This window comes from Rhyacophila brunnea, unplaced genomic scaffold (genome assembly GCF_057557595.1).
Source record: "Rhyacophila brunnea isolate RB1 unplaced genomic scaffold, BYU_Rbru_1.0 scaffold_24, whole genome shotgun sequence".
In the NCBI taxonomy this organism is placed as follows: domain Eukaryota; kingdom Metazoa; phylum Arthropoda; class Insecta; order Trichoptera; family Rhyacophilidae; genus Rhyacophila; species Rhyacophila brunnea.
Window position 1 is genome coordinate 13,429,022 of NW_028232904.1, and position 256,186 is coordinate 13,685,207.

At 33.1% G+C, this 256,186-nt stretch overlaps 1 protein-coding gene and 1 long non-coding RNA gene across 3 annotated transcripts; one reads left to right on the forward strand and one right to left on the reverse strand.

The window, feature by feature from the left end:
- The first annotated feature begins 10,515 nt into the window (after positions 1-10,515).
- Positions 10,516-234,385, forward strand: LOC147069074 (uncharacterized). 2 transcript variants are annotated; one of them, XM_085951512.1, is made up of 14 exons: positions 10,516-10,843; positions 45,238-45,322; positions 128,869-129,885; positions 135,459-135,581; positions 149,748-149,866; positions 152,697-152,888; positions 211,881-212,070; positions 222,572-227,604; positions 228,402-228,647; positions 229,602-230,042; positions 230,615-230,928; positions 231,383-231,545; positions 232,673-232,818; positions 233,942-234,385. In XM_085951512.1, the coding sequence occupies exons 3-14, from the start codon at positions 128,882-128,884 to the stop codon at positions 234,143-234,145; spliced, it is 8,175 nt and encodes a 2,724-aa protein (XP_085807638.1). In that variant the 5' UTR covers positions 10,516-10,843; positions 45,238-45,322; positions 128,869-128,881; the 3' UTR covers positions 234,146-234,385. The 2 variants fall into 2 exon arrangements, with proteins under 2 accessions (XP_085807638.1, XP_085807639.1); XM_085951513.1 differs by lacking the exon at positions 135,459-135,581.
- Positions 193,422-195,279, reverse strand: LOC147069075 (uncharacterized). The gene is made up of 3 exons (XR_015071266.1): positions 195,142-195,279; positions 194,959-195,027; positions 193,422-193,608 (listed from the first exon to the last, which is right to left on the reverse strand). It is a non-coding gene; the product is annotated as an uncharacterized LOC147069075 (long non-coding RNA).
- Positions 234,386-256,186: the final 21,801 nt, after the last annotated feature.

A 256,186-nucleotide genomic window follows, 5' to 3' on the forward strand; every position in this document is an offset into this window, starting at 1 on the left:
TGTACTTTCTGATATTAATGTTGTTGTTATATATGATTAAATGTGTGGTTTATTCAATTTTTATTCTTAAAAAAACTTCTTCTTTTCTAGCGCCACGGCCCGGGGTGGACTTTGGCTGCCTCAAACCAGTGACGTCCCTAGATGAAATGCCGCCCCATGGCAGCGTCAAAATGCCGCTCCATTTTTATATAGTATTTTTATCATCCTTTCATCTAAGTCTAGAATCTAAGAAATGTGTTATATGGATACATTACTAACAAAATATCAGACTGTAATTATTCGCAAATCTGCACGTGTCATTTCTGGTCACCAAGGACGTCTAAGGGCAAAGGAAGTAAACTAGATATCGCAAACCCTACAAAACCAGTGAGTTGAAATTTTTAATGGAAAGATATTTTCGTTATTACTAAGTTTAGTTAGCTATTTATATATATTCCAAATTATTTTCCTCGATTTGCCGCCCTTCGAGTAAATGCCGCCCCCAAGCGACGCTAAATTTGCCTACCTCTACGGGACGTCACTGCCTCAAACAGACTCGTCCACTTTTTTCAGTCCATTGAATTTCCAAAAAGGTTAATTTCTAAGATAAGAAAAAAATAGGAAACCATAATGACATATTGGTATCTAAATATTTCTTAAAAAACCTATAGATTATTATTTAGTTAGGCTAACAGATTAATAAGATAGAAATGCAAAAGCACGTCACCATATACCAAGACTTTGTCGGCAGTTTTTATTTATAACTTAATGACGGTCAGAATAACGCAAAAAAAACACAGTCCGCTGAATGTCGTCAAATACCTATTAGCAGTTTTAAATGCCCGTTGCGTTTAGGTGACAAACTTTAATGCATATTATGATGCAGACATAAAATATTGAAAATAACATAACATGTCTTCAGACTCGAGAATCGTTCCTTCCCGTTATTTTCTTGTTCCTCGGTATTAAATGATTTCCCAAAGACACAATTAATGGGAATTGGCTTAACTTACTGGGTGTGGTATAACAGACCGATGGATCTCGAATGTGGTAACGCGCTTTCAATATTAATTGAGGACAGTCGGCGCGCTTTGTTTCATAACCTGACCATCATAAAGTACCCTGCTTACAAAGCTTGGTACAAGGCGATAGATTTAACTTTTTTTTGTTTTATTAATCCGTTCTGTGATATATAAAGTATAGTAAGTATATAGATTATTCAGGTTTATGTCCAAAGGATATACAAACTTCTTTATGTTGTACTCTCAAACGACACCTCGGCATCTAAATCGAGGGTAAAAGCATCATATTAATATAATTTGCCAAAAATGATTGTTATAGTGGTACTGAAATTTGAGGAGCATTTTTGATGATTATCATGTAAACATACTGTACCTGTTAATATATCTATAGGCAATTATTAATATTCCTTATATTTCATTTTACTATTAATATTATATTGTGTTCACATAAAATAATTTATGACACTATAACCCTTGGTGGGTTTTGACCTCCTTCAAAAACTTCCACCATCATGGACGATCCAGCGCCGACACTCTCCAATTGTTCTGACCGAGTATTTTTAAATCTCCCGTGGCACAGTCCAGCCATATCAATATCGGTCGTCCAAGTCTTCTCTTGCCATCGGGAGTTGTGTTCATAGCCCGCCTCGCCGGTATATCCTTCGGAATTCTATGCACGTAGCCGATCCAGCGCAGTTTCTGCATTTTCATATGCCTCGTGATGCTTTCGTCCCCATAAAGTGTGTACAGCTCCTCATTATACCTGGACCTCCAAATCCCACCTTCTTGAACAGCCCCAAAGATTCTTTTCAACTCTCTTCTCAAAGATATCCATACTTCTCTCACCCTGTTTGCTGAGTGCCTAGCATTCTGATCCATATGTTAATACCGGGCGCAGGAGAGTTTTATATAAGGTTGTTTTGGTTTTCCTTGAGCGTGCTTTGTTCTTTAGAAATTTTTGAAGAAAAAAATAGCACATGTTGGTGAGGATGATCTAACCAGTGACATCCCGTGGGGGAAGGCAGATTGATCGTCGCTTGGGGGCGGCAGTTACTCGAAGGGCGGCAAATCGTGTCAAATTTGGAATATATATAAATAGCTACCTACCTAAGCTTAGTAATAAAGAAACTATCTTTCCATTTAAAAAATCAGCTCACCACGATATCTAGTTTACTTCCGTTGCCCTTCAATGTCTTTGGTGACAAGAAACGACACGTGCAAATTTGTGAATAACTAGTCTGATATTATGATAGTAATGTATCCATACAACATATTTCTTAGACATTGGACTCATGAAGGATGATAAAAATAATGCATACAAAAATGATGCGGCATTTTGGCGCTGCCTAGGGGCAGCATTTTATCTAGGGACGTCACTGGATCTAACTGTTAATTTCTATAAAGGACAAATATAATAATACACAATAAGTATCTATAAAAGAACCTAATTACTATTTTTGATGACAAATCTTGCTTTCACTGACAAACAGGCTAGGGTTGTATCATTATTACATCGATGCTTTGCGAGATAAATCTAATTTCAGTGTGAAAATAATGACGGTGTATTTTGGTAAAGATTATCAAAGTAGCCATTTATGTTTAATTTTATTCCGAAGCGACTGCCATAATAAAAACATTTAAAAGCAAAAAACTGGTTTGGATCTTGCGAGAAAAACACGCGTCGTATTTTGAAACTTGATTTTGAATTAATAAATTTGACATTTTGTCAAAAATAATCGAGAAAAAAATCAACAGAGCTTCTTAACAACAATTTACTTTACAAACATTATATTCATGTTAGAATATTCTCACGCCAAATTCGTATGTACGTAGATTCAATATTTAAAATTATTATTTTATTATTATATATTAATTTATTCATAATTCCCATCACATAACTTTTTTCCCTAGTGCATTTAAAGAATACATTATTTTATATAGATAATAGAGTATAAACATATAAAAAGGAAGCAATAAAGAAACACTGGTATCCTTTTTTCAGCAGTGAAAAAAGTTTTCGAAACAAGCGCTCATAAACAAGACTAATCAATACTTACTTTATTTATTTTATACCATCTTTCTATGCACTCACGTATTTATATAATCACTTAATTACTTTATCTAATATATAAAAATCAATATTTGTTTGTTTGTTCGTATTTTGTGCGCTGCCATACCGTTCATCCGATTGCGATAAAACTTTGTCAACTTTTTGCTTGCACTTGCGCAAAGAGTATAGGCTATATCTTATACATAAAAATGAATGTCTGTCTGTCCCGTATGCGTTCCTATACAATTCATCCGATTGCGATGAAATTTTGGTAAGTGGTTGTATGCACACTCGCGAAGGTTTCTGAATTAGAAAAATTATCATTTTCTTCATCTTCTTCATTCTATTTTCTTTTATTCGTATACCATTCATCCGATTGCGACTAAACTTTCGTCAGTTGTTGTACGCACACCCGCAAAGGTTTCTGAATTAGAAAAACCACCTTCTTCTTCTTCTTCATTATATCTTCTTTTATTCGTATGGTTCCTATACCATTCGTCCGATTACAATGAAATTTTGATCATGTGCTGTGCTCACGTCCGCAAAGGTTTCTGAATTGGTACAACTATTTTCTTAATCTTTTTCTTCTATTCTATATTCTTCTATTCGTATGCGTTCTTATACCATTCATCCCATTGCAATGAAATTTCGATCAGTTGTTGTGCGCATGCCCGCAAAGGTTTCTGAATTAGAAAAACTATCTTCTTCTTCTTGGTCTTTTTCATTTTATCTTCTTTTATTCGTAAGATTCCTAAACCATTCATCCGATTACGATGAAACCTTCGTCAATTGTTGTGATAACGCCCCCAAAGGTTTCTGAAGTAGTACAACCATCTTCTTCTTCTTCTTATTCATTAGATCTTCATTTATTCATATAGTTTCTATACCATTCATCCGATTACTCCGATCACTTATTATTATTTTTTTAAATATCTAAGATAAATGTATCCACGAAGCGACCCTGTGCAAAGCCGGGAACTTCAGCTTGTATTCTATAAAAATAATTTAATTTGCCAACGACATCTTTCGTATATGTAGGAATGTATTATAAATATTATACAGATTACAGAATAATTTGTCAAATGTTTAAAAAAATATGCCACAGCGCCATCTGCATTATACGTTTTTATCGGATTATTCGTCGAGGAATGCTGATGTTTTTTTTGTATAGACTTTACGTTAAGTAACCTCGGTCTATCTATCGCATTGTATGATATATACCATATTTGGTAGGCTCCGATCGCCAAACCTACAACCTTTGCGTATAATATTATTGTCTATGACTACAACTTTGTCAAAAAAAAATATTTATTAAATAATTTAAAAAAAACAATTTCTATGGCATATAACCCTTAACACTCGAGTGCCGCCATATCGGCGGCATTAGAAGTTTGCCGTATTACTCGAGTGCCGCCGTAGCGGCGGCACCGCCTCTAAAGTCATTTTTTGTAATATTTTCATAAATTTTTATAATGCGATTTCAATCAAGTTAGAATGAATAATAATAGGTTATTATATTTATCTGAGAAAGAAGTCGGCAAAAGAATACTGCGTGCCTAATTTCAACATAGTATTTTTATCGGAATCTTCTCTTTTTTTATTCGTAGGTCGTCGCTTGCAAGCAATGTTTTTTTGTCACATAAATTTTATTTATTGAACGTTCCCAGACTAAAGTGAAGTGTTTGTCACGCATGATTTTGAAGTGTGTTTATATTTTTTATTGGTTCTCGCTTGCGCAGGGGCGTCTCGTATAGTTTACAGTTTTATATTTGAATACTGTTTTTGATGACAATACTTACTAGTATATTATGCCGATTCGGAACCTATATAATGTGAAATACTCTAATGAGTCAAATGAAAATTATTACGTATCGATTTATTATTTTTTGAGAAATCTTTTGATAATGTGTACCGCACTGGGAATGAGTTGTTATGAGCCCGAAACTAATTTAGGAAATTTACGAGACAGCCGCTTATATTACAAGTGTATTTGAAGGCAATTCATTTGTATCATATTTACAGTCATAATGGACGATTTACACTTTATAGCCAGTTCTCTACATACCGCTATTTCATTACGATTCTGTGATAAGCCAAGATTACATATTGGAGATTGATTTGTGAAATACCACACAATGAAGAATTATAAATAAACTAAAAATAAGTACAGTATATTCATTATAAATTTATTTTACAGAATAAAAAAAAAAATTTTTTTTTTACATTTTTTTCACCAATTAAATGTTTTATATTGAAATTATGCTTTGTGCGGGAAAAAGTCTCGAGTGGGTGGTATGTACCTATAAAAAAAATTTCGAGTGGAAAAGGTTTTAATCATTGTTTTTAATAATAATAATAAATAAAAACAAAAAAGTTTGGGAGCCAGTGTTCCAGACAGAACTATTATTGAACTATAATTTTTCGTATCGTTCTATCTCACGATATAGTGAGAGGCCATCTCACTCTTATCTGAATTACTGTGGTGAATTTTACAATCGTCACAATCTTCCTTGTTGTTCATCGTGAATACAATTATTTTAGTAAGGGTGGATTGCTCTCTTTGTCGTACTCATTGAGTGCGTATTGAAATCATCGTTTTTCCTCTCTTTCTGCCCACCTGATGATTGCCTGTTGACTATTTACCGGACGAGGCAAGGTGGAAAATTGCGGAAAACCGGAATAAATTTGATACATAAAAATTATTTTATTAATTAATTATTAATAATCCACCAAGAGAATTTTTGACATGGATAGAATGTACTGTTGATAATATGGAAAGTAATTTTCGAATAATTGGTGTATGATACTTATATTGAATTGATGTATGATACAATAATTGGTGTTTCGAATAATTGGGAATGTTGATAAAAGTGAATAAAAACACATAAAATGACGAATGAAAAAGCATCATATTCATTTGCTGTAAAATCCGATTTAGATCTTCGTTGCCAAACTAAGAGTTTTAGATAAATTGTTATTAATTATAAATTAGCTATACTCTTAATCTATTAAGTCCATCCTCTAGATTTAAAAACATATTGAATAAAACAACATATAAATTTACGTTTTTAAGCAATTCCGAATTAATTCGGATCATAGTTCATAATTATTACGAATGTCCAGAAAAGGTAGCCTAAATAATTTAATTTTGTGAATCGTAATTACTGTGTTATACCCCGTTTCCACGTGCATAGATTTACTGCAGACAGTACGTATTATCGCGGTCATAACAAAAAAATGCGAGTGTAAACAAGTATTAAGTTAAATGCATAAATCAAAAAATTTCAGAAGCTTTTGAATTTTTAGACGACAATTGGACTGTGCAATATCTGTGCCTGCGCAGTAGAACGGTAGTCGCGAGCCTGTCGGGAAAAAAACAATCTACAGCGCGCAGACTCATTTTGACGTCTACCAATTTTCACGACCCGTCAAATAGCACCATACAATGATAACATCGCGTCTCGCTTACTCTTGAGTAATGATATTGGCGAGACAGTCAGCACTTTTACGTGTACACCGTTGATATCGCGATAGTCTAAAATACACATTATTGGTGCAAGTAAATCCATCCACGTGTACAGGCGCTATAACTGCTTAATTGACCATTTTATTTGCTGATAAGTTACACGGTTTGAAATCTGTTGCTTTGTTTAGGCGCAATAATCAGTATTTACATGAGTATTCATCTTGAAAACAAAGATCAATATGTTGCTTTTGGCTGCTTATATAACATACAAATTCCTGAGGGTGTCCTTATTAATTGTCAAACAAGAGTCATAGTAGAAATGTAAAGTTCTCTTCAAATGAAACTCCAATGAAATTATATATATATATATATATATATAATATATATAAAGTTTTTTTCCACACCTTTGTATTTAGTCGATATTGGTATAATGACAAAAGAAAATGCTTAATTCATTGTCTGATCAGATGTTGCATTTATTTCATGTTCACATCATACAAATCGTTCATATAGTTTCACATTGTCTCTAGGTATAGTACAATGTATTATATTATTTGAGCTTACATTTATTTAAACTTACACCAGTTTTCATTTAACCTTTTCATGTACGCAGGTGTAAAATATCAGCGATCGTTCAACTTTGAACTGCAGTTCCATTCATAATTAATTAAATAGGTTTTCACTAATTTAGTTTTATAATTGGAATTGGATAAGATAGCCATTAGTAGAGGATACCTACATACTAATTACAAAGTCAGTTATCTCCATTGTTTTTTTTTATTTCAAGATATTTATTGAAAACCTGATAAGGAGTGAATATAAAATATTTGCTATAACAATCATGTTATTAAATAATAATTAGAAATATGAATAGCAAAATAGAATTTTCTAAACATATTGTTTGGTTTTTACTATTTGCGAGTAAGTACATTTTATTCTCGTCCATATCAAGTATCCTTGTTTGTAATGTTGGGGAGCTTCAGTTTGTTATGACCATGCCGAAATTAGATTCGATATAAATAAAAAGGATTACGTGTTTAAAATTTTTTGTTTTGTATAAAAACCAATGCTATTTTAAAATAAATATAAGATACCTACACTGAAACTATGAATGATTCAAAAATATTTTCACTGCATTAGAATAAACCTAATAAACTAAATTTTAATGATAAACATAACTCTAAAATAATCTAAAATAAAAAAATAGTACGAGTAACACACTGTGGTATGAAAAAGTGCATGTGGGACATAACGCAAAAAGATCACAAGAGAAACCAATGGATAAGGAAGCAGAGAGCAGTACACGATGCGACAGAGATTTCTAAGCAGATGAATAATAATCTGAATGAAAAAAAATGACAATGGGTTGGATACGTCACTCGGCGAGTGGACAATCGCTGGATGAATGCCGTCATATAGTGGTACCAGGGAACTCAGTGAGTGGTACCCAAAGAGCATTAAACAGCCATAGGAACGCCCTAAAAATCAATCAGACGTAGGTACTCATACAGTGGATTTACGTGGCAGTGAAGAAGCAGATACCGACAATGGCGGAAGGACCTATGGGGAGGTCTTCATCTAGTAGTGGATCGACCCCGGCTGACGATGATGAATAAGATGGGATCCTTTAACGAATTCACATTTTATTATAATGTATGTAATATTATAGTGTGTGTAAAATACGTAAATTATAAATAAATACAAAAAAACATTCTTTTTATCGTTATTAGATTCGTATTGATTAATTAAAACACTTAAAAACATGAATTTGAAACCGCATGTTTCGTATTTTTCCAATAGGTGCTCCTGGTAGACGGAGTATTCACCTTAAGGATCGATGGGCGCGGAACTAAGGAAAGATCTTCATCCAGTAGTGGAGTGAAATACATTCAAATCTTTTTTCTGTTCCTCATTATGTAACGTTTGAAATGAATATTCATTAAAAATAGTATTTACAAAAATTTATGCAAACATTCATTCGTAATAATAAAATTATTGAAACTTTAATAAATTAATGCAATGCCTAATAATATGAGCGATTTTTAAGTCAGTAAAGTAAACTTTGCCCTTATTTTTTTGGGCCATTTTGTATTTATGACTTTACATGGTTGGTAGCCGAATAAACAATTAAAAAGAATGATATTTAATATACGAATTTCAAATTCATGGAAATGTATTGAATGAATAATAAAAATTTGAAAAAGGAACTTTCGGGTCATCATCATCATACGCACATGACTCGCTGGCATTTCACGGAGGCCGCCTTGTTCCTGAGAGGCATACGATCACTGTGGTACAATTTTTACCTGTTCCATAATCATCGTTTACCTCCCCAAAAATACTAAAAAATCAATCAGGTACTTAATTATTTTGATTCATTGAATCTATAAATTTTTGTTAGAAAACAATGTGGACCGATTCTGATAAGTTCTTGCAATATGTAACCAACTAGCGTTTAAAAAAAATACACCGCTTTATCTATAATAATAGCAGTATAAGACAATAAGTTATATGAAGATTATTTCTCAGGTATTTCTAGACGGACCGTTATCAGCACCTTACATTAATTATACCATAGTATACTTCCATATAATGGATGGTGAAACTTGTGGGGCAAGACAACTAGTGGCGTTATTACAAACTAACTTACAAAATATACCGCACGCCATTGGTATATATAACATAATATATCAAATAACGCAGGTCTCCCGTGGAAGCCATCAAAGAGTGGTAAGATAATAATTGTTTGAATACCAGTGGTCTTCAGTCGCCAGCTATGGACATTTTTGAGTCCGTTGCGAGTTGTATCCAATCGATGCACGCCACGAAGCGTATGCGTACGCTTTGAACACATTGTACCTACCTACCTATTTAAATTCAAAAATATTTATTCTATATAATACAGTGAATATATTTTTTTCACCTTGTTCGACCATAAGAAGACATATTATGACCCTCCACACAGTGGATTTTGTTCTTACGATAAATGAATGTTAGCCACTCGCTCACCTGTTAGGTCCATACTCTGACCCCAAACACAAATTCAAAAATAATATGTGTATTTTCCAGATCCAGGATTCGAACTTGGGACTCACGACATTTTAATCCGACGCTTAAGCCGCACGGCCATCGTGATACCGCAGCTTCGTAACATACGTAGCGAGTACCTATACTGAGTGATATAAGTAGAACCTATTTTAAGAATATATTATAAAACGATGTCCACCTAAATTCAGACTCACATAAGTGGAATATATAATTATCCGAAGCGGTTTGCTTGAATACAGTCATTGCCCTCCCAGTTATTACCAAGAGGGTTGGACCGGACCCTTTTTTGAGTTGCTCCGCTCCGGGTAAAAAGTTTTAATAGGAAATGTATGTATACAAATGTTAAAAAATAAGTAGTTTTGAAATAAGACTTATTGTTCGTCATTTTCATTATTATTCTATTAAACAAAATTCCTGGCAGCAAATCGTACTTACATTATCTGCCTCTTCTATCAAAAAGAGAGGTTATTGTATCTCTCGGCAGTGTTGCCGTATTTCCGATAATTCCAGTGTTACATAGTGTCAAATATAATATTTTCATTGGATTTTAGGATGAATATTTAATAATAAAAAAAATCCGGAGCAGCGGAACACTACAAACTTTCGGTGCTCCAGCTCCACTACTGCTCGGAGTAAAACCCTTCCGCCCCAACGCTTTGGACTTCTGCATCAAGAGTAAGCGACTGATGCTGATATAGGTAATGCCGTTTACAACGTGTGGTTTTTCCATGTGACTTTGGCTAATGGTCGAATTAATATATATTTTTTTTTAAATATTTCCCGGTCTATCACAAATCTACAGTGATATCACATAGATGTCTAACTTTACTAAACTTTGATCAGGACTATGTTTGATAGCGAAGCCACCTGCCCACATTCGCACCTGAGCGCGGTGATCGTAGCGCGCGCCCGCTCTGTCGAATTTTATTATTTTACAGGGGCCGCTCGCCAGTTCACCGCGAACCTCCGTCGACCAACGTTCTTCGTTTGAGTCCGATTAAACGTCAGTTACGAGGTGTTGCCAGCGAGAGACGGGAGACTGCCAAATTATTTTTCGACCCGTTTGAAAGTTTCGATAAAAAAAGACCACTCAGTTTTGATATAAGACGTTTGAACGTTCATGTCAGTTCGTAAAATATATTATACATAGTTTCTGTTTTTGATGAAAAATACGTGTTTTTTTTATATTATTTTAATTAAGTAATAAGAATAATAAAACGTATTAGTGTGTTTTAAAGCAGTGTCAGTGCAAAAAACGGATTAATCGAATGTCTAAAGGTGAATATTACATTTTAATACAATAATATACTACTCATAACTACATACGAACAACATAATTATTAAATACTTTTTACATTTTAAAAACTTCAGCATTCAATTCGGGTACTAAAAAGCGATATTATAATAGTTTCATATACTTATATTGAAATCGAAAACTTATTTTTAATTTAAACCACGATGCATTCATTATTCCGCCTATCTTCTCTACTTCATAAAATTTGAACAATTGAATGGTCTTCCTATCATTGTGTTAATTCATATTATAGGTACCGTTTATCCCTGCATCTTCCCCTCACATTTTTGTTATTGGCTCCAGAATACATTACTTTAGCTTTAACCATCTATAAATAAGATCCTATCCTTGTTGTTTAATTTAATAAAACGCATTTTTTTGTAGTACTTATTCGACTTTTAATCAATAAATTACGACCGGTTTCGTCCGCCTCAGAGGGACGTTTTCAACTGAATACATTTTTTTTAAAACAATATATTTATTAAACAAAATCCAAAGCGACAGAAATAATATACCAATAGGTACATACATTATCCTTCCAATAGTACCTTATCCATTGTCATCCATTAAGATCTTATCCATTGTCACTGTGAGTAGCCAGTAAATATTATATCTGACCAAATAACGTTTTTTAAAACATTTTTTCTGGAATACAAATAATAATATAATATCAATATATTAGACCGTTACCACTTCCGATGATGTTTATACCTCGAAACAGCTGTCACGTGGGGGTAGGCAGATCATGTGTTGCATAGGGGCGGCGAATGAAGGAACGAATGCTTTATTATATAGTACCTACCTAACGACATCTCAGTTTAAAAAATAATCAAAACATAAATAATCCTGTGAACATAGTATTGTATTGTAATTCCCATTATAATACATCTTGTAATGGCGGTTTATTGCGAAGACATTTTTTTTACATTTGATTCCAAACCTGTCAGCGCCACAGGTCTCCAAGTACTTACACTACCACTGTTTGCGAGTAAGTTTCATGGAAATGCTTTAATTTTCAGAAGATGGTGACCGATCGGTTTAAACGTTGGCTTGTAATGTCGTGGGTCCCAGGTTCGAATCCTAGGTTTTGTTTTTCAATCTGTGTTTGGATTTAGACTATTTAGAGTATGTACCTAATAGGTTGAGCAAGTGGCTAACATCCATTTCTCGTAAAAATAAAATCTGTTAATCCAACTTCCACTCTGTGGAGTCCATATCATCCTCTTAGAATCGAACATGGTGAAGTAGTAGTACTAGATGGCGTATATGTAATTTTAAAGATTTTTGCTATTTTTGTTTAAGGCAGTCAAAAATAAATATTAAAATAGTAAATAGGTATGTACCTACCTAACAAATTTACAGAAAGTTTGAAACCAAAATGAAAGGGGCGGCATTCTAAGTCTGCAAAGGCGGCACTTTGCCTAGGGACGTCACTGCAACTGTCAACATAAATAATTCAAATATCATGGAATATTTGTTTCAAAACGATAATGGAGTTCTACCACGTAAACGCCAGTTCCATTAATATATCATTTGTATGGATATTTAGTCAGTGTCTTTAGACCAGTGGTTCTCATGTGCGGCCCCGGCCACCAGCGCTTTACAGAATAATATTTCAAAAAATATTTATAAAATTATGAAATTGGTTGAATACACATGACTTGACTTAAATTTCTTTCCACGCTCAAAATGATCCATAATGTGATAAAACCAGTTGACAGATGTAAGCAGTTATGCGGTTCGCACTGGAAACAAGGAGTATTGAGGAATTCTCATTTGCATTAGATAATTTTCAATAAATAAATAAGTATCACAACAAAAGTGAAATTCAGCCACCAGACGTTTCCATAGAACTGCCAATGACGATTGTACGGCCACAGTTAAATTTCACGTGAGAACCACTGCTTTAGACACGTCCGTCAGTATCATACTCGAGAAAGCCCGCACGGTCACCGATGGATCACCTCATCACTCCACCGCTGCTATCTAACCACTTTACCTATTCGTAATGAGTTGTTATCTAAACTAACGATTTTTCGTACAATGTGCGTCCACTAAAAATCCAATTCATAGTTTTAATATACGAAATAAAAAAAAAGTGTAACTTAAAATATTTTTTATATATATCGAACCGATCTACAGTAGGTATAGTCACAATATTGAATATCGATTCGGTAATATAATAATATTGTTATTCAGTATTTTTATGATATAACTGCTGCGAATATTGGCGGTTGGCTCTAGGATCTCGTAAAAATATTTTTTAATAAGCATTTTTGTTTGAATACGCATTTCTGATGCAAGCGTCAAATTTCTTATAAAATAATAAAAAATCATAATCGGAGCTTAAATTTAAAAATGCTGTCATAGCGTTTTAAAAATTAATAATATTTTTTTTTTAAATCAGCATTTCATTTACTCAATGAATATTATTATAATGTGACACCAAGTGAAAAAAATCACTTGTTTCAAGAGACAATAAAAACCAAATAAGTATTGCGTTAAAATATAAGTTTAAAATTCCAAAAATTATGAGGTATTTAGGAGGTTTGCAAAATTTTCGTTATATGGAGACGATTTAGGAAGTTTTTGTGGATTGATTTTTGATTGATTTTCTCGTAAAAACAAAAATCTGTTAATACAAACCTCCACTCTGTGGAGGCCCACATGATCTTATTAAAATTGGACATTGTCAAAAAAAACTAAAGAATCCAATGTTTGTTTTAAGATTCTTATGCGGCATGTCTAAAAAGTAAAACAGAAAACGATACAAACGGGCACTAATAATTCATATAATTATGACGATTAATTAGACAACGTTATTTCGATAGCCATTCGTAGATGCGACAGGTCGCAATAACCCGTAAGTGAGTGCCCGCAGTTATAACATAAGCCAGTTGCTCATCGCTAAGACTCAAAGTGTAGAATATATGAGTATGAAGAATGTAACTGCCATTGATTATTTTTAGATATGGCCCCCCATACCACTTTTCTGTGTGCGCACCTGAATTAATTTATATAAACTTTTTTGTCGAAAACGGTGTGTACGAATTCTAATATAATGCGGTTATTAACCGTTATGTGACACCACCCTGTCCACAATCAAAATGGCGACGTGTTAATTTCCATATTGATAAACTCGGTCGCTAAAAAATATTACAACAGCGTCAAAAACCAAACAACTTGTAGCGGCTGTGAGCCAGACTACAGTTGGAGATTTATGCACAACTGGTTTGGTGTACAGCAGAAAAAAGTTGTTGCTTTTAAGTCACGATATTTGACCCGGATATAAGCAATTCTTACAGCAAATAATAAAATTTCCTGTAAATAATAAAGCTCCATTCGTTATTTAGTTTTTAAATAGTCAAAATTTTGAAGCAATGACTATATTGACCTCTCGTCGCTATAGGATTGGTTTCCCGAATATCCGTTTTTGTCGAAATCGACCTTTTAATGCAGAATGTTTTTTTGTATCTAATTGGACTAGAACCATCCCTTTCTTTAAATTCCTTTGTAATGGTAATGAATGCATCATTCATATGCTGTAAAAATAACAATTTAAATATCTCCGTGTATTTAAATATAGGATTATGAAATTTGTTTTTCGTCTCCTGAACATTTGGTCTATTCGGGAAACCAATTCTACAGCGACGCTTTGTGTAGTGGTCATTAGGAGAAAATGTCGACTCAGATCATTGGCTAAGAATCAATACTAAATGATTAGCAGCGATGATTTTATTTGATGCAAACGTCACAATCGATACGACAGAAATTTAAAAATAGACCTCCAGACCAGTCATAATGTTTTAAAGATTTTTTAGATATGGGTGGTTCACAGTAATTATGGATCAAGTCCATCAAATCGATCCTCAGATATAAGGACCTAAAGTTAAAACCCCATTTGTAAAATTCAGGAATGTTTTCACTGTATATACCTACTTACCATATTCTGACAGTAGATGGATCAATTAGTCGAAACATAAAGTATATGCAAGCTTTATTAATAGTATTAGCAAATACCTCTTTATACTGCTGAATGGACATGATTTGATGTCTTGTCAATACTAGTATTGTCATTTATGCAAAAAATTGTAGAGCTACGGTTGTGATATTAACACCCAATATAGAAATCTGTTTTATCTAGCCAATAAAATAAAAAAATCTAATTTTATGAATATTGGACTTCATCCATAATTATTGTGAGCCACTCATATGTTTATATCGATTTAGATTTCACAGGAAAAACACTCCATTGTCATTAAACAATACTAAAATCACTGCCACCCCGTGAGAGTGTGTTGCTAAGATTCATTGAAGTTAATGGCTGCAACAAACTACATCGCCCTGCACCACACCCGGTCTTATTCGGACGTATTACTGGACTCTACGTTTGGTGTGAAGTATCATTTTTTTATGACTGGGAATGTCTCAGGAGTAGTTATACAAGACTGAGGTCGCTATGCACTCAAATGTTCTTTGACTGAATTTACATGACTTTAAGTAAAGAGTACCCACGGGAGAGATGAGCACGTAGAGGAATTATTAAAAATTGTAGTAACTAGAAAAATCTAATAACGCTCAGATGAGCCCAACGGTCGGTTGATACAGTAAATTAAGGCAGAAATTGTGAATATTAGGTATAATATACATACATCTTTGATGTTAAATTAAGTGGTCGTAAACATTTTTAGGCTGTGGCGCCAACTTTTCATCCTAATTTATTAAAATGGAAGTGTGAATATAATATTTCTAAAGATTTTGATGAAAGGTATCTTTATTATTATAATTCATTTTAATATAAATTCACGAAAGCCATTAATCTATATACTATTTTTATGTATCTATTCAGCTGTATTTATGTATTGCGAATTGTAAAAAATATGCGTTTACGTGTATAAATTTAATTAAATGCTATGATTAATATAATTAAAATAAATCGTTCGAATGCATGGGTGCATTTTCATAGGGGACCTCAAAATCGGTGATTGCGTCGGGTCTCTTCTTAGTAAAATTACCACTGACAATAAGGTATAATATTATGAGGGTTACTTTGTTAATACATAATAAATAATTACAAGATAAAAAAAACTTTTTATATACAACGTTTTTAAATTTTCTGTTGAATCGTATAAACTTGACTAGCTTAAACGATCAAAAAAAATTGTATTTGATAGAAATAATACTGAAATGTCATTTTGACACTCATATTGATTTCCATAGTAACTCATATATTAATAATTTAGTTGTTAGGACCCTAGCAACCAATAATAGTGGATTGGATTACGGATTTCTTCCAAAATAACTTTTCATACAAAACGGATTTAATTGAAAACGAATTTAATTCTACTTAAAAATGGCTTAAAGTATTAAAAAAATGCATTGGCATCGTGTTCTGATATATTCTAAAAGTTTCAAATGTGTAGCCAGTCGGGAAGTTAGTTAAAAATCGATTGCAAGATTTGTACAGGACAAACAGCCACCGGACAAATAACAATACGATCTAATAAAAACGTTGTAAAAAGTGCAAACAAAGAGTCTTCTTTGTCAAAGTATTACTAGGTAAATGTAATCGATAACATACATGTATTTTGTCATACTTAGTTAATTCTAAACTTAAACAAATACCCATTTACAGGATTTTTTGATTGTTTAAAATATTATACGTAAATTGGTTTAGCTTAGAAAGTGTTTACGTAACCATTTATAACACCGGTGATGTTTGTTTGTTCAACTTAGTGAATCGATTAGTTGAAAATCAATTAAATCATTTTGACGATCTGCACGTCTATCTACGTTTTGACAGAGTGGTTTAAGGTACGCGAAGGCCCCAGGCGCCGATTGGTTTCGAGCCCCCTTCAGATGGTGTACGTAAAACAGTTGGAACGTTGGAAACGTTGGAACAGTTCGCTGTGAGCTTTATTGTCGGAAAGAGATGCCCGTATACTATACGGTCTATAGATTCAATATGAACATTTATTCAATTTTCATAGCTGATTTTGGCAAAATTCACGAATCCAAGAATGAAAACCTAACCTAACCTAACAACAAATAATCCAGTATAGAAAATGCGCGGGTGTCTCGCGTCTTGACAGAGTAGCGAGGCTGACGCCCGGCAAAGAAGGGACTCGCGGGAAATCGTGTCCGGAAATTTGCACGTATGCAGTTCGCCGTATCACACATCATCGTGAAATTTTGTATCGGAAATATTATATGGTCGTATATTAAAGACCGTCCAACTTCTTTAGGTCGTATAGTACTGAAATAAAATTCATGTCTAAATAAAACACGGTTCTTGTCAGCTTACACTTTACAGAAATCCACGGCAAACAATTTTTGAAAATAGCCTATATACTAGATTATTTGTTAAGTTAGGTAAGGTTAGGTTTTCATTCATGAATTCATGGATTTTGCCAAAATCAGAGATGACCGTATATCATACGGTCATCTCTTTCTGATAAGAAAGCTCACGGCAAACTGTGCTACGGTGAAATGTAATTCGTACAATTTACACGTAAACGCGGGAAATAGGGTATAGTCCAGTGTTTCCCAACCTTATTTATGCCAAGCCCCACTTCAACGCTTCAAAAAATTCCCATGCCCCCCTATCAAGATTTTATAGTTACCTAACTAATTCTGAAAAAGAAATGCACATAGGCAATACTATTTTTAATTTAACTTTCGTAAGTAAATTATAAATATTACGTTACACTTACAACTCGGAAGGAAATTAGTGCGATCCTTGTGCTATGCTTCGTCTTCAAATGATTTTCAAGATGACCTGTTTGCCCCCCAAAACATTCAAAGTGCCCCCCGGTGGGGCGTACACCCAACGTTGGGAATCACTGGACTCTAGTCACTAGTGACAGGCGTATGAAAACCGTCCCCTGCGACTTGCTATTCGTATTAAGGATGCCATTACGAGAAATATGGTATCATACAATATTTCTTCACGCAAATTATTACAATATGATACACGAAGATACAGTACAGTGACTAAACAATATTGACTTTGTAATGTTTGTATTAAATTACTCAACATTTGCTGGGAATACAAACGGGGATTTTTCCACAAGTCGCTCTTGCCAAGAAAACGTTGCAAAATATCTTGTGGTTTGTTTTAGTGTTTCGTGGAGATTTTCCTTGTTTCGCGTACAGTCCAATTATCACTGTATCTTACAGGTAAAGTTGCTAACGAAAACAATTTAGCATTGAATGAATAGTTAGGTGTATTTTTTTTTCAATACTACGAATAGAACATTTTGTAAGATTTAAATGGTACCTAATTACATACTATTTGAAATGTAAACAGTAAGTAAAAAAAATACTTAAAATATTAAATTTGTTGTTTGAGATGTAGTTTTAGAATTTATACACACTCAATTTGAGTGTCTTTAGTGAGGATTGCTTTTAGGCCAGCCATTCTATAATATATCTCCCATTATTTTTGCCTTTGAGACTATAAACCATTTTTTTTTATTTTATCCTAGAAGTTTTGCGGCTTTTTTGTAAAGGCAAAGGTTTCAAATGCGTGTATGATAAGATTGGTCATAGAATCAAACTTCTATCTCCCATTGATTGTGCCTATAGCATTAAGTATATAAACAATCTTGGCATCAATAAGTGACGTCCCGCGGGGTTAATCAGGCCATGTGTTGCATATGGGCGGCACATTACAAAGGGCGGCGGTGAACTTTTGAGAGCTGTTCAGGTTTTCCATAAAGCAGACAGTATCGATATCTTAGGCCTTCTTCAGACGGGACACAGGTGTCGCGCTCGATATAATATAGGAGGTCTGTGTATTAGAATAAAGGGGCCTTTGTATTATGTTTATGAACGCCCCAGAGATTTTTGGTGTATTTGTCTCTTTAAGATAGCCAAAAATAAATAGGTAACAGAATATAATATTGTAGAATAGTAGGTAGATACATTACAAATCTTCTGACAATTTGAAATTAAAAATGAAAAAGGACAGGATTCTTAGTCTGCTTAAGGGCAGCATTTTGCCTAGGGACGTCACTGGTATCAATGCTATCTACCTATATATTATGTGAAATATGAACCCTTAATGTGAGAGAGATCTACAAATTAAAAGTAATGCGACGTGACATGGAAAAGGGCTTGTTGAGTATAGCGCGAAAAGACCATGAACAGATCAATTGATAAGGAGATAGAGAAAGTACGTGATATAAGATGAGCCACAAGACTGATAGAATGTAAATATTATGAGCACGCAAACGTAAATTGGGTATTATGATTTTTGCTCATATAAGGAACGAGTTTACACATAGTAGAGATTTACTTATTTGTATTCTTTTTAAAGAAGAATGGACATTAATCATTGCGTCAACGGTCTGGACCAAACACTTGTTAAATATATTATGTATTTGAGCCAGGTGTGGGATTTGAACCGACACCCACGGCTTCAGAGAAGCTAAGAGAAGCGCATGAATTGATTCACCGCCATCTTTAGATTAATAAAGCCTGAGCATAACTTTTTGCACAAGCAACGAGTGGTCCGTTGCCATACTATTTATTGATAAAAAAACTTGCAAGCAGAGTTTGGTATTCTATAATGACTGAAGAGTATAAATAAGTTATTAGTTATTGTCGTTTAGAATCGACTGTCACATTGACAAACGTCCTAGTGTATTATGATATTATTATACACATAAGAAGTTTACTTACGTTGATCGTAACTTCGAATTATTAATAACATGGAACCACTAAATCAGATGAACTCCAAGGTCTCCAAGATACGTTAGAATAATCTGAAACTAAGAATACTCCGACAAGTGAACACGACAGACGCGTCAGTTTGAGCACTCTATAGACAATGACAGGTCATCCATAGAGAATGGGAGGGGGGGAAAGGTAGGACCAGTCGTGAAATGTATCGGCTTTCCTCTTCAGTCGGCAATGATTGGTTACATCCTTTATTCGTACGCTTCATGGTTGTAGTATATAGATACCTCACGCTGCCAAGAATTCCTGTGCTCGCCAGCACCTGCCTCATACAGCGGACCTCCAGGATGCTGGAATCCGTATGGCTTGAAAAATTTATTATTAAAACCTACTAAAAATGTTGTTTAAAGAACAATATATCAATTATTACATTCACTACCAGTATTTTACGGTTGTAAATTTTGATAAAAAAACTTATTATTTATTGCAAATCGCGTTTTAATTCGATTCCTTGCAAAGTGCATACGCTATACTAGAAAGGCGAGACATTGCTTATAAACGTTTTTGTGTCAGTTTTTTAGAATCATTAAATCGCATTAGATTTATGTTGGGTCTGGGCGGACTTTTGCATGACGAGAATTATTATCCTAATAAATTTTCCTCGTGTCGCGGTCCACCACGAAACTTTAATCAAAACTTGCTCAGCATACTGTCTGCGACCCAAAAGTTTGGTTGAACTGTATTCAACAACCACGTAGATTCTAAAACCACAAAATGCACGATACCTATATACCGTTGATTTTTTCTTACAGTCATATTGAACTTGGTACAGCTGTACTTCTGTGGTCTGATAAAATAGCACGTGCTGCTACGGCTGCATGGACGCGCGCTAAAGCATCGGCTTATAGCGTCGTGGGTCCCAGGTTCGAATCCTGGGTCTGAAAACTACATATATTGTTTTTCAGTTTGTATATAAGTCAGAGTATGGACCTAATAGGTTGGGAAAGTGGCTGACTTCCATTTCTCGTAAAAACAAAATCTATTAATACACACCTCCACTCTTTGGATGCCCATATGATCCTATTAGGATTGGACATGGTCGAAGAAGAAATTTTAATAATATGCAGAGCATCTCGTTCTTTTACAATTCATTTGAGTATGTCAGCATAGTCGAAAGGATTTTGAGAACACAGTTATATCTTGGAAGCTTCATTTGTCTATGATAATATTATGTTCTTGTTTGGTGTTTATGTGATAAAAAATAATTATGATGATATCAACGTGAACATAATCTAGGAAAGCGTCTCATTTTAAGTAATATACTCCTTGTTAGTTCAATTCTTGATTTAAGTTCTTTGGACTGATCTTATTTATCATTCATTTACTTATGTCCCAAAATATTTATATTGGGTCACGTATTAAATTGGTTGGATGCTAATTGCAAAATTCGTGTTTGGTATCATAACAATTTTGAAATTTATACGGTATAGGTATTTAAGTGGTTACATGTTAGACACAAAGAGCTGGGTTTTCACTTGAAGGGGATTTGGGTTGTTACGTATTGGAGGTGTTAAAATGTAATTTTAAATAAATATAGTTTAATTAAAATAGTCACAACAAAAACCTTTCCTGGGCAGATTTAAAAGAGACAAACGTATGTAACCACTCACGTAAAGTAGTTACGTTAATATTTTCCCAACTGAATTGTCAATATTAATTATCTCGAACTAAGGATATCTAAAAAATGTGGATGTGAGATTGATATAAAAAAAATATATCGAATCTATAACCAATTTGGAAGGTAAAAAATATTACCACAACGACTAAAGTGCGTCTATTAAGATATCTTGTCCTCTCGATTTGTATATATGTATGTAGTGTTGTCCTTCTGATGATGGAGAGGTCGAGGGTGTATGCAGGAGCGAATTTTATTGGGCGTAACGGTTGGTACAATAGTATGTTACAGCAGTTATGTTACAATACTAAACTTATGATAGGTACGGATCCGAGGTCCGCATCTCGGTACAATCAGATTTGGGCGAAGCGTTATAGAGACTGCGATGGTAACAGACTGGAAACGTATATTCGAGTGACATTTTGATAAATCATTATTCGTTATTTATATAATCAAAAGTAATACCTAAACATTATATTCTAGTACATAATTATATTGAACGAGTCAGAGGTTTAAATACGAGTAGCTGTGAATTTTATTTATTATTACAGTCATAATATAGTATGATACTATGGGAATGGATATTAGACTAATTTTCCATTGCGATACCGTATTTAATATCGCCAATCAATCTGCTGACACATGTAAAGAGTTGTTTACCGGAATATGAGTCCTGGGAATTTATTATTGCGGTCGAATAATTTGACACATTAAAAATAGATATTTGATCAATAATATACTGACAGCTACATGTATCTGAGAGTTAGATGCTAAAGTTAAGCAAAAGGCAGATAATAGACGCTTTTGAAAAGTGGCGCTGGAGGCGGATTCTGAGAATCTCGTGGGTGGCCAAACATACCGACGTCTCCATAATTAGCGTACTCCAGATTTGAAATAGACTCTCCTCGGTTTACCTTTGCTGGAAATTATTTTTTTGTCATATAGCCCGCAGGTTATATTACAACATAGAAAAACTCGTGATATTAGGTTAGATTAAAGGTTGAAGATGGCGAGGAAGAGTTAAAATCAAGAGGGTCATATGTTTCACATTAACAAAGGCACTGCGTGTTGCTGTTTGCCGAGAGAAGACTTGGAGAAGGTTACAGATGGTCAAATCATCTAGTTCTGGTCGTCACTCTAAAATATTTTGGTGGTCCGCCGGTGGACCGCGATCTATGTCTTGTCCACGACAGCATAGTCTTAATTTTTTGTGCAACTGACGTCAGATATACTCGTGAACTAACTTTAGCAGTTCATATTGTCTGTTTATTCGTATAATAATTTTATTTTGAAGGTGGCGTCGTACAATTTGATACTTTTTGTTGCTTATCCGGTCAATGAAATTTAGTACCCACTAGTCATATAATAATGGGAGACCGTTTTAAATTGCTTGCCATTTTTATAATAATAATTGTTGCCATTAAAAAAAGTATTGCCTGTCTAGATTTTTTGCTATCGGACTTACTTACTCGCTAAAATACATTGACATACCTACCTACTTATGTGCAACAGAGAAAAAATCTCTACCCGGTGTCGAGACAAAGTTTTTTGTTAAACATTTTTACTCAACCATTTCCACTAATTCGGGTTGAAAGTGAAGTGAGTAGGTATTCGTTATTTAAGGAACGTAGTTTATTTTGTAATTCATATACGTGAGATGATAATTTATATGAAAAAAAACATCATGTCAACCCAGGAAGTAGTCATGGGACCCACTCCTCACCTCCGTAACTAGGTACTTCAAAGGCATTACGCGCAGACCTCGGTTTAGAATGGATAATATAAAAGACACTAGGACAGCATGCATATGAAGGGGTGAACAAGTTCACGTATCTCGGATCCAGCCTAAATACCCAAAATAAGACAGCAGAGGAGATAAAAATCCGCCTTATCTCCGGGAATAAATGCTGGCATGCCTGCAAGTGACTGGTAGGGTCGAAAATTCTAGGCCGAAGAAGTAAACTTCTAATTTATAAAACCATTATAAAGCCAGTGGTCACTTATGGCTGTGAGACTTGGTGCTTAACTCAAAACGAGGAAAACAAATTAGCTGTCTTCGAGCGCAAAATACTGCGCAAAATCTTTGGACCCACATTGGAAAATGGGAACTACAGAATAAAAATGAACCACGAGTTGGAAGAGCTGATTGAACAGCAAACAATCATAAGATACTGTAAGTCCCAAAGACTACGATGGGAGAGAATGCCTGAAGTTAGAGCGCCAAGGATCATAACGAAGTGGCTACCCCAACGGAAGAGACCCAGAGGCCGTCCAAGAAGGAGATGGGCTGACGCCGTAGAAGTGGACTTGCTTCATATAGGAAGACCCGGTGACTGGAGAAGTGTGGCGAGAGACCGGAGTGAGTGGAGAGCGGTTGTGGAGGAAGCCAAATCCCACCCCGAGATGTAGCGCCGTGGAAGAAGAAGAAGAAGAAGAAGAAGAAGAAGAATATGAAAGACACAGTTTATTTTATAATTCGTCTACCTGAGATGACACTATTATAATTCTATGACAAGGCACGGTGCTAGTCCCGGAAGAAGTCATGTATTTAGGATTTGTATGCACCTCACTTTCATACGCATATTATTGCGATATACGTATGTTGACTAATCTGCTATGTGTTAAGTGGCTAACTATTGTTTGATATCATTGTTATTCTTCTTTTTTATCAGGATCTTATTACTAAGGAGCATGATAAGGATGATTTGGATGTCGGCACCGGAGCCGGGGAGATCATGCGAGACTCTTGATTTGATCCTCCCATGTGGCTCTTATTCGTTTTATTCGTTCACTTCAACTTCCAGATGATCAAATATTTCAGGTTTACTACCTCCCTGCGTGGTATGTGACCAAAAATTATAGAAACAAATCAAGCAGGCGACCATTGGCTTCAAGAATATGAATGTTGCAAGACAGTTTATTGATCATCATATCGCGTAATACAACTATAGTTTGTTTAATTGCGAAAGAATGTAGGTATATACTACATAGTATTTTTGAAAAACGGGTTTACAAGTGCATCTATTCAATTTCAAAGTCCCTGCAACTCTTTTTTGAGCATTTACGTAATTTTCACGTGCACTTAGGAATTTGACATATCCTCAGGGTCTTTCATGTGGTTTAGCTCAGTCGGCGACCCCCAGGTGTCAAAGATTTTATTAAGTATAACTATTTGTAGATTTTTATATATTTTTTTTTAGACTCGGGACTGTAATGTGATAAAGGGACACGGGGAAAACAACACAATTTTTCTTTTAAAGCTTCACTTTTATTATGTTTATTTTTTTTACGAGTACATTATTTTAATTTAACTTCCCGACAGTCAGCCTTTATCGGTTGGCCCTTGGACGCTAACTGATTGCGACGGGGTTCACAATGCAATCTCAAGCTCAAAACATATCGGAAGCGCGATGGGGTTCTTCTTTATTAATAACGCGACACACAATAATTTCACAATGGATGGTGTTGCCATTTTAATATTATTGCGTATTTAGAATTTAGATTTTACTATTAAAAACGATTCTACTGAATTTAAATTACATTCACCCATCGCGCTGTACAATTTATGTTACCTTATTAAACATTATTAAACATTATTAAACATTATTAAACATTATTAAAACATTAATTTATAACTTAACTAGAATATATTGACGGGTTATCAAGGAGCTTGGTTGCATGTTTTGTTAAGTCGACGATTTTTGAGATTAGGTAACATGTTTCAGCCTTTTCTGAAGTTACAGTGTAGGCACTAGCAATAGGCTAATGTGAGAGTGTATCAAATTCTATTAGTAATTCGAAATACTGTAGTATCCAATTTTAATACTACGCAGAACTTTTTGGTCCTCTCGCATTCGTTTGAGGACATTCAGTCTGTCTGTCTGGACTGTCAGTCCAGTGACTTTTGAAGATATGTCTATACAGCTACATATTTAAAACCTCAACACGTATTATAAGTATTAATACATTTCAATTGAGGATGTGTCCAATGCTAAAATCTTACCGTGAATACAAGAAATCAGATCCTTCCTCTTCCACTGTGCTATCATTCTGGAGACACAGCTTAGCAATTACTTTTTAAATGTACATCATAGCATCAGTGACGGGTTTAGGGACGTGGAGGCCCAACGGCCTAGGCTAAATATGACACATAATATTTTTGACACACTTAGCCTGCTCTCACATTTAAACTCGCCTCGTTTGCCGCACAGCCATTAATCAAACCTTTTATAAACGTCGTTTCGATGTTGCATAATATGAAGACCGCGCACATCTACATAGCGACGGTCGCGCGTTACCTCTCGAAACGTATATTATTTGAATGCGGCCAATTCGTAGGTGTACGTATGAGTTCTAGCGTCTTCGACTCGCAGTCCGAGATGCATGCTATTTGTTGATAGCAGCACTAGATGTTTTTTCAAACTAAAAAATTGCATTCGACCAATCTGCGGAGCACCATTTTAGGCAACGTGTGTTTTGTGAATAACGATGACGTAAATCGACGTATTCGACACGTTGCAGACGAGACGCATTCGTACACCTAACGATAGGTACACTTAAATATATTATATCTTGAGAATACCCTCCGCAATGAGCCTGAAACGTCGACGAAAAAAGGAGGTTATAATAATATTATTAGCGATTTATTTTGATGTGTATAAGTACTTATCTGTTTGAGTGGTTATGACATAATTATTATGCTTTAGGTAATATCGTATGCATAATTTGTGGGAAATACGCATTTTTTTTAGAATATAGTATTCATAATTGAATACTTTTATAGGGATGGTTTGAACTGTTTCGAGGCACCCTTTTAAATCTTCTGACAAATCTATTGCGTCATTTGCGTTAAAGAAAATCACCGCTGCATAACATGTCTTGTTAGTTCAAGATCGTCATCACATTATGAATAAAGATCGTTAGGAATTTACAAAATTAAAAATAACATCGCCAAAAACCTGATTTTTGTTGATTTTTTAAAGTTTCTTTTTTATTCATGATAAATGTTTGAAAATAACCAGCCAACGGATGGTTCGTGCGGATTTGATTTTCGTGAAATATTATTATTTTTTCCGTTCGCGAAATATCAAAACAACTTTTGCTTTCGTCGGTTTGTTTTTTTTTATTATTATTTCGATTGCGGTTGCCTTATAAATTACTGTAGTTAAATTCGTATTTATCGCTTCTTTTAAAGTAAGAGTAACTCCGAAAGTCGGTGCGTGTGGCTGTGCCCTAATGATGTTGCAATACTTTATTGGCATTGTGTTATTTTTGTTAAAATATTAAACCATAAGTAACACAATCGAATGACCTTTTAGAACAACGAACTATCAATTACTTTAGAAGAAAATTGCCATTGAAGATTACATATTTCTATTGGAATTTTAATCATGTGAATGAAATCAAATGTATGTTTACACCGTGGCATTTCACCGAAATCCGACTTCATATATTATATTTTTTTTTATTTCCAATGACTCTGAAACGTTTATAATATAAAAATTCACGTAGGTACCTACATATTTTTTAAAATTAAAATTATATGCCTACCTGCTTAATGGTATTTTTTATTATTGTTATTATTTAAAAAAAGGTTTGATAATATGATAATCATACACAGAAATATTATTACAAATTCGTGACAAATATAACACTTAAAAACTAATTATGTAATGGTTCCGATAACAGGCGGACACGTACAGTAAGCAGACAGTGTTACAAAACCGTGTCCAGAAATTTATACGTATGCAGTTCGCCGTGAAATGTTGTATCGGACATGTATGGTCGTATAATTAAAGACCGTCCAACCTCTTTGGGTCGTATAGTATTTACTGACATAAAATTGATGTCTAAATAAAAGACGGTTCTTGTTAGTTTACAGGAAGCCAGTGGCAAACAGATTTTGAAAATAGCCGATATGCTGAATTATTTGTTAGGTTAGGTTAGGTTTAAATTGAAACATTATTGTCTGCAATGCTCCACGAACAACGCGTAATTTTTTCATCTCGGATAAGAAAGCTCACGGCGAATTGTGTCACGGTGAAATGTAATACGTACAATTTACATGTAATCTTACAAAACATTAGTCACTACGATGACACGTCATAATAAATAAATAAATATAGTGGTCTAAGGGTGAGAGTAACGATTTAAAAAAATGCAATTTAATACATTTTACTGATAAATTTTATTTCAAGTAATCGATACACATCTAAAAATATTAGAAAGATTAATTTTAGTCAAAAAATATACTTAAGTACTTACAATTAAAAAAATCGAAAGTTTATAAGGTGACGATTTTTGAGAAATTCCTTGTTTTAACGGTTTTTTTTATAATACTTACATACCTACTTATAAAAAAAATATGTAGATTAATTTAAATTGGCGTAAAAAGTCCTACTTAGTAGGTATACAAATTTATATTTTCCAGAAAAATCTTATTTAAAAAAATGTGAATACATTTATATAAATGATATCACAAGGGCTGTTTGATTTTCATGATCTCTTGTAGTTGTTTATTCATTTACTTTACAACGTTTTTATAAGCTCGTATTCTTGTTTGCCCGGTGATTGTTTGTCCAGTACAAATATTGCAATCGATTTTTAACTAACTTCCCGGCTAGCTAGACATTTTAAACTTTTAGAATATATCAGAACACGATGCCAATGCATTCTTTTAATACTTTTAACCATCTTTAAGCAGAATTGAATTCATTTTCAGTTAATTCTGTTTTATATGGAAAGTTATTTCAAAAAAATCCGTAAAAAGACTATTATTGGTTGCTAAAGGGGTGGTCCTAGCTACTAAATTATTAATATATACGTGCGTTACTATGGAAATCAAAATGAAATGTCAAAATGACATTTCTGTATTCTTTAATATTTATTCAGTGTTTCTATCAAGTACATTAAAAAATTTTAATTAATACATATCATTGTCAAGTTTATATGATTCAACAGAAAATTTAAAAACGTGGTAAGTATATAAAAAGTTCTTTTTATCTTGTAATTATTAGATATTCAACTACTAAGTTTATGTTTTGATATGTGATATGTGATTGATAGACATAACTGTTTTTATAGTTTTTTTATTGTATGCACTTGTACTCTATAGGTACCTATTACATTTTGAGGATATAATATATGTATATATATTTAGATAATATTAATTTAGTTACATATCTATGTGAATTTAGTATTATTTAATAGTTTTACGTCATTCTCGGACAAACACATTATAGCATTATACCTACGAAAAATGATTATTTAATTGTGAGGTTATTTGTGAACTGCTTGATCGAAAGGTTTGATATTGACTAAATATTATAATCTAATAATCATATGACAGCAACTGATATATCATACTGAGTCAATACAATAAATAATATTTATAAATTAAAGTAAGCTTTATATTATAATTACCCAGTAAAGAATCTTCGCCAGTGCTATGTAAATTGACTATGCGATTTCGATGAATAATCGAAAGTTCATTTGGCGAACCAATCTGGCTAGCAGCATACAATATTACAATGAAAGAGTTAACATATTATCTTATGATTATTTATTATTGCAAGTTAATAACAATAAAAAAATATTAGTGTTATAGCAAGTGAAAGGAGTAAGAGTTAAATAGTCGATGTGAGTATACTGTTTTTGAATCGGTTGCTATTTTAGAGTGCATTCAAAAGTAAAAAAAAAACGCCCATTATACATTGTTAACTTTTACGATCTGTTGTTTGTGGCATTTTTGCAGAAAATAAAAATATCAGAAGTAGATAGGTACGTTAAAATTGTTTCGTGTGCCTTTCGAGTCGCGAATTTTCGGATATAAATGAATTGACTGCAAAGAAAACGTTAAATACATTGCGTTGCTTCGATTTTTGTTTTATATGGTTTAAGATTTTTGATAATTTCTATATTCTGTTTGTTTATTTACTATTGAATATTGTTTCATGGCCCTATGCAGCTGGAGTTGGGTATTTCCCGAGAAAATCTCAATCTCGAGATTAGGGATTTCCCGAAATGTTGAATTCTCGAGATTCGGGAATTCCAAAAAAGAATTCTCGAGATTTCGGGAAATTTAAAAAAATCCTAAAATCAGTGTAAAAACAGACAAATTCCAAAAAAACGTGATTTTTTTTTATTTATGTAAGAAGACAAACAAAATAGAAGTCGGAAAACAAAAATAATTCAAAACATTACTTATTAAAATAGAATTTCAAAAAACACAGCCTGTCAATCGCTGCGTATGACAATCGCGTACGCTTTTGAGACACAAAATTCCCCGATGTCGCAAAAATTGCGCTCACTTTGAGTCGACGTTGGCTTAATTGTGTTAAATGCCCCGATCAGTCTTTGAACGTTTTGTGTTTCCTGACAACTTTTTTCATATAGAAAATCGTTTTTAATTAATATTTGATAATAAAGAAATCCCGAGAAAAGATTCTCGAGATCTGGGATTTCCCGAAATGTTAAAAATTTAAATTTTCGAGATTCGGGATGGAAAATCTCGAAAAATTCTCGAGAATTCCCGAAACCCTACTCTTTATGCAGCTAGTGATTCAGTCACAGCCAATCCGGTTTTATCGGTTATTTTGAAAATTATTATTGACTAAATCTCGCAAAAGATTTTTTTTCACGTTACAAAGAAGACGTTAAATAATAAATCTCTCGTTTGTATTTTTAATTGGATTTCTACTGGCAGTGCTGCACGTGCGGTAAGAATTCACTCAATGTAGCCCAAACAAATTCAAACGGCTGGACACTGATGAAATAGAATATAGTGAAAATAAATGATTAAGAAATATAAAAGTTATATAGGTAGTAGGAAATAATTTAATATATATTAATCTGATTCGTAATGTATTTAAAGATATATAAAGATATTAGGCGTTGGTGATATTAGGCGAATGATCCAGGATAGAATGATGTAGTCAATATTCTGAAAAAAAATGTATGGACATAATCTGACTTTCAAACATGTACTTATCACTTAGTATTAAAGATTTTTTACAGACAATCAGAGAATTCGGCTGAAAGTGTGAAAAATAGTTTTATTGTGATATTAATAAAAGTTCAACGTACAATATACGTATTACAAAATGAAACAGTCAATAATTGAAGCGCCTAGTTTCAAAAGCCCCTAAAACGGTTTTTGAAAAATTTTGAGTTAGATATGTATTTAGATGGATATTTTTATTACCCATATGAAAGCCAAAGATTGAACTTTAAAAAACGTCAAAAACCGTCAATACGTATGATCAAAAATTGGGGTAAATTTCAAAACCCGCTAAAATGGTTGGTGTGCTTTTCAAATACCCCTAAAATGGAAAGCCAAAATACTCTTTAGAATGTAACAAGTTAAAAATAAATACATAAAGTTCACAGATTTAATAGGTATGATTTTTTCTCATCTTTCTCAAAACTACCTAAATCGTTTTAAGGGCTTTTGAAACTAGGCGCTTCAATTACTGGTAGAAAAGATAAAGATACTAAAAAATAGTCTTCGATTGACAATAAACAAACAGGTGTTAGATTATATTATAGTGAAACCAACATACTATGATTGCTTGAGATTTTAGATCTAAACATAGACTAAGTATCTATCGGTTCCATGAATAAACATAACAAGATATAAAAGACCATGATAAAACAAAACACGAATAAACTGAACATGAAGAAACAGAACGATGACAAACAGAACATCGATAAATAGAGCTATGACCTTTCAGGAAAAATATAACATTTAATATTGAAATTGTTGTATCTCTATATGTTGTATAGATTTTTAATAATACAGGTTTTCAATACGCCGTTAAAAAATCAAATTATATAATTTCTGCATACTTAATCGCTGGAAAGCGTCAATTAAGCAGACTCAACTCAATGTTGCCGGCAAGCTAGGTATATCTCGTCTTAATCAATCTAATATGTTCATAATCAAGCAGATAAACTGAGGTTTTTACGCAGAATGGCCAACATGCAGTGATTAGTATATATATTTCGTTTATAAACTTAAGTTTTATAAGTATTTAATTAATAAATAGATACGACAAAATTAATGAATGTTTTGTTATTCCCTGGTTATTCTGTTCTGTCATCGTTCTGTTTCTTCATGTTTTGTTTTGTCTTGTCTATTTCATCCTATAGAAAAATCTTTGTCATGAAAATATGTTAGGGGTGATAATATATGTGGCTATTATAAAATTATTGGAAACCCGTCATCTGCAGAATACATAACATCATAAGGAGGCTGCAATGATCTATCCATACTATAAGGTGGTGGGGATATGCAGCATTTTAAACTTTATCTAGGAAACGTAAAAAACAGCTGATTCATTAACAAGCCTCAATCATTTTGTACTTAAAATATTTCCTGTTAATAGTTAGACTAGCAATTCCCATGAATTACCTAAAATCACAGTGTTTAACAATACATTTTAAATGTAAGATTACATCAATGGTGTGATTATGTGTAATTAGTGGGATCTTTGTTAATTTGAATAATGGAAAACAAAATGAAGGAAGTCGAAGGTAATCACACTTAGGTGTTGCTGCTTATTTTTTAATTAGATACATAAATAATTAAAAATATCAAGAATGAAATACTAATAAAAAAATATAATATAAAATGTAAAAATAAATGTCTTTGGCCATAACTATTTATAGTATTTTTATTTATTTTTTAACGACTGTTTGTTTCATTATATAACATTCATTGTATTGTGAAAAATTAAATAAAAGTAGTTACTTCTTAACAATATATTTTATAACGTACTTATTTAGTTATTACTAGATTGTGTATAATGTATATTATAATAATTAATGTTGTCTAGGTATAATATTATATTTCTTTCTCAGTGCAGGCTTCACTTGAAGTTCAGGGCTTTAATGCTAGGTAAGAATCGTTTGTTTCCTCTGAAATGTCCAAAAATGGAAACAGATGCACAAGGAACTCAGAAATAATGGGAACTGAAATACATGACGGGTAAGGCGATAGCAGGTAACCGAGTCGAGTAAGGAAGATTCCGGGTTAAACTTACACACGTGTCAAGAATACGTTTTACGTCGAATACTGAAAACTGCTCTCGGTTTATGCATTTACGCTCATTTAATGTTGGTGTATTACACACACTATTGCACGTGCATAATGCGTGCTTCATTTTTGTAGGACACTCACACATTCAAAACCCTGCATCAAGATGCGGCGTTTTGAATATAGCCTATCGGTATTCTATTTATTATCTCTTCTGTATAGATACACTAGTCAAATGAAAAAATTGCAACGATAGAAATAATATTATATTATTTTTGTTAATTTATCCAAGCTTCAGAGGTTATCTTATAACCTAACATAAATTGGGGACATAAATTGACAAACTATAATTAAAGTAGAAAGTAAAATGATGTAAGCGCGCGTGTTTGAACATGTACCTAACCGATTTTTTTTTATACGGTACATGTTCAAACACGCGCGTTAATATTATTTTACTCCCTACTTCAATTATAGTTTGTTAATTTATGGCTACGGCCGTATGTTGTAGCTTAACCACCAGGGAATCACAAAAGAAATGGCGTATTTCAAAAAAACACTACCTTATTCTTAGGTCAATAATTATTATAAAGCAATCATTATTTGTAGGATGTTTATCACACTTGAATGGTCAAAGACATAGCTTATAATGAGTATCTTTATAATTATCTTGAAATGTGTTAATCTTGCCGATTTTTTGAATAATAAAATGCCTAATTCTTGTCAAATTTGGGATCACAGAGATTATCAATATAATTTTTTATCGTGAATATTTTACTAAAATTATCTCGTCATAAATTATACTAATGGTTTTATAAATGCGTTTAAAAAATAATAAAATGTAAAAAATTTTAACACCACTGCACATTCATGTACCGAAATATGACTATATTCTAAAACATTAGAGCAAGAGGTTTAAAAGAATACTATTTTATGTAACAAAAATACTTTATGCAGTCATCAAATGTTTAAAATAAATATAAAAGATAATAAGGCTTCAAAATTATATAAATAGATTATCTACAACGTTTAAGGAGTGTCCAGGATCATGGTTTGAAAATACAATAAAAACTCAATTTTGACCTACGACGAGCATGTGGGCCGCTTAGACAGAGGAGTCTTCGCCACATATGCAAACGTTTAGTATGTTGATCATTCCATAACACACTGCGTGCAATAAAATGGAAAGGAATACATTAGTATTAGATACTGGCCGTTCCCGATCGTCTCGCTTGTCTGAGCACGTTTAAATCGAGTTATCAGAAGAGAAGATGGATGCGATCCGCGCCGAAGTGAGAGAATCACAATGGATGTATCGGGAGTGACGTCACGCCACACTCTCCACGTCACGATCCACTGGATCGAGCAGAGGCGGATTGGTGAATTTGTAGTCATAGAGCAGTCATGATTCCCAACTGGAGTGCCGCGGATCCCTGGTATTCTGCGATAACGTATCGCAGATAGATATAAAATATTTTTGTTAATATGGTAAAAAAACATACGGTTTAACGTGGCATATTCTAAAATACTACAGTATTTAGAATTTTTAGGTTAGATATTAGGCGATAGTTAGTATTGAAGTAGGTAGCGAGAGTTTTACTTCGGAGGGACATTTTTTAGCAACAACGAGAATGAAGGAATAGAAATTTAGGTATCAGTAATTGTTATTATTAAACGTCATCGCCTACTACGCACTGCTCATTTGTCAAATCTTTTAAAACTTGCACAGTAACGTTAAAGCATCGGTGTATCTACTTATTGATTTTTTTAACTCAAGTATCTGTATGTATGTGTGGGAATCGTCTATGTGAGGGTCGATGGTGTTGTAGATGAAAGACGAGTGGTCGTGGTTATTCGTGATGATGGAGGAGTGAGAGTTTATTTATGGTTTCATAAGTACAAGAGTATAATCTGTACAATAATATAAATAAACTGACAGTACATAGACTGAGATAGTAACAGACCAGGTACTTAGATTCGAGTGACATGTCCGATGAATTATTATTCGCTATTTATACAATCAAAATAATATCTACCTATTATAATTTAGGAAATAACTATATTAATCAAGTCAGTTATTTACTGTCATTAACGTCAGTGGGACATACGAGTAACTGACTATTGTATAAAATATAGATATCGCGGAAATAACCTAGTTTGACACTACGGAAGTGCATATTAAAGATTTTGTAATTGCGGTAGAGTATTTAATATCCCCGAGCAATCTGCTGACACAGGTAATGGAGTTATTTATCGCCATATATGCAATTTACCATGTACAGTCCTAAGATGATCATATGGGCTTCCACAGCGTAGAGGTCCATACTTTGACTCCAAACACACATTGAAAAACTGGTGCGTGGTGAATAACAGGTGTGTGGACGTGGTGGGCGGTGGAGGTAAAAACAGTAATAAACTTTAAAAGAGAACTGAGGAAAACGGAAGCCAAGGAAGAAGAAGATCATTTAGATGAGTTTATGTATTTTTGTGAATCATCCGACATAAATACGTTGTGAATGAATAAAACGGGAATGGGACACCTGGACGCCGCACTGTCGTAGGCACGTATACAGAACGTAGACAAGGAATTTCAATCAGTTTCTATCTACTATTTAGTAGTTTTAATTCATTTTACTATTAACATAATGTTTTTTTTATTGCGGATTAAGAATTACCTTGCCTAAGGATTTATATTAATCCATAGCTTACGGGCCGCACAACATTGTGTTTTTGCTTATTACTTTTCAAATGCAAATTAACACGTTAATTACAAAATTAATTAAAAGGGCCCGTAAGCATTGTGTTAAAATAAAAAACTCTTTTTTCGTTAGAACTTAAACATACTATGCTCGTTTAAATCATTATTTACGTGTGCATATTTAAATTCTCACCAACTATTAAATCATAATATAATAATTTAAATATAAATAATAATATTAAATATATTTTTTAAAAGTACCTATAAGTACCTAACGTCTATTTGTTTTAAAATTGCGTGGCGTCTAGTTGTCCCAGCGCCAAATTGTCCTAGACCCAATAAAATAATAAAATGTCATTCTGCCGATTACGAACATAGTATTTTAAAGATGATAAATCATTAAAAAAATATATTAAATATTAGTATTGTTATTACGTGTTTAATAGAGGTTATTTAATTTTAAAGAGGTTTATATTAATCTCCGAATTCACCTCTGGATCGAAAAGATGGTATTGGAATTGGTTTTGCATGATGAAATAATAAATCTCTCTATTCATTTTCCAAAATCGGTAATAACTTATTAAAAGTAGATATTGTGTTCGTTGAAAAAACGGCTTACCTCATACAGCCTCATAAGCTCTCCAACACGTTTTACTATCTACTAATACGTACTTACACTTAATATGCCAGCCACAGAAAAGAAAAATAAAGCCAACTCACACATTATTTTTATTTTTATTTTCGGCGGAATATATATTATTATTAGTAATAATCGAATCATCGCACTGAATCAGTAAATTCCACAATTTGTCATATTGAAATTCATATATAAACTTGTCCAAATTTCAATATATTGTTACCTTTTCTGAAAAGTAGTGATGATAGACTTCATTTTTCCATTGCACGCAGGTTTGTTAGTTTGTACATACTTATATGTAAGTACACCTTACTTATTAATAAATTCTTAGTCAATGTTCGCTCCTTTATCGGAGCATATGAACACTACATGGCCAGTGCTGGCAACTGTCATTCACAAAAATGTGCCAGATAATCTTAGGTTAAGAAAATAATCCAGATAGCAGAATAAAATTCCAGGTTTTTTCAAAAATGAAAAAAAACGTCTTGAAATTACCATTTCAAAACAATGTATCACAATCATTATAAACCTACATTGTTTATGCAAGAACATAATGGAGGTATTAATTATACATATATAGTTTGTTTAGATTTATCTGTATGCACTGCAGCGCAAGGCACACACAAACGCACACGCACAGGTATTCCACATCTGCGCATTGAACACACTAAATGTATCGACAAGAATTTTGACAGATGGCACTGCCACCTAGTAGTTTTTCCTAGTAAGAAAATATACAGTACGACCAGCATGTTGATTTTTATGTAAATCTGGTGAAATATTCTTGTTTTTTTATTAGAAGTTTCAAGCTGTTTGCGGTTTCGATAAATGCTAAATATAACGCCATACGCCAGATGGAATTTTTGCAAGCTAGATGCCTGTTCAAAAATGCTAGATCTGGTAAGAAAAAGGCTAAGTTGGCAACGCTGCACATGGCACATTGAAGAATCCCTGATGCACGCTCATGGCCCCCACAAAGGGGGGGGGGGGGTGACAGGGCTCTAGCTTGGGGACCCGGGCTTAGAAGGGGCCCGGCGTAGCAGGTCAACCAGTTAAGTGAGATAGACACATTGTAAATTTATAACCTCTAATAGTAAAAAAAGTCGCCTGGGGCGCTATAAGACGAATAGAATTTTATTTTATAATTAATTTTAGTGTGTTTTCTGACTAATAAATATGATTATTTATCCAACATGGCAAAGGGTCACAATATGTAACTTGGCTATCACATAAAAGGGTCGCGATCAGTGCTTCATAATATGTTGCTGAGTGCCGACAATTATTCAAGTTGATTTTTTAAAAATACCAAAAATCGCTAAAAATACACGGAATACCCTTTATTTTCATTTTTACTTAAAAAAATACGCGTAATTCCGCATATTATTTGGGAAACACTACTATAGAATGTTACACTTCCCCTAACCTTAGCGATAGGTTGGGGGCCCGTCAAATTTCGTGGCCTGGGGGTTCGTTTCAGGATGTGGGGGCCATGTGCACGCTAGTCTTCTGTCGTCTTCCCAGGTCATGCCCTCAACAAGCTCTGTCGTATAACCATATGGTTTTGTGCAGTTTTTCAGAACGCCTGAATCCAGTTGATTTTGTGAGTAATATGTCGACTAAGTTGAAACTGCCTTTTTTATGAATAAATTGACATCTCTAATTTATTTTTGGTCATATTAATTAGTAATTTTAAAAGCTTTTTAAATACTTCATTTTGTTTCGCAGAACTTGTATGCGTGGGCACATTTAAATTATTTTAATCATTAGCCTAATTGCTTTTTTTGATGCCTAATTTAATTATACATATTGTCCATAACTGTTTTTCCAGAGGCATATTACAAAACCTTTTCTCAAAAAGGTCACGGCCCCAAGCATTATTTAAACGAATTCAAAAGGTAGAGAACAGTAATTGATTTAGATTTCTTATCTTTTTTTCCTTCGCATACCTAACCTAACTACAAATTTTTTTTTTGAAAAAACAACCTTGAATATTATAGTTTTACTTTAAAGTTAAAACTAAGTACCTAATCATTTCTTTTCAGCTCAATCTATATTATTATGCTAAACCTCAAACACGTTTATTTCGACTTTTGCGAGGGGTAAAATATTTTCAGTATCTCTTAGTTGTAATTTTGGATCACAGCTATGGAAAAAATAAGACTTTTTTCAATGCTTACGGATTTTCCTAAAAATTCCGTAAGTTCTATGACTAAAACTAATTGAAAAAGACTGATAAACGACTATTCGTAAGGACAATAATTATTTATATTTAATTCAAAGTAATTTTGTTTTCCTTAAAATAATACAATAATAAATATCTTGAAAGAAAATGGGTTTGCCTATTACCCGACCGTTGAAATATTCTACGAGGTACCACATTTTGTATGGTAAAATCGGTATCACGTCTTTTTCTTATAAATAATATAAAATGCATTATCGAACAATGTTTTCAGTTCCACGAGATAATGATACATTTAATAATGCTGGACTTTCACTTTCAGGTAGTAATAAATAACTGAGTGAAGTTTTTTTTTATTATTATTAAAAATTCGTAAAAAAAATAATATTAGGTAGATGTAGATAGGTACCTACATACTTTGGGTGATTTATTTTTAATGAAATGAAAGACGTATGTATACACTGGTTATATAATTTTAACGTAAGCAATTTGCCTAGCATTTAAGAAAACATATAAGAGCAATTTTATTGCAGATCGTAATGCAGCTTAAATACACAAATACAAATATATTTAAATTATATTTTTATTAAGGCGATACTTAGCTGAGGCATGGTCTAAAAAGATCGTGACTAGGCGATGCGCGGATTGTGCAAATGACGCGAGCCGAACAAAATATAATTTGTCAACATGCGTCCTTTTAATGTTATGTTTATTATTATATTCGTAATAATAATAGTATATTAATTGCCATGTTTTCTTTTAAAAGTACATGCGGAACGTTTTTTAGTCATCTTTACACGGTTTAAGAATATATTCCTCCGACGCCATCACAAAACAAATTGACGTGCGAACAGGTCAACTATCGCTCTCGGACTGGCGAAAATTCGTTCCACATACTGTAGAAAACTATTTGCCGTTTCACTTATGTACGCTCTTAGGGTGTGCTCCAAATAATCGTCTAGTAAGAAGTCTTCGACCTGATGCGTAATATTGTATTGGAATGCATATAAAAATAATCAAATTTTCGTTCCGTTTTAAAAACGTTATAAATGGAGAATTTTACTGACGTATTTATAATTAACGATTGATTGTATGAACGTTGTCAAAATAACTAGCAACCTACTGTGGAAACAGTAACTACCTACATTGCATTAATAAAAGTTGATTGTCTAATCGAGATCAAGGTCAATATGACGTCTAGAAAAATGAATCATATAAGTACACTCACGAAGGTCGTCAATCTAATATTATTGATAGTAATAAATTGTTTTTTTCAAATATTACAGGATTTTGATTATTGAAAAAAAACTTATTATGTGATTGAAATGAATACTGTAAAATACAGTGGCGAATGGTGACTTTGGGAACGAAGTAGTCTATGGAGATCAGAGAACAAGAATACACTTGTCAGGTATATTTACGGGAAATAAGATGACAATACGATATTAGGTACTACCTATTGATGAATATGTACACACTAATTCGATGAAATTTCAATAGCTCACTGACGACATAAAATTGAGCGATGAGTTTAAATTATGTATTTTCATAAACATTTTATACACATCAAAAATCATTAGATTATTCAAAATTATTTTTTATTTTTAAAAACAATCTAGGTAGATACTTAGGTATACCTATATATTTTGTGATTAAACGCCATAGAAATTTTTTTTTTTTAATTCTCTAATTATAAATTATTTCAATAATATATTTTACGCAATGATTTTAGGCTTACGCATTAGCGCCTATCGTTTTGTATAGACTGCTCCAGACATCCTCAGGTCACGTGAGATAAAAATTAATACAAAAAACGTAATGTTCTGTTTCTGGTTGTTTCGGGTGTCTAGTTGGTAATTAATTATCAAATTTATAATATTTTTAAGTCACTCTGTAGTCCCCACATTGAAAATATATTTAACATAATGCACCAATGAACAATCACCGAGGGTAATCCTGGATACCAGAAAAGACGTTCAGAGGTCAATTGGTAGGCCCAGACTCCGATGGTCTGACGGTGTCAACAAAGATGCTAGAGCGACTGGCGCAAACATACCTGATGACTCAGGATAGGGGGAGATGGGGGAAGTTTTTTGAGGAAGCTAGGACCCACCCTAGGTTGTTAGATGACTTATGATGATGGTGATGCCGTTATAAATATCAAATCCTTAAAATTATATTCATATAATTTAAACTATATTTTAAAATAAAAACTCATGTAATTTGACTACCTACTTAACCATAAATGCACCTTAACCCACACTCCAAATATTCGTAACACCTTATCGTTTACAGTCATATTCAAACTATCAAAATAATACAATAGGTACTCGAGATCCCCGTAAAATTATCTCAAGAGGTCCCAGCAAAATTCTTCAATGTCCCCTTATCCCTCTTGTGAGGCAAACTTAAAGGCCCAGCCCATCCGAACTGCTTGGTCTAACTCTAAACCGGTTTTTGGTTTTGGCTTTGCCGACCGACCAGTGGTCGGGCTTTTGGGTGGTTCGGCTTTTGGGATCGAAACTGATTATTTTGACAGTATATTATGGTATTTTGGTTTAGCTGATAGTTTACTTTTATGAATGACTCCTTTGAATGAATCACTATGAATCTTCTATGAATACTCTGACTCCGTCTTGGTATTTAAACCACGAATCATTAAAATTAGTGGAGTATATATTATTGTTGATCCTGAAATGTGAGGATCCTATATTTAATTAAATATTTTTTATTCAACGAATAATTCACAAGATTTAAGAATGTTACATTCTAATTATTGAACATACACCATTTAAAAAACACTTTTGAGAAAATATATTATAAAATAATTGTACAAAAGCCGATCGCCAAATAGTAGCTCAATTTGGGAAGCGCTTCAGTAAGTGTTAGAAGGCCAATAGTTATAATTTATCATAATTAAGTACGACTCCTTTAGCATAGTCGACTATGTGCGTGGGCGCGATACCCGAGTGATTCAGGTTCGATTCCTGTGGGGGTGTCTTACTTTTTTCAAAATACTGTAGGTATATCCTATGATATATTTGATTGCGTTAGTGTTCATTACGCCGTTGTTGTAATTGCATTTTTTGTTAAAAGTACAACTGGCCATAAAGTCTAATTATAGTATATATAATAGAAAATCTTCGGCAAATGCCTTACGCGTTGGACTACAATACAAAGGTTATATTTTTTTTTAATCCATATGTAATTCTTAAGTGCCTATATAAAGATATTGGATGAGCAAGTGTGATTTATTATTTTGGCAATCGCGTAATACAGTACGATTTGACTATTTTATAACACGCACCTCGCCGTAATTATCGTAATTATAAAATCGATGTAATAATAACAACAAAATACATCATGGAGACCTTCGGAAATAAGCAGAAGCAAATTAAAAATTTAATATCAATTTGGAGGTCGATGTATCATTTTTTCCGTAATGAGTAATGACTGACGTATTGCCAGGATGTACCCAAATGAGACAATTTAGAAATAGATAAATCCAATCATAACACTAACAATTTTAGCAGAAAATGAAACTCACATAACAAAATCATAATAATTTTATGTAGTCATATTTTTATTATGCATTTTCCACACATTATGGTTCTATAACTTCATACAAGATATATATGCAAGGCTTGTAATAAATAAAAGTTAAATGTATATATGCAAAGCCCCCCCTTGGGGGGGGGGGGGAACTGACAAGGCTCTAACCTGGTGGGCCCAGACTTAGGAGGGGCCAGGCATAGTGGGTCAACCAGTCGAGTGAGATAAACTTAAATCACAAATTTACTCTAATAGTAAAGAAAGTCGCCTGCGGCGCTATTTCAATTATGGAATATTAACATAAAATATATAATGTTATAGCTATGATATGGTACATATGATGATTGATATAATTAAATGATAATTCATGCGTACAATTTTATTTTATGAAGGCTCACAATATTAAAAAAACAAAGATGGTTAAAAATACATGGATTACCCTTAATTTTACCATTTTGGGAACACTACTGTAGAAATCACATTACCTTTAACCTTATTAATATATAGGGGGGTCCGCCAAACATCCTGTCGTTTCTTATAAGTGGACGGTATCAGTCATTTAGACGTGTTAATAATGGCAAAAGTTTTGAAAAGTGACAGCAGGAAGATTATAAGTTATCATCATACTGTGAAGAAGAAAAACGACAAAATAAGCTCATTCAGCCCTTCAACAACGTTACCGAAAGAGTTGCCGCTATGAAAGATACAAAACACAGTTGAAATGTTAATGTTGCCATATAAAAATTATCCTAAGTTATTAGGAAAAAATGTATATTATCATAGTATTTGAAATTTGCGAAAATAATACAAGTACAGTCGAACTCGGTTATTACTTATTACGATCACGGACATACCGAGATCTCGGATGTAATGAGGAAACATTCATTGACATATTAGTTTATGATTTTCTCCATACATTTATTCACTTTTATAACGAGCTAGTTATCGGATATACCGAGTAAAAATATCGTCAAATTTTTCTTAAAACTGTTAATGTGTCGATCGTTTAAAAACATTTTCGACCCTAAGCAATAAAATCTGACCGTAGACCGCTGCCGCCGGAATCGGATTACGTTTATGACACTAGTTAAGTGTCTAAGTACCTAATTGGTGTTTTCGCCGACAACATTGAAAAAGTATCCACGCATATGGTTGAAATTTCATGTAAAAAATCCAAGCTGAAGTCAGTAGGTACCTACCAGCGTTCATTACTATAAACAACTTCTTTTGTAGTTTATGAATGCCATGCTTGTTTCGGGGAGAAATTCGAATTGTGTATTTTTAATTTCTTTTTTTTGTTAACTGTCAATTCATGGTGGAACTGCATTGTATTGTTGTTTTAATTTAATACAACGCATTTTTTTTAGTACTTATTCCACTTTTAATCAATAGATTAGGACCGGTTTCGTCCGCCACAGAGGGACTTTTTTGTTTGAATTGCGACTTTTTGTGTTATATGACCACTCATGTAAAAATACCTATTCTCTGATATAACTAGTAATGCTTATAACGAGCAAATTCAGTCGGTCCCATCTTCCCCGTAATAACCAAGTTTGACTGTACCTATTTAAGGAAATGAGAAATAATATCTTCCAATCCTGGCAATACTCTCACAATACTTCAAAATCGAAAAGAATACAAGCGCAGCCGCCAAGCCTCACGTTAAACTTTTCGGTCTCTATCAAGTGTTTTATAATGAAAAGTTCGTATTATCTACTTCCTCATATCATCCCCTTGAGTTCCTAAGGTAAGGCCGTCATTGATTTCATGTTTACCTTCAATCTATTAGCTCAGTAATGGTAAAATTATTTTCAATTGAATGCATTATTTCTGTTTTATTCGTAGTATTGATAGACAGTAAACATACAATTATTGTAGTTTGTGGGTAAACAGTTCTTGACATTTTTAAAGCAGGTTATTTTTAAACACCCCGTAAGACAGACCGTTATCGATCGACCTGCGAATCCGACAACATTTCGCCACGACACCCAAAAACAACACTCGGATGCGAGTTTTATAGGTTAGATCGGAAACATAATACTGCATATTATAACACTTTCCAATGCATTTCGATTAGTTTATTTAAGATGACACTGTAGTTGTCAAAGCTCGTTGTTACGTCATAATATATCTATTACATTTGGCCTACCGTGAGTTGTCATACCGAAAAGAGATACAATAATATGCGTTGTTCATGGAGCATTGCAGACAGAAAGCGTCAAATTGAGCTACTTTACGAGCTGTTTGTTGGCGAATTTAATAGCTGGCGATTCAGCTACTGCGATCATGATGACGACACACAAAACTTTCCATTCGCTGAGAAGCCACAAGCCAGCGACTATTTTGACAGAACGTAGTTCGTTTTTTTACCGGGAGGTTGCTACTGCGCAGACGCAGTAGGCCCACACGCCGGCGTGTAGCATGTAAAGTTGACCGGCTTTAAACTTTTCTCGGTAGAGTGTTTACAATCTGCTTGTTAGCTTGTTCGATGATTACACTGGGCGACTTTACAGGCAGATTGTAAATTCGCCAACAAACAGCTCGTAAAGTAACTCAATGTAATTGACGCTTAACTCATTCGACGCGGATGACACGGCTGCCGTGTCCCCGTTAAGCGGCCGATCGATCCAATTAACATGTTATTTAAATACGGTCATTAAAAAGTAATTAAAAGGTCCGCAGCGATTGTGTTAATGTTCCAATGTTATTAGATTCAATTTATATTAATTGGTATCAAATATCTGACAATATCCTGGTCATTATTATCAATTATTTTATATGTAAGACTTGATATTTATGAGCACCAAATTGCTAAGTAAAGTATTTTTGAATCATTCAGATTTGAATAGGTAATTACTTTTTTCTTTCTTTCCCTGAATTCCGGTGGCTTATATTACATATTTTTTTAGTATTTTTTTTTAGATAAGTATGGATTTGACTTTTATTTAATGCAGCATTATTATTTAGATGAATTACAGATGTCAGTATAACTTTGAGTCCGGTTGAAACAGTCTTCGTCGAGCTTCCCACCGAGCCTAATTTGTAGTCATTTTAAAAATATCTATATCTGTATGAAATACTGTAATGTCAAATATGTTTTATTAAATTTAGTAACTAAATAAAACAAGCAAACAAATAAAGCAACAGTGTAAACGTAATAATATTATGTAATATGTTTTGTAATACTCGTAGCTTATAATTTAACTGTAAATCATACGTAAATTGTTTTAATGTGTTAATACAGATGCGACTACAACTTGGTACGACTTAGCTGTCAGAATTATTCTTATTTTGATATGCTGTAAACCTAGATACCTATATTTTAATATTTAATGATGTAATTATAACTAGACAACATAAGCGTGACGTTTTTGAAGTTCGGATGGGTACGCAAGTTTTTGATCAATATGTATTTTGGAAACTTCTCCTTCGTAAAACGTATAGTTTTTCGCGAAGAAAGTAATGTACCAGGGAGGAAAGTGCCCAAGGAACGCATCACAATTATTATGCTGTGCTCCAATGCAACCGGAACATACAAACTGAAGCTTTTGCTAATAGGGAAAGTCAGGAATTCTAAGGCATTCAAGAATATCTGCCTCACTGAACAACTGGTTGTGTGAAATGATTCACTGTTTAATATTAGTTAATAAACTTAGTTTATAAATATGATGTATAGTTTAGTAAATATGTACTTGATTTTGTTTATTAATAAAACCGTAATTTGCTAGTACAAATTTCTAAAACAAACTATTTCTTCGAATTACTTACCTGTTTTAATTTTTACCATAATTTGTATGTATGCACTATAATCCGACGCTTTCACTAATTGGACACTTGTCTGGTTTTTGGGGTGGCGGATTACTGAGAGAGTACTGTAATATAATATGAATATGATATAATGATGTTTTTATTTTATTTTGCAGGGATAAGTGATATATAACGACGGGCCCGAGGTCCGCAGCAGGGCTCGCGGCCGACGCTTGGAGAGTCCTGAGATTCAGGCAATAAGTGAGTTAATTTCATCTGTATATTCTTGGTACACGTATTTATGTATACGATTAATATTTTAAGGCAAAAACTACATATGAGAGCGTTACCACTTATGTTAGATCTTCTGACATCTTTGTATTAGGCTCATGGTGTACATTCCCGTGTCCAGTATTAACAGCATATTTTACTATTGTTCCCACCACTTACCTGGCACCGACCCGCCGTTTGGTTTCATATTCAAACCGTCATCTAGCGAAACTGGTTTGCTAACAAAAGCGGCTCGTTTTGCATTTCGGTGATGTCATCATCTCGAAACGCCGCTGTATGTTCCCAGAACCGCGTGAACTCAATCGAAACGTCTGGCGGGTGGAGCTAGAATGCCATTAGCAGGGGTGCCAATCAGAATAATTACACCTGAACCCGACAGGTGTGGCGAATTAGGTGAAAGATGTAACGAGACAAAAAAGTATTTCATGGACTTCAACAATGCATCTTATGATTACATCTAAAGTGTACGTAAAACATTTCACCGTGGCACAGTTCGCCGTGAGCTTTCTTATCGGAAAGAGGTGACCGTATACCTATACGGTCTCCAATTTTATTAGATTCAATATGAACATTAATTAAATTTTCATAGCTGGTTTTGGCAAAATTAATGAATTAAAGAATAAAACCTAACGTAACCTAACAAATAATCCAGTATATCGGCTATTTTCTAAATTTGTTTGCTGCTGGCTTCCTGTAAAGACAGTGTAAACCGGCAAGAACCGTGTTTTATTGAGACAAAAACTCAATACGACTCAAAGAAGTTGGACGGTCATTATAATATACGGCCATATATTTCCGATACAATATTTCACGGTGAAGTGTGATACGGCGAACTGCATACGTACAAGTTTCCGGACACGGCATATTATATTCCGGCCAGGGCATAAAACTGAATTTAGATTGTAGTGCTATTTATTATTTTTACTTCAAAATGGTAAACTTTTAATAGAAAATGAAATGATTTTTTTATATTGAAAATTTAAAACACTGAAATCCAGCGGTCAATTGCACGCGGCTAATAAAACCACGACCTCTATTTTAGAAGATACACATACTATTAACGAGTTTTCGAGAATATTCTAAAATTAGTAATTAATCACATAAAAAATAAAGCCCCTCTGATCGATGAACGACAGTAAACTTCTAAGAAATTCTTCAGCTAATTTAACGGACACATTAATTTCATTACATCATCGTACCCTGTTTTATCACGTTGATAAAATTGTATGGGCTATCGATGTTAATATGAGTCAATATTATAGAATCGATACTTTGCTGTTACTAGATTAATACCCACGCAAAATATACATGGTCGTAATAATCATTTTTGGTAGATATACTAAATCTAAACTAAACGAATATTGTTAATGTTAGTCTTGTACTTGGACAACTATTCACTGTAATGAATTCTTTTGCGAGTGCAGGCATAGAGTTTTTTTTTAATTTTTGAAAATGTAACAGAAATGTCTTATTTCTTTGGTGGGCGTGATTGAGGAGTGGATAATAAAATAGTTCGGTCATATTGCAATAAATTGGTAATAATATCTCAGTGAATATTAAGTCTATATAATGTTTGAGGCTTTCACGGTTGTTTTTTATCGTAGTATATTCTTGGGTTTTCACCGTGTCTCCTTCTTCCTTCTTTACTCGACGTTTCGGGCTCGTTGCAGAGGCCATTATCAAGAGATATGTTTTATGATGAAATGTAGTGTAGGTATGTGAATGTAAACGTTGCTCTTAGAGTGTCAAAAGGAATCCGATTATCTAAGAAGGAGACACGGTGAAAACCCAAGAATATACTACGATAATATTAAGTCCAATTACAACGTTTTTCTTAGCTCGTATTCTTATTTGTCCGGTACAAATCATGCAATCGATTTTTAACTAACTTCCCGACTAGATAGACATTTGAAACTTTTAGAAAATGTCAGAACACGATGCCAATGCATTTTTTAAATACTTTTAGCCATCTTTAAGTAGAATTGAATTCATTTTCAGTCAAGTACATTTTTTTTTGATCGTTTAAGCTAGTCAAGTCAAGTTTATATGGTTCAACAGAATTTAAAAACGATGTACATAAAAAGTTCTTTTTATCTTGTAATTATTAGTTATATAAATGCGTGAATTCTATTGGAATTAAGTTTTCCATTCTTCCATTTGTGTGGTTTTTCGCGACCCGGGTTTCGCCTTTTGGAATATTCAGGCGCTGTCTATAATCACTAAAGGCAAACACACACCACCAGGTTATCAATTCACGCCGAATAATATGTATACACGGCAGTGGCGAAAGATGGAGGTAGGCTGTTAAGATCCGCGAGTGTGGTGCGGGGTGGGTTTGTTTGGAGGGTCTATGTTTGTGTTGTTAAGATTCGCCAGGAATAGTGCACATCAAATTTTGTCAGGCATACGTATTTATTTTTATTGAATTAAGAATACAATATTACAGGTGGATTTGATTAATTAAAAAAATTAAGCCCAGTCTAAACCAAACCATACTAGTTTGGTATGATTTGGGCGATCCGTTAACACACACACTTTTTCATTCATACTTATTTGTTTTCGTTGTATTAAGAATACGTATTCCTACACATGTTGTTGGTTAGTTTTTAAAATTCATTGCTTAAACCAAGCCATAATAAGTATTTAAAAATATTATTCTATCTATAAAATATCCAAAATTATGTATGATTTAATGTCATAATTATAGATATTTTGTAGATAGACAAGTATTTTTTGACTATTATCTATTATGGCTTGGTTTCGCAGGGCTTAATTGAATTTAACAAAATTCTAAAACTAACCAACACCATCTGTAAATAATTGTAGTATTAATTCAAAGAAAACAAATACGTATAACTAACAAAGTTTAGTATGCACTATTTATATCGGATCTTAACAGCCTACCTCCACCCTTCGCCACTGAAACACTGTATTTGATCAATTTTGTTATTTTTTAGCATAAGTATTTGTATCAATTGATTTAATTCAGCTCTTGTAAGTAGGTAATGCTTCTTTAAAACATTGGCTGTAGGATTAGCCAAAGTTAGATACTTTTTCATTATTCGATATTATTTTTTGGCACTGGTGCAACACTAATTTTAACAAAAATCGTCGATCATTATTTTCTTTATTATAAGCCGTCTCTAACTATATTTTATTTTACCTGTACGTTGTGTATACACGATTATAATATTATCAGAACATATCTCAACTCAAATTCTCTATTTCCTTCTCAGAAATGAATTCAATCTCCATGATGCATGATTCATAAAAGAGAATTAGTTTTTTACCGACTTATATGATCGATGACATTTAGGTAAGTTATCATTTTTTGTTATTTAGTACTAAATATACACAAGGTTTAGGAATGTTAGATTCTTTATTATAGGCCAAACATTATTTTGTGTCACCTCTAAGTTATCGATTCATCTATGATTCATGTGAATTGTTTCTCACAACTACGTTTTATCAGAAGTATCTACTTCAATTCCACCAGTTAGGAGAATATGCTTTCTAATCAATTAAGGTACGTACCTAAGTGACATTATTAGATAACTAATCGTAACACACGTCCGGCGCTAGCCAATTTTTATTAATTTAAATTTTTCTAATCTATCTATCCACTTCTAGATGAAGGCCTCTCCGCGCTGATTCAACTTCTTTCGGTCCTGTGCGTTGCGTTGCCACTGTACTTCCGCAGAACTTTATCATTTCATCGATCCAGCGGCCTCTAGGTCTACCTTGCGGACGTTTTGTACCTCTTGGATACCACTGGATGACTAAATTTTGTCCAACGATTGCCCCTTCTTCGAGCTATGTGTCCAGCCCATTTCCATTTGAGGTTTTTGCGGACTCTATTACATCGCAAACCCTTGTCAATCTTCTTATACACTCATTCCTCTTTTTGTCCTTTCGCGTTATGCCCAGCATGCACTTTTCCATACCACGTTGTGCTACTCTAAGTTTCTGGATCTATCTTTTACTTAGGGTCCATGTTTCACATGCATATGTGATTATGGGAAACACACACTGTATATTATTATTATACCTGTAATGTTTTAATATACAGTTATTAGAATAAGCGATGTTTTTAACTCACCTAACACATATCTGATCCTGAAGGCGCAACGAATAGGTAGGTATATGTTACAAAGATTTTATTCAATATTTTCATTCCTCACAAATTATTCAAGGATTATTTTATCTGTAAAACGTTATTTTTATGACACACGTGATAATGCGAAGGGAGGTTTTTTTGTACCCCAAATTTAGATTTAATATTAAAGACTGATTGTATAAACGTTACATATTTATTTAAAGTTGGAACAATTATCAATACAGGTTGTATGCTTCGGCTTTCATTCCAAATGAATATTTTAAATCACTCATATAATTCGAGCTCTGAGAGAGAATCAAAAGTGAGGTTACTGATCATTTCACCGCTACTACTACACTACTATAATTGAACCTTGTGGCTTAATGCAGTGTTGTAAAGCTTAATGATTTTGAATACGTATTGATTAATTAAAATTCTTTTAAATATAAGTTATCAATAAATTGTATTAAATTGGATGCTTCGTATTTTGCCGATAGATTCCTCTAGTAGGCTAAGACTCCAACTTAACAAGATACTTTCCAGTTAAATATTATATTATTACGATTTGTAAATTTATAAAAAAATCATTATAATGGAATTCCGGTTCAATCGATAATACACCAGCTGTTTCAATGATTTATACCAGTACTTCCCAACTTCTGTTACCTGCGGACCGCTGATGAGAAATAAATCGCGGACCGCTAATAAATATTATTTTGTTTATAAGTTTAATCATAGCTATATTATAACATACATAACAGTCTGATTGCAAATACACAAAATATAACATGGAAATTCTATTTTTAATGTAATTAATCAGAATCCTATTAGTAAATAAATTGTTAATAATATTATATTTACTGGATTTTAGTCATTTTTTAAAAAGTACGAAATCTGCTGCTAGGATATTAATTGATAACTATGGCTATAGTGTTGTTTTAAAAATACACAGCGCTACGTTGACATCCATGCTCTGACATGGATGAAAAACTCTTCTCACATGATCAGTTAGTTAGTTGAAAATCTTCTTTATTTTCTTCTTTCGACCATGTCCGATCGTAATAGTATCATATGGGCCTCCATAGAGTAGAGATTTGTATTAACAGATTTTGTTTTTTACGAGAAATGAATGTCAGCCACTTGTTCAACCTATTAGGTCCATACCTACATACATAGACACAAATTGAAAAACAATATGTGTACTTGCTAGACCCAGGATTCGAACCTGGGACCCACGGCATTATAGTCCAACGCTTAAGCCACGCGGCCACCGTGGGTGTTAGGTTAGGTGAAAATCTAGACGATAAATCCTAATATATTTTTAACATTGAGATGGTTATTATTATCCTTTTTTAAATGGGTGATAAGTAATTTTGGAACGACAGGACATATCCACAGATCGGTGATCGGGAAACACTAGTTTACATTTTCTGAAAATTGGCATAAATGTAGCCTACAAGCAGTTAAATACTCCCACATATTATGAATGCGTTGAAAGGCCTTCGTTTTTTTAAGAGTAATCTCTTTCGCTAATACAATAATTTATTTGCTTTATTTATTGTCTCAGTCTGGCAACCGCTTTGAATGACGGGCGTGGGCAGGAGGAAAGTTGGTGATTTTAATTGAAATTCTTACTCACAGATGAAAAAAATGATTTAAATTATGTTTTGGGCCAAGGTGCATAATAATCAATACAATTCTGCCAAGGAGGAGTCACTATGACAAAATCAAATAAATCATAATGTGCAAATAAATAGGACCAGATTTACCACAGTGCTAGAGAAGCTAAGGCATGACAAATTCGTAAAACAATCTTCAGGTAGACAAAGCAGCTGGCTTTACGTCGAGCTTGATAAAAATGAGAAGGTAATTTTATTAAAATATATTATTATTATTATTGAAATCAATTGCAGAAAAATATAATATGCCACCAGACGAAATATTAACGATGCACAATATATTATCAGATGCGCCACTGTAAGTAGTTAATCACACAATCAAACAGATAAAAAATCTAATAGATTTAAGTTTTGTACTGTTCAATTTAAGTCGTTTTTTACGACCCTGGTTTTGCCTTTCGGCATATTCTGGCACTGTGTACACTCACCAAAAGGAAAACACACACTGACTATAAACACTATTAACTCTAACTTATATAATAAATCAATACAATAAAGTAGACAAAAACTTATCCCCTACCTATTAACTCAAGGATCCAATAAAAATATATATATATATCAAATACTTCACTAATCAGTTATCAATAATAATACACTAGATAAGTTTATAATAAATTGTCAAACCTAATAGATCATTAGTAATTATAAATAATAAAAATACTACACTCAAGAGGTGTAAAATCGTCCATTCTGGGAACAATGGAAATTAATGCAGCTATAATGAGATATTATATCTATGATATCAGTCTTTAAAAGTTATCAGTTCAACAATTAATATTCAATAATATTCTTACATGATACCTACTTTTGATTTTTTAACTATAAAAAATCCACAAATAAACCCACCTAATATATTATATATTTATATAACACGTATACATACTTATATCCGCATATATACATCTACATATAAATGTTGTATACCAATACCAGAATAATTAGAATTTAAATTCAAATTACATCAAGTACTTAGACTATAGATATCAAGTACCTTCTGTCAAAAATCATTTTGTGAGCAAGTAAAATATATTAAGTATTCGAGAGAGCTGATGTTCAATATCAGTTGTTACATTTAGAAACTATCATGAAATAATGGTTGATATCGATGGAGCATTATATTATATATTTTATATAATATAATATATCATAAGTGAGTCGTTTATAAATAAATTCAAAATGATGTCCATTTAATAATAATTAGACTATAAAGTAAATATTTTTCTTTGTATTACATTAAATATGAAATAAAAAATGCTTGACGCGTTTTAAAACAAAGTGAAAATTAAGCAGGTCAACGAAGAATGTTGCCGATGTGCCGGTCTAAAGAATCTCACCTTTTCAGTGTAATCTTATCAAATAATATGTTTGTTTTACGGCGTGTTTTTATGCGTTTATGGTCGTTCAACTCACCTATAAATCCGTAAATTTTCGTAACCTAATGCAGAAGTCACCCAAGGCAATATTTCAATCAAGTTTTATGAATCATAAAGGCTAGAATGCGATCCGGTCAAAACTGAATCATAAGTAAGTAAAGTTAGTTATAAAAAATACTCGATAATTATTAATTTTCTAGATGAAGCAATTTTAACCATGTGATTATAAATTATATTCTTTTAATAAACAAGAATTTATCAATCGAATATCAATGTCAGCCATTTTAATTTAATAGCTGTTTGCCATAATAGGCGATAAAACAGTATTCTGCATTCTATGAATTACCTATTGCTAAATTCACACTATTTCGATTTATAAAAAAATTTTGCTTTTAAAACCGTTGTCAAGTTGGTTGAAATTTTTAATCCCTCCGGCCAACAGGTGGCCATTAGATAAAATTATCATGTTATTTCATCATCAGCCGGGGTCAATCCACTGCTGGATGAAGGCCTCCCCAAGCTTTCTCCAACTCTCTCGGTCCTGTGTCGTTCGCTGCCACGTATTTCCGCCGAACTTTACCAGTTCGTCAATCCAGCGGCTTTTAGGGCGACCCTGTGGCCGTTTCGTGCCCCTTGGGTACCACTGGATGACGGAATTTGTCCAGCGGCCGTCCTTTCGGCGAGCAATGTGCCCCGCCCATCTCCATTTCAGCTGTTTGGCAACGTCTATTACATCGCGTACTCTTGTCTGCTTCCTAACCCATTCGTTTCTCTTACGGTCCTTTCGCGTGATGCCCAACATACACCTCTCCATGCCTCGCTGTGTGACTTTCAGCCTTTGGACATCTCTCGTGTTGAGGATCCACGTCTCGCAGCCATACGTGAGCACGGGTAGCACACATTGGTTGAACACCCTACGCTTAAGACATAATGGTAGGTCGAGCAATTTCATCGCGCATGCTTCGGTCTATGGACACCTGCTGTCCGAGATATACGTAGCTGCTGACTTGCTCGAGTTGGGTGCCAGAAATATCATGCTATTTAAATGTGGTAATTAAATATTGATTAAAAGGTCCGCAGCCAATGGGATATTATGTAACCCTGTAATTATTCTCTTATGTTCAAATGTGTTCTGAAAGGTGTGTGAAAGATTCTACTGTGGTGAACGAATTTAAATTCATTCACTTTACTGTGATAACGTTAATAATATCAAGTAATACCAACGTATTCCCTATTTGACAAAGGTAACATAATAAATTCATGCTTAAAATCATACACAGTTTATGTTTATATGTATTGTCACACTGGGATTTATGGCACTTTATAGTGAATGGCAGAAAACTCGATATGCTATTGATTCGAAGAGGGGAGGTGGTATATAATTATTGATAATGGTTACCTTTACGGTTGGATCCTGCCAAACACATTTATTTCGGTACCCGGTTTAGCATTGGAGCGGAGCTCAGAGCAGGAGCACGGAGCACTGGATCAATGGGATTTTACCCGGAGCACTGAAAATTTGTAGTGCTCCACTGCTCCGGATGTTTTTTTCTTATTAAAATTTCGTCCTAAAATTCATCGAAAATAGTATATTTTGACACTTTGCAACACTGGAATTATTTGAAATATGGCAACACTGCCGAGTGATAAATAACCTCACTTTTTAACAGAAGAGGCAAATGATGAGAGACTTTTTGCTGCCGGAATTTTATTTAATGGAATTAATAATGAAAATGACGATTATTTTAAAACTACTTAATTTTTTAAGAACATTTGTATACATAGGTATAATACTTCTTAAAACTTTTTACCCGGAGCGGAGCAGACCCTGGAGCGAAGCCGGAGCAAGTATTTGGTCCCGGAGCGGAGCAACTCAAAAAAAGGTCCGCTCCAACGCTCTGCTAATTTACACATTTGACAAAGAACTTTTCTATGATAATTATACAGGTAACGAAGTTGATTTTTATCTTAATAATAGGGGCTCGAGATTACAACACGCTCTATTGTTCCAGAAAAATAACAAGCCTAGTTTCGTAGTTCGGTTAAACGACTACTGATTCCTTCTTATATATACAAATGCGAAAGCGTTTAACAATGTTAGTTGCTTTCGCTGGAGGGCAACACGCTTTACTAAAAAAGCGCGAATTTCAAAAATAAATAATTAAACTAGCTCTGATTCGGTGAATTAGTCATGGTTACAAAAACACAATGGTTAACATATTATTGTCTTGCCGATGTATTATTAAGATTCTCATTGTGATTTGTTCTCATGTTCAGTTGTATACTTCCTTATTCTTCTTCCTTCGACGTTTCAAGCAAATCCTATTGATATTATTAATAAGAGATAATGTAGTAAAATATGTGATATTATATTGCAGTCGCGAGGGGTGGAGGTAGGCTGTTAGCATTCGCCATAAATAGTGCACACTAAACTTTTATAGTCATCCTTATTGGTTTTCATTGAACTAAGAATACAATTTGCAGATGTTGCTGATTAGTTTTTAAAATTCAATTAAGCCCTGCCTAAACCAAACCATTATAATTTAGCTATGCTATGGGCGATTCGACAAACAAATTTATTATATAAACTTATTTGTTTCGTTGAATTAAGAATGTCATATTTTTAAACTTCATTAAGCCCTGCCTAACCAAACCATAATCGATAAAAATATTCTTCCATCTATAAAATATCTTAAATGATGTATGGCTTAATAGCATAATTTTAGATATTTTATAGATAAACGAATAACACTATCTAGATACTGTAGTATTATTGACAGTTAACAAAATAAAAGAAACTGTAGTGTTAGTTTAATGAAAACAAATACGTCTGACTGACAGAGTTTAGTGTGCCCTATTTATGTCTGATCTTAACAGCCTACCTCCATTCTTCCACTGGTATGTATGTACTGGTAAAGTGTATTGTGATGCAATGCGATTACGAGTAAAATTAATCAGATTCCGACACAAGAATTCAACCCGAGACCTAACGTACGGTAGAACAATTCAATGGTTCAGGTGTATTATGTATAGATAGGCTAAGAAAGTGGTTACCAAACTTTACGTTACTACGCCTCCCTTTTAAAAAAAAATAATCTTGGCGCCTCCCCCCATTTATTTCATTAAATACATTTTTAGACAAAGTGCTTTTTCTTCAGTTCGATTTAACCAAAATTTAATAAATGTTTCCATATACCTAGTCATTTTTATTAGTCAGGAAATACACTACAAATAATTATAAAATAAAATTCTACATGTGAATTATCATTAATCACATACACCACATAATGACATCAAATTGTATATTATAAAATGTGAATATTCTGTAACAGAAACAGCGCGCAGGCGACTTTTCTTTACTAATTGAACGAATTTGTGGTGTGTGTGTATCTCACTTAACTGGTCGATCCACAACGCCGGGCCCCTAGGTTGGAGCCCTGTCAACCCCCCTCTTGTGGAGGCCATGCAACAATAGTATAGAAATGAGGTACTTATAATAAAATTAGTCTCCATACCTTCATACAGGTTAGCAAACAACATAAATTTTATAGGACTGTTTTTTATATAGTTTATAACTAGCTGCCGTTTTATAAAATATGCAATCGTAAACTGCAAACCTGTGGCTACATTCTTGTGGTAAAATTTTCACGCCTCCCTTTGCAACAGTCCGCGCCTTCCCAGGGAGGCGCGCCCCCCAGTTTGGAAATCGCTGGGCTAAGCCATCGTGGCTAGGTTTTTTATTAATACTAGACTAAATGCTGGATTTAAAGTATTTACGTTTTAAAATGGCTGACAAAACCAACGATAAATAATCATTATGAGCGGTCTAAGTTTGGAATTTATATTGTGTAACTGAGTGCGCGACATAATTCGACTTACGAAAAGCCACCCGCGGTTTAATATTAATTCAATACAAAACTTACAACAACTTGATGTACACGTTCAGGTACGGCATTTCATTCAAAAGTACGAAACAGAATCGACAATTAATTATTATTTAACTTTACAGTTTCAGGTAAAGGCGAAGTCTTTACTTACCAGAGGCACCTCACGGAAAAATACGAAGCTTGTAATTTGAGAATTTGATAATTTACAATTTCAACTGTATTAAGGTTGTACCTCAGTTGAGGCACGGTCTAAAAAGATCGTGGCTAGGCGATGCGCGGATTGCGGGTCGCGGGTGCAAATGACGCATGCCAAACGAAATATAATTTGTCATATAAATCCAACATACGTCCATTTTATGACGGCCACCCACGGTTCGTTTTGGCCAGACCTCAGTGCGTTTCTCCGAAAGGGTTACGTATCTGGGAGTAATTCTTGATGACAAGCTGTCTTTCGTTCACCATGCCAAGACGGCCGTCTCTAAGGCCAATTCGGCCTATCAGAGAATGGCCCGAATGGCAGGCAGCAATTGGGCACTTAAGCCTAGAGCCCTTAAGGTTGCATACGGCGCAATTTTCATGGGAATTGCCGGTTACGCCTCCAGCATTTGGCATTCCCGAGTAAACTCCTTAACTCTCGTGAGACGCGCACTACTAAGCGGGCAGCGACTTGCGCTGATCTCGCTTACCAAAACCTACCGCACAACTTCTACTGACGCGCTTGCCGTACTCGCGGGGGTGCTACCCCTCGATCTGCACGTCCAAGTCAGAGGATCGATCACCCTCCTCTTGAGGGGGATCAGCACAACACTCGCCGGTGTCCATCTGACACCACCGCAGAGATCCGAGGACGTTCCTTACAGGAAGACTGTAAGTGACATTGTGTACAAGACCGCATTTGCGGCATGGCAGGCGAGGTGGACCGCCTCCCCCAAGGGGCGGCACACTTACCGTTTTTTTCCAGACGTATTCTGCAGGCACCAAACTAGAAGACTCCAACCTTCGCACTGGATTAGCCAGTTCCTCACCGGCCATGGCAACTTCGCCGCCAGACTCCACGAGTTTGGCTTGATAGTAGATGGGCCGGGTTGTACCTGCGGGCATGACCACCAAGATGTTGAACACATCCTCTGGGATTGCCCGCTTATGGAATTCGAAAGAGCGGAGCTGTTTGCCAGGGTCCGTCCTCACACGGGCCCAATTGGTCATGGAGATCTGGTAGCAACCGAGGCCAACTTTGCGGCATTTGAGAAATTTGCAGTGTCGTATGGGGAGCGGGATAGTCCCGACTCTTCTGTAGACTCATCCATTTCAATTCGTGACACTCAGTATGCGGGTACACAAAGCGCTTAACGTCAGCGGACAGCAGAGCCAGTCCAAAAAACAAAAAAATTTCTTTCTTAACTTTCTTCTTTAAGCACTACGGTGCATGGTTGCAGCATCAGTCCCGTGCGGCTCCGTCTCGGGACGGAATGAGCACTTAAAATCACTTCTTTCAGACACGTTTAAAGCGTCATAGAAAGCGGCCGTGCATATCCACGGTTGTGCATATATGACGGGTGGTGGTGGGCACTTTAAACTGTTCTATTAGTAACAATAATAATATATTCATTGACATGTTTTCTTTTTAAAGTAAATGGGTAACGTTTTTAGTCATCTTTATACGATTTAAGAATTATTACTCCCGTCGTCATCACGAAACAAAGCGACGTGTCTCCAGCTCCACGTTCTCTCTCAGAATGCGAGCGAGTCCAAAATGTCGTCGCGCCTATAGTTGAAAATTATTTGCCGCTTCACTGATGTATCACCTTAACTAATAAAAATGTATCTGAAAACATTAAAAAGAAACATATTTTTTATTTTAAGTCAAAGATAAACTTACAATTATTTAAAAAAAGATCTTATAAAATGTGATTTTTTTAAAGGATCCCATCTTATTATTACATTACTTTATGGTCATATTTATTATTAAAATTTAGTTTATTAAGTTTTCTATATTGTAATGAAGAGATTTTTGATATTATTATATATTTTTATATTTAGGTATATTAAAAAACAATCGATTTAAAAAATATATATAAATGGGTATACTTAACTTGAAATCTTTTTTATTTATATATATTGGGACCATAACTAAACAAGATTTGATAAAACCAAGTTTCAGTATACACAAAAATAAGTCAAGTGGGTTAGTGTAGCTGTAAGATGATACAATTCTCGAGTGTGGAGAACTATGGTATACACATAAACACATACACGTTTTAAAAAAAATGTTAATATGCTATTTTCAATGAACGAGCATTTAATAATGGTAATATTTGAGGACATTCAAGGTTCTTTTTATTTTGTTAACTGTCAGTTCATGGTGGAACTGCATTGTATTGTTGTTTTTATTTAATACAACGCAATTTTTATGTAGTACTTATTCCACTTTTAAAAGTGGAATAAGTACTACATAAAAATTGCGTTTTATTAAATAAAAACGACACTCAGGTGTTTATATTTGTTTCATTTCATTGATTGACCGTCATCGAGTCATAAATCGGAACTAGGTTCAATGTCTTGGTATATGGCGACCGGCTTTCGCATTTCTTTTTTATTAGTCCGTCTGTGGCACGGACAGCTAACAATATTAATCTCTCATTAGTTTCCTTCAAACTTAGGTAGGTAGATAAAATGATAAGTGACCTACGAATATAATAATATAAATTTATGCAAATCAGATTTTATTAACAGTTTGAAATGCGTCGGTGAATAAAAAGTATGTGTGATTTGATTATTGACATGAAGCCGATTTCACACTTATCTGATCATCATTGATAATTAACAGGGCCGTCGAAAAAACTAATCGTTAAATATTCAATTAACTATGTAGGTACTTAAAAAAACTCCATGATAGGTGGATGATGTCACTTATTGTGGGGTGGTATTTTAATTATACAGTTTTTTCATGCATCTTATTCATAATGAAAGATTTGTTTTATATCTACTGCATTTTTTACTGAATGCAAACGGACAGCGTCTTTGTTTTATACAAACATTTGAATTAGAATTTCCGGTTATGACGGTGTTAAAAAAAACTAGTCGGTATTAGAGGTAGAGTAGAATTAGTAGGTAGGCAGTGTACCTAACGCCTAACATAGCTGCATAGCTGAAGTGGTCGGCCTAGAACTGAACCGGTCGTTTAAACTCGTGAATGCGATAGTTTGCGGCCATATCACACCGTTAGATAGAAGGCAACTGAACCCGAGGATAAGAAAACATAGTTTAGGGTAGTAATAATCATTCTTTAGTTGAGTTGAGTTGAGGTCTAATGATTTGCGCGTTGTACAGGGCACATGTGTCACGTTTAATGATATACTCGACCCAGACTAGACATCAGATGTTTCAGCCACTTCCCACTCTACATTGCATACATTACCAAAACGATAATGCATTTATAAACATGCCCTGATGGTATTTGTAAATTTTAATTTCGCGCGGTCCTCACCGCTTGACCGGAAAGTGCACCAGGCCACTGGGCCATTGGGGTAGTTGCAACCCTGATAAATTTAATAGGGACGATGAGTTACGTCTGGTATCTCTCTGCTAGACAGGCATATTATTAAGGCACAACCTAATTACATAGGTACTCCAATACATTATCTTTCGAGAAACATGAAACAAGGATAAATAACACATGACGACAATCCAATATGATATTTAAACGAATCCGAGAAATGTTATTAAAGTAAATTAATAAATTAGCTGAAAAAATATTTCTAGTAAGCTTCATAGTATCTGAGTTTTTTTTTGTAGTACTGTACTGAGATTAAAACGTCTGAAAGTTGGCACTGCTATAACCCTAAAAATATATGGTAAACTACCATTGTTTTAAGAATAGTTCGTCGATGCGACACTAGTAGTCCGATACCTTACGACTCACTGTTTTATTGTCAAAGGGTTTTTGATTTGATTAATGTCACGATAAATCTTTGTGGTTTTTTTTAAAAATCTGTAATGTCTAGTTGTTTTACTAAATAAAATACAAAAGTAATCCAATCAAAACGTCAAAGTAGATAGACATGTTCACTTTTTATGTACAAATGAATAAAAAAGGATAAGTATTATTTTATTTATTTTGTCTAAAGCTACTAATTCAAAAAGTTTATATGATTTACTCTTGGTATAGTCCCAAAGCTTTTGATAATAAACTAAAATTATTAAACATACATAACTTGAAAACACCTCAGATAATAATATACATACTAGAAAAAAATATGATGTTAGACGAGATTTGAACCCGTATAACCACTGGTATCGCGCCAACTGTGCATTAATCAATTGTGCCAGGAGCCTCTTATCTAATTACGACAATTTAAGCTAGTAGGTCTTACACGAAATGCTGATCAAATTGCGTTATTATTGACCATCGGTTTTTGTGTATTAAATCAAGGAATATTAATTACCTTAATTACTAACCGACGCCCGGCTCTCGCCAAATATTTTAGTTATAATGTCTACTTGAACTTGCTAAGAATTCTTAATAAACTATTTTCTTTTATTCAACGAATAATTCACAAGATTTTGAAAATGTAACATTCCATAATATTGAAAATACATAACTTGAAAACACCTCAGATATACACTTACCCACCTTTTTTCAAATATGATTTTTTCTAGTGTTATATATAATATAGAATAAAAGAAATGATTTACTAAAATTATTAGTTATAGTGATTGATGAGTGATTTTAATGATGTAACTAATAATAGAGCCACCAAGGCATAAAATCGAATAGTGGGACGTTTCATATAGTTGTGTATAATAACGCAGCGTTGCATGATTTTCGTTGGTCTTTAGTCTGGTACCTATTACACTAAGAAAGAAACACTTAAAAGACAGCATTTATACTTTTCTTTTACTATCGACCAAAAGATAATATCGGGTCTCCCGATGTAATGCGGTCATAATGAGTATTTGGTACATAGAGAGAGTGAGTGAGGTTGGCACTCCTGGATTGCTCTTAGCGGATTGGGTGCTGGGTTTCCCTTTCCGCGGCATTTGATTAATAACTAAAATGAATATATTGTACCAGGGTAATTCCCCATAAAGTTTTATTCTAAAGTAATATATTCAATACATCATTTCACCTAACCATATTTTAAAACAACTGTACTTTGTCAATCTTTAATAATTTCTACTGTCGATTAGCTAATAAATGTTTTGATTACATTTCTAACTATTAATTGTTGAGCTTACCTTAATATATTAGGTACTTATATTATTTAAATTCAAACGAATTTCTTGCTATTTCAAATGTACCCGGAGATTTGAAAATAGGTAGGTACCTATTATTTGACTGATGAATAAAATAATCAACAACAACTTTGAAATTGGGCAATTATAGAGTATACAATAATTGGTATTAATGTAAATTTACAATCGCTAATCATTTCCCATTCCTGCTTTTTTGTCTACCGTCTCTTCTGAAGTAGTAGCGTCGCTTAGCTTCCGTGTGCTCTTCTACGTACGGGTAACGTTTTAGGTACATTTATATTCAATAGACCAGGCATTTGGTTATAATTTAAATTCTTACAGATAGTTTTAACAGATACTAATTGATTAAATACAACATCATCAGCATCAGCCTGAATCTATCCACTCCTGGATGAAGGCCTCTTCAAGCTGCTTCCACTTCTCTCGGTCCTGTGCGTTGCGTTGCCACGTACTTCCGCAGAACTTTATCATTTCATCGATCCAGTGCCCTCCTTGGATGACACTGGATGACTAAATTTGTCCTACGAGTGTCTTTGGAACTGGATCTCTAAATACAACATAATATTAGTCAAATTAACTCCTCGTTTTAAGAGTACCAGAAGGTAGTTCTGGCTTTATCATCAAAATGGTGTCAATTAAGTGGAAGTTACTATATAGACGGTAATATAATGACGATATATTATATTCTATTATAATTATCGGGCTCAATTACGAAACATGCAATGTATACAGTTCATTACGAAATACGTACCTAAAAACAATAATAGAAAACATGAAAAATAGGTTAAAAAACAATTTCTCTCAATGGTATAATATATATTTTTAAATTATTTATATAATATTATAAGTAGGTATGCGGATTTCTCTAAATTGTATAAATAAATATACATACGTATCAAGTTGTGTAGTTACATTTCGAAAATATAATAATCTAGTTTTTTTTTTTAAATTGAACTCCAAAAAGCTTACAAAATACTAAACAACAAAATAACACAAGAACACTACACAAAATATGTAATTATGGCCATAAAGAAAATTAAAGATATAAATGGAGGAACATAATTAACTACACGTCAATGCAACTACACCCCCCCCCCAACCACCTTGGACGAAAAAGCAAGGGCTTAGTTATTTCAAATGTACTTATACCTAAATCAATTTCTAATGATCATTAATCATATGGAATAATGAATAATAAAAATTTCATGTTAAGTAAATAGTATTTGTTCTATCAACAAATTAAATACTTACTCAAATAGTTTTATATACACAGAACAGATTAATACATAGAGTTCCGATAGACTAAATTCAATAAGTATACTATATTTTGATGAAAGCCTGCGGTTTTGAATGTGCGAATGAATGAATGAATCACGCATTATGCACGTGCAATAGTATGTGTAATACACCAATATCAGTGATGGGTGGAAGTAGGCTATTCAAGATAAATTGTGCACATTAACCTTTGTTAGTCATACGTATTTATTTTGATTGAACTAAGATTACAATCATTTACAGATGGTGTTGGTTATTTTTTAAAAATTAATTAGACCCTGCTTAAGCCAAACCATAATAATTTTGGTACTAACATTTTGGGCGATCCGACAAAATTTTGCACACATTTTCATTCATACTTATTTGTTTTCGTTAAATTAGAAATACACATTACAGATGTTGTTGGTTATTTTTTTTATATTCATTAAGCCCTGCCTAAACTAAATTATAATAAATTTTATAGATATATGAGTTTTTTTGACTATTAACAATTATGGTTAGGTTTCGCAGGGCTTATTTTAATTTTAAGAACTAACCAACACCGTCTGTAAATTGTAGTCTTAGTTCAATGAAAACAAATACGTATGACTGACAACGTTTATTGTGCACTATTTATGGCGGATCTTAACAGCCTACCTCCACCCTTCGCCACTGACCAATATTAAATGAGCGTCAATGCATAAACCGAGAGCAGTTGTCAGTAGTCGACGTATGACGTATTCTTGACACTTGTTAAAGTTTATGCCGGATTCTTCCTTACTCGAGAACGGTTGCCTGCTTCTCCTTACCCGTTTGGTATTTCAGTTCCCATTATTTCTGAGTTCCCTGGTTATATCAAACGTATGTAATATTTCTCTCTCTCTGTCCCTCTTTAAAAGTCTCGCAATTCCATAGAATTCCTTTAGAAGTCTCTAGTAACAAATTCACCGCACCTTTACATAAAGTACTTGTTTATTATTTCACGCACTCAAAACTCATTAACTTTTATATTACCAATATCTCAATATAATAAAGATAGACAGGTTTCCAAATTGGGAGCCCTTGCGGCACGAAATGGGATCCTATTTTGGTTCGATTCGATTTAATTCCCTAACCGTTTCAAAACTTTTACGCAAATTCGTCGAGCTCGTTTGGCTCGATTTAGTTTCGATTGGCCACCTTAAATGGTGCAATCCGCCTTATGCACATGCACTTTTGCAACGCTGTGCAGTGAAAGTGAAATAAAAATGCATTCACTGAAATGACGGTTTGAAAATCGAACTAACTGAGAAAAACTCAAATCAATAGCATGTACATACCATCATCGTCAGCCTGAATCTATCCACTGCTGGATAAAGGCCTCTTCAAGCTGCTTCTACTTCTCTCGGTCCTGTACGTTGCGCTGCCACGTACTTCCGCAGAACTTTATCATTTCATCGATCCAGCGGCATGTAGGTCTACCTTGCGGACGTTTTGTACATCTTGGATACCACTGGATGACTAGATTTGTCCAACGATTGTCTCTTATTCGAGTTATGTGTCCAGCCGATTTCCATTTGAAGCTTTTAATGTCATTAATATATTATATTATATTATATTATATTACATATATGTATAGGTATATGTAAAAATTGAAAAATAAATATTAGTGATTCATAAAGTTGTCACAGCCGAACCGACAAGGCACCAATCATTCGGGTAGCTTCCGGTTTGGTTTGTTGATTAGCTGAAAATCCTCTAGGAAATTCATACAAGCTACATGACTGCATGATGTGCTCTGTCATCTTAATTTCATCATACATGCAAAATGCGGACTTACGCATCATATTTTATAATCACATCTAGAATACCCATACCAGATTCGTTGTAGATATTATTATGTATAGTGTATCTGTATAATATACTATATCTGCGTGGCTATAGACATTTCACATATTATTTTTCAATGCGTGTTTGGACCCAGGGCCTAATAGTATTGAATGGTTAATACCAATATATCCTAAAAAAATCTCTTTGTGAGGTATTTGTAGAAGCAATGAAAAACAATATATATTTTTTGTCATATTGCATTGTGGTATAGGTAAATCAATATACAGTGGCATCATGGGCACAATAAAAGCGGCTTGCAGTTGTGGTGGTATTGTTTGCTACCATTGAAACGGGCATGGCAGCAAGCAATTCCAATACACCCGCGAATTGCCTATAGTGCCATTGTATAGTGAATTATCTTTACCCACTCTTACTTGGAAATCTATTGAACATGGTCAATGTTTTACTTACTATTTGTTAGTACTGACAATTGCTGTATTAGGTAACTTGACAATTCAGAAACAGTGAACGGGTCGTTTGATTCGTATCCGGCAATTTGTACGTATGCAGTTCGCCGTATCACACTTCACCGTGAAATGCTGTATCGGAAATATATGGTCGTATATTAATACTTTGGACGCTGAAGACGCACCTGGCGCGTAATGACCAGGCGGCCGATCGATGTAATTAACGTGCATTTTAAAGGTGGTAATTAAAAAGTCATTATCTAGTCAGCAGCGAATGAGTTAAAGGCCGTCCAACCTCTTTGGGTCGTTTAGTACTGAGATAAAATCTATGTCTAAATAAAACACGGTTCTTGTCGGTTTACAGGAAGCCAGCGGCAAACACATTTTGAATATAGCCGATATACTGGATTATTTGTTAGGCTTAAATTCTTGAAGGAACATTATTGTCTGCAATGCTCCACGAACAACGCGTATTTTTTCATCTCTTTCCGATAAGAAAGCTCACGGCGAACTATGCTACGTCGAAATGTAATACATACAATTTACATGTAACCCTTCATTCAGCTTAGATCTACTGATACTTTTGATTTTGTTTGATAATACTCCATCTGTATATTGTGTACATTACCTGTCCCAGATTTGATTAGATCAGGTAATATAATTGTTTACGGAAGTTTTATCATGATCGGATAATACCAATGATATAATATATCACGATTATATTCTATAGACAATAACTGGATATTGTTTGTCGTCTCATTTACAAAATGGCCGTTAGTTATTATGAAAATGTCGTCGAGTATTATTGTAATTTCCTGAGCGACATTCCTTTTTGAATCGCAAAGTAAAGGTGACTGTAATTAGGATTCCTAAAGCAACGTAAGATCACAACCGCGTTTGAGGATAATGCACGTGATATTATTGTACTCGTTGAAGATATACAGGTAATTTTAAAGCGGAATTATTGTATGTTATTTTAATGTCGCGTATCACAAACATCGTATTTTTCTTCACTACATTCAAAATACTTGCAAAACTCAATTTTATAACATAATATTATATACTTTTACGGTGACTGGACAAAACAGAACAGACAGAGGAAAAATGAAACATTAATTTTTGTGGAATCTATTTAGGTTAGGTTAGGTCTTTATTTCATTGTACCTAGTCTCCCAATCATTTTGAACGTATTATATTGATTAAGATGAGATATCCTAAGCTTGCCGGCAACACCGAGTTAAGTTCCGTTTATTTGAGGCTTTCTAGCGATTAGAAATGCAGAAATTAGGTATATAATTTGATTTATTATGGCGTATTGAAAATCTGTGCTATTAAAAATCTATTAACATAATAGAGATAGGACAATTTCCATATTAAATTTATATTTTTCCTGAAAGGCCATAGTTATATTTATCGTTGTTCTGTTTTGTCACTGTTCTGTTTTGTCATGTTATGTTTTGTCATTTTCTGTTTTGTCATTTTCTGATTTTTCATGTTCTGTTTTGTCATGGAACCACTTTTACAAAGAATAGGTAATTTGCTTACAAGTAAGGCCTTTTAAAGCTTATTGATGATGATCAATGGTTACGGATTTCATAAAGTTAACTAAATAATTATATAACACAATGCTTACGGGCCCTTTTAATGAATTTTGTAATTAACGTGTTAATTTGCATTTGAAAAGTAATAAGCAAAAACAAAATTTTGCGCGGCCCGTAAGCTATGGGTTAAGAATTAGGCACAACTCAAAACGACACAAGCCAAGAAGTTGGAATACGAGATTACTGGTTCTACAAAAAAAAAATTCACTAAATTCATAAAATATACAAAGGTTAGTAATCGCTACTCTAGACAGAGGCAGGGTCGCCTCCCTCCATGCGTGTAATCACACGAATATGTCGAATTTAAAGGGTGGCCAAAATACGAACGTTAATTAAGTATTAAAATGATAGTGACTGCCACCCACAGAACAGATAATAAATATAATTCCGATAAGCTATAATATACCAATACAGTAAATTTTGAAGCAGGGTTTTAAAAGTGTGAGTGTCCTACAAAAATTAGCCACGCATTATAGACGTGCAATAGTGTGTGTAATACACCAATATTAAAATGAGCGTCAATGCCTAAACCAAGAGCAGTTGTCAGTATTCAACGTATTACGTATTCTTGACATGTGTTTAAATTTATCCCGTATTCTTCCTTCCTCAAGATCGGTAACCTGCTTCTCCTTACTCGTTAGATATTTCAGTTCCCATTATTGTTGAGTTCCTTGCTGCCACCCTTCACAGAGATATCATCAATGCCATTCATTGTACTTAAAAAAACAACACTTAAAAAATTATTTTCGTTATCTATTTTGACGTTGCTTACTGCTAATAAAACTATTGGATACTGAGGGACGATTTCAGTTTCTGATGCAATATGGTAAAGACTAAAGTAACATTTCGTGTAGGTACATACCATCCCAACCAACTGCCCTCTAAATTAATTTTCAAAAATCTACTAAATTTAATACTAATAATAATAATATATAAGAAAAAACATTACATTTAAAACATAGTTTAGTAAATGTAGAGCAAACCTTTTAGATATTAAATAAAAAGGTTTCTGGAAGGCCCTTATACCAATCATTCTTCATCAGCTTGGTTTAGTATTCAAATAGATTTCTCGGTACTATTTGCAATAGTTTTACTGCAGAAATGTTTACAATACACATAATAGTAATTACTGAACAGGTTAATAAAGTTTCATTTTGTTGAATGCAAAAAATTTCAAATATTTTTGGTGATAAAAATGTGGTATTAACAAATTTAACCATTTTCCATGATGGCGGCATAATCCCTGATTGAAAAACCAGACTTAATCATATTTCCTCGTTTTACCTATTTGACAAAAAATACTAGTTCTTCGTCTGATGACATTTTGTTAAATGATACTTGGCAGGTTATAGTATTTTGAAAGTTGGAGTCTATAGAATATGCAATTTTATTTTCATTTTTCAGTCCAAATTCAGTTGAGGTTGCGTCTACTGTCTGTGTGCGGACCGCCTCAACAAAACACAACCAATCTTGTACACTGCATTAGGTATCAATGTTACCTTGAACCACAACATTTGTGTGCACCTTTTACTTTCGCCGTATCAGCTGCTGTCAAACAATACATTTTCTTTCGTTTAGTTCTTAGAACGTCCTTCAGAATGCATCTCGCGATTGCCTCGAAATGTCGGAAATTATATTTTTCACAAACATATTATTATGACTTTGTTTTTATTAGACAATGGGTACAATATGGACCTGTACTTAATCTGTGTAAGAAAACCTTCTCTATTTGGATACAGCATAAACATAATAAATGAAAATAATCAATTGAGTTGAGTTTAAAAAAAATTCAGCCAGAATTTAGCTAATTTATTTCAATGACGGCTCGCTAATGGCAAGACTGGAATCTTTCAGTTTCAAAACGTTCGCGACATGCTAGTCTCCCAGTTTCCTGTCACCCATAAAACAATGGTACCAATATCAGTAGATTCGATGAAAAATCATATTTTATTATAAAAATTGGTAGCACTGAACTGAACTGAACAAGCAATAACAAGTTAAGACGTCAAAAGTTAAAGATGGGAGAACCGATTTTTAATATAAAGTTTGTGGCAGAAGTTGAGAAATATTGCTGCCTGTATAATTACGCGTACGCGTACTGTCACGCTGTCACGACGACAAATTTAGTCTATGGTTTCGTCATTTTGCAGAATATTTTGAACGATCACCATTCACCACCTTTGTAAATTCAATGATGGAGTGTGCCAACTCTAATGTATAAGTATTTTGAAATATTATTCACTATTCATGTTAATATCAATTAATGTTAACAGTTTCTACGTGTGCGTACGCTAAAATTACTTGCGATATTATATCCATAGATAATATTTTGAAAAGAACCCAACCTGCAGACCATAGATAATAGATAACATTCTTATAGAAAATACAAACCACTAAAAACAAAAAACACGTGATTTTGACATGTGTCGAAAATGTGTAGGCATGTAGAAAATGATAAAAAACGTTCAATGAGTGATGCAGGTGTCGATGCAGTGCAGTACAACGCGAGGTAATCTCATCTGGTGATTTCGGCGGATTTAGCTAACTGACAATGTTCAAAATGTGCTACGGGATGGGAGCATCAGTCTGATAACATTTTAAACACCAATAAAAACGACATTACACACTTTTTTTCCGTAGCGGCAGCATAATGAGACGTCACGTGATAGTACGTGACTTGCAACATAATAATATATTTCGCGCTTTACATTCTTTAGTGAATTTATTTTAGAATTTTGTTCGGCACCATATTTCATCTAAAAAAATATTCGTCGAATAAAAACAAAATTTTATTAACAAAATAAAAGAGTTTAAGATAAACCTCAGTATTTTATATTTACAAACAATAATTGAATGTTGCCGATAGCAAAAATATTATGTTTGTATATCATCAACCCAGTCAATCAATGCTCTGGAATTGCTGTCAAATATTGTAATACAATTCCTTTTAGTATAGTAAAGTTTTCCTTGTATTAATGTAATGTATATTTTTCCTCAATATTTATTATGCACTAGAGATGTAATTTGCATAACATCTTGGAGTAGATACATAAGTACTTTTAATAAATAAATTGAATAATGCTTCATTGGTTGCTTATAAATTTTCAAGAATCAGCCAATACATCGTTGCTGTGTTTATCGACGAATAGTGGAAATCATTATTTTTATCGCTCTGGCATTCCTACGATTGCAATTGTTGTGGAAAATAGTTATGACTTTTGTTTAATTTAAACATTAGTAATATTCTGAAGAATTTTTTTAATTACTTTATGACTGTTTATAACACAAATTTTATCACTTAAACAGAGACTTTCTACATAATGTTAATTGCTAATAATAATTATTGTTAATTGAATTTACGTTGAACATTTTTGCTTTTTATAGTACTAGGCATCGCATAGGGTCGCTTCGTTGATCGATACACATCTAGGTACATTACTTAACAAAACAATATTAATTACATTTTATACGATGATTTTTTATGCTTCATCTTCCCTGGATGCTACGTAAAACCAACACTCTCTCCAGGTTATCTGGTCCGCAGCGAACTTCATCGGCCCTATCAGCGCCTTACCTGGAGCATATGGGAATCACACGGTGCCTCCAAGAATCCCTGTCGCTTGTCAATCTTCTTGAGTCATTCCAGGTCTTACCAGCTTCCCGTAGCTCCGCCGTATACACTCTATACTATAGATAGTATTTAGCGACCTTTCAGGATGCTAGAATCCGATTGGCTTGAAGAATAGGCAAGCTAGGTTGAGGTTATTTTCTAACATCCATCATAACGTTCTCGAAGCTCAGTATATGATTGCTCTGAGCCTAAGTAAGGTGCCATGATTCGCTACCGTAAAGCATCAGAATGTAAGCGTTGAATAGGCGGTATTTAACTGAGTACAGTCGTGAGTCCCAGATACTCCGCATTCATTTGAATGTTGGTCCATTCGGATACTAGTTCTCTTTGAAAAATACAATCTCCCGTGATGTGTACTCCCAGGTAATGTGTCCAAAAAATTGTAGGATGTGTCTCAGTTTATCAAGAGCCGTTCCTTTATAATTGGCTGATCCTTCTTGTGTCCTGTCCAAGAAATACGAAGCATTCGGCGCCAATGCCACATTTTCGAAGGTTTAAATTAATATTATAGACTATAAATTTAATGTAGCTATGATTGTGTTTGAATGTATTGATATTGAATAAAATTGTAACTAAATTATCAACAAGCTAGTTAACAATCTTTCAAATTTATTGTAATAAATTGTAGAATATGGAAAGATATGAGGAGAAATTTTATAATAAATTTAATGGCGCTGCTAACTTTATGCTCAGCCATTGTGTTGATTTGTTTTCAGTCTGTCGATCATAACGTCGGCTATAATGAACTATGACACTTTAATTGGCTGAAATTTCGAACACACACGCTCAAAATATTATCGGAGAAAGTCGAAAATATGCATTTGCCTTAACGAGAGAAATTATCGAACATAATAGACTGAATCAGCTGCTAGCATAAAATTTGTATTCATTAGTACATGGCTGTTGAAAAAAATGTAAGCAGACAGTATGTTTTTATTATTATTCTTCAATATTCAAAGTTTTCTATTTATTTTTTGAATTTGAAGCGATGGTTTTGAATACAACATTATTCTATCAAGATGGCGCCTAAATGTAAGAAAGTAAAGCTGGAAAAAGGGATAGGTACTAAAACTATTGATTATAATATTTGCTTGAAATTATTTCTGTTGAGAAAAAAACTAATAGAAGTTTTTTTATACGGTGAACGATCATCAAGATCTGGAAGGTGCACTACCTCGCAAGTTCATCCCTTTGATGTCACCAAATATAACTCTTCTCTCCAGGCTGTTCGGATCTCTTCTTACATCGTGACCGAAGAATTGGAGAACGCGTCTCTTGAAGTTGATTAGAAGATTTTTTTCATTCCAAAGCTCTTGATATTTATATGCTTGACCGTCCATGGAATGCGAAGCATCCTCTACCAGCACCACGTCTCGAATGCTGTCCCATCCCATCTTTGTGGAAATCACCAGAAAAACAATGAGGTCACTTCACTTGAACTGCACTGCATCGACACCTGCACGACTACGTTTTTATCATCTTCTACACGCCTACACTTTTCGACTGTCATGTCAAAATCACGTTTTTTTGTTTTTAACGGTTGGTACTATATATTTTATACAAGAACGTTGTCTATTATCTATGGTTTGCAGGTTGGATTCTGTTTAAAATATTATCTATGGATGTCAAGTCATTTTAACGTACGCACACGTATAAACTGTTAAAATCAATTGAAATTAGCATGAATAACTAATAATAATAATTCAAATTACCAATACATTATAGTCAGCAATATTCATCGGTGTCATTCTACAGTGAATTTACAGAGATGGTGATCGTTCAAAATATTCTGCAAAATGACGAAACCGTAGACTAAATTTGTCGCCGCGACAGCGTGATAGTAGGCGATATGCACCTCAATTTGATTCACTCTTTACTTGCAACATGACATCCATAAATAATATTTTGAACAGAACCCAACCTGCAGACTATAGATAATATACTTACAACATTCTTATAGAAAATACATAGTGCCAACCGCTAAAAATAAAAAACCGTGATTTTGACAAGAGTCGACAAAGTGTAGGCATGTGGAAGATGATAAAAACGTTCATCGAGTCATTCAGGTGTCGATGCAGTGCAGTTCAACATGAGGTGACCTCATTGTTGTTCTGATTATTTCGGCAGATTTTGCCAACTGTTAGTTTAAATGTTCAAAATGTGCTACGAGATGGGAGCATCAGTCTGATAACATTTTGAACACCAAGAAAAACGACATTACACACTTTTACCCCATAGCGGCAGCTTACTATGACGTCACGTGATAGTCAGCGACATGCACCTTTATTTATAATTCGCGCTTAACAGATTATTCGATTGTTGATTTTTGATATCATATTGTAAAAAGTTTTCTATTTATTCTACCGCGGCTTTAGCGGAGTGACAGGTGCTCAGAATAATATGCAATACTTTTACCGACCCCGCTTTGGATAAAATTAATCTCTCCAAAAATATCAGGGGCAACCATTATATTAATCGCACGAAACGCCCTGGGCCCCGTCCCACATACTAACTTACTTACATACTTTCCGACACAATAATAATTCGTATGTCTTGTTGCTCAGCTGTGTACCCGGCTCATCACTAGCATTATTTTTCTGCGTGAGCACATCGCCACCGATGCAACTTTCTTTCCTCATGACAGCGTTTCCCAATTAAATTTAGTCACGGGTACACTGTTATATTTTATATGGTATTTATTATTATGATACGTTTCGTCTCATTAATATTTTTAGCGTAGGTTTTTTTTTTGGTTTTACGCCGCCCTTCTCGATGCTCTATCTGTTGTATTCATAGAATGTTGAGTTACGTCAAATCGAAATAACGCCAATGTTACATGCATAAACGAACATAAAATAAATAATAATTAAAATATATTAGCAAGTTGTAAGTTACGACAAAAAATCTTGGAGTGATCCGTGACGTCAGTAAGTAATTAAAGTAATACTTACTTTGATTGAAAATACAAAATCCGATTGTCAATAGTAGCTCAATTTGGAAAGCACTTCAGTGCGTATTAAAAGCCATTAATTAAAATTTGTCACAATTGCGTATGACTCCTTTAGCATAGTTGTCATAATATGTGCATGGGCGCGATACCCGAGAGATGCAGGTTCAATTCCTGCGGGGGGTGTCTTAATTTTTTCAAAAAGATTTTTATATTGGTTAATAAGTATAATATATTTCTTAAAGTGTTTTCAAAATTACGTATGTTCAAAATACAATAGTTATTATTTATTAGAAAATAATTAAGTCGAGAATGATAAAAGTATGCAAACGACACTTAAAAAACTTAAATAATAATGGTTACTTTATCGGCTGTAAAATAAATCTTTACCTGAACTTTTTTTTATTATTATGGCAATACAATTAGTAGGTATGTAAATTTAAAAATTACCCTTTGTTTATGTTTAAGATGTCACAGTAAAGATAATATACGATACATACGACATATTTCATTCATCATTTCACTATTTGCCTTACTATTATAATACTTGCAAGGCTTTTTTTACTAGTTATATGTATATCTTTTTCCAGTAGATTGCGTCGTGTGTATTTACTAACAGTGGTGGCTCGTGGATAAGATATCTGGGGGTGCTGCGGTTGATTAAAAATAAAAAAAATGTTTAATTGGATTATATTTTACTATCAACAGCAAAATTAAATATAAATTATTTATTATATTAATGAGTAATTAAAATAAAGAACTTTGCATAAATTGCTTGCAGAAATAAATTTTAATAATGTTAATTAATCATTAAAGCTTTATTTTTTTCCTTCGCTACCACGCCCGTGCTCACGTACGAATGCAGAAACGGAGAAATACTGTCGGGCCGGCAGTACCGATCAAGCTCCCAGCTGCGTACCTCGCTCCCCGTATTTTTTTTTTCGCCCATTCGAGTATATTCGTTTGAAAACGGTACTGCAGTACCGCTGTGTATGATAAGTATTGAATGTATCAGTGCGCGGGCGAGCTTAATTCACACTTAAATAATATTGATATTTTCATATAATATACATGAATTTATGTATATTATAATATTACATTTTTCTCAATTTTCTTAATGGAGTGCATATGGACGAGCCGCCACTGTTAACTAACGTCACAGTAAATGACAGGCAGAAGTTAACTAATTAACTCACCCGACGGAGCTAAAAATGGTATTTTTTATGTTTTTATGTTAAACACGTAGAATTGCATCATAAAATTTTTATTGCAATTTTGCACGATTTTGGAGATAAGTGTTAAGTTGGAATATAATTGCTGGTCAGGAACTTTACTGACCTGTTGTCTGCCATCCTTTCAAAATGGCCCACTTATCTTACTAATTAAACCTAGCGTACAGAATTAACAATTTATATTTTTCAGTTCGAATAGATTATAGAGATTGTTATTATGTATACTGACTGCCTGGATCTATTGTGTTTTCCCATGGAAAACAATAACTTACTTGTTATTCAATAATATTTATAAACTTGGTGTTGCCTTGAGAATGTACGAATTTACGATAATAATAATATTATGATTTTTGTACGACCCGACAATTCGTATTATTTAAAAACATCTGCAATTAAGAGAATCAATATTATTTATAGACACACTGTATTCAATCAACATTCCGTATTCAAATAATGACACAGATGTTGCCGTCTGCTTTTGCGAACATGATTATCGTGTATTATTCTTCTTGCAACGAAAATTGGATAATTGAAATTTACGAACACATCTCAATGATAATTTTTACATCTGACAATGTTGTGCGTACTTACTCAATACTTAGATCAATAATTGTACAATTAATGATAGATTAGTAAAAAGATTTTATAGTTTTTCACGAAAACCATTTTTATAATGTACCTTCGTCATTATTCTCATCAGCCGATATCAATCCACTGAACTTTATGAATTCTTATATCCAGTGGATTGATTGTATAACGTTTCTGTGTTCCATTAGTGCCCCTATTAAGCACCACTGAATGACGATTACAAATGTAAATTGTACGTAAAACATTTCACCGCGGCACAGTTCGCCGCGAGCTTTCTTATCGGGAAGAGATGACCGTATTCTATACGGTCTCCAATTTTATTAGATTCAATAATATGAACATTAATTGAATTTTCATAGCTGATTTTGGCAAAATTCATGAATTTAAGAATGAAAACCTAACTTAAGCCAGGTTAGGTTTAATTGATTTTTAAAAACTAACCAACACCATCTGTAAATTGCAGTCTTAATTCAATAAAAATAAATACGTATGACTAACAAATGTTTAATTTGCACTATTTATGTCGGATCTTAACAGCCTACCTCCACCCTTTGCCACTGAATTACTACCCTACCGTCAACTGACATTTTGTTGTGTGGTGTATAAAGTAAGCAGGTACCTATTCAATACTATTCTGCTATTTGATTTTTAGCTAGTTGACGTAATAGTATGTTATATTGGAATCCTTCCTAAATTGTAATTATTATTTGCCTATAATTCACAGGTAGGTACGTAGCTAGTGTGATTAATTCCAACTCATTATAAGAAATCATATCTACGCATGTTCAAGGTTAAATATTGTTCCATTACAGTGAAAGATTTCGTTGTCAATGACATAAATACACAACTATGTTTACAAGGTAATCGAAACATCATTTTACAATAATATAATTCTCAGAATTGATATTAGATGTTTTAAAAAATCTATACAAAGCAGTCACTACAATGACCTTTTATACGGATTGTCAACTAATTTGGTTTGTGTAATAATGTCTCGCTTGTAAAAGTTTGGCATATCACATAGCCCGGTTTCATGGCCCATTGTCGTATATTGTCATGCTATAATATCATTCTATGCATTATTAGCAGTGCGTACTATTCTAAATGTTAAATTGTATAATACCATCGAAAGTAACCGGAGCCTTTTTGATCGGCCGGCACACCTGTCGTCAGGTAAAATGAGCCAGGGGTGCGCACCAGATGAAAGGTGAGATAAGAGTAAAAAACAAAGTGATAATATGTTTGATTTCCGCTTAGTTTATCATCGGCATTGAGTCTACGATCTGATGCCGATGATAAACTCAGCAACATTATGAGAGAACAAAGCTACAGCATTCTCCAATTCGTCATCCAAGGATAGATCATCTTTTAGTGTCGCTAGATTTCAAAATCAGCCAAGTCCTCCTTTAGGTATTTTTGACTGGTGAATTGTGAAAAACTATTGCTTTCTAACATTTCTGCATTATCGAAATAAAATAAACTTTCACCCTCATGACTGTATACTTGAGAAAACAAAAAAGCTGTTTTTCTCCTATTCATCCATTATGGACATGGCTGATTTTGACATCTAGCGACAATAATTTAGTAAGCGTAGCAGAGGACGACGACGCCACATTTAGTGGCGTATACTACTTTACATGTAATTTCAACCATATGCGTGGATACTTTTTAATGTTGTCGTCGAAAACACCAATTAGGTACTTAGACACTTAACTTGTGTCATAAACGTAATCCGATCCCGGCGGCATCGGTTTAGTTAACTGCCCGGTCGGATTTTATTGCTTAGGGTCGAAAATGTTGTTTTTACACGTTCGACACATTAACAGTTTTGCTCGGTATGTATACCTGAGAAGTAGCTCATTATAAAAGTGAATAAATGTATGGAGAAAATCATAAACTAAAATGTCAACGAATGTTTCATTATTACATCCGAGATCTCACTATTTCCGTGATCGTAATAACCAAGTTCGACTGTATGTATTTATAAAGCGTCATCAGAGTAGACAAATGTTTGCGATGGATGCCGCAGACATTGAGATTATCGAGAAGTGAGCCACGCTCTCTCGCGGCACCCTTTCGCCGTGGGTATCATTCACCTGTCCCATTCGGTTGTATGTACCATTCAGTTAGCAACGTGTCTGTCTTATCGTGGCGCCCTACTAAGGTCAATTTGCTTGATTGAAATTTTACCTCTCTAAAAAAAATGTAGTAGGGATTCGACACTGGGACCTTATGTTCGGCAGATGGCAGTTATTGCTGTTACCTACTTCCTGTATCTATGAAACAAGAAACAACTTTAACATAGTATTATTTATAATTGTATTATGACATGAATGTAGGGCGTTTGATGTTTTTAACAATAATAGTTATTCATTGAAATACGAAGAAGTTGGAAACTATTTTTATTTTTTAGTTTCTCGCAATATGGCATTTTTATCACAAGTTTGGATGCCCTCTTGCAACTGTTAGTCTATGTGGAAGTACCAATTGAGTGTTAAAAAATAATGCATATTTAAAAAAAAACTCAGAAAACACATGTGGCATTATCGGCAGTCCCCTACAACAAGACTCAGCACAGTCATCGCGCACATTAATTATAAGTCATACAAAATTGTCCTGCGTTGATAATATAAAAAACCTAAATAAAACAATATCATGTAGGTATATTAAAACCCATTCGCTGCGGACCTTTTAATCAATATTTAATTACCCCATTTAAATAACATGCTAATTATATCTAATGGAATACAAAAAAATATTAGAAAAAACGCCAGCGAAATGGGATTTGAACTGTGAATACTGTTCTTTTCAGACTGTTCCGTTCAAATTGTACGTGTGACGGCTTTCGCAATATTGTAAGTATGTATTTTTAATATTATTAGTTTGACATATTTACTTAAATCTTAAGCGTATTCAGTCTCAATTAAAAAGTATGATTTTATAAAATAATACTAATATTTGTATTGCAGGAATCTTTAGAGTCGATTTAACGGCCCACGTGCTCGTCGTAGGTCAAAATTGAGTTTTTATTGTATTTTCAAACCATGATCCTGGACACTCCTTAAACGTTGTAGATAATCTATTTATATAATTTTGAAGCCTTATTATCTTTTATAGTTATTTTAAACATTTGATGACTGCATAAAGTATTTTTGTTACATAAAATAGTATTCTTTTAAACCTCTTGCTCTAATGTTTTAGAATATAGTCATATTTCGGTACATAACTGTGCAGTGGTGTTAAGATTTTTTAAATTTATTAATTTTTAAACGCATTTATAAAACCATTAGTATAATTTATTACGAGATAATTTTTGTAAAATATTCACAATAAAAAATTATATTGATAATCTCTGTGATCCCAAATTTGACAAGAATAGGCATTTTATTATTCAAAAAATCGGCAAGATTAACACATTTGAAGATGATTCTAAAGATACTTATTATAAGCTATGTCTTTGACCATTCAAGTGTGATAAACATCTTATGAATAATGATTACTTTATAATAATTATTGACCTAAGAATAAGGTAGTGTTTTTTTTAAATAAGCCATTTCTTTTGTCATTCCACAGTGGTTAAGCTACAACATACGGCCGTAGCCATAAATTGACAAACTATAATTAAAGTAGGGAGTAAAATGATATTGACGCGCGTGTATGAACATGTACCGTTTAAAAAAAAATAAAAAAAAATTCGGTTAGGTACATGAAGACTCCACCATGCTCAGCACAGTAGCTCACAGACAAATAATTGAGTCTGAATACACCAGAGCAAAGACAGTCATACATATTACATAAAATACACGTAAACATAATATGAGAGAAAGGGAGACAAGGAGAAAATGTATGTTGGCAGGTGGTAACTACTCTACTGCTACCTGGTAATATTTGCTAGTAAAATATATTTATTAATTTTTAAGTCGAATGTTAATTTCCGTGATTCTATCTTAAACAGATGCATAGAATACATTTAAAATAAATCTCTAATTAACGAATGCACTACGATATTTGTCCGCTTACTTCGTACTTATTTGGCAAAACCACTGCTTTTTAGTTTGATGACATTTTGTTCAATGGCCTTCGGTCAATTTAAGTGTTGGCGGTTGCATCAATATTGACGTTTTAAGTTTATTTATATTCAATAAATTAATTATGTCTGTATGTGAGATCGAGAAAGTAATTTTGACTTCTCTGAGTTAGGATAAGTTGATTATGCGGACCGCCTACAGAAACACAATATGTGCTAGTCATTGTTGCCAATGTTAGCGTTTTTCTTGGCAGATATAGCTTATTCTATAGGCATCTAGCTTGCAAAAAACGCATATGGCTTGTGGCGTTTTTACCAGCATTTATTGATGCCTCCAACAGATTTAAATGTGCTAAAAATACGCTATATATTTAGTATATTTATTTTCATGCGCATCATATTTCTGACAGTCAGATACCCACTTAATGCAGGTAGGTCTTTACCTATTTTAATAGCGTGAGGAATAAAACAACATAATTTAACACTTGAAACAAAAGGAGGACTCATGAACTTGTTGGTATATATGTTACACCAAATGTGCGAAATTGACTATTAAATGAAATGGGCAAAATTTTGGCTAATTCATGCAATAGTCAAGCCTGGTGCCTTATTCATGAATTAGGTAATTTTTCTGCTGAGTACATGAATTCGCCACGGTATGGAATTCTTGAACTGTCAACATGACAGAAGAAAAAGTAAATTTAATACGGATGGTTTTATTAGTTATAATTGGACATAATATAATATTATTATTATTATTATTATTATTAGGTTAGGTTAGGTTTTGTAATTCTGAATTAAATTACCTATTCAACTGAATGTCCATTTTGAGGTTAGCTATCAAGTGTCAACAAACTATCACAAGCATTCAATCGACCATTGCACAATTGATACCCAAGCACGAATCAAATCGCGAAAATACTTTTCAATAAAATTCTTCCGTTATCATATTATAGTTCTGGAATTTTTTTGCGCATAGTAAATGGATATGAACGTCATTCAAATCAATGACATTTGACACATTTGTTTAGTTGCAAAAAACACCACGGAGCGCGACCATCTAGATAATATAAATGTACATTTTGACCAATCCATGAGCATTTGATACATTTAGTTTAGTTGCAAAAAATACCACCGTAGCGCTACTATCTAATTTGTCCAAGACATGAAGTAGGCAGAAAAATTACTGCCGATTTCACGCACTCTCCAGATATTTTGTCTAATTTATGAATAAGGCAACGGGCTTGCATTTTTCATGATTTAGGCAAAATTTTGCCCATTTCATGTAATATTCAATTTCGCACATTCGGCGTAATATATATACTTCAATGTGTGCTTGGGTATGTGACATCAGTTTAACGATTATCGGAATGGCATTAAATGCTTGAACGCCGTTGACACAATAAAGGCATTTTTTTATCAATTATTTTGAAATATATTTATGCACAATATAGGCATTTTTTGTAAATTTTGAAATATATTCTGTTAAAATGTGTAGTTTTTACACGTATAAACATTTTTTCGATTTTTGAACTTTTTTCGATACACGAAAACTAACATTTTTTCACGCCAAATAGCTTGTTTTCGTTACCCGTCTGGCATGTTTTTGTCAATGACAGTTGGCAATACTGGTGCTTGTTGTTGATTAATAATATTATCTATATCTAATAAAGATATGTTAATCTTTCTATGTACGTATTTAATTTTTATTACTTCTTAGACACTTGATTTAAGAAGAGCATGAAATCTTTTCAGATTTTGAATAAATATATTATCTCGTGCTTGGAAATTTGTACGTATACAATTGACCGTAGGACACTTCTTCGTAAGCCGTTGTCCTTGAAGCACATGTTCGTATAGCATTTAATCAGTTCTTTGTTGAACATTTCATCGTGGAGTATATTGTACGTATGTTACAAAATACGACGGTAGTTTGCAAACAGTAATGTTCCAATTAGATAGCTACATGCAGTATTTTCAAGAAATGGATACAGTTAAGTATGTATCTATTGGTAAACTGTAAATTATAATATTGAAGTAAATATTGTTATATCAGCTAACCTATAAATATTCATGTTAAAAGTAAAACACTTAAAAATACGTAATAGAACCATCGGAAAGACAGAATAAAATAGGTAGGAAACTAAATTCTAATTACAATCATATCGTGTATATTTATATAGTTTCATCATTAAATTATTTTCTAGAAACTAGAAATCTAGAATCTAGAAACTAACGCCGCATTTTGTAACATACGTACAATTTAATACTCCACGGTGAAATGTTCAACGAACAATTCGTTATTTGATTTAATGCTATACGAACACATGTTTCAAGGACAACAGCTCACGAAGAAGTATCCTACGGCCAACTGCATAGGTAAAACTTACATGTGACCCTATTATCTCTGAGTCTACAATACTAATATAATGATTTCATAATGATCTGTCTGGTCAGTTTCCACTTATGATGTATGACATTTTTTTAATGTACAAGTGGAACTGAACAAATAGTAGCCGCAGGACGTTCAAACCAGCCACAAGTGTTTGTATTGAATTGCGCAAACAATTCGAGATACATGCTAACTTTCGTAATACTATCGGAATGTCGCCCGTATGTATTATTGACTGTCTATAGTAGATAGTCATATAAAATAGGAAAACTGATTTGATTCCTGATAGAAATTATATATATTTTATGATAGATATGATAGATTAAAGATTTAAAACTTTAGATATCCAAATTTGTTATTCTTGCCATCTGTACATCGGTGACAATGTGATCTGAAAGTCCTATTTAAGGCCGGTATTAAATTATCAAATATCTTGACAAAGATGTTTTTATCAAATAATATTTTTTATAGCATTCATTTTGAGAGTATTCTTTTATATCACTGGGTGTGCTTTATGAGTAACGAAGAGATAAGAGAACGCACCAAGCAGCCTCTCATCACGCTGAGAGTGAAGAGGCAACGTTGGTCCTCTCTCGGCCTTGTGCTGCGGATGCCAGAAGAGAACCTCAACCTGGCTTGCCTGTTCTTCAACCGACCGGATTCCGGCGTCCTATAAAGCTGCTAAATACTATCTATAGAGTGTATACGGCGGAGCTACGAGATGCTGGTTTGACCTGGAACGAAGTGAGAAGACTGACAAGCAACAGGGATTCTTGGAGGTGCCGCGTGGTGTCCATATGCTCCATCTTCGGGGCGGATATGACCGAAGAAGTTTAAAACATGGAAAACGATAGTGTGTTGGCTTGTAGATTTATGTTTCTATTTTTGTAATCTGGGTGGTGGGTGTTATATACTATTATTTTATGATTTCAATTTCATTCAATGATTTAGTTGGTTAATATTTTGCCGTCTTCCACTTTGAAACAATCTGTCAAAATAGTGATCTAGTGTTGCCATCAGGGAACCCAGAAATAATGGGAACTGAAATACCTCACGGGTAAGGAGTAGCAGGTTATCGATCTCGAGTAAAGAAGAATCCTTGATAAGCTTAAACACGTGTCAAGAATATGTCATACGTCGAATACTGACAACTGCTCTCAGTTTATGCATTGACGAATTGACGATCATTTAATGTTGGCACGTACATAATGCGTTTTTCATTTTCTTAGGACACTCACACATGCAAAACCCTGCAACAAAATGTAGCGTATAGAATATAACCTATCGGAATTCGATTTATTATCCGTTCTGTGGTTGCCATGATTACACAAAGATCATATTGCCAATTTTGTTTTACACAAGAATATAATAATAGTACGCTTTTAATGTCACTAATCTGAATTTCATGAAGTAATATCATTGATTTTTAAACGTGGACTGATCTATGATAAAATGTTATGTGTTGCTGTTACCTTTATAAAATTTATATACTATTACATTGTAAAAGATTTTATACAATTTTCTTTATTTATACCTACAAGATATATTTTGTAAAATATATTTTATAATGTTATTACATTATTACAAAAGACATGTAAAATGGAGACACAAGAGAAACACATTTAATTCATTATGTTACGAGTATTATACTGGGATAAGTTATTGGCTCTCGATGTCATTGTCCGTGCAGTGTTATTACTTATTAGAAATCATTAATCAGCGTGTCATCTCACTGCTACCTTGTCAGGTGATATGACCGTGGCACTTGTCAGATGACTTTTACCAGGCAGTTTATATTACATAGGAAAGTTAACATATAATAATTTATTGTCGCATACTGAATTACTAACGGCCTTCGCTAATTCGCAATTATTCGGTGTATCAATGCATGCAGTTGTAGTAAACATTTATTAGACAAACGGGTATTTTTGCCAATGTTTTTGTAATTAGTTACCATTAGGTACTGTTACCAACATAATAATAAGAAGTGTCAATATACATGGAATTCTTTGTTTTTGGTGACGCATCTTCGTTCCGTTTTTAAATTTATAACTCGCGGGGGTTAGTAGTATTCAAACAAAGTTTCATAGAATTTTAATGTCAAAAAATACGTTTTGAAAAATAAGCTAGCCGTTTTGAAAAGAGAATTAAAATACACCTCGGTCTTCTTTTTTTCACTTGATAAATTATGTATTAAATATGAACGTCATAGAAAATGAAAAGAAACTCCTTTATTTTAATAATTAATAGGTTGATGGAAAAAAATTATATTTTTCGTTTTGTGTCCATATTGTTATCGTTTATAATAAAAAAAAATGCTTAACGCGGGTCGTATTTTTATTTGAATACATACTATTAGTTAGGACCGGTTTCATCTGTTTTAATTACCCGTGTGCAATTACATAAATAAATAAATAGGACATCATATAAATAGTTATTGTGAGCCACACGAAGGCCGGAATAACGCAATCGGCAGTGTGCGGGACTACTGATCAAAAAGTCAATGTCACCCACTGCCTTTAATTTTTATTCCGTTTGTCGAATAAATCACGACGGTTAACCTCGCGTAAAAAGTTTCATTACAAAAATAATACCTGATTTTTATCAGATGCGGGGATTTGACCCTAAATCCATTTTATTTAAACACTAAAACCAGCCATGATGCCCAATGACAGTAATGCAGTGAAACTATAGTGATATAAGTGTATTAATCACAAACATCTAGGCTTTGAGAACATCACATATATATTGTGACCACACCCCGGAATCAAACCCGGAGTTCTTGGATGAAAGACCAACGCATTACGCACTTGGACAACGAGGGCGCCGCTTAGATTCGGACACTCTAGCATTACCCTACCTTAGAGTACGTGTGACTATATAATGGTTATTTTAATGCCGTCTATCTAGCACCAACACTGCCTTTGGTGACATGACTACATTTCACTTACTTAATGCATTTATAATTACACTGATAATTGATTAATTTCGCAAACTGAAAGTGGAAATACTTTAAGAATATTTTATAACTTTATTCTATATCAATCATTGGCATCGTCACCTTATATGTGACCATTTAATTGCCCTGACCGTGGAAGAAGAAATTATTGCCTCTCTCATATGAGTTACCTCTTCGCGATCTGCACACAGGTAGGTAGTTACCTGACGAAAGTTGATCTCCCCATTTCACTTTTAAAGTACCGCATGCCATCGCGCGCACTGCATATTTCAATGTAAAGGTATCGAATCTTTCTTACCTTTAAGGTGTGTGTTGCCAGTGGCACACTCGCTAAAAAGGTAATATTTTTTTTACTTTACTAAAAGTATTGATGTATTTTGCGATTGGTGATAACTATTATTCGGAATGATATAATTCGAATGGGTTCCGGCTTCCTTCAGCATTTTCTATTCAATTAATGTAGGTTATAAAGTATAATATACATATAAACAAAAATAATTAATACCACGTGAAGCTGTCAAATAATACGTATAAATACTAGTGTGATAAAAATAATATTTACCTATTCGGAAGTACACTATAGTAAGTTGACGCAGTATTTCAAGAAATTATAAATAATTACAAGATAAAAAGAACTTTTTATATACAACGTTTTTAAATTTTCTGTTAAATCATATAAACTTGACTTGACTAGCTTAAACGATCATAGAATACTGAAATGTAATATTGACATTTCATTTTGATTTTCATGGTAACGCACGTATATATTAATAATTTTGTTGCTAGGACAATCCGCTTAGCAACCAATAATGGTGTCGAAATAACTTTTCATACAAAACAGAATTAACTGAAAATGAATTCAATTCTACTTAAAGATGGGTAAAAGTATTAAAAAAATGCATTGGCATCGTGTGATGATATATTCTAAAAGTTTCAAATGTCTAGATAGTCGGGAAGTTGGTTAAAAATTGATTGCAATATTTGTACCGGACAAAGAACCACCGGACAAATAAGAATACGAGCTAAGAAAAACGTAAAAAAATCAACGTCTACCTAAGCCATTTACGCAGTAGAATATATTAATATTTGAATTGGTTTGGTTAAATACAGTTTCAACAATATAAATGTCAATTTTATTACGTTCAACGATCGAACGGCTGAAGGTAACCGTGAACTCAAACCATGTAACCCTTCATTTAAATGCGAGGAAGAATAAATCAATGTGCAGTTTTGCGTATTTTGATGAAGATACTCCACTGGAGGTTTCCAGTCTGCCTGTCGAGCTGGTGACCAAGTTAAAATAGGTGCCACAATTGCTGATAATGGCAATCTTTCCAGTGAATTTAGAATTTGTATCTCAATATGCATTCAATCAACTTGAAGTTACGTGGAGGTCAAGGCTATATTCTTTAAGAACCAAATGCTGTTTGTTTGCAACGCGCGCGTGCTACCTGTGCTCCTGTATGGATGTGAGACATAAAGCGGCCATAGACAGACAGTTCTCGTAACAGGCTGTCATACAGTTATCTTTGGTACATAATCTGCTGCGCCCATAGACGGACACTTTTCGACCTGCCAGATGTGTGCCAGGTTCAAACTGCCAGCGGCCCCCTACTCCCGTGTGACTTTGTAAAACTGTTGTAATTTCAACTAGCCGAAAGTTTTCGGGTGACGTTAGCTAGCTGTGTCGTAAAGTAGGAGTAACTGGCGCGATTTGGCGGCAAATTTTGACAGTTCCGTCATAATCTTCTAAGTTCGTTCGATAAGAAGTATATTATTTTTGTTGCGTATTAGTTCTTTTGCTACTCATATTATATAATTACGAATATTGTGAAGTGTCAACTAGGTACCGCAAAGAATATTTTCCACTACTTAAATACAAAAATATGTCTAGGTATCATGGAAACAGACGCCAACAACAATTAGTATACTATGAATAATTTATTCAAAATAAAAGAATCTGGACATATATTTACACAAACAATAAATTGTAATCATAATAAATCTAACAAAATCAATATCGTTCAATATACCCTACTTAAAACTTATTTAACACTAGGTAGGTACCCCTGTGTATGATCTCCGTGAACATAACCTCCACAGTTTTTGACACTTGATCTGCCACAGACAATAACTGTACGTATATGGGCACGTCTGTTGACAGTTCGTCAGATTTAAATGGGGTAGTTAAACTGATCTGTGGTGTGGCCACTAACGTACAGTTATTGAACAGTTATTGTCTGTGCCATGTTCAACCTGTTACGAGAACTGTCCGTCTATGGCCGCCTATAGTATACTCATGACTTTTGTGCTTTGAAAATCAATGTTCTGTCAAATCTTAAGTGTACATTGGTACAGCCGCGTTTCAAATAGTTAAGTCAATGATAGTACGCGGCAGCCTTTGATGATTGAAGTAGTCACGAAGAGACGCTTCACGTGGCTGGGACATGTGTTCTGGATACCACCAGTGACTCCGTATCCTTGTAGTATAACCCCAAAGGTTTTTTTCTTTCTCAAGGAATTGAGAGAAGTGGCGTGACATTGTATTTACTCTATTTGTAACAGAGTGAAGTAAGTAATAAGTAATTGTCAATAGCAGTTACTTTGAGAGAACCAGTGACTGATGCTCCTGACCATTTTTTTTAAACGGTAGGTACATGTTCAAACACGCGCGTTACCATGATCTTACTCATTACTTCATTTATCGTTTGTCGATTTATGGCTACGGCCGTATGTTGTAGCTTAACTACTGGGAAATGCCAATAGAAATTACGTATTTCAAAAAAATACTATCTTATTCTTAGGTCAATAATTATTATAAAGTAATCATTATTCATAGGATGTTTATCACATTTGAATGATCAAAGACATAGCTTATAATCAGTATCTTTAAAATTACCTTCAAATGTGTTAATCGTGCCAATTTTTCTAATAATAAAATGCCTAATTCTTGACAAATTTGGGATCACAAAGATTATAAAATATATTTTTTTATCGTAAATATGTCACTATATAATGTTAACATTAAGTTTACTAATAGTTTTGTAAATGCGTTTAAAAATTAATAAATCTAAAAAATCCTAACACCACTGCACATGGATGTACTGAAATATGACTATATTTTAAAACATTAGAGCGAGAGGTTTAAAAGAACAGTATTTTATGTAATAAAAATACTTTAAGCAGTCATCAAATGCTTAAAATGAATATAAAGGACAATAAGGCTTTAAAATTAAATAAATAGATTATATACAACGTTTAAGGAACGTCCATGGTTATGCTCTGAAAATACCATAAACATCTCCCATTTTGACTTACGCTGAGCATATGGGCCCTTAAGAGTGTTTCATATTTACATGGATTAAGATATATTTTTTAGATATTCTTGTATCCTTGTAAATATAAGGCTTTTAAACGCCACTGTCAAAATGTAGATTGATGTTGATCGCACCCCAAAAATTCTGCGGATTTTTCAACTTTCTTTTCAGTGAAACACTTACATATTTAAATATGTACATACACATCCGCGTCAATTTTTACATTGAACCCTTATCAATTTAACATTTTTTTCAGTAAAATACATTTTGATTCGGTTGTTATATCTGTTTATACTTATTTTTAATCAATGCTTGCTTTTCCCTCTACCACCCGCTACGTCTCCACATCCGTTATGCATGTTAGGCGCTCTTTAAATTTGTGTCGAAAGTGTCCCAGGAGCAACTTCCCAAGACCTTGGTTGGCGTTCACTATAGTGTGTGTGTGTGTGTGTGTGGTGAGAGAGAAAGAGAGTGGATATTGATAAAATCAATTTAATAATTAATAAAATTATTATAAATAATTTATAAAACAATGTCTACCTAACTCATTCTCACATAAGTGAAATATATAATATATATAATGATATATAATATATAATGAAATATATTATATTTCACTTATGTGAGAATGAGTTAGGTAGACATTGTTTAATAAATTATTAAAATATTTTTTCAAATACTGGTTCTATTTTCGAATTCTGTTTTGATAATATATTTTTTTATGTCATGTTGTGAACATCTTGAATTTGTAATTTGTAAAGGTTAGGTACTATATTTAAATAAATAGATTTTAATAATCAAATGAAGTCGGTTTTTCGTCTGCAGTCAATTGCATGGGGAGGTCAAATTTTCGTGGACCTTTAAAATTATTTATTTAAAATAGTTGCTTAAAATACTATACCTATTGATTTTTATTATTCTAACCTGAATCGCGATGTATTAACTAAATTGGTCAGAATTACAGTCATTAAATAAATGTCGTGACAATGTCAGAGATTCTTGTAGATAATTGAAGTATTATCGAGATAAATAATGTATTCTCGGAAGCGCGGACAGAGCGAGTTTCCAATTACCTCGGTATTTGGGTGGTTCATAACCCGGATTGCATTCGGCAGGCACTGGGACCCCCGCGGCCACTCATGTGGACCACGCACTTTCCAAAAACACAGTTTTTAATTTAATGCACTCTGACAGTTGCAGAGTAAAAATAAAATATGTTACGATCCCTTATACTAGATACCACATGGAGAAAAAAAGAAACTATTTGATAGGAAAATGCTTAATTATTGCAGTTATCGTATGTCATTAACGGAAAAAAATATGAAAATAGGTAACCACAGACAAATATCATCGGTAAAATCAAAAATGTATCGAGAGTGAAAACGAGTGAGTAGTTAGTTACCAGGGAGCAAAAAGGATAGACGAAATGAAAATATAAATAATATTAAATTCTACAGGTCTACAGGAAACCTGTAGAATTTATTATTATTTATATTTTCATTTCTTGTAAAATGAAATTCTACTTCGTAAATGCTAACTCAATTAACAAAAAGGATAGTTTACTGATAATGCCGATTAATACACTTATTAAATGTAGAAATTCTGGTCGCAAAAAACAACTCAAATGAAATAGTAACCAGTCTCTGGTTATGCCATAAAGCTGCGATGAACCGGTCATATTTAGGGAATACCATAAGACAGACAATCAAAGGTCGTGACTAGGGAATCCAATCCCGAGCCATTTTTTTTCCATTGCTAATATAAAAATTTTATATTTACAAATAACATTGATAAAATCGGTCAAAAATAAATCTAGTATAATTTATACTATTTAAGACATTTATTGTTAATATTGTATAATATCTACGTTCGATCTTGGAAATACACAAGTTTAATGGAGTAAATAATATTGTAATATAAATAATAATGTGAATTTGATATGAGATTGCTGTTTCTGGTAGTAAAGACTTAATGAATGGATTAGCGAGATTTTAAATAGTAAAGCAAATAATCATGGCCTTTCCGCTTCATATATCTAATTAGTCAGCCAAATATGAAACTGCCGTAAAATGTATGATATAATGGTGGAATTACTTTGTTAAAAGTGCGAAGCATTGTTTTTTTTCAATCTTTCTTATTTTTATTAATTTATCTGAAAAAATAAAATGAATCGGCAACTTACACATGGGTATAAATCAAACTTCATTCAAACTCAGTTTATTTCTAATGTAGTTATTTGTTATTAAAAGTATTTTTTCTATTATATTTTCGTTTTTATTTTATTTTCCATAAAAATTGATAAAATAATCAATCCTGAAAGTTTCAGGATTATGTTTACCAATCCCGGGATTCATAGGTATCGAAAATAGCTCGGGATCCCGGGATTGGAATCCCTAGTCGTGACCATATAGGTTTTAAATGTCACAAATTATTATCAGTATATATCATGATGATGGGAGTTTATTTTTATTTTGAGAGCACCATAGAGTAAGCTCATTTCTCAATCTACGTATAAGCTCGATGGGTGACTTTGTTTACTAACAATATCACTATAGTTTAATTTTGTGATATTTTAAAAAAGATGCTGTAGAATTTACACTGCACGTCAGATACGTAATTTTAAAGCTATATGACTGGCGTATCAATTTCTCTTACAGGAAGAGCAAATAGGTGGACGTTAATATTAAATTTAATGTTTTTTTCTTCTTAACTCACTCTAATATAATATGTATATATATTATAGGTTTATATCTTGTTCTTTTAAAAAATAAATTTTTAAGTTGTGGATATTTTTAACCAATGATTAGAAGTGTCCATGATGTTTTAAAATAAACTAATACTTACATTGAAATAATAATACATATTAACAAATAGTTATTTAACATATAACGTAATTTGTTAGTTAATAGATAACACCATAATACCTATGCATTATAAAACTATTTGCGTACATACTATAATTATTTCATTGAAAATGATAAACATATGAAAAAATCACAATGAATATTTTTGTTTAAGTGACAAAAGTCAAGGAATTGTAATATTAAATTTAGATTTGTAAACATCGTCAGTGACCTCGTTATTGAATTATGTCATGAAATAATCCATAAAAGATGAGCTGTTCTCTAGTAAAACAATCACAAATAATGACTTTCGACTTACTTATAAACGGACTAAAAATGGTCCTCCTGCCTTATGAAGGCTGTAAAAGTTTTGTTTTATACGAAATGGATGTTAGCCACTTACTCAATCTAGTATGTATATAACACAGTACGCACTGAAAAATAATATATGAATTTTCCAGACCCGGGATTTGAAACCGCAACCCAAATCTTTATAAGCAGCCTCGACTCAGCAACCACTCGTTCAATCGTAAATAGTCAGATACAATTGTCACAATATAGATAAATGTGCCGGCTCTCGTCGTACAGTGCGTAAGGTGCTGGCCTTCCACCCGGGAGCTCTGGGCTCGATTCCCGGCGAGGACACAATATATTTATGTGATTTTTTCAAAGCCTGGGTATTTGTGATTGTTCAAAATTACTAACAACTACCTTGAACGAAAGAACAAGGACATGCTTATTATTATTAATAATAAAAAAAATATGGATAAATGTGGCTGAAATAATAAATCTACCTTCATTGCATTAAAGGTAATTATTGCAATACCGCATCGATGTCTTTCTAAATTGTTGTCCTAGTCTGCTAACGTATCTACAGGTATATTTATTAATGCTTATTGTAAATTTTGAATAGGTACAAAGAATTCTAATACGAAATGTTATCCTATTATGTTTTTTAATTAATTACTTTTTTATTCAAAGAATAATTTCACAAGATTTAAGAATGTAACATTTTAATTATTGAACATACATAATTTTTGAAAACACTTCTGAGAAAATAATATATTATAACCAATAGAAAAAAAAACACATGAATCGAACCTGCATCTTTCGGGCTTAGCGCCCACGCAAATATACCACTATGCTATAAGTAATATACTTATTTACGCTAATAGCCAATATTAGCTTAATTCAGAAAGCGCTTCAGAGAGTATTATAAGAGCTATTAGTTAAAATTTGTCGTAATTAAGTATGGTATCTTTAGCATAGTGGTATATGTGCGTGGGTGCGAAACCCTAGTGGTGCAGGTTTGATTCCTTTACTTTCTTCGAAAAGATTTTTTTCTATTGGTTATAATATATTTTCTCAGAAGTGTTTTCAAAAAATATGTATGTTACATTACATTGTGTAATAAGTAGGTAGGTACAGTTAAATTTATGGGGTACTTTTACTCGGTTAATTGTACCCCATAAATTTATGGGGTACATTTACTCGGTTATTTTGAAGTGAGTAGGTCTGCAATCAGAACTCCATCTATAGAACATAACACGAGCGTCACACTCTGCTGAGTTCAAATTGTTTTCGTGTCATCGGACATAGAAACCATTATTAGATAATAATATGATATGAAGCAGTAATAGTTACAAAAAAAAACAGTAACCTACTGATTAAATGATTTTATTATCACACCACTGTCCGTATAATCAAATAAAATCACGTTTTTTACTGTCTTAAATACTATAATGGTACATCGGTGCTATATGATTTACTACATATTGTTGTCGAGTCGAGTGATTTGACAAATTAATAATTTTTGTAAGAAATAATATGTCGCAGTAAAGAGACACGAACAAGTACAGAATATAAAAAGATTGAAGCCTTCGTGTAGCAGGATAATGACTCCAACAACTGATGATGATTTTTCAATTTAGCTATTAATCTTTGTCAATACATGGTGACATCAATTAGTAATAATTTGATAGTTAGGTATTGCATATTTATATCTCTAACAGTCTTTGAAAATTCTTGACTCACTCTATTACCCACAGAAAGGCAATCAAATTGTTTCTCCTTTTCATAATAATATGTCAATTAGATAAGGCTCCCATGTCTTGAAGCGGGCTTTAAGGTTGATGTTTGACAAGCTCTTTACCTATCTCTAAGCTTAAAGGCAGTGTGATGTCCTACAGTAATATTTCCCAAATGATATTGTTCGAAACCTCAAGGTAATGCGAGTTAAAATTAAGGATATTTCTTGTTCTTTAAGCAATATTTTGTATTTTTAAATAAATCCACTTGCATTATTGATTTGTAGGATTTTATAAAGCATTGATCATGACCTTCTTTTGTAGTAGCCAAGTAAAATGCGACTCTGCCATTTTGAATAAATAACAATTTTTATCAGTGAGGAAACACACTAATTAAAAAAAAAATTCTACGCGTGAATTATCATTATAATCATATCAATAATCATATCACATCAAATTGCATCGGAGTGGAGGTTTGTATTAACAGATTTTGTTTTTACGAGAAATGGATGTTAGCCACCTGCTCATTCATACACAGATTGAAAAATAATATGTGTATTTACCGGACCCAGGATTCGAACCTGGGACCAACGACGCTATAGTTCGACGCTTAAGCCGTGGGTGTTTTTTGTTTACTTGTTACTAGTGTTTAATCTACAGTATTTTCCTTTAAAGCTGATGTATTTAATATCTCACAATAAAATTTACATGATTGTATGGACGTGATTGCGTGATGTGTATAGATTTGTTGACGGATCGGGTGGCAGGATACTGTGGTGTCTATGGAATAAAAATATTCTCAAACATAACATTTTGAAGTTTGATATTCTACAATCAATCCTGTAATCATAAAAAAATCACATACATATTTATTATTATTATCACTACAGAGTATGGTATATTATGGTTTTAAAAGCTATTTCAATTTATACACTAACGTCAATTCGTATATTATGAGGAATGATGAATATAATATCACAAATTTAATAAGTAATAGAAAAAATCAATTTTTTTGTTCTGTTTAATTTACGCTTAGCATGTCAAAATCTCATTATAATATGTATTTTTATTATGTTGATCTCACCTTATACAGATTTGTTAATGCATGAAAAAGAGAATGAAATAGAAAACGAATGTAATGTAATATTATTATATGGGCATTCTACATCACTCATTATATAAAGTTAACTTTATTATACTATAGTGAAAACTGAATCGACATACTACAGTCGTAACATATTAAACCTAGGGGCGGCAGATTATATGAAAGTATGGTGAAGCAGGCAGGTTATATAAAAAAAGTATGGTGAGGCAGGCTGGTAATCAATTTGCGGCAAAATTAACGTTAACATTATTAATTATATGAGTACGTTATAATCACCAAAGTAAATCCTCCGTGATGTCCCGCATTTTTTTTATCCCGTCGCTATTTCTCGTAAGTTGTCGGCTATTGTTGGCGTGCTTCATTCGGGTGTATGAGAAATCCGATTCCTCTATGGATGAAACTAAATAAAAATAGCTCTTGATCGCTGTATGTAATATGAAAGCTTCTACCTGGTGTCACCGTTTGTTCGTTCAAGTCCTTGTACTTTTTCTTTTTGTGTCACATCAGTTTTCAGACATCGGCGATGATTTTGGATAGTTTTTTTCCTTATTGTCACTGCTCTAACTAAGGAGAGAGTTCCGAGCTCAAGCCATGACGCTTGTTTTTATCCAAGGCTTCGCTAACCGGATATCTTCCCTTAAATTACACGACTCAAAAGTTGATGTTGCTAGGGATGCCGCATAATGTGGCCAAAGTATACCAACTTTCTCGTTTATAATTTATCTAATTACTTTTTTCATACTATACATCAGTTCAAAATTGCTAACGTTGTATTTCTCTCTGATATGTAGCAAGTGTCTGTACACTCACAATTTAAAAGCGTTAAGTTTTCTGATCATTGTTTCTGTATTTGTCATATAATAGTGTTGAAAAGGGTTCCATCACAAAACAGAACAGTGACAAAACAGAAAAACGATAAATATAACTATGACCTTTCAAAAAACATATAAATTTAATATCGAAATGGTCCTATCTCTATTATGTTGATAGATTTTTAATAGCATAAGTTTTCAGTTCGCCATAATAAATCAAATTATATACATAATTTCTACATTCCTAATCGCTAGAAAGCCTCAAATAAACGGGACTTTGCCGGCAAGCTTAGAATATTTCATCTTAATCAATATAATATGTTCAAAATGATTGGGTGACTAGGTACAACGAAATAATGACCTAACCTAACCTAGCCTAAATAGATTCCACATAAATTAATGTTTCATTTTTCCCCTGGCTGTTCTGTTTTGTCACTGTTTTGTTTTGTCCGGTCACCGTTGAAAAGATATAGCATTTTACCATTCTCATTCTGAGTCTCAAATTTAGGTTGTGGCTACATAGTATTTTTGTCAGTCGTGTAAAAGCAACCTAACTAGGCATTTCGGTTCAGTTGTATGGTCCCAGTTATAATCTAGTTAAAGAGTGCAACCTATAATGTGCTCTCTTCATAGACACTCAATTCTCTTTGATGGTTCTACAACCGACATGGGATCAGCGGTAAATTTCATTGACGCAAATGACGCAATTGATCCGAGTTGCAATCAGTTATACAAGTATTTAATGTATGCCAAAATCTTAAAATAACGCATATTTCTAACAGTTTGGTTATAAATATTACCCAAAGCATAACAAAATCCCTGCAGTTAATATCAAAGAAGCTTGTAATACAAGCAATCAAAAATATACCTACATACGTATACCTACACACAGAGAGCCTATAATAATATTATATGTCATCACTTCATTACAGGATGTAATTCTGGGAAAGGGGCACAATGATATTTTTACTAGGTACGTTGGTAATTAGAATTTATGGTTATTATTTTCATTGTGTAGGCCTTCACGTCCCGTCACTGCTTTGACCATTGTTGTAAATACCTAGTTAAAAGAAAATAAATTTATATAAATTATGTGTTGTAGCATTGATAACTTTTAAATAATATTAAATTTTAATTGATTTAAAATTAGTATTATTACATTTGCCTTTCGGTTTTTTCAGACACTATGTGCAATCACCAATGGTAAATGCACATTGACAGCGAACACAGTTAGTTCTCGTTTATATAATAAATTAATACAATAAAAGGATGTAAAAAACTTATCACCTATCAAGTAGGTGTAAAACAAAAGTGTAGGTAGTAAATACATTAGATACTCCCTATTAAAACATTCAGTAAGCGCATTAGATTGTCATTACTTGTAAACATTGGAATAGTACAAAGTTAAAATCGATTAGAATTTAAATTCAAATTCCATCAAGTACCCTCGGTCTATATTACATAATATTAATGATTAAGATTACCTATTATATCATGACCGCGGCCTATAGCGTCATGGGAACCAGGTTTGAATCATGAGTTTGGCAAGTACACATATTGTTTTTCAGTTTGTGTATGAGTCAGTGTATGAACCTAATATGTTGTGCAAGTGGCCAACATCCATTTTTCGTAAAAACAAAATCTGTTAATACAAACCTCCACTCTATGGAGGCCCAATTGATCTTATTAGGGTCGGACATGGTTAAAAGAATATATCATCATCATCATCATCAGCCTAAATCTATCCACTACTGGATGAAGGCCTCTCCAAGCTGATTCCACTTCTCGATCATGTACGTTGCGTTGCCACGTACTTCTGCAGAACTTTATCATTTCATCGATACAGCGGCCTCTAGGTCTACCTTGCGGACGTTTCGTACCTCTTAGATATACTGGGTGACTAAATTTGTCCAACGATTGTCCCTTATTCGAGCTATAAATATATAATATATCATGATAACTTCTAATTCTAGAATACTTTACTTACGTAATATGTAATGATTTTCTATTTCTAGAATAAATTTCTAATTTAATTAATGAATTTGACTGTGAGTATTAACCACTTTAAAATCTCTATAATTTCTTAGAATCTTCCGACTGTTGCCCTATGTATTTTGATTCTTTTACAGAATATAAATGGCTGCTAATACATAATATAAATAGGTATATAGCTTCTATTGTCAAACGTCTTTGGTTCGATGGTGGTAGGCATTGTATCCGGCTTATATTGTATCGCCTTATATACGAGTGGGTTGTGAACCTTTGGAATTGTAGTTCTGAAAATACTGTAGGTAATTTATTTTATCAATTAATTTTTTAACAACTTAAAATTATCTGATTGTAAAAATTTCGATAAAAAATCATAACTAACATAACTAATCTTCTAGGCCGTGACCATTCTAAACTGCAATCACCTTTAAATATTATTAACAATTAATAATACTTGTGTAATAAATCACGATTTTCAGCAACATGGGAGTCTGTTCTGACGTTTGGTTATAATGTTCCCACACTTATAACATAATATAATATACGATGGTTTGTCTAATTCCTTATTCACTCTCTAGTGCACGTCATTTAAAGTTTTGAGAAGTTCTTTCTAGCACACTCCCAATACTTACAACTTTGAAGGGTGCTTCTCGTTCGTTACACAATGGTATGTACCAGAATGATTGTGTAGACGCGGCGAGTGGTGGATGGAAATTCTAAATATTTTAAATAATGATACTTTACTAGAGACCGAGTCAATACAGTAAATTTTCTGAACACATAAGTTCCTATGAAATTTGTTGCAAATAAATCTGTATTAAGAAATGACTTGTAGCGAATCTAATCATTAGTCTTTACAACCCTTTAGCTTCTTTTTCATATAAGTATTCAGATTTCGTCTATATAAAGCAAGGTGTTTTTCAACTTTTCATAGCAATGTTTAATACTAATTCTATTAAATTTATTTACCATCAATAAAAAATACTAATGATGATAAAAAGAGAATGCATAGCAATTAAGCATTTAGTATATAGACAAAGTTTTTTATGAATCATTATTTAGATAAGTGAACCCAGCATTAATGGAACTGTCTTATTCTACCGGCTGTGGTATAATAGCAGGCTACGGATGTTGAGTGTGGATAAATAAGGGATACAATTAAACATATTGTGTAAAAAAATATGTTATTTTCTATAGTGAAACGCTCATTCAATGTTTGGGAGAGTCGGTGCGCTTTGTATTCTTTGAATCAGTTCATAAAACAATAAATATAGCCCGGCTGCAAAACCTTGATCCATAACAGTTAGCTTTCACATTTCTATCTTATTAATTAGTTCTATGATTTAGATGAACAATCTCATAAAAAAAACAGTAGATTTATAAGAAAGAAGTCAAAGCAAAACGAAGTTTTTACATATCTATTGTTCTTTTTGTAGTACTGTCTGTCCCCCTACGTGCCATAATTCAAACGATAAGTCAAATATTGTTAGATGCGTAGGTTTAAGTGTTACTAAAAAAGCTTCAGTGAAATGTGTCGACAAATAATTAATATTCTCACTATTCGATCCCTGCCCGTCTACAACACAAAAGCGTCGGCCAAAAGCTGATGACCTCTTCGGAGTCTCGCGATTCTGATAGCAGCTCTTCGCTTCGCGCCATTCGACACGAAATAATAATATTGTCTGACCGAATCTCATCATTCACAGAGTACGACGTCGCTAATACCGAAAAAGGTCCTATGTAAAAAAAATGAACTTGCTAGATGGAAATTTAACCGGAATCAGGACAGAATTCCATTATTCTGAATCTTGAGAAACTTCAACCGGAACCGTAAGATATTAAAAATGATGGAGATACTGTCATTTTTGGTAATCATTCATTCATGTTGGAGATTTATTTGTACATAAAAGTATTAATTAATTATTATTGCAATCTTAAAAATGCATATTATTTAACAGAACATAAATTGTAACGTTTTACATGCTTCCTGGATGCTAACTTGATGTTTTCTGACATTTAATGACTTATTTTAGTATCAAATACGATAAATCAATTTGAAGCAAAGTAATTGGACTATGCCTACTAACAATCATACCAACTTTTTGTAATAAATGATTTTAGTATGGTTGAATTGGTATCTGTAGAAAAAATAATATTCTATTCAATATAGGTACATAATTTGAAAACAATTTGAAAACACAAATGAGAAAATCTCGGGACTCGCGCCCACGCACATCGACTACAATGCTATATACATCTTATCTAATTTTGACAAATTTTAGCTAATGGCTCTTACAATACTAAATTGAGTTACTATTGGCAATCGGCTTTTATATTTTAAATCAAAGTTTATTAATTACCTTACTAATCGACGTCATGGATCATTCCAAGATTTTTTTTTGAAACTTACTTGAACTTGCCAATAATTTAATTAAGTACCTATTTTTTTCATTCAACGAATAATTCACAACTTATTATTTATTAATTAACATTCTTATTATTGAGTATTTTCATGAACATGAATATTGAATTCGTTGGAAGTATTATTAATTTGTAAATAAAACATTTTAAATGGTACCTGAACCATTAAATTCATGCTTGGTTGTTTGTATTTATTGTTAATATAAATTTAATATTAAGCGTTCACTGTTCGCCAATCACAATATGATGATTAACATCATCTACAAATATCTTCAAACGAGTACCGAAAGAAAAGAGCTTTTTACCTGATTACAGTGGTTAATTTTGCTGCAAAAAAGAGCCATTTATACTTAGTTGACTCAACAGCCTTTCTCTCAATCTATTGTTTCCATTTTAAAGCTTTTAAAAAAATATATTAATTTAGAACGAAAAAGAATTTTAAATGAACAACTAATTCCAAAGAAACACCATCTTATTTTCTAATTCATCATATTAATATTTTTACAAATTTATGCACTCCATCATTGCATTATCTAACTATGCTTAAATGGATAACTTGAAAATGCATATATTTAACAATGTTACGAGATAATAATGGTAATCATACAATTATTCTGATTAGTAACCTATTAGATCTCGTTAACCTTTACTCAATCGTTGACTTTACAATTTAATTTATTATTCATACAACCAAACTAGTATCAGATGACTTTGTTGCAGATATTTGACACAAATCTTAAAAAATAAATCAATAAAATAATATAAACATCTTATATTTTTATTGATAGGTAATGAAAAATGGAGTTTATATATAGTGGGTTTTAATGTATAAAGTAATTAAAGATTACTCTACCTGTTTATACTTGAAACATAATTCAATTGTATAATTACTTTGAATAGGAGTTATGAGCATTTTATTTGTAATATTTGACTATATTCGTTGGAATTTTGTGTATAAAATTGTGTTAGTATTTTAAAAGCGACGTATAATATTTTGAGGTACGAGAGTATAATAACTAATAAATAAATGTATAATTTGAAAAGAATCTGTTATGTATTTACGAAATGTTAAAAACAATTTATGCAGCACAAGCATATCGATCGCGGGATGTATTTTGGTCGGTTAAGCTGATGAATTTTTTCGCAGAGTAAAACTGGGTTGGAGTGCTTTTGGCCGCCTGAATAATATCTTCATAAATGACCTCCCACTGTACCTAAAGCGCAAAGTGTTCAACCAGTGTACGCTTCTCGTAATCACACATTCGCGCGAAACATGGACCTTAAGTAAAAGAGAGATCCAGAAACTTAGAGGAGCACTGTGTAGCATGGAAAGGTGTATGCTGGGCATGACGCAAAAGGACAAAAAGCGTAATGTTTGGATAAGGAAACAGATAAGGGATTGCGATGTAATATAGTTAAATACCTTAAATGGAAATGGACTGGAACATAGTTCGAATAAAGGACAATCAACGGATTAATCTAGTCATTCGATGGTATCTAAAAGGTACAAAACGTCCGCAAGGTAGACCTAGAGGCCGCTGGATCGACGAAATTGTTAAATTCTGCGGAAGTACGTAGCAACGCACAGGACGGATCAGCTTAGTGAGGACTTCATCCAGCAGTGGATAGATTCAAGCTGATGATGATGGTGATAAAACCCATGAATTATTGAGTCGTGAAAATGGAAAAACTGTGTAAATTCAGTTAAATGTAATACTATTTTATTGGGATCTTGAAGAGCATAGATTAACCATTTATATTATTTATATTTTCTTAATCAGCTTACGTGAAAATCATTTTAAAAATAAACACGAGGAAGTCCGCATAACGTTGTTGTAACACTTGAGTTGTATTGCATCAGTCACAGTCTGTCACAGAACGGAAAGAACGAGAAAATGTGAATCCCCGCGCTTTAAACTGAGGTGTAGTTTCTCCTTACGGGTACGCAGTAGACTATTTGTAAAGCAGGATAATAGTTTGATAATGAGTGCAATGAGTTTTGATCTTTGTGATACAAACGTATGTTAATTGTAATATTTAATTTGTAATGCCTCAGTGTTTTCTAAATATAATATGTATGTATAAATTGAAAAATAACAACGGGAGAGTATCAAAGATTACTGCCATATTTGATTTGATTTGATAGGATCAAAATCTTCTTAAAGTTGGACATGCCTACTGCAGCATACAACTGGTCTCAGCAATAAATTACATACTGGTATCTGGTTTAAAATTAATTGGGAATGATTACTCAACTGTAATATTTGAATTCCAGAATTTTTTTTCATCTTAAAAAACGCTACTGCTTAAGAATATTCACTTGTTCATATAAACACGATGTTTATTAAAAATCTCACTATTATTACATCATCATTCCAACCGTAATTTACTACATTATCATTGTAAACACTTAATCTTTTAATAAACATATTATTAAAATGTCTCACGTCACATTCTGTTTGAACTGTTAAAAATAATTATTTTATTAACTAAGAACTTTTGCACAGTCGTTGAACACTATACAATTATTAGTTACCTTATTACTAGCATGTTTTAAAATTGTCATATTTTTCAAGCTATAATTATTATCTACTATTGAAATCCAAAGCACGCTGTTCACACAATTTTGATAAGATCTTGCAATGAATTATTATAGGAATATTTATGTTAAAAGAAAAAAAAAAGTAAATATTATAAATGATAATTATTGGTGTATTATACCAAAATTCACACGTAACTTTCTGCTTTCTCGAATATAATATTGGAGAAACTTGATATTGTTTTCACGGAAAACTCACATAATGAAAATAAGTATGTGAAAAGGGTTTGTTGCATATGAAACATTCAAAATCCAAGTGTATTTTTTTTAAATGTTTGGTTTAACACTAAATATTTTTAATGAAATTTATTGTATCACTAACTTTAACGTCAATCGATTCGTATGTAATGATGGTATTCGATAGGTAATAAAAAATAGCCACTGAGACTAAGAATCGTGTCAAATAGAATCAAATATAAACACTACTACTTTAGATAGATTGATATGAAAAAATCCAGAATTTACTAGCAAATAGTTCATATCACATCATATTACGTATACCTACGTACTTTCACAAAATCGGCTTATACTGAAAATAATCTGTACTTCACAAACATGATTTAGGTTTTTAACTGGGTTTAATTTTGTGCAGTAATCAATTTCTCTTATGTGCTCTTTTTAAAGCCTGTATAGCTGTGTTTTCAAGTACTTGAGCTGAGAGAGAACACCGATTAAATAATTCGATTTATTTGAAAGACAAAGCTACGCCAGAAAATCCGTGTTTGCACAAAGTATTTCAACGCATGGTCACAGAAAAAACCTGGCAGATATCTGGTAAACCTTGATATAAGCAATAATTTATTAGATATATATATCCGAGCATATTGTGAATGTCTCCTATTCTAATATATGCATGTGAGATTATATCATTGAATATAAATAAAAATGAATGCAGTTTTAACTATGCATAGTGTTTTAATGTCTTTGTGATGCCATCAATATATTATACAACAGTCTTCTACGAAGCTTATAGATCATTAATTATTTATATTAACATTAAACAAAGTATTTTATAGTTCTGTTGAAGTCATTGTTTCTTATAAATATTATTAGACATATGGAAGGTGGTTACCATTCCTAGTTTATCAATTATATACCTGATATGAATGGTTGTGAATTTATAATTTTAATTTTCTTTTCTCATTTTATTGAGAATACATTTAGCACCAATAAATAGGATGTTGAAACACCTCTATGCTTTGACGGGGAATTGTGAGTGATCTTTTAGTGCACCGATATGTTTGTACGTGTCTGGAAAATTTGTTCGTATGCAGTTCGCCGTATCACACTTCACCGTAAAATGTTGTAAAATGTATCGGAAATATAATATGGTCGTCTATTAAAAACCGTCCAACGTCTTTGGATCGTATTATACTGAGATAAAATTCATATCCAAATAAAACATGGTTCTTTTCTGTTTCCAAAAATCGGCGGCAAACAATATTTGATGATAGCCGATATACTGGATTCCTATTTGTTAAGTTAGGTTAGATTAGGTAAAATTTTCTTCTCTCATCTCTTTCCAATAAGAAAGCTCACGGCAAACTGTGCTACGGTGAAATGTAATACGTACAATTTACATGTTACCATGTTTGTGTGATGGAGTCACTAATCAATTTACGAAAAGTCCAAAAGTGGTAATTTCGAGATAGGCAATGATGAACGTAAATGGTTGATGGGGTATTATTATTAATAAGTCAATTTTGCATCATCTGCTTAAATCTATCCACTATTGAATGAAGGCCTTTCCAAGCTGATTCCACTTCTCTCGGTCCTGTGCGTTTCGTTGCCACGTACTTTCATAAATTTTAACCATTCCATCGATCCAGTGGCCTCTAGGTATACCTTGCGGACGCTTTGTGCCTCTTGGGTACCACTAGATGACTATATTTGTCCAAAGATTGTCCCTTCTTTGAGATATGTGTTCAGCTCATTTTCATTTGAGGTTTTTAGCGAACTCTATTACATCTGTTATATCTGTTTTCTAATCCAATCATTTAAATCACCCTAAGTCGGGATTGTCAACTTTTAAACAGAGTTATCGACACTATAGTGTTTTTCGTTTACGTATAACATTTATTGGCAGACTTGTCTCGATTTAATATTTCAATAATAAGGCCAACAAGCTAAATTCTATAAAACTATACCTGCAATTATTTCACCGACTAGATCGCCCACGTTGTACGAGTCTATTAAAAACTTTAATACAAGTTCGCTTGACAGGAATGTTTATAATATTTCAATATGACAAAAATGTTCTAAGTTACTGCCGTATTTCAGTGATTTATAGATAATACATGGTATTTTATGAAGTAAAACAATAAAATGCCAGTTTTTTTTTTACCACCAAACCGTGTTTTGAAGAACATATAACATGGCACGACTTGTAAAGAATGAAGTCATTAAATAAATAATATTTAAGTTTTATTAGTGACTTGAAAAGACTGTTTTCTAGAACTTTTATTCTCATGATTGAGAGTTGAAACTGCATTAAGTAGTTATCTTTGATGGCTTTACCGGAGACTAGAGCTATCTCGTCAAGTTACAACAAAATAAATTCCCAGGTAATATTGAATTATTGGTACACACATTTATGATAACTATGTACGTACCTACATATCGTCATCATCAACCGGGATTGTTAGATGAAAGCCTCCTATAAATCCTACATCTACAGAACTTTATGAGTTAGTCAATACAGTGGGTTTTAGGGCGTCCCCATAGTCGCTTTGAGTCCATTGGGCACGACTGCATGAGTGAATTTGTACAGCGGTTATCTACTCACCGAGCGACATACTCATCCTATTGTCATTTCATATGTTTAGTTGTCACATTGTGTACTCTTGTCTGTCGATGACGAGATTGGTCTTAGAACCAAACTATTATGGAATGCATCTGGGACCCTGAATGGTATCTTTCAAAGTAACCTCCCATTGTGTCTTAAGTGGAAAGTGTGTAAAATGAGATAAATCAAAAAAATGTACCTATGTGACAAAATACATAATATATTTTAACATACCATAAATGTCTTCCTTCCATAGTTTTCTTCTGCCAAATAATAGCAAACCTTCTTTGTAACTTTGTAAAGCCAGTGCTCACCTACGCATCGGAAACCTGGACATTAACTCTGCGAAATGAACGAGCCTTAAACATCTTGAAAGAAAAATTCTCCGCCGTATATATGGACCGATCAGGGACGGCACCAATTGGAGGAGAAGATAATTTATTATAATGCTGAGCTCTACGGGCTGTACGAAGATTGCAGCGCAGTTCAATCAATGAAGATTGGGAGTCTGTGATGGCTAGGTCATGTGCACCGTATGAATAACAATGAACCGGCAAAGAGAGTGATGTTCAGCAATCCAATAGGGCGTAGAAGAAGAGGCAGGACAAATATTCGCTGGTTGGATGGAGCTGCCAGTGACTGCCGTATTCTGGGGGTACCGAATTGGAAAGTGGCCACACTAGATAGGGACAGGTGGAAGGAGCTGTTGGAGGAGGCCAGGACCCACACCGGGTTGTCGCGCCCCTGATGATGATGATGAATTAATAGCAAACCACGACGTTGTGACTTAAATTTTAGGCCATTTGATGTAGATGATTACTTATTAATAACTGTAGCGTTATGTAGTGTTTTTTTGTTAAATATTTTGAAAATTAAAACAATAGGAAAAACGACTGTACTTTCTCTTCATTGAAAATAACGATCTGCTGAAATCCACATGTTAAATTACACTTCTGAAATAAATTAGTCATGAGTGTAGATAAGAGAATAACGTCCATCTTGTTTTCTATAGAATCTGTGGAAGTTCAATAAAGCATTTATCTGATACATAACCTTACAAAAACGCATTAATTTACATCCCCTGCTGATGCATTATTATATTGATAATTTTCCTAAAAAAATATTTAGTATATTGTGATCATTAACAGGATGCACACTGTTTCATTTTGTCGTGATAGAGATCCATCTTGTAAGTGATCACGATGTTTCGTTTAACCTAATTGTGCAATAAATGCTTTACAACACCGTCAGAGCGGTGTTAATCTTTAATTAAATACCGCAATTAGTGTGTGTTTAATTTGTATAATAAAGATAAAGAATTAAAAAAAACTATCTTTACTCATAGTTTTTATAATATTTAAAAAAATGATTAAATATGTAGAATGAATGAGATATTTGTATATTGTTGTATACAACTAACAATATATATTTGCAAGGTAGAAAATATGCCTCTGGAATCGTGGATCGTAGGCTTTAATCCCTCGTCTGGAAAATTCACACGTTGGTTTTTTGATGGACATTTTTGATAAATTCAGAATCGAATATGAATGCAACAATCATAATTATTATTTTGTCGACATTATTTCAATGTGAAATGAAAAGTCCCCATCTGTGATACTGACATTTATTTTACATTTCAAATTTATTTTTATATTGACTTAACTTGTTCTGCGAGCATTATCGTACATATTGATTTAATTGGCGTTTTGGTTTGAAAGCTTTCTGATTTATATTATGCCGAAAGATTCACGTTAAGTTAGCGTTAATTAAAACGTTGTAATAATAATAATTACGTAAATTATTTTTCTCACTTAGACTGTCACCAATTTTGGAGGCGTAAGATTAAGCGTTGCTTAGGGTTACAAGATTATGTATCTGACTCGTGGTGTCAGACGTGTAAACGTTTTTTTTGAGAACTTCCTAAACAAATATTTGGCTGGATCACAGGACTCAAGTATCAATACTATGCTATTAGCTGTGTTTTATTGCGCCAAGAATTAATAAAATTTAACCTTGATTTATTTTATTATCTAAACCTATTATTGAAGGAACGTTAGGTTTTTCCAATATATACCCAGTCACAGTAATTGCATATTGATTTATATATGTAATTTAGACATTAATTTTTATCTTTGCATTTTAAAGTATTTCTCCTAAGTTATTTAGAATAAGAATAACTACATTTATTTGAAAGTTCTTTGCACCTACTTACTTTAGAAATCATTCTCAAATTTTACCATAAATATTTATCTACTTCCAGCTGCATACATTTTTTTTTAGTAGGAAGGCATTAAATATTTTTTTATGTACTGATAATTATATACGCAAATAAGCGGGTCAGTAGCTTACGATATCAAAAAGATTTAAGCAGGTACAAATTTGATACATTCATAAATTATTTGCCGATAGAAAGGTAATCGGTAATGACGTGCTGAATGAAGGTGAAAGAAATACGATGTTATTATTTTGGATCAAATTGATCAATGATTTTTATTTATTAATTTGAAAAAAATACTATGTTTATAGTGCATTGGTTAAAAATAATTTTGCAGTTTTGACAATAAATTATTAATATTGTGAGAATCATTGTTTATTAAATACGATACTATAATGTCACCTTAAGTTATCCAGTCCATTAAACTGAAAACGTCATGTCAGTTAAAATACATAATAATGGGTAATGTTTGACCTATATTGTAAATCTCATGTTGTATACATACGTCTTGAATTTAGATTTGTTATGTCCATAATGTTTTGTATTCTTAGATAAATACACTTCGCCATCTTCATATTTCGGCTATTCCTAGAATTATCAATATTGCGTTTAATATATAATATTATTTTAATATAACAATATGTTATTATTTTCAAAATCTATAGAAATCTGCCGAAACCAAACTAAAGTAGATAAAAATATTATTTTCTCTATAAATATCCAAAATTATGAATGATTTAATTGCATTATTTTAGATATTTTATATATAGACAAATATTTTTTTACTATTATCTATTATGGCTTGGTTTTCGCAGGGTTTAATTGAATTTAAAAAAAATACCGACATCATTTGTAATTTCTAGTCTTATTTCGATGAAAACGTATACGTATACCTGACAAAGTTTAATGTGCACTAGTTATGGTAAATCTTAATAGCCTACCTCCACCGTTCGCCACTGAATACAATACAATATTGAACTTTTCTTGTGTAATATTATTCATCCGACCGCCACTGGTTTCATTATAATTTTCACGATTATTAATCCGATGATGATGAGGTATACCTTGAAAAATATGACCTTACGATCTGGCGACCCCTGAGCCATCTTGCATCCGGCGCCCGCCGAATGAACGAAAAAAATAAAATAAAAAAAGAACAATGAGTGCTTTTCTAGGTAAGATAATATAATTTTTGTTATGTTGTTGATTTTTTTTCTTTTCCCACCGGACGCGTTCAAAATTACAGCGATAATAAAATAATAGCGCTTCTAATCTCGGCGTCTTAATGGACCGACCGAAATAAGTTTATAACTGTCTGCTCTGGTGACGTAAGAGATCACTGCCAGACCGTGTCGGATTTATCATTAAATGATACAATTGGGTTGGTTCTAAGTCGCCTTACTGCATGGAACAAAACATAGATCCATATAATATGGACGTTACGTTAATTTGGATTAACGTCAAAAGCCATGCGATATCAAAAAATACTGGACAAATGCAAAAATCTTAATTACTTAGCAATTCATATTTTTTGATAAATATTAAAAAAGTTTAACGAAAGCAAAACAAAATTAAACCCTGATGGCTAAAATTATAAAACATGGAACATGCTTTGCATACTGATTCTGCTGTTGTCCAAATTCGAAAGAAAATAAAATAAATTGCGGGGCGCGGGTTTATACGTCATTCCCGAAGCATCGTTCGCAGCCGACTGGAGTCTCTCATGACCGCGCTACTTTTGTGACTTTATTTTTCGTTACTCCAGTGCCATTTTTCGAAACGAATCCGCCCGGGAGGTCAAGACAAAAGCATGACGTATCCATGCTAAAAAATATAACATAGTAAAATAATATTTAGAAAACTGTACTGTCCTGCTGTATGCCTTTAACTCCAGAGTCATTACACTAGATCAAGTGTAGTTAACCTGGTCCCTACCGCCCACTAGTGGGCGTTCCAGCTTTCATGGTGGGCGGTAGGGGTTTTAAAATAATTTACATAAAGTTTTCTTAAAATTCCCCGTATCAATTAGATATACAGTATTTAGTTTCGCAGCATCAACCTTAGGGATCTTATTAATAATTTAATTATCTAATTAAATGTAATTTCATCAGAAATCATGCTTATATGTATGCAAAGTATAAAAAAAAGATAGATTTAACTACAGTAAGTTGTTTTATAAAGATTTATTCTGCCAAACTTAGCGAAACTGTCTTCTTTATAAATCACCATTACTGTGGAACCGGTGGGCGGTTAGAAAATTTTACTAGATACTAATAGAGATACAAAAGTATGCGGTAGGTATAAAAAGGTTGACTACCCCTGCATTAGATCATTACACCAGTAAATTCTTGACTGGACATGGTGTCTGCACTGGCAGGCTCTATGAACTTTGCCTTGTTACCCATTCAACATGTCCGTGTGGTGGAGAAATATATGATGCAAACCACATCCTCTGGGAATGTCCTAAAATGTGTACAAAAAGGTAGAGCTGTTAAAATCAGTTCAACCAGCTATAGGACCCATCGGACCATCGGACCTAGACGCCACAAAGGTCAACAATTTTGTTGCATTTAGAAAATTTACGTGTTCATACTGCCGACGCGTGAAGATTTATTCACTTAGAATGTGCGGCAGTTTTGTATTATCTTTTATTAATTACTAATTTTTTTAATTTTGCCTCTACCAAACCATATTTGAGTACATGTGCGACCTCGGTCTTGGCTCTGCTCTTGAGATATTCAAACTAAAAAGTGCTCATATGTCACATTTCGTACAAATGAATCTCCAATGCGAAACGATTCATAGCTATGCATCATGCACATTGTACCAGTATCTACTAAGTTCAATAAGATATACGGCTTTTTTGATAAATTCAGCGCCTATGTAGATTTATTAAAATCTTTTTCTTCTTTGGCCATATCCGCCACTTAATTGGGCATATGGACACCACGCGGCGCCTCCAAGAATCCCTGTCGCTCGCCAATATTCTTGCTTCATTCCAGGTCAAACCAGCATCCCGTAGCTCCGCCGTATACACTCTGTAGATAGTATTTAGCAGCCTTCCAGGACGCCGTAATCTGGTTGGCTTGAAGAACAGGCAAGCCAAATTGAGGTTCTCTTCTGGCATCCGCAGCACGTGGCCGAGCCAGGTCCAACGTCGCCTCTTCACTTTCAGCGTGATGAGAGGTTGCTTGGTGCGTTCTCTTATCTCCTCGTTGCTCCTAAAGTCATACAGTATTCGTCGCAACCATCTGTTTTCGAAGCTCAGTATACGGTTGCTCTGAGCCTTCGTAAGGTGCCATGATTCGCTACCGTAAAGCAACACCGTCAGAATGCAAGCGTCGAATAGGTTAATAGGCCCAACAGTTATTGAATATTTCATATATATTATATATGTAAACGTCACAACCTATCATATTTATTACCTATTAAATTTAGCAAACACAGATGCAATCAGGAATGAAACGTCCTCTACCACGACGATGTGACCGCATGTTTATCACTATTTCATATTTTAAGCGATGTATCCAAATCATGTAATAACTTATTCTGATATCTCATAATATGTAACTTCGTCTATAAGCTTTTAACTTTTCGATTTCTTAGACAACAAGTAATATTACTTTAATAAATTATTTAAAAAAAAATGTACAATATTTTATTATTATGTAGTTTATACTCCAGAGCTAAATGCCGTGTTAGTATTAATTTTCATAAATTTAAATAGCATTCAAAGCAGACTGGTTCAGGATAGACTCAAGTTCGCAACAACCTACCATTCTAAAGCCTTCAACCTTTGTTAATATCATAAACCGCGGGTCATTGAACAGTTCAACAGTACACTGCCGGGCAATGCGACGATGCCGGGTTCAAATCCCTGCAGCTTCTACTTGAATGCTCGCAGTAATAACAGTTTCATTCACAACTCGGAATAATATCGTAGTAATTTATGAGTTCACATACGCAAATGCGCTTGCCTGAGTCAAAGAATGGAAATCCTTTTTATGATATACGATCGTATAACTGTTATTTGCTTATTATCCACTGTTGTACTTTTCTCAGTTTATTAACGAACAATAAATTGATTCTTGTATGTTTATATGTTACGCCGAATGTGCGAAATTGACTATTACATGAAATGGGAAAAATTTCATGTAATAGCCAAGCCTGTTGCCTTAATTCATGAATTAGGTAAATTTTCTGCCGAGTACATGAATTCGCCAGGGTATGGAATTCTTAAACTGTCAACATGACATAAATTTAATACGGATGGTTTTATTAGTTATAATTTGACATAATATAATATTATTATTATTAGGTTAGGTTAGGTTAGGTTTTGTAATTCTGAATTCAACTGAATGTCCATTTTGAGGTTAGCTAACAAGTGCCAACAAACTATCACAAACATACAATCGACCATTGCACGATTGATACCCAAGCACGAATCAAATCGCGAAAATACCTTTTAATAAAATTCTTCCGTTATCATATTATAGTTCTAGATTTTTTTTTGCGCATAGTAAATGAATATGAACGTAATTGTAGTTATTGATTGGTATATTTTTATACTATAATCAATGCCATTTGACACATTTGGTTAGTTTGATTAGTTGCAAAAAACACCACCGGAGCGCGACCATCTATTTTGACCATAGATAATATACGTACATTTTGACCAATGCATGATCATTTGACACATTTAGTTTAGTTGCAAAAAATACTACCGTAGCGCTACTATCTAATTGGTCCAATGCATGAACTAGGCAGAAAAATTACTGCCGAATTCACTATTTTCAATATTTTGTCTAATTCATGAATCATTTTTCATGATTTAGGCAATATTTAGCCCATTTCATGTAATAGTCAATTTCGCACATTCGGCGTAACATATACATCGTTGTATTACCAGATTAAATAAGGTATATTATTTTATCAATTTTTGTAAATTCATAATGATATCACGATAATTCCACGGAGGGAAGGAAATCAGTTCAATCGTTAGGTTCAGCAGCTCTTTTGGCTGAGTCTAACAAACCCAAAAAATACGACTGTCTGTCACCTAATTATATTGTCTGTCCCCTGGGTTTCGAGACATTTGCACCTTGGGGACCGTCTGCTTTGAAGACGATGGCTGAGATTGGTCGTCGCTTGACTGATAAAACAGTACTTTTCAACTGAGTACCTATCTGATACAACGAATAAGCATAGAAATCTAAAGAGGTAATGCAGTCGCTGTTTTAAGTACTCTTGTAGTATCTAAGGGTCTGGAGGAGGTATTTTATATACTTAGGAAAACCTAGTAGGCCTACCTATATCAATAGTTTTATAATTATTGTTTTATAGATTTATATATTATATTAGACATGTGTTTTGTATGTGTGTCCATGATAACTATTTTAGAAATCGGAGGCATAGAGTTTGTCTAATGCGTCAATTATATTGAGCTACTTTACGAGCTGTTTGTTGGCGAATTTAAAAGCGGGCGATTCAGCTACTAAGATTGTGATGATGACACACAAAACTTTCCATTCGCTGAGATGTTAACAAGCTAGCGACTATTTTGACAGAACGTAGTTCGTTTTTTATCAGGAGGTCGCTACTACGCTCTACTGCGCAGACGCAGTAGGCCCACACGCCGGCGTGTAGCGTTTAAAGTTGACCGGCTTTCAACTTTTCTCGGTAGATTGTTAACAATCTGCTTGTTAACAATCTGCTTGTTAGCTTGTTCGATGATGACACTGGGTGACTTTACAGGCAGATTGTAAATTCGCCAACAAGCAGCTCGTAAAGTAGCTCAATGTCATTGACGCTTTATATAAGCTGGCATGCGGTTTCCTCCCCGCTTCAGCATTCAGCACTGCGCCTACACGGCGCCTGAAGATGCCGAAAGGTGAAACCCGGGTCGCAAAAAACGACTTAAATGGAATAGTACAAAACTTAAATCCATTAGAATTTAAATTCAAATTCCATCAAGTACCTTCAGTCGATAGTATTAATATTATAAATAATTTGTAACTTCAAACATTGATATCTCAAAACTATACATTTGGAGATAATACAATAAAGTGCTCATGATGCGAAATAATCAATAATTAGCGGAATTAATATTTAAAATATTAATGAAATCGATTCTGGACAAAATTAATGTGGTGAGCGGTTATGTTCGAGTCCCCACGACCGCAAATCGACCGGACGGCCTTGGCTCACTTGATACATATTTGTGATCATTAGGTAGGCACACATTAACTGTCGCCATTAGAAGGACTTGTAGTTACTTTCGATTTGTAGTTGCAATGGACTTAGCTGTTTATCACAATAACAACTTTGTATGATAATTACCGAAGCATTGTCGGATATATCTTAATTATTAGTAGAAACCTATTTAACTTTATAATAGTCATTTTCATCGGCCTCCAAGAAACGTCTTCATTTTTCTCCATCTGCCGCAAACTCAGTCCACTGATTTAGCCTCAGTTTACATGTAAATTGTACATAAAATATTTCACCGTATTACTGTTCACCGTGAGCTTTCTATCGAGAAGAGATAACCTTATACTATACCAGGGTTGGCGAACCCTTTTACGTACGCGTGCCAAAATTTCCCAAATAATATTTTTCGACTGTCTGACGTGCCAAGCAGATTTTTTTAAGTTTTCAAAAAAAATATTTTTTAAGAATTCTTGATATTCTATCTTTCACCGTCTTTCTGGCCAAAGGCATATCTTTTATTCTTTGAATATTTTTTTCCTTGTTTTTAAAATCAAAAAGAGATTGTGGAAGCATTTAAACCACTTCTCTTTCATATTATATTCTCCATCACTGAACGGTTTTCAATTTTTAGAGATTATGTTTGAGGCAAAATAAAAAGCAGTTATTATATTTGAATGACTGCCGAAAATTAATTTCATAAGGTTTCTTGGTTGAATATTTTTGTTTTTAATTTCCCGATCCTGAGGACCGACCTATGCAATTGTATATTTATATAAACGTAATGATTACAGATTCTTGAAAAGGTTTTGTCTGCTATTTTTTTATACGGTGCGATTTTTATACAAATTTTATCTCAGTAGGTACTATGCGACCCAAAGAGGTTGGACGATCTTTAACTCATTCGCTGTTGAGTAGATAATGATTTTTTAATTAGCACCTTTAAAATGCACGTTAATTACATCGATCGGCCGCCTGGCCATTAGGCGCCGGGTGCGTCTTCCGCGTCCAAAGTATTAATAGGTATACGATCATATATTTCCGATACAAAATTTCACGGTGACGTGTGATACGGCGAACTGTATACGTACAAATTTCCGGACACGCAGCTATACTATGTTGCTCCTTAGATAGTCTAAATACTCGTGTACATCAGTTTGTCCTATTTTTTGCTCCTCAACTTTTGTTTTTCAATTATATCTACGGGGTATATCATTCCTAAAGGAAATTCGAGCAAGTACTATATTAAAATAGGCACCAGAAGATTGTCAATTCACCACAATGTTTTGAGTGAATCTTTCGTGGTTTTCAGTTCATTAAGGGATTTAGTAAAAGTAAAGCAATTAAATAACGAATTGAGAGTTATTGTGGACACACCGGAAAAAAAGCACTAACATGTTTACACATGGTATCTACACTACATACCACCAACATAGCTTTCCATTTTTGATTGAAACCACCTCTTTCAGCGCCTATCTTGAAATAAAACTGTATTATCAATATTCTGACCATGGCCCCCACATCTTGAAACGGGCCCCCAGGCCAGGGTCTTGGGCGGGCCCCCTACCTATCGCTATGGTTAAAGGCAGTTTGACGCTCTCCAGTATTGTTTTTCAAATGGTGTTCGAGGTCAAATAAAATTCAGTGTAATTGAGCGATTTTTTAACACAGTATTAATCAACACGTCCCAACATCCATATGTTATAAAATGGTAATAAGTCCGAAGTAAACTAGCGCCGCAGGCGACTTTTTTTGCTATTAGAGCAAAATTAAGATGTGTATTTATCTGGTCGACCCGTCACGCCGGGCCCCTAGGCTAGAGCCCTGACAGCCCCCCCCCCTTGTGAGGGCCATGATTCTGACTATTAAAGCATTCAGCATTACAATATTGAAGTGTAAATGAGGCTGTACATCAGTTTTAAAGTCAGTAACTTCCATGTTTTTTTTTGTTGTTATTAAGTACTTTTCCATATTATGTATATTCATAAAATATCACATCCAGCTCTGTCTGTCTGTGAAAAAATAATTAAACTAGAGGTAGATTACACAGTCGTTTATATTCATCGGTCGCCATTTTTTTAATTTCAGACTAACTTTAAACAAGACTTTTTATTAATTTTAAGAACATTTAATTTCGCTATTAATGTGTTTCCAAAAAATATCTTATATCCTGTTGGCAGTCCTAAAAGTGCTTGACGATTTTTTGCGATTATCTCAAAAATGTCGCAATATGGAGGTTATCGACATTAAAACTATCAGCTTCAAATAAATATACATTTTCAGGGTCATAGAATATAAATAGACAAATTTAAAATATATCATATGACATATTTCAGAAGTTTACCGTTTAGTAAACATTCACCTTGGTTTTAAAATTATATACCTATACGTAATAAAAGCACATTCAATACATAATTATGTATACGAAAGTTGTCATTATGCTGCCATCGATAAAAAATGCTCTTTTCTTCTTTGTCCATATCCGCCCCTTAATTGGAGCATATGGACACCACGAGGCGCCTACAAGAATCCCTGTCACTCGCCAGTCTTCTTGCATCATTCCATATTTCAGCCTATATCAGTATCCCGTAGTTCCGCCATATACACTCGATATATGGTATTTAGCAGCCTTCCAGGACGCTGAAATCCGGTTGACTTGAAGAACAAGTGGCCGAGCCAGGTCCAATGACGCCTCTTCACTCTCAGTGTGATGAGAGACTACTTGGTGTATTCTCTTATCTTTAAAAAATGTCTTAGGTATATGAAAATTCTAGATAAGTACTCAAACGCCAATTTCATAATTTACTCTCAATCTATTCAAGAGCCCAATCAATTTCAACTAAGTCCATCATTCTGCGACATAGTCTATGGTAGCAAAAAATGGCCTTGTATTATACTCAAGTTATAACAATGGCTGTTTTTTCCGCCTATGATTATGTATAAGTATTATTATTATGAATCTAATGTTATCAGTTGCTTACGGTAAAACATATATAAATTTAACCGTGGTTTATTTTTATACGTTCAATACTTCCGCAATAACGGAAATTGACTGGTAAAAGACTATGAAATTGTAAATAATACATGCAGTAAAATTATTATCACTCATCGATTCGTTTGGTATCTGTAAACATGTTGATGTCAATGCCTCAGCATTGATCTCTGTCATATGATAGTAATATCTTACATTGCCCAATATTATAATTTTTAATAAAAATAGTATTATGAAAGAATTACATAGACATGCGCAATGCGAGGGTCGCGAGATAGATTTTGGTTAACCGCACCAAAGGGTTTATGAATTGATTCGTACACATGTAAAAAGCCTGTAAATTCAGTTTTAATTTGAATGGGAATTATTAATCATTGCTATTTTTATTTCATTAACCAGCTTACGTGAAAGTCATTTAAATTAACTATTAGGAAACCCGTGTGACCTCTTCTTTTTCACAAAGCATGGGAAATTGAGTATTTCTTTCTGGTATTGAAAGAAAAGTGTTTTTAATATTAATACTATCGACCGAGAAGGGTACTTCGTGGAGTTTGAATTTAAATTGTAATGGATGGATCCAAGGATCACAATAAAAAATAACAAACAAATTATGAATAGTTGAAGTGTTTGTAAAATAGTACAATCAATAGGCGTATAGCATACATTGTCAAAAACTTGATAAAAGATCATTATATAATAATCAATACAATATTACATTTAAGGGGTGTAAAATCGTCAATAATGGGAAAATAATGCCGAAAAAATGTAAAAACCCTATAAATTCAGTTGCAATTTGAATGAGAAATATTAATCATTCCTATTTTTATTTTCTTAACCAACTTATATAAAAATGGTTTAATTTAACCACTAGGAAACCCGTGTGACCTTATAATTTCCGCGAAGAATGGGAAATTATTGAGTATGTCTTTTTGATATTGAAAGAAAATTGTTTTTTAATTTAATACTATCGAATGAGGGTACTTGATGGAATTTGAATTTAAATTCTAATGGATGGATTCAAGGATCACAATAAAAAAAATAGCAAACAAATATGAATGTTGAAGTGTTTGTTAAAAACCCCTATCTTATCACTAATAATACAACTGTATGCATCGTCAAAAACCTAATAATAGATCATTAGATTAAAATCAATATAATACTACATTCAAGAGGTGTAAAATCGTCAATAATGGGAAAATAATGAACGTATTGGGAATAAAGTTAACTCATGAGTGACTTATTAGTAACTTCACTTAATAGGTAGGTGATAAAGTTTTTACCTGCTTTATTCTATTAATTTATTATATAAGTTAGAATCAACTGTGTTAATTTCGTTGTCAGTGTGTACTTACCTTTTGGTGAGTGCACATGGTACCTGAAGATGCCTAGGGGCGAAATGCAAGTCGAAAAAACGACTCAAATGGAATAATACAAAACCTAAATCCATTAGAATTTTAAAGTATTTTCGTTTAACTTGTAATACCACTGTTGATATAATACGTTTGTTTAAGTTTAACTCATACAGCGCTGGCAACACGGCTGCAGTGTCCGTCATTTGATGGCCATTAGATATAATTAGCATGTTATTTAAATGTGGTAATGAAATATTGAATGAGTTAAGGGGACGCTCTACAGAAATGCCCTTGAGAATTGAAAATATGATATTTTTATATGAGGTCCGAAATAGTTGGTCTACTAGTAATATTAAAAATTTGCCTAAATTGGTCACTAAATTAAATTTAAAACAAACAAACTCACTCATAACTAAGCGAGTATGGGGTGACCAAAAAATTGTATCTTCTAATATACTTAAATGTTACTAAATTCAATACGTTAATCAGCTGTTTGGTGGGAAGTATTGCAACCAATATGGTGGATATTGTGACGTTTTTAAACTTAGAGTTTAGTTTAGTAGTTTAGAAACATAGAAATAAATTAATAACTTTTTAACCTGAAATTGTACGAGAACTAAACATACGAAGGATGTTGAAACACATAATTATTATCTACATACATTTTTATCTCATGTGCTATCCAAAAAACATTATTAATGAATAGTGTTTATTTTGAACGTGTAAGACCGACATCATTATTAAAAAAAATAGGTAAGTATTATTTAATTCTAATGCATATTTTTAAAAAACGTAGAATATATATTATCTAGTGATGTACCCGATTAGTTTAAGTTTAGTCTGACACTTTTACAAACTAATAACGCAACTTTTTTATAATATGTACTAGTGAAACAATAGATAGGTACCGTTATTGTATTTTGTTGGTTGAGTAAAGCCAATGCAAGAAATAATTTATAACGCCTAAAAATAAATATTAGGTATCGTGCAGGCACCCTATATACTTTTATTATTTTTCACATTGTTTTACATTTGGCCGGCCGGCAAATAGCGGTGACGGAACCTAATAAATCATTGCAATGAATTGCTTTACCGACAATAATTATTATTATGTTTTTAAAATAAAATCTTCAATGACCAGGGATTTTGTTGTAAATTTGATTAAAAATGACGTGGTACTAGCTCTGTGGACTCTCTTCGACTGAAATATGAATCACACTAGCCCCTGTTATACCCACTCTTAAGAACGACATTTGGGGAATGTGGTACTGTTTTGATCACACCCTACCTTAAATTTGACGTCATGCCAAAATAATAAACAAAACGATTGTTCAAAATGCAAGTTGCACTTCGAGAGTTAAATAATTTTTAATACATCGCGCATAATGCCTGACGTCCAATACAAACGGTTTGAAGAATTAAAATTTTCGCTCATTTAAAATAATAAATTATCATAAATCAAACATTTTGTTTATTCCGCAGGCATAATTCATCCGTTCTGTGTACGCCCAAAAATCTGTTTACGGTAGTAAAATAGACATCATGATTATACGTGATTCGATTTAATAATCATTATTTTGTATTGTATAATACGGATAGGTGTTTTTTTAAACTTATGTATAATTCAAAGCAGGATACTTATGTCTGGTCAAATTCTTAGTACAGTGAGAAATTGAATTTGTTGAATTCTCGAATCAACATAACCGAAAGTCAATTCATCATGATCTCTTCAATGCTGATAATAAACGAGGCTTTTGTGAAGCTTTTTGATGAAATAATCGATAATATATAATATATATACTTTCACTGACCCATTCTTATTTCATTATCAGACTTCGGCGATAACTATGCTTATGTTTTCTCTGCTTTAAACAGCTAAGTTCTAACAAATCTCTGAGATTTTTGAGTCAAAATTTCGTTCTGTGAAGGAATAGTTTACCAAAAATCTTCACCTGAGAGCATATCTAAACAGATTCAAACTGAGCAATGATGACTGCTGTTCATGTGTCTGCAATATATCTCAAATAGTGTGGAACGAGTATCATAAGGAAAAATAGCGAAGGGCAAAATAAAATAATCATGAAATTGACATCCAAAAACTTCACGATACACTAAACAAAAAAGACATCTTCCAAAATCTATATATAATATCAGAACCACCTTTTATGAAAAAGTAAGGGTATTAATATCAATTAAAAAAAACATACATACAAGAAGTTGATATTATATTTCGGATTGGTATGGCTAAAGTGTGTCATCTCTATAATGTTTACTTCTCTGATAATTTCTTTAATATTTTTCATTCTCTGATATAGAGTATCCGTTTACATGCTCACAATTTGAAAGCTTTACACGAGTATTCTTTCTGTGACTACGTATATAGTAATATCGAAAAACATAGCATTTTACTATTGTCAGTCTCAGGTTTAAATCGTGGTTATACAGTTTTTTCTTTACTAGTGAATAAGCAACCCTGGCCGTCTCTGCGGTGCCGATTTATATTTTAAAACCTTCACATTTTTTTTTTCAAAAACCCCTTTCTGTCCCTTATTATAATATAATGGAGAATAACAGAATACATAACGGGAATAACTGGGAATGCCTTAAAATATGTATCGAAAGTGAAGAGTTGCTCATGTCGGTCTAACTAGTTGTTGGGTCCATAGCTTGATCGCTACAAAGGTCAATGTTATTGCTTTTAAAATATTTGCGGCATCATATTGCAAATGCGAAGATCTTTTTACTTAAATCGATTACCAGTTTTATATTAGGGTTTGATTTAAATTTAACTTTCCCATGAGTAGTCTTAACATAAAATCATATAGACTTACCTCATTTTTGGATAATTACTCCTAAGATATTCCTAAGTATAAAATACTGGTGATTCTATACATCCAAACAAAGGTCCTCGTAATTTGTCTGATTAATACCAGGTGTGGTGTAGGGTGTGATGGTTTGGATGGGTCTTTGTGTGTATTAATTGTCCCTTAATATTTATAATACTCTCTTAGTTACAGTTAGTTGTTTATTATTAGAGTTAAAATGTAATCTGTAATCTTTTATTTCACAAAAAAGAGTATCCATTGAGTCCATTCATCATCGACCACGTCTTTAGTCTACTTATAATCTTCAAATTTGCGCTGAAAGTACCCAATAATAACCTCCTAACGCATTAAAATCCATTCTCCAGAATTCATGTTTTGATAAAATTTATTATGTTCGAATTGAAATCTTCTAACTTTGTAAAATCAAGTTGTAATTGACGACAATCGATTCAACTGTGAGTTGACAAGATATTCACTTTGGATCGACATATTATTATAGACACTCAATTAGCCGTATAACTTGGAAGCGATATCACACCATGTCTGGTTAAGCTGTAAGAAGCTTAATAATCCGAAATCTATCTGGTCAAAATAATATTATGAAACACGATACTTGAGTATTGTTTTATTTTAAGAAAATCAATAATTCATCACTTAGATATCAACTAAAGATGCTTTCATCAAAACACTGTACTTATTAATATAAATCCGACGCAAAAACTAGTTACGGAACACCTCATCATCAATAAATTGATTATTTGGTTAGCTTTAAAAACACTTTTTTATGACAAGCATGATAGAAAAACCTGTTTTATTAAATTCGACAAATGACGCACAGAATCACGTGCATTTTTTATCAAATATAATTATGTTGAATTTTAATTTTGCCGAAAACATTCAGCCGAAATCTTAGCAAGCTTGATAAAAAATTGTTGATTTCTTGTAAGTAATGGGACAAATTCGTCATACTAAATAATGTATAATGTCTTCATTATAATAATTTCTACGATTTTTTCTTTAATTGTCAGCCTGATAATATATCAAAGAATTTTAAATATTTAATTGTATACATTTCTTAGACCTTTGCAGTAATTCTTTTCACTGAATTATAAAAACTTGCTTGTCATATTATTTGACAATTATAATAAGAATAATGTTTTTTGTCTTCTTTCATCTTTTCAGTTCATCCCAGCTTCCCATAGCTATGCCGTATACACCCTTGAGGTACTCATTCATATCACATATTCATGTCACGTCTTAGGTGTGATGAAACATTAAATTTGATGAATTCAGAAGTAGATATAAATGCCACAACTTTCCATTTATATCAATATCCAGTATAACACTAATTGATTGAGAGCTTGAGTGAGCCCGTGTAATAAAAAATAGTTGGATATAGACGTCCGCTTCCTTTAATAATACCTCACCTCACCACTCTACCGCTACTATCCGATAATTTTACTTATTCGTGATGAATAGTTAGTTGCGAGTGCGTTATTTTTGAGAAGTAATCTTTAAACTTCGAGACCTTTCTTGGACTAGTCAAGTGTTTTTCAACATTTAAGTGACACAGCAAAATTTTTTAAATAAAAAGTTTTTCTTGAAATAATAACATATTTGCACTAAAAAAATCGCACACACAGGTTAGCAAACACTGCTCTAGTCAATTATTGATGTCAGCTATGTATTCTATTAGGTAGTGCAAGATTTAGTACGCATTTAAAATAGGTTTTGTGTATTTTTATTTTTTAAAGCTTGGGAATCCAAAATAATTGTTATAGAACCACCAGTATAAGTAATGTTGTCAGTATAAGTGAGGGCGCCACGCGCATGATTAAAAAACTGTTAAATATGATGGTGGTTACATGCTCCGTCTGGGATTTTTATTGCAAAAAAATCGACATGCAATCAATCAGTAAAGTTTGTAGCTATATTATTTTATCAACCTTCAATTTGACAGTGATTTATACTTGCAGTGCCTATAATAGTCATATGAATGAAGCCGAAAGAAACTAGGTTATGAAGAAAAGTTAATAATATGATATGTGATTTGAAAATAGTATCAAAAGCATTTAAATAAATACTATCGCCATGTTCATTCACAATGAGAGTGATTATTGTTGCAATCAGATGTATTATTGTATGAAACTGTGTTTTGTTATGATTTTACCGAGACTTTGACTGCGACTCGCTGTCATATCACCTCTTCTCACCTGGAAGAGGATCCGCCAATCTAGGCCATCACTCGAATTCTATTAAAGAACTTTGCAATTCTACCGAGCTCTTCCCATTATACCCACCGCCAGGACACCTTTCAATTTATCGACATTCTCAAAGATATCCGCTATTCGCAACTGTAATCTGTATCAGTGCATGCGTAGCCTATGAACTGCCTGCCTCAAACCGTTTTCAAAATGACAGTTTTTCGTGATGTAAGTGCTAGCGTACGTATTTCCATCACCGATGAACTTCTGATTTCGCAAAAAATATATAATAGTATATTATACTATAATTTTAGGATTCAAAATGAAAAATGTTCTGTGTGGGTAATTATAGTTTTTTTCAAAATACTATATTTTTTACATATTTGTATTAAAATCAGCATTATAAAAATATGAAAACACTGTTTTTCGTGAAACATTGAAAATAATTTGACGTTCTGTCGAAAAGATCTTTTTGTCAACGTGTTAAAACTGTGAACGCGCCCCTTCTACTTTTAACCGCACTTCGACTGCAATGACTTCCGGGTATCGACGAGTTGTCCACGTGTTAGAAACGTAAACTAACAAGGCCCTCCTATTTAGTTAATCGCACTTTGACTCCAGCGACTTCCAGTTATTGCCTAGATCTTTTTGTCAGACAGCACAAGTGTACACAGTTGACTCTGTGTGTCAGATGTTTTCAACGTAAAGCATGCGCAAAAATTCTCGGTGTTAAAACTACAATTAATAAGTTGAAGTGAAGTGAAGTGGAAGTGATAAATGTAGACAAGCTATCTATGGAGAGCCTTGATTTTACACAACACGCCCCCGAATTCTTTTAATTAAATTTTAAATACACGAAAAAACTGTTTCATTATTATGATTTTGAAATATGTAGTGTTATTAATCAAGAATTTGATCCATACAATATTTCACTACGAGTACACAAACATGCGTTGCTATGATGTAAAATACCTGAATTCTTACTTAACCAACTTGTTTAATGTATCCACGCATTATTTAACTTAGCAAGGCATTCATGTCTATTCATATAATATATGTAATTATAGTAAGTATTATTATTATAATAATACTCTTATGTAGTTTAAGGACGTTTGCTTTTTTCTTAAAGGAAATAAAGTAATACATAACATTATTGCGTGCAAGTTTTTTCCAGTCTTAGGAAATGGCGCGTTGTATATATACTCATGCATATATACACTATATCTGCTGGATTCGCGCCAGTATGCTTTTTAAATTATATGTGTAATTAGGCGTCGTATTTTTTCTACAAAATGATTTTTTCTAGTTTGTGTATGCATGATATATTTTCAAATTATGTATATTCAATTTATAGAATGTTACATTTTCAAATTTTGTGTCTTATTCGTTGAATAATAAAAATAGTTTATTAAATATATTGAAACCTCCTCATGGTGTTGCGACGTTGAATACCACTATTTTAGGGTAATTTTACAATAAACTGTCTTACTTATAAGGAATATCGTACAAATGGCTATTATTTATTCTTTTTTAAGTGCCATTATCGGAAACGAGTAAACAAACTTCAATTATAAATTTAGTTGATTTCTGTGTTAAAAACTTATTTATTTTAACAGCTTCCACCTATGTGTATGGATGTAACATACTTATTATCGTGTCTGGAAATTTGTACGTATGCAGTTCGCCGCATCACACTTTACCGTGAAATATTGTATCGGAAATATAACTGGTCGTATATTAATGACCGTCCAACCTCTATAGGTCGTACAGTACTATGGTAAAAGTCATGTCTCAATAAAACACGGTTCTTGTGGGTTTACAGGAAGCCAGTGGCAAACAAGTAAAGGTTAGGTTAGGTCAAGTTAGGGTTAGGTTAGACTAGGTTAGGTTATCATTCTTGAATTCATGAATTTTGCCAAAATCGACTATGAAAATAAAGATGACCATATAGTATTTATAGCTCACGGCGAACTGTGCTACGGTGAAATGTAATACGTAGTAAATAATATCAACTCTTATAATACGTTAGAACTGGTATGGAATTATTTTTGACAAATATACGAATACCTTAATCATTATATCGCATGGGAAGTATTTAGTCTTATATGTATTTTATTTCATTTTATCTATAAGACATTTTTTCTATTGTCACTTTCAAATTACCTGATTTTACCTTGAAATACTAGTATGTTTTTGTGATTGTTATAAATTGTAACATAATATGAGTCAAGTAAATAATAATATACCAACTGTTTTATCTATATATTATTTTTATGAATAGCCAATTCACATTTTCTTGTAAAACATGTTTTCTAAAACAATCTGAATAAATCCATTTAAATCAATAATGTTTTCAAAGTCACATTTTAATAAAAAGATACGTCATTTTTATTTATTTTCAAATGCCATTGTAATATGTCATCATTGATTCTGACAATAACACTGCATATTTCGAGAAAAATTGTCATTATTGATTTTTTAAATATTTATTTTCTGAATTCAAATTTCAAAATTCTGAAAAATGTCTGTTTTAATTGTTTGCATTAGTCATTAGAGGATGTTCGACAATCTACCACGAGTGTATGCATACATTACAATTTACAAAGCAAATTAAAATGTTAATAAAGCACCAGCTTTAAAACGGTTACATGTAAATAATTGTATAACATTTCACCGCAGCACAATTTGGGGTGAGTTTTCTTATCGTAAAGATATGAATGTAAACTAACCGTCATCTCTATAGCACTGAGGTGAAAAAAATACGCGTTCTTCTGTATTTCTAATTTAATTTCATACATATTTTATACTATGTTTCCCTTGTATTTCAGTAGTTTTTATTACGTATTTAGGTATACGTTGGTTTACAGGAAGCCAGGCGGGAACCGATTTTGGAAAAAAAAAATCATGAAAGCCAGAATGACAACGTAATCTAACCTAACTTAACAAATAATCAAGTATAGCTGCTATTTTCAAAATTCCTTTGCCGCTGTCTTTCTGTAAGTAAACCGACAAAATCCTTGTTTTATTTATACATGAATTTTATCAAAGATTTTTATCGACTCAAAGAGGTTGGACGGTCTTTAATATACGACATTTTGCGGTGAAGTGTGATACAGTGAACTGCATACATATTAATTTTCATACACGCTTTCAAACCAGAACGTGAGCCTCCATATTGCCAATATAAGAAACACACGTATACAGTCGTTCGATTCGAAAATAAAACTGCCTTCAAAATTCCTAATACGGAATACTTATAAAACTCCTATCTTCCGTAGAAACTCTTTGGTTGTTCACCTTCAAACACCAAATATACTAAAAAAAATACCAATAATTCATTTGAGAATAAGTCCTCATTTACAAAATATTGTAAAATTTACAATTATATGAAGTACATTAATTTACTCAACTTCGTTCCCTATGCAGTATGCACTAAGTTAGTTTCATTGTAATCTCCAGGTCCTCTATTCTGGCTAATAGTTATTTCGCATTTGATGCCATTAACGAGTTTTCTCCAAACACTCGGTGGCGTCTAATCTTTACAGATTGATTCATTCTATTTTTAATACATATTTTAATTGATCAATTCATACACCAGCTGTGCTGAATGATTGCTATGTTATTTTGTGTGATTTATTTGTCATAATTTTACGCATAATTTTCGTCAATTTATTTCTAATGCTTTGACGATGATCGGACATTTCTTTGGACATAGCTCCCAATTATTTACATAGACATAACAGATTTAATATCATAATAAATGTAGTAGCAAGAAAAGCGAGTCATTGTGGAATTAATATTATTTTGAATTCAGAATCTTAAGCCGGAAATGGTTTGAATATTTTTTTGTATTAAGATTCATAATTTTAATACGGTGGTAATAGCCAGGGGCGGCTCTACCTTAAGGGTTTATAGGGACCATCCCCACATCGTTATCATGTGGAGAATGCGTAAAAAACGTCCGATATTTTTATCATTGTCATAATATACCTAGTTAATTAAATGATTAAATGAATTATTTAATTTATTTCATCCATCTAAACCCGTCGCAATTTTAGAAAGATAGTTATTATTATTATTATACAAATAAATAAAGCACCAATTGTAAATTATGTAATAACATAATAATAATTACGCGGTATTAAAATAACTTATTAAATTAAATACGCCCTATTTCACGGTGACACCTATGTACAAATTAAGAAAGCTATGGCGTCTACTTTTCACTGATCGGGGTCACTCAGTCCCATCCCGTTGCTGCGGTACAAATCTCTTACTACAAGGTATGTGAATGCATCAGCGTTATTATATGAATACTAGGGACCAAACAGAATGACCCCATAGGTGAGTAAAAACGCTCGTATGTTGTTGTTCAAAACTGATGATGGTAAATCTATAACAATTATTGTTATTAATTAAGTTTGTATTTTTAAGCACGATTTTGAGATGTGATTAAGTAACGACTCAGATAATCATATTATTTATTCTGAAAAATTGATCATTCCCTCATTAATAAAATCATATTGTAAGTAGCTTCGTACATAATGTACCTATAATAATATGAGAATGTAGGTATGTACATACTTGTACATATTTGATAATTAATGACTAAACCCCACCACCTAGAAAGTCGTCGAGCCGCCACTGGTAATAGCTATGACATGAAAATGAATTTTGTATTAAATTAAAATTAAAAAAAAATACAATATGTAGTGTGGGCAGGTGTTTGTGCACGTATACAACTATTTTGTCAATTTTAATGGATTATTAAACATCATCTAATACCTTCATATTAAATTTTATTTCAAGCGTTAAATTACATACTTCTAGATACTAAGTGGCACTTATAAAACTCTCTGAAGCGTTTTCAAAATTGAGCTACTATTGGCTTTTGTATTTTAAATCAAAGTATGTAGTAATTAATATGTTAATAATTAAAGTAATTAGGAGGAAATAATCATTTAAATATCATCGTCGATGTATAGTTGTTTTGGCGCGATTTTGCGTGAGCACACAATGGGATGTCACTTTTGAAAATAAGACGCCAGTTTGGAAATGAAAGCAATCTCGTCTCACATACCATCGTCAATTATTGACATTTTGATACCATATTTCAATAGGGAAACAATTCAAAAAACCTTGTTAGAGTTTTAAATTTTGGAGAAATATGTTTGATTTATTTAGTCTAAAGGAATTTTGCAAACCACAATAAAATTTCACAGATTAACAAAGATTCAACACAGACATTTCTGTGCGTATATTATATCTAATTGAATTATTGATCAATTCCAGAAAAGGATATTCGATTTTATGACTCATTAAAAAAATAATACAATGAATGGCTTTATTTATTTCAAGCCTCGAAATTTTGAGTTGTTTTCTTATTGAACTGGGGTATTAATTTGTTTTCACACAATCACAGATGGATGTAGTTGTTGTTCCGCTCGATTTGAGCGCCATTGATGAGGATCACTATTGTACTAATATTATAGTGTACACATTGAAAATACAGAAATATTTGTAAATGCTAGCCGCCAATTAATATATATGTCTTCTAATTATGCATACTGTGAATACGTCAATTATTATTAATATATTATGCAATGAATATCTCTAGCGTAATGATCGATAATCGATTTATACTTTCTTTTAAGATAATAATTATTCGATATTAAATAATGACGTGCTTTAACAGCTGTTCTTCCGGAAAATTACTCTTATGTCAGTGTGTATTAGAAATCAAGTTGAACATGGAAGTGTTACCTACCTATAGATAATTATTTATTTTCAGTTTCTTTAATTTACATACATTGTCAGTCAGTGGCATAATTACTTCATTGTAAGTGTTTTTCTTACATTGGGCCCCAGCCGAGTTAGGCGAACTAAATCATAGTTTTTAATATGGGTTTTAACTTAAGAAATCTAATCTTTTTGAAATTATGAAACTGAATTCCTTATATTTATTATCTAGTCTAAAAATCTTGAATAAAATTTTTAATATGAACAAATGTAGCTATTATATAACTATTATGAAAGTGGTTTCATTGTCTAATTACTCTAATTAAAACCAAAAAATGGTCAAATCTTATTTATATTTTATTAAGCATGAAGTTGACATCTTTATGTTCTTTATTCAACAAGACAATTCGATTTATAATGTTTATTATATTATTGAATTCACGCCTTTATTAGGAGTTTTATAATTTAAATAAAACAATTATATTCTTATTTAAACAAGTGTTTAAAATAATTATTATTTGCTGATAAAAACATGTCTAGGCATTAGTGAATGTTTCATTTGCATTTTTTTCAAATGTTGATAAAGGTATTATTATTTTTATTTGATTTTACATAATTTGTAGTATGTATTCATTCTAAATAAATATGTATTTATAATTTATAAAACGAGTAAGAAGTAATACAAAAAAAATTACCACACAATTGAAGAAATTCGAATATTATGTAGGAAATAATAAAATTAATGACATTAAGTGAATAAATCAAATAGATTTTTATATTAATCAAAGCGGCAAGAGGTTTCAATTATTTTAATTGTATTTATCTATTGAAATTGTATATGTTTATTTAATAATATATTAATGGTTTATTTTCTTTTTGTTTACAGAAACCTCCAGATAATGGAGGAAGACTCCGGGTCATTCGCCAACAGTGACTCCACCATCACGCTGGTCTCCTCCAGCCCAGACACCTCCAACCACACGAGCAACCACAATTCCATCATGTCCAACGGCGATGATCATCCACGCCCTCACACTCCGTCCAGTAAAGAGCTCCGACTGGCTCTGGGGAGTGCACCGCCTGCGCCAGACAGATCCAACAATGTAGCCTTGACTCCGAACGACCCTCACGATATGTTTGGAAGCAAAAACGCCATTAAATTTGCGATACACGATGAGACTTATGTGAACCAATGTAAACTGACTGATAAAGACAGGTACAAGAGAGAAGTACCCCAAAACAATACAGATTGTGAAAATAATGGGACTATTCATATAACGCACAAAAGTGATCACCATAATAATGAAAATGATTCGTTGCCTAGTTATACGTCTAATGAATCTAACGAAGGACCTGGATACATGAACGGACATGGCAACGGAGAAAGACATATCCAAAGCTATGAAAGTACCCAGAATTTAGCAGAAGCTACTACCCCCAAATCTAAAAAACGCCATACCATTGAACACACTGTCGGTATCGATAACCCGGCATTTATGACAGAAGATTACGTGAAAGAAGCAAAGAATGCAAGGAACCACGCGATTGACAAGTCTTTAAAAGATGTCCACGCAAAGGTCGATGACTATGAAAAGAAAATCAAAGACAACGCTGATAAAATAGACGACGCTCACATGAACGGAGTAAGCAACACAAATATTACTCTCGGTTTGACTTCTCCGACTAAAGGCGATGGTAAAATGCCAGAAGCTGTCAATCTCGAGCTCGTCAATATGGCGCCGTTGGCTGGTAAGGTGAACGGAAAGGCTGACAATAACGGTGGGCTGGTTGCGGGAGCCACTGTCATCAATACTATTCCGGTGAAGAAGGACACTGAAGTGGAACTTGGTGACCCCTACGATGAGTATTTTGTGCCTGTCAATGAGCATAGGAAATATATGAGGTCAGTAATATTGTATTTATATTTGTTCTGTTAATGACTAATTCTTTTGTCCATATTATTATGCCGTCATATTGTGCCAAGTTAATATTTCCAAAAAAACACAATCACAATTCAGATATGTCACGAAATTAATCATAAAGATTAGTATTATTAACTGTCCGATGTAGGTTAGCGCATCTCATAGTGTTGTAAATTATTAACACAGAATTTTTAAAATGTCAATATACGTGCTTCTCACCTGACGCCTTATCTCATATAGTTACAAATGCATTATTTTTGAATATGAATCTATATGTTGTGAAAGATTCATCACTTTTAATCAACTTGTTTTTGAATAATTATTGATGAAAAATACTGCAATGTTTTTATTAGTTTAGATACCTAGATCTTATTTTTCGTCAGGACTACATGACTGCGGTTCGTGACCCGGATGAATTGGCTGTCGTGTCAGCCTTCTCAGCATCTTGGCTCCATTGTGCAGCACGCTATTATTCGATTATGGATTTACCCAGGCGCGCACACAGAAGAATGGTAGAATGGGGGTTTATTTTGAAAAAAAAAAACATAAAAATTTGTTTTGATTTTTAAGGTGGCGGAAGGGGGCGCGGTTAACACATTTTAGCATGTGTCCCTGACTTCCATATTTACCCTTCGATTCTAGTCGCTTCGATCGGGGAATATCGCACTTTTTCAAACATATTCTCCATGCCCAGATACTCCGTGCTTTGATTCAAGAAATAAACACCTGGCTTGCAAGGATAACTAAGAGTGTTCACTTACGAGCTATTGCAAGCTGTCGCATTCACAGTTGGTTATCAAATGCACATGGCTTAACGGTCACCCAAATTATAATTGGTGGTGTCCGCTTATATCGTCCGCGCTGTCTTGTCCTTTAGACATGCCGCATTTGATTATTAAACCATACGATGGATGACTCATTTGCACTAATTTATGAGTGGCACGGGTCTTGCGTATCATAGGATGCCGAGACGAGTATGGCCAACGAACCCTTGAAGAATGTTTTGACAGCTAAATCTTCACGATCACGATCCTCAGCCATGAGGTCCTGATGAAGGAAAAAAAGTATTTAATTAATTAAATTGTATTTTTTTTCGTTTCTCGAGAGGGGGTTTGGACGAGAAACCATTTCCTCATGTGTGCGCGCCTGGATCTATTTCTTCCATCTGGAGGGAGCTAATCCTCATCTTCTCATACTTTTAGAGTTTTTCGCGATTAATATATATGGATTATATGCCCAAAAAAATGGAGAAAAGGCAAATCAAAGAAAGTCTGTCTCGAATCTGGAGTTCAATGTGTCTAGCCTTTGCTTTTCTATCGAGTTAGACAAATAGATTGATTAAGTCTTTATATTATGTATTTATTACCTTAAGAATCATATTGATATTGCATTTGAAAGTACCCAACAGCCATGATAATCATTTTAAACGATCGAATCTCTCCAAAATATTACTTTTAATTACAATTCACATTACAAATTTTACAATAATTCACACATGATCAACTTTTTACTGCACATTCTTTTTAATTTGCCTTTGGAGTAAGTCGTTTTTAATTTCTAGAGGAGAAATCTATTAGCCATCGGTGAATTTGAGAAAAGAGCAAAAACATTTTTATTACTGCATAATGTATCAACATTAATTGTTATTATATTTTCACGTCGTAAAATCACATTTTTATGGAAGCTGCAATTTGCGTTTAAATCTTTATTAATGTATTTTCGGATTTAAAATCTTTTCACTTTTTCCACTTGTCATATTTAAAATTAATATATAACTTACTTTGCCAATGTTTTAGGCACATTATAATATGAAGTGTTTATATATTAGTACAAAAAACTGTGATATTCGATTAATTTATGATAAATACATAATTGATAATTTTGAGATAGGTACAAATCATATAGTTTTACTAATAGTTAGGCAAGTTAACTTCAAATTTGAGGTAAAAGTTAAATTCTTTAAATATTCAGTAAGAAATTATCTCCTTCCGCAGTCATCTTAGTTTTTATACCGGTTTTTATGTCAATATACATTTTCAGGATCAGGGAATAAATAATTACAAGATAAAAAGAACTTTTTATATAACACGTTTTTAAATTTTCTTTTGAATCATATAAACTTGACAGAAATACTGAATAAATATAGAATACTGAAATGTCATTTTGACATTTCATATTGATTTCCATAGTAACGCACGTGCATATTAATAATTTAGTTGCTAGGACACCCCAGACTAGAAACCAATAATAGTGTTTTACTTTTTACGATTTTTTTCCGAAATACCTTTCCATACAAGACAGAATTAACTGAAAATTAATTGAATTCAGCTTAAAGATGGCTAAAAGTATTAAAAGAATACATTGTCATCGTGTTCTGACATATTCTAAAAGTTTCAAATGTCTAGCTAGTCGGGAATTTAGTTAAAAATCGATTGCAAGATTTTTGTTGAACAAACAAGAAAAAATTTGTACTGGACAAACAAGAATACGAGCTAATAAAAACGTGGTAAAATAGATATTTTTTAAATTCATCCAAGATTTATTTATTCATAAAATGTCATGAATATATTCACAAATGTTACAGTGTAATTTTGACATGCCCTCTGCATTCACAATATCTACATGCTGTTAGATTACAGCAGATTCATACAAGCCTTGAAACAACAAGCGACATAATATTCCAGACAGAATAATAAAGGTTTCGTTTTCATTCAGTCTTAAAATAAAAATAAATATAAAATGTATTACTTAATAATTTTACATAACATTTTTATTAACATCGTTATTTGTTGTATTTATGTAAAACCAAACTCCGCTCAATATAAAAGCAACTTAATTTCATATTATTAATCGTTATCTTTAAAATAACAGTAGGTATTACATTATGTAGGAAATGAATTATTATTTTTATTTTCTCACAGTTTTAAAAATATGAGATGGCTCAATGTACGTAATTCTCACTGCTTCTAATTTGACCATGATTAATGAACAAAATAAAAACTGATTGCTCGAAAATAATACTGTGCATGTAAAATGTGAAATTATTACAAGATATAAAAATGAATACATCTGTAATGCGAAAAGTTATAATTAATAAAATGTCTTGCTAATCTCGATCAATCACTTTGATTAATTAAAAAAATTAGAAACAAAATTTAGAACGGCTTATTGATAATTGCGTTTTGTTAATTAATATTATTTGAAATGTAAGACCGCGTTAAGAGTCGAGTGCCAAAATGTCCATACGTTTGTACACATGCAGTTGGCCGTATCACAGTTCATCGCGAGATGGTGGTATAGCATTGATATCAAATTCTTGTCTAAATAAAATACATACATAATAAAAACCAGTGGAATATGCGGAAAAGGAAGATAAAAATAGGTAGATAAGTAAATGAGAAAATACAATCATAATATCGTAAATATTTGTATGAATTTTTGAATGTTTGAAAGCAATGACATTATTAATGGACAACGCACTCAATACAGTAGCTAGCAATTAAATTCACGCACAGCGACATTCGCACATGTATAGGTAGACGTCACACAATTTCCATTATGCGATATCACGCATCGGGAATTTATAGCAATATCACCTTTATTGTAATGGCATTAGAACAGATTATGCCATTTGGCAGACCTGACAAAAAAGTGAGTGTCATTTTTATTCCCAGATAATTCGTCCATATTAATGTCATTGATTGAAAGTATCAAATATCTGATAATAACTCTGTAATTATTATCAATTATTATACCAATGCATTTAAAGTTAATGCTCTTATTGTATTTAATATAATTGGAGCATTACTGTCTGCAATGCTCCATGAACAGTGCACCATTTTTGAATCTAAACGCTATATGGCCACCAATTTACTGTACGAGAGTTCACAGTAAACTGTGGTGAGACAAAATGTAATATGTACAATTTACACATAACCATATTTGTGAAGCAGGCTCGAATCCCGCGTCTGGAAAATCCACAAGTTATTTTTTTAATGTGTCGTTGGATCCAGAACATCGATGTAAGTAAATTACAGTAAATGCTATATTAATGTACTTTTCTTACGAGAAATGGGTATTAGCCATATTCTAAAGTAAACGATTAAGTCTTTCTTAGGTATCAAACAGACATTGAAGTACAAGTTTTTGCTAGAAAAATATATTGAACCCATAACATACGGATTTAGAGACGTACAGTTAAATACAGATCTAAAATTATTTTTTATTTAGAATTTTTATATGTAGGTAGATTTCTGTGAAAGCGGTGTTTCATATGCTACATATTATATTATATACTACATACGTATTGTAGATTTGCCGATTTTTTAGCAGAGTAATCAATATAATAACAATATTTATTTTTATTTTGAATAATTGATATTTGCTTTTTATAATCATTCGTCAATGTATAAAGTATATCTAACATTTTATCGCTTGAATTATCTATTGTAGCACATTTACAAAAATAACAAACATTTAAAATTGAATTAAGCAAATGAATTTTAGAAAATTATTCATTTACAATGATATTCAATAATTAATTGTGACATACGACACTACATCGTCACCGTATGTCACCTAAAACAAATCCTAAATTAAAAAAAAGTTTAATTATTTACGATAAAGTGTTGTGGCATGAAAAACAAATTTTGAAACATACAATTAAATAAAATTGACTGAAGTGTATTAATCGACCTTATCATTAATGAAAAACAAGAAATATATTTTATCCTAAAAAATGTTTTAAACATTTAAAGTTAACCCTAAGTTAACCAAAGTTTATCGATGGTATTAAATGAAAAAATTAATAACTCTCGTTATAACGTATTTTTTAAAATTTGATAATGGCCATTTTTATAGGAAATAAAAACGCATTTTATTATATTTATATATTAATTAATAAATACCAAGTCAACATTATACTGTGATTATACTTATATATTTTTTAATTTGACATTGCTTATTAATATAGTAATTGAGTTTCAGCTTTACATCTTAATTCTTATTAAAGTTACGTTGATCTAACATTGATACTTTGTAAGTGACTTTTATTATTTTTTACAAGGGGGGTATAGGTAAATTGTTGTAAAAATCCCATACAACGAAATTAAATAAAAACAAAAATATCCTTAGTGTGAATAAAATTGTCTTTTTAGGGCGAAGCTTATTTTTGTTTTTTATTTTAATTAGTGACTTTTTTATAACGTTTTAAATCCCCTTGAGAACAAATCCGAATGCCTATTATGAGGTGTTAATGTTTTGTGAAGCATATCAATTATATTTTTTCCTGTAGTTATGATGTGTCAAAGGTAATTTTTCAATATATTGTATTTATTTACATGGCTCATGATTCCATCGCTAGATGTTTTTTATCCCTTACTCTATCTTAGATAAACATTTACAATAGTTTGCTATGAGATTTTGATTTTGATATCAACGAGTTAGTATTAATATTAAGTGAAAAGTTCATCGATGATTATTGATGAATAGTTGTGAATCTAAATTAAAGATATATTTTTTATTTGTGTAAATAGTATGTTTTGGTATTGTACAGTGTGTCGTTCGGAGACAGAAACTTCTTCCCGTGCCCTTCATCGGGGGTCACGCACGACGGTCACTCTGTACGTGCGCCGAACGCCGGACTACTATCTTACCAAGAATGGCTAGCGCGTTCTAGGTAAATAAAAATAATAATATATTAATTCTCATAATAAATAATCAAAAATGTTTGACTGCTAATATAAATTTACCGGACGGCGAGGGCACCACTCTCTGTGCAATCCTTAAAAAGTTGCAACGAAAGTGTTTAGTTCCGAAAGCCGCCACCGGTATATTTATACTAGAAAGCAAATATTCATCGCGCTTTTATAAAAAAATATATATTTAAAACAACGCATAATAACGCTTTTGTGAGTCTGGTTTGAAGAATAACGGAAGAGGGGGGTTGCTTTTTGTGTTTTAATGATATTTGTTTAAGAAGTAAATATCTTTTATTTAAATAACCAATCATAAAAAATCATCAAGTGGCGAATTACATCACTAGGTACTGTTGTAATATATTATTAGCTTGAAATCGTCATTTTAATTAATTTTTATCTAAATAAACATTTTTTTTTTTTATATAATTTAGACTATGTCAAGAATTGCGATTTTTTTTCACAACTGTGTCAAATTGTATGCAATTATAATAGTAATAATGCAAATTATATATTAAATTAAACAGTCGTATGTGAGGTTAAAAAAATAAAGAAAAAAAAAACAAAATACGTATTCTTATAAGTACCTACCTTGTATTATTGAAAATTTATTAAAAAAGATTGAGTAACATATCTTTTACTTAATACTACAGATTGAAGACAATGTAGACTTTTTGAAATTAATTAATTTAAAACGCTTTTTATAAGAAAAACCTGCATATGTTTCAGTTAAGACGGTGTTTTTCTATTTGAAATAATTCATCGTCAAAAATAGTTCTTCGCAGTCATAACGTGTTTACCTAAACATGCTAAAATAGCGATGTGTTAAGGGCGGACATGCTCAGGGTATGTCAAAATGGAGTTTATTACCGATTTTTTTTTAAACGGTACATGTTCAAACACGCGCGTTAACATCATTTTACTCCCTACTTAAATTATAGTTTGTCAATTTATGGCTACGGCCGTATGTTGTAGCTTAATCACTGGGGAATGCCAAAAGAAATGGCGTATTTCAAAAAAACACTACCCTATTCCTAGGTCAATAATTATTATAAAGCAAACATTATTCGTAGAATGTTTATCATATTTGAATGGTCAAATATATAGCTTATAATCAGTATCTTTATAATTATCTTCAAATATGTTAATCTTGCCCATTTTTTGAATAATAAAATGCCTAATTCTTGTCAAATTTGGGATCACAGAGATTATCAATATAATTTTCTCGAAAATATTTCACTATAATAATGTCAACATAAATTATACTAATGGTTTTATAAATACGTTTAAAAATAATAAATGTAAAAAATCTTAACACCACTGTACATACATGTACTGAAATATGACTATATTCTAAAACATTAGAGCGAGAGGTTTAAAAGAATACTATTTTATGTAATAAAAATACCTTATGCAGTCATCAAATGTTTAAAATAAATATAAAGGATAATAAGGCTTCAAAATTATATAAATAGATTATCTACAATGTTTAAGTTTTGTCCGGGATCATGCTTTGAAAATGAAATAAAAGCTCCATTTTGACCTAGGCTGAGCATGTCCCCCTTAATATTTCATGGAATTAAATGTATTAGGAGCCTAATCGTTCTTTTGCAAGTAAATTCTACAATATTTTTGATATTGCTTTATGGTGAATCAAGAAAATAATATTCAAAATTATCGCGTAATCTAATCAAACAATTGTTTCCAGGAGTACGAAAATACTACAAGTTGAACTTTCCCTGTATGTGTCACACGAAAATGGTCCGCGTATTACTAAGTGACATATTTATAATACATTTTTGATTAGTGTTGTTGTCAAGGTGGGTACTCAACATCTCTACATTTGTTTAGGGCTTAAAGCGTAGATAAATTAGATAAAAAGTGACGGTTTTTCATTAAACGACGAGGCATATTAATAATGCATATTTTTATTATAATGTGGATGTAAAATATTTCTGGTATAAACTTCTTAACTTCTTCGGTAAAAATACTGAAAATATTACTCAAAACACTGTTTTTGAGCTTAAACCGATTGCTATTTTAGTCCCCGATATTCTAGATTAAATTTCATTTGTACTTTAAAGTATTGACGAAATATTTCTCACTTAAAAATATATTTCACGTCAACATAAATTTATTAGGTAAGAATTTAATAATTACCTATATTATTGTATTACTTATGATTTGACTGTTCATTATTAAGTGCTCTACTGCGTTAAAGCTATAAAATAATCGATTAACACAATTCATTAAAATAATTATATACCTTTTTTAAATGTCAAAATAATACATTGTTTTATGAAATGAATTCTTTATTAGCTGTTTTAAACCTTTTCGCAAAATTTACAATTCGTTGAATCATTAGCCAACCATTTACAACTATATCGAATATAGCCTTTCCAATCTAGCAACAATTATTGCTTTCAACATTGGTTACCTGCATTTTTATATATATTTTTTAATTCTCCTTGATTATCATTTTCAAAGTATTTTTCCGTCGTATGTGAAACATCGATTATATTCATTAACGGCCATTTTTTTTATAATTTTCGACCAACTTTAAACACGGATGTTTATTAATTCGAATGACTTTGGGGTCATTTTATTTGGCTATTTGCTTTTTCCACTTATTTACTAATATGTTTGCAAAATCAAAAAAATCCATCTGCATTCCTAAATGTTCTTAACAGTTTTTTACGATTATCTCAAAACTGCAGAATATAGATGTAGGTAACCGATTTTGAAACTGATAGATTCTGCTATTTGGTATCTAATTACTACTCTAAGTAGAGTGCCAATGTATAATTCTACCTTTTTAGTCTGGCGTATATTAATTCTTTAATGAAATATAATCAAATAATAGCTTGCAGTTGAGTTGCTTAATGACGGTTTTTCTCTAAGGTTTTTCACCACTGAACTAAGTCATTAATCATCAATCGTAAATTTCGGCCTGATTTATTTATTATTTATATACATTAGACTTTTTCTAATTTACCTTGTGCTAAAATTCCAACGGAGGAGGTACGCAGCTATTAATATTTATTTTTATTTTTATTTCGCAACTCATACCTACTCTCCTATATATCTAAAAAAAAACAATTTGTTTATATTTTTATTTATATATTAAGTATAATATTAGATATACATTATTAGATAGATACCTGAATGCTTGATGAGTTTATGAATCATTGCTTGCTCAAAATAAAATTTAAAAAAAATGATCTCAATACATATTAGACTTTATAAAAATAATTACAAGATAAAAAGAACTTTTTATAAACAACGTTTTTAAATTTTCTGTTGAATCGTATTAACTTGAATTGTCTAGCTTAAACGATCAAAAAAAATTGTACTTGATAGAAATGATACTGAAATATCATATTGATTTCCATAGTAACGCACGTATATATTAATAATTTAGTTGCTAGGACCCCAGACCCCTAGCAACCAATAATGGTGTCGAAATAACTTTTCATACAAAATAGAATTAACTGAAAATTAATTCAATTCTACTTAAAGATGGATAAAAGTATTAAAAAATGCATTGGCATCGTGTTCTGATATATTCTAAAAGTTTCAAATGTCTAGCTAGTCGGGAAGTTAGTTAAAAATCGATTGTAAGATTTGTACCGGACATTTTGTACTGTTTTGTGATTTGTACGAGCTAAGAAAAACGTTGTAAATTAAAATAAACGATTGATGTAAATACCTATAAATTAATTATTAATTAAAAAAATAAATATATATTAGATACTTATTTCGCACATTTTAATAATTATCACGACTAGTTATTTTACCAGTCAATTGGAACAACTGGGCGCCACGCAATCGAATTAAATTCGAAAATAAAATAAACGTTCGTGAATTATGGGTAGGTACTTTAAATATATATATTTATTATTATTATTTATACTTAAATTATTATATTATTATTTAATACTTGAGTTAAGAATTTAAATATGTACACGAGAATAATGATTTAATTGTGTATACGTGTATAAGTTCCAACAAGAAGCGAGTTTATATTATTTTCATATAAAGCCTCAGGCATGATAATTCTTAATCCGCAATAAAAAAACATTATGTTAAGAGCAAAATGAATTAAAACTACTAAGTAGTAGATTGAAACCGTTTAAAATTCTTCGTCTATTTTATGTATAAAATCGTAACAAACGTCTATTTATTTCTTTCAACAGTATGGCGTCCAATTGTCCTGGCGTCCAGTTATCCCATGCCTTTCACTGATGTGTGTACTAAGTTTTTTTCTTAAAATCGCAAAAAGGTGCCTAATAATATGTTTATTTTGTTAAACAGTATTATAAAACTGTAGACAACAAATTTGTCTATATACGTTAACTCCATTTTAAAAGAGTGTGAGATTATACTATTCATTTTAAGTTGACAGAACAGTGAAAGCCGTAACGGTCCGTTTCGATGGTGATTTTCTTCTTTACTCTGTAATAAACTTCAAAAATCTAATGTTTAACGGTATTTTTTTTACACATTACACTGATGCGCTATTTTATTTACCGTAATGCAGTTGGAGTCATCTCTGAAGATAGTGGTTAGTTGATAAAGTTTCAGAACACAACTATAATTTGTCTGTGTGGTGAGGCTAATTCTCAACTAGGTATCAAACCTGAAACCTATAACAAATAATTACAAGATAAAAAGAACTTTTTATATGCAACGTCTATAAATTTTCTGTCGAATCATATAAACTTGACTTGACTAGTTTAAACGATCAAAAAAATTTGTACTTGATAGAAATAATACTGAAATGTCATTTTGACATTCAAATTGATTTCCATAGTAACGCACGTATATATTAATAATTTAGTTGCTAAGACCCCAGACCCCTAGCAACCAATAATAGTGGATTGGATTACGGATTTCTTCCGAAATAACTTTTCATACAAAACAGAATTAACTGAAAATGAATTCAATTCTACTTAAAAGTGGCTAAAAGTATTAAAAAAATGCATTAGCATCGTGTTCTAATATATTCTAAGTTTTAAATGTCTAGCTAGTCGGGAAGCTAGTTAAAAATCGATTGCAAGATTTGTACCGGATAAAGAACCACCGGACAAATAAGAATACGGGCTAAGAAAAACGTTGTAATAAAATGCGACTCTATCCATAGATTTGTTATATTATATATTGTTATGTTATATATAATTAGTAATGTTAGCAATTATCAAAGCGACTTCTTTCTTTATAACAATAACAAGACTAAACCGTCCACTCTTCTTCTTTCAGTGACATATTCCTTATCCGACGTTGGCGATGATTTCGGCTATTTTCTTCAGTCTGTTACTCATTTAAATAGGGACGGAGTGCTGAGACCAAACAAGTATTTTAAATATCTTTAGCCTGGATGTTAGTATTTTTCTATAACCATACTCACCACAGCATTTGTATCTTTAAATTTCCAGCTGATAAAAAGCATCCACATCAAAAGCTATAAGTTTTCTAAGCTTTGTTCCTATGCATATATGGTGACAAACAACTTAATCCGTGTCGGTATATTGATCGGCGATGTTAAATAACTGACCGCAATAACAAACTCCTTAATATCCATTTCCGCTAGTGTCCAATTATTTCAAACTCAGTAAATATCTTATAGCAATTATAATTTCCGCATTAACCACATAGTCAGCCATGTGCAATGACGTAAACTCCTTAAGTAGCTGACTAAATTATAATAATTATTTCTTAAATATTCTTTTCAAGATATTATTTTGATTGTGGGTACGTCAATAAATAGCGGATCATAATTTATTGGACATGTCACTCGAATATAAGTTCATGGTCTGTTCTCGGACCTCGGAACCGTACCATAACTATTGTAACATAACTACTGTAACATACTCTGGTACCGACTGTTAACCCTACAAATAAAACTCGCTCCTCCATACATCGGAGCAACCACCAAATCTCGACTTCTTCATCCACAACTTCATGACTTCCACAGATGTATACGCCTCCAAATTGTATAGTAGGACGTATGTTAAAAGACAGCAGATTTAAGTCGTGGTTATATAATATTTTCCTCAATCATTTAAAAACAGTCCTGGCCTTCTGGACTCGATATTTCAGTTCAATGGTATATTTCCAGTTGTCATACTGAGTGCAACTTAGTATACAATAGAATGTGCTCTCTCCAATGGTACTCATTCATTTCGCAGGTTCTGTTAACGATCCTATTAAACTTTCTTCTCCGTTTCGGATTCTGCGGCCTGGGATGAACTTTGGCTTTATCAAACATCTTCTACCCTACTGTCCTAATTGATCAATTCCAGCGATACATAGTATTTAGCTAGGTACTGAATTCGTGGCCTTACCCTCTCTGTCGAAGCCGCGAAAAGTTTTAAGTAAATGATCAAGTAAATATGGTATTTACTTGTTAGATATTATTGATATTGTTTTCAACATGGACCATCCCCAAATCGTTTTTCTTTGTACGCGCTAGGCCTCATTTATTTCACAAAAACTGACACAGTGCCTACGTTGTCGTACGTACTTTAAATATTTGAATTTATCTCTTACACCAAGTAATACAACGTAATGAAACATATTTTCCTCAGTTTTTTCCCTCACTATAACAAAACTTGTTGCGAAAATTTTAAATATTATTATAACACTAATAAAAACGAAAGAATTTATCTCACGAGAATAAAATTGTGCCGCCCGTACGACTGTTACCCGTGTAAATTCGAAACTGCAAATGAAAGTACCTATTAATAATTTTATTTCATTTTTTTTGTTAAATAATACGAGATGATGATTGCAAAGCAGTAACATAGTATCTACATAATTTATTTTTTGTTATTCCGCATTTTTATGAATTGGAGAAATCTTTTACTGTATTTGGGCATAGGTGCACTCGAATTCAAGATGAAGAGAGACACAACTGAGATTGTTTAAATTCTTTACCCCTCATTTCAGTGTTATTTTTTCTTCTTCATCGGCTATACCCGCCTCTTAGGTGGAGCATATGGATACCGCACGGCGCCTCCAAGAATTTATGTAGCTTGCCAGTCTCTATTGTGTCATTCGAGCGCATCTATTCTATACACAAGAGTGCTATACACGGCTATCGGCAGCTATCAAAAGTAGTTTGTATCGAAGTATTAGCACTTATTGTAACAAATATAATAAGTTAGCCGTCTAAATAATCAAAACTGTCTATCTCACTCTAAAATTTAACACAGCCAAGAGAGGTGCTGTTATAATATATTGCAACAATAACAACTAACGTATTGTAATCGTTACAATAAGTGCTAATACTTCGATACAAAAAATGAAAAACTACCCTAGATAGCTGCTGATTACGGTCTAATAGCAGTCTTGTGTATAAAATAGATGCGCTGGTCATATTATAATCCTGTAGTGCCGCCGTATATACTCTGTACATAGTAATTAGCAGGAAAACTAGGTCCAACTTCGCCATTTTGCTCTCAGTGTTATATGTTACTTGGTTTGCTCTCTTATCTCCTCGTTACTCCCACCACACCAGTATCCGTCGAAAATAGATATTCTGGAAGCTCTGTGTAGAGTTGCTCTGAGGTGCCACGACTCGTAAAGTAGCACCGTCAGCATGCAAGTGTCGAATAAGTGGCAATTGGTTTTAACAAAATACAATCGTGAGTCCCAGACACTGCATCGAGTTGAATGTTGCTCCAACCATTTTCATTTCTCTTTAACAGCCACATCTCGAAATATAAAGATTATGCCGTTTTGTAAGGGATCATACTTCTTTAAATATTTTGCTTGTCACAATTTGGGAATCACTGCACTAGAAGGAAGTAACGTCCTTTGAAAACAATTATTTTTTATTTACAATCAGATAATAGGTACACTTATAATACGTTGCATTAAAATAGCAATCAAGATTTACTACTTCTTTGGCGGGAGCTGCATTATTGGTAAACTGAATCACGTACTATAAAATCAGATTGGTAGTCTAAAAACAAAGCAAAATAACTCAGAATAGCGCAACTGCGGCCTGTATAGATAGGCAATAAATAAAATAGCAATCATTGCTTGGTGCAGCAATCTGTCTTGGCAAACTTTCGACCTGTGCAATGCAGATAGTATTGTAATGCAACTTTGTGGGGACTATGTGATTTGGGTGCCAATCAGATGAACGAAGAACTAAACGAAATGTTTAATTATTAATGAAAGATGGTTATATTATGTCACATCAATTTAAAAGGTGTCTGTTGACAAAAGGTAGACTATCGTAGATAAATTTGGTAGGACAGCCATATTTACGAGACTTGAATTTGAATTTTGTTTCATTTCAGCATTTTACTGATAATAAAATATTATATTTTAATTTTTTATAAAATATATTATATTAGGTACCTACTAAAAAAAAGTGATGCCCAATAGCGAATCGAACCTGTGCTAAAAAATATATGGTTTTTGTGTTAGTAGTAGAAGATTCGATAGACTCATATACATCTATCTATGTGTAGGTGAGCTCTAAATTCAATTAAGTTATAATACTTAGAGACAGGTAGCTCTGTTACTACAAGTAGTTGACTCTTTTGTTTTTTTAATATGCGCAAATATGCGCATTTAATATTACGCATTGAAAAATAGTGACACTTATTACAACGTATAGCTACTATCATGTAATGAGTAAAAACTGTAATGTTTAGTCTATGGATAAAATTAAAGTCATTGAAAGTCATCTGTTATATTGCGTCCGTGACTCCTACACTCTAATTCGTTAAGAGATTGCGTAATGCAGTAATTCGAACTATATCAAGCATTCAAGACGCATTCGTTCACTATTCAGTATTGTAACAGTGTAATAGTTAAAATTTACGTAGTTAAACATTTTTAAAGCGTTATTTTACATTTCACAACGGATGTCAACCACTGGTACAATATATGTGTAGATTATTAGTAGTTGACACTTTTTGACAATGTTTTAATATCCTTAGATACGTCCTGTTAATTATCAATAAACTGTAGTTTTAAAATTCCGTCGTAGAGGCATTAGGGTCACTCTTAGGGATGTTTTTATACTGTAAGTTTGTATTGGAAAGACATTACATTATTAAAAATGAAGAAACTGTATAATTACACTATTTATTCCACATTAATATCAGGAAAGATTAAATATTTTTATTAAAACTAACTTTCAACTACTAGAACAAAAGTATATCAAGTATACCTCAGCTTAAAGCTCCGGGATTCAAACTCTCACTCCTGCGGCAAGTTTCAATACGAATCAAGTGTTACAACGTGGGCTTCCTCGTAGTCAATTTGACAATGACTATCGCGTAAGCTGATTAAAAGCAATACAAATAGGAATGGTTAATGCTTATCCTTCAAAATCCAATGAAATCACATAATTATTATAACTGAATGCAGGCATGTAGGTACATGCTTTAATATTTTGATGACATCATTTCTATGGTGTCTACATGCCTGATATAACCCATATAGAGTAGCTATAACAATCGCAAAAAACTCTAAAGGTCAGAGAGGACGTGGAAAAGCTACTTCTAGCCACACTGTCTTTCATTATCACGAAGAAATTCCTACTTGTTGTAAGAAATATCAGTTTTGTTCGTTATGAGTTAAGTGCGGATAACCATATAATCTCTTTCTCGCACTCCTGTGGCAGGTCGATTACGCTAGTCTGCCCATGGCTAATTATTTGAAAACGAAATTTACGTAAGGTGGTTACGGAAATAAAAATAAGAATGGTTAATGTTCCACTTTCAAAATCTTAATAAAATCATTATACGAGTAGGTACATATTATAAACTGGGTACACCTACATGCTTTTTACATTTTTTGTAGGTCTATAATGTGATTGACCAAAATCTGTCCCTCGAACGTCGCGTTGGACATACCTGTACTATAATATTTGTCTCTAATACCTATTTCACTCCACCGTAATATTAGCATGGGTTTTCTATCATTATTTTGGTAGGTAGTTTTGTAGAGAGAAACAAATTGTAAAACATTATTTTTATAATCAATTAATCACTTTAATTATCTAATCACCTGTGTAATTTTAATTAGTTGAAAAACAGTTAATTATTATTATTATTATGGTTACCAATCCAATGTTCTTTTTGGAAATATCTATCTTAACTTTGACACATTCCGTTACAAGAAATACCGTGAGAATTGTGTTTTTTGTTATTATTAATAAACTGAAAATTGTAAAAATATCTTTAACCTAAATCAATATAATAATTTAGATAAAAGTTTTAAATGTGTACTTGTTTATTTTCTTTAGCGTTGATCTTCTTTTGTTTAAAAAGATTATGCTAATGTTATTTTTTACTCGTGATTTTTAAAATGGCAAAGCGGACAGCTCCAAATTCCAACAACGTGCCCGACATAAATTAATTTTTAATATAATATTGTTGCATAAACCCATGTTATATATTATTATTATTATTATATATATAATATTGTTTTGAATAAGAAAATGGCAAGGATTTGAAACAATAAAGAGTCGTGGCTTTCTTTGGGCGAGTTCATTGTACACGAGTGAATTTTTAAAATGGAGTTTCCGTAATGCCAAATAGTATTGTTTCAACTTCCAGCCAACAAAACACCTGCGAGACCCGACTTTTTAAGTCAATGATATTAATTATTATTATTATGATATAAAAATATAATTATATCTATAAATTTAAATTAATGCTTACTAGCTGTGGTGTTTGTGTCGTCGTTTAGAAAACGTAAAAAAAATACAAAAATATACATAACTAAAGAAAAAATTCGGTTAATATGTGTTAATACAATATACGTCGTACGTTGGTAGGTCAAGCGCTACTTAAAGGCGGAAAATAAAAGAAAGAATGAAAATTACAGCCGTATAGTTATAACTAGTTTTTTTGGAAATAAGATATTTTTCACCTGCAGCGTTGAGAACGTCACCTGTTTACCCTATATACATCGGTAGATATGATGTCAAAAATCTTAACATTTTTTTTTATTTTAACCATTTAAGATAGATATTCGACAAGAAAATAAAATAATGTAGTAGGTTAAAATATAATCATACATCTAAATTATAAGTTGTCATTTTTTCAGGACTGTCGCTACATTTTAGAACATAATATTATCACACCAAGTCAGTCAAAAATTGAACATTGAAAATTAAATTAAATTCGACAAGCAGGATGTATCACCACTTAAAAACTCACATAATAGCAAATATCAGATAAAGACTATTTTGATGTTGTGTATTATTTGCATCTTTTGAGTATCCTCGTGCCCTCTTGACGTCCAGCGGCCATCTAATCAGTAGTTGTGCACCGCTTTGAGAATCGCTGGTCTAAAGTGTCTGGAATAATTGGTTGTTTTATTATATAGATACGGATAGATAAGGTTCAAAGCCAGTCATATGTGTATAAATTAGGTACATTTATTTAGGAATTTGAATTTAATGAAACGTTGTTTAATGCTTTCTTATCCCCACAATCTAAGCAGGAATTAAAGTAAATAGTAAAAAAACAATTCTTGATAATAATGACATTAAATTACTTCTCACATTATAGGTGTCCGTGTGGTTTATATTCTGTAGCATAAATTGTGTGAAGTACCCAGCGATCTGAAAATACAAGGGATTCATTCAGTAATATTTAAAATATTGTTAAAAATCATGCACACCTGTTTGTCATTGTGCCTAAAGGTGTTACAGGTATTATGAATGTTTGTACGCATGTGCAAGCACGTTTACCATTGTTTCATAAATTATTAACCATATAGGTTAACGCAATAAGACTAAAAAATGGCTAATGGCATTTTGTTTCATTCAAAGAAAAACAAAACATTACATACGTACATACTCAAGATAAATTAGCAATCATGCATTTTTATAATCGTTTTCCTGCATTGTTTGACTCAAGCGCATAAACTATGTCATAACATAACGCCTAGATTAATTTGTATTGTAAGAAGCATAATCAAACGATAAACATGTGTGATGTATTTTAGCGTAATTGTTAATATACAGTACTCTCTCAGTAATACGCCACCCCAAAAACCATAGAAGTGTGCAATTAGTGAAAGCGGCGGATTATAATACATACATACAAAATATGGTAAAAATTAAGACAGGTATTTCGTAAAAATAGTATTTTGTTTGAAAAATTTGTACTAGCAAATTACGGTTTTATTTATAATCAAAATCAAGTATTTAGTAAATTAAACCTATTTAAAAACTAAGTTTATTAACTAAATATTAAACAGTAAATCACTTGACAACCAGTTTTCAGTGAGACAGATATTCTTGAATGGCTTAGGATTCCTGAATTTCCCTATGACCAAAAGCTTCATTTTGTGCGTCCTGGTTGCATTGGAGCACGGAATAATTGTGATGCGGTCCTTGGGCACTTTCCTCCCTGGTACATTACTTCCTTCGAGATGAACGTACGTTTAACGAAGGAGAAGTTTCCAAAATAAAACCGTCTCATCTGCGTTGTATACTTGTACGCGGCGGACTACTGAATTTGACAAACATGATTTACGAAGAGCTTATCATATCTTTACGAAATACCATATACATGTATTATGGCTGATACAATCATGTGAGCATTAGGCGAGCCGAGCATGGGCGGTGGCAGAGTTTGCGACGAGCGCGCAAGCGTATATTTACAGGGAATGCGCACCGAACGAGTTTTGCACATTCCTACTTTACACTGAGTTTGTCGCAAACATAAAGGATTTTGCTGCCGCAGTATTGACGGGTTAAATAACTGAATGGCACACGACGCGAGCATGAAATGATGTGATGTAATTCACGGTACATATTCTATCGTTGAGGTGTTTGTGTCTTGCGCAAGAAAACTAAGATGGTTTGTGGCGTGCTTGTTTGTCATTCCTTGGGTGCTCGGGAATAAGCAATCTGTTTATGCGCTGCGTAAAAATGCCGCAGTTTGTACTTTGTAGGTGTGGATGAGGCATAAGATTAAGTAATATTTCCAAAAATAGCATAAACTTGTTGTAAGTCATAATATACTAATTTTTCTTTGTTTTCCGTTAGTAATTATATCATGCAGTGGCGAAGGGTGGAGGTAGGCTGTTATGATCCGCTATAAATAGTTCACCCTTTCAATTAAACCTTGCGAAAACCGAGCCATAATAGATAATATGTAGTCAAAAAATGCTCGTATATCAGCAATATAATATCTTAAATTGTGCAATTTAATCATATTATATAACTTTGGATATTTTATAGATAGAATAATATTTTTTATCTATTATAGTTTGGTTAGGCAGCGGATTAAGCGTCGGCCTATAGCGTTGTGGGCCCCAGCTTCAAATCCTGGGTCTGGAAAGTACACATATTATTATTCAATTTGTGTATGAGTCAGAGAATGGACCTTATAGGTTGAGCAAGTGGCTGATATCCATTTATCGTAAATACAAAACACCTGTTAATACATTAAACCACCACTCTGTGGAGGCCCATACAATATTATTAGGATCAGACATGGTCGGTATTATGAATTAAAAAAAAAAAACCAACAATATGTGTAATAATCCAATGAAAACAAATCAGTATTTCTGAAAAAGTGTGCACAATTTTGTCGTTTCGCCCAAAGTATACCAAAATTATTATGGTTTGGTTTAGGTTTAGTTTTATTGATTTTTAAAAACTAACCAACACCATCTGTAAATTATTATAGTTTTAATATAATAAAAACAAATACGTATGGCTAACAAAGTTTATTGTGCACTATTTATGGCGATATCATGCATTAGCTTTTAATAATTTATTTTACTCTAACTAAGCCGTAAATAAGAGCTCCTGCCATATTTGCAACCGCAGATCGTCTATTCATATTTCCTTTGATATATTTCGCTATTCTAAATTCGGATAAGTTATTTTAGTTTGACCTAAGTCAGGTGATGTCACTATATTATTATAATCTACAATTTTGATCCATATATGATATCTATCAACAATCGCGGTTTTAGCTCAGTCCATCACGTATTATAAATCGAGGTTTGTTTTATTAATGATTTAGCCATGGACCGGATACCAGTGTTGTGTGATCTACCTGATCAAAAGTTAGTGTATGTTTATTAACTCTGGGACATATTATGTTTTTGACTAGAAATATTTTTACTTAATGTGTATTTTTCTTTGTCCACAGAGGGGAGAAACTAATTGTTACCATGGATAAGAGATCAAGCAGGAATTGGAAAACGTGCGCATGGTGGACTGTTGGACTTGTGCTGGTAGTGGCTGTACTCATCGCCATTTTAGCTGGAAGTAAGTTACATCATTACCCCTTTTTCTTGTCCACAATAGATTTCTTAGACTTCTATAGTTAAGGATATACGGATTCTTTCCTTATGATAATGATAATAAAATGAATTTTCGACAAGTTTTCTTCTAGGTATGCTATCAATGCAATCCTTGTCAACCCGAAGAGTGATTGCTCTTTTAAAGCATTTCTTTTTACTTCTTCGTGGGTTCATTTACAATCCGTATATACTGGCAAATATTAATTTTCATGTTCCCACCAATACCACTCGTAACTCTATGGTCTTCATGATACCCCGTCGCAGGACGGATGTGATGTTCTATGATGCTGTGTATCGTGTGATTAACTTATTTGGTGGCACCATAAAGGTTGATTTATTTTTTATTAACTATATCATGTTTGTGGACGTGTTAAATAGGATAAATTTATAATTTATCATTTTTCTTGTCTACATAAGCATATACATTGGTTGTTATTTGTAATTAAGTCATTTTTATAATTTGTATTCTATTATGTATTATGGCGCATTGGCCAATAGCTCTAATGCTTTTATAATACTCTTTTCTAAATAAATAAATACATACTCAAACAAATACATAATGTTATCATTACACTTAATTTATAATTTCATGTGAAGTAATATCGTTTATATACTTACCATATTAGATTTTTTAATATTCACCGTGTGTTCTTCCTTCTGTTCTTTTATATTGCTCGCTTTCAAGCAATTCTTCTTCTTCAATGTACATACCAGAGATGCGCTAGAACATTACCAGTTCCCACCTTTGTTAGTCATTGTAGTTAAGTCTACGTTATTGACTGTCAACAGTCGTCGATGATAGAGAAAAAGCAGCAAGCGGAGATAACTTCATGTGTGTATACAGCGAATTTATTTTGGAAAACATGGAAAATTTAGATATATCGCATGGGAGAGATTTTTTTTATTTCAAGCATGTTCAACGTATTGATTACGGGATGAATCGTGGTCGATCGCACCATAAGTATTGGAATTGAATTTAAAAAATATAAAAAAGTGTGTACGTACTATGTACATTAATTTGTAATATAAAATCATCTCTTTACATTTCAAAGAGTAAGCGTTAAACATTCATATTTTACAACGTTTCTTTAAGCTCGAATTCTTATTTGTCGGGTGGTTCTTTATCCGGTACAAATCTTGCAATCGATTTTTAACTAACTTCCCGACTAGCTAGACATTTTAAATTTTTAGAATATATCAGAACACGATGCCAATGCATTTTTTAATACTTTTAGCCATCGTAGAATTGAATTCATTTTCAGTTAATTCTGTTTTGTATGAAAAGTTATTTCGACACCATTATTGGTTGCTAGGGGTCTGGGGTCCTAGCAACTAAATTGTTAATATATACGTGCGTTACTATGGAAATCAATATGACATTTCAAAACGACATTTCAGTATTATTTCTATTAAGTACAAATTTTTTTGATCGTTTAAGCTAGTCAAGTCAAGTTTATATGATTCAACATAAAATTTAAAAACGTTGTATATAAAAAGTTCTTTTTATCTTGTAATTATTTGTTATGGGTTTCAGGTTTGATAACTTGTTGAGAATTAGCCTCACCACACAGACAAATTATAGTTGTGTTCTGAAACTTTATCAATTAACCACTATCTTCAGAGATGACTCCAACTGCATTACGGTAAATAAAATAGCACATCAGTGTAATATTGTGTAAAAAAAATACCGTTAAACATTAGATTTTTGAAGTTTATCACAGAGTACACATTTAAGTATTGTACTTTTCCAGTTGAGTCATTTTTTGCAACCCGGGTTTCGCCTTTTGGCATCTTCAGGCACTATGCGCACTCACCAATGGTAAATATACACGGACAACGAATACAGTTAATTATATCTTCTATAATAAATTAATACAATAAAGTAGATAGAAACTTTATCATCTACCATTAAGTCAAGGCTTACAATAAAAAAATATTGCAAATAAATTATGAACAGTTGAAGTATTAACTACCTACCTAATAGATCATTAGATACCTAATCACTAATAATACATTCAATGTGTGTACAAATCGTCATTACTGGAAGACAATTGCACTGGGTAACGTATTGGGAATTTAATTGAGTTAATTAATGAGAAAGGAATAGTATAAAACCTAAATCCATTAGAATTAAAATTAAAATTCCATCAAGTAACCTCGGTCGATAGTATTGATATTTATATTTTCATTGCCTTAACCAGCGTATGTTAAAGTCGTTCTAAAATTAGCCGTGACTATATACCATTCGATTTATATTTGTACACTCACAGCCTGCCGTAGAAGTGAGAGAAAGAGAGGATGTGAATCTTCGCGCTTTTTACTTAATCGTACTTTTCCATTACCATCGCCATCGCGTACTAGGATCTTTGTATACTCGAAGAATAGTGTGACAATAGGTGCCCAAAGATTATCATTTAAAAATTTTATCGCTTCAGTGTCATCATCCATATATAACAAGTGTGTTCAAGGTGAAGAGTGACAATGGTAGAGTACCGTATATTATTATGTCTCTCAGCCAGAGTTGGTGCATTTCTTAGGCAACGGGCATTGCACAACGTCTACGAGAAATAGCCGTTTGTTTTATTTCGCGAAAAGAGGAAAACATGCGTATAAGTTGATGTTGATTTAAAAATTTGTAACATTTTTGTAAACAATGCGTCGGTGCGAGTATTGCTTCGCCTCAACTCTTGTTAACATATTTATTTAATATTGGATAGTACCTCGATCATAGCCTAGTTCTGTTGAAGTTGGATATTCCTGTATATTATATTGTATTAACTGTTTATCGTTTCCAGCTGGAGTATTCACTGGAAGCGAAGCGACACCTGTAGACCAAAACAATGGAACGTTGACGGTGAGCTCGGCGAGAGCATTCGGTGGAATTGGTGGGGGAGGTGGCGGGGATACTGCATCGCACCCCTCCACGCCTCCACCCTTTTCGACTACTTCTGGACCTGCCCCTACTACTGATACAACCATGCTATATGGTGAGTACCTACCGACTTCTTATTCTTCTTCGTCTCGGCTTTTCAATGGCAACTTCATGTTGACTTTAGAAGTTGTCAAAGATAACACAGTTTAACTTAAATTGTAGGATCTCATTGAAAAATGCATTTTAGTGAGGTTTCAAAAAGAACCTGACGCTCGCGGATGAGAAGCGGTACCTTACGCATCGTACTACGTGGGTTGCTCGATAATTTATGCATTGCATTTCGCTATAGCTACTCACCGGTTTGGTAATCAAAGATCGTACAATATTATAACCTCGGAAGCGCCCTACCATGGCTCTTAATTTGTTAAGGTGTTTCCATGAAATCCACTGAAAATTGAAGACTTTGGCATGAAAACAACAAACGTCACAAAAGTCATTTTTTCAGGAGAGGGTAAAAACATAATACTTGGTTGTAAAAAGTATTCAAAAAAGCAAAGTGGCATATTTTTAAGAGCTGATATAAAGATTTTTAAATATATCTTTGCAGAGTTATATGTAAACATATACAGGGAATACAGAAATGCAATAAAATGGAAATGGAAAAAAGTGGACATTTGCTGTTTTTATGTCAAGATCTTCAATTTGCCTTCCCTGTTTACGCTCTGCTGGCCTATATGGCTTGCTGTTAGCATTTTGCTTTGGTTGCTTATTGATGTAATGTTATTTTGCGATATTACACGATTGTATATTATTTATATATGGCTGAATAAAACAAACTATAGTGGAATAACTTAACCTTGAAATTGCGCAGATTGCGATTTCTTCTACTGCGCACGAAACCAGTTATTCCCGACTGCTCTTAAATGAAACCTATTGAATAGTTTTCTATCATTTTTGATCAAAACTATCGAGATTCATGCTTCTGTTTATAACGTAACATTTTTTCCTTTATAAATGCTATAAATTAAAATTTCTAGCCTAAATTATTAGAAAGGGCTGAGTTGAATTTTCTCTGATAACTTCACGGTCAGTTTGTTTAAGTTACTTAATTAATTATTAGAGGCGATCTCAAATCCATTATAGAAAAAAATAGGCGATATCATATTGCAGTTTTTTTATTCAGTTATTTGTAGAACTAAAAATATAATTTATTTAACATGCCGCCGGATATCCGGCGAATAGCAAATGGGCGACCTTGGCCATAATGTTGTGAGAAAATGCAAAGATTTTAAATGGTCCTATTTCTCGGATTTTAATTTAAATAACTCTGTTATTACGTCATGTTTTATTATCAATCTATTTGATGTAATAACTGTCAGTTGGTAGTTGAAATCATTTACTTTAATGAATATAAAACAAAAATAAAAACCTAAAATGTGCACGTAGTTCCAATTTTAAAAATATTATTTTGGAGTCGATGAGAGATATGTATATAAAACAAATGACAATAATTTCGAATTACGCTTCAAACAAATATTGTTGTCAATTGAATTATACGTAAATATATTGTGTTGGACGAGGGTGGAGGTAGGTTTTTAAGATCCGTCATAATTAGTGCATACTACACTTTTTCAATTATACGTATTTGTTTTCATAATATTAATACTATCGACCGAAGGTACTTGATTGAATTTGAATTTAAATTCTAATGGATTTAGATTTAAGTTTTGTACTATTCCATCTGAGTCGTTTTTTCGCGACCCGGGTTTCGCCTTTCGGCATCTTCAGGCACTATGTGCACTCAACAAAATGTAAATATACACTGACAATAATTAAGTTTATTTCTAACTTATATAATAAATTAATACAATAAAGTAGGCAAAAACTTTATCACCTACTTATTAAGTCAAGGATCACAATAAAAATTTTTACAAATAATTGATGAATAGTTGAAGTGTTAACTACATGCCTAATAGATCATTAGATATATAAACTACATTCAACAGGTGTAAAATCATCAATACTGAGAAAACAGTGGCAACGTATTGGGAATTTAATGGAGTTAACTAATGAGATAATATATCAACAATATCAGTCTTTAAAAGGTTATACTTATTAGTTAAACAAATATTCTTACGTGGTACTTTAAAAAAAAAAAAATTCAAATTCCATCAAGTACCCTCGCTCGACAGTATTAATATTATAACATAATGCGAGATACGAGGGTGGGTCAATAAGTCCTTAGAAAAGCCGACAGGTGGCGCGACTAGTACTGTAAGCGGTTTGTTTTCATGCAGCGGCACTACCGATTCAGTATGCTGCGAAGTTTCAATCAGATTGGTCGGGTTGTTGTTTTTTATTTTCGTACATTTAAAAAAAAAATTTGCTTGTTTACAAAAATGGAGAAAATTGAGTTTAGAGCTGTTATTAAACATTTTAATATAAAAGGGTTAACAGCAAAGGAAATAACAAATGAGTTGGATTTAGTTCACGGCATATCTGCTCCTTCACTTGCAACTATTTATAACTGGTTAAATGAATTTAAACGTGGTCGTACATCAACAAAGGATGAACCACGCTCAGGACGTCCTGTAGAGGTGACTACACCAGAAATGATCAATAAAATCCACGATATGGTGTTAAGTGACCGAAAATTAAAGTTGAGTGAGATAATTGAGGTTACAGGGATCTCAAAAGGTAGCGTCATTTCTATTTTACATGACAAATTGGGCATGAAAAAAGTTTCTGCAAGATGGGTGCCGCGTTTGCTCACAGTCGACAATAAACGCAATAGGGTGGTGGCCTCTAAAGCCCTGTTGTCACTCATGCAACGCAATCCGGATGAATTTTTTAGTCGCTTTGTGACTGTAGATGAAACATGGATACACCACTATACTCCCGAGACGAAAGAACAGTCAAAGCAGTGGATTGCGAAAGGCGAACCATGTCCAAAGAAGGCGAAAACCGTAAAATCAGCTGGTAAGGTTATGGCTACTGTATTTTGGGATGCACGTGGAATTATTTTCGTTGACTATTTGGAAAAAGGAAAAACAATAACAGGGGATTATTATGCATCTTTATTGGACCAGCTAAAAAACGAAATTGAAGAAAAACGGCCTCATTTAAACAGGAAAAAAATCCACTTTCATCAGGACAATGCCCGTGTTCACACATGTTTACGATCAATGGCTAAAATTGAAGAATTGAAGTTCGAATTGGTCGACCACCCACCGTATTCGCCAGATTTAGCCCCCAGTGACTTTTTCCTTTTCCCAAACTTAAAAAAATGGCTAAGTGGACAACGTTTTTTTTCAAATGAAGAAGTCATCGATCGGACAAATGCTTATTTTGAGGACCTTCCGAAAACTTATTTTTCTGACGGTTTAAAAAAAATTGAGAAACGTCTAACCAAGTGTATTGAGCTCCAAGGAGATTATGTTGAGAAATAAAAAAAAATACAAAAATAAAAACTGTTTAAATGCTTTTTTCTAAGGAATTATTGACCCACCCTCGTAACTAACATGCGTGAAGTAAAATTAACATGATGTGTTTGCGTTGAGTTTGTATGTATGAGGCCGATAAGAATGAATAAAATCCCACTGGAAGTTATTGCATTATGACGCCCATGCCAGGAATTTCGTCTACCTGTTTCGTTTTCAGTTTGTACAGTTGCATAGAGGCATTACTCAAAGTGACTGTCGTAACGATTTTATTGAAAACGAGTTTAGCAAACTACGACTTTCACCACTCTTACCCGTACTGTCGTATTATAAGCTAGCGTCTAACTATACCACAGTTTGCCATCTGCGCTTTTGATTTTGCATTCTATCGTAAAATTATTTTATTATATTCTAGTAATGGGTAATATTATACCAAATCATTTTGACTCTAAATAGTAAATATAATGAGTTTTATATGTATTCCGTATTAGGAATTATGAAGACAATTCGAATTTCGAATGGAATGATTGTACGAGTGGCTATATTGGTAACATGTTCATTATTGTATTTCTCTATTGGCAGTCCTGAAAACAAAATGGTGGCTCACTTCCTATTTTGAAGTCTATTGCTTTGTTTATATAACCTATATTGGGTATGGATCAAGTCCATCAAAATTGATCATGAGATATTTGGACCTAAAGTTAAAACTCTTTATGTAAATTCAGGAATGTTTTCACTGTATAATACTTACCATATTTTGATAGTACATGGATCAATTTAAATAAATAGTAGCTTTCAAATTCATTCAAATTAATGTTAGCAAATACGTCTTTATACTGCTGAAGGAACTGTCAAAATGGACATGATTCACATTCAATTTGATGCCTTCTCAATACTAGTATTGCCATTTATGCGGAAAATTGTAGAGCTACGATTGTGATATTAACACACAATATAGAAATCTGTTTTATCTAGTCACCGAAATAAAGAAATCTATGAAAATTTGATTTGATCCATAATTATTGGATTTGATTCATATGTGTTCTTTTTTTAATTTTACCCGATTATTCATCTGTATTGATTTTGGCTGCCTGTATAAAATTGACAATGGAGTAAATTTAAACAGCTAATTTTTATATTCAAATGTCTGTGTTGATACAATATAATATTATGAGATGTGTTATTAATGTCAAATTGAAGTCGTATTTAATTATACAATATCCAATCCTGTGAATTTAAGTCTTCAAAGTTTATTTGGGGCAATTTCTATGCATGGTATAATGTCATCATTATCATCATCAGCCTGAATCTATCCACTGCTGGATGAAGGCCTCTTAAAGTTGCTTCCACTTCTCTCGGTCCTGTGAATTGCGTTGCCACGTACTTCCGCAGAACTTTATCATTTAATCGATCATCATTAGGTCTATCTTGCGGACGTTTTGTACTTCTTGGATACCAATGGATGACTAAATTTTTCCAACGATTGTCTCATCGCTCTCTAAACTCTATTACATCGCAAACCCTTGTCTGCTTCCTTATCCACTCATTCCTCTTTTTGTCCTTTCGTGTTATGCCCAGCATGCACCTCTCCATACCACGTTGTGCTACTCTAAGTTTCAGGATATCTCTTTTACTTAGGGTCCATGTTTTACACGCATATGTGATCACGGGAAGCACACACTGGTTGAACACTTTGAGCTTTAAGCACAGTGGAAGGTCACTTTTGAAAACATTATTCAGGCAGCCGAAAGCACTCCAGCCTAGCTTTACTCTGCAAACAATATACATCCATCTATAGACATTTGTTGTCCCAGATAGATGTAGCTTTTCACCTGTTCGAGCCGAGTGCCATTGATGAGGATCTCTTTTTAGCCCGCAAAGCAGTTGAACACGACTTTCGTCTTTGTTATATTTATTTTGTAATTATTAACTAATTTGGTGAATCTGACGTAGAATGTCATAACTACTCATAGTATAAGTGTAAAGGTATCTTCAAAAGAACCGCAATGTGAAATCACTTAGACCCGCAATGCAGAGTTGTTGACGTTAAACAGCCGGCGTTCTAGTAAAAATCATCATCAGCCGGGGTCAATCCACTGCTGGATGAAGGCCTCCCCAAGCTTTCTCCAATTCTCTCGGTCCTGTGTCGTTCGCTGCCACGTATTTCCGCCGAACTTTACCAGTTCGTCAATCCAGCGGCTTTTAGGGCAACCCTGTGGCCGTTTCGTACCCCTTGGGTACCACTGGATGACGGCATTTGTCCAGCGGCCGTCCTTTCGGCGAGCAATGTGTCCCGCCCATCTCCATTTCAGCTGCTTGGCAACGTCTATTACATCGCGTACTCTTGTCTGCTTCCTAACCAATTCGTTCCTCTTACGGTCCTTTCGCGTGATGCCCAACATGCACCTCTCCATGCCTCGCTGTGTGACTCTTAGCCTTTGGACATCTCTCGTGTTGAGGGTCCACGTCTCGCAGCCATACGTGAGCATAATATATATTTATCTTATTAAACTTAGGTCGCCGAAATTGGCCTTTTGGTTAAGTGCGTATTTTAGGGACTTACACACCTGGGTATGGTTCTGCACCGCCACTCTTAACAGCAGAATTTTATACATTTAAGCTCTATTTAAATATAAGATGTTTTTTTTTCAACATCTTTGGAATATACCAAAATTACCCTCATAAAAGTACACTCATAATATTATGCAACCGTGGCGCCTAAGTATTTAAACATTATCTCTATAAAATAAAAATAAAACTACTGAATGATACATTCTCTGTACAAATTTTTACTCGCTAGCAGTAATGTTACGCAAAGTGTTATAAGTAAGTAACTGAAAACGTGTTTACAGGCTTTAAACTTTCACTGAATCTGTGTACCGTACAATTGAATTCTTGATTATTTCTTCATAAATGTAAAATATAAATTTTAGTAGCTAATGTAACAAAAACAACGACACATAATAGATAATATTCAACTCCTAATTACATTATTTAAAAATAATATAATTTTGACTCATTTCTATCCAAATAAACACAGCAACACATCAGTGCAATGCAACCAATGACATTATTAATGGACGACGCACTCAATACAGTAGCTAGCAAGTAAATTCGCGCATTCGCATGTATAGGTAGACGTCACGCAATATCACTATGCGATATCACGCATCGGGAATTTATAGCACTATGACCTTTATTGTAATGGCGTTAGAGCAGTGTTTCTAATGTCAATGTTCATTTGAGCGAACCCGTTCGAACCGAACCATTCGGCAGACCCAACAAAAAGCATCAGGAATTTATAGCAATATCACCTTTATTGTAATGGCGTTAGAACAGATTATGCCATTCGGCAGACCCGACAATAAAGTGAGTGTCATTTTCTTTTCCAGATGATTCGTCCATATTAATGTCATTGAATGCAACGAACAAATACAACGTTTCTAAATAAAATATTATGACGATAACATATTTGCTAGGTATGTGTTTTTTAAACGCGTACTGGGATAATTAAATACTTAATGACGTTAACTGCCTGTTCTTAGTCAAAAAAACATTGTACATATCAAATAAAATAAAACACAATATCGCGGCGATTTTCTTGGACTCAAATGCCGCAATGAATTCGTCAGGAAATTTAAAAGGAGACCTCGCAAAAGTTCAAAGCTGTCGTCATCATCTTCATCAGCCTGAATCTTTCCACTGCTGGAAGATGGCCTCTCGAAGCTGATTCACTTTTCGCGGTCTGTGCGTTGTATTGAAACGTACTTCCGCAGAACTTAATAATTTCATCGATCCAGTGGCCTCTAGGTCTGCCTTGCGAACGTTTTGTACCTCTTGGGTAGGTACCACTGGATTACTATTATATTTGTCCAATGATTGTACCTTCTTTGAGCTATGTGTCCAGCCATTGCCGATTCAAGTAGAAAGCCGATACATTCAAAACGACAGGTCCTACTTTTCCGCCCCTCCCATTGTTGTCTAAGGATGACCTATCATTGAGTGCTCATACTGACGCGTCTGTCGTGTTTACACAGGGAATGGTTTGATTTGAATAGATAAGTTAGGTACATGATAAATAATACACTAGCATTAACACACCTTCTACAAATATAATGCATAGATCAATGCTGCATAATTTTTGGAAATCGATATTATCACCGGTTTTTGTGTGAAGGACTAGTCTGACTTTGACAGCTGATGAATAACAGGAATGTATATTATTTATAAATAAAACTGATAATTAAAATATTTGATTTGAGATTTTTTTATAATTCAATTTGAAACGAGAAAGGGCGAATCAATATGTCAAGCAATCTGGGATCTGATTTTGACAGCTGAACAGTGGACCACTCATTGCTTGTGCAAAAAGATATGCTCAGGCTTTATTAATCTAAAGATGGCGTTGGTCCAGCCCATTTCCATTAAAGTTGTCATATTTTTATTTATTAAATTATTCTAAAGTTTAAAGTGTATGTCTCACAGATTGAATATAAAATAATACCAAAATCATAACAAAATCCCTGCAACTAACTTCAGACGAGCCTATAACACAACCACTCAAACAGATACGTACTTTTATGGGAAAAATAAACCACTTATATCATTAAGTATAATTTATGTTATCGCTGTCATCTTCAATAATAATTATTTTTTAGTTAAGTACACAATGTGATTCTAGGAAAGATATTCATTGTTATTTTTACTAGGTACCTACATTGGTAGTTGGAATTTATGGTTTTTATTATATTTTTTATCGTGTGGAGCATCGAAATCAAATACATCGGGCCTCCAAGTTATTAAACCCTTTAAAATTTTTGCTGGTTTTTATATGAATCTTGATTTTTTTATTATTATACTGTCATCTAGTAGCTGTATCTAAAAATAGGTTTTTTTGAATTCACTTATATTTTCTGTGAATTAAAGATAGGGTTATTCTTCTGGTAATATTTAACTCCTGAAGCTGTTTTTGGCACTTTATCTACGGATGGCCAACTCTTCACCTTATTAAAATGGTCGAATCTGCCAAAAATATACTTAAGTACTGTCTGTGTACAAAAATAAATGTTGAAGCTGAATGAGCATAAAGCATAACTATTTATAAGTGTATAGAAAACAAAGGGAACAAGGCGAAACCAACGCCATTGAATTAGTAAATTTCACAAAGTAAAAAATATATAAAAATCCATATACAACCACATACTACTCTGGCTATCTAGAAAAGTAATTAGCAGATTGTTGTTCTCATTTTATAGTACTATTTGACAGGTAGTGAAAATCGGTTAATCTCAAAACGAGTCTCTGAACGGTGTAGTTCATTTTTTTACCGCCAGGCTTGCCACTATCGCTCTACTGCGCAGGCGCAGATATCATACAGTTTAATTGTCACGTGAAAATTCAGAAGCTTCTGAACTTTTTTGATTCATGCATGCAATCTTGTAATTTGTATGATACTACGTCTTTACATGTGCATTTTTTTTGTTATGGCTATTATAATAAGTACTATCAGCAATACACCCATGCACGTGGAAACGGGGTATTATGTTCCTCTATGCATTTCTTTATTTGTTATGATCAGTACCTATTAAGTAGATATTTTGTATAATTTTTCTGTGATATTTGTTGTTCAGTATTTCGTGAGGTATTTTGCAATTGTATTGTCTACAGTTACATGTAAATTGTCCGTAAATCATTTCACCGTGGCACAGTTTGCCATGAGTTTTCTTATCGGAAAGAAATTACCGTATACCTACTTTATTATGGTCTCCAATTTTATTAGATTCAATATCAACATTAATTCACTTTTCATAGCTGATTTTGGCAATTCCATGAATTCAAGAATAAAAACCTAACCTAACCTAACAAATAATCCAGTATATCGGCCATTTTTAAAATTTGTTGATGCTGACTTCATGTGAAGTTTAAACTGACAATAAACGTGTTTTATTTAGACATGATTTTTATGTCAGTACTATACGACCCAAAGAGGTTGGACGGTATTTAATATATATATATATTTCCGATACAATATTTCACGGTGAAGTGTGATACGATGAACTGCATACGTGCAAGTTTTGAGCTTTTTGTCTTGAGAGCCCATCTATAATTTTCTACTATTGAGCAGTCGTTAATGATATACCACACACTTTGAGAGGTGTTGCCGTCACATGGACTGCAATAATTATTTCATTTCCATGGGTTATTGATTCTGTGTGTTAATCTGTTTCTTACCTAATCGGGTTGTGATGACTAAAGGCAAAATCATGCATTGTGCACAAACAGATTACCTTGTAATATTATGTTTAGGTATAGATTAAAACCATTACACATTGGCTGTAGCTAACCGCAATGAAGTTAAATTGGCGAGTTACACAAAACAACAGAGGAGTCAAGTGTCAGAACCATAATAATGTTATTAATACAAATTTATTAAATTGATGATATGTATAAAAACCAAACCTCAAGTTCAGACCAATTTCAAACTTTATGTTTTTATTGTTTATGGTTCAGACGTGTTTGCGGTGAAGCAATTAATTTGTATTCACAGTATTTTCGGAGTCCGCGGTGAGATTCATATTATATGTACAACCAAATACGGTGAAGAAAAACTTTCTATATACAGAGCTTAATTATTTGAAAGTGAAGATAAAAAAGAGTTACTTAGTCAGTGATGCACCTAGACAAAATCCCGCTCCTAGGCAGCGCCAAAATACCGCCCCATACAGTATTTTTTTATCACCTTTCATGACTAAAATATCTAAGAAATGTGTTGTATAGTTACTAATTAAACGTGTACCACTAAATCTAATTTGAATGTCATATCTGCGATTGACTGACTAGAATGTTTGGATAAATTTTAAAATAGATAAGTTCCTACTTACCTATAATTCGAAAAATTGCACATGTCATTGCTGGTCTTCAAGGACGTGACCTCCAAAGAAAACGGAAATAAACTAGACATCCCGAACCAGACAAAAAATAAAGTTTTGTTAACCTTGAAGTGTTAATTAATTAAGGTAGGAACATTTTGTTTCCAACCAGTGAGCTGATTTGTTTAATGGAAACATATTTCCGTTATTACTAATTTTAGGTAGCTATTCCTATGTAGGTATACCAAATGATTCTCCTCGATTTACTGAGATTAATCGAGTAACTGCCGCCCCCAAGCGACGTTCAATCTGCCTTCCCCCACGGACTTAGTTAGACTACCTATTTTTATTACTAAATTACTAATTTACTCCAGGTTATTACAGAATAATTTGTATGTACCAAAATTACTACTATTAATTCACGCATCTGCGTAACCCATAAGATAAAAATTACGTCAATAAAGTCTTTGTAATGTTTGCCCTTTTAGTGTCACCAAGAGACATAAAATAAGGATAGTAGGTTATAGTCTAAATGTGGCTGTAATAATGTACGATGTTCGAGTGTGGGGAACTTTATGCCCGCCTCTCCGCATTGATGGTGAAAAACTATTATTACGGGAGCGAACTATTCGTCGAATGACGCTGGACGCGGCGTAAAAAACCTGACAGAAAAAATGGGGTGCCAAACAATGAGGCTGGACCATTTTACACTTATAGTCAATTCTTGAGTGGACATGGTGGCTTAGATGGTAAACACTATGAACTTGGTCTTGTTACCCGTTTAACATGTCCATATTGTGGCGAAGAAATACAGGATGCAAACCGAATCCTCTGAGAATATTTGAGAAAGGAAGAGCTGCTCAAGTTGGTGCAAATAGCTGTTAAGGCCATCTGACCGTCTGACCTGGTTGCCACAAGGGCCAATTTAGAAAAAATGCAACGTCGTACTGTCGACGTGAAGATTTCTTTACTTAGATTGTTGGACAGTTTTATACTACCTTTTTTTATTTAATACAATTTTTAATTTTGCTTGTATGTATGCTTCTCTCTCATGGGCAGTCTTAACTTAAACTCATGTACGTACAGTTAAATCACATTTGAGACCACGGCGACTTTAGTCTTATGTAACTGTTCTTTCGATATTCCCAGTTATAAAAATATTGATACTTCACATCTAAAGGTAGTGTCCCATAACACGCCCGAGTATGACCGGGTGTGGTTTAGTGGGGCCATTAACTTCAACGTTCTGTGGTTAGAAGCTAATAGGAGAATTTCATCTAGCAGGCGGATTGGGCAAACTATTGATATAGCAACTATAATTTAAATTGAATGTTTTACAATGTTTATCGCCCCCGGGTTTCGTGTATTCATTTTAAGGTTGTCTAGCCTTCCGCCTCCAGTATCTGTAAGCCATTAAAAACGACGATGACAAACGCTTTTGGCGGCACCTACATATATCGTACTATTAATATATCGTACGATTAGCTGTTTAAACAACGGTATAAAAATAATTATAGTATAATAATTATGATGATTACATGAAAGCGAAATGATCAATGATTCTATGTGGAATGAGGAAAACAATAAATCCCATTGCCAAATAATAGAATTGACATACTGTATGCAAGATGTACCTACCTGCCAACATAGATCATTCATTTAGGCCCGTTTTAGACGGGACACCGGTGTCGCGCTCGATATAATATAGGAGGCCTTTGTATTATGTTTATGAACGCCCCAGAGCTAATGAGTCAATGCATAATTTCACGTTATAAATTAGAATATAAAACCGGCTGCTGTAATTAAAACAAGTGTATCGGCGGCTTGAGAATGTAGCGACCGACGGAAAAGTGTACCGGACACGCGTTGACTCATTAGCTCTGGGGCGTTCATACACATAATACAAAGGCCCCTTTATTCGAATACAAAAGCCTCCTTATTATATACGAGCGCGACACCGGTATATACATATAAATGAACGCGACACACGTGTGTCTCCGTCTGAAAATTATGTATGTTCAATATAAAGAATGTTACATTCTCACACCTTGTGAATTTCCCCATAATCTTGTTTCATAAGTACCATAAGTAATAGAGAATGGCATTTGGGATAAAATTACTCGAGATAAATATAATACGTATTTTTGAGTATGAACTATGAACTACTTTTATTTCTTTCCTAATAGCATATTTTGAAAAATGAATAGACGGCAATTTTATTATTAATGTGTCATTGCTCATCACATTTATTGTAGTATTAAAAATATTGCTCATGAAATTATAATGCGTACGAAGATTACCGAGCGTGTATCCGTTTCCGAAAATACCCGAATACTCATTTAAAAAATACACTTCCTCCTACATTATCCTCTTCTATCACATATTAACCGTATCCTGAAACTTGTACGTATGCAGCTCGCCGTATCAAACTTCACCTTGAAATTTTGTATCGGAAATGTGGCCGTATATTATAGACCGTCCAACCTCTTTGGATCGTATAGTACTGACATAAAATTCATGTCTAAATAAAACACAGTTGATGTCAGTTTACATTTTACAAGAAGCCAGCAGCAAACAAATTTTGAAAATAACCGATATACTGGGTTATTTGTTAAGTTAGGTTAGGGTAGATTTTCAGTATGAAATTCATGAATTTTGCCAAAATCAGCTATGAAAATTGAATCTAATAGAATTTGGAGACCGTATAGTGTAAGGTTATCTCTTTCCGATAGATAGCCATGGCCCCCGCAAGGGGGGGGGGGGAGGGGGGCTGACAGGGCTCTAGCCTGGGGGGCCCGGCTAAGCAGGGGCCCGGCGAGGCGAGTCGACCAGATAAGTGAGATAAACACACATCAGAAATTTGCTTTAATAGTACGGGCGCTATTTTCCTTCAATAATATTAGATATTATTTAAAGTTATGTGGTTGTAAGATACAATTTTTAATTGTGTATCAATACTCGCCATCTCCATAATAATTCAAATGGATGTATTAAAATATACAATAAAACATATACATTATTAATTTTACCGCTTACACCATTTGGAAAACGATACTGTAGAGCTTCACACTGCCTTTATCCTAGGTAGAAAGCTCATGGCGAACATTGACACGGTGAAATGTTTTACGTACAATTTACATGTAGGTAACCCATATTAACTTCATATTGTGAAGTTTGTATAATCTCAAACAATAAATTATGCGGATCTACAATAAACGTAATTCATTAGTATTAAATTTCTCACTCTCTCAAATATGCACGGAATGTCTTGCACAGCGTAGAAAATCACTTTGTAATAAATTCACCAAATACCATTCTTAGTTAACAGCGTATGATTTGATAATACACAGACAAAAGAGTGATTAAATGTGCACAATAACTTTTACCTGTATCAATGAATAGTTTCACAATTTGCCTATCGTGTTAAACCGTGCCCACTTTTATGATTACATGTATTTATTAATCGGAATGTGTATTAGACATATTATCATTGTGAAACTGGGCATTCTTAGATACACAGTTATTTAATTTGAATGCCGTAAAGAGTCGCCTGATTATTGTGATGTTACTATTATGTAGCTTGGAGAAATTGTCGGGTTATCTATTTTTACAACGTTTTTATTAGCTCGTGTTCTTGTTTATCCGGTAGTTATTTGTCCAGTACAAATAATCTTGCAATCAATTTTTAACTAACTTCCCGTCTAGCTAGACATTTTAAACTTTTAGAATATATCAGAACACGATGCTAATGCAATCTTTTAATACTTTTAGCCATCTTTAAACAGAATTGAATTCATTTTCAGTTAATTCTGTTTTGTATAGAAAGTTATTTCAGAAAAATCTGTAAACAATAAAAGACTTGGTTGCTAAGAGGGCGGTCCTAGCAACTCAATTATTAATATATACGTGCGTTACTATGGAGAGCAAAATGACATTTCAGTATTCTATATTTGTTTGTTTGTTTTTTATTTACTTCATATCAAGTACAAGTTTGAGCATATCGAGCATAATAATTCAACAGAAAATTTAAAAACGTTGTATATAAAAAGTTCTTTTTATCTTGTAATTGTTATCTCCTTGGTTATAGCAGTGGCGAAGGGTGGAGGTAGGATGTGGAGATCCGGCATAAAATAGTACAGACTAAACTATGCTAGCCATACGTATTATTTTCAATAAATTAATAATACAAATTGCCAATGATATAGGTTAGTTTTTTAATTCACGTAAACCTTGCCTAAATCAAACCATAATATATATTACATACAAACTTGTATTCTTAGTTCAATCTAAATAAATAATTATGACTGATAAAGTGTGCATTATTTTAGTTGGATCAGAGACTACCTACTATTATGGTTTGGTCTAGGTACGGTTTAATTGAATTTTGAAAGCTAAACTATATCATCTGCAATTTGTATTCTTAGTCCAATGAAAACAATAATAAGTATTCACTGACAAAGTTTATTGAGCGCTATTTACGTCGGATCTAAATCCTTCGCTAGTGTTCTACAGGTTACATCTAATTTGTATGTATGAAGTTTGCCGAATCGAAGCCGAATCATCGTGAGCTTTTGTATCAGTTACAAATGGAAATATAACACTGACACCAAATCATGTGTTCTTAGTGGAGCTTTTGACCGAATAGTAATTTTGTATATTTATGAATGTTTTGAAAATTACAAAACAAGTATGATTATCCTTTGACTAATTAACACACTTTGACACACGGTCGATAGCTGGAAAAATCTTCATTCCATTCTTTTCACTGTAACCTCAAATTAAATGAATTAATCCCCATACATTCTGTATTTTCTTCCTTAGTTAGTTTTTTCTTATGGTTTGTAGTGGCGAAGGGTGGAGGTAGGCTATTTAGATCTGCCATAAATAGTGCTCACTAAACTTTGTTAGTCATACGCATTTGTTTTAATTGAAATTACAACATTAAACTACAATTTATAGAAGGTGTTGGTTAGTTGTTAAAATTCAATTAAACCCTGCAAAAACCAAGCCATAATAGTTAATAATCAAAAAATACTCTATAATAATACTCTATAAAATATCTAAAATTTTGCAATTAAATCATACATTTTAATTTGAATATTCTATAGATATATTAATATTTTTCATATATTATTATAGTTTGGGTCAGACATTGCTTAATGAATTTAAAAAAAAAATAACAAAAACTATGTATGTGTAATATGTAGGATCAAACTAAAACAAATAAGTATGAATGAAAAAGTGTGCACAATTTTGTCGTATCGTCCAAAACATACCAACAAAATATGTATGATTATCAAAGTTTAAAGTTCACTATTTATGGCGGATCTTAACAGCCTTCCTCTACTCTTCGTGAATGATGGTTTGCTATTCTGGAAGCTCTAGAATAGTTGAGTATTTTATGTCTTCGATCCTTCAATGATTTCATTTATAATAAAATTTGTATTCGATACATAGGTAAAAAAGTATTTGTATCTATTTACTTTGCGTTAAGTACATATCTGATAATTAGTATAGTGGTATGAATAAAACTTTTTTCAAGTTAAATGTCGCCGAAACCTTCATTTCATAGAATTAATTGTTCGATAGTGACATTTTTTTAACCGTAAATACCTACGTTTATAAAGTTAATAATAGTTATACTTAACAAGCTACAATGCCGCTGTAATTGAAAGTTATCTGCATAATGACAGGTTATTCGTAAACTGGAGACTAATTTTTGAAAGGTGATGTCCGGCAAACATTACCTTGCGTAATAATGATAAAAAATATTGTTATAATACATTTTTAATGGAAAAAAATAATTCTTTGATAATCTCGTGGTTTCGCCTCTGTTATCTTCATGATTTTTTAAAATATAGACTAATAATACAATTTAGGTGCTAGTATGTAACTTGGAAATATTTTCTTTCTGCTCAACGTTTTGACTACGCAAAAATATAGTTTTCTAGTTCTGTGATAACTCAAAAACTAGTAAATGAATATCGATTTAACTTGCACAATTTTTAGACTACCAATTTAGTAGTATTATCTTGTTATTTCAAAAAGTTAATACAAAACAATGCACACAAATAGCAAACCGAAAACATTTCACCACGAGTGGCCATATTGAAACGGTGGAATGGTCAGGTGAGGTGCGGGTAGACGGACACGTGGCCAACATCCCACCGTTGTCGATCGTCTCGGCTCACTCAACCCCCAATATAGTATGATCCTGACATACGTGTCTAAATATTACGACTGGGATATTCATAGAAATAGATAAAATGGGTATAAAAGTGCGCCTAGATCCAACCGCTCTATATCTCATTGATTTATACAAGACATGCTTACTTCTCACTCTCTTGAAACATTTTTTCCTGTTATCGCGAGGGATGGTTTCCAATCGTGGTGTCTTAAAGAATTTGAATTTACATGCGCCTGTCAATTACCTACGTGGTCGCAGTCATGATTTATTCTGGATCTGAACCGTTTCTTCGTGTCAAGTCTATCAGGCACCATTATTGAGGGGTGCAAGACTAGTAAATGCGCTCCCCAAAGACGTAGATATTTTCTGTCACGTTCTATGTATTTTGTATTCGAAATTTTATTTTCCTGTATAAAATTGTATGTAAAATAAAGTAATTCCTACTTTGATTTAAAATACAAAAGCCAATAGGCAATAGTAGTTCAATTTGGAAAATGCTTCAAAGAGTATTTCGTCTCTATTCTGGCAGAACACACGAACTGGAGAATACTAATTTTGAGTAATTTGACTTTGAAGTTGTTAAAATGTTTGAAATGGTCTATCATGTGAGTTTATTAAGTAATCGTAAAAATGATGACTTTAAAAAAAGACTGTTTATTTATTAAGAAGGTTTCCAGACGGTAAAGTTTGAAATAAGGAACATTTTGGTATAACTAACTCAATATGTCGTTTTTTCGAATTAGTGTCTTCTGCCAGAACAGTGACGATTTATTATAAGTGCCATTAGTTAAAATTTGTCGTAATTAAGTATGGTACCTTTAGCATAGTAGTCTATGTGCATGGGCGCGTATTCCAAGAGAAGCAGGTTCGATTCCTGCTTCGGGATGTCTTCCTTTTTTCATAAAGACTTTTTCTATTGGTTTTTATATATTTTATCAGAAGTGTTTCCAAAAATTATGTAAGTTCAAAATTGTATGTTTTTTGTTTTCAAATTTTAATTTTTCTGTATAAAATTGTAAGTACATATTTTATTATTATATAATTCTCTTCTACTCTCTTGTGAGGGTAATATTTGTTATAATGTGAATCTCATGTTGTGAACGTCTTGAATATAGATTTGTTATTTCCAGAATTTATTGTTTTCTTAAATAAATAAAATAACAAAATTGGCAATATTTATAAAAAAATATAATTAACGAGGCAATTAGTTATCATGACTCAGCTTGTGCGGAGTAAGCAATAGTGATTTAAAAAACGTTGTACCTGAGCATAGGCAAACGAAACAGCTAATTTCCGCGTACAGTTCGACAAACTCACCGAATCACCCTCGCGATTCGATTCGGTGGTCGATTTAGTTCGACAGTATTATTTCCTTATACGTATTTACTAAAACATCGAAAAGTTTTCTGAAATATGTTACATTATTAATGCCCAAGACGTATAAAAACTGACCGTTTACGTAATTTCCGCACAATAACATTACAAATACTGGCGTAATAACAGATAATAAACCATTCATAACATTGATCAAGGTTGCATTATTTATAATAATTATTAATACTACCAACTTTGCAAGGGTGCTTGGTAAAGTTCCGGGTGTATACGTGGTCGTGAAGCCAATTGTTCTGTAGGTATATACATAATTCCAAAACACCACCCCACAATAGAGAGAGATATACGACGCCAGGCAAGTCTCAAACCCCATACATCGGATTCCTGCCAAAGCGCTTTACCAATTTTATTGTGGTGATATGAAAACTGTACATAACAATTTTTTGACAAATATAAACATTATTGTATCAATTTATATTTTCAAATATTCGAAACTTATTATTGAACGTGGTAAAATAACCATAAGACAATATCGACTTTGGAAAGGAAAAAGGGTGTAATCTACACAGAGGCACCAAAAACGTTTTTGTTATGATTTTCGGTCAAAGTTAAAATAAAGATATAACCTTGAAGTGCACTATAATTAATAATTTCGTTTTTATATAAGTACTTTATTCTTATATCAATTATTGAATTAATTTAAAAAAAACCAACAAAAATGATGATTAAGTCATTTTTCCCACGTTAATTCCTTCTTTTTTTGTTTTTAATTTCTAGCTAAACTTAGATAATAAATCGGCATATTTGCAGCTTACATCCTTTGGACACAACGTCTATTTAGTTGAGTACAACATAATTATGCAATAAAACCTATTTTGAAAAAAAACTGAGGGCTACACCCTTTTTCCTTTCTACAGTCGATATGTATAGTATAATGAAAGCTTTCCATATTGTGACTATGCCGAAAATAGTTTCGATATAAAAAAAATGGTTTCAATTTGTAGGTACATATTTTTATTTTTTATACAAAATATTTTCTATTTGTAACGAAAACTTAATACATAAACTAAATTATAATGATGACTTTATACTTGTATTAAATTACAAGTTTCATATTCTGCCGTCATGTTCCTCTAGTAGGCAGAGCATTAAAATAAAACTTTAAAAAAATATATCTCAAGTATCAGTAAATTGTATTAAATATCATACTTCGTATTCTGTCGCAAGATTTCCCTAATAGAACTACAGTAGCACTGCTCTTCGCCTTAATTAGAAGGTAATGATTCCTGAGCTTCTATTTTATACTCAAGGCTGCTATCGGTGGCTATCGAAGCACAGTTTATTATATTAATGTATTGTAATTGTTACAATAAGTTAGCCGTCAAAACTGTCTATATCACTCTAAAAGTTAACACAGCCAAGAGAGGTACTGTTAAAACGTAGCACTTTTTGACAGTTCAGACGGTTAACTTATTGTAACAATTAACAACCTCAATATATAAATATGATAAACTACCCTCGATAGTCACCGACAGCCGCCGATAGCAGCCTTGTATATAGAATAGATGCGCTGATGTCCAAGCAAATTTTAATAGTCAGTACGTCCCCCTACTACCCCTACTTATCATGAAACCCTCATCTTTATTAAAAGTATAATAATATGGTATTCGTAATTATTTACAATACTTGCATTTTTTCATATTATGAGTTTTACTAAAATTATTTCGTTGAGCGTAAAATGTCACTAAATCAATTTGACTTCATTGTTATTCTATTTTGTAACAATGACATATCTACCGAATAAATTTGATTGTAAACCACAGTTTAGTCAATTAAAATGTCTTACATAACATTTAAGTATAACAACTAAATTTAGTAAATCTTCTCACAGCCTCTTCGTTTAATTCTAATAGTATATCTTATATTTACATAATAATATCCTACATAATATACCTGCGTATCGGTCTCATCTAGAATTTTCTAATGAAATTAGTTTCATTATGTCTTGAAAAGTGATAATTGAATGTTTCCCAGCGAAATTAATCTTCTCAGCAATTTGTTGAGAAACACTGTTTCCGAAGATGATTCTTCCTTAAGATAGTATTGTAAGCTGCTTTACAAAAGAAGATCTATTGACCTATTTAATATTATCAAATAAAAAAATAATTTAATTATAAGGAGCAGAGCTATTAACGAATGGATTATTACTAAACACCTTCTTCAATGAGAAATATTTGTGAATAACTTATTATTTATTAAATACACAATTTGTGTTCGTAGGAAAAAACATGCACCCAATGATACTTAAACCCATATCACAATCCATGCTGTGAGAGTTACCAATTAAACTACCATAAAATGAAAAAAATACAAAACCCGCTAATATTACTAATATCTAATGCGCCTTTTGTTTACGCGACTAACTTTAATGCATGACAATATTCTTTAACACGAGTTTAGGTTTATACCGTATTTATTCACTCAATTATTGTACTTTCTTACAGCCACACTTTTAAAGTAACCCATTTCTCTTATTTTATGTTCTCTAAATACCTTAATTCAATTCTTATTTGTTTTGTTATATATTTTCTTTTTCTAACACTAAATGCCCGATTTTCAAAGTCAAATTTTTCTTGAACCTAATTCATATTTTCTGATCGAACATCGAATATAAGAGTAAAGGTATCTTGATATTATATCGCTTGTAGAATGGAAAAAGGACGTAATCCATATAAATCAAATTTTACAGGAGACACAAAAACGTTTTTGTTATGGTTTTCGATCCAAGTTAAAATACAAAATAGACATAACCTAGAAGTAGGTATACAACCTATATTTTTGGTCGTGTATAACGTTATTATCAAATAAAATCTATTTAAAAAAACTGAGGGTTACGCTGTTTTTTCTACAGTATTTATGACTTTACGGGAATAGGTTGTTATGCAATCGCTTATTAGACCAATTATCATTATCACAATAATCAGCAAACTGCAATAAAATTGTTATCAAAATAATATACTGTTCTCATTTTCAAAAATTCAAATAAGTTTTCAATATTCTCTGTATTTCAGGCTATTTAAATTATGCCTGGCACGTGTTGCGAAGGAAAGTGAAAATGTTCACATATCGCGTAATTGCCCGTTGGGTTCAGTTTCGTTTGCCTCTTGCGACATACTTCATTCATTAAGTCTTCAATAGCTTCATTGTCTTCAAAATACACTATAATATTATGCTCCACTTCGATTAACTGTAATGCCTTTCAGGTTAGTAATCTCGATGTGTATTTGCATCGATTATTTTCTCTTCACAATATCCGCTTTAGGCAAAGCATACAAGCTCCACAATAGAGATATTATGAACATTATTTTTATTGTAAACTGTGTAAATTCGTAGTCGATTTTCTTTAACGCACATGATACAATCGATTTGCCAGAAGATTTAACAGGAGGCCTCAAAAAATCCATATCCTGAATCTAAAACACAATATTTTTATTAAAAAAGTAAATAGTTAAGTACTTATCTAAATTCTAAATAGTATTCCGGAAAATTTTGTATTGCACGGACGCATGCGTTATTAATTGTTATATTTTATCGGCATGATAAAGATTTGTAAATGATTGTTACAATATTTTTGTACATTATGACTATGATGTAGTAGAAATAAACTTCATATATATATATCCACATAGGGGTGGCTGACAGGGCTCAAGAGGGGCCCGGCGTGGTGGTTCAACCAGATAAGTGAGATAAACACACATCACAAATTGATCCTAATAGTAAAAAAGTCGCCTGCGGCGCTAATTTCCTTCAAATATTAATGTTGATTATGGTTTTAAAATATGTAGTTATGCGATGCAATTTTTAATGAGTGTCAATACTCGACAATTCAATAATTCAAGTGAATTTATTAAAAAATACTAAAAATCGCTAAAAAATAATTAATTTTACCTCGAATACCATTTATAAAACGTTACTGTAGATCGCCATACTGCCTTTTTAATCTTAGTGATAGGTGATAGGTAGGGGGGCCTACCAAAGATCTTGGCCTGGGGCCCGCTTCAAGGTATGGGGGCCATGGTCATTATACACTGAAATTTACATAGGTAAACTGATGCTGAAATATTTTCCATATTCCATGAATATGGCAATCAGCGAAGAAGAATGATGTGTTAATTTAGCGGGGCGGGATTTGATCAGGCTTTTCTCACGCTAGATTCTTCATACTACCACTTAACCATGGATGCCAGTATTTAAAATCTAAGCGAGAATATTTGTAAACGCCCACAAACAGTATTATTTCTTTTAAATAGAGACAGTTATAAATACTTATTTGGAAATTTGCATGACGATTCACTTGAGTAATCAATGCACGTTGCAAATGCCACAGCCTACATAGGTTACAGAAATTTACTTGATCGGAATTCGTTAATACAAAAAAAAACCATAACCCTTCAATCACCAAAAGAGTTTTCTTCCAAGATATTTTATTATCATTTTTTTTCTTTACAAACTTTGGTAGTAGGTAATTAAGTCTAAAATCTCAGTTTCGGGCGTTCAGCTCTTCTATTGTCCTCAGCGGCTGAATATGAACGCCGTTGATCTAGCGCAGTCTTATTTAGAATATTTCGTCTCTGTTCTGGCAGAACACACTAACTGGAGGATACTAGTTTTGAGTAATTTGTCTTTGAAGTTGTTAAAATGTTTGAAATAATGGTCTATCGTGTGAGTTTATTATGTACTTAATCGTAAAAAGGATGACTTTAAAATAAAGACTGTTTATTTATTAAGAAGGTTTCCAGATGGTAAAGTTTGAAATAATGAACATTTTGGTACTAACTCAATATTTCATTTTTTTTAATTAGTGTCTTCTGCCAGAACAGTGACGATTTAGATGAAAAATAACAAGACAAATGGCAAACAACAGGACCATAATAAAACATAAAATTTAAAAAGTTACGACAGATGGGCGTCTTAAACAAGAATTAATAGTAGTTGTCATTTCATATTATCTTCAGATTCTATTCAGTTATCTGCAGTGGGTAAAAATGCAAATTGGACGGAGGTGAATGAATATAATAAACTAAAAGAATAAGCATTCACACTTGATAGACAAATAGTGTTCAATCTATTATAATTACTTGCATTATTTATATAATAATATGTACAAAATGATCTTTCATATTATGTGCGGCGCATTGGAAATTATATTTTGTGTTCATACAAATATAAGACGTTGATAATATCAAATCTATAAAATATACACCAATACAATATGATAGATAAGTATACCGAATATGATAAATTAAGTGTAACTTATCGCAATAAATTCTGGTCTGGCAAAATACACATATTGTTTTTCAATGTGTGCTTGGAGACAGAGTATGGATCTAATAAGTTGAATAAGTGCATTAGCAGAACATCCATTTCTCGTAAAAACAAAATTATTTTAATACAAAATTCCACTCTGTTGAGGCGCATATGATTTTCAATCGGACATGGCCAAAAATATATATATATATACTTATTTAAAAGTTTTGGTGAATTAATTTTGGTAAAAAGTAAAATAGAACAATTTTTATGGTCAGTGAATAAAATTGTATCATAATATTATTGTTGTTTTAATTTAATAAAACGCAATTTTTTTATAGTATTTATTCCACTTTTAATAAATAGAATAGGACCGGTTTCGTCCGCCTCAGAAGGACATTGTCAACTCAACTTAGTTGAAAATATCCCTCTGAGGCGGACGAAACCGGTCCGAATCTATTTATTAAAAGTGGAATAAGTTCTACAAAAAAAATGCGTTTCAATAAATTAAAACAACAATACAATGCAGTTCCACCATGAATTGACAGTTAACAAAATAAAAGAAAAAATTGTATCACTAAACTACTGAAGACGAGACAAACCTCAAATTGATGACCCGTAAATGAAGTTGACCTGGCTCTTTTCTGCACACACTAATCTAAGCCCACAGTCTATATTCTTTCAATATATAACACTCTTCGCCAGTGGTTGACATGCCAAACAAAATATCACAGATAGTATTCAGATAAGTAAACATTACTCTACCTGAAAAATATATAATGAGACTACAGAATGCTCTCATCTTGTAAAGACGAGAGTCACCTTAACGATAATAATCTTGACTTATTAGTTTGTTATTTGTTTAGATCATTAAACTTAAACCGGTCAATGAAGGGTTAATATACATAATATCTGCATACAATGGATGAAATAATTTCGTCGGCATTTGAAGGTTGGCCGCCTGTTTTCGATAATAATTACACTTTGAATATTACGCCGGGCTTTTTAAATAAATTATAACAACGTCTATGGATACGTACCTACCTAAATAAATAATAATGCGGAGGAATTCAACACTCTCCTCCCGCCATTATGTCAAATTGTCTGTGATTATGTTGCTTTCAATTGAATTTTGAGAGTGAGACACAGTGTTGCCACCCATTGAGATATTAAGAATGTATTTGTTATTCATCTTGTACCAGCTACATTATAATAATAATATTCTGTGACGGATTGGTACCTACAATAAGAGACGCATCAGAATCTGTTACGGTCAAATTACACAATCAGTCTTAATTAAGACGTTAGAAAACTGACAGTTTGGTGAATTCTTGAACTATTGGAAGTTATATAATATTTTTATTACGTGATAAGGTTTATTTTATAAATACAAGAGTTAGTAAAGTTCCACTACTTTATTTATCTTTAATTAAGATTGGCGTTATTTAGTATGTATATAAAAGACAGTCGACATTTTTACGGGGAAATAAGGATAATAATAATTAATACAATCAGTTGAAGTTTAGTTAAGATGTAAAAGAAAATAGGTTAGTGTAGCCAGTAAATCAAGAAAAATCTATTTTTGTCTACAAAAAATAATTGTTAACACATCACAACTTCATATTATGATAATCGCAAGTCACAGAAAGTATTGAGACAAGCCGATTAATGCTAGTACTTTTGATTAGAATGTCTTAAAGATTGACGTTACCTACTTTGTTCCAACTACACCCGTTATTCGTTTGATATCTAATTGCTCGTGTGAGTGTCCGGGCAGAGTTGAATAATACACGAGTTGGTGTTTTATATCGTTTATATTATGGCTTACATTAAAGTGTTTATTATTACACGTCAAATAACATGGTGTTAAATTATATTATATCACTAAGGTTTAAAGCTATAATATACAGCTGATGCATGGTCTAAAAAGATCGTGACTAGGCGATGCGTGGATTGCGGGTCGCGGATGCGAAATATAATTTGTCATAAAAGTTCAATATGCGTCCTTTTTATGTTATGTTTATTATTATATTCGTAATAATATTAGTATATTCGTTGACATGTTTTCTTTTTCAAGTACATGCGGAACGTTTTTTAGTCATCTTTACACGATTTAAGAATATTTTCATCCGACCTCATCACAAAAGAAATTGACGTGCGAACAGGTCGACTATCATTCTCCAAATGGCAACGCGTCACAAAATTTTGTTCCACATAGTGTTGAAAATTATTTGCCGTTTCACTTATGTACGCTCTTAACATGAATCTTTTAACTTGATAATTCAGCGAAGGACTGGAGCGTCCTTTTAAATTCTACATAGAAACGAGGTCTATAGACAACTGTCAGTTTTTTATTTCCGCTTCGCCGCTGTCTATGCCCCAAATATGAGGATAGAAAATTACGTGACAGTTGTAGAGTTGGGTAAAACCTCTACAAACTATCTTCATAATGTATAAATATAGTCAATTTAATTGTATCAGTACATGGTTCTTATAATATGAATATTGAACTTGGATTATTGTTAACCAAATCCACACAATATACATAACGTACCTATATATTATTATTTTTGTTTGGCTATTCGCTATAATAATCTGGTTGACAAATTTGGCTTTATATCATTGGTTTACAAAGACATCGTACAACCTTCTATCCTATTTATTTTATAGCCACGATGGTCGTGGCCGAGTCTGTGATGCGGCGAGACTGGTCGTGTAATTTGAGCAAACATATTTAAAAAAAAGTTTCTTTCAAACCTATCATTTGGACAACTATTTTTCGTCACCGTATAAATTTCTCCCGTTGACATATTGACATAATGTAATGCTTGTGATACGCAATATAAAGGCATTGATGTATTGAAAGTGAGAGTATCGAATAAATTCTTTGTGCTAAATAAAATCTAGAACTCGGCAATTTTCCGCCTTAACCGATTTGTCATGGGCGAAATTAGCAAGGTCGTGTGACGTCATCTCCGGATTTAAATTATAAAACTATGCTGACGTATTAGATTTCCTCGTATGCCTACGTCATTCGAATTATGATTATTTAGAAACATAAATTATTATTAGTGATTATTGAGCATTGTTTGGTGTCATTAGCTGGTTACATCCTCGATATTTCAACTGTGTTCCGCGGAACCTTGGATTTCACTTTTACGGATGTGATAAACTTACTGAAGGGTTCATCAAATATTATTTATATCAGTATATAATATTTAAAAAAAAATGCTAGTACTAGCGATTGCACTAGACGTCATTTAAATTGTACATATCTAATTAATTTCTTTCTAAATTCTAATGATCTAAGTTATTTATTATTCCATTTGAGTCTCAAGTTTCTCGAGTTTTTGACTCGAATGGGATAGTACAAAACTTTAATCCATTTGAATTTAAATTCAAATTCTATCAAGTACATTCGGTCGATAGTATTAATAATTTCTTTCACTTCTAAATTATGTCAAGCCTAGACATTGCGGCTTAAAATCAGTTCACGATTCCGAATCACGATTTCTTCAATCGTAACCGTAACAATAATTAAAATAATCACATCTCACGAAATACTAAACAACAAAACAACACGAGAGCACTACACAGAAAATATTTAATTCTGGCCATAAAAAAAAATCAAAGACAAAAATGGAGGAATATAACTAAAAAAGCACAAAACAAAACAAAAGGTACAAAAAAGCAAGGCCATGGTTATTAAAAAAAACAATAATCACGTTAGCCCTTATTAGTTCCTGCGCACTATAACAAATCGCATCTGCGCACTTTCAAGATTAAATTGTTACATTATACCAGACAAATTTTAGTGCAAACCTGCATTAAATATTCAATAAGTACTCATTAGCATGAAACTATTCGTTGCTGGGTGAAGGCATCTCTTTACCACTGAACTTTATTAATCACCGTATATTTAGTATGTTAAGCTGATGTATCCGGTTACGTGTAAATTGTACGTATAACGTTTCATCGTGATACAGTTCGCCGTGAGCTTTCTATCGGAAAAAAATGACCGTATACTATTCGGTCTCCAATTGTATTAGATTCAACATGAACATTAATTCAATTTTCATAGCCGATTTTGTCAAAATTCATGTTTTCAAAAATGAAAACCTAACCTAACCTAACCTAACAAATAATCCAATAGATCGGCTATAATATTCAAATATTATTTGCCGCTGGCTTAAAACCAACGATAACCGTGTTTTATTTAGACATGAATTTTATCTCAGTCCTATAACGACCCATAGCGGTTGGACGGTCTTATACAACATTTCACGGCGAAGTGTGATACGGCGAACTGCATACGTATAAATTTCCGGACACGGATATATTCACTTGTTTGTTTATCATGATTATATTATGTATCTACAATCACTAATATTCTTTTTTGCACTACAATTCCATTAGGTAAGTAAAAAGGCGAAGATGAAAAAAATTCATCATTTTATCCGTTTAATATTAAATTTTCATACAGATTTATACGAGTCAATAAAAGGTTCCGCCATTTGGAAAGTTTAAAAACTAACGGGCCAGTAAGTTAGATACCTACTGACATTGTTCCATTTATTTTTGAGTTTACTTTTTACCATTGACAATGAAGCATTAATCCGATTATTAATTCGATCATTAATCACAGGAAGTGCCCGTGATCATAATATCATCATTAATCATAGCTTAGTGTCTATGGATTCAGAAAGTTATGATCGTAATGATGTAATGAAGGTCACACTAAATAGTGTCCAGTAGATACACAAATAGGTAGGTACCTATATATTATTGATTTGGATGTCCCTGATGATTATCTGAGGAACTTATGGAATGATTTTGTCAACACGAAAGCATTTCACAACAAGCAACTTGTGAATTGACAAAATGACAATTTTTACTTATGAATTACAAAATATGGAGAATCAGTTGAAGTAACTGGGCAAGGTGCACTGTTTTTGTAGAAATTTATTTTACTAAAATATTTCAGATACTTTTGTATGGCATCAATGTGAATATCAAAGGAGTATAATAATTGTTTTAGTGCAATACTATAGATACTTTATTACATAAAGTGATTTAATTGAAATATGGGAAGGAATTTAAGGTGGTTATAGTTTTTTTCTTCTTCTTCTTCTTTCTTTTCTTTTTTTCTTTATAGTTTTAGATAAAATATTCATTTTTTAGAATGTTTACATAATAAGAATATAGAAATATCTAATTGCTCTCTTATTGGTATTCAAAAACTTTGACAGCCATTACCATAACCTAACCTAACCTAACAGGTTTTTGTCAAACAGTGTACCCTTGTACCGAAGCAGCGATGTATCAAATCATGTTAACACCGTGCTAACAACGTATCTATATTTATGTCGTTAATGAGTAAATTGTTTATATCAATCGTATATAATTATCGAGCGGTAATTGGATCTTAATTTTGAACGCAAATTCGTGACACCATCTAGCGGATAATAATTTTATTACCAAAACCGATTGTCAGTGTAGGTTTCTTACAAACAAGACTACTGGGCTGCTTACAATCACGTTTATTGTTATTTTTGAGAGGCAAGTTTCGCCTTTCGGTATCTTCAGAGTTAATGTATTTGACAACATAAATGGATTGTCCATGAAAAACGATACATAATATTATGCACGTGTAAAAAATAAAAAAAATATTTCCCATTAAGTATCCACAGTTCAGGTTTCAAACTGTCAACCTAACGTGACAATATTCGCTCACAAAACTAGATAATTTCGACTCATGTAAGGTTTAATTTAATATAACCTTTCTCCTATAGATATTTACTTAGTAGATTCTTCTTAATAAATTCAGTTTTATTTCAAGGTTTGTTAATATCTATATATTATTATTATCTCCCAATTTGTTTTTTGTATTCTTGTACGGCACTGTACTGTGAATGTCTTAATTAAAAATATTGTATATTCGATTGCATGTAAAAAATAGACCATTTATTTACGTTGTTAGCGTTTTTCTCGAGTACCTACATAGTTCTAGAAAGTGAAACAAATAATCCATTATTGCAATGTATATAAATAATGATGAAATCGAAATTTAGATACTTACCTTATGTACATAAACTAACTTAGAAGAAAATTTTCTTTGTAATAACTATTTTTATATCACTCGTCATAGATGTCCAATTATTGAGTGTTGACTGTGGGCCACGTAAATCTTACAAATTTGCGTGTTATTTTTTTTTATCTTAGGAAGGAAAGTCCTGAGAATATGTTTTTGGACTGTTAAATAAAATAACATTTAAAGATCGACATAATATAATGATCAGCTAAAGATCATGTTCTATATGGAAATGTAAGACTACGTGTATTAGGATTCACCACGTACATAGACTGCTAGATAAGCTACCAGCAAAGTAGGCTATGTGCACATCCTCTCAAGAGAAGGAAATACGTGGACAGCCTAAAATGAGATGACTGGACTGTGTTTGCAGATTTAGTGATGCTCGACCAAAGCAATCGGAAAGCAGCGGCATAGGATTGTCTGAGATTAAGAAAGTTTCTGTAGACCGTAGACCAAAATCCGCCAAATGGTATAACTACTACCTACTAAATATCATGATGATATTTTTTAACCCGAAGTACTACAACATGACATGAAAATGTACATGTTGGGTATAACGCGGATATACCATAAAATGATGTGTTAAAGATCACCATGCAGCAATGGACCGAACCTATCGCTAAAGAGAATGGACAACCACTGTGAAAACGCAGTCTTAAAGTGGTATCCAGGGGCCTTAAACGACTCCCCTGAAACCCGCTGAATCGAAGAACTCATCAAGTTCTATGGGCAATGATTTGAATTGCCCCATCTCCATATAACCGCAATTTGCGCACGGCTACCTTCCATGACACTATAAACGTGTCAAAATGAAAAGATTTTACTGCCACAGGACAAAGAAGAGTGAAAAGAGTTAGAGAATACCTCCATTTAGTAGTGTATTGACCCTGGCGGATGATGATAGTGTTATCTAACAGATACAAACGCATTTGATCTAATAGGGCGTTAGTGACATTGTTCAATGCACAATGTATATATTATTATAATCTATTGATTTGTTATCTCTAGTAAACCTTATTTTATAGAACGTATCCTAAACGTATGATAATGACGAAGAAAACAACTACTAATTATAATACGAGTAGCACTTACATCAAACTGCAATTGCATTAACGGTTTTTAATAAAGCACAGAAGGTTTCGTCTGAGACACATTTTCATTACCAAGATGGTACCGCGGATCAAGTGAAATTTTTAACAAATTATCGACGAAATTGTACACATTATTATACTAATAATCTCCAGCAATCAATTATTGGGTTACAGCAACTTTCGTTTAGTTATTATAACGCAGGTCTATCTTTATATTTGGAGGTGAATATTATCACTTTTGGTAGTGAAAGTTTTCTTGGCTCTATTTCGTGGGATTACCAATTTGTTCATGTCAAAGATTTGACAATATTATTAGGCATTCAATGAATGTTAAAGAATTTAAACTTTTTATTTATTGCATGTAATTAATTATTAAATAATACGGTTTACACCACAAGTCAGTTATTTTTTTAATTTCGGTTTCATCGGTTTTCATTTAAACATCATAATATTGTCTTTTTACGAATGTATGTTTATTTTTGGAAAACAGGTTCATAGGCCATGGTCAAATTCAAATCAGCTATACTCGATGCGAGTAAACGGCATTTTTCTCAACCGGCACATTTTTATTTTGAATTAGTATCAACTAAGGTAGTTTGTGTGCCAAAATTCCTAATGCGGGGTAATTGAGGCATCTAAAAAAATAGCAACTTAACAAATATTTCAGTGGCCCAACAAGCCAGGGCGGTTCCTACTTCCTCGCTTCCTCCAACAACTTCTTCCATCTCCTGCTATCTTGGGCCAGTGTCCTCCAAGTGTCTATACCTGCCAATCGACCTCCAACCATCCAGGATTGCCCTCGGCGATCGATCACTGTTCATTCTTGCTACATGGCCCGCACAACATAGTTCAACGAATGCAGAAGTACATTCTTTTTAGTAGAGGTAGTAGAGTTCTAGGTTATGCCGAATACACAATTCTTATCCTACTGGCAGGTATAGGTAAATCATTCTACAGTGGAACCATAGGCGATTCGCGCGTGTATTGAATTGCTTGCGACAATGCCTGTTTCAATGCCAGCAAACAATACCACTACAACTGCAAGCCGCATTTGCCATACCCATGGTACTGTAAACCGATTCACCTATATGGGTATATATTACCTAAGTAGCACCTTCCACTCGACTGTATCGAGCGCACTTGATGAGAACATGGCCCGGTGACAGGGCTCTAGACTAGGGGCCTGGCTTTAGAGGGGACCGGCGTAGCGGGTAGATAATATATTTAAGATAAACACACATCACAAATTTGCTCTACTAGTAGGAAAAAACAGTTGCCTGTGGCGCTATTTCACGAAAGGGATATTTACATTTAAAAAATTGATTGTTTTGTGTTGATACTTGACAACTCCATAATTCAAGTAGATGTATTTGTATTAAAAGTTCATAAAATCGCTAAAAATAAACCGAAGGCCACTTTTACATCTAACACAATTTTGAAAACACTTCTGTTGTGCGTCACACATGACATTAAACTTAGCAATAGGTAGGGGGGCCCGCCAAAAAAGGGGGCCGTTTTAGGATGTGGGGGCATGGATAAAAGTCCAAGACTCCGACTTGTAGTTCAGTATTGATCGGATCAGTGTCTTTTACATCTGAATTTTTGTACGACAGGAGAGGATGCGAGACTTTGGCTGATTTAGCAGACCAAATTAGCACTTGTTCACTACTAACTAACTCTCCGTTTTACTTCCTCACTTATGAGTTATGACACTCTTGTTGGTAACCAAGGAATATACAAATAATTATTATAACATAATTATAACGAATAGTCATGTTATTATTGGTAGATTATTTTCAGGAGAATTTTGGTTATTTATGAATATAAAATAGAGCATGTTATCAGTTATCTTATCATCAAAAACGGTCCCAACTAATTTGAACAGCGCAGTAGTCAGAAAAAGATCGTTATAATGTCGATTCTAATGACTTTGAGCATTTCGAATCATGTAAATAAGTAATTGTTTCCGGTTTTAGGAATGAAAACAAAAAAAAATCGATATCATTCTGTCGGTCTATTTACAACAGGTATCAACTCTATAGTAGACAATCGTACGAGCTATATATAAAAATAGGTGGGTAAATAAAATAATAGCCGTGGTTTTTTTAATATAGACTGAACCTAAACAAGTAACAATAATGAATTCGTAGCTGAAGAAAGAGTTACTAAGGCGAAGGATTAAATTAGATACATTTTTAGTTAATATGATATAAGTGTGTTTTGAGATTTATTTGTCAGAATGAGACTGTTATTGAAATACATTTGCATACATACTTGCATTATTATTATCCACAGAATTTTATTTGCGATGAAATGTTGTTAATTGGATGAATAATCACATACAATCAGCAGTCAGCCAGGCACAGTGGAACGCAGAAAATGTAAGTATTCCTTCAGTCAACAATTCAACCATTGTAAAGATATTCTGGAATCGATTTAAAACATTTAGATACAAAAACAAGTGTTTTCTACTGTTTGGGTGTGTTTATAAGAAGATACGAATCTCGCGATTGTGGATATAAATGTGTTTTATACCTAATATATTATTTTCAATATGTATGTCTGTATCATATCAATATGCATTTAAAATTAGTCAAGTCAACACAACGAGGGTTCGATATTGGTAGTATTTGAGGCTCTATATTTTTTACGTTTAATAAATTAACCTTCAATTAAGTCATAACACAGAACTGCCATTAACGTCTTGGTCTATGGCTTCTGGCTTTTGCATTTCTATTCTGTGTAGATATAACCAATTTATTTGTTCGACTCTTTGAGATATACTATTATAGTACGTGCGTATTGCCATCCGATGGCATATTTAATAATAATAATATGTAGTATTCAATGTAGGTAGGGACTGATAGAAAGGATAATGTAATATATTATAATATCTTGGAGAATCAGCATGAATTTAGGTAAAGCTCTGCCATGATTGATTATGGAAAAAATAGTGTAATATAACTATGTATAAATTCTAATGGATTCAAGCTCTGTACTATTCCATTTAAGTCGTTTTTTGCGACCCGGGTTTTGTCTTTCGGCATCTTCAGGCGCCGTGTACACTCACCAAAGGTAAACACACTGACAACGAACACTCTTTACTCTAGCTTATATAATAAATCAATACAATAAAGTAGGTACAAACTCCATTACCTACCTATCAAGTCAAAGGTCACAAAAATACAAAAAACTACTTAAATGGAATAGTACAGAGCTTGAATCCATTTGAATTTAAATTCAAATTCCATCAAGTAAATTCAGTCGATAGTATTAATATTAAAACTATGTATAAGATAATGTACAAGTTTTAAAAAGTTCAAAATGCTTATTTCTGGGTATAGTTTTTCTATACAATCAATTTAATTGGCCACTGTCAATTATTTCATTGCTAACCGGTGTATTCAAAAATAATAACATGTTATTGCTAAACCAATTAATTTTGCCAATCTTTGGATAAGCAGGTACCTTAAAAACAATCATTGCCAAAAATATTAATATTATGCTTTCTTGTGAACAAGGAAGAGTGTATCGAGATTACAATGCCAAAAGAGCGTAAGAGAAATTTTGCCAAAAATAAGTTATTCTTGAAATAGTTTCATTTTCAGTTTCTCTTAGGTTATTTTGTGACGAAGTTAGATTTTTTTGTTTGTTAAGGGTGTGTGACAAAGTGACCTTATTTTTATATTTAAAGGATACAATTTTGAATTAGTATTCTCTGTGTAGAAGAACCTAATAGCATTCAATCCAGTAGAAAAATCAACTTATAAATTGGTGTTAGTTACAAAAGTAACTTATTCCAATACAAAAAACATAATATTAGGTATGTACCGTCAACACCGTAAACATTTTTTGAAGTGGAATAAGTTCACTCTGAAAGTACACGCTCCGTGGCATATAAAGGTACGCGAAACAACTACAATTATTACTGATTTAATTTTTTTCATCTATTATATTTTAAATTGTCACTTACGTCCTTTTACCATTTCATCTCAGTATTGAGGATACTGAGCCAAAAGGGTCTATGTCACAATACAACGCTAAAATTGATAACTTATTCGGTGAAATTGTTAAGAATATTATTTTACCCGTTTATATTATGCATATATTTTTTTAAAGAGATATATGTTACATATATAATATTATATATATATATATATATATTTATATATTCTCTTTTCAACACAACAACCATAAGGTTCAATGATAGTAGCGTAGTAATAGAAGTGAAATAAGCACATAAATATAATTATTATGACCTCACCTGAAATCGAACCTGGAACCGCCGGATGAGAACCAAAATACAAATATACCAAAATTCTCGTAAACTAGTGCACCCACAGAATTCTGGGTACCTATGTCAGACTTCACTAATATAACAGACATATACCTACGTATTATGCATGTGGTTGAAAAAATAACTTTACATTATTGGTTATTATTTCAAATCTGCATGGATGTCTATAATATATCGATATTGTCATATTTTGTTAACAACGTCTACAGCTGATCACCAAATGTTTTTGTAAAAACTATCTACATTGCAATAAGGGGTGATTTTAGAGGATATAGCTAGATTAGAATAGAAAGCTTCTTAGAGCTATTTCGCAAAACTACTTTAGAATAATTTCTCTTTAAAAGTCTACCTGCTTAAAAATTTAGATTTTGTTTGGTGCACTGGTTTGTAGTCTCATTTGAAGAGAAATGAGCTTAAGCTGATACTGAGGCTAAGAACAGGACAAACAGTGGGTAAATTATTTGATGTCCTCGTGAGAAGAAGCGATTCGTAGCTCTGTGATGAATGTCATATTTTGGAGGACATTGTACATATAGCAGTACGATGCCCTAAATATGAACGACACAGAGTATAGCTGCGAATTACGGATATCTTTGAGAATATCGACGAATTGAAAGGTACCCTGGCGGTGGGTAAGACGGAAGAACTTGGCAAAATTGTAAAGTTATTTAACAGAATTGGAGTGAGGACCTGATCGGCGGATCCTCCTCTAGATGAGAAGAGGCGACATGACAGCGAGTCGCAGTCAAAACATCGGTAAAACCATAAAAAAATAATTTAGATTTTGAATGCAACGATTTCTAGGGAGAAGAGCATTCATAGTGTGTTAATCTATTCAGCTTTCCGAAAGTTTCTTCAGTAGGCAAAGTTACAATATTGTTTTGGAGGAATACACAAGTTATGAAAAACCAATACAACTTTTATTATTTTTTTCAGTTTGTGTAGGTATCTACCTATATGTAATGTTCAAAATGTACTATTACGCCCTTTTGGCTTAACAAACACGAATCTGCGACGTTATCGAAAATATGTTGATCAATAAAATTTTAAATATTCCATCGTGATTAATATGTATGGCTTTTGTAATTTGCATACAATATTTTCAATCGGTTTGCGAAAACATCTGAGATCAACTTCCGCGTATGCTAGTCTTATGCCATACAATTTTGAACAATAGAAAGGACTTTATAATAATATTATTATCATCAAATTAATAATGATAATTCTCTATAGAAGTCATGGGTCATTAATTATTAAAAATTTACACGGGAAAATACAAATAGTGGTGTATAAAGTAATCTACTTTAATATACTGAAGTGTATGGATGTCAACAAACAAAGAAAATTAATGATTACATAATTTTAGTGTTATGTAAATTTATAAAACAAATATAACGTACTGGTTGAGCTTTTTTAAGTGGACTGTAATTATTTTAAGGGAAGATGAGGAGGTCGGATCTAGGAGTGGAGGCGATGAAACAAAGGGGCAGTCACTGACCTTTGTGATGATGTATGATGGCTCTGTGATCTGGCTTCAACTTTTGCTCGCTAGTGCAGGATCCCGTAGACTTTTCGTATACATGCGGAACGCATTCTGATAATTGGAATAGGTTTTAGGGGTCACCGAGATATATAATGTCGATGTTGCCAGGCGATATTAGTGGTAATTTTCTTTATTGATGTTTTAATTTTTTTTCTTATAACCCACCAAAAACTGTTCTGAGTTCTTCAATAAAACCAAGACCGAATCAGGGATTGATTGAAAATGCAATAATTGTACCATGCCATCGGCATGGTCGTAGAACGGTTCGTCCCATTTGAAAAAATAAAAATAGCGGGTAGTGCAATGTGTTCAAAATTATCGATTATTAGGATCCTCCTTGGCTTAAAATATTATTATTTAGTGGCATTTTTGTATAAAATCACCCAGATTGGTTTCTTTACTATGTATATGCACATGACATTAGTTTTAGTATTATGGTTAATCCAGAAACAGTGTACGTCGCGTATATAGGTAGGTGAATAAATAAAATAACGATAACCACTAACCACAGTAAGTATACATTTAAAAAAAAAAAGAAACAATAAGTCAAGTGAATTCAAACTGCTTTAAGTATCATGATCACAGTTTTTACAAACACTACTTACACATTTGCACAATGACATACATGTCAAAGCCGATTTCTTATAACTACATGATAATGTACGGCAGTTAGGATTAAATATGCATGGTTTAACTAAATAATTTGTTAGAGGTTCATTCGTGATTAATTGTTTTGGATACAAATTATTTTCTCGTAACTCATAGCCAAGTTGTAGGAAATTAATAGGCTCAGTGGATCAGATGAGCTTTTCCTTAAATAAACTTGTGCAGCGTTAAGTGCATTGTTAAGCTATTAGAAACCCGCACACGCCCACTATCGAGATGATATTTCACTATATTAATATTGATATAAATTATACTGATGGTTTTATAAATGCGTTTAAAAATTAATAAATGTAAAAAATCTTAACACCACTGCACATTTATCTACTGAAATGTGACTTTATTCTAAAACATTAGAGCGAGAGGTTTAAAAGAATACTATTTTATGTAATAAAAATACTTTATGCAGTCATCAAATGTTTAAAATAAATATAACGGATAATAAGGCTTCAAAATTATATAAATAGATTACCTACAAAGTTTAAGGAATGTCCAGGATCATGCTTTGAAAATAGAAAAAAAGCTCCATTTTGACCCACGCTGAGCACGTCCGCCCTTAAGAAAATGATAATAATTAAAAAAAACTTTTTCTAAGCCGCTTAATTTAAAATATTTTTGAAAATAAATTTAAAAAGGCGCTTTAAAAATTTAAAAATAAAAATTAACTAACTTTCTTAATTTTACGATATTACCATATAATATTGAAACTAGTTTTTATCTATTCATCAGTAGTATCTAATATTGTTTTATTAGAGATCAAAATAATTATTATTTAACATGAACGGTGTTTAAAAAGTACTGACTTATTTAGATAAATTATGAACGTTGTATTGATTTTTATCGCATTACTTACTCCTGGTGTAATGGATTGATTTTTAAGTGATGCAATCCTGATTCATGTCCTTTTTAATAAAATATTACTATAACCGATAAGCATCCCCCTCAAAAAATATGACAACTCAAATATCAATTTGATTTAAATGACGTCTAGGGTAAGTGTAGTAAAAAGGGGCTTTAAAGTAACATTCTAGAATATAAATAATAGATATGCAAGTATGTAATATGAAAAGTGTGTGCCGAATAGGCACTCAATTACGGAACATGTATCGTTTTATACATCGATTAATTTAAATCGGTAATACGGTCGCCAACCTAACCTAATCTAACAAATCATCCAGTATATTGGCTATTTTCAAAATTTCTTTGCTGCTGGCTTTCAGTAAAATGTAAACCGACATGAACCGTGTTTTATTTAGGCATCAATTTTATGTCAGTAGTTACTATACGACCCAAAGAGGTTGGACGGTCTTAAGGCTATACCTCAGCTGAGGCATGGTCTAAAAAGATCGTGACTAGGCGATGCGCGGATTGTGCAAATGACGCGAGCCGAACGAAATATAATTTGTCATAAAAATTCAACATGCGCCCTTTCAATGTTATGTTTATTATTATATTCGTAATAATATCTAATAGTATATTCATTGACATGTTTTCTTTTTCAAGTACATGCGGAACGTTTTTTAATCATCTTTACACGATTTAAAAATATATTCCCCCGACGCCATCACAAAACAAATTTACGTGCAAACAGGTCGACTAGTGCTCTCCGAATTGCAACGCGGCCGAAATTTCGTTCCACATACTGTTGAAAATTATTTGCCGTTTCACTTATGTACGCTCTTAATATACGACCATATAACAACATTTCACGGTGACGTGTGATAAGAAGATCTGTATACGTAGAAATTTCTGGACACGAACTACGCCACTATGTGCCGACAAGGTATTTCGCATATCTTATTATTATTAGTTTCGAACACGATTGTCTACAGTGTATTACACAGAGCTTTGAGAGCGCATCTATAATTTTCTAGTGTTGGGCAGTCGTTAATGATATGCCACACTTTGACAGGCGTTACCGTGACATGGCGGGGCTATTCTAACGTATCCAAACGTATGTGTTAAAAGGTTAAAACGGCTAATTATGATAAAATTATCAAAATTAACACATTTGCTATTCTCGCGGTCATTTGCGTAAGAAAGTTAACCGATATCCCTGTCAAAGTTAGCGGCACCTCGATGTGCCGTGCTACTGCGAGAACGAGAGAAAATATGTCAATTTTACATATTGAAAATTGAGATGCAAGATAATATGCAAAGTTTCAAACCACAATTTGTGGTTCGGTTCTACGGATTCTATGGTTAGAATCATAGATACTATTACTAATAAATGTTCGTTTCGCGGATGTCAAATAACTGTCGTAATATTGTTTTATCAATTTTATTATCCATCTACATTCTACAATTATACAGACTGTCGAAAGAAATAGGGATCGAGATAGTGACCAAATTGGACTCCGTGTTGATGAGAGGCATACCCAAAGGAATTCCTGTCCAAATTCAGGTAATTAAAATCACAAATTACTTCGACATTTAGTAGCTATACTTAACCCTACTTTATGACAGCGCAAGATAACATCATGGGTAAGATACATTTACTCAGTTTGACAACAGCACATGTAAATACCTACCTACTTCATCTTTAAGCATTCACCACGACAGAAAACATATTAAAATTAACAGATTATCATTGTTCATTGTCCTTCGTCATTCTTCATTTCCTCTTGTTATTGATTGATCCAAAAAACATTTCAGGTGATTCAGGGTATGCGGTAGAAAAATATATGCTCATTCCGATTCTACGTGCCGAGGTAGATTCACCTGAAGCTCGCTATACGGCTGCCCACTGCTCAACAAGGAATGTCATAGAGAGACTGAACGGTGTGTTGAAAGCAAAATTTAGATGCCTTCGAGGGGATAGAGCCCTCCATTATAAACCTGAGAAGGCAACCAAGATAATATATGCGTGTTGTATTCTGCATAACATGATGCAACATTATAGGTAATTATTGAAGTTTCAAGTAAATGAAAACATTACTTAAATAGATGTGACATTGGACTGAGTCTGTCATGTGCTAACACATCTCTTTTTCTTTCTTTTTCAGGATACCGAATCTAGAACCTGTTGATGAGCCTGTCCTATCGGAATTCGTGTATAATGAGACGCGGAATCAAAATAGATTAAGGGAGGCATATGCTACTCGTCAACGAATTGTTGACATCTATTTTGGTGACGATTAACACAATCACTATACCAGTATCTAATGGACAGGCTCGTTTTCAGCGCTCAATAACTCATTCCACACCGTTCCACATGTATGTGCCAAATAATTTAGCCTGTATTCAAACGTATATATGATATACGAAGGAGATGCAGCTAATGTTGGACAACAAGAAGACCAGGATCATCCCTCGTCATTTGCAGCTCGCCATCCGCAACGAGGAGCTGAACAAGCTGCTCTCCGGCGTCACCATCGCCCAGGCTGGAGTGCTGCCCAATATCCAGGCGGTGCTCTTGCCCAAGAAGACTGAGAAGGCGTGAAAAAAAAACTTATCGTCTATGATTACATGCAATAATCCATCTATCGTCGTACAAAAGGCCCTTTTCAGGGCCCCCATTTTTATTCAAATTCGACTGGTAGCGAACGTGTCGAGGTCGTTATTGTTGCTTATGAGATGACATTTATTATTTAACGAATCACTGGTCAAATTGGAAATGGAACGATTGCATAACGAAAGAGTTTTAACTTAAAGTTTAGTGTGCACTATTTATGGCGGATCTTAACAGCCTACCTCCACCCTTCGCCACTGGCACTGCCAGTAACAAACATTTTCGTTTGGTTTTACAATTACCCGTATTCCGTAGACATCAAAGGAATCAAAATTTTGCATAGTTATGAGTGGGTATTTAATGAAACAACAATGTATAACGTTTCAAATTTATTTAATCAAAAACATATTCAAAAAACAGATTGTGATCATTGAAATCTTAGTTCTGCATTCAGCTGACGAACGTGAAGCAGATGATGTAGTCGGTTGCAGCTTTCGTCTTCTCTCTCGGTCATCTTCGTTATTCTCTTGTTTCCTTTTGGTTTTCTTGGTATTGACTGATCTAAAAACATTTCAGGCAAATTAGGTTATGCGGTTGAGAAACCCACTGTTCAACGAATGTGGTAGAGAGACTCAACGGTGTACTTAAAACAAAATTTAGATGCCTACGAGCGAACAAAAAGCAACAAAAATAAAAAAAATATATGCATATTGTATTCTGCACAACGTGATACAAGAATTTAGGTAATTTAAGTTCAAGTAAATGAAAACAATAGGTACTTAAATAGATGTGACATTGGATTGAGTATGTAATGTATTGTGCTAACAAATCTCTTTTTTTACAGGATACCGAATCTAACTTGTAGATGACCCTGTCCCATCTGAATTTGTATATACTGACACATGGAATGCCAATAGGATAAGGCAGGCGTATTCTGCTCAACAGAGAATTGTCAACAGATATTTTAGTGCCAATAATTAATTAAATAAATGCGGCGTAATAAATAACTAACCTTTTATCCAATATATTATCGACAAATGACTGAAATATGCCAAATTTATCATAATGCACATACTATTATGTACTTATTCTGTTTTATACTTTTATATATAATAATTATATTGTATTATATTAAGATTAATAAAAATTGTTAGTAATGGTTTTATACTTGGATTATTTTTTTTACAACACATATACATAATTTCTCCTGATACAATACTCTCTTTTGATATCGTAGTAGGGTGGCCCTCGACTTTAAAATAATTCGTTATTTCGTACATTTCTTACAATGTAGATTCTTGTTGATAATGCAAAAACTGTAATCTACCACGCAGTTGCTACTCTCTCCTCCGTTCCCTGTCACCTTCTCAAATATATAAAAGGGTGGTATTCGACTATTTATATATATATAACAAGTTTCTAAAGAAACACCCGTTAACTTTATTACACCCATTGATAAATAAATAATATTTTAATGTACACTTTCTGAGGAACTAATTACGTGTGAAAGTCGAGGGCCACATGTATTAAGTATAGATATGGCAGGCGTATGTACTACTTACTTACTAAATAAATATTGTTTGTTTACATACTGCATACATAATATTATATTAGTGTAAAGCAAGTATGAATGCAGTCAATCGGTCATGATGACCTAGTCTAGGTGAATGCTATTTTGATATAGTTAAAATATATAGATATTATATAATGAATGTATGATAATAGTACTTTCGTCTAGTTATTCTCCAATAAAGGTTGGAAACATCCCTATTCATGGCCGGCAACATTGATGGAAAAAATATAAGACAAGCTGTATGTTTGCGGTGTTTTTTCAATCATTTTCCTACACCAAGGTTTTCTTCAATATTTTTTATATAAACAAATATGAAACAAACAATATTTAACTATTACCTCTAGGCCGGGGTTGCAATGGTGTGCTCTCGGCTTCTTCCACAGGATGACGCCTTGATATTTTACGTGCTGGAATATAAAAAAGTTTTGTACTATAGTTGCATAATAATCCCAAACAAAATAATATACCTACTGTTCCATACACACAAACAACATTGTAATATTTAAATTATATATTCTTACCGTCAAAATCTTTGTCCGATTGACAATTGACTTTACGTATATTATCTATATTTTATGCAATTGACATGACTGGCAAAATTGTAGGTTAAGTTTGGTTACGTTTGACGTTTGACATTTATATAAACAAAGCTCGCGCCGTTCGGGTACCAGAGACAACGCGGCACGAACATGGCCGATTTTAACCGAAGTCAGAAAATCATAGATAATATACCAGCAAATAACGTACGTACTTCACGCCGTAGTTAGCCGTTTAAACCGGATATGAAAGTTAGCTGCCGCTAAAGTGATAATATCTGACAGTGTGCCTGAATAACAAATGTGTTAACTTGGACCAATGGTAACATCGTAAATGTGCTAAAGTGATAATTGTTAAGAATAGGCCTAATGGACTGCAATCATTTCATTTCTATGGATTATTGACTCTGTGGGTTAATCTGTTACTTGCTAATCGGGTTGTGATGACTACTGGAAAAATGATGCATTGTGCACAGTCAGATTACCTTTGATTATGTTTAGGTATATATTAAAACCATTGCACATCACATTGGCTGTAGCTAACAGCAATAAATCTAAATTGGCTAGTTACGCAAAACAACAAAAGAGTGTCATAACCATAATAATGTTATTAATACAAATTTATTAAATTGATGATAGGTATAAAAACCAAAACCTCACGTTCAGACCAATTTCTAACTTTATGTTTTTATTGTTTACTTTACGGTCATCTCTAATAGCAGTGAGATGAAAAAAAATCACTTTGTTCGTGGAGCATTGCAGATAATAATGTTTAAATTTAATTAGATCCTAACCTAACCTTACAAATAATCCAGTATAGGGCATTGCCCGCTATATTATTTTTTATTTTTACAACGTTTTTCTTAGGCCGTATTTTTATTTGTCCGGTGGTTGTTTGTCCGGTACAAATCTTGCAATCGATTTTTAACTAACTTCCCGACTAGCTAGACATTTGAAACTTTTAGAATATATCAGAACACGATGGCAATGCATTTTTTTTAAAATACTTTTAGCCATCTTTAAGTAGAATTGAGTTCATTTTCAGTTAATTCTGGTTTGAGAGAAAAGTTATTTATTACCACTATTAGTTGCTAGGGGGTCCTAGAAACTAAATTAATAAATAATATATACGTGCGTTGCTATGTAAATCAATATGAAATGACATTTCATTATTCAGTATTTCCATTAAGTACAAATTTTTTTCATCGTTTAAGCTAGTCAAGTCAAGTTTATATGATTCAACAGAAAATTTAAAAAACGTTGTATATAAAAAGTTCTTTTTATTTTGTAATTATTTTATTTTTATTTCGTCCAGGCCTTTTATTCAAGCACCGAAACCAGTCCAGTGGTTTTCGGCTCATATTATATAGATTTTTAAATAAATTAAAAATGGTTGACCTGACTTTGCAGCTGGAACCTATACTCAGTCAACTTGCAATGGCAAAGCTCTAAGAATTCGTTAGTACCGAGTACCTACCCACTAAAAATAGTGATTTCGAGTTCACCTACAAAGAGGTGACTAAGTTCAGATTTTATCACGAAATACCGGTGTATACCAGAGCGAACCAATGGTCCGTTTGAACAAGTCATTAACGATATTACCATTTGCTACAAGAAGTACCGGTTTGGTTGTTTTTTCGTGAATATATTTTAATCAATTCTGCACGTCGTATCGTATCAAGGCCTTTTATAACAATAATTAAGCCGCGTATTTCTTGAATTCCTCAGCATAACCTTTCATTCAGTTTGCCTGTACGAGTTCCTTGTAAATTTGTGATTGTTTACAACAAAATTAATGTAGAATCGTGTGTGTTACTACAATTTTTACAGTAAAATAATAATAATTGTGTTTTTGTAGTTATTTATTAGGAAAATGTCGATTTTTTTTTTTTAAATAAAAACTTCTAGTCTTATGTCATCCCCTATCAAAGATCTAAACATTCTAAACGATACAGTGATATCTGTACTCATTTTTTTATTAATCGTGTCACCTGTTAATGCTTAGTTTAAAGCACCGCCATCTTTAGATTAATAAAGCCTGAGCATAACTTTTTACACAAGCAACGAGTGGTCCACTGCCATACTATTTATTGATAGCGTACTTGCAAGCAGAGTTTGATATTCTATATGACTGAAGAGTATAAATAAGTTATTAGTTATTGTCGTTTAGAATCGACTGTCACATTGACTAACGTCCTTGTGTATTATGATATTATTATACACAGAAGAAGTTTACTTACGTTGATCGTCACTTCCAATTATTAATAACACATAACTACTAAATCAGATGAACTCCAAGGTCTCCAAGGTATCCAAGATACATGAAAATAATCTGAAAGAAATCTGAATCTGAGAATACTCCGACAAGTGAACACGATAGACGCGTTACTATGAGCACTCTATAGATAATGACAGACAATAACAGGTCATCCATAGACAACTGGAGGGGCGAAAATTAGGACCAGTTGCGTAATGTATTGGCTTCCTTCTTCAGTGGGCAATGTTTAAAGACATTATATTAATTAAAATAAAACACAATGTAACAGTACATGTTCCATTGGTACTTATTTTAACAATTATGTTTAATCTCATAAAAAGGGGGCGTAGATTTATACCTGTAGTGCGGAGAAGGGGGAGGTTAACCTACAAAACTATTTTTCTGGGTAACGAATTTTTGAATTTTCGATATTCTCAATTAAACGAAAATTTTGCAATTTCTAAAAGAATTGTCTAATTCTTATAAACACTGAATTTTATTTTTGAACAGGGACCCAATATTTTTGGCTATGTCACTGAATTATATGCCTATTTTTTACTAAAATTAAATAAAATTGGATCAGAATTGACTTGTATGATTCTTATTCATCGGTTTTTTGTCGCTTCTGCAACTGTCATAAATATACGACCCTCTTCTACAGTTTGACGTATATACTGATATATTATAATATAATATACAATGTCAAACCGACCCGCGGTCAAAACACATCAATATGTGTGCAGTCGTGTGACCTAGACATGGTGAGGATAAAAGGTCATTTGATCTTCGTACCTCAAACGATACCAAAATAATATGATCGAATCAATACATATAAATAGTTTCGTGATTCGTCCTTCGGGGTTTCCCTTTATTCACGTGAAAGAATGCCTTGTTCGCGGCATACTATCGACGTTGCCAGTTTCCATAATGATAGCGCATTGAATGCACTACAGTCAGAGTCAGTCAGTCGATCGTGTGCACTATCGAAACGAATTACTCTGCAAATGATAAAAAATCGAAAGTATTCCTTCACGGTCACTTACCTGCTCTAAAATATAAACAAATGCAGCGTGAACTTGAAAACTAATTTAATATTTTTCTCGATTTACGATTGTTCTGCAAAATAATCGCTGTTACATAATTGAAAATTTGACATCAGTTTATTATAAATTGGTCAGTATACCTCTTTGTAACACTTACCTTACATTAAATTTAATGAATATTTTGAATAAAATACAATACTTATGGTTTACTGACCATGAATCAAATAATAATTCAATTAACACTAGAGACATGTTATTGTTTCGTGCTTGCTTTTTAATACTTTATTATTTAGTACTAACATGCTAAATATATAAGTAATCAATTTAACTGTTCTGTTAGGTACTTAATTTTAACTTTATTTTAATTTTAATTGGTTTTTTATATGCAATGCAATGTTAAAACACTTCCTTGTTTTAAGGCTATACTTCAGCTGAGGCATGGTCTAAAAAGATCGTGACTAGGCGATGCGCGGAATGCGGGTCGCGGGTGCAAATGACGGAAGCCGAATGAAATATAATTTGTCATAAAAGTTCAGCATGCGTCCTTTTTATGTTATGTTTATTATTATATTCTTAATAATAGGTAATAATATATTCATTGACATGTTTTCTTTTTTAAGTACATACGTAAAGTTTTTTAGTCATCTTTACACGATTTAAGAATATTTGGTACAGTTTGGTTAAGAGGAATACAGCGGAAAACACATTTTGAAAATACCCGATATACTGGATTATTTGTAATTTTGGGTTAGGTTAGGTTAGGGTTAGGTTTGGTTAGGTTAACCTAACAAATAATCCAGTATATCAGGAATTTTCAAAATGTGTTTTCTGCTGTATTCCTCATAACCGAACTGTACCGAATATTTTCATCCGACGCCATGACAAAACGAATCGACGTGCAGACGCCTCGACTATCGCTCTCCGAATGACAACGCGGCCGTAATTTCGTTCTATATACAGTTGAAAATTATTTGCCGTTTCACTTATGTATGCTCTTAAGACTCTGTATGGAAATTAGTACCGCATTTAATTCTTGCTTCATTGTAATACATTTTAGGCTTAATCTCTGTACAAGAAAGTTTTATTTTATATCTTTAGTAAAATACAAGTTAAATATATTTTACTCTACTGCGTTTGTACGTAATGTTAATCACACATTTTTACTACTAACAATGTATTACTCTCCATGGACACCCGGTGTATAAAATATCACATTTTTATTAATAGCATTGATACATATAAAGAAATATGAATATTTTATACGATTAGTAATAATCACAGAACTTATTGACAGAAATGCGAAAGCCAGTTACCATAGACAAAGACTTAAAGATGATCAGACCATACATCGCAAGAAAAATATAGCCAGCTGAATGTTCTCATACATTGACAATATTGAATACGTGTTTAGTTTACTTAACAAACCTTAATGCATATTATAACACAGGCGTAACTATTACAAATATCATATTCTTTATTAAGACGTGTCTAAGTTTATCCCATATTTATCGACAACAAATAATTGAATCCTCTCACAGCCACACCCAGAAAGTAACTTCCCTTATATTAATGTTTCCCGGTACCTAATAATAAATCATGTCAGAGTAAGTAAGACCTCTGATTATCAGAATATTAAAAACTGATAATATGTCGAATTTGCAATCGACATTATATAATTAATTTAAAGTAGATTAATTGTTGAACTTGGTGACTGGTGTGATTGTAATCGTTCAATCCACAGCTCTTCAATGATAGGCGGAAAGCAGAATGCTTTATCGATGATGATAATAATATGAATGTTATATCAATCTCAAAAAAATGAAAACGTTGTTGAAGATTTTTCACACTTAATTACGTTAAAATTACGGTGTTACTATTTTAGGAATTTCGGGTTTCTGTCACGGCTCTAAATGTGAATAGGACTTGATAATTTCGGTACAAAATCTGTACCTACTTATTTCATTTTCGGATTGGCCTTAAGGCATGCTGACTTTGACGTATATTTTTTTTATTTGTAATTATTTTGTATGCATCTTTGTAGCTAGAGTTGGGTATTTCCCGAGAAAATCTTAATTTCGTGATTCGGGATTTCCCGAAATGATGAAATTTAGAATTCTCGTGATTTGGGATTTCCAGAAAAGAGTTCTCGAGAATTCTCGAGATATCGGGAAATTTCAAAAAACCTGTAAAAACCCTAAAATCAGTGTAAGAACAGTCAAATTCCAAAAAGATATGATATTTTTTTATTTATGTAAGAAGACAAATAAAACAGAAGTGTACTTCTTTCCTCTATTCAGATACCTAATCAAATTTATTATTTAAACCAATTTAATAAATGAGTATTGAAAACAGTTTTGTTAACACGTCTTTGAAAACAATTTCAAGATTTGATTGGCCTAGTTGCATTAGTCACAATATATTTTATCATAATTATCACCTTAATGTTGGTGCGACGATATTTTTTTTTAAATTACGATTTTTAACGCATGAAGAATTTTATTGTAAGAAGGCGATTTCCGAACAGCGCCACGTTGCGTGCATCCCCGTTATTATTTAATATCGCTGTCATTTCATAATAATGAATGAAACTACGTGAGAATTAACGTCATTTTTACGTCGTGGGAATCACTTTTATTACGTGTACGGTACGCTAGGAACTCGCGGTAGTTACTAGTAAAGATGGATGGATTCACTGAAGACGTGTGTACGCGGTTTTTCACGACGCATATCTATTAAATTTTCAGCAGTCTATTATTGCATGTTTACAACGTTTTTATTAGCTCGTATTCTTGTTTGTCCGGTGGTTGTTTGCCCAATACAAATCTTGCAATCGATTTTTAACTAACTTCCGCACTAGCTAGACATTTGAAACTTTTAGAATATATCAGAACACGATGCCAATGCATTCTTTTAATACTTTTAGCCATCTTTAAGTAGAATTGAATTCATTTTCAGTTAATTCTGTTTTGTATAAAAAGTTATTTCGACACCATTATTGGTTGTTAGGGGTCTGGGGTCTTAGCAACTAAATTATAAATATATCCGTGCGTTACTATGGAAATCAAAATGAAATGTCAAAATGACATTTCAGTATTCTATATTTTATGTTTGTTTTTTATTTACTTCATATCAAGTACAAGTTTGAGCATATCGAGCATAATAATTCAACAGAAAATTTAAAAACGTTGTATATAAAAAGTTCTTTTTATCTTGTAATTTTACCATGTCTGATCGTAATAGGATCATATGTGCCTCCACAGTGTGGAGATTCGTATTAACAGAATTTTGTTTTTATGTGACATGGATATTAGACACTCAACTTATTAGGTCCATACTCTGACTCCAAACAATATGCGTATTTGCCAGAACCTGGGATATTTCTTGTGGCTCGTGTATAGGTCGCGCAATTAAAGTTGAGGCGACCACACAAGTATACAGATACGAAAGATTGTGTATATTGGTGGGTTTCTGATAATATTCCATATTTGAAACATCCTATTTGTAAACAATGCGTCTGTGTGAGTATTCTCGCCGCTTCAACATTGGTTGTGCTACCTATACGTCAAATAGTATAGTTTCCCGCCGAAAAACGACCAGCTTTATGTAAAAATATTTTATAACATAATGTGAGCTTCTAGGGAATCTAGCCGTCGGTTAATTTAAAAGACCGCCTTGAGTCACTGATTGAATGAATAGCGTGCGACCAATTATTCATGTTTCTTGTCATTATTATTATCATAATCACCACGCCAATCTTACGATATACTATATGGCTTCTTTACAGACAATTTCTTTAATAATTGTCATTATTTTGTAAAGAATTATATGCAACAATGGCTGTGAAATGGTAGACATTATTATTTGAGATTAAATAATAAACAGATTTAAAAAAAAAATCTAGTTATGTTTTTAATGATAAACGCTTTCAGACTGACGCAAGATGTGGCGACCATTAAATTTGTGGTTATACTATTCGACATATTATGAAAAATCGTAATGAATCATGTTTTCAACCCAAAAATATTGAAAATAAAAACTTTTTTTTATTAAAAACACTGACTGTAGTAGCGAAGGGTAGAATTAGGCTGTTAAGATCCGCCATAAATAGTGCACATTAAACTTTGTTAGTCATATCTACGTATTTGTTTTTATTGAACTTAGCGATGGTGCCCATAGAACGCGTCGAGCGGGCGAAGTCGGCGTATGAAGTGTTTATTCATAACCATAATCACACGTCTCTCGCCGCGCATTACCCTTCACCTATGTAATAAGCGGCCCAAGCAGCACAAAATAATTATTATTACAGCGCCTTTCATAACAAAGCAATAAAAATATTATATTATTTCGGAGCTTGTAATTAATATTTACGACGACATTATTCAACCAGCGAAATATAGGACACGGAACAAAGAGTTCCCTGTTATTAAATAATTGCTTTTCGCCCGTCGATCGACGACGCCTCGAGCAGCGTAATTTTGGTAGCCGTGTTCAATGAATGGACTTCTTTGTATTTTCATTAAATCGTATCGCCGAGAAGCGAAAAACGGTGACTCATGCGGCAGGCGGGGCGGGGCGCAAGGCATCGTCAAGTCCGGTGGGCGCTGGCGTATTTGATTACGTTGTATTTTTGATGATTTACGCGCCACTTGTAGAAATTTTGCGCGAGCGCCGCACTCGCTGCGTCAATGGGCTTTATGCCAGACTACAATTATTTAGAGATGGTGTTGGTTAGTTTTTAAACATCAATTATTGTATCTCACTCAAGTGTTTTAATACAAAGAGCTATCGCTAGTTGCAAATGCATTATTGATATCATGGCCCCCACAAGGGTGGGGCTGACAGGGATCTAGCCTGGGGACCCGGGCTCAGGAAGGGCCCGGCGAGGCGAGCCGACCAGATAAGTGAAAAAACACATAAAAAATTTCCTTTAATAGTAAAAAAAGTAAAAAGGCGCTTCTTTCCTTCGATAATGTTATTATTTAAAGTTATGTGGTTGTACGATACAATTTTTAATTGTGTAACTCGTCATCTCCATAATTAAAATGGATGTATTAAAATATACAATAAAACACTAAACATACACATTAATTTCACCGCGTACACCATTTGGAAAACGCTATTGTAGAGGGTCACACTGCCTTTATCCTTAGCGATAGGTAGGGGGGCCCGCCATAGATCCTAGCCTGGGGGCCCGTTTCACGATGTGGGGCCCATAATTGATATATTAAAACCATGCCCCTCACATTCTGAAGCGGGTCCCCAGGCCAGGATCTTTGGCAGGTCCCTATATCTATTGCTAAGGTTAAAGACAATGTGTTGCTATACAGTAGCGTTTTACAAATGGTTTTTGAGGTAAAATGAATGGTATTCAGTGTATTTTTACACACTACTTGAATTATGGAGTTATTGAGTATCAACCAGGGAACAGGAAAGGAGAAGCAGGTAGCCGATCTTGAGTAAGGAAGAAACTGGGACAAACTTAAACATGTGTTAAGAAGATACGCCATACGTCGAATACTGACAACTGCTCTCGGTTTATGTAATGACGCTCATTTAATATTGGTGTATTACACACACTATTGCACGTGGATAATGCGTATTTCATTTTTGTAGAACACTCATACATTCAAAATCCTGCATCAAAATTTAGTGTTTGTATAGCCTATCGGAACTCTATTTATTAATCTGTTATGTGGTGTCGACACACAACAATAAACAATTATTGCATCGCACAGCCACATACTTTAAAAATGATTTTGGAAATATAAAAGCACCACAGGCGACTCTTTTACTATTAGAGCAAATTTGTGTTTATATCATTTATCTGGTTGACCCGCCACGCTCAACCACGCTCAACCACGCCACCCTCCCCCCCTCCCTTGTAGGGACCATGATTAAGACTCGTATAATAATATATACGCTGTAGATATACGTTAGAAGCGGAAGTAGTGATCTATTATTTGTAATGCTACAGACCATTGAATTCTTGTGTATCGTAATTTTTCTTTCATCGTTCTTTTGATAAATTAATTAAAAGTTTTTATCATTTATTTTAATTTTAGTAACACAATCGTATCTCGTTTTGTCATAACCGTATAAATTTAATTTAATTTAATCTAGATTATTGCAGAATATAAATTTGATTATTAAAAATTAATATTTTCCGTAAGTCGATTCGCAGAATGATGACAGACTTTGAATAATAAACTGTTTGAATCTTTAATCCGGAAAATTATTATTAAAACAGTAACCGATAAGTAGTAGTTATATATACCGCAATCAAAAAGCTAATGACATCATCGCGATCTGGTACTTTTAAAGTGCTCTAAATATTTCTAAACTACGATTTGCTATATATTTCAATGACACTTTCAATTTCATTGGGCTCGCGGTTTCACAATCGATTTTATAAAAAAAAATAATATTGCAACACATTATCAACAAATAGTAATTATTTATTGTTTCGACGAAGCATTGAACACTGGCTCATTTGAGATATAAATAATAATACGAATGCTACAGGTTTATTAGTTTTTATATCTTCGGGCTTATTTTGGTAATGCCATTGAGTTGCTATTTCGCTATTACTTCTGGAGGCGCCCATATTATGTAGATAAATTTTACTTTGACCACTGTTAGATTTGAGTGGCTTAAGGCCGGTTCAGATTAGTCGAGTGGTGAATGATTTAGTTACTACTAAATGATTTAGTAACTGAAAAGTGTCCGAACACAGTATATTAGTGAATGACATGTCAAAATGAATAGAACACAATGCAACAAAGCAAAAATAAATAAGTTAATAATTTCCGTTATAATTATTGCTTTATCAAAAGAATTGGACGAAGAAATTTGCAACAAAAGCACTCATGGTTTAAAGATTCCAAAACGAATTTATGGGTAGTATCTTCGCTCCATCGAAATGTAATTTCTACAACAACTAATGAACTTAACGTATGATAACGTTTTCAGACTTGTCTCGTAGCTTATTTGGTATTTAGTGAGAGGTGGTGGGGGTGCAACTCGACCGAAAAATTAGAACAACATAGATTGACTCGACTAAATTTGTCTGTTCATACATGTTTAGTTACTAAATTACTCGCCACTCGACTAATCCGAATCGGCATATAGGGATATATGACGAAACAATAAAAACGTTCGTTAATAACGTGTAAGTGTATAAATATTATAAAAGTGTTGATTTGTAAGAAAATTAACTAAGAACGACACAAAGCTGGTAGTAATGTCATATATACAAAGAAAAGTCATGATAAATCAATTGATTAACCCAAAAGCATTAATTATAATCAATGGTGACCAATTCTAGCAGGTATGCAACTACACATGTCTGAAAATAAGCGTCGATAATATGGAGGTATGCATGCTGAAATTTTTCATTAAAAAAAATGACGTGGAGTGTGTAGTTGTTTGTTAAACTAGTTAAGTTTAATTTTTGATGTGGATACATAATTTATTATTAGATAGAACTTCTGTTTAATGGTTTTCGTCGTTAATTCAGAGATTAATTTTTGAACCGCTTGATTGAAAGGTTTCATATCGACTGATTTTTATGATATTCGAGTGACGAATACTTAATTATCGTCTGAGCTTGTTAGTTATAATTTATGTTGATAGATGTTACTATAAGTGCAATCAAACATCCGAACATCATTTTTAAGAGTGACTTCCCATTGTGTCTTAAGCGCAGGATATTTTAACCAATGTGAAAAAGTTCTAAAATTTAAAATCAGACCAAAACATCAAACAAATTCAATTACCTATGAAAAGTAACTCCGGTATGCTATGATTTTTTACAGATATATTTTTGAACTCAACTCGCTATGATTCACTTGTATATTTTCACTTCTGATTAATTGAAAAATGAATTGATTAAACCTAAAAAAAACAAACAATATATTATTGTCCAATGTTTATAATACGTGTAATCATTTCCTTAATAATGAATGCAACGTCTATAAACTACCCTGCACAACTGCATTTGGCTGGTTTGTGAACAGATAACATTACAGATGAATTTTGCTGAAATATTAACTCTATATTACAACAGTAAGTGTTTATTTTAAATTCAATTCAATGCTTGTATTTACAACACTGTTGCCTTATCCTGTAAACTTTTCCGCTATTGTAAACATGTTTTATGTGTTTTAAAAAATAACTCAATTTACATTATAATACGGGTAATTAATATAAAGAGTTTCCATTTGACGGTATATTTATATTTGTTAGTATAAGTCGTTGCATATGATATCTAATGAAATTGTGACTCAAAAACTATATAAGAAACTAACCATAAACCTACGGCTAATTAACTAATGGCGACACCTGTATGATAACTCAATAGTAAGTACTTATCTACATATTTGAGAAACACATTTTCTAGTTCGCTTCGCCAGGTGTTTCGTTCTTTCAGCTATGTGCGTTTTTGGGACAACCTTTGACTCAAGTGCAGACTGGTCAATAAATTACTGATTTAGAAACTAAATGCTTTGGGGCCATGGAAAGGTAACCAGCCCCGTTTATGTTTTGCGTGATATAATAATACAATGAAATCTTTTAAATAACTTAACAATATAATCAGTTATCAGTTAGTGGCACTTAATTTTTTTTCTTAAGTATCATAAAAAAATACCTACCTTTTCACTGATTTCATAATTATGCGGTGAATGTGGAGTACGTTATTTATTTATTTATTTAAGAATACAAAACATTGTGGACATAACAAATCTAAATTCAAGACGTACACAACATGAGATTTACATTATAAGTCAAACATTACCCTCACAAGAGAGAAGAGAATATAGAAAAAGAAATATATATATAATAACAATAATAATAACAAAAAAAAATATATAATCAAAACATACTTAAGTATAATTTAATACAGAAAAATATAATTTTTGAGAACGGAAAATATACAATGTTATACAGAAAAATACAGTTTCAAAAATAAAATGCAAAGTACATCATTGAAAATGTCTATGTCTAATATATCTGTAATATACCTGTTATTTCAAAAATAATTTTTATTTCCAAAGACATTGGTGAATATAATTTTATTATTCTTTCTGGAGAAGCTTTCTCTTGAATGAAAGTGAAGATGAAAAAGGGACCTGCGTTTGCATTTGCGTTGCGAATGTAGCAAACTCCAAAGTACTAGCACAATAATAAAATGTAAAAAATAATAAAAGATGTCAATAGCACAATAATAAAATAAATTATAAAGATTTTGAATAATATAGATATATTGCCTTATATTTTGATTTATCATAAAAATCAATAGTATGTAGTTTATAACTACATGTGAAAGGACTGCAGCCCTATGTTCTAACTAGTGATATAAAGTCACCTGACGACATGACGCAATTGTGACGTCAGCCAATACACGCTCGAGGCAAGTCGTCCAACGCACACGGCTCACCATAGATATTATTATGCTGAAACACCTATTTGTGTATGGGGACAATGGATAACGCCACTATTTTAGTAGCGTTATATTCTCGAATAGTATTATCACTCCGGTAGTACGTCACAATGATGTCATATGAAACTCGCAAGTTCTAACATAAGGCCCCTGATCGCGTCAATTATTATTGTACAATAGCGATTGCCTACGACTTCCTCCGCGTGAAATACGGAAATCAAAAATAGACAGATATAATCAATAAAGAAATGAACTGTTCGATATTATTAATCGTTCAATTTCTTTACGTGTACTTTTTCTACCTGATATTTTTGCTAATTTTTAACACAGACTGTTTGATTTATAAGCACGTGAATCATGACCTACGCCTTAACTCATATTGTTGCAAGTGCATTATTTTGAGAAGTTTCGTGTGAGATATCAAGAATCGCGATTAAAGTTGGGCATCATGGGGCACAAAAATAAGGGAAGTGGTTACATTCTGGGTGAGAGTTGTAAGAAGGTACAATCCTCGAGAGTGAGGGAATTTTAGATAGACTTAAGCACGTGATACAGAATATTAATATATTATTTTCAATATTTACATCTGTATCCTAATATGCATTAAAGTTTGTCACGTAAACGAAATATTAGTAATAATTCTTTGACTTGAGTAAAAATCTTGATCTACGATGACTGGTACTTATATTGAATCTGTTATGTGGTATCAACAATGAAGTCTATATGAAGCGCCTAGTTTCAAAAGCCCCTAAAACGGTTTTTGAAATTTTTTGAGTTAGGTATGTATTTAAATGGATATTTTTGTTACCTATATGATGGCTAAAGATTGAACTTTAAAAAACGTCAAAAACCGTCAATACGTGTGATCAAAAATTAGGGTAAATTTCAAAACGTGCTAAAATGGTTGGGTGTGCTTTTCAAATACCCCTAAAATGGAAAGCCAAAATACTCCTTAGAATGTAACGAATTAAAAAAAAAAAAAAGTTCACAGATTTAATAGATATGATTTTATCTCATTAACTACCTGAAATAATTTTTCTCATTTTTCTCAGAACTAACTAAAATCGTTTTACTAGGCGCTTCATATACATAATGTGCAAGTTTTATTAATATTGGTGTGTTAGTTTGAGTTATTTATAACCGAAAAAACGTACACAGAAAGACAAAATTCATTTATATTATTAGCAAGGATAAGTAGATGACAGCTAAATACACAGAAAAATCATTAATTTATCAAGAATATTTAAATAAACGAAAATAAAGTAGCTTATGTCAGCGAACTTTATTGTTGGCAGTCTAATCAAGATTTTATATCTGCCAATTATCAGTAAGCCAACTTAGAGCATGTCCGGAGACTTGTACGTATGTAGTTCGCCGTGAAATGAAGTATCGGAAATATATGAGCGTATATTAAAGACCGTCCAACCTCTTTGGGTAGTAGAGTACTGACATAAAATTTAAGTCTAATTAAAACACGGTTCTTGTCGGTTTACACTTAACAGGAAGCCAGCAGCAAACAATTTTTGAAAATAGCCGATATACTGGATTATTTGTTAGGTTAGGTTAGATTTTCATTCATGAATTCATGAATTTTGTCAAAATCAGCTATGGAAATTGAATTAATGTTCATATTGAATGTAATAAAAATGGAGAACGTATAGTATTATGGTCATCTCTTTCCGATAAGAAAGCTCACGGCGAACTGTGCCACGGTGAAATATTTTACGTACAACTTACATGTAACCAACTTAGAGACGGTAGATAGTTATGTTACCACATTTGTCTAAGGTAAAAATTTTGATTTTAAATTTTGACAACAAAGTGTTTATATGTCTATCAAATTTAAATTCTAATACTGTCTAAATGTATATTGTCAACATTATCAACAACACAAACGTAGACCCATCAAACCAACCAGCCCCGCACAATACTCGGTCTTTATCGAGCGTAACACGCGGCCTATATTTCTTTCCGTTTATCGCAATGACATTAATATGGACGAAGCATCTGGAAAAAAATGACACTCACTTTTTTGTCGGGTCTGCCGAATGGCATAATCTGTTCTAACGCCATCACAATAAAGGTGATATTGCTATAAATTCTCGATGCTTTTTGTCGGGTCTGCCGAATGGTTTGGTTCGAACGGGTTCGCTCAAATGAACATTGACACTAGAAACACTGTTCTAACGCCATTACAATAAAGGTGATATTGCTATTGTTTATATTTTTGTAATACCTACTAATGAATCATACGTCATAAGATTCCCTTTAGTTAAAGTGTAAACTTTTCAGATATTACGATAGAAATCTATGTTAAATGCGAGTAGTTACCTGCACAGACAATTAAGTACTTACCGTCTTGCGTATAAATTGATGCTAAAATAAAATAATGAGCAGGTAACTAACCTTGCTTTAATGACCGGACATCTTTTATTATCATGTAGTTAAAACTAGCTCAGATATTTTGATTTATTGCCGTAAATTTTATTGTTTATAATATGAACAACGTAAGATATAATAAAACGGAACCATTTTATGTAAATCAAAGTACGATTTTAATACTTCTGGTATTTTATAACTTCTAACTTCTGAAATTAAACAGGTATCACACTTCACCATGCAATGTTATATCGGAAATATATGGCCATATATTAAAGACCGTCTAACCTCTCTGGGTCTAGTACTGACATACAATACATGTCTAAATAAGACACGGTCCTTGTCGGTTTACACTTTACAGGAAGCCAGCATCATTTTTTTTCGAAAATAGCCGATATACTGGTTTATTTGTTAGTTTAGGTTAGGTTAGGTCAGGTTTTAATTCTCGAATTCATAAATTTTGGCAAAATCAGCTATTGAATTGATATTCATAAAGAATCTAATAAAATTGGAGACCGTATAGTATACAGTCATCTCTTTCCGATATGAAAGCTCACGGCGAACTGTTTTACGTACAATTTACATATTATAAAATTCGAACAGCACGCTGGCATATTAAATATGTAACAATACTCTCGCAAAGTTAACAGTCTTAGATGCAATCTTACTTAAACTCTACCAAGATCTAGTACTCAACTCTCCGATTACGTTTTCTCTTGTAGAGGTTAGGTTAGACGGATAGTTAGAACTCTACTAATAACAACAGGGCTTCACAAGCACACTTGATGCGTCGGCTTCCTTGTCACTATGTTTATTATTTACACTCCATATTACTAAATGTTTACACTACCAAAACTGGGAGAGTTAATGGTTTTTGATTCCATCGATTTATTAGTAAACTTTAGGCATAAAGTCCACTAAAGCAGGCTTACGGGGCGCTCGCGCATTTTCTATGTTAATCATCGAAAATACAACGTAATCAAATACGCCAGCGCACACTGGATTTGACGACGCCTTGTGCCCGCCTGCCCCATGAGTCACCGTTTTTGGCTTCTCAACGATACGAATTAACGAAAATACAACATAGTCCATTCATTGAACACGGCAAGCAAAATTACGCTCCTCGAAGCGTCGTAGATAGACGGGCGAGAAGCCATTATTTAAGAACAGTGAACTCTTTGTTTAGTTATTGCGTGTCCGATATTAATTACAAGCCCCGAGAAATTTAATAATATTTTTATTGCTTTGTTATGAGAGACGCTGATAATAATAATTATTTTGTGCTTCTTGAGCCCCTTATTACATAGGTGAAGGGTAATGCGCGGGTGGGAGGGGGCTTACTCAGTAGTGAGCGCACCGAACGCTTTTTTGGTGGGCTTTATGCCTTACGTTCACTGATGACCAATTTATTAGTCGCTATTAAATCAATATTGAAACCACTCTGCCATATTTGGTCCAAATCATTACCGAAGCACCAAATATTAAAACAAGTATTAAACTAAAATAACATGGATTCCTTCTTGCATTAGTTTTTTCCATTTACATAGTAATCGGTGTAATCACCTTGACCTGAAATCTCTAAAATATTATTCTCTCTGATTTTCAGTTCCAAAAACAGTCGAAGGTCAACTGCTCATCCAGAACGGCGATTACACCAATGACCTGGCTGATAAGGACTCACCGGCATTCAAGGAGCTAGCGACGGAGTTTGAGAGAAACCTCAGAGAAGCCATTTTCGACTATCAGACCCTCAACTATGGCGCTAACGAGATATCGCTCAAGGTCTTAGAATTCTCGTGAGTACAATGTTATTTTATAATAATAATAACCCTTTTAGAATTGATAATCATTATTTTGATTGTCATAATTATTATACAGTTCGTTAGACATCTATTGAATACACAAAAAAGTAATAATCAAATATGGTAGAAGACTATAAAATGAATAACCGGCAATACCAAAAACAGAATCTCACAATTACGACAGATGTCGTAATAGGTATCTTTATACAATCAATCAAACTCCAGTAAACATAATTAATTATATTGTTTGACCTGTTTTATTTGGGGCGTCCAGTTGTAGGTATAGTCGGATTTCATTTAATTATATAATTAGGTATATACAATTTTCTGTTGTCATAGATATAAGTCTTATTATTCAAAATTGAAAAGACAGGCCAGGTGGACACTCTCTTGAAATATCAGTAGAACATGGCCAAACTATGTATAACCTCGCTTCTTCGTCTTCGATGTGACGAAAGACTGCATGGTACGTCTACTTATCCCATTGTTAGGTACTCTTAAATGCATGGTATCTATCACCAGCATCTGTTCTCGGAGCTTGGTATATGATTCGTATCCCGACGTCCTAAAAGGTCGTCATATATATACGACGGAGCTACGGAATACTGGCATGATGCAAGAAGATGCAAGAATACTAACAAACGACAAGGAATATTGAAGAGATTTGGTACCTAGTTATTATATGATCTAACTATGGACCAAACATGTACAAATAATAAAGCTATCCAATATTAAGCGTATTGAATTTTAGGGCCAAGACATACGATAACGTTACTTGATTCCAAATCTATTGAATTTGAATTAAGCAAGATCATCATTGTTATTAGATACATTTATTTCAATTGGATACACTTGGAATCAAGTAAAACCTGCATTGACGCAACGCCATCAATGCTGGTTACACGTAAATTGCACGTATTACAGTTCGTCGTGAGCTTTCTTATCGGAAAGAGATGACCGTATACTATACGGTCATCTCTATTTTCATAGCCGATTTTGGCAAAATTCATGAATTCAAGAATGAAAACCAAACCTAACCTAACCTAACTACTGACCAAACATGAACAAAGAATAAAGCTATCTAATATTAAGCGTATTGAATTTTAAGGCCAAGACATACGATAACGTTACTTGATACCAAATATAATTTGAACTAAGCAAGACCATTATTATTAGATAGGTAGGTACATATATTCCAATTGGATACACATGGGATTAGGTAAAATCTGCGTTGACGCAACGTCATCTACGCTGGTTACACGTAAATTGTACATATCACAGTTTGCCCTGAGCTTTCGTATCGGTAAGAGATAGCAAAATCCATGAATTCAAGAATGAAAACCTAACCTAACCTAACCTAACCTAACCTAACAAATAATACAGTATATCATCTATTTTCAAAATTTGTTTGCCGCTGGCTTTCTGTACCGACAAGAACCGTGTTTTATTTAAACATGAATTTTATCTCAGTACTATGCGACGAGATGTTGGACAGTCTTTAATACGACCATATTATATTTCCGATGCAATATTTCACGGTGATGTGTGATACGGTGAACACTGAACTGCATACGTACAAATTTCCGGACACGATCTACGCTACCGTGTGTCTTTGCCCTTAATCGTCAGTTCTGTGTCGACAAGGTATTTCATATGTCTTATTATTATTACTATTAGTCGTGTAGTAGGCCATTGAGTGTGTTTTATTTAACTTCTGTGAAGTTGAGTCTCACGTATCTTTCCATCTTTTGAGTCTGCCAAACGAAGATCAACATCTATAATTATGATACACTCTTAAATATATCAATTAAAGGTCCAAGTAATGTTTTATGAGTTTATGAATATTTCTTAAATAGGTATTTATAATATTAATACTATTGACCGAAGGTACTTGATGGAATTTGAGGTAGGTATCATGTAAGAATATTATTGAATATTAATTGTTTGACTAATAACTTTTAAAGGCTGATATTATAGATATACTCATATCTCATTAGAACTCCATTAATTCCCAATGCGTTGCCATTGTTCCCAGAATGGACGATTTTACACCTCTTGAGTGTAGTATTTTTATTGTTTATAATTATTACTAATGATCTATTATTAGGTTTGAAGATTTATTATTACTAATTATGTGTATTATTATTGATAAAATAGGGGATTTTTACAAACACTTCAACTGTTCATAATTTGTTTGTTATATTTTTTTATTGTGACCCTTGACTTGATAGATAGGTTTTACCTATTTTATTGTATTGATTTGTTATATATTATAAGTGAGAGTTAATAGTATTCGTGGTCAGTGTTTATTTGCCTTTTGCTGAGTGCATACAGTGCCTGAAGATGCCGAGAGGCGAAACCCGGGTCGCAAAAAACGACTCGTTTGTATTACTTATTTCTAAACGAGGTATTTAATTTTTGCTTTCTTCCAATGGGTCTACGGCGCAAATCCAGTCTTTGACTCTTCAATTACCTACCTTTAGTGTCCAGCAGGCGACTCCTTTCACTCCATCAGTCTAACGGAGTCGTTGTTGTGTGACTTATCTTCCCAACTGCATCACAATAGTTTTATGAGCAGCCTGGATGAATCGTATACGTTGTACCTACCGCAGATCTCCATCGTGGCTTCAGGTTCCTTGGCCTTTCAATTTCAGCTTCTTCTTTCAATGATTACGTTAAAAAAAAAGCACTGTACATAACTTATAGGAAGTAATTAGCTACATTATAATAAAAAAAACGAACAATATCGCGGTAATTTTGTAGATAAAATTTACGTGTGAAAAAACAACTTTTGTTTAGCCTTTATAATTTGTATTAGTTCACCTGCTAGATGATTAATTATATTTTTAGATTAACCATTTTCTCATCACTGTCCATAAAAAAGATCACGCATTTTATATTAAATTATTTACAAACAATTTAGTAAACATCTACCTGGCTAGATTTCAGAATGTATAAAGGATTTGCCGTAATATATTTTAAATAAAACACTTCCTACTTTCACATTAAAATACTGCTTTAAATGATTGGAACTCTGCCAAAGTGAATGTTGATTTAATTATTTTCACTGCCCAATAAGGAACCAAGAAATTGATCCAGTAACTTTATGCCAGCGCTCCATTGGCGAGCCAAAAGTCCGAGGACAATAAATCGTCCGATTGAATAAAAAAATCGAGCTGTCAAAAGTTGCAATTATCGTAATGTCTTTCGATAATCCTATAATTTTGTGTTATTTATATGTAGACTTGCATAAAATAATAAAGCAGTTAAAACAACACAAGTTGTACGTTTTTTTTATGAATTTCATAAATATAAATAAAAAAAATAATTGATAAATCTCTCATTTTCTAATGTGTAAATTAACAAATTAATCAATTAAAATGTTTAAAACAATTACAGATTGTTTTTCGGTCCGAATGATCGCGTATTAATGTCAAATCGAATTTGCATAGTGATCGACGGACGAAGTCTGGCAACTCGGAGAGTAAAATACCAAACATGTTTGAAATCCAACAAGCCTGGCCTGCGGATTAAAAAGTCCGCAGATCTGGGGTGCTCCACGCGAAAAAAAAAGTCCGAAGACTGTAAATCGTCTGATTTGCGTGCCAATAGAGCGCCGGCATTACTCTAGTATTTTAAAACACAGTTCTGCAACAATGTAATCCGAATATACATAACTTCAAAGTACATTTCACGGTCGTTTTTTGTCAAATTTTATTATTTGAAGTGTTTTCAAATAAAACTACATTAACTACATTTTAAAATCTTATTCTTTAAATAAAAAAATAAATAGGCAACAAGCTCTTTGCTACAGACAGGTGAGAATTTGATTCCGAATTACGAGGACCCCGCGAACCGAAACCCGTTTAAAAATTTCATTATTTTCAATTTTTTTTTTTTTTTATTCAATCATTTTTCACCATCAATAATTCCCTGTAACTAGAACCAGTTATTCTAAAAATACAAGTTAATTAATATTATATTACATACCTATCGGTCGTGATTTTTTTTATAATGTGGTTGAGTTAGGTTACTTTACCTCTACCTGATAATAATATCTTTAAAAAATACTTTGAATTTAAATAATATTATACATACTTACCAATAATATATAACCAGGGAACTGAAAACCCTAACGGGTAAGGAGAAGCAGGCAACGGATCTCGAGTAAGGAAGAATACGGGATAAATTTAAACACGTGTCAAGAATACGTCATGCATCGAAAACTGACAACTGCTCTCGGTTTATGCATTAACGCTCATTGGTGTAATACACACACTATTGCGCATCTATAATGCGTGGTTAATTTTCGTAGGACACTCACACATTTAAAACCCTGCTTCAAAATTTACTGTATTGGTATATAGCCTATCGGAATTATATTTATTATCTGTTCTGTGTACTTATATAACTATTTTTTAAAGAACCGTAACCGACACCTGGAAACAAATCTCATTCGATGTTTCTACTGGAAATGAACCCGAAATTTAACCTTTAAAAATACAGCTCTGCGCACAAGTGATGGATGTAGCAGGCAATCACAGTATCCGACGATGTGTTGAATTTATACCTAACATTGGCTTTGCTGATAATGAAGTAGAAGATAAGAAAATAAACTTGGTAATGGAATAATTATAATTTATTCCGAATTCAATATAAGAGCAGTATTTTGATTGAAGATCTGATCACGAGGAATGTAGATATTTGATAATACAATGATCGTGAAATGTCAAATTACATCGTTAGAAATTTACATTTTTTATTACTGAAGAACCTATCCATTCATATCAAGTCATAAAATGTTGTTAGCAGAATTTCATTGCTTACTTCAGTTAGTTGGCATTAAATAGTATTAGTTTATGTATAGCTGTAAATATATATTATATTACCGGTCATTAATTTTTAATATAGACAGCACTTGTTATGTTTAAAAAAATAGATCGCATCGATTCGAAATTAGCCATAGATTAAGTTTGCCTTGAACTTACCGAATCGTGAATTTTATGCTTCTATAAAAACGTATTCGAATTAGATACTTACAAAATAATATGGCTATTTTATTATTGTATTTATAATGACATTATTGTTATAATTTTTAGGTGTTATATTTGTATATTTAAAAAAGACATTTTTATAGTGCGCTTAACATAATATATTATCCGAATGATAGGAACAAACTTCTGGATAAGAAGACATGCACTCTAGATCAGTGATGGCGGACCTATGGCACGCGAGATGATTTTGCGTGGCACGCGAATTATGTTAGAAAGAACATTTAGATACTTATAATAATTTAAAAAATAATGACGACATAGCCATGCGTATTTTCTTCGGTTTTTAATAATATTTACCAACCGATGCGCAAACGGAAACGACGAAATCCATGCATAAATGACAGATTGCATTGTATAATAAATAGCAGGCAGATACTGTTTATGGGCATTACGTTTGATTTAAATGTTCAGGTCGGTCCTTAGGTTTTATGCGTCACACATAATAATATTGTTACACTGACCTCATCAGGCGGCGGGGGAGCCGCGCCGCGAACCTCTGATTTTGATCGCTTTACAATCATTTTACAACGCTTGACACCACTGCAGCTAGAGAATGCCTCATCGTTACAATTTGTGTGTGAAGAACCATCTAAATAATACAGAAATACTCAATAACTCAATTATATATTTTTTAACTTTCTTAATAGAATTCTTATAACTATTTTTCCCCTATCAAAATATGTTCGGCACATCAGACAGAAAATAATATTTGGGAAATTTTAGTACGCGTACATAAAAAGGTTCACCAACCCTGCTCTAGATAGACACGTCATCTCGACGGCACGAAATTTGGTCCATTTTGGTAACACTAGTTTTCCATGAGAATATAATATTATAATTTTTGAATAATATAATATTTATTAACATTTCTGTGATCCAACTTATATAACAAAATAATTTTTGCTCAAATTATAATAGACAGAGATTATTTAATTTATTATATTATTATTCCATCAGTGTTATTTCCATTTAGAAATCATCGCCATGTAAATGATTATATTATGTATTTATTTATTTATAAATTTGAAACGTTTACCTATAAGGATATACGTCACAAGTATCGACTCTCAGTTTATGTAAATATTGAAATCAAATTAGCATCTCTTTAAAGTTTAAACTCATAAAATAATATTGTGATTTTGCTCACAGCAGAGGTGTATTCAAGTGTATGTATTTTATTAGGGTTAGTATTGAGCTATTAATAACAGTGTATTTCTTGATATTATTATAATATTCGTTGTTGCAAGCTATGAGTTTATTGCCAAATAAACAGATACGTATCCGGAAATTTGTACGTAAACAGGATACTTATTCGTGCGCCGCAGTTCGTGAAACATGAGTTCGTGTAACATTTAATCAAATGACGAGTTCTTCGTTGAACATTTCACCGTGGAGTATATTTGTACATATGCTACAACATGTGGAGATGTCTTTATTAGGTTAGGTTAGGTTAGGGTTAATCTAATTGGAACAGTACTATTTGCAAACTATCGCCGCATTTTGTAAGATACGTACAAATGTATTCCACGGTGAAATGTTCAACCAAGGACTCGTCATTTGATAAAATGTTATACGAACTCATGTTTCACGTACTACGGCGCACGAATAAGTGTCCCACGATGAATTGCATACGTACAACTTACATGTAACCAAACAGATATTGGTGAGAAAACGCAATCGTTTACACTCGCAAGATGCTGAACAAAATCGTTACTAGTGCTCATGTGATTTTTTTAGAATAACGTAGATTTATAATTTTATGTACGTTAAACCAAGTTCCTTGATAACCGGTCAATATATTCTTGTTAATAAGTAATCGTTTAGAAAATAAGATAATAACCTGTATGCAAACAGTATGAAAGATGCAGTATGTAGGTTTTACCGGATGAATGGGATGTGGACTGAAAAATTGATAACGATAATATAACGATATGTAAACGATAGTATAAGTAATATTAAGATTATGCAAATGTATAATAAAATGTATAGAAAAATGATCAATTTGAGAGAAAGCAATTTGAACTCTGCCGCGTTTTAAATAATTCAAACCCCGCAGCACAGCAACAGGAAGTGCTCCGTATTGGCCTTGGGAACCCCATGGCAGAGTCAGTTGGCATTCATGTCTCAAACAATAATACGGTATAAAATAAACTCTCGCGCGTTAAAAGAGCTTTTGTAAGCAATTAGAATATCCACAGAATTAAAACCTAACGTTAAACACAAAGTGCAAGTAAATAACTTATAATTAAGAAATCAAACTTCGAATGTAACCCTTGTATAAACAACAATTGCGAAGAAAATATAAATACCATACCTGCTAAATAGTGCATTTTATTATAGATATGATCCGTGCTCCTTTACAGACCATTTGAACTAAAACAAATAAAATTTAAACTACAAATAAAATCTTTTTTGACACCTCGAGTCACCGCGACTGCGCTACCAAAACCAACAGGCCCCGAGGAGATGTCAGCGACTTTTTACCAAATCTAAATCAAAAAACTAATTTGAAAAATTCCACAAAAAACATTGCATCAGAAGAATGCACAAATCTGAGTATTTTTATGTTCCATACGATGGAAACCCAATTCTAAATACATTTCCAAACGTTAAAATCGCTTAAAAAGATTCTCAGTAGGTATACCTGCAACCAAATTGTTAAGACGAAAGCATAAATGCATTGTCTACATTGTTCACTAAATAAAAAATATTCGCGAAACACCGTTGGTCAAAATCGATCAAGTCCACTATTAATTGCTCTAATGTCGTCAATCCAGTCTCACGGCTCGAAATGGACCAGACGCTGTCCAGTCTGAAATGTAAAAGATACTAAGTAATTTTGAAACCAGAATGAACATTATTTAAAAACTACGTTTTGTAGTACTGATATGTATTAAACTAGGTTCAAGCCTAAATCAGACCCTGGCTAGATTCTAGAATATATTATATCATTTTCATCCTAGAGCCGGAGTGCAAAGTTATGAAGCATAATATTATACTCTACAATCTACATAGATATTATAAATTAATTATGAATACCTGTTTGTGCGGACTTACGGTTTACAGTTTTCGATGACTTTTATGTTAATTTGGTGGAAAATTATATAAATATTAAATTTGGAGAGCCCACAAAGACCTGCATACACCCCTGCACCGCAGTCTCCGAAATGAACCCTGATTTCTCTGTGACAACACCACTCCGGAATAATTGCATCATCGTTCTGTTTGAAGAAATCAAACGAGTCACGAAATTTCATTTGGCACTTCTCTCCTTGCTGTTTGCACATTCTGGTCAAATGCGCATTCGGTATTATTTGCTCGCTCATTGTGAGAATCGTCGTCAACAAACTTTACATAATATTTTTATTATGATTAGTCAGAAATTTAGTTGCCGTTTGACAGGGATATCTTCATCTTCTCACTTATAGCTTCGTGTAATTTTATTGACGCATATTTCAAAAATGTTCTTAAATCACGATTGAAAAGAAAAACGTACCATATAAAATTAAAACAATCATTTCATAAACACCCATGCTGTGAATCAAATACATAGAAATTTAAATCCCAAATCCAAGACAATATTACTTATGACTAGAGTTGGGTTTCGGGAATTTCCCGACGGGAATTTTCGAGAAATTTTCGAGATTTTCAATCCCGAATCTCGAGAATTGAAATTTTTACAATTCGGGAAATCCCGGATCTCGAGAATCTTTTCTCGGGAATAGGGACATCTTTATTATCAAATATTAATTGAAAAACGATTTCTCTATATGAAAAAAGTAGACAGAAAACATAAAACGTTCACAGACTGATCGGGGCATTTGACACAATTAAGCCAACTTCCACCCAAAATTAGCGCAATTTTTCAACGTCAGGGAATTTTGTGTCTCTAAAACGTATGCGATTGACAGTCTGTGTTTTTTGAAATTCCATTTTAATAAGTAATGTTTTGAATTTTTGTTTCCCTACTTCTATTTGTTTGTTTTCTTACATAAATATATTTTCTTCATATTTTTTTGGAATTTTTACACTGATTTTAGGTTTTTTTTTTAAATTTCCCGATATCTCGAGAATTCTTTTCTGGAAATCCCGAATCTCGAGAATTCAAAATTTCATCATTTCCCAACTCTACTTAATATGACATCTGCATTTAATCATTTTATAAAACAATGCAAATTGCAGTGACAAAAGGTGGAGGTAGGCTATTAATTAATATCTTACATAAATAGTGCACACTAAACTTTGTCAGCCAAAGGTATTCGATTTCATTGAACTAAGACTACAATGTATAGATAGTATTAATATTTTTGTATGTACATATTTCTACTGTTTAATAACATACTATCTATCTCTTTTTTTATGTAATACTGTTTTATATTTCTAAATGTCATGTTGTGAACGTCTTAAACTTATAATTTGTAATGTCCACAATATGTTAAAAATAAATAAATTGAAATTGAAAATAAATTGAAATAGTGTTTGTTAGTTTTTAAATTTCAATGAAATTCTGCGTAACCCAATCCATAGTAAATATCAGTAAAAAATATCCGTTTATCTATAAAATATCTAAAATTTTGCTATTAAACCATACATAGTTTTAGATATTTTAGAGATAGATAAATATCTTTTATCGATTATGGTTTGGTTAGATGAATTTAAAAAAAACTTTTCAAGACCATCATTTATGTAATATGTATTCTTAATTCTACGAATACAAATACGTAAGGCTGAAACAGTGCGCACTATTTTTGTCGGATCGCCCATAGCATACCTATACTATCATGGTTTGGCTTAGGCAGGGTTTAATTGAATTTTAAAAACTAACCTGCACCATCTCCAAATTGTACTCTTAGTTAAATGAAAACAAATAAATATGACTGACAAAGTTTAGTGTGCACTATTTATGTCGAATCTTAACAGCCTACCTGCACTCCTCACCGCTGGCAAATTGAACTAGTTATCCACATTAAACTATGTTTTTATGATGATCGTGTTGAAATAGATTTTAAATGTTATAATAATAAAGCCGGCTACAAACGCAGGTAACTGTACACTTGATCAGTAAACAGTGGCATCCAAGACCCATGACAGATAATAATTGTAAACATCGATCGTAGTGCCAATTATTGCTCCATACTTCGAATGCAATATGGTAAACTGTTTGTAGAAAATTTTACATAATTAATGTCTATATTAAATTAATAATTTGAACGCAATAATATGTAATCTAAAATCTTCATTTATTGCGAACAGATTACGATATTTGAAGATAATCATTAACTAGCATAACCTAAGTAATTTGTAATTGAGTACCACAGAGCCACATTAGAGAAAATTAAGTTTGTATCCATAAAATAAATTATAAAGTTATCTTGTGCAAGTTCCAAATTTTGTAATATTATATTATTATTTTTAATTCCTTGTGGTTTTTTCCTTTCCAGACCCGGCTCAATCATCGTCAAGTACAGAATCGGATGGGTTCAGAAGCCAGGAATCGCCAATCCACCAGATCCCATCAACGAAGCTAACCTCAAGACCAAGTTGACGAGGTATCTTCAGCTGCGCTCCGGCTACGTGGCAGACCACAAGATCGACCTCGGATCTCTAAAGACGTCGAGAGTCATTGACATGTGCCAGTTCAGCAAAAATGACTGCGAACATGGCTGTGTGTTCGACAAACTGACCATGGACTTTGTCTGTACATGCCCGGAGTATTTGACTCTCGAGAAGACATTCAAGAAGAAATGCGTCACGTCCTCACAGCCCGAAGAAGCATTCGAAGAAGGACACCAAGAACACAGTTACCATGATCACGGAGGTCACACGCATGGAGATCATGTGCATGACCACACCGTTCAGCCAGAACCAAGCCCTGAACCAAAATCTGAACCAACACCTGAACCGAAGTCGGAACCAGCCCCAGAACCGACGTCTGAGCCAAAAGCAGAACCCACGTCTGAACCGATTCCGGAACCAAAATCTGAACCAGCCGCTGAACCTACTTCTGAACCGGCAGCTGAACCTACTTCTGAACCAGCTTCTGAACCCAGTTCTGAGCCTACAGCTGAACCTAAATCAGAGCCCTCAGCTGAGCCTACATCTGAAGACAAATCGCACCTTTTTATCATAACAAAGACAGAAACATCAACAGACCCTACTTCAGAACCAGCGGCAGAACCTGCATCTGAACCATCTTCTGAGCCATCTGCGGTTTCAACTACGGAAACTACTTCTGAAAGATCCCCTAAGTCATCAATCTTGCCCCTGGACGAACCGACTACAATGCCACCGTCGGAACCATCCTCAGAACCGACTACCGCCGATGGTGTACACAAGATAAACATAGTCGAGATCTTGGCGGGAACTACTGAGGTGCCTTGGGCGAAATTTACAAATGAGCCATCGTCAGAGCCGGCCACTGAACCATCCGCTGAACCTAAATCAGAGCCTGCTGCCGAACCTACATCTGAACCGTCAGCGGAGCCAACATCTGAACCTTCAGCTGAACCATCAGCTGAGCCCTCAATCGAACCAAAATCTGAACCATCAGCTGAACCGACGTCAGAACCATCAGCGGAACCTAAATCCGAACCGTCAGCCGAACCAACGTCTGAGCCATCAACAGGGAAAACTACAGAAGAATCCAGTTCAAAAACAGTAGTTTACATCAATCCAGTTGTAGGAACTATTGAAAACTCCACCACTAACTCATCTACAAATATGCGTGTGGGACCTACTTCTGAACCATCAGCTGAACCATCAGCTGAACCATCAGCCGAACCATCAGCCGAACCAACAACTGAACGAGTTATCGATTCTGTATCCATTGTAACTTCAGTTAATAATATCGGACTGGTCAGCGGAGCTTCATTGAAGAATTCTAGCGAACAAGTAAATAATTCTACCACCAATTCAACCGATACAATGCATGTCCACCCAGCGTTTGTGCCAATGATTACGATGCATTCAGATGGAAAAGAAAATACAACTCACATTGATGAATATGGTAGAGTACACACCCAAGGTAGGTTCTTCAATGAAGATGATGCTGTTGAAAGTAGAAATCCGTCATCTTTTGAAGAAATACAGCCTGAAAATGTTTTCCCTGAAGTAGAAGAGGATAACGAAGAAAACGAAGGAATGGTGGTCGTTAAAGAAGATTCATCAGATCTCGCGAAGAAAAGTTTTGTAGATATTGAAAATAATTCAACAAAAGGTCCGGTTATATCTGTAATGCATACATCCACTGAAAAAAATGCGTCTAATATTAATGTTATCATTTCTCATCCAGCACCAGTCTGGGAAGCAAACGACGCAGATACCAAGAATGAAAACAATACTCAAAATCGGGTAATATTTTCAACAATAGCCATGAATAACATGAAAAATGATTCGGCCAACATGGGTAACGACACCAAAGAAATTAATAATGAATCAAGAAATGATGAAAATGATTCTTCCAAGGTTTTCTTAGCTTTACCAGATCACACTCTTTTCGCGGTCCAACCAGAAATGGACGACTCGACAGAGACAGAATCACCGATGACTGAGGAAGAACAAAAAAAGGCAAACGAAATGATGAAGCTATCAGTTCAAAATATCAGCAACACCATGGGACACATGCAGAAAGTTTTGATTGACGAGTCCAACGAGGAAATGGATGAAGACGACGGGATCGTAATGGGAATAACTGTCGGAAAGGGTTCCAATGAAGATGATGATGACGATTGGCTAGAACATACCACAATGCTTCCAGATAATATGATGGTTTTAGGAAAAGATTTGATGCCCAATGGTGGTGCTTCAATTATCAGTGAAACCACTGTGTTAAGTGTTGATGACGACAATGATTACTTAGAAGGAACCGACAAACCTAAAGTTATGAAATCCAGACTCAACGATGATGCGGATATGACAACTATTTCAAGCACGTACGAAGTCAGTGAAGTAATCAACGAGAACCCAATGTATACTACACCGGCAACTGTCTTCATTATTAACAAGGTTAATAGCATGGAATCAATGAATTCTTCACAAAATAGTATTTCTTCAGATAATATGAATGTAATGAGACATGATGGAAATATTTATATAGTCACAAGTACGTTGCCTTCAGTAAATGATACAGTCACACCAAAACCAGTAGTTGTAGAAATTAAAAAGGTAGATGCCGACAATCAAATGATGAATGATCAAAACACAGAAGTATCGATGACAATGTCTGAGGATAGTAACTCAAATAAAACTGACGAGATGCTTTCCATTGTTACGAAAATGTCTGTCAGTAATAGTACTGAAGCATCAGTAACTTCTGAGAATGTATTAACTGCAACAGACATGAGTCCTTTCCTACCGGAGATAGAAAATAACGGAACTCTTGTCCACATTTTGCAAGAAGGTCACGATATTGTTCCATTGAACACAAACGAGACTGAAAATAAGCACACTGATAGCGAACACGGTAATATGACAGCCGTGGAAAAGATTGACGGTAAAAATTCTAGTGAATCGCAACTGTTTGACTCTTTGAAGAAGATGCATCCTAGATTGGATAATGACGAAGCCAATAAAATGAATCCTAATGATATGGTGACGGGACATAGTGAAAATGTTACTGTAACAATGGCCAACGATATAAGTAACAACACAGATATCTTAAGTGTTGTACCGATTAATTTGGACAAAGACAAGCAATATGATAGACGAGATAAGTTCGTCATTTCTGATCAATCCGGAAATATTCTTACGTTAAATAGCTTAGAAGCAGGTAATAATAATAGTGCTAATTCTACCGAGGGTATGACAAGGAATCCAACCCTATTTGCAGAACGTAAAGATCAATATTTCGAAGACGATTTGATTGCTTCTTCTACTGAAATCGTAATGCCTCTGAATGAAAATAAAAAGACAGAAGAAGATATGATGAAAGCGATGGCAGATAAATCTAATGGTACAGTTGTAATTGTTGACAGTTTTTCAACAATGATGCCCAATGAAACAGTTCAAAGTACTTCCACCGAAAAGGTAAATTATATTACCGGTATGGATACTGCTACGCCTTTTGTGGCTCTGAAGATTGAAACTGTTACTGAATCTGTAGCCGTTGTTACTGAAGTATTCTCCACTGCTGAAAGTATAACAGAGTTGCCTCAGTTAAAAAATTCAAACGATACAACAGTAAAAAATATGACGTCAACTTCTGATACTGCTACTTCAAAATTGGTTGATATAGTTTTCATGACATCAACTGTCAATCCTGTTAATGAAACTGTTAAAATGGAATCGTCCACTCAAAGTGCTGGCAATGCTATTCAAGAATCTAATATTATTACAACGATGACAACAACTACAGAAGAGGTGAATTTGCCGGCAGAATTAATAAATGTCATGAAAAACTCTTCAATAACCGTTATGGAAGGAATGGATAAGGGATTAACAAATGTAACTGAACTAATTAAAGAAACTGTAACGATGATTCCATCAGTTATCGTATCGTCAATGGAAAAAGTTAGTAATGCATCTTCTGAAAGTGAATCATCTTCAATTTCAAACACGAATAAAGACTTAAATGACATTTCTGATAATGAATCTGATACAGAAAAGTCATTCACAGATGGTGATACGTTAGGAGTTATTCCATTGGTCAAGCCATCGAAGAAAGTCGATAAGAAGAAGGAGAAAGACTCATTAAACTACTTTGATAAAACTGACAAAATAAGAATAACCGGTAAGAAAGAAGACAGTTCTGGAATCAATGACATATTCAACGACGATGCTGTGAAAGAAGGAGATGCCGAAGACGAACAGGAAACCACTACTGCGGTTCATTTTTTAGTGGATGGCCCCCTGCAGAATCACACAACCGGTGATTCAATAGAGGGGGCAAAGCCTACACTTAACACTACCCGAGTGATGCTAGATTCGATGACTTACATCACAGAGGGTACACCCGTCTTTAAAGATGGTGAAAAGAATACTATATTGTATGAGAGTACACTAGTCAAAGAACCAATAATAAATAAAACAGTAAATATTTTGACGTCGAATTCCACTGTTGTTAATTCTTCAGTTAACTCTTCTAGTGAAGTATTAAAAGTATCAATTATAAATTCAACTGAAACAACGACAGTTGTGACAACGGATATTGTCGAAACTACAACACCGTTATCAACAACAACAACAACAACGGCGGTTCCACCAATTCGAGCATACAGCGAAACTCACTATTCCAAATGTGCTTCGGGCAAGTTCCAGTGCAAGAACGGAACTTCTATTCGGGATGGCAGCTATTGTGTGGCTCTCTCGGATCGGTGCGACTCCAATAAGGACTGCAGTGATGGTTCAGATGAAGAAGGTTGTGAGGAAGATGGCTGTCCAGGAAGTTTCCAGTGCAGGAGTGGGCAGTGTCTCAAGCGGCATCTCGTCTGCAATGGGATCGTTGACTGCAACGATGGAAGCGATGAACTGAACTGTGGTAAGTGTAGACATAGTTAGATTTTTGATTACGAGAGCTTTTATGCTATAACAATTACATCCGTCTTCTTGTATAGGTTAGGTACTCATTTAGCTGTTGGTATCGTTACTTTCAAATGATATAAAAACTGTTACAAAGTGATTTCGCTGTGGCTGCAATGCCAGAAGAATATGTCCTTCCTCTACATATTACTTTCTTTGTTTTATGGACAACTTTATTGTCAGAATACTTACAATTACAGCAAGCTGATAAAATTCAAATCAGTATGAACCCGGAGTACAGTGGTTCAGCGGTGTGGGACTTTCTTACAGGACGGAACATGCTCTGGCAATTCTCCAGACAGTTCTCATCAATATTATATCACTCACAATACGTTTGAAGCATTTGAATAGAAAAAAAATGGTGTCGTTGTTACCTTTTACTTTGAAAAAACAAGAACTCATATAAATAGATTTATTCATACCCAGTTAGCTGGGATTATGGGAATATGTATTGACTGTTTTTCATTCAGTCACTATATATTTGTCTATTAATAATAGTTACCATTGTAGTACATACCTATCTGCCGAAATAGCCCAGTGAGATCACAAAACATTCATGTGATTTTCTCAAAGCCTGGTACAATGCTTGTTTCACTTCTACTACTAACTACACTACTATCACTGTACCTCATGGCCTGTTGATAATACGATGCTGCAAATAATGTAAAATAACCAGTACTCTAGCATTTAAATAACGATCTTTTATACTTTGATCGTTGCATATTATATTAAGGCAATTTTTGTCAACCTTTTCAGCTTCGTGGCAATGCAGCTTCGACGAAATGTCGTGTGGTGGTACGATCGGCGCCCGGTGCGTGCCCCTGTCATGGAGGTGCGATGGTCGTCGCCAGTGTGCCAGCGGCGCCGATGAGCTCTCCTGTCCGGGAGGCTGCCCCAGTGCGGGTCAATTCAAGTGTGGTGGATCGGGTGCCTGCGTGGAGGCCGCCAGGAGGTGTGACGGGAAGGTGGACTGCCCCAACGGAGAGGATGAGAAATTATGTGGTAAGCATTGACGTATACCAAGATATTATTATAACAAACACATCAGGAGAATAGGTTAAAAACATAGATGTCAATTTCCAGGTTTATTTTCCAACCACATTTATCTGTATTTTGTATTCAGGGCAGCCCATCAGTATTATACCCCGTTTACACGTGCATGGATTTACTGTTTACAGTAATTATTATCACGGCCATAACAAGAAAATGTATGGGCAAACGTGTATTATCCTGCAGTTGTAAGCTTGCATGCATGAATCAAAAAAGTTTGGAAGCTTCTGAATTTTCATGCGACAGTAGAACGATAGTTGCGAACCTGCCGGCAAAAAAAAAAACAAACTATACTCATTTACTGGTTAACCGATTTTCACTACCTGTCAAACAGTAGGTACCATGAAATTACAACATCGCGTCTCGCTTGCTCTTGAAAAATGAGATTGGAGAGACAGTCAGCACCTTTACGTGTAAACAGTTATTGTCACGATAGTTTAAAATTCGCACTATTGCTGCCAGTAAATCCGTGCACATGTACAGGCGATATTATTTCATATATTCACCGCAAGTGAAATATTTATTGCTCTGTCATTCGCGATTAGTTATCGCCTTAATAGTCCACCACGAATGATTTCACAAGAAACTTCCACGATTCGAAGATGGGTGGAATAAAGATATCATTTATCATGAATAATATCATGATTTGCAACACTCGCAGCAAGCTAAAGCTACAGGAGTAAATTTCCTACTGTGGTTCCTTCATAAACATTGCATCTAACAATGTAACTGGCATTACCGAGTCTTCGTGTCCTTATGATTTTTATTGGGCTTAAATTGCTCAAAGACTTTAGCGTTAGTACACACTCTTTTTTCTTTCTCTGCCAAGCTCCAGGTTTCATACCCAGACGGAATATAAAAATAAATATAAATCTTTTCTAAAGGTTATTATTTTAATGTTTCCAGACTGTGCTGCTGACCAATTCAAATGTAAAACGGGTGGTGAATGCATCCAGCAATCGGAGGTCTGCGACGGAGAAGAGCAATGCTTCGATCTCTCCGACGAATGGAACTGTCTCGCCCTCACATCCAAAGACACCAACTCCTCCACCGCAATGGAGAGCAGTAACGACAAACAAACCGCCGCATTAAGAATCAAGAAGAATGGTGAGGAATGGATCACGGTATGCTCGGACAGTTGGACAGAAGAACATTCCAATAAGGTCTGTCAGCAGATGGGTTACGCCAGCTCGGTCCATACCGAGTTTATCAATGTGGATAATGCGGTGACTGGAGGACAGCATCTCAAACTGAACGGAATGACGAGCGATAATTTGATTCTGAACGTTGGACAAGTCGAAAAATGCGATACGAAATCGATTGTTTCCGTGCATTGCCAAGAGTTTGGTGAGTACCTACTTAAATTTCTTTGCAAGTTGATATTTCAAGAATCTTTCAAATTATTACACTAAGCGTATTTTAAGAATGTACGCATTTTATATGCCAAGACAACCAAAAGAACAATAATATTGCGCAATATTTGATATTGATCAATGCTGGTAAATTTATCACCAATGTTGCGCAATCATGTTGACCATTCGTTTGATCTATTGAACGCCAATAGAAAGTTTGCTGAATTGCATTGCACAATTTGCAGAATATGTATGCATTTCTAACAATTATTATTGTGTCATATCGCTGCATTTTAGTGTATTATTTGAATGTGAAAGCACACAATCAACATGAGTCATTGGAACAACCATAAACCTTGGGTTGTTGTAGATAGATACTTTATATTTGACTTGCTTGTCTATTCTCCGGTTCAAATTGTAACATACGTGTATTTCTTTATGCATTTCATTGATCTGTGAAGCGTCCAGTTCCCATAAAATATCAAATTTTAAAAACAACAAACTTTATCCATTCTTCCAACTTTTTACTGAAAATTTCCATTAAATAGTCTGTTCAATTTTTCACAGGGTGTGGATCCCATCTCCCGTCGGCGATCCAATCGGGTCGGATAGTCGGAGCTCAACCAGCCGGCGTTGCGCAGTGGCCCGGCGTGGCGCTCCTTCGCGGCGGACGGCACCACCGATCGATCTGCGCTGCGAGCATCGTCTCACCATTCTGGCTGCTGGCCGGCTACGGGTGTGTCGTCGGATCTGAAAACGGAGACCAGGGACCTATCAATAGCGAAGACTGGGAGGTGCTGACCGGAAGCCCTGTTGTTGGTGACGGAGATGACAGCGAAGTCATGAGGAGAAGGGTGAAGAGGATCGTGCCGTATAGTGGAGTAAGTATTATTTAACTCATAGTGCTGACGACACGGCTGCCGTGTCGGCATTAGATGGCCATTAGATGCAATTAGCGTGTTATTTAAATATGATATGTAATTAAATAGTAATTAACTGGTTTCCGGTGAATGAGTTAATAGAAACAATGTGTTATTCTGGTACTAACATATGTTTGTCAAATGCGTACCTTATATTATCCAGTGGAGGAGTAACTCAACATGGTATGGAGATATGTATCGTAGGCATACCAAAATTAATGAAAGCATCGGAAATTTTATCATGCTCAATATTGCTGAAAGGACAGATCATCGCTGGATGAATAATTGTATCATATGGTATCCAGTGCTTCTCATGACGAGTACTGAACGATATCGCGATGGCCAAAATCTCGAGTGACCTATAATACCTCGAATGCCTTTTGTTGCTAATAATTTGTTTTTTTTCCATCACCAGGTGGAGTATAACCGAGTAATGTACAATGGAGACGTGGTGGCGATCGAGCTGATGCAGCCACTTGTCTTCAGCGCGACTGTCAAACCAATCTGCTTGGCAAGCCGACCCATTCAGCCCCGTCAACTGTGCGTCACTGCAGGATGGGGTGTGCAGCAAATTAATGGTAATTATTTCACCACAATACTAATAATCCTTGTCTTGAAATTAATGGTTTAATTTCTTCACTTCTTTTCTATTCTAAAGTAGAAATTATTGCATGACAGTGTTGTCAGTGTCAAAAATTAAAGGTAAACCAAAAAATCTATTGGTCAGCTAAGTGGCTACACTAAATAATTCACTCATATTTTCTTACTTAAAATAATTGTTACCCCAAACTATTTTGCATTCTATTTGCACAAGTAACGACATAGTTGTCTTGAATGTCCAACAAATATAAAGGAAAACATCAGTATGGCAGCATTGACAAAGCGCACCGTGCGTGGTTTGAGGCAGTAAATAACCGTGTCTGGAAACTTATACGAATGCAGTTCGCCGTATCACACTTCACCGTGAAATGTTGTATCGGAAATATATGGCCGTATATTAAAGACCATCCAACCTATTTGGGTCATATAGTACTGGCGTAAAATCCATGTCTAAATAATACACGGTTCTTGTCGGATTACACTTAACACGAAGCCAGCGGCAAACATTTTTTGAAAGTAGCCGATATACTGGATTATTTGTTAGGTTGGGTTAGGTTAGGTTTTCATTCTCGAATAAAATAATTCATGAATTTTGCCAAAATCAGCTTGAATTAATGTTCATATTGAATCTAATAAAATTGGAGACCGTATAGTGTACGTCATCTCTTTCCGATAGAAAACTCGCGGCGAACTGTGCCACTGTAAAATGTTTTACGTATAATTTACATTGTAATCGTAAATAACACCTTTGAGGGATTCTTTCACTCCAATCGTCTAGAAGTTTCGATCATGACACGATGAGAGGATTCAAAGTTGTATTTTCTTGAGGCCTGACAGTCAGTCAGTGTCATTAAGTCTGCTTATATAATTTGGGTATAAGCATGATCTGCCTTATTTAATACTTTGGACGCGGAAGACGCACACGGCGCATAATCACCAGGCGGCCGATCGATGTAATTAACGTGCATTTTAAAGGGGGCAATTAAAATCTCATTATCTATTCAGCAGCGAATGCGTTAATCAGAGCAGTTTCATAATATTGGGATACTAAAAATTAAAATATACTACGTCATAGTATTATTATGTATCTATTATTTATTTTCAGTATCAAATGCGGAGCAGCACCTTCATTATCTGCCGGTTCCGACGATAGACAGAGACGAATGCAATTCTACCAAACACTATAATGGACTTATTGAGGATAGTCACATCTGCGCTGGGTACACTTCAGCTGAGAAGACTCCTTGCTATGTAAGTTATTGACACCATATTACAAAAAAATAAAAACTTTACTTAGTGACTAGGACATAAGAGAGTTGACCATGTAACACATCTAAGGTGACAACATGACGTTGGGCATGGCACGAGTTACGAATGTCTCAAGAACGTCTCAACTTGGCCTGCCCCTTCTTCAAGCCAGACTTCAAGGCGTCCCAGATCAAAATCTGTTGGAAGAAACTGTTAATATTTCAAATTGAGAAATTGTTATTTATAACATCTGAAAGGCTTTTCTATTACTGTATACTTCAAACTTTCTTTGCAATAAAGAAAATTATGAAACCAAGTAATTATAAAAACAAGATTGCTTTAAACCATATTTCACCTTGCAGACAATTACATGCGCAGATAGAATTATTGGAAGTTATGAAGTGAGGCGTCTAATTCCAAAAAGCGATAAGTCCACATTTGGTCAAAATCGAGAAAAAAACACGCACGTATTCTTTGTATAATTTTACACAATATGTATTGATCTATAAATTCCAAAACGCGACATTACCCTACGAAAAAAAATATTTTAAGTCTCGATTTATTACAAAAAGCGCCAAGTCCGTGTTTCATAATATTTAAAGCTTGGTTGATTTCGCGCGTGTTTAAGTCAACCAATAAGGGAACGTTCAATATTGAAAAGGGCGTCTCCCATGCTGTAGCATCTGGTAAACTCATGACAGTGCCACGGAAATATGTGCCTTATGCGGAGTAAATTAAAAAGTGAGCTACAAATAGCGCTACGTCCAATTTTATTTTTCCTATATTTATTACATTTAAGAGTTTATCGGCTGAAACAAATTGCCATTTGGTTCTAATTTCGACATAGAATACAACGGAAAAAATAGTCTCACATTAAAACAAATGATTGAAGCTTGAAACATAAAAACGTTGTTTCCTGAAAATATTGAATTGTGGACTTGTCGCTTTTTGTAATTAGGCGCCTCAAGTTATTAAAAAAGGTTATGAATTACCTACTCACTGGGATTTTGACAATGGCAATTTTATGTATTAATGTTTTGTGATGTTATTTTATGAAGTTCTGAAAGTACCTTAATGCTTCCTACTACGAGAACTTTAACTATACATAAATAAATTGTGTTCACAGAATGACGAAGGATCCCCTCTGGCGTGCTTCAGCGATGCGACCGGAGTATGGGAACTTCACGGTCTCCTGAGTCACCACTCCGAATGCGGAAGAGGCGGTCACCCGGCCATCTTCGCCTCCCTCACAGATGCTCCACTCAAGGATTGGCTCCAAGGCACCGTTCGAGCTAGACGAATGCCTTCCAACACTTACGACGACATCTGAATATGAAATGTGATATAAACCAATTATTTGAATACAGTCAAATACGCCAGACGATATTGTGTTTATGCTATTTATTTGAGTACCAATGAAAACTGATTGCCAATTAACTTAGTGTGCGTTGTAACATGTGAATTGTACAGTTGTTTCGTACTTAGTATATTAAGTACATGAATTGTTACGCAAACTTAAGCAATTGGCAACTACTGACTTCAATGTAATATTGTCTGAAGAAAAGTGATGAAAAAAGATTTTGTGTCGTATCAGTTACCATGGCAATGAAAATAATGTCGGACATTTTGTATTTAGATAACACGTATCTATGGTAACCGCTTGTTGTCTATGTGTCCTGGATCTATTTTTGATTTTGTATTATTCTTTGAATTTATTACTCGAAGCATCAGCTATATTTTAATTTATTTTGTTATATTTTTTATTAATAATATAATCAAAATTGAGATAATAAATTACTTTTTTTGAGTAAATTCATGTGCTTATGTTATTACTTGTAAGCATTTTTAAGTGAAGAAAAGGTAATTAATACTTACACTTGACCCATTGACTTGTCTCGAAAAAGACAGTCTCTGTAAAAACATTACACATAATATTATAAGCAAAATGAAACTGTTTCAGTTGTATATATATATTATAGACACATTATAGTCATGTACAAATGTTTATATTTCAATTCTATCATTTTTTAAATTTCTATATTATGGTCAAGATATAGAATATTTAAATTTTAAGCTGGACCATCAATTCCCAACGTATACAGAAGGATTAAAAACGAACAGTAAATTTTATATGAAGTCCTGTATTTTTTTTTTAATTCGACATCATGAAAAAGATTGGGAACTTTTGCTCTAAATTTCATTTTCAATCTGCTTAATTTTTACATAGATAGTGGCTATTTTCATATTTAAATATATATCAGCCTAAAATTAGTTGGAAAATGTAGGAATTATTAAGATCTAAATCATTTTTCTTGAAAAGAATTATTTGAATGGGCCGAAACGTGCAAGATATCAAGTTATTGTTGACTAAATTATTGCAACAAAAAAAAATGTTTAATCTTTTGTAAATATTATTTTACATAGATATGGGACCATTTAGGAAACGGTGTCTACTATGCCTAAGAAGACGTTTTTTTGTATTTAATGATAAATTATATTTTATTAATTATTGACGTTTAATATCTAGTATTTTAATAATTCACTTGTCAAAATTTAAATTGAATAATAATCGATTTTCATCGCTGAAATTTATGACCAAATAAAACAATGTACCATTCCAATAAAGTAATATAAAACAAAATAGAAAATTAACCATATTATTGATAATATTATTGTTGATCAACTTTTTTCATACCTAGGCTCTTCACTTTTTTTTACTGAGTGTAATATACCATTATCCCTTAGAATAAAATATAATAATCTTAAAATTTGCATAATATATTAAATAAAATATTATTTTACTAGTCACAAAATGTATTTGTGCCAATAGTTAAGTAGGTATATGCTGAATATTATAAGCTATTATTATTTTTATAAGTTTACAATATGACTTTTGTGATAAGAGAAAATTAGTTTAGGATGGCTGTACATTTAAATGACTATCTTATTACTATTAGGTATGCAACACGATTATATTTGTATATCAGTTAAGAATGTCACCATGATTACAAGAGATGGCAGTGTATTGTGTACAATATATTAATTTATTTAAAACAACCGACCGGGGCTAGTGTAGTGAGTGTAAAGTACAACGTACAGTACACGCTCATTTTCTATGGCCGGCCTTGCATGCACCGATTTGTAGAGCGCTCAAACGCACTTGTAGCACACATCCGCTTAAAATATGCAATGACATATTTAACTTTCGACATTGAACTACGATTCACTCAACTTGGCGGACTATGCATTTGGATCCCTTAAATTAAATCCATATCTTATTCATTATTCTTATTGGGCTGTACCTAATGGTTTTTAAATAGTTGATTTTAAATGTTTAGTTATCCTACGTTTTAGCTTTAAGATTAGTATTAAATGTTTATACTCTTTTTAACATTATCCGTATTAACAAGATTATTAACACAATCATTTTTTCGTTTTTTCAACAGAAATAAATAAATTTTTTTCTTGCTTTATTTAATTATTATCGTTTGATAATTTTCTAAAAAAAATCTTCAAACATTGACTAGGTAAGTATCTACTTAGCTGTATTATTGTTTTACTAATCTTACACTACTTTAGTAAAAAACATTGTTTAAATTTATTGTAGATAATAAAATTTATATGCGATCAATTTAAAAATGATATTTTTCAATCTTAGCAACTATTGTCGTGTTTGACAGTAAATAATTTTTCAAATTTTAAAATTATTTTGTTTTAGTCTAATAATTATGTTGTTTTGATTTTATAATAATTTATATTTGTGAAATATAAAAAATATTTAGTTTTATAATGTTTTTCTTTTGAAAAGAATATAAATTTAAAATCGAAAGTATTGATTGAAAAATACTGACATCTATTTTACTTTTTCGAAACATTATTATAAGAAGTTGGTAATGTGGTGTATAGATGTCTCAATATAAAAATATTATATCAAATAAATTGAGGGGGACTGAAATCGGCATTAGAGCCGCCTAGTGACGGAATTATGAGACATTCAATTGGATACAACAGATTGAATGATTCATCAAATTACTCTTTGTCAGAGTAGACGGATTATCGCTATCAGTAGAATAATAAGAATACCACCCAAAATAAGCATTATTGCGATGGATATGAATATAAAAGGTTCTAAATTAATATGATTCTTTCCTTTAAGAATCTACGTATTTTTTAAATAAAATAAAAAATGGTTTCATTGGTATCGATATACCATCATAAATCGTCAGGTGCTCGAATTTAGAACTACGCTCATCTTAGTATATGAAATGATGTCAAATGTTAGCATAATATGCCATATTATGGCGCCCTCACTTAGCAGACAACTTATACTGGTAGATCTATACCTACCTATGTTTTTATTATAATAAATTAAAAAATATTCTATATGTAGTTGTAGATGATCTATTAATTTACATCATTACACTGGCAACAATGATGTAGTTCTTTTAATTACGTACATAGTGTAAATAATGTCCATTTGCATGTCTCATAATTAATCCCGTCTGTAGATGTCTCTGATACCTGTTAGATTCCCGCTTAATAATGTTAAGACAACTCTTAAAAAGACCATCATTCTTCAAAGAATGTCTTCCATACGATGGAATTCTGAATAATATATCCTAATGTTAACTTTTTTTGTTATTTGTAAAATAGTTGGAACTGCGGTGGAGTACTTACATAGATAGGTACTTTAATATCTTAATTAAACATCAATGCAGGTTGTGCCTTGTAGATATTTAACCGGTTAAGTGCCCAGAGCGTCTTTGCACGCCTTAATTACACCGATTCTTACGTTAATTACTATCAATTAACTAATTGCGGCATAGAAAGGATTAAAATAAATAAAATGATTAATAATGAATTGATTAATTAGTGCAAAACTTAAAAAGCAATTTTGATTGAATAATATCAAGGTACCTACTATTATTCCGTCCATTAAATGAAAAATGTATACCTACAAAATATTATTTTTCAATACCTATCAGATATTGTTCGTTGAAATTCTGTAATCTAAAAAAGAGTCCCTATAAGCCGGCTCTCACATCTAAACTCGCCTCGTCTGCTACACAGCCATAAATCAAACCAAGCAGCGTCGATCCGGTGTTGTATATGAAGGCACATCTACCTAACGACAGTCGCACGTAACCTTTCAAAACCTATAAATATTTCGATGCGGCGATTGGCGAGCCAGTTTAGGAATGAGCAATTCGTAGGTGTTCGTATGCATTCTGGTATCTTTGACTCGTAGCCCGAGAAGCATGCGATTTGTTGATAGCAGCACTAGATGTTTTTTTCGAACTAAAAATTCACATTCAACCAATCTGTCTGTGTTTTGTGAATGACAATGATGTCACATTGTCGCATTCGACACGTTGCAGACGAAGCGAGCTTAGATGTGAGAGCCGACTAAGACTTCTTTTACTTTATTTAATTTAATACACATTACCGTATCATTTTTAAAATAATGTAATTATTAATACAATAAAATCTGTAAAATGAATTCTAATTATTGTTGATTACAATGTGAATACGTGTATTAAATAAGGCTCTAAGTACCAAAATGTAGTATTGCCTGTAGTTACAAAATACCGAGTCATTGCAGTAAAATTTCATGAAGCAGACCTTTTGAAAAATGTAGTTTTACAGTGTGAAGCAATCACGGCAGCTTCTATAATTTTAGGTATTAAGAACTCGCAAGTGTCGACACACCATCTTCAGCTATTTTATATTGAATGCTGTTGACCACTGCAGTGCTACTTACACCATTATAAATAAAACACGCCAACGGACTTACAACGTCGACAGGTTTAATTATTTCGCTGTTTTTTTTACTTGCTTGAGGCACTTAGACTATAGTTGAAGTTATTGGCGTTGGTATGTAGAATATTTTTCTATAAAAATGTCAGTTTTTATTATTTTGGTACTTAGCGCCTTAATTAATACACGTATTCATGTGTAGCTACCATTTTTTTTATATATATATTAATATGTATGTGTATTTAGATTATTCCTAAATCATTGAATTCCTATAAAATTGTAATATAAATATATTAGACGTGTTTAACAGTTAAACTAAACATGTGGGATTTGTACATTCTTTTGTAATAACATACTTAACAAAAATTATGAAATATATTGAAAACAAGTATTTTTTAACCCATTGTTTCATTATTATCACACCAATTCAGTATCCCACAGTGGCGAAGGGTGACTTTTGGAAAGTGGTAGACTGTGGAGATCAGAGATAAAGAGCACACTTGTCATGTATACTTACGAGAAATAAGAAGATAATATGATATTTACTATTGACGAATGAAACTAACGACAACGACAAACATAATTGATGATACGAGGGTGGGTCAATAATTCCTTAGAAAAAAGCATTAAAACAGTTTTTATTTTTGTATTTTTTTTTTATTTCTCAACATAATCTCCTTGGAGCTCAATACACTTGGTTAGACGTTTCTCAATTTTTTTTAAACCTTCAGAAAAATAAATTTTCGGAAGGTCCTCAAAATAAGCATTTGTCCGATCGATGACTTCTTCATTTGAAAAAAAACGTTGTCCACTTAGCCATTTTTTTAAGTTTGGGAATAGGAAAAAGTCACTGGGGGCTAAATCTGGCGAATACGGTGGGTGGTCGAACAATTCGAACTTGAATTCTTCAATTTTAGCCATTGATTGTAAACATGTGTGAACACGGGCATTGTCCTGATGAAAGAGGATTTTTTTCCCGTTTAAATGAGGCCGTTTTTCTTCAATTTTGTTTTTTAGCTGGTCCAGTAAAGATGCATAATAATCCCCTGTTATTGTTTTTCCTTTTTCCAAATAGTCAACGAAAATAATTTCACGTGCATCCCAAAATACAGTAGCCATAACCTTACCAGCTGATTTTACGGTTTTCGCCTTCTTTGGACATGGTTTGCCTTCGCAATCCACTGCTTTGACTGTTCTTTCGTCTCGGGAGTATAGTGGTGTATCCATGTTTCATCTACAGTCACAAAGCGACGAAAAAATTCATCCGGATTGCGTTGCATGAGCGACAACAGGGCTTTAGAGGCCACCACCCTATTGCGTTTATTGTCGACTGTGAGCAAACGCGGCACCCATCTTGCAGAAATATTTTTCATGCCCAATTTGTCATGTAAAATAGAAATGACGCTACCTTTTGAGATCCCTGTAACCTCAATTATCTCACTCAACTTTAATCTTCGGTCACTTAACACCATTTCGTGGATTTTATTGATCATTTTTGGTGTAGTCACCTCTACAGGACGTCTTGAGCGTGGTTCATCCTTTGTTGATGTACGACCACGTTTAAATTCATTTAACCAGTTATAAATAGTTGCAAATGAAGGAGCAGATATGCCGTGAACTAAATCCAACTCATTTTTTATTTCCTTTGCTGTTAACCCTTTTATATTAAAATGTTTAATAACAGCTCTAAACTCAATTTTCTCCATTTTTTGTAAACAAGCAAATTTTTTTTTTAAATGTACGAGAAACACACAACAACCCGACCAATCTGATTGAAACTTCGCAGCATACTGAATCGGTAGTGCCGCTGCATGAAAACAAACCGCTTACAGTACTAGTCGCGCCACCTGTCGGCTTTTCTAAGGACTTATTGACCCACCCTCGTATTTCGATGAGCTTAAATTATGTATTTTCCTAAATACGCATCAAAAATCATTAGATAAAATAAATTTTTATTTTTAAAAACAATTCATATTTATTATTTATAAATTATGCTTGAATGCCATAGAAATTTATTAATTATTTTTAACAAAGTTGCAGTCATAGACGATAATATTATATGTAAAGTTTTAAAATATAGCCATTAAAGCCTTCCGTATTGCATACATTGCGATAGACATACTTTCTTAGGTCACATGACATAAAGTCCAAATGAAAAAAATATCAGCATTCCTTGTTGAATAATCCGATAAATACGTTATAGATGGTGTCCTGTAGCATATTATTTTTAAACCTTTTTAAATCAGATGGTTCTGTAATCTGTATAATATATTTATAATACATTCCTTCATATACGACAGATGTTGTTGGCAAATAAAAATATTTTTATAGAATATAAGTGATTATTTAAAAACGTCAATTTGCATATAAAAAATATTAAAGCCTTAAATAATCGCCTAGTATGGGGTCTTTGCCACTGGTATCTCGTATAGCACACATGTCCAACACATCGATCTGGGAGGCCGTGTGACCTTTTTACAACGTTTTTCTTAGTTCGTATTCTTATTTGTCCGGTACAAATCTTGCAATCGATTTTTAACTAACTTCCCGACTAGCTAGACATTTGAAACTTTTAGAATACATCAGAACACGATGCCAATGCATTTTTTAATACTTTTAGCCATCTTTAAGTAGAATTGAATTCATTTTCAGTTAATTCTGTTTTGTATGAAAATGTTATTTCAACACCATTATTGGTTGCTAGGGGGTCTGGGGTCCTAGCAACTTAATTATTAATATATACGTGCGTTATTATGGAAATCAAAATAACATTTCAGTATTATTTCAATCAAGTACAAATTTTTTTGATCGTTTAAGCTAGTCAAGTCAAGTTTATATGATTCAACAGAAAATTTAAAAACGTTGTAAGTATATAAAAAGTTCTTTTTATCTTGTAATTATTACAATTGATTCCGTATTGCATCACTCACGGTCTATAAAAAAAAAGATGTGAATATCCGCGCTTTAAACTGAGGCGTAGTACCGCTTATCGTTAGTTTGATGGTAAGTACAATGAGTTCCTAAAAAAAAAACTTAAACTTATTATTTTCATGTTGAATGGGTAATTATTTCTAGCGGTGAAAGACTTAAGTATATAATTGTTTTCAATGTATCAGTGTCCTCAGCCAAATAAAACATTATGTTTGTTTAAGTAGGTCACTGCCAGTTTTGATTCAGGATAGTAAATCAAAGCCTTCTTGAAATTGAACATGCCTGTCACATGGGATCTCTAAGTTAGTGTAATAGATAAAACTAAATATTTATCTTTTGAAAGATAATATCATTATTTATTGCTGTAAATAGTAGGTATACAATAATCTTAAGACTAAACTTTCAAAATGGGCGACAAACCTTGGGAGATGGGATCTCTTCATGAGGATGGTAAACGGTGAAAAAATATGACATATCATTTATTTATATTATATTATGATCGGGCTCGAAGATAAAATTTATTAACTTGAAGAATATAAAATTGAGTACACTTTTATTGGTGAGGAAAGGCGGTCTCCAGCCTTACAAGACAACACAGATTGGGTAAGATTATACATTTTCTTAACATCCATTTGTGGCTCGGGGGAGAGACTGATGCGCCACTCAAAAAGTTTTGTCATAGGTAAAAGCCATGTCAAACGAAATGTCAAAAGTTTGCGTCCAAGTATTGAAGAAATAAAAGCGGTAATCGTATTCGTAAAAAAAATCTCTAAAACAAACTCGTGAGATAAATTGTTATTTTCTTTAATTTCTTAAGTAATTCATTTTGTAGCGCCTTTTGTCTTACAAGGAATTATATTTTCCCATAAACGTTTTATTTACTATGCTATGACATTAAACCATCATTATGAAAACTTTTAAATAATGTTTTTCTTTATTTTACCACATTTTTATTAGCTCGTATTCTTGTTTGTCCAGTACTAATTTTTTGTTGTGTGTTCAGTAAATATTTTTTCTTGTTTGTCCAAGATTTTTAATGGACGATTGAAGATTTTTAACTAACTTCCCGACTAGCTAGACATTTGAAACTTTTAGAATATATCAGAACATGACGACAATGCATTCTTTTAATACTTTTAGCCATTTTTAAGCAGAATTGAATTAATTTTCAGTTAATTCTGTTTTGTATGGAAAGTTATTGCTTATTATTGTTGGTTGCTAAGGGAGTCCTGGCAACTAAATTATTAATATACACGTGCGACTATGAAAATCAATATGAAATATCAAAATGACATTTCAGTATTCTATATTTATTCAGTATTTCTATCAAGTACAATAAAAAGTTTTTATTAATACATAGAATTGTCAAGTTTATATGATTCAACAGAAAATTTAAAAAACGTTGTATACCTATAAAAAGTTATTTTTATCTTGTAATTATTTATATTCAACTGTGATGCATTAGTCGTGGATCACAGATTTTTTTAGCAACGGGTGCTTCATATTTTTATATCTCTTGTTATTACATATGCCGCCCTCCAAATCATGACGCTCACGTGTTTCGCACCCATAACATCACTTGGCGTATCCCTGTCGCGACTAATCAAAACACAAGTGTAAAGACAGCTCTTTCATGCATATTATAATGTGGCTTTGATATCCGTCTCGTAAACCAATGGTTGTTTACCGCTACCACACTGGATGCACTAATAATTACCTACCTTATTTTTATTTAAATTAGTTATGTTTTAGATTTGCAGAACATACGCTGTTGCATTACTTAACAATAATAAAAAAATTACCTACACGTAAGTATTGCAAATGCATTTACTTAAGACAGTGTTCTTCAAACTTTTATGACTTTAAGCCTCAAAAAAATATATACTTAACTCATTTTTTTAATTTATTTTTCATACTTATTTATACAATTATAATTCGATGACCCAGTATTGAACGGTAACAAGTCAAAAATTCGACATTTTGCGATATTGGTATCAAAATGCTCGTAAAAATGAGTTCAGAAACAATTCGAAAAAAATAATTTAGATACCTACCTTGAAAGCCAAAAAACCCATATGAAATTTTACAAACTTTCAAACAAAACCAGTTTTGTACAGATCCATTTCGAATTGTTTCCATTTAAAAAACTGACGATTGACGATACGTTTCAATTTAGAATAGATAAATTCTGACATAATATTGTATCCTTTTAAAACTTCGTTCCCTTACTTTGAAAAGGTTCTAACTGACATTTTGGCCTAAAATGACTGTTTGGTGTGAAAAGGTTCCATTAGCCATATTCTATCATAATATACGTTCATTTCAGAGTCATCTATTGTCAAATATGGGAATTAGCAGTATTCCGGAGTTCTATCTACATGTCTTTTTATATTCAAAATATGACCATTCCAAATTTCAAACGCTCATAGCTCAAAACATGGTCAAGTGCAATTAGAACCTTTTCAAAGTAAGGTAACGAATTGTCAAATCTTGTGTATTGTAAAATATTCAAAATATTAAAACATGATTATCTCAAAACTACGTTTTTTGACTTGTTACTGTTTAATACTGGGTCATCGATATATATCTAGCGATCGCTCACGACTTGGTCTGCGTGAAATACAGAATGAAAAAGGAGACAGATACAATATACTCGTATTATAAATACACAATGAAGGAATACACAGATTCTTAATATTGATTGTCCGATTTCTTGGCATGTGTGCCTTACCCATGGCCCCCACATCCTGAAACAGGCCCCCAGGCCAGGATCTCTGGCGGCCCCCCTTACCTAAGACTAAGCTTAATTAATGTAGTGTGACACTCAACAGAAGCATTTTCCAAATAGTGTTCGACGTAAAATTAAGGGTAGATATTCAATGTATTTTTAGCGGTTTTTTAATACATCTACTTGAACTATGGAGTTGTCGAGTATCAACACAAAACTATCAAAAATTTCATTGTACAACCATATATTTAAAAATATCAATAGCTTCCAAACGAAATAGTGCCGCAGGCGACTTTTTTCATGTTAGAGCAAATTTGTTATGCGCGTTTATCTGATTTATCTGATCGACTCAGCACGTTGGGCCCCCTTGAGCCCTGGCCTCACCTCGCATAGTTTCACGTGTGATATTATCGAGAAGTTTTTTTTAAAATATTGACAATCTAGATCAGTGTTTCCCAAAATTTCGACATATGTGTACCCCTTATAATATAACTTTCGTAACACTGAGTACCCTTCGTCGAAAAAATAAATTGCATAGCTGGTATACTTTAATAAGATTCAAAATATTTTTTTTTCTTTTTTAGTAGGTACATAAGCAAAATAATAATAAACGAAAAATAAAATTCATTGATAATAAAATATGAATAAAATAAATAAAAGTTATATTATAAAATAACATTCATTATAATCAATGAGAAGGATGAAATTGTTTATATTGAGACAGATCATCATAATTTGGTTCCCTGGTTGTTAATTTCAATCTAAGATGCGGTTCCACATCCATAAGCATGTTCCTTTTGTTTTTTACTTAATGTCTACAAATGCTAAAAAAAAAACTTTACATAGATATGAAATTGGAAAAGGCAAGATGTATTTCAGGACTTTCTCTGTTAAAACTGGATACACATGTTGCATTTGCAACCAGAATGATCTTAAAGTACACTCCTTATATTTATTTTTCAAGAATCCGTCTGAAACTAATTCCAACAATTACTCTTCTTACAGATGCGATAAAATTTATAGCATGGATGTTGTATTGATTGATGTCGTATTAATGGTTGTTGCACCAGGCGCAGCCAAAGCCCGGTGCAGCGCGTACCCCCACCAAACTCTTCCCGTACCCAGGGGGTACGCGTACCACACTTTGAGAAACACTGATCTAGATGGTAGTCTACTAAAATGACGTCCCGTGTTGCCTGTGCGGTAAACTGCCATCACATCGGGCAGGTATTACAGTATAGTAATAGTTTGTGAGAATTTTTAAAGCTTTGATTATTTTTTAAATGTCGATCCTTTTTTACGAAGTTACAACATCGTCTGCTTCATGAAATCCTCCACTGCTCTCAAAGATTGTGATATTTGTATACGTTCTTACATTTGCCTCCATTTATAATGTGCCGCCCCTATGCGACGCATGACCTACCTTACCCACAAGAAGTCACTGTTTCGTTTAGTTTAGTGCTCTTATTGGTTAGTTTTTGTTCAGGCCTTGGTTAAAACAAACGGCGCTGCAATTTGATTGTTAGGTTCTTGACTCGTTTGATTCTATGTAATTGGGTTTATCGTGCAATTTGGGAAACATGATCACCATATTGCTGAAGAGATATATTTCAGATGGTTTCACTATCCAAGCGTCTACAGTGGGTGTTGACATAATGTAATATTATGTTGTTTGATGCTTTGCTTAAAAAGTACAATTTTCCTCTAAATAAACGCTACTTGCACAGTCAACTGTTAGGTTAGGTTAGGACACATTTTTCTATTTAAATTTATTTATTTTTAACATATTGTGGACACTACAAATTATAATTTTAAGACATCAGAACATGACATGAAAGATTATTATAAAGAATAAAGAAAAAGAAAAGTAATAAAAGGGATAAAAATGAAAATATAAAAAGAGAACTTATATTAGAATTATAGACATACAAAATCAGTGAAAAAACAATTATACATCTATAGAAGTTCAAAGAAGTACCTACACCGAGTTTGCTAAGGACAACCTATAATAAGAATTTATAAAATAACGTCCACCTAACTCACCCTCACGCAAGTGAAATATATTAACACCCGAAGCAATTTGGTTGAGCATAGTTATCGCCTTCCCAATTGGCATTACCAGTGGCAGGTTGGTTCTGCACCTTTGGAGAATAAATAACTGATGCTCTCTATTTCTAAGATAATTATCAGGGACACACAGGTCAACACTGCCCAGAATGGGGTTTTATGGGGTGGTGCCTCACACTTTAGAAACCACTGACTACAACATTTTTTGGAACAGTGTGTCCTACTAAAAATGAAATATTACACAATAATAAATTATGGAGTAATGTCTTACATATTATCGTTTATTACAATTTTCGGCGATGTTCTAAGAATGAGTCTAATTATTTGCAACCTACTTGCTACTAAAGATGAGTTTGTTCGGTTATAACACGAAACGGTAAATAATTATCCGGTAGGTAGGTATATTCTGTAATAATGGTATTAAATGTAGGAAATGCTAAATTGTTGGTTTCATGTACATAATCACAATGTGCAATAGTTTATTTCTTGCTAAAGAAAATATTAGTACTAGCCACTTACCTGTTTAATTTTATTACATGTATACACAATAGCGGCCTTAAGCCTGGCAACGGGGTAGGTCAATTTTGAATATATTATTTTAATTTGCCTTTTCGTTGTATACTTAAAAGACGTATTGCAAATTAGCTTTTTATACATTATAGAAGAAGTACTATAAATTTTTATATGTAGGTTACTTACCCTTAAAAAAATTCCATTTTTCACGTTGTCAACTCATCGTTAACCGAAATTGCACCCAACACGTTATAATTTTTTGTAAATTAGGTCAAAAAATAAACTTTGTGTGTCTATTTATACACCTAATAACTGTTGTACTTGATACTATTTAAGAACATAAGATTAAAACAATCAAACACATTTAATAAAAACTCCGTTATAATACCTAGTGTTATGGAATGGCGGGATCATTTATATATAAACACTTTTTATATTTCCACTGATCTCATTAGAAGGTAACTTTATGATTAATATAGCAGATTACATTTTAATCGGTAACTTGTACACAATGGTTTAATACAGAAAATGCAGTCGATGGGTTTTACTCAAAGGTTGGATTTAAACTGAACTACAAATTAATAACATAATAATATGAAACTTTCAGAGAACAATGGTCAGTTTGAAATAATAAGCGACAACAAATAAGAATAAAAAGGTTTGCCGCACAAATGAGACCTTGAAACCACAGAACAAAACTCTTGAAACATTTAAGGAAAAATTTATATCATTCTGTTTCATTTTACATATTGAAAATAGTATAGCTGTCTCGTTTTCGGCAATAACCAAAATTAAGTGTATGCAAGCGATAAAACAATATGAAAAAAAGGCGTGTTTTGTGCTTTCTTTCCGTCTCACATATGGGAAATGAGAGAGAAAGAAATATTATTAAGAAATATGAATCTTGGCGTTCATGAAATTGACCGAGAAACGCTTGTGAGAGTTGAGATACGTGTGTGTGTATGGTGGTTAGATACACGTACATACAAATTAGCGTGCGTCACGTTACGATCGCTCGCCAAAACGGAAAAAGGCGTAGGATAATAATATATAGGAGATAATTGACATTGTATAATGTATATAGATTGTAAGATATTTATTTTTGGGAGGTCATTGACTATTTGACCCTAGGAGCCAGCCGCTCATGTGTATACATATTAACACAAAGTTTTTAATTATATAAGCGTTCAGTATTTTAATTATAACAATTAGTAGTATCCCATGGAAGACGTCCTGGATAATATTGAGTCAATATCATTTACTAAGCTAATGGATGGGTTTGAAAGCGAGATCTTGCAAACAGGCACGGTCTTAGGCAGATTGCACCGATTGTAAGTACATACAAATAATGTATTTTTAATTAACTATTTCTTTTATTCATCGGATAATCGAGACAACCGGCAGGAATCGAACCTGTAACTCTTGGGTGTCTTACTTTTTTCAAAAAGTTTTTTCTATTGGTTATAATATATTTTCTCAGAAGTGTTAATTAAAAAAGATGTGTAAAATTATGTATGTTCAATAATAATTAGAATAGTACATTCTTAAATCGTGTGAATTATTCGTTGATATATCGTATTATAAAGGCCAATAGTTAAAATTTGTCGTAATTTGTATGTCACCTAGTAGATAGTTGACAATACGCACGGGGTTAAACCCAAGAGATGCAGGTTCGATCCTACCGGGTGTCTTACTTCTTTCAAAAAGATTTTTTTCTATTGGTTATAATATATTTTCTCAGAAGTGTTTTTCAAAATTTACAATCGTTTTATCAAGTCATGGACCCTGAAGGCCAAGGAAACTTAAGGCAATTGATGTCTTTGAGATGTGGTGTTAGTGCCGAATGCTTCGTATTTTTTGGACAGAACACGGGATGAATCAGTTAATCATCCAGAGACTGCAGAATATAAAGGAACGACTCTCGACAATACGTCTGAGACGCATTCTGCTGTTCTTTGGACATATTTTCCAGCGTGGGCCGGACAACCTAGAGAAACTAGTGGTTTTGGGTGGCTTCCAGGGAAGGCGAAACAGAGGAAGAGCGTCTGCGTGCTGGAGCGACCAAGCGAAGTAGCTGACTGGGGGCACCAGTCATTCTGACCTGAGAGAAGCGGAAGATCGAGAAGGATGGAAAGTCTTGGTTGCTTAAAGGATGGCAAAATTAAAAAGTGGCCACGATCCTCAGCCATAAGTGTACGACCAAAAATAAGAATATTATAATAATTAGTAATTTTATACAATGTGAATTAATGTAATGATGATCATAATAATTTCCAAACCGGAGCGCCATTTTTAATTTTTCCACGAGACGGAGCGGTAGTTTCGAGGATTTCAAGAACCGGAGCTGTGCTTCGACGCATTCCAATGAATTTGTGGCGTCGTCTGTAATAGGTATTCTAAATAAATTAAAATAAAAACATAAATATCGATTGTTGGACCATTTTTTAATTGCACCTATGACCTCCGTTTCTTCTTACTAAAAAAAATTACTAACTTAACAAGGTTTTTGTGATTAATCGAAATTAACTCGTTTTTCTGGTTAAAATATTACAACGTATAAAAAAATTAGTGTCACTTAAAAGTAAACACTTTTTAATTGACACATTAAAATAATGCAACAGGCGAACGTCCAGAAATTCAGCGTTGTTGACTGGAGCGTGAGAAAAGAAGTCAAATCACTATGACATTTAAAAACAAAGAAACAGTGTAAAAAAGAAATAAATATATGCAGTAGGTATCACAAAAAAATATGGAAAGTAAAGTAAAAGGTACAGAATTATAAAAAAATATATAAATTATAAAGCATGGAAGCACATCGAATGAGCTAAGTGGACCCTATTTTAAGAATTCATAAAAAAAACGTCCACCTATAATACTCAACTCACGTAGGTGGAACATATTATCAACATCCGAAGCGATTTGTTTGAATAGAGTTATTGCCCTCCCAATTGGCATCACCAATGGCAGGTTAGTTCTGCTCCTCGGGAGAATAAACAACTGATGCTCCCGATTTCTAAGATAGTTATCAGAGACACACCAAGAATGGTAGAGTTCTCATTTACACCACGTTAAGGGGGGACATGCTCGTCGAAGGTCAAAATTGAGTTTTTATTGTATTTTCAAACCATGATCCTGGACACTGCTTAAACGTTGTAGATAATCTATTTATATATTTTTAAAGCCTTATTATCCTTTATAGTTATTTTAAACATTTGATGACTGCATGAAGTATTTTTGTTACATAAAATAGTATTCTTTTAAACCTCTCGCTCTAATGTTTTAGAATATAGTCATATTTCGGTACAGAACTGTGCAGTGGTGTTAAGATTTTTTACATTTATTAATTTTTAAACGCATTTATAAAACCATTAGTATAATTTATTACGAGATAATTTTTGTAAAATATTCACGATAAAAAATTATTTTGATAATCTCTGTGATCCCAAATTTGACAAGAATTAGGCATTTTATTATTCAAAAAATCGGCAAGATTAACACATTTGAAGATAATTCTAAAGATATTTATTATAAGCTATGTCTTTGACCATTCAAGTGTGATAAACATCTTATGAATAATGATTGCTTTATAATAATTATTGACCTAAGAATAAGGTAGTGTTTTTTTGAAATACGCCATTTCTTTTGTCATTCCCTAGTAGTTAAGCTACAACATACGGCCGTAGCCATATAATGACAAACTATAATTAAAGTAGGGAGTAAAATGATGTTAACGCGCGTGTTTGAACATGTACCTAACTGAATTTTTTTTTATTTTTTTTTTAAACGGTACATGTTCAAACACGCGCGTCAATATCATTTTACTCCCTACTTCCATTATAGTTTGTCAATTTATGGCTACGGCCGTATGTTGTAGCTTAACCACTGGGGAATGACAAAAGAAATGGCGTATTTCAAAAAAACACTACCTTATTATTAGGTCAATAATTATTATAAAGCAATCATTATTCATAAGATGTTTATCACACTTGAATGGTCAAAGACATAGCTTATAATAAATATCTTAAGAATTATCTTGAAATGTGTTAATCTTGCCGATTTTTTGAATAATAAAATGCCTAATTCTTGTCAAATTCGGGATCACAGAGATTATCAATATAATTTTTTATCGTGAATATTTTACAAAAATTATCTCGTAATAAATTATGCTAATGGTTTTATAAATGCGTTTAAAAATTAATAAATGTAAAAAATCTTAACACCACTGCACAGTTATGTACCGAAATATGACTTTATTCTAAAACATTAGAGCGAGAGGTTTAAAAGAATACTATTTTATGTAACAAAAATACTTTATGCAGTCATCAAATGTTTAAAATAACTATAAAGGATAATAAGGCTTCAAAATTATATAAATAGATTATCTACAACGTTTAAGGAGTGTCCAGGATCATGGTTTGAAAATACAATAAAAACTCAATTTTGACCTTCGACGAGCATGTCCCCCCTTAAGTCGAAAAAAATACGTGGCCAAATATCGATATCTTCTAGCATTTAAACTATAGTATGGAAGCATTCCTAATAGAAAGTCAGTTGGCTACACCCGCACTATAATATAATTTTATTAAAACTTAAATCACGGATGCACATTTTCATGTTGGAAGGGCATTCGGTAAATTTATATTAGATGTGGTAGGTATGTAGATTTATAAAAAAATCTAGCTAGGTATACTGGTAGAAAGATTGAATTAAATTTAAACAGTTGTATTACAAATTGTTAACTACATAAGTATGACGTAAGTTCTTTACCATTTTCACCCATAAGCGGAGCATATTAATTGTCTCTACTGAGTAGAAGTCATAATTAATTATTAAGAAATGAATGGTAGCAGTGAAAACAAACCTAATACCTACATTCAAATTGTTCAACTAGTGTATGCTTCCCGTAATCACATATACGTATGAAACATGGACCCTAAGTAAAAGAGAGATCCAGAAACTTAGCAAGTAGCACAGCGTGGTATGGAGAAACGCATGGTGGGCATAACGCGAAATGACAAAAAGTGGAATGATTGGATAAAAAAACAGGCAAGGGTTTGAGATGTAAAAGAGTTCGTTAAAAATTTCAAATGTAAATGGGCTGGACACATAGTTTGAAGAAGTGACAATTGCTGGACAAATCTAGTCATCCAGTGGTACCGAAGAGGTACAAAACGTCCGCAAATTAGTCCTAGAGGCCGCTGGATCGATGGAATGGTCAAGTTCTGTGGAAATATGTGGCAACGCAATGCACAGCACCAAGAGAATTGGAATCAACTTGGAGAGGCCTTCATCCAGCAGTGGATAGATTCAGTCTGATGATGATTATTATATACATGATGTTAAACTGACCCGCGGTCTAGATCTGAGATTATGTATGATTTGTTGATAAATTCTTCCAATCCTGATATTATGGATGCTAAACCAAAAGATAACACAGATAGTAGAGACTTATGAGTTGAGACTATATAGACTAGTACAGACTATGTAGTATAGACCAGGGGTAGCAAACTGCGGCCCGCGGCTCGCATGTGGCCCGCCGGGTATTTTTTTGCGGCTCGCCGATCATTAATTGTACTTCTGATTAGGAATAACTTTTTTATAATTTTTTAAAATTTATTGACAATAGATTAAAATTTGAAGAATTTGTTGTTTCGTAAATATATTATCTCAGTACCGACGTCTTCCTTGCGTCTCGTCTCACACTATGTAACTACTATTTTCTACGTTGAACATCGATTGAGATAGATATTGATAGCGTGCCAGCAGAGCAACAACTTGAGATTATTGATCTGCAGTGTCACACTGATTTAATAGAATTGCATAGTCGTGAAGAAATCTCCAAATTTTACAATGCCCTTAATTCGAACAAATTCGACCAACTTAAAGATTATGCAAGAAAAATGTTCGTTATTTTTGGATCAACCTATATATGTGAACAAACATTTTCGATCACGAACCTCAATAAAAATTCTTTACGATCAAATATCTCCGATGCCCATTTACAAGCAGTTTTGAGAATATCAACTACAAAATTAACACCTGAATTTAAATAAAATGTACAACAGTTTCATTCTTCTCATTATTTTTTTTGTAATGTTTATTTTTCGTGATAATACATAGTGTATATATTATCTAAAAATGGTATTTTACTTGCGGCCCGCCGCTCATTTTGAATTCTTGAATTTGGCCCTCCATCCAAAAAGTTTTCCCCCCAACTGGTATAGACTACTGCAGTGGTTCCCAAAGTTGACTCGGCTCCGACCCATCTAACAAAAATTTCCAATCTTGGGACCCACCTCTTAGATGTCTTAGAGAAAAGAGGGCATAAATATTGGTAATGCTCAGATTCCCTAGTGGCGAGTCGTGGAACTACTTAATGCTGTCTTATTTGTTCTAATTGAAATAAAAATATGAATGAAAGACTGTTGAAATAAGAAACACAACTTAAATAAAAAAAATATTTTACTTAAATACCTACACCTGCAAGGTTTTTTTACAAAGTTATTTCAATGGGATGGATGTATTTGTTTCTTATTTTTCGTTATTACAGTTTTAGGATCAACTTCAACTTTAGTTACTTTTAAACGCAGTGAGTTTGATATATCCACTTTATTTCGGTATTTAGTTTTAATGTTAACCATAGCCGAAAATCTGACCTCACATAGATATGAGGTAGTAAAGAGGAGGAGGACTTTCATAGCTTCATCGAACAGGCAAGGATAATTATCAGCAACTGAGAGCCAGAATTTCGTTAACTGTTTACGATTGAAACTATTTTTCAGTGACGTATCTTCCGATAAATCAATGAGTTCTTCACTTGCTTTTGTTGACATACTAGTTGGTATGTCGTCTTGAAATGGGTTACAAATCCAACGCAATGAATCAAACTTTTTCATCTCTTCCCCAAAATAGTCGTCAAAGTTATTTATTAACAGTGATAAATGACTGGAAATTTCATACAGTACGTTCATCTTAGGCTGCACTTGGTTTTCAATAATAAAAGTTTCAAGTGTTTCAAAACAATCATACTTGCTATTCTCAATACAACTCTTCCACAACATAAGCTTTTTCATGAACGCTCGAATTTTATCGTGAACTGCAAAAATGTCTGATCCGTTTGATCCTTGCAAATACAAATTAAGTTCGTTTAATTTCAAAAAAATATCCGCCAAATAAGTGAGCCTGAGAATGAATTCTTCGTCCAGTAGATGTTTAATATATTCAGTTTTTCCTTCCAAGTAAATTGTAACTTCATTACGCAATTCCACTAATCGTGTCAGTACTTTTCCCTTGGATAACCAGCAAACTTCTGTATGCAGAAGAAGAGATGTATGGCGGCTACCCATTTCTTTACATAGTTTTTGAAATAGGCGGGTTTGTTAGGGTTTGGTTTTAATTTTTGGGAATTATAAATAGCTGAATGAAATATCAAATTTATCACTTCCTATTTTTATTAATTCATGTATACAGTGGCGAAGGCCCACTCAATATTCGCTCGCGACCCACTGGTGGGTCGCGACCCATAGTTTAGGAAACCATGGACTAGACGAATCACTCGAATTTTTTAAGCTAACGGGTTGATAAAAGTTCAAATCTTCAAAATATTGGTAAATTCCGAATAGTTCTGAGTTCTATCAAAACTAGATGACTATTATATAGTACTGCCACTATGGGAAGACAAAAGTGTAGTATTTATTCTCCAGCTCAACGGTGAACGTGGCAGAGTAAGACGCCGCATTTAGTGGATTAAGAAACTTTGTAATTGGAATAAGCAGGCGCATATACAAAAACATACAATGGGAGGGGGAGGTCCATTAAAAAAAATCTATTATTGAATTTTTAGGGCTGCGGGAGGGGGCAGGGTTAAAACATCTAACTGTTGCCATAGACCACCGCATTAACCATGCACACCCTTGCACTTTACTAGGTATATATCCCATACCCAGATACTCCGTAATTTGAGTATAGCAATAAGCACATGACCTGCAAGTATACGTATGGCGACTTATCGCATCCACATATTTAAGTTAGTATCCGTTTGACTGCGTCGTCCTCGCTGTCTACGACAACTCTGTTCAACCATATCGCTTCGGATTTTGATATATTCCACCCACGTGAGGATGCGTACCTATAGCTGAGCGTTGTTTTATGAATTCTTAAAATAGGGTCTACTTAGCTCATTTGGTGTATCTGCTTTATAATTTGTGTATTTACTCTTTATACTGTTTTTTGAATACTGAATATAATTCTTTGTTTTTAAGTGTCATGTTGTGAACATCTTAAAATTATAATTTGTAAAGTTTACTATGTGTTCAAAAAATTTTTTTTTATTGGAATCAGCATAGTAAAGTAAACATTTGATGGATCCGATGATTGCACCAATTCATGAGTACAACGAATCTTCCACTGACACGTGTCTTGCGTTGTGTCCGGAAACTTGTACGTATGCAGTTCGCCGTATCACACTTCACCCTGAAATGTTCTATCGGAAATATATGGCCGTATATTAAAGACAGTCCGACCTTTTTGGGTCGTATAATACTGACATAAAATTCATGTCTAAGTAAAACATAGTTCTTATCGGTTTACACTTTACAGGAAGCCAGCAGCAAACAAATTTTGAAAATAGTCGATATACTGGCTTATTGGTTAGGTTAGGTTAGGTGAGGTTTTCATTCTTGAATTCATGAATATTGTCAAAATTAGCCACGAAAATTGAATAAATGTTCATATTGAATCTAATAAAATTGGAGACCGTATAGTGTACGATTATCGCTTTCCGATAGAAAGCTCACGGCGAACTGTGCCACGGTGAAATGTTTTACGTACAATTTACATGTAACCGTCTTGCATGCCATTAAATGCCGATAAAAATGCGGCCTATCCTTTAATAAGGCTGTTCGACAGCAAAATCATCATGGGCATGTCCTCGGTCATGAGATCTTGGTGAAGAAGTAGAGAAAGTAGTATTCCATTCACTTACATTACTACTTACAGTTTCATCGTAGGTACTATTAGCAGACAATAAAAGGAGGATCTCCCTGATTATGACCAACGTCCGATATGGTATACCACGAGAAGAAAGAAGAATTGTTTAACTATTGTTTTGTCTTTGGATGTGGTCTCCAACTAGTTATATTAATATAAATAATTACAAGATAAAAAGAACTTTTCTATACAACGTTTTTAAATTCTGTTGAACCATATAAACTTGACTTGCCTAGCTTAAACTATCAAAAAATTTGTACTTGACGTGTCATATTGATTTCCATAGTAACGCACGTATATATTAATAATTTAGTTGCTAGGACCCCAGACCCCTCTAGCAACCAATAATGGTGTCGAAATAGCTTTTCATACAAAACAGAATTAACT

Excerpts from the sequence above, each read along its gene's own strand:
- LOC147069074 (XM_085951512.1), top strand. The coding sequence starts at position 128,882 with ATGGAGGAAGACTCCGGGTCATTCGCCAACAGTGACTCCACCATCACG. Across the intron at positions 152,889-211,880 it reads TGATACAACCATGCTATATG|TTCCAAAAACAGTCGAAGGT; the intron begins GTGAGTACCTAC and ends TCTGATTTTCAG. Across the intron at positions 228,648-229,601 it reads AGAGGATGAGAAATTATGTG|ACTGTGCTGCTGACCAATTC; the intron begins GTAAGCATTGAC and ends TAATGTTTCCAG.